This window comes from Saccopteryx bilineata, chromosome 2 (assembly GCF_036850765.1).
Source record: "Saccopteryx bilineata isolate mSacBil1 chromosome 2, mSacBil1_pri_phased_curated, whole genome shotgun sequence".
Classification (NCBI taxonomy): domain Eukaryota; kingdom Metazoa; phylum Chordata; class Mammalia; order Chiroptera; family Emballonuridae; genus Saccopteryx; species Saccopteryx bilineata.
Window position 1 is genome coordinate 270605005 of NC_089491.1, and position 219732 is coordinate 270824736.

At 43.2% G+C, this 219732-nt stretch overlaps 7 protein-coding genes across 9 annotated transcripts; 4 read left to right on the plus strand and 3 right to left on the minus strand.

Annotated features, from left to right (window-relative positions):
• Positions 1 to 7060: 7060 nt before the first annotated feature.
• On the minus strand, positions 7061 to 26392 carry RAD9B (RAD9 checkpoint clamp component B). Its single transcript, XM_066255067.1, has 10 exons — positions 26260 to 26392; positions 24508 to 24578; positions 22363 to 22512; positions 21647 to 21761; positions 19394 to 19493; positions 14148 to 14254; positions 10638 to 10744; positions 10486 to 10550; positions 9037 to 9159; positions 7061 to 7439 (listed from the first exon to the last, which is right to left on the minus strand). Exons 1-10 carry the CDS (start codon positions 26294 to 26296, stop codon positions 7184 to 7186), a joined length of 1131 nt encoding a protein of 376 aa, XP_066111164.1. The 5' UTR covers positions 26297 to 26392; the 3' UTR covers positions 7061 to 7183.
• A 126-nt stretch (positions 26393 to 26518) lies between these two features.
• On the plus strand, positions 26519 to 37581 carry VPS29 (VPS29 retromer complex component). Its single transcript, XM_066260620.1, has 4 exons — positions 26519 to 26593; positions 33450 to 33641; positions 36596 to 36831; positions 37083 to 37581. Exons 1-4 carry the CDS (start codon positions 26591 to 26593, stop codon positions 37198 to 37200), a joined length of 549 nt encoding a protein of 182 aa, XP_066116717.1. The 5' UTR covers positions 26519 to 26590; the 3' UTR covers positions 37201 to 37581.
• Positions 37582 to 37714: 133 nt separating this feature from the next.
• Positions 37715 to 51804, minus strand: FAM216A (family with sequence similarity 216 member A). Its single transcript, XM_066254469.1, has 5 exons — positions 51700 to 51804; positions 41322 to 41451; positions 41079 to 41262; positions 40451 to 40533; positions 37715 to 38940 (listed from the first exon to the last, which is right to left on the minus strand). Exons 1-5 carry the CDS (start codon positions 51802 to 51804, stop codon positions 38825 to 38827), a joined length of 618 nt encoding a protein of 205 aa, XP_066110566.1. The 3' UTR covers positions 37715 to 38824.
• Positions 51805 to 52795: 991 nt separating this feature from the next.
• GPN3 (GPN-loop GTPase 3) lies at positions 52796 to 62803 on the plus strand. 2 transcript variants are annotated; one of them, XM_066260604.1, is made up of 8 exons: positions 52796 to 52930; positions 55129 to 55237; positions 56596 to 56763; positions 58114 to 58238; positions 59310 to 59425; positions 59582 to 59678; positions 60174 to 60302; positions 62668 to 62803. In XM_066260604.1, exons 1-8 carry the CDS (start codon positions 52883 to 52885, stop codon positions 62692 to 62694), a joined length of 819 nt encoding a protein of 272 aa, XP_066116701.1. In that variant the 5' UTR covers positions 52796 to 52882; the 3' UTR covers positions 62695 to 62803. The 2 variants fall into 2 exon arrangements, with proteins under 2 accessions (XP_066116701.1, XP_066116700.1); XM_066260603.1 differs by lacking the exon at positions 62668 to 62803 and adding an exon at positions 60903 to 61802 and having other exon boundaries at positions 52797 to 52930.
• A 476-nt stretch (positions 62804 to 63279) lies between these two features.
• Positions 63280 to 76642, plus strand: ARPC3 (actin related protein 2/3 complex subunit 3). The gene is made up of 7 exons (XM_066260605.1): positions 63280 to 63471; positions 66933 to 67032; positions 70815 to 70891; positions 73702 to 73770; positions 75370 to 75496; positions 75778 to 75872; positions 76326 to 76642. The coding sequence occupies exons 1-7, from the start codon at positions 63466 to 63468 to the stop codon at positions 76386 to 76388; spliced, it is 537 nt and encodes a 178-aa protein (XP_066116702.1). The 5' UTR covers positions 63280 to 63465; the 3' UTR covers positions 76389 to 76642.
• A 15794-nt stretch (positions 76643 to 92436) lies between these two features.
• ANAPC7 (anaphase promoting complex subunit 7) lies at positions 92437 to 123030 on the plus strand. Its single transcript, XM_066260607.1, has 11 exons — positions 92437 to 92628; positions 98509 to 98695; positions 101594 to 101713; positions 106243 to 106354; positions 106853 to 107006; positions 107766 to 107908; positions 110289 to 110406; positions 111479 to 111675; positions 115583 to 115807; positions 116781 to 116931; positions 118607 to 123030. The coding sequence occupies exons 1-11, from the start codon at positions 92528 to 92530 to the stop codon at positions 118794 to 118796; spliced, it is 1698 nt and encodes a 565-aa protein (XP_066116704.1). The 5' UTR covers positions 92437 to 92527; the 3' UTR covers positions 118797 to 123030.
• A 6182-nt stretch (positions 123031 to 129212) lies between these two features.
• ATP2A2 (ATPase sarcoplasmic/endoplasmic reticulum Ca2+ transporting 2) lies at positions 129213 to 198621 on the minus strand. Of its 2 annotated transcripts, none has more exons than XR_010729300.1 (21): positions 197936 to 198621; positions 197294 to 197311; positions 197125 to 197207; positions 185377 to 185481; positions 182173 to 182311; positions 157313 to 157393; positions 155048 to 155133; positions 153153 to 153617; positions 144023 to 144111; positions 142993 to 143095; positions 142039 to 142170; positions 139500 to 139622; positions 139183 to 139401; positions 138091 to 138426; positions 137638 to 137858; positions 137019 to 137221; positions 135133 to 135218; positions 134714 to 134847; positions 133993 to 134110; positions 132312 to 133905; positions 129213 to 130024 (listed from the first exon to the last, which is right to left on the minus strand). XR_010729300.1 is itself a non-coding variant. In XM_066260608.1 (21 exons), the coding sequence occupies exons 1-21, from the start codon at positions 198051 to 198053 to the stop codon at positions 130011 to 130013; spliced, it is 2994 nt and encodes a 997-aa protein (XP_066116705.1). In that variant the 5' UTR covers positions 198054 to 198619; the 3' UTR covers positions 129213 to 130010. The 2 variants fall into 2 exon arrangements, 1 of the variants encoding a protein (XP_066116705.1); XM_066260608.1 differs by having other exon boundaries at positions 133785 to 133905; positions 197936 to 198619.
• Between the last annotated feature and the right edge of the window lie 21111 nt (positions 198622 to 219732).

A 219732-nucleotide genomic window follows, 5' to 3' on the forward strand; every position in this document is an offset into this window, starting at 1 on the left:
AAACGAGAACATACAATATTTAAAATAAGTAACAAGTAAATTTAAATCAACAAACTGACCAGTATTTCAATGGGAACTATGGGTTTGCTTTCGGCTAATGAGATGGTCAATGTCCAATTCCATATTTGTCACTGCTAGCCGTAACAAGTGATATGACACACTTCTGGAGCCGTGAGGCGTCCGTCCCGCGTCACTGGAAGTAGTACTGTACGTGAGCGACGCTGCGCTTTGCGGCGCCGCCACATACAGTGCTCCTCTCACTGACCACCAATGAAATAGGTACCCCTTCCAGAAGTGCGGTGGGGGCCGGATAAATGGCCTCAGGGGGCCGCATGTGGCCCGCGGGCCGTAGTTTGGGGACCCCTGTTCTACCTTATTCTACCCCAAGCTCAGGCTGTCTTGACAGTGGGGGTTAGTGCTCTGTGTCAGGTGATACAGAAATAATGTTTTGGCAACATTTTCACTAAATTATTCTTTGTATCACACCGCAGAAAATCACATCTGAAAATCAGGATCATTTCAAACTATCATAAAATTAATATATAAAAGGACTCCAAAGGGAGGAGGTAGCTGATTTTATTCTTGACCTTTTTTCCACAGGGGTTAATTTTATTTAAAATCTTAACAAAATATAACAAGCAATGGACAAATAGAGGCAGAGATGGGGTCACAGGGAGCAGAGAGGGACAGCTGTCAGAGGGAAGGAGGTTGGGGGGATGGGATCAGAGAAGGTGAAGGGATTAGTGAAATTATATATACATAACACAGATACAGATAACAGGACAGCAAATCCCAGAGGGAAGGAGGGAGGGAGTTAGGGGGAAGGGGCAAAGGTGTGTAAACAGGGACATGGGGGAGGGTGTTATATTCAGTGGGACACTTGAATCCATGTTAATAAAATTAATAAATTTTTTTTTTTTTTTAAAGCAATGGACAGGCCTGACCAGGCGATGGCACAATGGATAGAGCATAGGACTGGGACCTGGAGGACCCAGGTTCAAAACCCCAAGGTTGCCAGCTTGAATGTGGGCTCATCTGGTTTGAGCAAGGTTCACCAGCTTGAGCCCAAGGTCGCTGCTTGAGCAAGGGGTCACTTGGTCTGCTGTAGCCCTCTGGTCAAGGCACGTATGAGAAAGCAATCAATGAGGAACTAAGGTGCCACAATGAAGAATTGATGTTTCTCATCTTTCTCCCTTCCTGTCTGTCTGTCCCTATCTGTCCCTCTCTCTGAGTCCCTATCTGTCCCTCTCTCTGACTTTCTCTGTCTGCCACCAAAAAAATAAAATAAAATAATACATTAAAAAAAAAAAAAGCAATGGACAGGCCCTGGCTGGTTGGTTCAGTGATAGAGCATCGGCCTGGCATGCAGGAGTCCTGGGTTCGATTCCCGGCCAGGGCACACAGGAGAGGCGCCCATCTGCTTCTCCACCCCTCCCCCTCTCCTTCCTCTCTGTCTCTCTCTTCCCCTCCCACAACCAAGACTCCATTGGAGCAAAGTTTACCCAGGCACTGAGGATGGCTCTGTGGCCTCTGCCTCAGGAGTTAGAATGGCTCTGGCTGCAACAGAGTGATGCCCCAGATGGGCAGAGCATCGCCCCCTGGTGGGCGTGCTGGGTGGATCCCGGTCAGGTGCATGTGGGAGTCTGTCTGACTGCCTCCCAGTTTCCAACTTCAGAGAAATACAAATAAATAAATAAATAAATAAGCAAGCAATGGACAAAAAGGTTATGGCATAACATAAGAAAAGATTGCATGCCCTGGCCGGTTGGCTCAGCGGTAGAGCGTCGGCCTAGCGTGTGGAGGACCCGGGTTCGATTCCCGGCCAGGGCACATAGGAGAAGCGCCCATTTGCTTCTCCACCCCTCCGCCGCGCCTTCCTCTCTGTCTCTCTCTTCCCCTCCCGCAGCCGAGGCTCCATTGGAGCAAAGATGGCCCGGGCGCTGGGGATGGCTCTGTGGCCTCTGCCCCAGGCGCTAGAGTGGCTCTGGTCACAACATGGCGACACCCAGGAGGGTCGCAACATGGCGACGCCCAGGATGGGCAGAGCATCGCCCCCTGGTGGGCAGAGCGTCGCCCCCTGGTGGGCGTGCCGGGTGGATCCCGGTCGGGCGCATGCGGGAGTCTGTCTGACTGTCTCTCCCTGTTTCCAGCTTCAGAAAAATGCAAAAAAAAAAAAGAAAAGAAAAGATTGCATAACTCTACTATGTCTGAAAGCACCAGCACTCAAGTGTTTGTAATCAAATACAAAGATACCTGACTAGCCCTGGCCGGTTGGCTCAGCGGTAGAGCGTCGGCCTAGCGTGCGGAGGACCCGGGTTCGATTCCCGGCCAGGGCACACAGGAGAAGCGCCCATTTGCTTCTCCACCCCTCCGCCGCGCTTTGCTCTCTGTCTCTCTCTTCCCCTCCCGCAGCCAAGGCTCCATTGGAGCAAAGATGGCCCGGGCGCTGGGGATGGCTCTGTGGCCTCTGCCCCAGGCGCTAGAGTGGCTCTGGTCGCAACATGGCGACGCCCAGGATGGGCAGAGCATCGCCCCCTGGTGGGCAGAGCATCGCCCCTGGTGGGCGTGCCGGGTGGACCCCGGTCGGGCGCATGTGGGAGTCTGTCTGACTGTCTCTCCCTCTTTCCAGCTTCAGAAAAATGAGGAAAAAAAAAAAAAAAAAAAAAAGATACCTGACTAGTAGTCACAAAACTATACACAGTATACACGCACTCCAAAAGGCTGCTGGGAAAGTTTAGCACCTTCATAGAACTGGCAAGGAGAATGCTATAAGCTCTAGTGTGAACACGCATTGAATTGAAGGATTCTAATGAGCCTTTCCCCTGCACAGAAAACGTCTGCCTGCCAAGTGGTATAACAGATTTAAAGCAAATAACATACACTTGACAAGCAGCTATTTCTAGATAATGGTTGTTGTGTGAGATGATGTTTAGAAGGCAAAGCCCATGCTGCATTTTAAGGAAGTCTAAAACAATAGAGATTAAGTGTAAAAACATGTTTGAAGTGTGTGTGAGTTAGTAAATGGACTGGGGGGGGTGCAACTCAGCCATCATTAAGTGTTAGGATATGGAAAAACTGCTATTATTCATGTCTTCTTCTTCACTGTCACTTGCTGTTGCCAGACTGTTCAAAGGGTTGTCGCAGTGTTCTCACTGGTCAGAAGAAACTGCTCCAAAGAACAGACAAGAAAACTGGAGGGAAAAAGGTAACTATACTGTTTATTCAAAGTAAGAATTCTCATTAAATACTCCAGGGAAAAGCCCCTTTTCAGAAATTTGGCCAATGTGGTCTCCCTAACTTGGATGGTGATGGTTCATGGAACACCCAAAACCTTCATGACTGGACCAACACATTCTCTGAAACAAAATCCTTCCCCAAAGGTACGCAGTCTGGGATCAGTAATCTGCTTCTGATTTTCCTGCCTGAGTCATTTAAACTAACACCAGGGCTGTGAGAGACAGAAAAAGGCAGTCACAATTCTGCTAACTCCCATCTCCTCCGCCTCCCCTCCCTCTGCAACAGAAGCTGCCCCTCCCAGCTAAAGCCCATCCTTTCCTAACTGTGCCTTGACAGCCTTCCCACACCTCCCCTCAACTAGAGAGGAATATCAGCATATTTTGAAGGTTTCATTTATTGAGTTTTAGAGAGGAGGAGGGGAGCAGGAGGCATCAACTTGTAGTAGTTGCTTCTCATGTGCCTAGACTGGGCAAGCCCAGGGTTTCGAACCAGCGACCTTAGCATTCCAGGCCAAAGCCCCATCCATGGCGCCACCACAGGTCAGGCTGAAGTATTCATAATTTTAAAATAATGTCTCAGCTTTAAAATATATATATTAAAAGCCCCATCTCATTCTTCCCTCCCTGCCTTACCTCTACTATAGAGTCGTCTATACTTGCTGTCTTCATTTTCCTATTCTCCTATTCAGTTCTAGCTATAAAAGCTCCTGACCCTACCACCTCACAGAAACTCTTATTATGGTCACCAAAAATCACCCCATCCTTAAGCCACTGACCATTTTCAGTTTTCATTCCACTTGATACTTGAGTCACTTTCTTCTCGTACCTTCCTCACGCCACATTCTGCTGGTTGCTCTTAGACTCCTCAGCTGGCCTGCCTTCTTCTATGCAGCCTTTGAGCCAAGGTTTCTCAGCCTCAGTACTACTGACTTTGGGGCCTGATGAATCTTTTTTTTTTTACAATTTTCTTTTTTTTTTACAGAGACAGAGAATGAGTCAGAGAGAGGGATAAATAGGGGCAGACAAGGACAGAGAGAGATGAGAAGCATCAATCATCAATTTCTCATTGCAACACCTTAGTTGTTCATTGCTTGCTTTCTCATATGTGCCTTGACCGTGGGCCTTCAGCAGATTGAGTAACCCCTTGCTCGAGCCAGCGATCTTGGGTCCAAGCTGGCAAGCTTTTTGCTCAAGCTAGATGAGCCCGCGCTCAAGCTGGCGACCTCGGGGTCTCGAACCTGGGTCCTTCTGCATCCCAGTCTGACGCTCTACCCACTGCGCCACCGCCTGGTCAGGCAGGGGCCTGATGATTCTTTGTGGTGGGGGCTGTCCTGTGCACAGGAGGATGCTGAGCAGCACCCCCAGCCTCTGTCCACTATTTGTCAGTAGCATCCCCACTTTCCCAAACGTTGACATCCAAAAGTGTCTCAGACATTGCCCAATGTCCCCTGGGTGCATAGTCACCCCGGTTAAGAACCACTGCTTTAAGTAATGGCAGTCCTCTCCTCGGTTCCCTCTCCCTCGATTTCATTCATGCTCTGGCTGAAATTACCATCTATATGCAAAGGAGTCTTGAGGTTAGAATTTGAACTCAACCCATACATCCTACTACTTGATTTCTATAACTTAACATATCCAAAGCAGAATTCATTGAACCTATTTCTCCAAACCTAAGTCATCCTTGACCTCCTTTCCTTTAACCCCCATAACCAATCCATCACTAACTTCTGCTACTTATACCTCTTCAATTAGCTGTCTTGGCCACTTCTCTCCATCTTGAAGGAATCACCATCTCTTGCATTTTACATCTGAGCTTCCATTCTTGCCTCAGGACTCTTCTAGAATGATTTGGAACTCATCAATTGCTCACCCTATGCCACTGTTTCCCTCTGGCTCCCTGCTCTCTAACCACACTGGCCAGCCTTCAGTTCCTTAAGACCACCATACTCCCTCCATCACAGGGCTTTTGCACATGCCACACATCTACCCAACGCCCCCACCTCTCAGTATCCAATTTCACTGCCCTAAAAAGTATTTTTTACAGTTTAAGATAGTGACTTTTAGAAATAATATTTCTCCTTCAAAATTTTCTAATCCTAACTAAGAAACCCCTACTTCCACCTGACCAAGTGGTGGCACAGTGAATAGAGCGTCAGACTGGGACGCGGAGGACCCAGGTTCGAGATCCCAAGGTCTCAGGCTTGAGCTCAGGCTCATCTGGCTTGAGCAAGGCTCACCAGCTTGAGCCCAAGGTTGCTGGCTCGAGCAAGGGGTCAGTCTCCTGTAGCCCCTGGTCAAGGCACATATGAGAAAGCAATCAATGAACAACTAAGGTGCCACAACGAAGAATTGATGCTTCTCATCTCTCTCTCTTCCTGTCTGTCTGTCCCTATCTGTCCCTCTCTCTATCACAAAAAAATAAATAAGTAAAATAAATAAATAAAACACAAATCAAAATAGGAAACAGATTAAAAAAAAGAAACTCGCCCTGGCCGGTTGGCTCAGCGGTAGAGTGTCGGCCTAGCGTGCGGAGGACCCGGGTTCGATTCCCGGCCAGGGCACACAGGAGAAGCGCCCATTTGCTTCTCCACCCCTCCGCCGCGCCTTCCTCTCTGTCTCTCTCTTCCCCTCCCGCAGCCAAGGCTCCATTGGAGCAAAGATGGCCCGGGCGCTGGGGATGGCTCTGTGGCCTCTGCCCCAGGCGCTGGAGTGGCTCTGGTCGCAACATGGTGACGCCCAGGATGGGCAGAGCATCGCCCCCTGGTGGGCAGAGCGTCGCCCCATGGTGGGCGTGCCGGGTGGATCCTGGTCGGGCGCATGCAGGAGTCTGTCTGACTGTCTCTGTTTCCAGCTTCAGAAAAATGAAAAAAAAAAAAAAAAAAGAAAGAAAGAAAGAAAGAAAGAAAGAAAGAAAGAAAGAAAGAAAGAAAGAAACTCACATCAATATTTCCAAATCAATAACAATAGCAAAACAGGCTTGAATAAAAAAGATTAAGATTAATGTAAACCTAAAGTTGAGACTACCATTATCTAAGATACTTCCATTTTAATAAATTGTGTTTATCTTCAACAAATTTCCTAAGTTTTTTTTTTAATTTCCTAAGTTTTAATGTTACCATTCTTATCATCAATCTAGTAAAATGTTGATATTTTGATATGTTATTAACTGTGACTCCACTATTATGGAATCTGTGACGTTTTGGGGATAAAATTTATATTGTACTGCTATGAATAAAGGATTTTCCAAACAGATTTGAAAAATAAAATTAGAAGAACATTTATTTTAGAAAACAAATTATATGCCTGACCTGCGGTGGCGCAGTGGATAAAGCGTCAACCTGGAAATGCTGAGGTCGCCAGTTCGAATCCCTGGGCCTGCCTGGTCAAGGCACATATGGGAGTTGATGCTTCCAGCTCCTCCCTACCTTCTCTCTCTGTCCTCTCTCTCTCCCTCTCTTCCTTCTCTCTCCTCTCTAAAATGAATAAATAAAATTTTTTAAAAAATTTAAAAGAAAAAAAAAATCTTTAAAAACAAAACAAAACAAATTATATGACTAGTATATTATTTATGTCCTAAGATATGCATGCTATAAGCAATCATAATTCTTAAAAACAAGTGATCCAAAAACAAACAAAAAAAAAGAAAACAAGTGATCCAAATCTCTTTGAATTTACTTTGTTAGAAATTACTCAGGTAAAGGAATTGGGGGGAAAAAAGAACTCATAAAAAAAATTACTCACTGAGCAATTTTACTGTTTTTGTTTTTTTTCAATTTTACTGTTTTGTATTAACATTCTATAATCAGTCTTTTCTCCATCTCAGACTGGCTTCACTTCTCCACTATCAAGAAGAAAAATAATTTTCAGGAGATTGAGTGTGGGCCGGAGGACGGTGACTGCAAAGGGTGACAGATGATGAGAATTCTTGACTGAAACATGGTTGTGTCTCAATGGTTTTCTTTTACTTTCCTGAGACCTGGAGACCCTGGCTCTTCCTCCAAGTCGCTGACACTGCTTTCTGCGACTTCACTAACATCTCCATTTGCTTTCTTTGTTATAGGGCTGCTGCAGTTTTCCAATGCAGAAATGTTTGTGAGCGTCTCAGCAGGATGAAGCCTTTTGGGTGCTGCTTTTCTCGGGATTTGCTCTATGGCCTTGCTGTCTTTTTTACCAGCCTTTGAATTTGAACATCCCAGATCTGACCTAAGATAGTAAAAAGGAATTAAATGAATGAACTGTTAACTTTGAATATATAGTTTTATATAACTCAAGGAGCAACATGGGATAACAATGATAACATTGGTTTAGGGCAGTGGTCCCCAACCTTTTTTGGGCCACGGACTGCTTTACTGTCAGAAAATATTTTCACGGACTGGCCTTTAGAGTAGGGCGGTTAAATGTATCACGTGACCAAGACAAAGCATCAAGAGTAAGTCTTAGCCTGATCTGTGGTGGCGCAGTGGATAAAGCGTCGACCTGGAAATGCTGAGGTCGCCGGTTCGAAACCCTGGGCTTGCCTGGTCAAGGCACATATGGGAGTTGATGCTTCCAGCTCCTCCCCCCTTCTCTCTCTCCTCTCTCTCTCTGTTTCTCACCCTCTCTCTCTCCTCTCTAAAAATTAATAAATAAATTAATTAAAAATTAAAAATAAATTAAAAAAAGAGTAAGTCTTAGACGGATGTAAAAGAGGGAATCTGTTCATTTTTTAAAAATAAAACATAGTTCAGACTTAAGTATAAATATACAGAAATAATGTAAGTTATTTATTCTTTCTCTGCGGACCGGTACCAAATGGCCCATGGACTGGTACCGGTCCGCAGCCCGGGGCTTGGGGACCACTGGTTTAGGGAATATACTGAAATAATATGGAACTAATTGTTTTGAAAGTTAAGATTTACATATACAATTATCTAGAAATTCTACAGATTTGAATTTTTCAGTAAACAAGTTAGTGTGCATGCGATACTCTTGTGATATGGTAACAAGGCCAAGTTAGAAAAAAAAAAGTCAGATAAATTACTATACATGTCTGTATGACAAATATTTTATACAGTCATTAGAAATCACATTTGCAAGTCATAATTAGTGATATTGAAACATGGTCACCATATAATATATTAATATTTGGGGAGAGGAATAGGATACAAAACTGCATATGTTATATGATTTCGACCTTGCTTAAAAATACAAGTATATGCAAAATAAAAAGTCTGAAAGAAAACACAGTGAGTCAAATGTTCACTGGCTATCTCTAGGTAGTGCAATTGTGGGTGATAATATTTTTCTTTGTACTCTTCTGAATTTTCCAAATTTCCCATAGTAACTTTGTTACAGTTAAAGCACCACCACCACCACCAAAAGGAAGTTATAAAGAGACCAAAGCAAAGAAAGAAAAATGGCCTTCCCTATGTCTGGGAGCATTCTAGGTTATGAATAGACTTCTCTGTGAACCTTAACACTGTTATCACTCCTTAAAAGCAACTATTACAAATGGAAATGAGTTTTGGGTAATAACAAAGATAAATCAGAGAGTCTTGTTAAATTTGATCAGAAGTGGAAAAGCAAATATCTAGAGCAAGATTGGTGATATTTCTATGTTAGAGTTAGGTCTTACTATAGCTCTTCCTGATCCCAACAAAATTTTTAATCTAATGTTTTACTCTTCAATTGTTTTCTGAATGAATGCCACTGAATTATTTCAGAATAAATTGCAGTGGCTTTTCCCCAGCCAAATAGAGGTGTTAAAACATGACCTTACAAAAAAACAAAAACAAAACAAAACAAAAAAACATGACCTTACCTTTTTGGTGTTTGTGAAAGACATAGTGATTGTGAAGAAGATGCTCTGCTTGGCTCATCAGCTAATGTAGCCAAGACAAAGTTAGCTTCCAATAACATATCATCAATACTTAAAGCGATAGGTCTAAAAAGGCAAAGTCAGAGCAAACATCACAATCATTTTCTGATGGACATTGGGAAAATATTAGAAAATGATACCTAATTCAGAATTAAAAAGAAACAGTGGGCCCTGGCCGGTTGGCTCAGCAGTAGAGCGTTGGCCTGGCGTGTGGGGGACTCGGGTTCGATTCCCGGCCAGGGCACATAGGAGAAGCGCCCATTTGCTTCTCCACCCCCCCCTCCTTCCTCTCTGTCTCTCTCTTCCCCTCCCACAGCCAAGGCTCCATTAGAGCAAAGATGGCCTGGGCGCTGGGGATGGCTCCTTGGCCTCTGCCTCAGGCGCTAGAATGGCTCTGGTCGCGGCAGAGCGACGCCCCGGAGGGGCAGAGCATCGCCCCCTGGTGGGCAGAGCGTCACCCCTGGTGGGCGTGCCGGGTAGATCCCGGTCGGGCGCATGCGGGAGTCTGTCTGACTGTCTCTCCCCGTTTCCAGCTTCAGAAAAATACAAAAAATGAAAAAGAAAAAAAAAAGAAACAGTGAAAGAAGTCCTTTTTGTCTTTTCACAAATCAGCACAGACCCAAGAGCTGAAAAGCCTATAGATCAGATCTAATTTCTTTTTTTTTTTTCTTTTTTGTATTTTTCTTAAGTTGGAAACGGGGAGAGACAGTCAGACAGACTCCCGCATGCGCCCGACCGGGATCCACCCAGCATGCCCACCAGGGGGCGATGCTCTGCCCATCTGGGGCATTGCTCTGTTGCAACCAGGGCCATTCTAGCGCCTGAGGCAGCGGCCTTGGAGCCATCCTCAGCGCCCAGGCCAACTTTGCTGCGGGAGGGGAAGAGAGAGACAGAGAAAAAGGAGAGGGGGAGGGGTGGAGAAGCAGATGGGCACTTCTCCTGTGTGCCCTGGCTGGGAATCGAACCCAGGACTCCTGCATGCCAGGCTGACGCTCTACCACTGAGCCAACTGGCCAGGGCCTCATCAGATCTAATTTCATAAAACACATCTATCTGAACCTAATATCATTTGAAATTTCAGTTCTGAAATATCATATAATGTACTATAGTTTTCACAGAGATTAAACTTGTTCAAGCCATGAATTATTTTCTAATTAGGTTATTCATGTCAAACTTATGTTTTCACTCTGCAGAAGCATGTATCTTTCTCAGTCAAGTTACCAATCAAAAAACACCATGTTATGGCATCTTTCAAAATTTTAGTTTCACAAGTGTTGCTAGTAAGGTTAAGGAATTCCTCAGGCGTGAATTAACTTCAAAATTATTCCAATGGTTTTATTATTAATATAAAACAAAAGAAAAAGAAATTCAGAAAAGTTCCCAAGGACCTACCTCCCAGGAAAATCAAAATGAATGGCTATAGGAGCATGTATAGCTTCTGAAAATATCAGCAGTCCCTGAAAGGAAAAAAAGAAAAGAAATGTGAAATCTTTCTTTAAAAGTACCAGTGAGAAAATTAGAAGTTGGTCCAAATTTTTCTTTACCTTCAATTCTTTGAAGCAAAATGTTATTTCAGTGTCAACTCCAATTTGAAAGAACTCAAACTCATCTGGACCCACAAGCATCTCACTGTATACAGAACTGTTCAGCTCTGTTCCATATTGCAGGAAAATAAAGAATAAAATTAGTTCTAGAGATATTTGTTAAATTTGAATATAAAAATATAACCTGCCCTGGCCGGTTGGCTCAGTGGTAGAGCATCGGCCTGGCATGCAGGAGTCCCGGGTTTGATTCCTGGCCAGAGCACACAGGATAAGCGCCCATCTGCTTCTCCACCCCTCCCTCTCTCCTTCCTCTCTGTCTCTCTCTTCCCCTCCCGCAGCCAAGGCTCCACTGGAACAAAGTTTGCCCGGGCGCTGAGGATGGCTCTGTGGCCTCTGCCTCAGGTGCTGGAATGGCTCTGATTGCTGCAGAGCAATGCCCTAAGATGGGCAGAGCATCGCCCCCTGGTGGGCATGCCGGGTGGTTCCCGGTCAGGCACATGCGGGAGTCTGTCTGACTGCATCCCCGTTTCCAGCTTTGGAAAAATACAAAAAAAAAAAAAATTTATTAAAAAAAAAAAAAAAAAAAAGCCCTGGCCGATTGGCTCAGTGGTAGAGCGTCAGCCTGGCGTGCAGAAGTCCCGGGTTCGATTCCCGGCCAGGGCACACAGGAGAAGTGCCCATCTGCTTCTCCACCCCTCCCCCTCTCCTTCCTCTCTGTCTCTCTCTTCCCCTTCCGCAGCCGAGGCTCCATTGGAGCAAAAGATGGCCCGGGCGCTGGGGATGGCTCCTTGGCCTCTGCCCCAGGTGCTAGAGTGGCTCTGGTCGTGACAGAGCGACGCCTCAGATGGGCAGAGCATCGCCCCCTGGTGGGCGTGCCGGGTGGATCCCAGTCAGGCGCATGCGGGAGTCTGTCTGACTGCCTCCCCGTTTCCAGCTTCAGAAAAATACAAAAAAAAAAAAAAAAAAAGAAAGTTGTTCATGAGGGACAGTGTCTCCTGGCTGTTAAATGGCCATCTTTATTCAGAGATGGCATTATGGAATATAAAACAGACTCTTTCACTAGTAGAGCATCTATTTTCCATATGAACATGAATAAAGGATAAATGATATATATAGATTTTTTAAACTTTTTTTTTTAATTCAGTGAGTGGAGGGAAGGCAGAGACAGACTCCCGCATGCACCCTGACTGGGATCCACCCAGCAAGCCCACTAGGGGGTAATGCTCTGCCCATCTGGGGCATTGCTCCATTGCTCAGCAATTGAGCTCTTCTGAGCGCCTAAGGCAGAGGCCATAGAGCCGTCCTTAGCACCTGGAGCCAACTTACTCCAATTGAGTTATGGCTGCAGGAGGGGAACAGAGAGAGAGAGAGAGAGAGAGAGAGAGAGAACTGAGAGGGGGAGGGGTGGAGAAGCAAATGTTCGCTTCTCCTGTGTGCCCTGACTGGGAATAGAACGGGACATCCACATGCCAGGCTGATGCTCTACCACTGAGCCAACCAGCCAGAGCCAATATACATATATATATATATATATATATATTTTTTTTTTTTTTTTTTTTTTTTCATTTTTCCGAAGCTGGAAACAGGGAGGCAGTCAGACAGACTCCCGCATGTGCCCAACCGGGATCCACCCGGCATGCCCACCAGGGGGCGATGCTTTGCCCCTCTGGGGCACCACTCTGTTGCGTCCAGAGCCATTCTAGCGCCTGAGGCAGAGGCCACAAAGCCATCCCCAGCGCCCAGGCCATCTTTGCTCCAGTGGAGCCTCGCTGCGGGAGGGGAAGAGAGAGACAGAGAGGAAGGAGAGGTGGAGGGGTGGAGGGGTGGAGAAGCAAATGGGCGCCTCTCCTGTGTGCCCTGGCCAGGAATTGAACCCGGGACTCCTGCACGCCAGGCCGACGCTCTACCGCTGAGCCAAACAGCCAGGGCCAATATATATATATTTTTAAAGGACCAAACAATACCTTCCAAATACATTCATCTCAAACAAGAAGGCTCATGTCACTCCCAAGTGTGACATCTGAGTGCCAAAATCTGAGAGATGCAATAATAGCACAATGGTAATGAGCTTGAGCCCGGTACTTAGATCCTAATCCTCTGCTCACTAACTATGTGACACCAAGCAAGTCACTTAGTTCCTTTGCGCTTCATATTCTTCAGATGGAAAATGTGGACCATAATCGTACCCACATCACAGGGTTGCTATCAAGAGCAAATGAATTCAGAAATGTAAACCATTTAGAACAGAACCTGGCACAAACTGAATGCCATAGAAGTCATCTGACCCAACTTAATTCCTGGTTCTACTGGTTTTTCACTTCAAAATAGTACAGTTCTTCCCTTTGTATTCTTTCTTTATTGCTATCACCAAAAAAATTACCCAAGGTCAAAGAGTTTCAAACAATTTGTATCTTTTTCTTTTTTTTTTAATTTGTATCTTTTAAAAAGATACAAGTAAATTTTCTTAATACTAAAACTCCTGATTTAATTATGCCTTAATTTCTCCATTTCATCTAGATAACTCTTGGAATATCTGGCTTAAGAAGTATCATATTATCTGCCCTATGTATTTGCTATTTAGACTACCTTACATTTCCAATTCAAATTTACCTTTTTTCTTTTTAAAAATTTTTATTTATTGATTTAAGACAGAGAGGGAGGGAGAGAAAGAGAGAAAAATGTCGATTTATTCCACTTATTTATACATTCATTGCTTGATTCTTATATGTGCCCTGACTGGGGATCAAACCCACAACTCTGGCAAATCGGGCTGATGCTCTAACCAACTGAGCTACCTAGGCAGGGCCCAAATTTACTTTTTCTTATGTAGTCAAAGATCATCTTAATTGGATTTTTCTCTGTGCTAAAACTAAAGTATGATAAAGGATGAGAAATAAACCTTAAAATCTTAACTTTAAAAATATTTTTCTCGGCCCAATGGATAAAGTGTCAACCCAGTGTGCCAGAGGCCGTGGTTTTGACCTCTGGTCAGGGCACTTATGAAAAGCAATTAAGGAGTACACACTAAATGGAACAGCTAAGTGAAACAATGAGTTGATGCTTCTCTCTCTCTCTCTCAAATCAGTGGGAAAATTTTAAAAAGTATTTTCGATAATTTTAAAACATTCTCCTAATTTTAAAACAACTGGAATTTCAAAGCCACGTACTTTAATTACTGATTGTGTAAATTTCCTGGATCTCTTAAAAATAGTAATGGTCTTTCTACATCTTACTGCTTCACCAGGAAACTTTTCCAGTGTTAAGGGGGAGGTGTTATACAAGCTAGCAAATAACCTGAGACAAAAAAGTGATAACATGATGTGCAATTCAAAAAGGAAGAAACATACCCATTGCTAATAAATATATAAAAAGATGCTCCAATTCCCTAGTAATGAAATAAGCAAAAAAATATATATATATTTTACCACTAATACTTACTGAATGGTTAGTAATCAAAAAAGCCAGGAAGTAATATTACCTCAAAAGCACCATGATAAATATAATGCTTACCCATTGATTCCTCATTTGAACTCTTAATGCAAACTTCCAGGGGAGTAACAGCAAGAGTAACTTCCTCTTGACTCGATGTAAAAAGAACAATTGCCTCAGCAAGCACTCTATGAAATGTAATAAAAAATATTACATCATTTGAAAAACAAACAGAAACAGCTTTCTTTAATGTAGAAATAAATAGGTGAGTTGGCCTAGATTTAGAAAAATCTTACCCAAAAGACTTTATCTTCTTTCTTCTATGTAAGCTGCTGTATTTTTAGTATATTTTAAAATGGTAACTTCATTTAAAGACCAAGAGAATAATAAAATATACTCTTAGTAAAATATGTGAAAGTTTCAGGATAAACCAAACACTAGAATAAAGTGTCTTTAATTCCTTTTCTATGTAGCAAGTATATATATTTTTATTAAGTTTTTAAATTTATTGTGTTAACTTTGATTCAAGTGTCCCACTCAATATAACACCCTCCCCCCTCACCATGTGCTCATTACACCCCTTTGGTTCCCCTCCCTATAACTTCCTCCCCCCTTCCCTCTGGGATTTGCTGTCCTGTTACCTGTATCCTGTGTTATATATCTGTAATTTCATTAATTCCTTCACTGTCTCTGATCCTATCCCCTCACCCCCTTCCCTCTGACAGTTGTCCCTCGGCGCCCTGTGACCCGGCCTCTGCCTCTATTCCATTGCTCAGTTCACCATGTTCATTAGGTTCCACATATAAGTGAGCAAATATATTTTTTAAATTGGCCTGGGATCATACTCCTAAGGGAGACAGTAGAAAACGGGGATGTCCTGATACAACTGGGGTGAGCCTGCTGGAGACCCAGCTGAAAGGTGAAGGTTTACAAGCAGCCTGCTGCCTCTATTTCTTTGCTTTAGTTACTTGTCCTAGATTACTGATTATTACTTTCAAGGTTGTCTTCACATCCCAAATACCTTTTTTAAAAACAATGTTATTAAGATATAATTCACATACGTCACAATCCACTGATTTCAAGTTGCTCGATTTGTATGTCCCCAAGGACTAATGATGCTGAGCCTCTTTTCATGTGCTTCTTGGCCATCTATACATCTTCTTTGGAAGAATGTCTATTCAAATCCTTTGCCTGTTTTTTAGTTAGGTTGTCTTTTTATTATTGCCTTACAAGTTCAGAGCTACTTTTGAAATCGAGTTGTTAGATAAAAAAACCAAATAACCTAATACAAAAAATGACAACATAAATGTGCAATTCAAAAAGGAAGAAACATACCCATTGCTAATAAATATACTATTCACAAAAATTAGGTGACTAGGGAACGTGCAGATACTCCAGTACTTTCAGCCTTTGTATAGTGCATTTTCACCAATGAAATAAAAGTTGATTTCACATCATTTGCATAATCGAATAACTTTCTTTGACTTGTTTGCTTTTCTGATGTTCTTGCTTAATAAAAAAAAATCAAATGCTTTATCACTTCATATTAAGTTTGAAATATCCTTAATTTTTGTAAGCAGTGTACATGAAAAGATGCTCAGTACCTGGTAATGAAATAAACACAACAAAGAACTCTAATAATGCCATTTTCTACCTATTACATTTTAAAGATTGATCATATCCTTTACTTGGCAGGGTTTTCCTACACTTTTAGAGGAAATGTAAATTGGCACAAACTTTCCATATAGCAATTTGATAGTATGTAAGCAAATTTAAAATTTGTGTAAGCATATGTGCCAGTAATTTCATTTCTAGGACTCTGTGTTAGGCAGCCTAGAAGATGGCCCTCAATGATCTCCACCCTCCTCGCATTCATGTCCTTATATAATATAATTCCCTCCCCTTGAGTATGGGCTGGACTGGTAAGATTCACTTCTAACAAACAGAAAATGGCAGAGGCAATTCTGATACTAGGTTATAAAAAGACTATGGCTTCCATCTTGGGAGTCTCTGTCTCTCTTCCTCGTTACCATGTTGTGAGGACAGTCAGGCTGTCTAAAGAGTGGCTTGCCTGGCAAGGACTTGGGGCCTACCAGCAACCACATGAGTGAGCTTGGAAGCACATCTTCTGCAGCCTCCCAACAACCATGTCAGTGAGCTTGGATGTGATTCCCCCCACAGCCTTCAGATAAGACCGCATTCCTGGCTGAGGACTTAATTTCAACCTCTCTTCAGTCTCAGAGACCTTGAGCCAGATGCACCCAGCCAAGCTGCACTTGTTATATAAAGTAATAAATGTCTGATTTTTTAAGACTCCAAGATTTGGGGAAATTTGCATGACAGCAACTAACACACTACCCTATGTACTACTAGCAGCATTGTTTGTGATAGTAAAATGTAGAAAACAACCTACTTTTTCACCAATACAGTAGTTCCCCCTTATCCGAGGTTTTACTTTCCTCGGTTTCAGTTACTTCCCATCAACTGTGATTCAAAAATATTAAATGGAAAATTCCAGAAATAATTTGTAAGTTTTAAATTGCGTACCATTCTGAGTAGTGTGATGAAATCTCACGCCATTTGGTGCCACCCTGCCCAGGATGCGACTCATCCCTTTGTCCAGTGTCTCCACGCTGTATTCTCTGCCTGCCCGTTAGTCCCTTAGCAGCTATCTCTGTTACCATCAGCTTGACTGTCAAGGTATCACAGTGCCTGCGTTCAAGTCACCCTTACTTTACTTACTGATATCCCCAAATCGCCAGAGTAGTGATGTTGACAATTCAGACATGCCATAGAGAAGCCATAAAGTGTTTCCTTTGAGTAAAAGGTGAAAGTTCTCCTTGACTTAATAAGGAAAGAAAAAAAGTCGTATGCTGAAGTTGCTAAAATCTATAGTAAGAACAAATCTATCTGTGAAGTTGTAAAGGAAAAGAAATTCTTCTAGTTTCGCCCTGGCCAGATAGCTAGGTTGGTTAGAGTGTCGTCCTGATACATGTTGTGGATTCGATCTCCAGTCAGGGCACATACAGGAACAAACTGATGTTTCTTCTCTCTCTCTCTCTCTCTCTCTCTCTCTCTCTCTCTCTCTCTCTCTCCCCTCCTCTCTAAAATCAATTTTTTTTAAAGATTTTATTTATTCATTATGGGGGGGGGGAGCAGGAAGCATCAACTCCCATATGTGCCTCGACCAGGCAAGCCCAGGGTTTTGTACCGGCAACCTCAGCGTTGCCAGGTTGACGCTTTATCCACTGTGCCACCACAGGTCAGGCTCTAAAATCAATTTTTAAAAATTCCTGCTAGTCATGCTGTTGCACCCCAAACTGCAAAAGCTACCCCCACAGTGCATGATAAGTGCTTAGCTAGGATGGAAAAGGCATTAAATCTGTGGGTGATGACACGAGCTGAACACAGGTTCTGGCAACGTCATGTGCCAGCTATACACCAGCCCCGAGCAAGGGGCCCTGAAACGAGGGACCACATTCACATAACTTCTATTCCTGTATATTGTGACAACTATTCTTTTATTCATTATTATTGTTCATCTCTTACTGTGCCTAATTTATAAATTAAACTTTACCATACACACTGGTCTAAAAAAAACATAATATATATAGGGTTTGGTACTATCTGTAGTTTGAGGAATCAACTGGGGGAACAGATTATTGGAGGGTAATGGGTGAATAAATTATCTATTCAGTCATACAGAGAAAAATGATACAATCATTGAAAAGAATAAAGTTGTCTTGAGTGGACATAGAAACTAAAAAAAGCAAGTTGCTTAACGATCATAATAGTGGGACATTTTCTTTGAAAAAACTATGCATAATATATATTATAAAACTAAAATATTTGTCTAGTATGTGATATAAATTTGAGAGGCTGGAGAAAGAGAGAGAAAGAACCATAATTATAGGAAGAGAGAGAATTCAGAGAATTGGCTATAAATTTAACAAACTAGCTATAAACAGAAGATATAGAAGAGCTAGAATGATATACACTAAATTAGTAATAGATGTTACTCCTGCCCGTGGGGTCTAGGGGGCAGGTACAAGAGAAAGACTTTCATTCTTTGCAATCTTCTATAAATTGTAGACATATTTCAAGAACATGTATTTTTTTTTGTAATTTAAAAAACAAGGATAAAATGTCTTTCGGCTCACAAAGTAATTAATGTTTAATGTTACAGCATAACTGAAAAATTGAGTACACTTTCACTGACTCATTCTCTAGAGAAAAAATGGAAACAGGATAAAATCAGTTAACATAAAAAATGTTGAAAGTTCTGGCCTGACCTGTGGTGGCGCAGTGAATAAAGCATCGACCTGGAAATGCTGAGGTCGCTGGTTTGAAACCCTGGGCTTGCCTGGTCAAGGCACATATGGGAGTTGATGCTTCCAGCTCCTCCCCCCTGTCTCTCTCTCCTCTCTGTCTCTGTCTCTGTCTCTCCTCTCTAAAAATGAATAAATAAATAAATAAAAATATAAAATAAAATAAAATAAACTTTCCTTTAAAAATGTTGAAATTTCTGTATGCTATGCATTTTAAGATTCAGATAGGAGGCACAATATAAATGCAAAGTATTATTAGATAATATATATTTTTATTGATCTCATTTGATGAAGAAAGTGACTGATGGAATATTTTTAGAACTTTCTTGCCACTAAATTATTATTGTTACAATTAGGCAGTTATTATCTACTACAGTGATTTTCAACCAGTGTGTTGCAAAAATTTTTAAAACACGTAATACCTGACTATTTAGTTAGGGACACTGACCTCCTTTTCCTAAAAAAGTGACAACAGCCAACTCAATAATAGCCATTTAGTGTGAATGAATCAAAATTATACTTAATTTCTTTAGGCTGAGTCAGCAAAAACTATATTTTTTGGTGTGCCACAGAATTTTAGTAATTAGTTTATGTGTGCCATGAGATAAAAAAGGTTAAAAACCGCTGATCTACTATTATCTTTATCAAGGTTTCTTCTTCATCCTGTAAGGTGCTTTATTTCTCCAAGTCTAGTGTTAGCTTAAAAAAAAAAAATAACTTACATAAAAGCTCTAGGACAGCTCTGGCCAAGTATCAGTTGGTTAGAGCATTGTCCCAATACGCCAAGGTTGTAAGGTTCAATCCTGGGTCAGGGCATATAGGGGAAGCAACCAATGAATGCATAAATAAGTGGAACAATGAATCGATGTTTCTCCCTCTTCCCTTCTTTTCTCACCAAAATCAATAATTTTTTAAAAAGAGGAGCTCTCTAGGACATTAATTCTTTACTCTGTAACCATACTATATTCAGAAAAAGAAAAACGACAGAAAACTCATTACCTTGGTTGAATCATTAGTGTATTAGTACACATATTCTTTTCAAAAATAACTTGCAAAGGGTGACTTTCTTGAAAACACACATTATGAGTCCTTTTAATACCTTAAAGAGAATAAAGCAACCTGTTAATTTTAAGTGCAAAATTAACAGATTAAAAAGGCTTTAGGGCCTGGCCTGTGGTGGCACAGTGGATAGAGCGTCGATCTGGAATAGTGAGGTCACTGGTTCAAAACCCTGGCCTTGCCCAGTCAAGGCACATATGACAAACAAGCAATGAACAACTAAAGTGAAACAACTATGAGTTGATACTTCTTGCTCTGCACACTCTGCCCCATAAAATTAATTAATAAAATCTTTAAAAGCATATATAAAATAAAATAAATAAAAAGTCTTTAGGTTTCACAGCCAAATTAAAATAAGTAAAGTTATATTTAGTATCTGGCAGGCACACAAAGTGAGAAGCACTATTTCTTAATGAATGTGTTTATCGCGCCCTAGTGGACACCAGGTAGCATGTCAGACCCTCTGACCAAGCAGGCAATAAAAGTTCCTACATTCTTTAGAAATACAGGTAATTTCTTAAATTATGTGGAAAATGGTGATTGCCCACTACAGCTCAGATACCTATGATTCTCTTTCAGTATCTGATAAAAATATTATATGATTCATCCAGGACTGATATTTCTGATTGGGACCTTTGAAATATACATATAAAGCTGAACATCTGGCCTGTGAATTCTTTTCCTCTGAGAGGAGTAGGAAAGAAATGTGTAGCAATAATGGCTATGGTTTTATGTGCCAGGAACTGTGCTCTACATTTTACATATATTACCTCGGATCCACACAATATCCCTAAGGGGTAGATTTTTAATCTCAGAAGAGGAAACAAGAGTTTAGTGAGGTTAAATGACTTTTCAAGGCCATGCTTTTTAAACAGGAACAGCAGGTCCTTGAATAATGTTTCAAAGTCATTTTAACATAGTGTTGATAAGATACCGTAGAAACTTGAATCTGGTTTCTATCAGTTAACCTCTGGTAAAAACTGGTTTCATTATACGTCATTTTGCCTGTCAATGACGTCAAGTGGGGACTTACTGCATAGCTAGAATTTGAATTGAAGCTTGAAAATATAGAGCTAGAGCTTATGCAATAAAATTCAGGAGGGCTATAACTTTCTACAGCATAATAATGTTGCAGTGTGAATCAAGAGGTCTCACTAGAGACAACATTTCTCAACTTATTTTTTTTTACTTATATAATAACAGCAACACTTATTACTTTCATAGATATTTACTGAGCATTTACTACAAAAAGATTTGGACAAATATCACAAATACAAGATTTGTTTAAAGCATACAATTCTACCTGCTAACTTCAAATAAAATACCAGCAATCATAATTAATATAACTAGAGCTAACACTTAGAGAATGCGCGAGGCATTCTTTTAAACAGTTTAGAACTAAAACCTCCTAGAACTCATTGAATCTTCACAAAAACCCTAGGAGGCTGGTACTAATATCCCCAATTTGCATATTGGGAAACGGAGACACAGAGATGGAAAGTAATTTGCCCATGATCTCAGCAAAGAAGAGGCAGTGCAGGATTCCACCCCAGACCTCATGGCCTCCAGACACATGCTGCTAATCACCATATTTAAGCATGTAAAAGTCCTACAAGTACAACATTTGAATACTGAATACTGACCATGCAAGGTCAGGAGGCAGGAAATCTGTTTTACAGCAGGTGTGGCAGAGAGCAGGAATGAAGATTTTGGCTTCTACTATTATGGGTCAGGACTCAAATTCAGGCTCTGAAACTTACTCGTTCTGTGACCTTGGGCCAGTTATCACACTTCTTTCAGCCCCAGATACAATACTATCTGCCTCCTAGAGGGAATTATTCTTTTCTGTTCTTACCAAGGAAAACTGTTACCAAGGCACACTTGCAGAATATCAAGCAACCAGTTAATTTGAGAACAAACAGTTGTTTAAATTAAAAATTGGTTTATATGTGAGCAAAGCTTTTGTTAACTGACTAGTAAAAACGGCAAATAATACCAATCATCTCACAATATTCCCAGAGAGACAAGTAAGGTAATACTTTTCATGAACCTACAGCTGAACTACCACAAAACTACACAGATTCTAAGCAATAATGCAATGGGAACTGTTGACATGCGGTTTGAATATTCTGAACAAGGAAGATATTAACAAAAAAACACACAATACATTAAACTAGTTTTAATTATACTTACCATGTCTGCAGAAGAACTGAATAACTATTTTGCACTTATCAGATCTGGTGAATATTTTGCACATCTCTACGTTCCTTTCAAGAGAATTCAGACATCTAAAGATGGGCAGAATTGACTGTAATACAAATAGGTTATACAACACATATATTCAATATGGTTGTAAATTAGTTTTAAAAACTAACAAAAGGGCCCTGGCCAGTTGGCTCAGTGGTAGAGTATTGGCCTGGCGTGCAGGAGTCCCGGGTTCAATTCCCGGCCAGGGCACACAGAAGAAGCGCCCATCTGCTTCTCCACCCATTCCCCCTCTCCTTCCTCTCTGTCTCTCTCTTCCCCTCCCGCAGCCAAGGTTCCATTGGAGCAAAGTTGGCCTGGGCACTGAGGATGGCTCTATTGCCTCTGCCTCAGGCGCTAGAATGGCTCTGGTTGCAACAGAGCAACGCTCCAGATGGGCAGAGCATCGCCCCCTGGTGGGCATGCTGGGTGGATCCTGGTCGGATGCATGCAGGAGTCTGTTTGACTGCCTCCCCGTTTCCAACTTCAGAAAAAAACAAACAAACAAACAAAAACCCTAACAAAAGAAGAGTATATATATTCATAAATGAATAGATTTGTTATGTGTGCCATTTAAACCAAGTATTAAGTACAGAATAGATGTTATGGCCTATATACCAAATATTTCCACAACATAAGAGAAAACCAAGAACACTTATATTTACCTTCATTCCCAACTTGCAATTTAGATTTGATCTTGTGTCATTATCATTCATTTTCACTGAGGCTGACCATTGATAATATTGGAAAAACACAGAAGAGAAAAGGACACACCCATATGCTGACCGACAAGAATTCACAGACCTCAAAGCAAGCTGGAAAAATAAAAGAATAGTTATTTAGGGGAAAAAATCAAGTTTCTTTAAATGATTAATTTTTAAAATTCTGTTTTGTTTAACATGGCAATCAAATGTGTTGAAATAAGGCTATCCGATGTTAACCGCATTATATCACTACATTACACATCCGAATTATATATTATATAAACTACATTTATACAGTGTGTACTCAATTTGCATATGCATACACATATGTGTACATACCTATATTGCATACAGGTATTAAATCTAAAATCTTGGGGGGTTTTAATATACAAGAATTTTTCTTTTTGGAAGATTTTATTTATTCAGTTTTTAGACAGGAGGCGGGTTACAGGAAGCATCACCCATATCAGAGGTCCCCAAACTATGGCCCGCGGGCCGCATGCGGCCCCCTGAGGCCATTTATCCGGCCCGCCGCACTTCCGAAAGGGGCACCTCTTTCATTGGTGGTCAGTGAGAGGAGCACATTGACCATCATTAGCCAAAAGCAGGCCCATAGTTCCCATTGAAATACTGGTCAGTTAGTTGATTTAAATTTACTTGTTCATTTTAAATATTGTATTTGTACCCTTTTTTTTTTTTACTTTAAAATAAGATATGTGCAGTGTGCATAGTGATTTGTTCATAGTTTTTGTTATAGTCCGGCCCTCCAACAGTCTGAGGGACAGTAAACTGGCCCCCTGTGTAAAAAGTCTGGGGACCCCTGACCCATATGCACCTCAACCAGGCAAGCCCAGGGTTTCGAACCAGCTATCTCAGTGTTCCAGGTCAACGCTTTACCCACTGTGCAACCACAGGCCAAGCTTAAATCTTGCATGTTGAAATTGTAATATTGCAAATGCTTATAGAGGCCTTAACTTTAATGCACAAAGTGGCAGAAAGCAATGTAAAGGGGAGCAAAAACAATCACAGCAAAACGGTGATGTCTTGCCTTTCCTAAGGAGAAACCATTAGTCAGTGTCAGCCAACTACTTCCACTTGGGAATACAGGCCCTAAGAGATCTTCTGAGTTTTCAAGAGAAGTAGGAAATTCAGATTTTTTATTATTATTATTTGTTGTTTTTTTGTTGTTGTTTTTTTACAGGGACAGAGAGAGAGTCAGAGAGAGGGATAGATAGAGACAGACAGGAACGGAGAGAGATGAGAAGTGTCAATCATCAGGGGTTTTTTTTCGATGCTGTTGCGACACCTTAGTTGTTCATTGATTGCTTTCTCATATGTGCCTTGACTATGGGCCTTCAGCAGACCGAGTAACCCCTTGCTCGAGCCAGCGACCTTGGGTCCAAGCTGGTGAGCTTTTTTGCTCAAGCCAGATGAGCTCGCGCTTAAGCTGGCAACCTCGGGGTCTCGAACCTGGGTCCTCTACATCCCAGTCCGATGCTCTATCTACTGCGCCACCGCCTGGTCAGGCGTCCCAGTTTTTAACTGTTAGAAATTATTTCAATTTTTAAAAAAATACAAGTGGAATCCCCACAAAACCTTTCTTCAAGCCATATCTAGTCTCTTGACCATCAGTTTGTGACTTCTGATTTAAATCAAGTGTGTTTATCTGCATGATTTTAAAGTTTATTATGCTCTAGATCAGCTATTTTCAACTAATAGGCCGCAAGAATTTTTAAAACATGCAATACCTATTTAGTCAGGGGTACTGTTTTCCTTAGATTGTCAAATTTCAAAAAATGGCAACAGCCAACACAACAATAGCCCTCCAGTATGAATGAATCAAAATTATATCTACTTTTTTTGTCAGATTGTCAAAAAATGTATTTTTTGGTATGCCACAGAATTTTAGTAATTAGTTTATTTGTGCCATGAGATGAAAAGGGTTGAAAATTGCTGCTTTAAATGTATTCAGATATGTATAATAAAAATGAATAGTGAAAAGAATAATTACAATTTCTGGATTTCCTAGTTAACAGACAATCTGAACTGGCATCTTACATTTCTTTTGTGTTAATAGATGGTCTGTGAGTTAATGTTCTTACTTACACTTTTTTCAGATGGATCTAGCCATAGCTCATCACTAATTCGCGATAGAGCGTGGATTGCTTTCCCAAATACTATGGAGAAAAAGAAAGGTGCTGCTTACATTCTTTCTTTCAAACAATAAAAACAAATCACAGGGATTAAATTCATAAAAACAGTGTTTACAGACTAATACTACAAACTGCTTTAAGAAATACAGTATAGTAATAGCCTTGGCAAAATTCCCAGCTCACAGTAAGAGCTCGATAAATTGCAAGAATGAGTGTGTGAAATGATAACATGCAACACAATTCTTCCTTTCTGTATGTTCGCAGTGTTGCATGGAGCTATTGTGGCAAGTCAATTTCCATGCTAATGTGTTTTAAAACTTGTATCCTCCCCTCAGAAAAAAAGTGTAAAAACAAAGAATGGAGAGGACGGTTTGAAGTTTTAATAACTTGACCAGTGGCAAAGTCAAAACAAGTCATGAGAGAAAGTAGAGGCATCCAATGCATCTCTGATGTTTGAGAGTTGCGTGAAAGATGCCAACTCTCCCCACCAAACACTCTTAGATGGTCTGGTCTGGTGTAATACGGTTAATGTTCTTATGAATTATGAGTAAGTAAAAAAATGGGGCAAACAGAGATGGAATATTAACACTGCAATAAAAATGGATGGCCATCTCAATCTATGGGAAAGTGGGGAAAAGGAAAAATAATTCCAGAACATAAAATTGGATTATAAGGTTTAAGAATACTAAATGTGTGTAAGGGGGGGGGGGGCTCAAACTGAGAAAGACTGGATGATTGGAGGGGAAAAAAAGATAGAGGCACTTATCCATTTTTTACCATTACGAATTCACCACTTTATTCTGGAGCTGCCTAATGCAGAACTTCATTCGTCCAATGAATGAAATACAACCCCAGGCAATGAGGGTATAGAGATGAACAAGATAGGTATAGTTCCTGCCCTCATAGTGCTTACAGTCCAACAAAATTAATCATACAAATAATTGCTTATTATGAATTGAGGTATACACTGCAAAGGAGAACTTCCTGTTCCATTACTACTCTTCCATAGATGTCCACAATACAGGGGAAGTCAGGGGCAATACAAGATGCCTTTCAATTATCATTTTCCGGTTACAGTCTGTAGGAAGAAACCTTTACTGAATGCAGACTTTCTAGAATAATTTAGATGTTTAAAGTACCATTTATAACAACCATTCCTGTACATCCCCATTTACTGAGCTCTTTACATACATTTCCATTTCATCCCTACAACCAAGACGCTCTATCTGTCATCTACTTATGAAGAGCCCCAAAGTGATCTGGCTTGTCCCAAGTGATCAATTTAAAAATGGTGGGATCTAAAATTTAAAAAACCTGGTTTATGCTTTTCCTACGACACAAAAATACTTTCAACTGTCCAAGTATTATTTGGACAACTCCACCCCACCCACGCAGCATCAGATCAATTTTGAGGCCTACACTCCCCATCTCTGTCCCCGATGGTCCAACTTCATTTCACAGACACCTATGAAAATAAATGTTACGCATCAATCAAAGCACATGGGCCTTCATCCTGCCCTCATAAACCAACAGGACTCTGGCGGTGGGGGTGGGGGGCTGAAGGGTTGGATGGTGTGGCCAGACTTTGTATCCTCGGCCCTTCCGCAAAAAGGCAAAGGGGAAGAAATAAGACAATGGTGGCCTGCCCCCATCAACCTCAGGCTTTCCCTTTTTCCTCGTAGGAAAGGAAGAAAGGCCACTCCACCTTTAACCTGAGTGCCGCTCATCCCGCACTTCAGCATGGTTGCGTGCCCTAACAAGAAAGGTCGCAAAGTGCGCCTCAACTCGACGCCCCGGGTTCCCGGATGTTGCCCGCGCCTTTAGAATGTTCGAGATCTCACCCCTCCCCGCCACTTCCACTCTATCCCCGAAAGCAGCTTCGCTTTACGGCGGGGAAGAGCCTATGCGGGCCACCGTACAGCGATCCCCTGTCGAGGTCGCTTTTCATTGGTCGTGGGTAAGGTGGGCGGTTCGCCGAGGACACTAAGGAAGAGGGCGGCGGCGGCGGTGGTGACTGAGCGAAGCCCAGTGACAGGATGGTGAGGATGGCAGCTGCGGCGACCGAGTCCTGGCTCTCGGCCGGAGTGCTGCGTTGAAGGGAGCCTCTGGGCGTCCCCGGGCGAGGGTTTGGGTGATCCCGGAGGTCTGGGCGGGCTCAGCCTCGGCCCGGGCCTGAGGACGGCCCAGGGGGAGGAAAGGGACGTGAGGGAGCGGCCACTTCGGGGTACAGTCGGCTCTGGCCTGGCACCCCCGCCCCAGGGGCCCGAGGACGTGTGAGGGGAAAGGGGGTCACTCTCAGCTGCCGGTCTTGTCCCGAGACCCGCACGCCCGAGCCGGGAAAAGCCTCGGCCTGTCCTTCCACCGTCCCCGAGAAAGGAGCACGGTTTCCAGACGTTTCCCCGCCTGCGTCTTCCGCCCGGAAAGCCGCTCCCGCTGGTTGGGGTGTGCGGGCTACTCCCCGCTCCCCGATGGGCGAAAGCTGGCTCCTCGGATGCAGAACGGGAAGTAGCGGGCGGGATCCCTGACCCGTTGTCGTGTGCCAGCAAGGGAGAGGAGACAAAACGATCTCTTTCGTCCCTGAAACGTGCAGCTGCCATTGCGCTGTGGTCCCAAAGGACTGCGTTTCTGACTCTTCGCATGGCTGGAACTACCTGTGCACTTAGGATGCTGCGACCCTTTAGAGGAGGAATGATTCCTGAACGGTCTGTGGACTCCTTGAAATTGGAAGATTTTGAAAATATGGACGTTTTTCTGGGTAAAGGGCCAGTGTTGGTGCTAGTGGAGCAGTTTGGGGAGCTTTGCTTGAAATCATCAGATTGCCCCAGCTTGCCTCCAGGCTGGCGCGTCCCCCGCTCGCCCCCAGTAGCTTGCTACGCCCGAGTCCTCCCGACAGAAAAACTCAGCTGCTCCTTGCGAGGGCTCAGAGCTACAACCAGTTTTCAGAGGTGCCCTTGACCCCCTAAAATGTGAAGAACCGTTTCAAAAGGAGCTCTGATTATCTTGGTGTTTGTGTTAATAAGGTGTAACTATGAAGGGACTTTTGTTTCTGATGGGTCCCTATTGCATTTTTAAGATGATCACGATTCAATGACAAGACATAGCCTTTGAGGTAACTTACAGACGTGACAAAGGTTTATGTTATGTGCTTCTCTACATAATGTAAACGGCTTTGATCTCATTTTTGATTTTTGCTTCTAAACAGACAGCAGTTTCGAGCAATTCATTTTACAGTAATTTTGAGATAAGTGATCCTTGGGAGAAGATGAAATTTCTTAGCACGTTTCTGAAGCGTTTTTGAGAGATGAATACATTTTTAGGGTAGTTGTACTGATACAGCACTTTTCATGTCAAATAGAAAGAACTGGGCAAAATTTAGCATTAGCCAATTATTTTATGATTGAAAGCATTCTATTTGGCAAAGATCGTAAACATTCAACACTCAGTAATATCCAGGAGGCTATACACAGCAAATTCAGGTGTGGGGAAGGTCCATTTTTATCTGGAGGAATATGTTTTTCTCATTTTTAGTTGGTGACTTCATTAGTAATGACCCAATGACAGCATAATTTTACAATTAAAATTTTTAACATAGAATTAAAATTAATATATTTGAGGGGCATTTAGGCTATAAGAATCCAAAATATGTTAGCTTTCATTTAAGTTATGACTGATGAACTTTCCAGATTGTCTTATAAAATTCTAAACAAAACAGGAAGTGAAGGGATGAGAATCAATGTGGAAAATAAGATTAGGAAAAGAAAAAGTTAAGGCAAATTTTAAAAAAAGTGTGTGTGCATGCGTGTATGTGTCACATTTAAAATATAGCAATTGGTTCCTTTGGTATTTTGAGCAAAGCTGATTTTTAACATTTTCTTTCATAATACTCAGAAATCATTAACAATTGTTTTGGTTGCATTTCATTTGATATGAGTGGGGTTTTTTGTTCTTTTTTTTAGTTTGTTTCTTTTTGTTGCTTTCTTTTAACATTGGTCATGTTTCACCCTTTTTTTTCATCCCCGTCTGCAATCAACTTCTTCATTCCACTAAGGCTGGGCACAGAGTAAGTTTCTTCTCTAGCTCCTCCTAATAATGGTGGTTGGGTATCTGAGTACTGGGATCTTCACCCTTTTATAATCTATCAAATAGGAAGCAACCAAATTCCTATTCTTTGATTGGGTTGATTCTTTATTTGAATTTAACAAGACTGCCATTTCTAGGATCTTTTGCTTTCTTAAAAGACTTTGTAATCTATATCTAACCTGAACTGTCAAAGTGTGGAATTTGGGCAAGGACATTTCTCAAAATATGACATTTGGTATGTGATGCTTATTTCCTCTATAATTTTGTCACCTGCAGGAAATCAGAGTCCTAGTTAGGATCCTTACTAATTAGAAATAATTTCTGTGTGGTCGTTCATACAATTTTATCTTTAAAATGATGACAATCTGGGCACACTTGGGCATAATCCATAGTACATTGTAGAATTTAGGTTATCAATCATTATAAAATAATTAGTAAGACATGTACATTATGTCTTACTAATGTTCTTTCTAGTTCATTCAGATTGAACAGCTCATTCATTATTAGCTCCAAACATTTTCAATTTTAATTTTTGTTTGTTGCTTTTAGAGAGAAAGGAAGGAAGAGACAGAAACATCAATTTGTTTCTGTATATGCCCTTACCATGGATCAGAGCAACCTTTGCATATTAGGTCAAAGCTCTAACCAACTGAGCTATCTGGCCAGGGCTCCCCAAACATTTTCAACCCATTATAGACATACACCCTTTTATGGGTTTGAGATGTTTGTTTGTTTTTAATATAGAAGTCTACTTTTTACCTTTTTCTCAAATGCCAGCTTCCCATATTAGCAACATTTTTTTTTCCACAGAGACAGAGAGAGAGTCACAGAGAGGGATAGATAGGGACAAACAGACAGGAAGGGAGAGAGACGAAAAGCATCAATCATCAGTTTTTCATTGTGACACTGTAGTTCAAGGGTCGGGAACCTATGGCTCACAAGCCAGATGTGGCTCTTTTGATGGCTGCATCTGGCTCGCAGACAAATCTTTAATAAAAAAATAATAACGTTAAAAATATAAAATATTCTCATGTATTACAATCCATTTCCTAAAACCGCTCATGTTCATGGTTGCAGGTGGCTGGAGCCAATCACAGCTGTCCTCCGAGACAACACCAAATTTTTATTGGATAATGCCTAACGTACATGGGTCGTTGTATGGCTCTCACGAAATTACATTTTAAAATATGTGGCGTTCATGGCTCTCTCAGCCAAAAAGGTTCCCGACCCCTGCCTTTGTTGTTCATTGATTGCTTTCTCATATGTGCCTTGACCGCGGGCCTTCAGCAGACCGAGTAACCCCTTGCTTGAGCCAGCAACCTTGGGTCCAAGCTGGTGAGCTTTTGCTCAAACCAGATGAGCCCCCGCTCAGCTGGTGACCTCGGGGTCTGGAGCCTGGGTCCTCCACATCCCAGTCCGACACTCTATCCACTGTGCCACCGCCTGGTCAGGCTTAGCTACATATTCCAATTGATACCTGAAGGGATCCTTCTGCAAAGATGAAGATTGCTCTATCTCCTAGTATTTTGTTTTGATTACCAATGAAGGTGGAAACTTCATGGTGGTTTTTAGTTTTACAGATGTTTTATCCATCTGGATTGAAACAATATGTCATTGAACAAATACCAGCTGAATCTACTCTTTATAAAGAAGAAACTTATTCACAATTTCTTCTAAAGTGCACTAATTTTACTGCAGATACTCTGTATCCTGATAACAGTTCCTTTCCTATGTAATCATTCTGATCTTTGTTGCAAGATAAATCAAGCTTGTTTTAATAATTTTAATTTCACACATTTTGTTTTTGATTAATTTATGAAGTCAGTGGCGACAAAACTATTTTCTGTTTTATAATATTTTAGCTATTGTTTTCTTTGATAATAAAGAATAGTTATGCCTTTATAAAAAGCAGTTAAGGGCATGTACATTTATGGATGGGACGTCTGTGTGGGAAAACATGCTGTCATGAATGAAGATGCTTATGCTAATCAACATGAAGAAATTTATTATTGTCTTTTGGAGGGCAGATATTTTTAGGAGAACTTTTTTTATTTTTTTCCGGTGAGAAGAGGGGGCAAGGGGCAGACATACAGACTCCCCCATGCCCTTGACTGGGATCCACCTGGCATGCCCATCAGGGGCAATGCTCTACCCATCTGGGGCGTTGCTCTGCTGCAACCGTAGCCATTCTAGTGCCTGAAGCAGAGGTCACAGAGCCATCCTCAGCACCCTGGCCACCTTTGCTCCAGTGGAACCTCGGTTGCGGGAGGGGACGAGAGAGACAGGAAGGAGAGGGGGAAGGTTGGAGAGCAGATGGGCGCATCTCCTGTGTGCCCTGGCCAGGAATCGAACCCAGGACTTCCACAGGCCAGGCTGACACTCTACTGCTGAGTCAACCAGCCAGGGCCTACGTGGCCTTTTTTTTTTTTTTTTTTTTTTTTACAGAAACAGAGAGGGATAGATAGGGACAGACAGACAGGAACGGAGAGAGATAAGAAGCATCAGTCATCAGTTTTTCTTTTTTTTCTTTTTTTTTTTTTTTTTTCATTTTAGAGAGGAGGGGGAGAGGAGGGGGGAGGAGCAGGAAGCATCAACTCCCATATGTGCCTTGACCAGGCAAGCCAGGGTTTTGAACCGGCAACCTCGGTGTTTCCAGGTTGATGGTTTATCCACTGCGCCACCACAGGTCAGGTGCATCAGTTTTTCGTTGCAACACCTTAGTTCATTGATTACTTTCTCATATGTGCCTTGACTGTGGGCCTTCAGCAGACCCAGTAACCCCTTGCTCAAGCCAGCGACCTTGGGCCCAATCTGGTGAGCTTTGCTCAAACCAGATGAGCCGTTCTCAAGCTGGCGACCTTGGGGTCTCAAACCTGGGTCCTTGGCGTCCCAGTCCAATGCTCTTTCCACTGCGCCACCGCCTGGTCAGGCCTACGTGGACTTTTTGATGACATTCTGAATTAATGACTGAATTAATATTTATATGTAAAACTTTTTATATTAAAATTATACAGGATTAAGATCTTTATATTTTTTTATATGTAAGAACAGATTTTTTTTGTTATTGACACTATGTTGCAACTCTAAACCACTTGCTAAATTCATCTCTTATTTAGCTGATCTCTTCTTTTTTTTTTTTTTTTTACAGGGACAGAGAGAGAGTCAGATAGAGGGATAGACAGGGACAGACAGACAGGAACGGAGAGAGATGAGAAGCATCAATCATCAGTTTTTCGTTGCGACACCGTAGTTGTTCATTGATTGCTTTCTCATATATGCCATGACTGCGGGCCTTCAGCAGACTGAGTAACCCCCTGCTTGAGCCAGTGACCTTGGGTCCATGCTAGTGAGCTTTTTGCTTAAGCCAGATGAGCCCGCGTTCAAGCTGGCAACCCCAGGGTCACGAACCTGGGTCCTTCCGCATCCCAGTCCGACGCTCTATCCACTGAGCCACCGCCTGGTCAGGCCTGATCTCTTCTTTTTTAATGCTCTAATGCACATGAAAGATTGTGAAAATGTTATTTTACATTTGGAAACTAAACTGAGGGTACATCAGCAATTTAATCTATACAATGAAAATATGACAGGATTTCTAATGAAAGAGAAGATAACAAAGATTATAATTCAAAAGCACATGTTGCCTTATTGAAACTGTTTAAAACTTACACTGTTTTTATTCCTCTGTGAGGTGTAGCAAATAGTTTTAAGTAGCAAGTTTGTAAATTTTGGATACTGTTCCTCCAAATAGTGGTCAGTCTAGTAAACATAATTATAGAATTAACTTTTTTCTCTATCATTATGTTTTTAGCAATTTTTATTTAATGTTTCTGGAATCAGTAATGAGACTTTACATTATAATTGCAGAAATATGAGTGACCGTATCAGTCTTCAGAAATCCCATAGGGTCCAATAGTATATTTTAATTTTGCAATTTTGTTATTCATTGTAATTTCTGGATCCCTAAATGAATTACTTTAGAAAGCTTGACTTTTTTTTTTTTTTTTTGGTATTTTTCTGAAGTTGGAAACGGGAGGCAGTCAGACAGACTCCCACATGCACCTGACCGGGATCCACCCGGCATGCCCACCAGGGGGCGATGCTCTGCCCATCTGGGGCGCTGCTCTGTTGCATCCAGAGCCATTCTGGTGCCTGAGGCAAAGGCCATAGAGCAGCGGTTCTCAACCTGTGGGTTGCCACCCCAGCGGGGGTCGAACGACCAAAACACAGGGGTCACATAAAGCCATCGGAAAATACATATTTATTATACATTTTTAAATAAAATATGTATTTCCGATGGCCAGGTTCACAACCCACAGGTTGAGAACTGCTGCCATAGAGCCATCCTCAGTGCCCAGGCCAACTTTGCTCCAGTGGAGCCTTGGCTGCGGGAGGGGAAGAGAGAGACAGAGAGGAAGGAGAGGGGGAGGGGTAGAGAAGCAGATGGGCGCCTCTCCTGTTTGCCCTGGCGGGGAATCGAACCTGGGACTCCTGCACGCCAGGCTGACGCTCTACCACTGAGCCAACCGGCCAGGGCCTAGAAAGCTTGATTTTATTCTTGGTAAATAGACTGATCTATATAGTAGTATACCTGTTTGTGATCGAATTTTTAAAAATTGATTTGGAACAGGGTACGTTAACATGTGTGATATGTGTTTGTTTAAATGGTCATGATAAGGAACTGTATGAATAATTTCTGCTTTTTTGTGTTCTGGAATCTCTGATTATTTTAATTTAAAAGGGGAACTTTTAGAGGAGAGTATTTTGTTTTGACATCATGTTTAACATTACATCTTGTCTCACCTTGACACTTTAAAGTTGGTGTTGGTATTAGGAGACCTGCACATCCCCCACCGGTGCAACAGTTTGCCGGCTAAGTTCAAAAAACTGCTGGTACCAGGAAAGATTCAGCACATTCTCTGCACTGGAAATCTTTGCACCAAAGAGAGTTATGATTATCTCAAGACTCTGGCTGGTGATGTTCATATTGTAAGAGGAGACTTCGATGAGGTAATGTATTTCACTTTCCTACTCAGTATTTTCCTTTTCTTCGTTCTCACATATAAAATTTTATACTTTAGACCAGTTTCTCAACTGTTAAGGTTTCCTCCACCAAATATAAAATTATTACACAACCCCTTCCTGTCTGAAAATCACTGATTTTAGACTACTCAATAAACATATTAAACACTTGTTCTAATAACTAAATTGATATGGAGTGAAAGTGGTTTTGTCACTAATTTTTGTAGATCTGTCATTTAGTTTATTGACTTTTTGTCATGAACCTCTCACCACCACCACCTCTACTACTATGTTCCAAACACCATATCACTTTCTTGTATTCCTGATTCTACCTTTCCTCCCTCCACAGTTTGTTCTCCAAGTAGATATCAGAATGATTCTTTTTAGGTGAAGTAAGATCACATCACTAATCTGTTGAAAACTCTGCCATGACTCTCTGTTACAGGTTTAATTAACTATAAAGGGGCATCAGAAGTTTTGAGGAGGTCATAGAATTGTTTTGTATCTTGATTGTGGTGGTAACATGGCTACACATTTGTCAAAACCCCTTGAATTGTGCACTAAAAAGGAAAGTATGTAAATTACATCTCATTAAACCTGACTTTAAAAAAGAAAAAAATAAGAAGTTCTGGATTTCCAATTTTGCAAAATTAATTAATAATGAGATTTCAGGCAAATTACATTTTCTTTCTGGCCACAGTTTCCTTTTTTTTTTTTTTTTTTTTTTGCATTTTTCTGAAGCTGGAAACAGGGAGAGACAGTCAGACAGACTCCCGCATGCGCCCAACCAGGATCCACCCGGCACGCCCACCATGGGGCTACGCTCTGCCCACCAGGGGGCGATGCTCTGCCCATCCTGGGCGTCGCCATGTTGCGACCAGAGCCACTCTAGCGCCTGAGGCAGAGGCCACAGAGCCATCCCCAGCGCCCGGGCCATCTTTGCTCCAATGGAGCCTTGGCTGCGGGAGGGGAAGAGAGAGACAGAGAGGAAGGCACGGCGGAGGGGTGGAGAAGCAAATGGGCGCTTCTCCTGTGTGCCCTGGCCGGGAATTGATCCTTTTTTTTTTAAGTGAACCTGATCAGTTTTATTAGCTTTATTTACCATCATATAAATAACCAATACTTTCTCCCCTATTTCATGAACTGTTTACCATCTCAGCACTATCTTAAGTGTCAGAAATCACCCTGACCCCACCCTTGCTGATGTCCCAGAGTTGCCTAAGATCCAACCCTACAATCATAACCTCAGTCCTGTTTCATGACATTAAGTGTGTGTGCCCTGGTTGGTGGCTGTTTGGGTGTTTCTATGTAAATATGATTGGAATAAGTGATTTTTAAGACCCTTGCCAGAACTAACATAGCATGATTTGAAATAAATCTGAATCTAGTATGAAAAATTTATTTTGTATTTCTGGGAATATAAGCTTTTTCAAAAGTTATTTAACTTCATTGGTGTTTTTTAATGGGGCACCTTTATACCAAACTGAGTGACCATAGTATCTCTTTTTGTGTGTGTGTGTATTTTAAAAAGAGTTTGGGGAAACTAGAGGTGACATAGAGGTGAATGACACAGGGATGAGAACAGAAGGGCAAACTTCTTGTCAATAATTAGAATATAGATCTGGTTTGTTTAAAAAAAATTAGAGGTCTATTTGTATTATGCTAAAGACAGTTTCAGTAGCAAGAATTCACATTTTTGCTACAAATTTGCTAAATTCACAGACCTTGGAGCCATGCTACCAGGGTAGATCTTGGTTCAACCACTTATAACATGTGACCTTGGACAGGTTGGGTTTTTTTGTTTTGTTTTGTTTTGTTTTGTATTTTTCTGAAGCTGGAAACGGGGAGAGACAGTCAGACAGACTCCCGCATGCGCCCCACCAGGATTCACCCGGCACGCCCACCAGGGGCGACGCTCTGCCCACCAGGGGGCGATGCTCTGCCCCTCCTGGGGCGTCGCTCTGCTGCCACTCTAGTGCCTGGGGAAGAGGCCAAGGAGCCATCCCCAGCGCCCGGGCCATCTTTGCTCCAATGGAGCCTTGGCTGCGGGAGGGGAAGAGAGAGACAGAGAGAAAGGAGGGGGGGGTGGAGAAGCAAATGGGCGCTTCTCCTATGTGCCCTGGCCGGGAATCGAACCCGGGTCCCCCGCACGCCAGGCCGATGCTCTACCGCTGAGCCAGCCGGCCAGGGCCTGGACAGGTTTTTTAACCTCTCTATGCCTCAGTTTTTGTTGTTGTTTTTTTGGATTTTCTTTAATCCCTAAAATGGATGTCAGAATAGAATTTACCTCTTGGGATTGTTTTTAAATATATTAGGTAGGTTGATATTTATAAGGCCCTTAAAATTGTGCCTGGTTCATACAGGTACCATATGTTTTAACATGCATTATTTTAATGCATCTATATAACTTTTTTTTTAAGATTTTATTTCTTGAATTTGGAGAGAGGAGAGAGACAGAAAGAGGGGAAGAGCAGGAAGCATCAACTCAAAATAGTTGCTTGTCATATGTGCCTTGACCAGGCAAGCCCAGGGTTTTGAACTAGCGACCTCAGCATTCCAGGTCAATGCTTTATCCACTGTACCACCACAGGTCAGGCACATCTATATAATTATTAAACCCTGTGGTATAATTTAACACAGCTTACAGGTCAAATGCCTAGGATTTTTAGGTAGAGGAAACTAACAAATTTGGGAGAATAATTATTTCCTACATCATGCCCAAAATAATCCATATTCTATAAAAATAAGCACAGAAAGGGATTGCATGAAAAATTCCTGTTATGTTTTGAGCATAGTTGCAGACTTAGAGCTGAGAAGAAATCAAATATTTAATAAATGTGTTGGCTGTGGAGAAAAACATCCATATGAGATAGAATAAAAGCAGGTTTTTAAACATTAGTATCTCTAAAACATTTTTTTCTTATGTCTATTTCTTATTTTAGAATCTGAATTATCCAGAACAGAAAGTTGTGACTGTTGGGCAGTTCAAAATTGGTTTGATCCATGGACATCAAGTTATTCCATGGGGAGATATGGCCAGCTTGGCCCTGTTGCAGAGGCAGTTTGATGTGGACATTCTTATCTCAGGACACACACATAAATTTGAAGCATTTGAACATGAGAATAAATTCTACATTAACCCAGGTTCTGCCACTGGAGCATATAATGCCTTGGAAACGTGAGTAGTATGTAATTTGGAAACTTGGGAGTTTTATAAATTTAATAATTGCATGTGTGATTTTTCATAAAAGAGAAATGCAACCCTTTTAGATAATTATAGCCTTTTTGGCCATCTTCTTTTGGTGATTATTCTTTTTAATATGTAACAACCAGATTTCTCCTTGAATCCAAATTGTCATCTTAAATTGAAATTTATCGAAACGCAGCTTTTTAGTACAAAACAATGACATTATTTGTATTTTTTTCCAGAAACATTATTCCTTCATTTGTGTTGATGGATATCCAGGCTTCTACAGTTGTCACTTATGTGTATCAGCTAATTGGAGATGATGTGAAAGTAGAACGAATTGAATACAAAAAATCTTAAAACCAGGCCTGTCTTGATTGTTCTGTTTTTGTGTTGTTGTTTTTTTAATTCCTCTGTTCAAATCAAGTAATTAAACATTTAAGAGCCACAAAATTGTATCACTTTTCTACTTTGCAGTAAAATATATCATCTTCTGTTAATACAATGTTCTAAGTTTCTTGTAAACTATAAGAATTTATTTAGCTTAAGTATATAATTTCTATGAAAAAAATGTCCACCACACAGTAAATGCTCACATGTTAAGAAAAATTTATCCTTGTAAATATCTTCAAAGTTGGTATTTGGAGCTTTATTACAAAAGGTAGTGCACGAGGAAAAAGAATCTGGAATCTCTTGTATACATTTTTCTCTTCTCCAGAAATAAAGTTACCTTTCAATTTATACTTTTTGATAAACTGTTTTAATTTTTAAAAATCATAAAAATGAGAGACAAATGAAACTGTGGAAAAGTATTGAAGTGATCAGGTGGATGAGATGACCTTCCAGAGCTCTCTCTTTTTTTTTGAGAGGAGAGAGTGAGAGAAAGGGATGGGGGTGGGGGTAGAAACAGAAGCATCAACTCATAGTAGTTGCTTGTAGTATGTGCCTTGACCCACAAGCCCAGGGTTTCAGGTCGAGGCTTTACCCACTGCGCCACCACAGGTCAGGCCAGAGCTCTTTCATTTCTTACAACTTCTGGGTCATAATGTTGGACTGAGATTTCATTTTCTAAATAGTATGTCATCTGAACATATTAAATCAGTGGAAATTCTTCAAACTGCTGCTTTAAAATTCCTGTTCCTGTTTTTCAAGTTTTAACAAAGAAAAAAAAATTTTTTAAACAGTAATGTTTCGATGGGAAGCACACTAAAGTGAATATATAATTTAAGGAACCCTCTCATTAGTGCAACTCCTTCCAACTTAATCTGGTTTTAGAAGCCAAGTGTGTGTGTGTGACAATTTTCATAAATGGGGCAAACTGATATTTCCATTTTTAAGTTGTATTCAAGCAGTAAATATTTAATAAGCACCTTTTTTTCTTTTAAAAATTTTTTTTAGATAGAGGGGAGAGAGAGAGAGGGAGAGAAGCAGAAAGCATCAACTTGTAGTAGTTGCTTCCCGTATATGCCTCGACAGGGCAAGCCCAGGGTTTTGAACTGGCGACCTCAGCATTCCCAATTGAAGTTTTTATCTACTGCACCACCACAGGTCAGGCTATTAAGCACCTTCTTCACAGGCCAGGATGTTCTCTATCAAATGCTACGCCATATTAGTGTATTTTAGAGTTTCCTCAGCCCAATCAAGAAAATACCCCATATCTGAATGTTCTTGTTTTAGGACTTACTGTAAACAGAAGAATTGTACGATGTATTTTTCAGATTTAAAGAAAAATAATTCAATTCTATGTGACAAAAATTTTAATTGTATCTAGAAACAAAAGCATATGTTACACGTAGACTTTATTACACAAATATCATTGGAACATGGAATTACATCAAACCAATTACATTGTTGTAGAAGTTTGTGAACAAAACAAAATTACTTAATGACTACATGATGAATAGTAATAGTGTTCTAAATGTAGATAAGAGAGTTCTCAACCCCTGCTCCTACCTTGGGCACATCTGTACATAAAGCAAGACTGTCAGGTAAACATCAGATGTTCTCCCTGTTCCTCAATTGACAATGATTGCATACACTTACTTAGTACATCTTCCTTTTTTTCTTCATCCATGTGTGATTCAAAATCATTTGTAGAAACTGAAGACAAAAAAAAAGTTTATAAAGTCTGTTTTGGAAACAAAATTGTATTTCATCCTGAAAATTGAGATTTGTATATAAGAAGAATCTTCAAAATGATCTACCTTATTAATAAACCTTTAGCAAAAACAGATTGCCTGTAATTTTCAAAACTTAATAACAATTCCCTCTTCCTCCAAATCTCCTTTTTTCCTTTTTTTCTTTTCTGTGAGAGAGAGGGACAGACAGGAAGGGAGAGAGATGAGAAGCATCAACTTTTCATTGCAGCACTTTAGTTGTTCATTGATTGCTTTCTCATATGTGCCTTGATGGGGGGGCTACAGCAGAGCAAGTGACCCTTTGCTCAAGCCAGCAACCTTGGGCTCAAGCCAGTAACCTTGGGGTCATGTCTCTGATCTCACACTCAAGCCAGCAACCCCACACTCAAGCTGGTGAGCCTGCACTCAACCCAGCGACCTCAGGGTTTCGAACCTTGGTCCTAAGCATCCCAGTCCGGTGCTCTATCCACTGCACCACCTGGTCAAGCCAAATCTTTTTAAAATAAGATACCCAGTACAGTACTGTATTCTACCCAAGTTATTTTATAGCAAATTTATTTGACTAAGTCCTATTTTCCCTTTGTTTTTAAAATATTTTGGTCAAAAGGAAGTTATAGTTTAATCATTCTGTTTTCTTTAAGTTCCTTTTCATCTCTCTTCTCTTGGGAACTACCAGGACCTTTCTGCTACCTCAGGTTTCCTGCAGTTCTTTTTGGAACCAGACTTACCTTCACTTCTTGGATATAGCATGGCATTTAAAGCAGAGCGGAATGGTGCTGTCACACAGTAACAGGATATGAGTTCAGAAGGCCTACTTCCCTACTTCCTATCCACTTACCTACTCACTGTGGTAGTCACTACGAAATTAACTTTCACTTAATCCTTTCCACGCTATCAATTCTGAGGACAACTTTTGAACATTTGGTCTTTCTTCCTCTTTTGCCTTTTTCATTTGTAGTATTCTGTAATTGTTATAGAGGGATCCTTTATGCTGATCCTTCCCAAGTCTGGATTGGTCAGAGTTGCTCTGTCAACTACTTGGCTTGCTTCCACTGGTTTGTTAAATGTTAAAATGGTACCAGTTATAATAACCCTTTGTAAACAAATTGATGCTATTCAAAGTTTTTAGTCCGCCCAAAAATTGCACTGCCCCATAAAAGTAGTGCTGTGGCTTGAAAAAGTCATGTCTTTGTGAATCTGGGTTCTGATAAATTCATTCTCTGTTAAATCTCTGACCTTGATATATCTTTCTTTAGAATTAGAAATACCTTGACTCTTACTCCTCTGAGCAGTGTGTTGTTTTAAATGAAACCAAAAATATATTTCATGTTTAGTTTTATTTGGAGCTATAAAAGCAAATCACATTCTAAGTTTTCAATGTCTTCTGTAATAGAAATGAATCTACATTGGCTTTAATTCTTTTTTCAGCATAAGATCTTTAAAAATGAATATTTTTAAAATTCCACATTTACCTGATTGCATGAACAGTCTGTCTGGTTTTCTAAAAATCTTCAGCCACTTATATCTTGTTTTAAATACATAGCCAGTTTTTAGACTATAAGAAAGAGAAGCATATTAATTGGAACCAGCAAAGTGAACAGCTGCTTAATGCATGTGGAAGACTACACAAATTCTCAGTAAGCTACCAGCATCGCCAAAGAACCTGAATTCTGTGACTTAATTAACCCTAAACTGCAAAACTAACTATTGTTCAGGTTGAATAATTAGGCTTCTTACCTCTTTTTTCCTCCTTTTTTGTTTATAGTATTCCCCTGTGCAGAAGCAACCATATACTTCTACTTTTGGAAGTGTTTGTATTATTTTGAATTCGAGTGGGAATTGCTGAAAAGAGAAGTCTTCTATATATCTAGCTGATCAAGAAATGTTTACAATTCCACAATATAAATTCTAAAAGATGTAGCATATCCCAGTCAGCTCAGTAAAGATACTGTAAGATAACATCCATTTGTGCTTTTTGTCCAGCCTAGTCTGAATTTAGCAAAGTAAATAGATTAGGGAACACAAGCTTTCATACCAGTTAACTACCCTTCAGATAAAGTTGGGGCACACTTTCCTCCTTTTAAACAAAAAGAAACAGACCCTCCTTTGGTTCTCACTGGTCTCCAAAGGGAACGCTGGATGATAATTTCAGGTGCAGACGCAGCTGCCGTGCTGGAAGGCCCAGAGTTCTCTCTCTCCAGTTGGTGTTGCCACAGAGTGCAGGGGTAATGCTGCTTCTGAGAGTGACGAGGACTGAGGTGGCCCCTGTGATGAATGAGGACACCTGTCATACCACCTCAGTTAGAAGACCCTCTTATTTCTTGTAACTATAGATGCACCTGCCTGCCGTTTGAGAGCTGCACTGGATCATATGCATGTACTGCCTCTTCAGCATCACCCTCAGATAGTTCGCATCACAGATCTTAGCAATGTGGCACAGGTAACACTCCCAGCCTGTGCTGTGGTCTGGATGCTAAAAGACAGAAGGTGTATAGGATTTTATCCAAAAGGATAAATGTTCAGCAGAGTTGTACCATCTGTACATTTTTTTTTCCGAAGTGAGGAGTGTGTGTGTGTGTGGGGGATGACGACAGACAGACAGACTCCTGCATGCGCCCAACTGGGATCCACCCGGCATACCCACCAGGGGGCGATGCTCTGCCCATCTGGGCCTTGCTCAGCTGCAATTGGAGCCATTCTAGCGCCTGAGGTGGAGGCCATGGAGCCGTCCTCAGCGCCCAGGCCAACTTTGCTCCAATGGAGCCTTGGCTGCAGGAGGGGAAGAGAGAGATAGAAAAGGAGGAGAGGTGGAAGAGTGGAAAAGTAAATGGGCGCTTCTCCTGTGTGCCCTGTGCCAGGAATTGAACCCAGGACTTCCACAAGCGAGGCCAATGCTCTACGGCTGAGCCAACCGGCCAGGGCCCCACCTGTACATTTTTTTTCCCACCTGTACATTTTGCTTAAGCAAATTCAACTACGTTAATTTGGCCAAGAAGGGAGAAAAAGAAATGGCCAGTTAAACAGTACAAGTAACAATCTGCTTGCCATTTCCATTCAAGTGATTCAGATGCCTAGTGAGGTTTGAGAACCGCTGCCCTAGAAGACTAAGGAAAACAGAATCTGCTGTTAATGTCAGTGAGTCTCAATTCTCACGTGCCTCTCAGTGAGTGTGGGCATCTCCCCTTCTATATAACGTAGTATCTAAAAGCAACCCAATTATTCTAAGTTTAACCAAAGAAACAAGTCTTTTTTAGCAGCAGAAGAGTAACAGTGTTGGACAGGCTGATAGTCTGAAGATCTCAGATATAAGTAATTTTATGCAGGACTCCACTATTGATACATGTATATATATCTGTGTGTGCGCGCACACACACACACACACACATACAGGATTTACTGAACTGTACAGGTAATCAGAAAAAAAAATTTAACTGTTAGTCAGGAAAACTTAACCAGATGGCACAAATCTTTAATAAGACTAATATGTGCTGCTCTGGAGAGGATACTCTGGCAGCTGTGATCTTTAATGGGTAATACAGGACAAAGTATCATAAAGCCCTGGAAGAACTCTTTTTTTTTCTTTTTTCTTTCTTTTTTTTTTTTTTACAGAGACAGAGAGTGAGTTAGAGAGGGATAGACAGGGACAGACAGAGATAAGAAGCATCAATCATTAGTTTTTCATTGCGCGTTGCAACACCTTAATTGTTCACTGATTACTTTCTCATATGTGCCTTGACCACAGGCCTTCAGCAGACTGAGTAACCCCTTGCTGGAGCCAGCGACCTTGGGTCTAAGCTGGTGAGCTTTTGCTCAAACCAGATGAGACTGCGCTAAAGCTGGTGACCTCGGGTTCTCGAACCTGGGTCCTCTGCATCCCAGTCCGACGCTCTATCCACTGCGCCACCACCTGCTCAGACAAGTTCAACAAATTATTAAGAGCTCTGTGTGTCAATGATTCTGGAGTTAGTAGCATGAGCAAACAGTTAAATTTGAAGAGACTTTCTGATATGCCATTTGGTTTTAGAACACAAAAATGTAAGATGTTTCTAAATATATTTACTATAAATGTATCACTATATATGGACTACATTATTTTGAACTCAGGCTGAGATGCAAACTCATACTTTTTTTATTAATTGTATGTCAGATCATACTAACCAGGAATATAGATGCAGGATCTATACTTTAAAGAGTTACAACAAAATTTTATCATTCATTTGACTTTAGTCTATAGTTTCAAAATTCTGTTCCATATTAGACTCAAGATAGAATAACACAAATTTAATCCCTTCAATAGGGCAATGTCAAAATAAAGAGCTTAGCAGAAATTTATCAAAACTATATTATATAATTTCAGTTATCTCATTGCCTTTTTTTTTTTTCTTTTTCATTTTTCCGAAGCTGGAAATGGGGAGGCAGACAGACTCCCGCATGCGCCCGACCGGGATTCACCGGCATGTCCACCAGGGGGCGATGTTCTGTCCCTCTGGGGCATCGCTCTGTTGCATCTAGAGCCAGTCTAGCGCCTGAGGCAGAGGCCATGGAGCCATCCTCAGCGCCCGGACCATCTTTGCTCCAATGGAGCCTTGGCTGCGGGAGGGGAAGAGAGAGACAGAGAGGAAGGAGAGGGGGAGGGGTGGAGAAGCGGATGGGCGCATCTCCTGTGTGCCCTGTTCGGGAATCGAACCCGGGACTCCTGCACGCCAGGCCGACACTCTACCACTGAGCCAACCGGCCAGGGCTATCTCATTGTCTTAAATACTGATATAGGTAGATTAAAAAAATAATCTTTTAATGAAAATAAAAGTTGGAGACATATTCCCAGAAGAATGGAAACTAGTTCTGTTTCAGACATATTAAGACCAGTAACTTTTTTTTTTCTTTTTTTTACAGAGACAGATAGAGTCAGAGAGAGGGACAGGTAGGGACAGAGATGAGAAGCATCAATCATTAGTTTTCATTGCACGTTGCAACACCTTAGTTGTTCATTGATTGCTTTCTCATATGTGCCTTGACCATGGGCCTTCAGCAGACCGAGTAACCCCTTGCTCAAGCCAGCAACCTTGGGTCCAAGCTGGTGAGCTTTTGCTCAAACCAGATGAGCCCTTGCTCAAGCTGGCGACCTCGAGGTCTTGAACCTGAGTCCTCTGCATCCCAGTCCGATGCTCTATCCACTGCGCCACCGCCTGGGCAGGCAAGACCAGTAACTTAATTTAGCATATAAACTTCTAGCAATTAGGGGAAAAGCTGTATCTGGCAAAATTTAATCAGGAAATAACTCTTTATTTTTATTTTTTATTTATTCATTTTAGAGAGGAGAGAGAGAGAGAGAGAGAAAGACGGGAGGAGCAGGAAGCATCAACTCCCATATGTGCCTTGACCAGACAAGTGCAGGTTTTGAACTGGCAACGTCAGCATTCCAGGTCAACGCTTTATCCACTGCGCCACCAAAGGTCAGGCAGGAAATAACTCTTCGTAACACTTTCTTTCTCTCCACACACCCCAGGCAACCATGTTTCCATTCTCTTGAGTTTGATATAAAGGGAAAAATGTGAGTAAATTACCTAAGAATATATCGTTTGTGGCCCTGCTAATAAATATTTCTGAGATGCATATAATAACCTGGCCTAAAATTTAATTTCTCTAAAGCCTGACAGCATTTCTTTACGAAAAATGGAATATTTTTTAAAAATAGTAAAAATAACAGTTAAACTCAACAACAAACAACCCAACCAAAATATGGGCAAAGGACTTGGATAGACTTTGAATGTCTCCAGAGAAGATACTCAAATTATCAATAAGTGCACGAAAAGATGCTCACTATCACTAATCATTAGGGAAATGCAAATCAAAATCACAATGAGACATCCATAAGGATACCTGTCATCTAAAAACAGAAAACAGGGGCAGTGGTGCAGTGGCTAGAGCGGTGTTTCCCAACATGGGGCCCACACCCCACAGGGGGGCAATTCGATAGTTAAGGGGGGCAATTTGAAAATGGACTCGACACGACTTTAACTTTTTTGCCCCGGGCCATTTAAATGCAATGCTAGATATCGGTGCCAAATTTAACAAAAAATGCAATTCTTAAATAATTGCGGTGGCCCTGGCCGGTTGGCTCAGTGGTAGAGCGTCAGCCTGGCGTGTAGGGGTTCCGGGTTCGATTCCCAGCCAGGGCATACAGGAGAAGCGCCCATCTGCTTCTCCACCCCTCCCCCTCTCCTTCCTCTCTCTCTCTCTCTGTTCCCTTCCCGCAGCGAGGCTCCATTGGAGCAAAGATGGTCCGGGCGCTGGGGATGGCTCCTTGGCCTCTGCCCCAGGCGCTAGAGTGGCTCTGGTCGCGGCAGAGCGACGCCCTGGAGGGGCAGAGCATCGCCCCCTGGTGGGCAGAGCATCGCCCCTGGTGGGCGTGCCGGGTGGATCCTGGTCGGGCGCATGCGGGAGTCTGTCTGACTATCTCTCCCCGTTTTCAGCTTCAGAAAAAAAATAATAATAATAATAATTGCAGTAAATAATTATTAAGTATAATTCCGTTTGAGGAGACCAAAATATCAACTGGGTGATGGCGTCGTCAAGTAAACTTCATCCTGGGTTCACCGCGGAGCGTGCCGTCTGCTGCAGGGAACCCTGGACGTTTTAAAAACTCGCTAAAAAACGCAGTTATTCTCACCTAATTGACCCATCGCAACTTCTGTAGTGTTTCACATCATTCAGTTGGTGTTAATTTGAAATAAGTGTCAGCCTGACCTGTGGTGGCGCAGTGGATAAAGCATCGACCTGGAAATGCTGAGGTCGCCGGTTTGAAACCCTGGGCTTGCCTGGTCAAGGCACATATGGGAGTTGATGCTTCCTGCTCCTCCCCCCTTCTCTCTCTGTCTCTCTCTCCTCTCTCCCTCTCTGTCTTTCTCTCTCTCTCTCTCTCCTCTCTAAAAAAAATGAATAAATTTAAAAAAAAGTGAAATAAGTGTCAGTCAAAACTGTTGTAAAAGCTCGTTGATTTAATAAATATACATATATATATTGTATAGATATAATTGGTAAGTATTTGATTTTATTTTTATCAATATTAAACTCTTTATTAAGTACTTCTTGCATCGGGGCTAGAAAGCACTAATATTTTATAAATATTATTGGGGCTATAATAGTGCATGCACGACAATTTTAATTTTAGAAGCATAACTTTCCAGAAAATTTTGTCAAGTGGAAAAAATATAGATACCTTTTGATTTGCGGTGGTAGTGTAGTAAATGTGTTATATACATTTAAATAAATATGAATTTTTAGTATACGTTTACTCTATGTCACACTGAATATATTTTAACACATATTTTAATATTAGTTTTTAATTGATATTATTTTTATTATAGCCCATAGTAAAATGAGTGGTGCAAGCAAGAAAAAACTCATCAATATTCGGAGGAATATTTAAAATTTGGGTTCATACCTGCTGTTCATGATGAGCGGATTCCTTTTTGTCTTTTATGCCAGCAATGCTTGACCAACGAATCAATGAAACAAGGTCGTCTTGAGGCGCATTTGAAGGCGAAACATAGTGCTCATATTCATTCAGATTTGAGTTACTTTAAAACTTTAAAGAAAAATTTTGAAAAAAGAACAACATTAAAGTCTCTATTTACTGTTCATACTTCAACTAATAATCGTGTTCTTGAGGCTAGTTATCAAATTTCTTTATTCATCGCTAAAACTGGAGAAAATCACACTATAGGAGAGAATTTAATAAAACCATCAATATCAGCATTTCTTAAAACGGTTCTTGAAAAAGATGACAAAGATGTAAAAGCTATGCCACTCAGTAACAATTCTGTTAGCAGAAGAATAGACGAAATGAGTGAGGATATTGAAAAACAACTTATTGAAAAGCTGAAAACAAGAAAATTCTCCTTGCAAACGGATGAATCAACTTTGAGAGATAGTGAGGCAGTATTGATAACTTACGTAAGATATATTGATAAAGGACATTTTGCTGAAGAAATGTTATTCTGTAAAAGTTTAGAAAGCACCACTACCTCCAAAGATATATATAATAAGCTAAAAAACTACTTAGATGTCAATGATATACCAATAAAAAATATAACATCTTGTGCTGCAGATGGTGCTCCCAATATGATGGGCAAGAAAAATGGCTGCTTAAAATTGATGAAAGATGCGAATCCAGAAATGATTCTTATGCATTGTGTTATTCATAGGGAAAACTTGGTAGCTAAAAACATCTCGCCTGTTCTGAATGAAGTATTACATACAGTAATAAAGTGTGTTAATGCTATTAAAGCTAGTGCCAAATGTGAGCGTCTTTTCAAGCTATTTTGTGAAGAACAAAATGAAGACCATGTGAGACTTTTACTTCATACTGAAGTAAGATGGCTATCTAAAGGAAACTGTTTGAAAAGATTTATGGAACTGTTTGATACTTCTAGTAATTTTTTTTTTGTATTTTTCTGAAGCTGGAAACGGGGAGAGACAGTCAGACAGACTCCCACATGCGCCCGACCAGGATCCACCCGGCACGCCCACCAGAAGCGACGCTCTGCCCACCAGGGGGCGATGCTCTGCCCCTCCGGGGCTTCGCTCTGCTGCGATCAGAGCCACACTAGCGCCTGGGGCAAAGGCCAAGGAGCCATCCCCAGTTCCCGGGCCATCCTTGCTCCAATGGAGCCTTGGCTGCGGGAGGGAAGAGAGAGACAGAGAGGAAGGAGGAGGGGTGGAGAAGCAAATGGGCGCTTCTCCTATGTGCCCTGGCCAGGAATCGAACCCGGGTCCCCCTCACGCCAGGCCGACGCTCTACCACTGAACCAACCGGCCAGGGCCTCTTAGTGATTTTTTAAGCGACAAACCTGGACTGAAGTATCTGTTAACAATAGATGGTAAAGCATTTGTGAGTTATTTAGCCGATATCTTTGAAAAACTAAATATATTAAATAAGCAACTTCAAGGAACAAATAAAACTCTTGTCGATGCAAAAGCAAAGATATTTGGTTTCATTACCAATATTATGCCAGAAACATATTAACAACAAAAACTTTAAACAGTTTCATTGGCTCCAAAAATGTGAGGTAACTGATACCGCTTTACTTGTTATTGTCAATCATTTGAATATTCTATCGGCTGATTTAAAAGAAAGATTTTCTGATTTAAAACAAATTGATTTCCCAACATGATGACGCAGCCAATGTTAGTGGATTTGTCTGATATATCAAATATGCAGTATCAAGAAGAACTCGCAGAATTGCAAAATGATGAGTCAGTTAAAGCTTTATTTAATATCAAAGGAGCTATGGCATGGCTTTGTAAGGAAACAGAAATCAAATACCCAAATTCAACCAAATGTGCAAGAAAACTATTGCTACCGTTTCCATCTTCATTTTTAGCTGAATGTGGATTTAGTGCTGTAAATGATTTACTGGTAAAAAAAAGAAATCGGTTGGATATAACACAACGTGGAGACTTGATACTAAAGCTAACCAAATTGGAACCTAATATAAAATCTCTGTGCAGCAAGCATCAAGTGCAAGGATCACACTAAATTAAAATAATAAATTAATATAGAAAAATCTGTATTAAAATTATTTGGAATTTAAATTTCTGTTTTTCATTATATGTTTTGAAATTTTACTTACTGTGTTTTGTTAACAATTTCATAGTGATTTCTTCCTAGAACCTATCATTTATGTTTATTAAGTGAACAAATCAATTTTTTGATGTTAAAAATTATGTATGTTACATAGGGGGGGACATAAAAATTTTAGAAAGGTTAAGGTGGGGCATGGCACAAAAAAGGTTGGGAAACACTGGGCTAGAGCATTGACCTGGGAGGCTGAAGATGGAGCTTTGAAACCCTGAGGTCGCCAGCTTGAGCCCAAGGTCGCTGGCTTGAGTAAGGGGTCAATGGCATGGTTGGTACCCCCCATCCCCCAGTCAAGGCACATATGAGAAAGCAATCAATGAACAACTAAAGCGCCACAACAGTTGATGCTTCTCATCTCGCTTCCTTCCTGTCTGTGTGTGTGTGTGTGTCTCTCTCTCTTTTGCTTGCTAAAACAAAAAAACAAAACAAAAAACACACACAAGAAACATGTATTAGCTATGATGTGGAGAAACTGGAACCTACATATTCCTAATGGGAATGTAAAATGGTGCAGCTGCTACAGAAACAGTGTGGCAGTTTCTCAAAATATCAAACATACATGGCCATATGATTCAGCAATTCCACTTAAAAACCACATTATTTATATATTTATATGTGTGTGTGTACATTTTTATATCTGTGTATATGTAGATATGTCTGTTTTCCCTAAGTAACTGTCAGGACTATAACATTTCTAAGAAAAAGCAAAGTGAATCCAGTTTTAGATAATGTTGAATTGAAATTGCTCCCTCCCAAAAATTAGTGAGACACCTTTGGGGGCTTGTTTTACTCTCCTAACTGCAGAAGCTCTATCCTTTCCTTCAACTGCAAGGAAAATAGCAGCATTGAGAAATATTTTATGTTCCTTGAAGTTGTTCAATTTAAAACTTTTTCCTTTAATCTGTGTATAAACCCCAAGCTTTCAACCAACATCAGCTATAAAGTTTTCAGATTCATTGCTATTTTGAAGTACTGTTTTAAAAATGCTTGATGGAAGCTATTTTAGTGGGAAACAAAGAACTTGCTGATTGTTCTTTGAAAAAATCTTAAGGACTAAGTTCACTGAGGATGCTAATAGAGTCTATTTTTAAAGCTCTGTTGTGTGAGTAGTTACAGCATAATTGGCTTCTCTGAATCATGTCATAGGTATTATCTATTTTATATGCTCTACTCACCAGAACATTTGGAATTCTGGTAATAAGACTGTCCAGCTGACTGTTTAAAAAAAAGAATGTAAATAATAGGTAATAACTGATATCTTTATAAGCATTAAAATATTTTACATGAAAAAAAGGCCAGCATTGCAAATGCTTTATGCTTTTCATGTTTCCACCAGACAGAATGTCTTGCAAATTTTCTCCTGTAATTCTGGTTATGTTGTAATGGTTCCAGACTTATTAAAAGTAAGTTATTTGAGATTTTTACCATATTAGGATTCACTTTAAGACAGATTTTTTTTCTTTTTGTATTTTTCTGAAGCTGGAAACGGGGAGAGACAGTCAGACAGACTCCCGCATGCGCCTGACCGGGATCCACCTGGCAAGCCCACCGGGGGCGACGCTCTGCCTACCAGAGGGCGATGCTCTGCCCCTCCGGGGCATCACTCTGTTGCGACCAGAGCCACTCTAGCGCCTGGGGCAGAGGCCAAGGAGCCATCCCCTGCGCCCGGGTCATCTTTGCTCCAATGGAGCCTCGCCTGCGCCTGCGGGAGGGGAAGAGAGAGACAGAGAGGAAGGAGAGGGGGAGGGGTGGAGAAGCAGATGGGCGCTTCTCCTGTGTGCCCTGGCCGAGAATCGAACCTGGGACTTCTGCACGCCAGGCCGTCGCTCCACCACCGAGCCAACCGGCCAGGGCCACTTTAAGACAGATTTGGTACTACTGTTATAGCATCCTAATCTAACTCCTACATTGAGTTCAATAAAGTTGTTTGGGCTTCTGCGCTATCCATAATATTTTCTTGTTCTCTTTACTTTAAAAAAATAATTTGATTGATTTTAAGCCCTGGCCAGATAGCTCGGTTGGTTAGAGTCTCCTCCCTAAACGCAGAGGTTACTGGGTTCATCCCTGGTCAGGGCACATACGGGAACAGATGCTCCTCTCTCTCCTCCTCCTCCTCATCCTCTCTCTAAAGTCAATAAAATATACATTTAAAAATTTTACTGATTTTAGAGAGAGAGAGGAAGGAAGAAACAGAAACATCCATACATTCCTGCGTGTGCCCCTACTGGACCAAACCCGCGACCCCTGAGCATTGGGACTAAACTCCAACCAACTGACCTTTCTGCCAGGGCTCTGTAATTAAGATGTACTAGAACTAAGTCATTTGGAATGTTTCTAATTTTGTACAAGTTTTTATTTTTCTTTTCTCAAATTAAAACACTCTTCCTTTCTTCCTCCTTTAATTTATTCAATGAGCAAGAATTCATTCATCTCAAAAGGCTATGGGTGGTGCAGGAGCCATGGCTGTGAGCTGAGTTAGGGAGGACCTGCCAACAGCTCTCCTTTTTCAGGGAATAACTGATGAAAGGGATAAAGAGGTACTGCCTTCAGCAGTGACTGCAGCAACTAATTGTCCAGAAAATAATAGTAAAAGACTGCTGAAAATGAAATAGATTTATGAAGAAAGGAACTTCTGTCTGAAGAAAATGTCAAGATCAGAGTTATGTTTCATTGACGAGTATGAATACCCATTTGACATAAAGGTGACTAATGTTACCCACAGGGAAGTGATTTATTTATTTAAGTATTTTTTTTTTAGGTGAGAGGAGGGAAGATAGTGAGGCAGACTCCTTCATGGGACTGGTGGGACTGGATTCACCCGGCAACCTCATCTAGGGCCGATGCTGAGTACCCAGCTATTTTTAGCGCCTGAGGCAGATGGGCTCCAACGGAGCTAGGAGCTATCCCTCAGCTGGGAAGGAAGAGGGAGAAAGTGGGGAGAGGGACGCGGGAGAAGGGAAGAAGCAGATGGTCGCTTCTGTGTGCCCTAACCCGGGATGGAACTCGGCACATCCATAGACTAGGCGGAGGCTCTATCCACTGAGCAACCGGCCAGGGTCAGGGAAGTGATTTATTGACTTGAAAGCCCTCTGCGGGGCCGAGGACTCTGCTCCCGCAGCGTCCCCTGTCCCTCATCCGGTGTAGGTAGGGGTCTGGATGGCCAGACCGCAATTTTCCCAGCATGTTTCGCAGCGCCCTCTCAGGGCAGAAAGATGCAGTTCAGCGGCTGTCGCAGTCGCCGCGGTGTCTTTGCCCCCAACCCTGTTTAGAAGCCCCTTCTAAACAGTGAGGCGGTGGGCTTCCACATCTCTCATCCTGTCCACCACCAAGGTCCCCTCCGCCTCCCACTTCAGTGCACAGGGACCAGTCCACCAGAGCGGCCAGCCTCCAACCCTTCCTCTCCAAGGGGATCCCGACCCGGGGCCGGTCGCCGTCCTCCCTCGGCCCTCAGGGCTCCGCCGCCTCAGCCGCCGCCGCCCTCGCTCATGGCCCCCGCAGGCGGCTCTGCGGAAGAGCTGCCGTCCGGCCAGGCGGACACCGGACCCTAGCCGGTCCGGGGACCCGGACCGCGAGCTGCGGGCGGGTAAAACTCGCCCCTCTTTCCCTCCCGGGACAGCCGGGCGATATTGGGGGCGAAGGGGCGGACGCCGGCTTGTAGCCCCCGCTGGTGCGCTCCGGTCACTGCCCGAATAGCTTCGGGAGAGGGGCAGGAGTTCTCTAGCTGACAGCGCGTTTGCACGTTTGCATTTTTTGGTGGAATGGATGCGTCACGGAAAGGTAATATACACACGCTCTCTAAAACAGAAGGTGACTTCCACCTCAGGTTTCCAGACTCTCGGCAAATTTGGAAATCTTGAGTGTCACCGGAGAGGTCAAACATCAGTATGCAAACCAAGGACCAAGCATCCCGCGCAGGAACGCTGAGCGATAAACCGTTGATCCATTGATCCGTTAACATTATCACCAAGGCAACCAGGTTTCGTCCGTCTCGCAACCGCGGACTTCCACCAACCACTTCTGCGCATGCGCAAACAATTCGCGAGGTTTTTCTCAAGACGCGTTTCACACGGGATTTGACCTGCGGGATGCTCCGTAGTTAGAGGTGTGGCAGAAGAGAACATGTGAACGAAATTTGGATTGTGATTGGTTCTCACCTCGTGTTCTGGGAACCCTGGGCGTCGCGCAAAGGCTGAAGGGAGTGAGGCAGTCAGACTGGGTAGAGGCAGATCGGAGGGCGGCCCTAGGAAGCCGGGAAGCCGGCATGCCTCGGTATGCGCAGCTGGTCATGGGCCCAGCAGGCAGCGGGAAGGTGAGAATTGGCAGAGAAAGGAGGGAAAAGTCAGAAGCAGCTCGGAGCTTCGGACGCTGAGGAGGGGACCGGCGAGTGTTTGTATTGGGGATCCAGAGACCTTGGGCAGCTCGCTTCTGCAGTCCGGGCTTCAGTGTCCTGTTTGTTGTTGTTTTGAAAGGAGAGTGATGCTAGTCGCTTACATTTGTCGAATGCATGTACCCCAGATACCGCGCTGAACGCCTTTTTTATTTCCACCACCCTCTAAAATAAGCCCTATTAACTCCCATTTTACAAATAAGGAAAAGGAGGCAAACACAGGTTCTTTGCCCAAGGATCACAGCTAGTAAGTGGCGGCTGGAATGCAGTTTCTTGTAATTACGGAACCCGGCCCTGGCTAGCTCCCAGGGGTCTCGTTAATCACTGTTTCTCAGAGCTTGAAGCATATATTTCTGGTATTTGAGGCCATATTAGGAGGTACGGGCCTGACATTAGTGTACATTGAATCACATATTGGGAAAGTTGCTCCCTTTTTAATTCTTTTTTTTTTTTTTTTTTTTTTACATAGGCAGAGATAGACAGGGACAGACAGACAGGAACGGAGAGAGAGATGAGAAGAATCAATCATTAGTTTACTTCTTAGTTGTTCATTGATTGCTTTCTCATATATGCCTTGACCACGGGCCTTCAGCAGACCGAGTAACCCCTTGCTGGAGCCAGAGACCTTGGGTCCAAGCTGGTGAGCTTTTTTGCTCAAGCCAGATGAGCCCGTGCTCAAGCTGGCGACCTTGGGGTCTCGAACCTGGGTCCTTCCGCATCCCAGTCCGACACTCTATCCACTGCGCCACCACCTGGTCAGGCACTCCCTTTTTAATTCTTTTTCAGTTTGCATTGAGGTGAAATTGTCAGTTTGATGCTAGTGTATCTTCAGCACATTTACATCTCCAAGTCTTTGCAGATCTTAAACTCAGAGCTTTTGACAGGCAATTATATTTAACTAGAAGGGGAAAAGTTATAAAGTTTTAAATTTTATAGTTACCTTCATGTTAGGATAAACATAACTGGTTTCCTGTTTACAGTTGCGATACAATTTTTTCTTGTAATATTAATATTGAGGGAATAATATTAGGGGCATTCAAATGTGGTAGAAATGATGAAGATTTAACCAAATAATAGGAGTCTGGGGCTCCACTCAACTCTGTGGAGGTATTGTGGGGCTTCATTCTTTAAATTAGCACATTGTTCCTTCCGAGTGTTGTCCTAATCTGGATGCAGGAGATATACCTGTGACTGTGACATGGTCCTTGCCTCCCAGCATGTAGGTGTACAGTCACTGATGAGAAAGTACAGTAGAAGTTATTTGTATATTCCAGATTGCTTTTCAGACTGTAATAGAAAGTATTTTTCTATAAATTTTGATGCCTACTATAAGAAAATCTCATTGAGCCTGACCTTTGTGCCAGGCACTATTCTGGTCCCTGAGGGGTGTGCTATTGAACAAACATTAAGTTTATATTCAAACATTAAGTCAGAAATAATGACCAAGCTTTTATTACATAACCAGGTACCATCCTAGTCCCTAGGCTTGTAAAACTGAATACAACACATCCCTGCCTTTAAATAGAGGGTGGGAGAGAAGACAGGTAGCCTAGAGATTTTAACATAATGTGGTCACAACTACATGAAGGATAAAGAATTCTCTAAACCAGAAGTTGCAAACTCACAGCCTACTTCCATGCTGTTTATTGACCTCAGTGTTCTCTCATCTTGGAATGCTCCTCCCCTGGCTTGGCAAGCACATTCCCATCCCTCTGCTCAAGTACCCTCTCCTCAGAGACATCATCTCTGACCACCCTGCCTACAGCTTCGTTCCACAGTGCATGTTCTTGTGGAAACTCCATGTGTTAGGTTCTGCACTAAATTCTGTTTGTTGCACAGTAGAGCAGTAAGAAGCCTTATTGGTGATGGAGGTCAGCCTAGTAAGAGATGAGAAATTGGGGGCAGAGCAGAGAAGCAGCTTCCCTACAGTTACCCATAAGGCACAGCCAGGTCTGGATCTGCATCCTGGTCAGCCCAGTACCTTTTCCGTTTTCAGTTAGCTTCTTGGTCAGTGAAGGACTAGTTTTGTCCTTAGTAAACACTGCTGAAGGGTGTAGAGAGTTCTTCAGGGTGTGCAATATTACTGTTATTCCGACGCCTTGTGCCTTCTGATATTACAGAGCACCTACTGCGCCACTATGGTCCAGCACTGTGAAGCCCTCAATCGGTCTGTCCAAGTTGTGAACCTTGATCCTGCAGCAGAACACTTCAACTACTCTGTAATGGCTGGTGAGTCTCAAGCAGAGCCTTCCCCCTCCTGCAGGAAAAGTAAGGAGGCAGGGAATGCTGGCTGCTCAGCACAGAAGCTGAAAAATTAAGTACAGCTAGTGCTCAACTTAATGACCACGATTGGTTCCGACAGACTGGTTGTAACACAATTTGGTCATAAGTTGAGTAGGCTATATGTACAGTACTGTGAAATGATGTTATATAAATCTTTAAGTCATATTTTATCATAATTTTCTTTAATTATTATATATCATAATTTTCTTTGTTCATTTTATGCCATTTGTATCATCTCCACACCATTTTGTTTCTTATTTTTACATTTATCAGGTTTAAGTAAAACACTGCATTACCAGTACAACTGGTTTAATATTTGCAAAGACAATTTCCTCTTGGTAGACATCTTGGGAGGGGTTTGATGAAAAATATCCAAGACACAAAACACAAATTGCTGTACCGAGTCTGGGATAACAGTTGAAATGGTGCACGCGGAGATGGTAGTGCTGCCAGAAGCTGGTTCACACTGTCGTACGCCCAGCTGGGCAGCACTTGTGCTGCCAGACGCGGAGCAGTAGTGGCTAGCGATTGTGGTCATAAAGTCGAATGGCCGTAAGTTGCATAGGTCGTTAAGTCGATCAATATTTGTAATACAGTTTGGTCCCCTGGTTTGTGGTGAACAGCATGAGGCTGAATGTCATTTGATGACATTCACTTTCATTGGTATGTGTGACAGTATCCTTTCTTAGCCTCTTATGTACAAAATAAAAGTGAGTAGATGCCTTCCTCTCTAACCTTCTCTTCTGTTCCCTTTTTTTTTTTTTTTGGATGACAGAGAGAGAGGGACAGATAGGGACAGACAGATAGGAACGGAGAGAGATGAGAAGCATCAATTCTTTGTTGCAGCACCTCAGTTATTCATTGATTGCTTTCTCATATGTGCCTTGACTGGGGGGGTAGGGGAGGCTACAGCAGAGCCAGTGACCCCTTACTCAAGCCAGCGCCCTTGGGCTCAAGCTAGAAATGTTGGGCTCCGAGCCAGTGACTATAGGGTCATGTCTATGATCTCACACTCAAGCCAGCAACCCTGTGCTCAAGCTGGATAAGCCCACACTCAAGCTGGCAACCTTGGGGTTTCGAACCTGGGTTCTCTGCGTCCCAGTCTGATGCTCTATCCACTGCACCACTGCCTGGTCAGTCCCTTCTGTCCCTTTCATGTTTAGTGTTGCTGTGGTGAATCTGGTTTACTAAACTGAAATAATCTCATATGCATGAGTTTTTATATAATTGTTAATTATCACTAGTGAGGATAACAAATTGCAAACAGACTCTATTCTATTCTGGGCCCTGCCTATCCTTTTCAGACATCCGGGAACTGATTGAGGTGGATGATGTGATGGAGGACGATTCTCTGAGGTTCGGTCCCAATGGAGGATTGGTGTTTTGCATGGAGTACTTTGCCAATAATTTTGACTGGCTAGAGAGCTGCCTTGGCCATGTAGAGGACGACTATATCCTTTTTGACTGTCCAGGTTGGTCACAAATTTGAGTCATTTTCCTTGAATTCACACTGATTCTGTCCTCGGTGGGAGAAAGTGGAGTGAACGTTTGTAGTTCTAAACTATACAGACTGCATTGAGGTACAAAACTCTTATTCGTTGGCTCTAATTCATTAATTGAGTTTACTCAATGCTTAACTTTGTACACTGGGAATACTGTAAAGAGCCAGGCAGTCATGTTCTCTGCCCCTGTGGGGCTCAGTCCAGTGGCAGTGCTAGACAGCATAAACAAAAGAAATCACACAAATGATTATTTAATATTCATTTGTGACAGGTGCCCCACCGGAGTAGCACAGGCCATCACACAGTGGCTTGTAAGCTGGGTCTTCAGGAGAATGTGAGGGAGACCGTGGTCTAGGCAGAAGTCACAGTGTGCTGCAGGCCTCGGGGCAGGAAGGAACGAGCTGGGTTTGAGGCACCAAAAAGGCCAGTATGGCTGAAGCACACGGTGCAGAAAAGGAAATGTCATGAAGTGAGGCTGGTAGGGGACAGGTAGTTGCACTTGACTTCTTAAGCCAAATTGTGAATTTCAGACTTGAGCTTAACCTAGCTTTGATCATTTGTGGCTCTAACTTTTCCCCCTTGCTTTTAATTAAGCACACACACACACAGAAAAATTTAGACATCATAAGTATACTTGATGAATATTCTCAAACTACATACACCTTTATAGCACTCGCTTTTGATGGGCAAAAACTAAAGTGGGATGAACTTAATGATTTTGTGATTGCTTCAAGAGTTTCTAAGACTCCTTAAAATTGAGTATATTATTATCAGGGGTTGATTTTTTTTTTTTTGATTTTTTTTTACTATTATAGGGGGAAATTTTTTCCTGTATATTGATTTTTTTTTTATATATAATTTAGAAAAGATTTTTTTGTTATTTTTCTGAAATGAGAAGCGGGGGTAGGGGGGTGGAGGATGGAGGCAGACAGACAGACTCCTGCATGCACCTGACCAGGATCTACCTGGCATGCCCACCAGGGGGCGATGCTCTGCCCATCTGGGGTGTTGCTCTGCTGCAATCGGAGCCATTCCAGCATCTGAGGCAGAGGCCATTGAGCCATCCATACTCAGAGCCTAGGTCAACTTTGCTCCAATGGAGCCTTGGCTGCTGGAGGGGAAGAGAGACGGAGAGGAAGGAGAGGGGGAAGGGTGGAGAAGCAGATGGGTGCTTCTCCTGTGTGCCCTGGCTGGGAATTGAACCCGGGACTTACACACACCAGGCCAATGCTGTACCACTGAGCCAACTAGTCAGGGCCTGTATTTTGATGATTTAACACATTTCCTGATTGTAATAGTCTTGTAATATTCTTCATGTAGGTCAGATTGAGTTGTATACGCACCTGCCTGTGATGAAACAACTAGTCCAGCAGCTGGAACAGTGGGAGTTCCGAGTCTGTGGAGTGTTTCTGGTTGATTCCCAGTTTATGGTGGAGTCATTCAAGGTTTGAGGATAAATCTATTGTCGCTATTTCAGTCATGGGTACAAACAGATGACAGTCTTTGTTAATCATTGTGCAATTCTGGACATTTCACAAACTGTAGAGTTATTTAGTATCCCTTATTGTTAAATTATTATAATGTATTTGTTTTTTATAAATAAATTTTTATTTTAATGGGGTGACATCAATAAATCAGGGTACATACATTCAAAGAAAACATTTCCAGGTTATCTTGTCATTTAGTTCTGTTGCATACCCATCACCCAAAGAGAGATCGTCCTCCGCCACCCTCCATCCAGTTCTCTCTGTACCCCTCCTCCTCCCCCTCTCCCTCCTTCCCTCCCCCCACTCCCCATAACCACCACACTCCTGTCCATGCCTCTTAGTCTCACTTTTATGTCCCACCAATGTATGGAATCCTGCAGTTCCTGTTTTTTTCTGATTTGCTTATTTCACTCCGCACAATGCTACCAAGACTCCACCATTCCGCTGTAAGTGATCCGATGTCATCATTTCTCCTGGCTGAATAGTATACTATGGTGTATATGTGCCCCATCTACTTCATCCAGTCCTCTATTTTTTTTACAGTGATTAAAAGCCTTTAAGCAAACTCTTGGCCAATACAGCAATATAATGTATTTTTAATTCAGATGATAAATTATGATATTATATAGATTTTAGAGAAATCCTTACCAAGAAAAATGAGGCCGATGCATATTAAATATGTATATTTTTCATTTTCTAAGGACCATTTGTCTAGTGTATTAACTATTTAAAACTTTATTTCCCATTGATAGCTCTTAAGGAATCTCAGTGGGAAAGATGGTTAATGATACTATTTTAAATTGAGATTTGTGATCACCATAGATTAAATCTACATGTTATTTTTCTTCTAACCTTTGGAAATCAAGGGTCAACTATCTGATTAGTGGACTGTTTTTTCTTTAGGATTAGTGTTTTTTTGACTAAGGCCAGTTTTGCTCCAGGGAGGAGCAGACGCCTCTTTCATGCAGAGACCAGGGAACTTGATTGGCACCCGTTGATTCATCTCTCCTTTCCTGTTTCCTCCTTCAGTTTATTTCTGGCATCTTGGCAGCCCTGAGTGCTATGATCTCTCTAGAAATCCCACAAGTTAACATCATGACGAAAATGGACCTGCTGAGTAAGAAAGCTAAAAAGGAAATTGAAAAGTGAGTTCACATCTTACATTATCATCAGGTCTCAATCACAGAATGAACCTTCTAAGCTTTATTTACATGTGAGGTTCTAAGGTTCTGTCCGTCTATAAATCTAATTTCTTGATTTATTCTTCCTTTTACTCATTAGTGTCTTGCTTATTTTTAAAGGTTTCTAGATCCTGACATGTATTCTTTATTAGATGATTCTACAAGTGACTTAAGAAGCAAAAAATTCAAGAAATTGACTAAAGCTATATGTGGGCTGGTAAGCTTGTGTTTGTGTTTTGTTTGTTTGTTTTAATGTTGTCAGGTGTTCACCGACATCCGGTCAGTGGCCACCATTGTGGAAAGCACAGTGCAACACTATTTCCTTGCAAAGGGGAGGTGGTGGTGAGAGGTTGTGGGCTGGCTAGTCAGCAGTTAAATTTAGAAGCATTTATTGGTGATAGTAGATTAACTGGAGTGTCCATTATTCCAAGCCATTTTGGTAGTTCAGAACTGTCTGTGCCCTGTTGAAATTTCCAGTGGTTTTTGAATTGAGACAAATGCCTATGAAACAGGATTTGTTAAGTAGTAAGTTGAGTGTTCTAGTAAGGTAGATCAGAAAAATTATTATTGATGTTCTGTTCTGTCTATCCTTACCCCCCCCACACACAAATGGTTTAATCAGTATAAATGGTTATAAAATTCAAATATAAGCTGAAAATTAAGTATTTTGCACAATTTCGGAATGACCTTTTCTGAAATCCCCAACTTACAGATTGATGACTACAGCATGGTTCGATTTTTGCCTTACGATCAGTCAGATGAAGAAAGCATGAACATTGTCTTACAGCATATTGATTTTGCCATTCAGTATGGAGAAGACTTGGAATTTAAAGAACCAAAGGTAATTTCTGGTTTAGGGTGTTTATTGACTTTCAGTAAAAATGTTTTCCAGCACTCCTTGGTCTCCTGCATAATTCCAGGAACTCAAATTAATATTTGACTTAGTGGTGGCAGTAGCCTGGGCTTTTCTGGGTGATCTCTGAAATTGACACCTGAGCTCAAAGAGCAATGTCAGTTTTAGTCTGCTTTTTATTGAGGCAGTGTTATTGAGGTATGTTTCTTTGTACTCAGAGCTTGGGGTAGATGCAAAGAGGAGGTGAAATCCAATTGAACTTGGCCTGTCCTCACATGTCAGTGGAAAGACTGGCAATAGTTATCAAAAGGGCACTATCACAGCAAATTAGTTGAGAATCGGTGTGAGTGTAAAGTCAGGTAAGAAATGCCTCTAATGAGATATAAGCACTTTATCACATACTGTATCTGAAAGTATTCTATCAGTCATTCTTCTGGTACTATTAGCTATTACTCATGAGCAATATCCGGAGCTGTTGCTGGGTGTGGCTCCTTGTAGAGCATTACCTGAAAAATATGTAAACACACACTAGTTCAATCATATTGAGGAGAAATCAATATGTTTTCTATTTTGTGTTTCCTCTGTCAGGAACATGAAGATGAGTCCACCTCTATGTTTGATGAATATTTTCAAGACCATCAGAATTAATAAAGAGTTTATTAAAAAGTAACTGTATATATGTGAAGAGCTTGTGGCTGAACCAGCTAAACATTTTTCTCAAAGGATGCAATACTAGAAAGTTGCTTTTGTATATGTGTGTGTGCGCGCACATGTGTAAGAGAGAGAGTGGGGGGGAGGGAAAGAGATGGAGGGGGAGAAAGAAAGAGAAGCATCAACTCATTGCTCCACTCAGTTGTGCATTGATTGCTTCTTGTATGTATTCTGACCAGAGATTGGATTGCAACCCTGGGCTCCAGCCAAGCTGTTGACCCCACACTCAAGCTGGCGACCTTGGGCTTTGAACCTGGTGACCTTAGTGTTTCGGGTTGATGCTCTATTTACTGCACCACCACTGGTGAAAGTTGCTTGTTTTAATGTAAAAATACTTGGCTTTTTATCAGCAGCATATCTGAATCAAGCTTTCGGTTATTTCGAAACTGTTGCTGTTCAAAATAGAATCTTTCAGTGTGATATTTTTACAGCATCAGTTTAGATTTTAAAAGTTGAAGTTGAAATGAATGCACATAGATCTGTATATACTATAAATTAGCACCTGTGGTACAGTTAGGACCAGTCTACCTTTACTATTTCTGTCTAGTTTTGTTATTTCTGCAGGGTTTTTGGAGAGGCAGGAATTATTGTAACAAAATATATAAGTATGTATTCAAAGGTAAAAATCCATAAGGATATGGATAAAACCACGGTTTATCTGTCTTCCAATTTTCCTACATTGAAAATGTATCATTTCTATAATTAAAAAATGAAAAGTGACTGTTTTAAGATATATATGTATATACAAATAAAAGAAACAGCACTAACCTTTCATTACACTCTTGTTCTCCTTTCAGAATTTAAATACTCAGCCAGGACTAAGTTTTGAATAGGTAAATTTTCCCAAGTAGGAGAGCCTGACAATTTACTGGTGGGTGCCAGGCACTGGGGATAAAATTGGAGCACCCAGGACAGACAAAATCTTGTTCTCATGGAGCTGACATGCTGGGCCCTTGAGACTAACCTTAAACAAGGAAAACCTCTGGTAAGGAATGGGAAGAAGAAACAGGCTACTTTGGGTTTATAGTCAAAGAAGGCCCCTTTTTAAAGGTGCTATTTGGCTAGAGACCTACGATAAATTAGAAATCAGTTGTGGGAACATGGGACAAAGTATTCCCATTTCTGAGGGACTGGCAGAAGAAATGGCCCAAAGCAGCAATGAGCTTAGCTTTTAACATTGAGGTGCTTTTCTAATAATATTGTAGTTTAAAAATTCCTGAGCCGCCTGACCAGGCGGTGGCGCAGTGGATAGAACGTCGGACTGGGATGCAGAGGACCCAGGTCGCCAGCTTAAACGCGGGCTCATCTGGTTTGAACAAAAGCCCACCAGCTTGAACCCAAAGTCGCTGGCTCCAGCAAAGGGTTACTTGGTCTGCTGAAGGCCCGCGATCAAGGCACATATGAGAAAGCAATCAATGAACAACTGAGGTGTTGCAATGCGCAATGAAAAACTAATGATTGATGCTTCTCATCTCTCCGTTCCTGTCTGTCTGTCCCTGTCTATCCTTCTCTCTGACTCTCTGTCTTGTAAAAAAAATAAAAAATAAAAAATAAAATTTCTGAGCCTTTCATATGTAAGTTCTAAGCATTTAACATGCAATTCATCCTCAGAAAACTGAAATACTGTTATCTCCATTTTCAGGTGAGGAAACTGACACAGGGAGGCTAATTCGCCCGAAATTACGCAGCCATAAGTGTTGGAGCTGGAATTCAAATCCAGAGTCCATTTTCTTAAAAAATTGCAATACAGAGTAATGCACAAATCTCTTCTCACTTTGCTCTCCTTTCCCCAACTTTAAGACCAGTGGATTGGTTTCTTTCCTTCAGTTAGCAAATACCAACGGTCATTATGTACCAGCACTGCTTTAGAGGGGGGTGAGGACACAGCAATGAGTAAAACGGACTAAATTCCCTGCCGTTTGACGTTCATATGGATGGGGAAATAAACCACATGGAAAATAATTTAAAAAGTCATAAGGGAAGGAATGAGGCTTGGGGGTGGAGTGGGGTTGAAATTAAAATAGTGTGACCCAGGCCGGGTTGCTCACTAGAAAGATCCCAGGTCAGGGCGCATGCCAGAAGCAACCAGTGAAGTGCACAACTAAATGAAATAACTAAGTGGAGCAAAGAAATGGAAATAGAAAAAAAATTATGTGACCCAGGGAATGCTTCACGGGGATTTGTAATCTCAAGATCCATTTCTGCTCCACGCCTCACGCATGTGCAACAATTAGCTCTTACCTAGTGCTGGCGCGCCACCTGGCGCCCCTTCGGATCCGCACAGCAGCAGCCCCAGCAGCCAAATAACCGGAAGCTCGCGTCCTCTCGCCCTCCTCTTCCGGTTTACTTCCGCCTACCCCGCCCGAGCCTCCAGACCGGAAGCGCCAAAGTCATAGCTGGTCCTCGTCATCTGGTTGAAGCTCGGGCTCCGGGGACCAAGATGCCGGTAAGGGGTGTAGGGTGACGGCGAGAATTGGGAAAAGCGGCGAAAAGTGCGTACGCTGCGAGAAGCGGGCCAGAGGAGGCGGGGTCCAGAGAAAGGGTTAGGGGAATGGGCCGGTTCTTGCAGAATTAGAGCGGCCTGGGGATGTCGGCCATGGGGGGCGGGGCGGCGGCCGAGTAGGCGTGCAGAAGAAATTGCCTGAGCCCTTCCGGCCGCTTCTCTCCAGTGCCGAGCCCGTCTTTGTGCTTTCTGCACCCCCCCTCCTCCGATTCCCGCAGGGTGACCAAAGCCTCAGTGGAGCCGTTCAGCCAAAGGGTTGACCTTTTTTTCAAGTCTAGGGTCTGGCTTCTCCATTTTTCTTTTTCTTTTTTTTTTTTTTGGCAGAGTCAGAGTCAGAGAGAGGGACAGATAGGGACAGCCAGACAGGAAGGGAGAGAGATGAGAAGCATCAATCATTAGTTTTTCGTTGCGACACCTTAGTTGTTCATTGATTGCTTTCTCATATGTGCCTTGACTGGGGGGCTACAGCAGACCGAGTAACCCCTTGCTGGAGCCAGTGACCTTGGGCCCAAGCTGGTGAGCTCTGCTCAAAACAGATGAACCCGCGCTCAAACTGGCGACCTTGGGGTCTGGAACCTGGGTCCTCCACATCCCAGTCCGACGCTCTGTCCACTGCTCCACCGCCTGGTCAGGCAAGCTTCTCCATTTTTCTTAAGTTCCACTTCCTTCTCTGTCCCAGGAAGTGGGTCTCTTCCGCTTCTCTCTCTCTCTTTTTTTATTTTAAATACAGATTTTTAAAATTTTTTATTTATTTATTTATTTATTACAGAGACAGTGAGTCAGAGGGAGGGATAGACAGGGACAATCAGGAACGGAGAGAGATGAGAAGCATCAATCATTAGTTTTTTTATTTATTTATTTTATTTTTATTTTTTTACAGAGACATAGAGAGAGTGAGGGATAGACAGGGACAGACAGACAGGAATGGAGAGATGAGAAGCATCAATCATTAGTTTTTTCGTTGCGCATTGCGACACCTTAGTTGTTCATTGATTGCTTTCTCATATGTGCCTTGACCGCGGGCCTTCAGCAGACCAAGCAACCCCTTGCTGGAGCCAGCGACCTTGGGTCCAAGCTGGTGAATTTTTGCTCAAACCAGATGAGCCCACCCTCAAGCTGGTGACCTCGGGGTCTCGAACCTGGGTCTTCGGCATCCCAGTCTGACGCTCTATCCACTGCGCCACCGCCTGGTCAGGCTCAATCATTAGTTTTTCATTGCACGTTGCAACACCTTATTAGTTCATTGATTGCTTTCTCGTATGTGCCTTGACCGGGGGCCTTCAGCAGACCAAGTAACCCCTTGCTGGAGCCAGCGACCTTGGGTTCAAGCTGGTGGGCTTTTGCTCAAACCAGATGAGCCCGCGTTCAAGCTGGCGACCTTGGGGTCTCAAACTTGGGTCCTCCGCATCCCAGTCCGACGCTCTATCCACTGCGCCACCACCTGGTCAGGCTGCTTCTCTTTTATTAAACCCCACTTCCTCCCCTGTCACTCTTGCAGTGGCTGCCACCCCTGAGTCGCTAATTTTAGAGTGCCCAGGGCAGACTCAAGGGCCTCGCCTGGTTTCCAAATGTTTCTGTATTACTGTGCATCAGAGTATGAGTAAAATAGGTGGTGGTCTGGTTTCTTTTCATTTATGACAGTCTTTGGGGTAGATTTATCGCCATTATGATTGGTCTCCATTTTGCAGAATAGGGAAAAGGAGTCTCAACAACCTGTGATTATTAAAACAACAAGCATTGCTGAGCACCTACTGTATGCTAAGCAGTGAGTAAGGCCAGCAAATCCCCACTCTTAAGGAGTTTACATTCTAATGAGGCAGGCAATAAACATGTAAATGTAAATAAAGGGGAGCCTTTCTGATAGTGACAAATGCTATGAAGGAAATAGCTGGGGAACAAGACAGTAGCTGGTAAAGGGGAGGGTGGAGAATGCTTTAGATGAAGCAAAGGCACAAGCCATGGTTATCAATACATATATTATGAATCCCATAGCTGCCATTTGACTCCTGATGTGTGCTAAGCAGGCCCTGAGCTACACACTTTACATAAATTATCCCATTTAATTCTCACAGTGACCCTATAAAGTAGGAATGTTATTTTTACAAGAGGAAATTGAGGCTGCGAGGAGTTAAGTAAACCCTCAAGGTTGCACACAAGTGCAAAATCTTTGGTAAAACCAGTTTTAAGCCTACTCTATAGCCTTGTGCTCATTCTAGCTGGACATAAAGCACCCTGGGCTTCCCTGTGATTGTTTATTTAAAATCTTTTTTCTCCATTTGCCCAAAAGTTCTTCAAGAATGGAATTATACTAGTCTTGCATACATGTAGATCATCATGTCTTGTACTTAAAAGGTGCTTAGTGATCATTTGGTGAATGAATGAATATATGAATGGGGCCCATATTGTCTTAGAAAAAGCCAGACATTTTGTAAAAGGCAGAACTATGAATCATATACACATTGCTTTCATAAATATGATCCCCCCCCCCAATTCTTTAACTCACACCTAACTACTGAAGGCAGTATATGTCCTCTCATTTTACAAATTTGAAAACAGGCTAAGATAAGTAATGTCTTGGTCAAAGACATAAAGCCAGGAAGTAGCAGAACTAAAAAAACAGCTGAGGGGTGGGTACCCCTGGTTTATATAGTGCTTGCCTATTTCTGTAGTGTAAATACTCCTACCAGTTAACCAGTTTTATGTCACTGAACATTGAATTGGAAGATGCACAGTAGCACCCCATTATATAGTATTTCCACCATAAAGGTAACAAAAAAAAAAACGCCTGACCTGTGGTGGCGAAGTGGATAAAGCATCGACCTGGAATGCTGAGGTAGCCAGTTCGAAACCCTGCACTTGTCTGGTCAAGGCACATATGGGAGTTGATGCTTCCTGCTCCTCCCCCCTTCTCTCTCTCTCTCTCTCTCTCTCTCTCTCTCATTCTCTCTCCTATCTAAAATGAATAAATTTAAAAAAACTTAAAAAAAAATTATTAGGAAAAAAAAAAGATTAAAAAAAAAGGTAACAAAAAACATAAATGACCTTACGATTATAGACCATAGTAAAATAATTTAAAAAAATAGAAAGTAATGAATTTTGAATCTTTATTACCTTTGTTTTTAATATAATTGATTGCAAATTTATATAATTTAATTTTTAGTAATGGCTGTGTTCAACAACCGGCTTGATTCCAATTTTTTCAAAATTTGTAGAAATTTAACAGTTGGTTTTCATGGTCCATTAAGAGCTAGCTCTGCATATTGCTGCCACCATCCCTTCTGCCACATGCCCTAGTTTATCTTGGGTGGGTTACTCTTTTTTTCCTTTGGAGAAATGTACTTGTCTTCCTCACTGACATTTGTTCTCTTTCTGCTTCTGTATCCTTACCTGGCTTGCCATAACAGGCTTACCACTCTTCTCTCATGGACCCTGACACCAAACTCATTGGAAACATGGCACTGTTGCCCATCAGAAGTCAGTTCAAAGGACCCGCCCCTAGAGAGAGTAAGTCAAAACCCTTTTCCATTACTTTCAGATTATAGTATGAAATAGCTGGCATCACCCTGACATTATCAAGTCAGAGAAATTCTTATCTCGGTTTTCTGTTTCTGGCTGTTGTATCTTCTATTTGCTTGGGTTGATAATGCTTTTTAGACTTTTCAAGATCAAGGATGTATGTTGCATTGGATAGGAAACTGTATCATTGCTATTAGTTTCTTCAGGATATTTTGTTGAGGAAAAAGAGAAACCTTTCTTAAATCTTGACACTGTTTTTATCATCACTGTCAGTTCTTACAAACTAATCTAATGCTGCTACTTCTATAGAATGCCATATCCTCATCCCTTTCTCTTATCCAGCTAGGAAAAAGAAAAACATTTTAACCTCTTCCCCATCTAAATCTCCTTCCTTTATCCATTCTTTAGGCTTCATTTTTAGCAATACCTCAATCTTAAATCTTTTTTTTTTTTTAATTTTTTTAGGGGGAGGAGAGAAAGAAAAGAAACATCAATTTGTTATTCTACTTATTTATGCATTCATTGGTTGATTCTTGTATGTGACCTGACCAGGGATCGAACCTGCAACCGTGGTGTATCAGAATGATGCTCTAACCCACTGAACTACCCGGTTAGGGCCTCACTCTTAAATCTTAACCATCCTATATAACGTTACTAAATCTGAATTTTTTATCTTTGCTTTCTTTCTTGGTACTCACTTTTTTGGGGGTGAGGGATGAAACCATTTTTTTTTTTTTTTTTTTTTTAATTTTTTATTTATTTATTTATTTTTACAGAGGCAGAGATAGACAGGGACAGACAGACAGGAACGGAGATGAGAAGCATCAATCATCAGTTTCTCGTTGCGCGTTGCGACTTCTTAGTTGTTCATTGATTGCTTTCTCACATGTGCCTTGACCGCGGGCCTTCAGCAGACCGAGTAACCCCCTGCTGGAGCCAGCGACCTTGGGTCCAAGCTGGTGAGCTCTTTGCTCAAGCCATATGAGCCCGCGCTCAAGCTGGCCACCTCGGGGTCTCGAACCTGGGTCCTTCCGCATCCCAGTCCGACACTCTATCCACTGCGCCACCACCTGGTCAGGCTGAAACCATTTTTTATTGTTCAGAAAGACCCATTCTTTTCATACACTATCTAAGACTCTTCTGACACATTTTAGATACTCTGCCAATAGTGTACTTTGTATTATAATAGATATGATTTTCCTGCACTCAGAAAGGGCCTGCACTGAGTTCCATTCATGGTTTCCAAGGCCACAGTTTTAATTAACCAGTTTTGTACTGAGGCCATCTCCATCCCTCTGCCAAACTATTTGACTTGACCTATTTTAATTTGATTTTGTTTCAACACCAGTGGAAAGCTCAATAAACTTAATAAATCTGGTGAGTCACTACAGTCTTTACTTGAGTCTGAAATGAAGAAAAAGGAACAGATGGGGGAAAAAACAGATCAAAGGGAAGAAAAATTATATAAAGAAATTATAGTGCAAAGAAAAAATGAGTCAATGTTGACTCAGATTCCTTGAGATGAACCCTTTTCAGATCATTGCAAAATACCATATGGTGTATCAGAAGATGCGTTTGACCAAGGAAGGAGTAAATCTAATTACCACCTTTACAATTCTTTGAAGGTTTTTACAAACAAGGAATGGCCTGTTACTCTTCCTCAGGGGATTGAGTTAGAACCAAATTGGAATTATGGAGGAGTGTAAGCCTATGCTGGGCTCTTAATAACTTTTAGCATTATTCCAATTATTGAATAATAATTCAATATTTGAACATAATTCAAATATTTTTTGAACATCTTTTATGTGCCAAACATCCTTCTAGGTTCTGAATCCTGTAGCCTCACCACATACACACCTATGGTGACATTTAAAAGAATGAGCTGGTTTTGGTAAACACTGTTGAATCTTTTGAGGAGGTTTCCTTTTTGTAGATAAGAAAACATGTCAAAACAAAAAAAGAGAAGAAAGCAAGCAGATTATAAGGAACACAAATCTTGAGTTCAAATTCTGTTGAAAATCTTTAGCAGAGGAATGAATGGGGATAAAGACAACTGAATTACAGAGTAGTAGAACATCAGGATTACTCTGCTTTTCTGCTGTATGAAAGGCATAGCAGTCATGGACAAGAAGTATAAATAACTGTCCCTGTGTAGCTGAAACCAGCTGCTGGATACCAAGACCGTGGGATGTGACCTTTCTAAAATAAAGAAAGGAAAACAAAAAATTGCCAAAGAAATTGTGTAATGAGATCTGTCTTTGTCACAACAGTATTTCTGGTTTTCTTCAGTCTAGCCCCCAGAACAGCTTGTACAAATACATTTTTTTTTTTTTTGGTGTTTTTTTTTTACAGAGACAGAAAGAGTCAGAGAGGGATAGATAGGACAGACAGACAGGAATGGAGAGAGATGAGAAGCATCAATCATCAGTTTTTCGTTACAACACCTTAGTTGTTCATTGATTGCTTTCTCATATGTGCCTTGACCGTAGGCCTTCGGCAGGCCGAGTAACCCCTTGCTTGAGCCAGCGACCTTGGGTCCAAGCTGGTGAGCTTTTGCTCAAACCAGATGAGCCTGCGCTCAAGCTGGCGACCTCGGGTTCTCGAGCCTGGGTCTTTCACATCCCAGCCCAATGCTCTATCCACTGCGCCACCGCCCGGTCAGGCAACACCTTAGTTCATTGATTGCTTTCTCATATGTGCCTTGACCGCGGGCCTTCAGCAGACCAAGTAACCCCTTGCTCGAGCCAGCAACCTTGGGTCCAAGCTGATGAGCTTTGCTCAAACCAGATGAGCCTGCATTCAAGCTGGCAACCTTGGGGTCTCGAACCTGGGTCCTCCGCATCCCAGTCCGACGCTCTATCCACTGCGCCACTGCCTGGTCAGGCTGTACAAATATATTTGAAGTCATAGTTTTTATAAACAAAAAAATATGTATGAGAACTCCATTGGGTTCCTAAATGACAATTTTTTTTCTCTTATACCATAGTATGTAAATTCAAATGAAATTATATTGAATATTTTTTAAAATCATTTTATTTGTCTGTGTCTCAGTCTGTTTTTGTAAATGCATTTGAGAGCTGTCTGTAATGGTGTTCACTATTTAATAGTAGTTATTTCTGGGATGTGAAATTAGAGTAACAATTAGAATTTGTTTAGTATCAATTAATTCTTCTAATGAGCATGTATAAATTTTATAAAAACAAAGCTATAAGAATAAATCATGCAGACCATGGCCAGTTGGCTCAGTGGTAGAGCATCAGCCTGGTGTGTGCATGTCTTGGGTTCGATTACTGGTTAGGGCACACAGGAGAAATGCCCATCTGCTTCTCCATACCTTCCTCCCCCTCTCTCCTCTCCTTTTCTCCTCCTGCGGCTATGGTTCAATTGGAGTGAGTTGGCATCAAGTGCTGAGAATGGCTCTATAACCTCCACCTCAAGCACTAAAAAATGGCTCCAGTTGCAATTGAGCAAGGGCCCCAGGTGGGCAGAGCATCAGCCCCTAGTGGGCTTGCCGGTGAATCCCTGCTGGGGCATATGTGGGAGTCTGTCTCTGCCTCCTCTCCTTTCACTAAAATAAAAAATTAAAAAAAGAAAAAGAATAAGTCTTGTATGTATTTTTCTAGAAATTGTTTTTAGACTTTGTATTTCAGTAGCCTCATTTTATTTTATTCAATTTCAAAACTCTTGACCATTGAGCTTGGGTATTTTTTCTTTATAGCTTTTTTAGATATATTTCGCATTAAGCTAATGTTCTCTTGTATCTTGTTTAGCAAAAGATACAGATATTGTAGATGAAGCCATCTATTACTTCAAGGCCAATGTCTTCTTCAAAAACTATGAAATTAAGGTAAAGTACAGAGCTTTTAATATTTAATTTTCTGATGGGAAGACTAGCTGGCAGTCAATGTTTCTCTGAGGAATAAATAAAATGAGATTGTATGCTTTTATAAATCCAGAACAGTATTTAGTTTTAGACTCTGTATCAATATTTGATTCTCATTTTTCTTCCAAAGTCTGCACGTGGGGCATCCGGGGTTAGCAGATGACATCCAGAGGACCAGATCTGGCCCACCACCATTTTTTGTAAATAAAGTTTTATTGGAACCCAGCCCTGCACTTTTGTTTATATATTACACTGGGGAACAAAATTTTTGTTGCATCCACAAAAACACTTGTTTTACCTAATTTGAGTGTGCTGATCTCAAATCTTACATTAGTTTTTCTCTGTAAGCTACAGTTTTTTTGGCAATTAAAGGTTTTAGGTTTTCATCTTATTGTAAAATTTTCAACATTTAGTTTAACATAATGAAGTAGAATGTCTTCTTGGGCATCATCTTTTTGAAAATATAATTTATACAATGCATTAAATACACTAATACACTAAAAGATATGATTGCATCAGAATTTGTCTACTATTTCAAAATAGAACATATTAAAACACTTATTTTAACCACAAAATTTGCGCAAAACTTACTTGAATTCTATTCAGGCAAAAACTTGCGTTTGTAGCTCTTGCGTTTGTGTACTTGTTGAGGACAATCTCATTTGATGCTCCAGCAGTAGTCTGCTAATCACTAACAGCTCCAAGATTTTCGGGAAATTTATCAAGGTGACTGTTCAGGAAGTGAATCTTAACGCTTATGTTACATCCAATGTCGTGGAAAGCCAACAGCATCCTTTGAACTTCTGGTTGCTTTTTTGTTGCCAAGGAAGTTCTTTGTAACTGCCACAAAAGACTGCCATGCTGCTTTATCCTCCTCATTCATCTTTCTGGCAAATTCTTCATCACGTATGAGGGTTCAAATTTGAGGTCCATGAAATACAACTGCTTTTATCTTCTCAAAAGACAAGGCAGGAAAAGCAGAAATAATATGTTGAAAGCATTCACTTTCTCTATTCAAAGCCTGAACAAACTGCTTCATTAAGCCAAGTTTGATGTGAAGTGGGGGAAAAATGATCCTGTCTCAATTAACTACAGGCTCATTCACAATATTTTGCATCCCTACTTCCAGAGCTTCATATTTCAGCCACTCCTTCTGTGTCCAGTGTTTTTCTCGAGCTCGGCTGTCCCACAAACACAGAAAGCAAGGATACTTCGTGAAACCTCTCTGTTGTCCTAGCAGGAAATTTACCATTTTAAGATCCACACAAATGATCCAGTTTTGCTTCAGAAAGTTGAGGACAATTTTTATGTCATTCTTACTAAGTCACTCAATTCGGGTTGGCTAAACTGCTGAGGGGTTAATGACTGCTTGGCATCAGAAGAAGACCCTTCAGATTCTACAACTATTTCCTCATGCATCTTGTAAAAATACACTTGATCATCATGTTCACTTTCTTCGTCCTTAGAAGAAATAAAACCATTGAAAACTGGAACCGGGAGTGTCTGGGATAGGTCATATTACTGAAGGAATATTAGGATATGCGATCATATGCCGATTTTTCTTGCCGATGCCCTTTGTATGGATCAGACAGAAATAACAGTCACTGCTGTGGTCCTTAGGTTCACGCCAAACCATGGGAATACCAAAAGGCATTCCTTTGCATTTTTCTTTTGTCCAGTTACGAAGCATTTCCTCACAATTATGACACACAATATGAGGAGCCCAATTCTTGTTTTGATCGCCAAGGGGAACTTGAAAATAGGCAATATATGCATGTGTCACAAATGATGAAATATTGTGCCTTTGACATTGAAGTGTGTAACAGCAACATATATAACAGAAGGTGTCAGGACTATTCTTACATTTACGCCTACTTGAAGCCATGATTCAATCTTAAAATAAGAGGGTGTTTTTATCAGATAATAATTTTTTACAGTTAAAGACAACTACAATTATGTAAAAGTGATGTTTGTAAAACATTAATTGCTTTGTGGTTATGTTCAATCCAAGAGTTGCTGCCCTTTAACTCCAATTTAAAAACCAATGCATGCCATTAACTGTAACAAAAAGAAATTAAAATTGCATAAAAACTAGAGCATGCACCAAAAACGGATTTCAGATTTGGAATCAGCGATGCAGAAATATATAGAAACAGTTCTAAAACCTCATGCAACAGAAAATGAAAAAAAATTTGTTCCTTAGTGTTATCTGTGGCTGCTTTCACACCACAATGGCCAAGTTTAGTAGTTGTGATAAAAACTCTGCAGTGGGCAAAGCCTGAAGTATTTATTATCTGTTTCTTTTTTCTTTATTCAACATTAATTGATCACCTACTCAAATATTTTCCTTTTTTGTTAGATTTTGAGTTGGACTTACGGAGCTCTTCAAGAACAAGTCACATGTGAAAGAATTGCTTCCTCTTTTTAGAGTCATGAATGTTTCTGTTCTCAGAAGAGATCCTGAAGTGGAAGGGTTTTAAAAACTTAGCCAGCCAGCTGGTGCACCTTGGGTTTCCCCAGCAGCTTTGTGAACTGTGCTTCTGACACAGAGTGAGGCGCGTGGGCATGGACCCCGGGGCAGGAGGAGCATTGACAGCAGGAGTTTGGAATGGACAGCAAGGGGGCTTGAGGCCAGGGGACTTTTGATGATATGTTAACTATGCTTTTGCAGTTTTCAGTTGATAATAAGAGACAAAGATTGAATTCATTTATTGCACATAATTGTTATGTTTTGTTCAGGACTGTTTTTTAAGTTTTGTTTTTCTTTCCTGTAGAATGAAGCTGATAGAACTTTAATATACATAACTCTCTACATTTCTGAGTGTCTAAAGAAACTCCAAAAGGTAATTAAACTTGGATGATCATCTGTCAGGAAAACAAATTACTAATATGTATTTGGACTTGGTGAGATTTTTTTTTTTTTTAAACCGTTTATTTTTTTTATTTATTTTTTATTTATTTTTTTATTTTATTTATTCATTTTAGAGAGGAGAGAGAGGGGGAGAGAGAGAGAGACAGAGAGAGAGGAGAGAGACAGGGGGGAGGAGCTGGAAGCATCAACTCCCATATGTGCCTTGACCAGGCAAGCCCAGGGTTTCGAACTGGCGACCTCAGCATTTCCAGGTCGACGCTTTATCCACTGCGCCACCACAGGTCAGGCGAGATTTTTTTTTTTTAATTTTATTTATTTTTTTCAGAGACAGCGAGAGTCAGAGAGAGGGATAGATAGGGACAGACAGACAGGAATGGAGAGATGAGAAGCATCAATCATCAGTTTTTCGTTGGGGCACTTTAGTTGTTCATTGATTGCTTTCTCATATGTGCCCTGACCATGGGCCTTCAGCAGACTGAGCAACCCCCTGCCTGAGTCAGCGACCCTGGGTCCAAGCTGGTGAGCTCTGCTCAAACCAGATGAGCCCACGCTCAAGCTGGCGACCTCAGGGTCTCGAACCTAGGTCCTCTGCATCCCAGTCCAACGCTCCATCCACTGCGCCACTCCTGGTCAGGCGGACTTGGTGAGATTTTAAGGGAAGTAGAAAGTATTTCCTCTGACTTAGGGCATGGACTTAAGAAAAAAACCTCAATGTAGAGCTCTAAACTTACAGTGTCGTTGACTAATCAGAGGATGAGGCTTTGCCTGTACTATTTCAAGACAAATCTTGAGCAAAAAATTCCTCATAAGCCTTTGGCCCAGAGATCTTTAACTGAGAGTCCAATGATAGAATTAGGAGTCTGTGAACTTGAGTGGGAAAGATTCCCTCTTTCTTTTCACTGGCCTGTACCTGAAATTTAGCACTTCTATTATTAACGTGGACAACAACCTACAGTTATATTAGCAATATCTGTGACCTTTTTCTCCAATGGAAATCACAGCATTTCATATTGCATTTAGAATGGAAGATTTTTTGCAATTTTGTTTACACTCCTTACTACTTCAGAATTTAGTTGTTAGAGCCACAGCAAGATCTGGTATTTAGTGCATGAATAAAGAAGCACGTGTATCATATATTGGGTTTTTTAATATTATAATTATTGTATTTTACTATACGTAATTGGTTTCTTTTGTAATTCTGTGTATTTTATTTTCTTCACTTAAAGCATTATTCTGAGAAGGAGCCCACAGGCTTTACCAGATTGCAAAAAGTCACCAAAGACATTAACCTCAGCCATAATTACTTAAACTAAAATATTGCAAGTGGCCCTGGTTGGATAGCTCAGTTGATTAGAGCATCTGGCTGAAGCACAGAGGTTGCCAGTTTGATCCCTGGTCAGGGTACATACAGGAACAGATTGATGTTCCTGTCTCTTTCTCTTTCTCTCCCTTTCTCTCTGGCTAAAATCAATAAACAGAATTTAAAAAAAATTGCAAAGTGGATATTATTACCCATTTCTCCATAAAATATGTGTGTGTGTATATGTATATACTTTTTTTTTTTTTTTAGTGCAATTCTAAAAGCCAAGGTGAGAAAGAAATGTATACACTGGGAATCACCAATTTTCCCATTCCTGGAGAGCCTGGTTTTCCACTTAATGCAATTTATGCCAAACCTGCAAACAAACAGGAAGACGGTAAGAACAGGGTCTCTATTCTCTGTATGGCACAAGGTTTTTTCCATTTGATTTTTTATCCCTCTCCTTGCCTTGATTGGTAACAAGTATGACATGTAGAGAATCTTTTGGACTAAAATGAATGTAGTTATAAAACATTTTGGACTGTCATTTATGTTTCCTATCCTGTTTGAATGTATAGAAATATATTGCAAGGGTCAGTGTTCAGATCAGTACCAAGCACATTTGCAGTGCATTCTGCAATGCAGTATTTTGTATTGTTCTGTCTGCTCCTTTTTTAGAAGTGATGAGGGCCTATTTACAGCAGTTAAGGCAAGAGACTGGACTGAGACTTTGTGAGAAAGTTTTTGACCCGCAGAATGATAAACCTAGCAAGGTAAGACCCTCTTCTTTGCTTTTTAAATTGATAAATCACCTTTTATCCTATAGCCTCCATTAAATGAAACACATTTCATTGCGAGACTGCTTTCAGTTTCCACAGTACCGTGTTGCTAAACATGGAGTGTGTGCCTTGTACACAGTAGGAGTTCACTGAATCCCAATGAATAATAATCGCAAATAATAAAACATTTTGGTTGGTTGTTCTTGTCAGGGCATTATAAACCCCCAAGAATGAGATATCTTGATTATATTATACCTAATTCTGAATAACCTGTAAGTCACTTTAAAAAAAAGAAAATTTTATAGGTGCTTTCAAGGAGTATTAACATAAGGGCTGCCAGGCTAATATTAAATTTTGTTATTAAATAAAGTCATATTCTGGCCTTACCTTGAATTTGTATTGTGATTTGATTGCCGTTATTCATTCTGTTTTGTCCCCTGTTGTTAGTGGTGGACTTGCTTTGTGAAGAGACAGTTCATGAACAAGAGTCTTTCCGGACCTGGACAGTAGGGGGAACTTGAGCAGACACTGTTTCCCCAGCCGTGGGCAGCATTTTACTGCAAGATGTACACAGTTCTTTGCCTTTATTTGATAAAGTTTTATAAAGAAGAAAGAAGAGACCATTTCTTTACTTGAAAAATTTATTATCAAGAATTTGGGGGGGAAGGAAGAATGAATTGTTAAAGGGTGGTTTGAAATTTTCTGCACTATTAAGCTGGTGCTTAATAAGTAATAATAAAGTTTCTAACATTTTATGTGGAAAACGTTATTCCTTTGGCATTCACTTAAATTTTTTGTGAGCTAATATTCACTGTTTAAAAAAATTTTTTTTCGGCCCTGGCCAGTTGGCTCAGTGCTGGAGTGTCGGCCTGGCGTGCAGAAGTCCCGGGTTCGATTCCTGGCCAGGGCACACAGGAGAGGCGCCCATCTGCTTCTCCACCCCTCCCCCTCTCCTTCCTCTCTTGTCTCTCTCTTCCCCTCCCGCAGCTGAGGCTCCATTGGAGCAAAGATGGCCTGGGCGCTGGGGATGGCTCCATGGCCTCAGGCGCTGGAATGGCTCTGGTTGCAACAGAATGATGCCCTGGATGGGCAGAGCACCGCCCCCTGGTGGGTGTGCCGGGTGGATCCAGGTCGGACGCCTGCGGGAGTCTGTCTGCCTCCCTGTTTCCAGCTTCAAAAAAATGCAAAAAAAAATAAAATAAATTTTTTTCTATTGATTTTACAGAGAGAGAAGGTGGCAGAGCAAGAAGTAGCAACTCGTAGTTGCCTTCACTTTAGTTGTTCATTGCTTGCCTGTATGTGCCTTGACTGGGCAAGCCCAGGGTTTCAAACTGGCAACCTCAGTATTCCAGGTCAACTCTATCCACTGCTATACTGCCTGGTCAGGCATTTTGAGTTAATTTTTATATGTGAAGTAAAATAGGAGTCCAGCTTTATTTTGCATGTGGCTAACCATTTGTCCCAGGACCATTTTTGAGAAGACTCTTTCGCTTTTGAATTAGCTTGGCCTCCTTGTCAAAAATCTGTTGACTATAATCTGTTAGGTGGTGGTACAGTGGCTAGAGCGTTGACCTGGAATGCTGAGGTCCCAGTTTTGAAACCCCGAGGTCACCAGCTTGAGCACGGACTTACCAAATTGAGTGTGGAGTCACAGGCTTGAGTGTGGGATCATAGACATGATCCCATGGTCACTGGCTTGAGCCCAAAGGTTGTTGGCTTAAAGCCCAAGGTCGCTGGCTTGAGCAAGGAGTCACTGGCTCAGATGGAGCCCCCTGGTCAAGGTACATATGAGAAGCAATCAATGAACGACTAAGGAGCCTCAACTATGAGTTGATGCTTCTCATCTCTCACTTCCCCACATCCCCATCTCTCTTTTCTCTCTTTAAAAAAAAAAAAGTCAGTTGGCTATAAATGTATGAGATAATTTCTAGACTATACATTGTCTATCCTTATGTGACATTTTTACATTTGTCAAGTGTTAGCATTTAAGAGGTTTTTGTTATTTGGCTGACATTAGTAGCTATTATGTGGGTTCTTCCAAAAACATGAAACCATGTATTTTCTTACATGTTTTAAGATATCTCAGGAAGTACCTTGAGTCCTTTGGACATAAAGTTACCAACTGCTGTCTTTACTACACCTTTTTGTGTTTGGCTTTTATTGTAACAGGCAGTTGTTTCAGGATCAATGTTGAGCTTGTATTTGGCCACAGCACAGAGTGCCTTGAAGGTTTTCTTTTGAATCTGGAAGTAGTCTCTGAATATAAGGGTATCATCGAGGATCCCTAATAGGCTCCTTCTGTTTTCCTGCCCTACCCTTTGCATGTGGTTCTTATCCTCATAGTATCTAGATGCTGATGCATCCTTGTGCTTGGCAGGAAGAAGGAGCACACCAGCTGTGCACCACCTTTCACACCCTTCCCAGAAACCTTGTCTAGAAATTTGCCCTTGTGTCTCCTTGGCCTCTAGCTACAAGGGAGTCTGGAAAAAGGAAACTTGTTTTTGTGACAGAGACCGGCAGGAAGGGAGAGAGATGAGAAGCATCAATTCATTGCAGCACCTTAGTTGTTCATTGATTGCTTTCTCATATGCACCTTGATGGTGGGGGGGCTACAGCAGAGTAAGTAACCCCCTTGCTCGGGCCAGCGACCTTGGGCTCAAGCTGGTGACTATGGGGTCATGTTTATGATCCCATGCTCAAGTTGGTGACTTCAGGGTTTTGAACCTGGGTCCTCCACATTCCAGTCCGATGCTCTCTCCACTGCACCACTGCCTGGTCAGGCTAGGAAAAGGAAACTTTTAACTGAACATGTTATGACTCTGATTTTCTTAAAATTATATTAAAACTGGAGCTTGACCCCAATAATTGGTCAACTAGAGTATAATTTTGATGTGAGTTAAATACTCTGAAGATCTGAATTATGAGCCAAGTACCACATTTCACATAGTGAATAGTATGTGTATGTCAAAACATACTGGGACGTACGTACAAAAAAAGACTTGAAACCAAAAGGGTGTTGGGTTGTCTTTGTTTTAAATTTAAATTCTTATCTAAGATCAGATTCTGGGAGCCTGGGTTGGAACTTCCGTTACAGACTCTGAGACTTGTCAGAAAGGAAGAATGAAAGCCACAGTGACCCATAAAGATTAAAGGTTTGTTTCTAACATTTTTTTTAATTGTGAAACCTTTGTGATACAAACCGACTATGTGTTGCCTGTTCCGTTAGTGCCAGCAAGGGGATCACAGACAATAAGAGCCAAAAGGCTGGCTCCTAGAACATTTCCCATTGGTGCTGTATAATGAAGGTGTTTTGTTTGCTTTTTAATGTACCTGAGAGAACAGTTTCCAAAGGATTAGAATAAATTATACAGGAAGTGTAATGTAATGGACTTAAAAGTACAGCTTTAATCAACATGTAATGCTGACATTGAAAGAAGATTGTTCTGCCTGACCTGTGGTGGTGCTGTGGATAGAGCCTCGGCCTGGAACTCTGAGGTCACCAGTTCAAAACCCTAGGCTTGCCTGGTCAAGGTGCATATGGGAGTTGATGCTTCCTGCTCCTCCCCTTTTCTCTCTCTTTTTCTTTCTCTCATTCTCTCTTTCCTCTCTCTATAAAAATGAATAAATTAAAATAAAGTTGTGTCACATTTTAAAATGCTTATTTCTTTTGATCCAGCAGATACAGTTCAAGTATTGTTGAATGCTGAAACACACACCTGGAAATAATTCAGTCTTTTTATTTTTTCTTGTATCTTGTTTGTTTAATCATTTTTAAGTTTTTATTGATTGGTTTTTATTTTTTAGAGAGAGAGAGACATCAATTTGTTCCACATTTTTATAGAGAGGAAGGGAGAGAGAAAAAAGAGAAACATTGATCTATTTCTGTATGTGCCCTGACTGTGGATTGAACCGGCAATTTGGCTTATTGGGACAATGCTCTAAGCAACTGAACTAGCAGGCCAGAGCACTTTAGTCATTTTTAAATAAAGAATTGGATAATAAGTTATGGCACATGCATAGACTGAAATATGCAGCCATTAAAAAAAATAAGGGGCCTGACCAGGCGGTGGCGCAATGGATAGAGTGTCGGACTGGGATGCAGAGGACCCAGGTTCGAGACCCCGAGTTCACCAGCTTGAGCGCAGGCTCATCTGGCTTGAGCAAAGCTCACTAGCTTGGACCCAAGGTTGTTGGCTGGAGCAAGGGGTTATTCGGTCTGCTGAGGGCCCGCAGTCAGGGCACATATGAGAGGGCAATCAATGAACAACTGAGGTGTCGCAGGGAAGAACTGATGATTGATGCTTCTCATCTCTCTCCCTTCCTGTCTGTCTATCCCTCTCTCTGACTCGCTCTCTGTCCCTGTAAAAAAAAAAAAAGCTGATATTAAAAAAAATAAGGGGCTCTATATGTCCTGATGTAAAAAGATGCCATAAAAAAAAAGTTGAGGACAGTATTTAATATAATTTCATCCTTGTGTATTGTATGTACTCCAGGAAAAACTACAGGAACATATACAACAAACTGCTAACAGTGATTTTCTCGGGGCAGGAACATTACAAAGACTTGTATGTTCTAAGTCATACTATAATTCAATAAGATATGTGTTACCTTCATAATCAGGGGGAAAAAATTTTTTTTAATATACAAAAGATAGATAGAAAATCAAATTTTATTATCCAGAAACAGGCTGAGGACAAGTCACCTTGTTCTTTTTTCTTAAGCTTCCTGTTTATACTTACCATTTTAATAAGCCACAAATTACTGTCACGTGTTGAAAGATGACAGTACATGGAAATACTCAGACAAGATTTATGAGAATGGTTTTATTCTGCATTTTCCTTTATTCCACAGTTACGGGGACCGAGGATTGAATAAGAAACTTTGGCGCTGTGTCCAGGAAGGGATGCACTGCTATGACACCAGAAGCCATTTGGTTTATTTCCCCTTCATTTTGTTTATAGAAGTTCGGGAGACCATTCCATTAGGAGAGTGTAACGTTAGGGCCACATCTGTTTTGTGTTGATACTCAGATAAAACATCAATCATGATTTTCCACTTTGCTTTAACACTGCAGCTCTGATTTATAGGTGATCTGGCAGTGGATGAAACACTTCACATTTTTAATCCTGTTTAACCCTTGCAAGAACCTTTGTGATAGATACAAGTACTATCTTTTCCAGGTGAAGAAGCTGAGGCTTACAGAAATAACTTGCTGTACTATAATGTATTTAATATAAATAAAACTATCACACACCTGGAAATTGGCAGAAATGGCAATTTAAGCCAAGTCTTTTCTGAATCCAGGGCTGGCCCTCTTAGCCATTATAAGATGGTCACTTTGCTATGTTACTATTTTTAGTAACATTCAGGCAACAAGATCAGGAGCTTGTTCTGTTCCTTGTGCTCCGTCAGCTGTTGAAAGGAAGTTCAAAAAATGTAAATATTGCCTGACCTGTGGTGGCACAGTAAGTAAAGCATTGACCTTGGGATGCTGAGGTCACCGGTTCGAGACCCTGGGCTTGCCTGGTCAAGGCACATATGGGAGTTGGCGCTTTCTGCTTCTCTCTTAAAACAAAAACTAAAAAAAAAAAGAAATGTAAATATGAACTCTGCTGTCCAGGACTTTACTGTCTGATAAATGTGCACATCAAGATGGAAACCAAGGAACACAGAAACAATGACATGACTGCCCAGCGCTGCAGAGGCCCGTGGAAGGGGCAGGCTGTTACTTCTGAGGTCGATTAGAGAAGATTTAGTGAACTAAGCTCATCAGAACAAGTGAGCCAAATTAGGCAGGCTGCATGGGAAAGGAGTAGATTGGGCCAGATGCATGCCATGACCAAGCCTGGCACGAAGGAAACCTTATGGCCAAGGCTCTGAGAGCAAAGAAGCTGCCCTAACAGGGGGGAATGCCCTGGACATTCGTGAGCCAGGGTCAGGCATAGAATTTTTTTTTTTTTTACAGGGAGAGAGAGAGAGAGAGACAGGGACCGACAGGAACAGAGATGAGAAGCATCAATCATCAGTTTTTCATTGCGACACCTTAGTTGTTCATTGATTGTTTTCTCATATGTGCCTTGACCGCGGGTCTTCAGCAGACCAAGTAACCCCTTGCTCAAGCCAGCAACCTTGGGTCCAAGCTGGCGAGCTTTTTGCTCCATGGCCTCTGCCTCAGGTGCTAGAATGGCTCTGGTCACAGCAGAGCAACGCCCCAGATGGGCAGAGCATCGCCCCCTGTGGGCATGCCGGGTGGATCCCGGTCGGGCACATGCGGGAGTCTGTCTGACTGCCTCCCCGTTTCTAACTTCAGAAAAATACAAACAAACAAAAAACAGCCTGACTGGGCGGTGGCGCAGTGGATAGAGCGTAGGACTGGGATGCGGAAGACCCAGGTTCGAGACCCCGAGGTCACCAGTTTGAGCGCGGGCTGATCTGGTTTGAGCAAAGCTCACCAGCTTGGACCCAAGGTCGCTGGCTCGAGCAGGGGTTTACTTGGTCTGCTGGAGGCCCGCGGTTAAGGCACGTATGAGAAAGCAATCAGTGAACAATTAAGGTGTTGCAATGCGCAGTGAAAAACTAATGATTGATGCTTCTCATCTCTTCATTCCTGTCTGTCTGTCCCTGTCTATCCCTCTCTCTGACTCTCTGTCTCTGTAAAAAAAAAGAAAAAACAGGATTTCACCATATAAGAATTATACAGTTACTTGTCCTCTTATGTCTGACTTCTTTTGCTTAGCTAAATGTTTTAAGTGTTCGTCCATGTTGTACTATGTATCAGAACTTCATTCCTTTTTTTTTTTTTTTTTTGTATTATTCTGAAGCTAGAAACGGGGAGAGACGGTCAGACAGACTCCCGCATGTGCCCGACCGGGATCCACCTGGCACGCCCACCAGGGGGCGACACTCTGCCCACCAGGGGGCGATGCTCTGCCCCTCCAGGGCGTGGCTCTGTTGCACCCAGAGCCACTCCAGCGCCTGAGGTAGAGGCCAAGGAGCCATCCCCAGCGCCCAGGCCATCTTTGCTCCAATGGAGCCTCGGCTGCGGGAGGGGAAGAGAGAGACAGAGAGGAAGGAGAGGGGGAGGGTGGAGAAGCAGATGGGCGCTTCTCCTGTGTGCCCTGGCCGGGAATCGATCCAGGGACTTCTGCACGCCAGGCTGACGCTCTACCACTGAGCCAACCGGCCAGGGCCTTCATTCCTTTTTATGGTTGAATAATACTCCATTATATGGATATACCAATTTGGTTTATCCATCTGTTGATGGGTTGGTTCTGCCTTTTGGCCATAGTGCATAATACACTAATGAACTTTGGTGTACAAGTATCTGTTCCAGTTCCTGCTTCTCGTGGTGTTTTACAAAAGTCATTTGCCATTTTATCATAAGACTCCTGACTGACCATCTGGCTGTCTTATATTGCCATTTGTTTTTCTGCCTGGTCATGGGCCATGCATCATTGTAGCCCCAATCCTTGGGACAGTGAGATACATACAAGTATATATTGAATGAATGAAGATTTTGAAAGCCAACACAGACTGCCTCTCAAAATAGTAAATACCTAATAAATGTTCATTGACTTACTACATTTAAATTTTGAAGCCAAGGGGCAAGAGGATAAAATCAGGATTTTAATAAGGTTGCATTAGTTACAGTGCACTAGATGTTTTGGAGGGTGGAGAGATCGGAGGGAGAGATCACAGGGATTAAGAAGCTTTATTAGTGGTCTCAATGTAAGGGCTTAGTGAGTGTTATTGGGAATGTAAAAATTAGGGGAGATTTGAGAGACATTCTAAAAGAAGATTCCACTGCATTGAATTTAGCAGCTGAGTCAGGTTTAGAGGTTTTGAGTCTAGCCGACTTGGAATGGAAATTTCAATGCCTTTGATGGTAATAGCTTTGGTGACAATTTAATTTGCCATCCAAGTTCTTGAGCATAAAAGAATATGCTATGATTAATTCTGGGACAGCATACATAAACAAGATTGTCCTGGGCAAACTGCTGGAGATAAGTGGTTAGGCTTGGGGTCCTTTGGGAGGTGAGTGGGAAGGGAGTTTAATTCTGAAGCGCACTAAGTTTGAGGGGGCAGCTGATTGCTGACATGATACCCATCAGGCAAATTGAAATATACATGAACTATAAAGAATAAAAGACACTTGAGACAAGGTTCTAGTGGAATTAGGAGATAGACTGTGACCCCTGAGACAGTTAAGAATTACAGAAAAGGGGCCCTGGCTGGTTTGCTCAGTGGTAGAGTGTCGGCCTGGCGTGTGGAAGCCCTGGGTTCGATTCCTGGCCAGGGCACACAGGAGAGGTGCCCGTCTGATTCTCCACCTTTCTCCCTCTCCTTTCTCTCTCTCTTCCCGTCCCCCAGCCAAGGCTCCATGGGAGCAAAGTTGGCCTGGGTGCTGAAGATGGCTCCATGGCCTCTACCTCAGGTGCTAGAATGGCTCTGACTGCAGTGAGCAGTGCTCCAGATCGAGCATCGCCCCCTGGTGGGCATGCTGGGTGGATCCCGGTCAGGCGCATATGGGAGTCTTGTCTGACGGCCTCCCCGCTTCTCACTTCAGGAAAAAAAAAAAAATCACAAAAAAAGGAAGGAATCACAAAAAAGGAAGGAATCTGCAAGGAATTGTCTAAGAGGCTAATCAGAATAAGAGGTTGATTGGTAAAACACGAGGCTTAGAGAAAGGAATTTCTTGGAGATGTTAATAGTATTAAAACCTCCAGAAAACTTTATTTGATGACAGCTGAACTCTTGACTGGGCAAGCCCTCTTGGTTTTGCATTTGTGTGTGAGTTAGCTGCCCTAGCCTTACTTCTCTGACCATCTCATATACAAATTGCCAAGCCAGACATCTTAGAACTCCAGAATATGTTGCCTTGGCAGCCACTTTTTAATTTTTTATTTATTCATTTTTAGAGAGGAGAGAGAGACAGGGGAAAGAGAAGGGGGGAGGAGCTGGAAGCAACAACTCCCATATGTGCCTTGACCAGGCAAGCCCAGGGTTTCGAACCGGCAACCTCAGCATTTCCAGGTCGACGCTTTATCCACTGCGCCACCACAGGTCAGGCCCTTGGCAGCCACTTTTGCTGAAAAGAGGGAAAATCATTTAGAAAGATAGCCGTATGTATTTCCTCCGGTTGTTCTGTCAAATTCTCTGTCCTGAAGTTCCTTTCCACCGAAAGGAAGGCTCTCACTGCCAGGAGACACTTAAGGGATGTTAAGTAATGTTTCCCTTAGAGCAATTTACAAGTGTTGTGTTTTCCCCCTGGTACAAAAGACAGATCTAAGAAAAATGTCTAATGCAGCTGGGAAAGATTTTCATTCTTAGGAGGCTGCTGGACGTTTAGAAATGAACTTAAGTGGAGCGGAACATTTACATGAATAAATTGCTCCTCTAATGTATTTTATTCAACAGCCCCACAGTATCCATGTCATTCTGCATCTGGTAAGTGGCTTGCTGACATAAGGTTCACAGCCAGCTCAGTGTCTACTCATGTCAGTTATGGGCCTCATCCATAAAAGGAAAAATGAAACTGAGATAACTTCTAAAGTCCCCTCCAGTTCCAAAATGATCATTTTAGAAGATGATTCCATGAGAAAGAGGAGGCCTTGTCCCCCTGGATATATCTCTGTGTGTCCCAAGTCCTTTGAATAACATTAAAACCAGTATGATCTCGCTCACATTAGGTTAATGGAACTTAACCTTGGGACCCATTCTCCTTTGGAGTCATTGATTTTAAAGTGATTGTAAAAAAAGAAAACCTCTGGAGGTGAATTTTCCTTTGGCCTTTATTCTTTATAAGTATTTTTGCTTTGTGGGTGTTTATCAACCCCACACAGGTGTGTTTTAGCGTCATTTTTTTTTTTTTTTGTATTTTTCTGAAGCTGGAAACGGGGAGAGACAGTCAGACTCCCCCATGCGCCTGACCGGGATCCACCTGGCACGCCCACCAGGGGCGATGCTCCGCCCACCAGGGGGCGATGCTCTGCCGCGACCAGAGCCACTCTAGCGCCTGGGGCAGAGGCCAAGGAGCCATCCCCAGGGGCCGGGTCATCTTTGCTCCAATGGAGCCCCTGCTGCGGGAGGGGAAGAGAGAGACAAAGAGGAAGGGGGGCGGGTGGAGAAGCAAATGGGCGCTTCTCCTATGTGCCCTGGCAGGGAATCGAACCCTGGTCCCCCACACGCCAGGCCGACGGCTCTACCGCTGAGCCAACCGGCCAGGGCTAGCGTCATTTCTTTATAAAGAGTATCAACTTTTCTCCTGCCAGGTAGCCAGTGATGTGTTCTTTATTCCCACCAGCATGTTATTTCTCCCATCTTAGAAAAAAAAAAAATCCTCGCTCTACTTCCACTACCTGATACCACTCATTTCCTCCTTCCCCGTGAGACAGGGCTTCACAACCTTTGATGTTTTGAACTTGATATTTAACTTTATAAACTGAAATTTCCACTTTATTGTTTTTTTGGGGGGGTCTGTCCTCTGCAGCATGGATTTTTGTTCTGTTCTCTGCTATATCCCTGTGGTCTAGAACAGTTTGAGGCACACAGCAGGTGCATATTAAATATATGTTGAATAAATGTCCTGTGAATAAGCTGGAAGGAGAGGAGAAGAAACCAGCTAGTGATGAATGTTTCATAATGATTTTTGTGTGTGTGTGTGTGACAGAGACAGAGAGAGGGACAGATAGAGACAGACAGACCGGAAGGAAGAGAGATGAGGAGCATCAATTCTTTGTTGCAGCACCGTAGTTTCTTTTCTCTCTCTCTTTTTTTTTTTCTTTTTCTTTTTCTGAAGTTGGAAACGGGGAGGCAGTCAGACTTCCGCATGTGCCCGACCGGGATCCACCCGACATGCCCACCAGGGGGCAATGCTCTGCCCATCTTGGGGCATTGGTCTGCTGCAATCAGAGCCATTCTAGCGCCTGAGGCAGAGGCCATAGAGCCATCCTCAGTGCCCAGGCAAACTATGCTCCCTTGGCTGTGGGAGGGGAAGAGAGAGACAGAGAGGAAGGAGAGGGGGAGGGGTGGAGAAGCAGATGGACGCTTCTCCTGTGTGCCCTGGCTGGGAATCGAACCTGGGACTCCCGCACACCAGGCCGACGCTCTACCACTGAGCCAACCGGCCAGGGCCAGCACCGTAGTTTCTCATTGATTGCTTTCTAATATGTGCCTTGACCAGGGGGCTACAGTGGGAGTGATCCCTTGCTCAAGCCAGTGACCCTGGGCTCAAGCTGTTGAGCCTTGTCCAAACCAGATGAGTCCATGTTCAAGCTGGCAACCTTGGAGTTTCCAACTTGGGTCCTCTGCGTCCCAGTCCGATGCTCTATCCACTGCGCCACCGCCTGGTTAGGTTCATAATGATTTTTTTTATGTTTGTATGATATTTCATGATTTATTAAAGCATTTTTACATATAATATCTTAAACTTTTTAATTAAGTGAGCTATGTGTGAAGTCATTAACTCATGCTTCTCATTCATCCACTATCAAATATTTATTGGGTACCTACTGTGTGTCAGGCATAGAACACAGAGTAGTTAGCAAGACTGATAGGACACCTGCTTTCACGAGTTTCCCATCAACCAGGTGGGTGTCAAACTGTTAGGAATGTGAAGAAGCATCCCACTTACTCTATATTCACTCTTGTGAGACAAGCTTTACAGAGATGAGAAAAGTTAATCACATATTTAAATATGATGGGGAGATGTACAAGGCAGTAAGGTTGTTAGTTATCAAACGAATTGACCAAACTGTAATTTCCAGTCAAGAGATTTGAGGGATTAAAGGAGAAAGGAATCACTTTACAAGAAGGTATGACAATTTCAATTAAAAATGTTGCCTGACCAGCAGTGGTGCAGTGGATAGAGCGTCAGACTGGGATGCCAAGGACCCAGGTTCGAGACCCCAAGGTCGCCAGCTTGAGTGCGGGCTCATCTGGTTTGAGCAGAAGGCTCACCAGCTTGGACCCAAGGTTGCTGACTCGAGCAAGGGGTTACTCGGTCTACTGAAGGCCCACATGAGAAAGCAATCAATGAATAACTAAGGTGTCACAATGCGCAAGGAAAAACTGATGATTGATGCTTCTCATCTCTCTGTTCCTGTCTGTCTGTCCCTGTCTATCCCTGTCTCTGACTCTCTGTCTCTGTAAGAAAAACAAAACAAAACAAAAAACTGATGATTGAGCCTGACCTGTGGTGGCGCAGTGGATGGAGTGTCAACCTGAAAACACTGAGGTCGCCGGTTCAAAACCCTGGGCTTGCCTGGTCAAGGCACATATGGGAGTTGATGCTTTCTGCTCCTCTCTTTTCTCTCTCTCTCTCTCTCTCTCCCCCCCCTTCCTTCTCTAAAATGGATAAATAAAAAATATTAAAAAAAACAAACCCTGATGATTGATGCTTCTCATCTCCCTCCGTTCCTGTCTATCCCTATCTATCCCTCTCTCTGACTCTGTCTCTGTAAAAAAAAAAAGAGTATTTTGTGACAGAGACAGAGAGAGGGACAGATAGGGACAGAAAGACCGGAAGGAAGAGAGATGAGAAGCATCAATTCTTTGTTACAGCTGTTCTAGACCACAGGGATATAGCAGGGAACAGAATAAAAATCCATGCTGCAGAGGACAGACCCCCCCCAAAAAACAATAAAGTGGAAATTTCAGTTTATAAAGTTAAATATCAAGTTCAAAACATCAAAGGTTGTGAAGCCCTGTCTCACGGGGAAAGAGGAAATGAGTGGTATCAGGTAGTGGAAGTAGAGCGAGGATTTTTTTTTCTAAGATGGGAGAAATAACATGCTGGTGGGAATAAAGAACACATCACTGGCTACCTGGCAGGAGAAAAGTTGATACTCTTTATAAGTTTATTGAGTCTATGAATGCTGGTTTATTCCAGGACTAATAGATATGTGACTTTGTAATAAGATGTCAATCTAGATAGGAACAGAATTATATTTTGCATTTACAGTGTAGTATGAAGGTAAATTGGTGACTCACTGTCATGTGACTTATAGATGTGTTCATTTTTTAATGGTTTCACTGAGGCATAATTTACATAAAATAAAAATCACCCATTTTAAGTGTACAATTCAATAATTGTTCAGTAAATCCAGAGTTGTGCAGCAATCATCACAACCTGGTTTTAGAAAATTTCCATCAACCCCTAAAAGATTCCTTCTGTTCAATTGCCAACATTCCCCATTCTCACCCTCACTACCAAGCAACCACAAATCTTTCTGTGACCATCGGTTTGTCCTTTCTAGGTATTTCATACAAACGTAGTCAGAGATTGTGACTTTTTTTTCTTTTACTTGGCATTTCATTTTCACCACAGTAATTTTTAGATTCATGCCTGTTATAATCATTAATTTGTTCTTTTTATTTTTTGCTAAATCAGATTACACTGTAGGGGGATATACCACATTTGGTTCATCAGTTGGTGAACACCTGAATTGTTTCACCATTTGGCTATTATTAGGTGTGGTTTTTTTGTGGGGGTTTTTTTTTTTTTTGTATTTTTCTGAAGTTGGAAACGGGGAGGCAGACAGACTTCTGCATGCGCCCAACCTGGATCCACCTGGCAGGCCCACCAGGGGGCAATGCTCCGCCCATCTGGGCCATTGCTCTGTTGCAACCAGAGCCATTCTAGCACCTGAGGCAGAGCAGAGGCCATAGAGCCATCCTCAGCAACGGGGCCATCTTTGCTCCAATGGAGCCTTGGCTGCGGGAGGGGAAGAGAGAGACAGAGAGGAAGGAGAGGGGAAGGGGTGGAGAAGCAGATGGACGTTTCTCCTGTGTGCCCTGGCTGGGAATCAAACCCGGTACTCCTGCACACCAGTAGGTGTGGTTTTAACTATGAAATATTTCGTATGTAGAAAAAAAGTACAGTAGCAAGCATTTATAGTATTTACTGTGTGGCAGGCATTGTTCTAAGTGTGTTAGCTACAATGGTGTATCTAGCAGGTTTGACACTCAAAGCAGGTCAATGTACACACGCGCACACACACCTCTTTCTTCATTTTATTTTTCAGAGCAGTTTTAGGTTCAGAGCAATAGAGTATAAAGTAGAGAATTCCCAAATACCCACCTGCCTCCTGCTGAGTCACAAATGCACACTCTTCCCCACTATCGACATCCAGCACCAGTGTGGTACATTTGTTACACCTAAGTCCGTAGTTTATGTTGTATGTTCTATGTGTTTTGACAAACATATAATGGCATGTGTCCACCATTATAGTATCATATAGTTTCACTTCATGAAACACTAGGCTGTGCTCCAACAACTGACAGATCTTTTTGTGTGTGTGTGTGTGTGTGTGAAAGAGACAGAGAGACGGACAGATAGGGACAGACAGACAGGAAGGGAGAGATGAGAGGCATCAATTCTTCGTTGGGGCTCCTTAGTCTCACTGACTGCTTTCTCATATGTGCCTTGATGGGGGGGGGGGGTACAGCAGAGCGAGTGACCCCTTGCACAAGCTAGCGATCTTGGGCTTCAAACCAGAGACATTTGGGCTCAAGTCAGCGACCATGGGGTCATGTCTATGATCCCACGCTCAAGCCAGCAACTCCGCGCTCAAGCTGGTGAGCACGTGCTCAAGCTGGCGGCCTCGGGGGTTTCCAACCTGGGTCCTCTGTGTCCCAGTCCGACGCTCTATCCACTGTGCCACTGCCTGGTCAGGCTGACAAATTCTGTCTTTAATGCTAATTGGCAAACTTGCAGATTTAAGGACCCAAATCAGAAACTGTATATTATTCATTTTCTTGCTAATCCAATATAGAGGATAAAAGTCTTTCTTAAATACGTTAATATAGTTAAAAAGTATTAACCCATTAACTTTTTGTACTGTAACATCAGTTTTATTTTTCATTAAAATTGTACTGGCATCGGCCCTGGTTGGTTGGCTCAGCGGTAGAGCGTCGGCCTGGCGTGCTGGGGGACCCGGGTTCGATTCCCGGCCAGGGCACATAGGAGAAGCGCCCATTTGCTTCTCCACCCCCACCCCCTCCTTCCTCTCTGTCTCTCTCTTCCCCTCCCGCAGCCAAGGCTCCATTGGAGCAAATATGGCCCGGGCGCTGGGGATGGCTCCTTGGCCTCTGCCCCAGGCGCTAGAGTGGCTCTGGTCGTGGCAGAGCGACGCCCCGGAGGGGCAGAGCATCGCCCCCTGGTGGGCAGAGCATCGCCCCTGGTGGGCGTGCCGGGTGGATCCCGGTTGGGCGCATGCGGGAGTCTGTCTGACTGTCTCTCCCCATTTCCAGCTTCAGAAAAATACAAAAAAACCCCAAAAAACAACAACAACAAAAAAAAATTGTACTGGCATCATTTAGATGAAGTTTAATAAAATATTTTCACTGTTTCTTTTCTGGCCAGTATCAATCATTTCAGGATTATTACTGAAAGCAGTTGTGTTTGTTTTTGTTTTGTTTTGTTTGTAAGGGAGAGGGGTGCCCAAGAGAATGAGGAGAGAAATCACAAACTGGTAGAAAATATTTGCAAAACATGTTTCTGATAAAAACAAAACAAACAAACAAAAAACATCCAAAATATGCAAAGAACCCCTAAAACTCAACAATAAGAAAACAACCATATTGAAATGTCAGAAAAAGCTTACATTTCTTTTCAATGTCAAAAGAAACCTTACCAAAGAAGACACACAACCTGACCAGGCGGTGGGATGCTTGCGCAGTGGATAGAGCATCAGACTGGGAGGTAGAGGACTCAGGTTCGAAACTGAGTTCACCGGCTTGAGCGTGGGATCATAGGCATGACCCTAAGCTCGCTGGCTTGAGCCCAAGGTCGCTGGCTTGAGCAAGGGGTCACTGGCTCTGCTGTAGCCCCCCCTCCCCCGTCAAGGCACATATGAGAAAGCAATCAATGAACAACTAAGGTGCCGCAACGGAAAATTGATGCTTCTCATCTCCCTTACTTGCCTCTCTCTGTCTCTGTCACAAAAAATACACATATGGACTAAGCAGATGAAAAAATACTCAACATCATATGTCATTAGGGCATTGCAAATTAAAACAACACACATTATGATGGCTGAAGCTCAACCTGGTCTTAATTCACTCTGAGCGAATGAATTATTTCCTAGAGCAAAAGTCAGCCTTTTTACCCCCAAGGCGGGTACCCTAAGGCTGAGTGAAGCCTAACTCCAGCTGTACAGTATCTCAGAAGAGGGGGCGCGGCGCCCTTGGCCTGGTGCGCAAGCGTGACTGTAAAAGCGGTTAGGACTGCCCCTGGCGCCTGATTCAATGTTTTATTTATGATAAATGTTAATACATTTTTTAAAATAAATTTCTGAGATACACAACTTTCCCTCAGAGTTTTTCAATTGAGCGTGTATTCACATTGAGGTGTCATTTGTCCCCAGCGCATTGTAAGTCCTCAATAAAGTGTGCAACTTAGAATGATGACGTGGCTTTGGCTGAAACAAAAGCAAACCAAATCATCCCACATCAAAGGGGAAAATTAAGGGTTTTTTTTTTGTTGTTATTGTTATACAGGCACTTTAATAGTTGCCTATTTCCTGGAGGCGGTGCCACATGTGGACCCGATGGACCCCGGCGGAGCCGCCATTTTGGAGTCTTCTCTAAGGAGCTCCTACCGGCTTTTCGTGCCGCAGCCACCGCTACCCGCGGCCTTGCCGGGCAGGATGAATGTGATAGACCACGTGCGAGACATGGCGGCCGCGGGGCTGCACTCCAACGTGCGACTCCTTAGCAGCTTGTTACTTACCATGAGTAATAACAACCCGTGAGTTGAGGCGGGGAGCGGCCCGAGGCTAAGGAGAAAGCGCCTGTTTGGGAGCGGGGGCTGAGGGAGCTCGGGGACCCGCGGGAAGGAGCGACGGCGGGCCTCCGCTGAGGCTCTGGAGTCAGCGGGGGGCCTCGGAGGGCGGAGCCGACTGAGGAGCGCAGGTTGAGTCCCCCCTGGTGCCCCGCGTTGTGCCCGGCGTTGGGATGAGTTCCCCGGGGGGCGTAGGGCATGGAGCAGCGGCGGTTCCGAGCAAGGGAAGGCGGTGGCCCCGAGGACCACTCTAGCCACGGTTTTCCGAGGCAGCTGTCACCTGGCAGAGCGGCTGTCACCGCGCTGGGCCAGCTCCTCCCTTAAGGCATCCCCTCGCCGGAGCGTCGAGGCCCCGTCTTCTGGTTTTATGTCTGCGCCCCACTCGGAGACGGACTCCCCCCACCCCGAGTGTGTTAGCGGGTTCACTTTGTCGCCCCGCGAACTCCTGACACGGGAGACGCCCTGCAGGGGGGAGTGGCGCCCTGGCGCAGACTTGGAGGTGCTTCTGCCTTGCTGATGGGGTCTGAGCACGGAGGAAGCGCGGGCCCTCCCAGCCCGGAATGCATGGCGCTCCCCTGCTGAAGTTCTGCACAGAGCCCAAATTCCAGGTCGTTCCCGTGGCCGAGGGAGCCAGACCTCTCTCTCCCTGATTCAATCTCCTGCATTCTGCTCACTGGGCTCCAGCCTCCCTCCCTGGGCCATTCTTTTTGGCTCTTTCTCCACTCGGGGCTTTTGCATTTGCTGTTCTGCTTCGAGTTCTTGCCCCAACTCGACTTGCTCATGCAGTTTTCAACTCAGATATCCCTTTTAGAGAACTCGTGGCTCGACGGAATTGCCCTTGCCTTCACTGTTCTGTCCTTTCGCCCTGCTTTGACATTCTGTATCACTTTATTTATTTATTTTTTTTTTACAGAGACAGAGGGATAGATAGGGACAGACAGACAGGAACGGAGAGAGGTGAGAAGCATCAATCATCAGTTTTTTGTTGCGACACCTTAGTTGTTCATTGATTGCTTTCTCGTATGTGCCTTGACCGTGGGCCTTCAGCAGACCGAGTGACCCCTTGCTCAAATCAGCGACCTTGGGTCCTAGCTGGTGAGCTTTTTGCTCAAGCTGGCGACCTCGGGGTCTCGAACCTGAGTCTTCCGCATCCCAGTCCGACGCTGTATCCACTGTGCCACCGCCTGGTCAGGTTCACTTTATTTATTTATTTATTTATTTATTTTCACTTTTCTGAAGCTAGAAACAGGGAGAGACAGTCAGACAGACTCCCGCATGCGCCCGACCGGGATCCACCCGGCACGCCCACCAGGGGCGACGCTCTGCCCATCCTGGGCGTCGCCATGTTGGGACCAGAGCCACTCTAGCGCCTGAGGAAGAGGCCACAGAGCCATCCCCAGCGCCCGGGCCATCTTTGCTCCAATGGAGCCTTGGCTGCGGGAGGGGAAGAGAGAGACAGAGAGGAAAGCGCAGCGGAGGGGTGGAGAAGCAAATGGGCGCTTCTCCTATGTACCCTGGCCGGGAATCGAACCCGGGTCCTCCGCACGCTAGGCCGACGCTCTACCGCTGAGCCAACCGGCCAGGGCTGGTTCACTTTATTTTTTAAAAATTAAGATATAGGCCCTGGCCGGTTGGCTCAGCGGTAGAGCGTCGGCCTGGCGTGCGGGGGACCCGGGTTCGATTCCCGGCCAGGGCACATAGGAGAAGCGCCCATTTGCTTCTCCACCCCCTCCCCTCCTTCCTCTCTGTCTCTCTTCCCCTCCCGCAGCCAAGGCTCCATTGGAGCAAAGATGGCCCCGGCGCTGGGGATGGCTCCTTGGCCTCTGCCCCAGGCGCTAGAGTGGCTCTGGTCGAGGCAGAGCGACGCCCCGGAGGGGCAGAGCGTCGCTCCTGGTGGGCGTGCCGGGTGGATCCCGGTTGGGCGCATGCAGGAGTCTGTCTGACTGTCTCTCCCTGTTTACAGCTTCAGAAAAATACAAAAAAAAAAAAAAAAAAAAAAAATCAAGATATAATGGCCTGACCAGGCAGTGGCACACTGAATAGAACGTCGGACTGGGAAGCAGAGGACCCAGGTTCGAGACCCCGAGGTCACCAGCTTGAGGGTGGGTTCATCTGGTTTGAGCAAGGCTCACCAGCTTGAGCCCAAGGTGGCTTGAGCAAGGGATCACTCGGTCTGCTGAAGGCCCGCGGTCAAGGCACATATGAGAAAGCAGTCAATGAACAACTAAGGTGTTGCAATGAAAAATTGATGATTGATGCTCCTCACCTCTCTCCATTCCTGTCTGTCTGTCCCTCTCTCTGACACACTCTCTGTCTCTGTAAAAAATAAAATAAAATAAAAATCAAGATATAATGGACATGGCACATCACCTTAGTTTCAGGTGTACAACCTAATGATCCAGTGTTTGTATATATTGCAAAAGGATCACCACAGTAAGTCTAGTTAACGTCCATCACTACAGATAACAATTTTTTATTTTTTATTTATTTTTTACAGAGACAGACGGAGAGTCAGAGAGGGATAGACAGGGACGAGGAGAGATGAGAAGCATCAATTATCAGTTTTTCATTGTGACACCTTAGTTGTTCATTGGTTGCTTTCTCATATGTGCCTTGACCGGGGACATACAGCAGACCGAGTAACCCCTTGCTTGAGTCAGCGACCTTGGGTCCAAGCTGGTGAGCTTTTGCTCAAACCAGATGAGCCTGCACTGAAGCTGACGACCTCGGGGTCTCAAACCCGGGTCCTCTGTATCCCAGCCTGACGCTCTATCCACTGCGCCACCGCCTGGTCAGGCTTTTTTTTTTTTTTTTTTTTTTTTTTTAATGTGCCTTGACCGCAGGCCTTCAGCAGACCAAGTAACCCCTTGCTTGAGCCAGCGACGTTGGGCTCAAGCTGGTGAGCTTTTTGCTCAAACCAGATGAACCCTTGCTCAAGCTGGCGACCTCAGGGTCTCGAACCTGGGTCTTCCGCATCCCAGTTCGACGCTCTATCCACTGCGCCACCGCCTGGTCAGGCTAGTTAACAATTTTTATTCTAAGGAGAACGTTTAAGATCTATGTTCTACATCACTTTTAACTCTTCTTGAGGTCAGCTTGTGTACAGTAAGCACTCACATTGATTGAATATGCTAAAGAAGTGCATACAGCTCTAAGTTCACACATTTAGTAAACGGAGAAGCCATGATGTCTGGATTTTCGTTCTTTTAACTCTTTTTTTTATTGTGACAGAGAGAGGGACAGGAGAGAGATAAGAAGCATCAGTTCTTTGTTGTAGCACCTTAGTTGTTCATTGATTGCTTTCTCATGTGCCTTGAGGGGGGGGGTTCAGCAGACCCAATGACCCCTTGCTCAAGCCAGCGATCTTGGGTTCCAGCTGGTTAGTCTTGCTCAAATGAGATGAGCCTGTGCTCAAGCTGGCAACCTTGGGGTCTCGAACCTTGGTCTTCTGCATCCCAGTCTGATGCTCTATGCCAGTGGTCCCCAACCTTTTTTGGGCCACGGACCGGTTCAATGTCAGAAAATATTTTCACGGACCGGCCTTTAGGGTGGGGCAGATAAATGTATCACGTGCCAAAACAAGCGTCAAGAGTGAGTCTTAGACTGATGTAACAGAGAGAATCTGGTCATTTTTAAAAAATAAAACATTGTTCAGACTTAAATATAAATAAAATGGAAATAATGTAAGTTATTTATTCTTTCTCTGTGGACTGGTACCAAATGGTTCTCGGACCGGTACTGGTCTGCGGCCCAGGGTTTGGGGATCACTGCCCTGTGCACTGTGCCACCACCTGGTCAGGTGGTCCTTTTGACTCTTAAGGTCTCCATCCAGACCTACCACAGTCTGCTACCTCTGAATGGCATTATAATTGAATCTTTTACTCAGGGTGGACCCATTTGCATTTGGCCTGCTCTTGAAGCTATCTAGAGCAGAAAAGAAAGGCCCCTTTAAGTGTCTGCAATGCAGCTGCTGCTCCCTATTTCATTTCCATTAGTGTGCTCTTGGACTTCACTATATGCGACCCATCATTTTGCCACAGTCCACTTAATGTTGACAGGGAGGAGCCCTGGTCTCTGTCTGTCTTCTGTGTTTATTCTGGAGACTTTCACTTGGTTCTGAGTGATTTGCCAAGGCACAGTTTCCACCATTGGGAATTTATGTACCAGTTTGTCTTTATTCTTGGTTCTTGAAGATGTTACGAGATAGAAGCAGTTTGATACTCTGACTAGACAAGACTTCTTCATATTAGGTTATCTGCCAGTTTCCCAGCTTCAGGAGGCATTTAAATTGTGGCCCTTATCATTTATATTTTAAAGTTTCTTAGTGAATTGGCAGTACAACACGGTAAAAAAAATTGAAACAGCAGAAAGGGTCTGCAGATAATTGTCTGTTTCAAAGTCTCGAACCTCACTCTGCCATTTCCCTTCTCTCAGGAATCATTCAGATATAACTTCTGGATGCATAAGAAGGCGCATAATACTGAATGCTTTCTGAGTATAGTGACATTTTCTATCAAATTTTATTTCTCATTAAATATATAGAATCTGAGTTGGAAGAGATCTTAACTATCTGGACTATACTTTTCAATCTTTCTGTCTTTGAGTTTCCTTTTTATAAAAATTTTTTTAAGTGACAGAGGGACATATAGGGACAGACAGGAAAGAAGAGAGATGAGAAGCATAAATCTTCATTGCAGTACTTTAGTTATTCATTGATTGCTTGCTTATATGTGCCTTGACTGGGGGGCCCTAGCCAAGCCAGTCACCCCTTGCTCAAGCCAGCAACCTTAGGCTTCAGGCCAGCGACCTTTGGGCTCAAGCCAGTGACCATGGGGTCATGTCTGATACCATGCTCAAACCAGCAAACCCACGCTCAAGCCGGATGAACCTGTGCTCAAGCCAATGAACTCTGGGTTTCGACCCTGGGTCCTCTGTATCCCAGGCCAGTGCTCTATCCACTGGGCCACTGCCTGGTCAGGCGTCATTGCTTTTATAGTAAGTAAAGGAAACACATATTAAAACAACAATTTGCCCTGGCTGGATTGCTTGGTTGGTTAGCACATCGTCTGGAAGTGCAGAGGTTGATGGTTTGATCCCCAGTCCAGGCACATATAGGGACAGCTTGTTGTCTCTCTCTCTCTCTCCCCCTCCTACCTCCTCTTCCTCTCTTACTAAAATCAATAAATAAAAATTAAAAAACAGGCCCTGGCCGGTTGACTCAGTGGTAGAGCGTCGGCCTGGCGTGCAGAAGTCCCGGGTTCAATTCCCGGCCAGGGCACACAGGAGAAGCGCCCATCTGCTTCTCTACCCCTCCCCCTCTCCTTCCTCTCTGTCTCTCTCCCCCTCCCGCAGCCAAGGCTCCATTGGAGCAAAGATGGCCCGGGCGCTGGGGATGGCTCCTTGGCCTCTGCCCCGGGCGCTGGAGTGGCTCTGGTCGCGGCAGAGCGACACCCCGGACGGGCAGAGCATCACCCCCTGGTGGGCGGAGCGGCGCCCCCTGGTGGGCGTGCCGGGTGGATCCCGGTCGGGCGCATCCGAGAATCTGTCGGAGTGTCTCTCCCCGTTTCCAGCTTCAGAAAAATACAAAAAAAAAAAAAAAAAAAAATTAAAAAACATTTTTTGAGGCAATTTTCTTAGACATGTTAGCTGTATTAGCATAGAGTACAACTCTCCTCTAATTTCAGGAACTAGCTCTTAAGGTACATTTTTTGTAACTTGTCATTGTATGAGGCTTTGTGTTAGACTTGGAATACCAAGAAGGGACACTAAGGGCAGACACTAAGGAGGGTGTTCTTTCTAACATTTCAAAGTAACCCATGTAGGGGGTATACTTTCTTTGTTTTCTAGTGAGTTATTCTCCCCATCTCAGAAGTACCAGCTTTTGGTGTATCACGCAGACTCTCTCTTTCATGATAAGGAATATCGGAACGCTGTGAGTAAGTATACCATGGCTTTGCAGCAGAAGAAGGCCCTAAGTAAGACTTCAAAAGTGAGACCTTCAACTGGAAATTCTGCATCCACTCCACAAAGTCAGGTAATTGGAGATAAAAAGTGTGATTTGGGGCTGGGAGGTGAGGAAGTGAGACAGACTGAAAGAATTTGCAAGACTGCTAATTAGATGTAGAAGATGGTAAAATAAAATGTAATTTTAAAGGAGACTTGACTGGAGAAACAAAGATGAAAAACCACTTAGATGAAAGAATGCACCCAACCAATCATTAAGGGCTAAAAGCAGAATTCACTCTGGAGGGATCTAAATATGGAATTAACCGTGAATTACCTGGATTCTAATCAAAGTTGTGCATTGTTCCTTCCCTTGATACAAACAGAACTCAAAATCTGAAGTGTTTTTTATAATATTAATGATAGTACAACTTTAAAATATAACTCAAGTGTTATGACTGTGAGTACCTGGGGAAATATATGAAACATCTAAGAATTCCACTTTTTGATAGCTGCTTAATAATTAAATAAATGAAGGGGGGAAATTGTTAATTTCACTTTTTGACAGAACTGTCCCATTGCTAGAAATTAACCCTAATTTAAGACTCACAGAAGATTTACAAGGTATATAACTAAGGCTGCTTGTTGCAGCACTGTTTGTAATGGTAAGAAGCTGGAAGTAAAAGTGTTCATTAGTTAGGTCTAGTTAAATTACAGTGTAGCCATGAGATGGAATATGATGGAACTATTAAATGAAAAATGAGATAGCCTGACCCTGTGGTGGCGCAGTAGATAAAGCATCGACCTGGAACACTGAGGTTGCCAGTTCAAAACCCTGGGCTTGCCTGGTCAAGGCACAAATGAGAGTTGATGCTTCCTCCTCCTCCCCCACTTTTCTACCCCTTCTCCCTTTCTTTCTACCCCTCCCTCTCTCCCCCTTCATTTCCTCCCCTCCCTCCCTCTTCCTCTCTTCCTCTCTCTCTCTTCCTCTCGAAAATGAATAAATTAAATGAGAATGAGACAAAAGTGTATATGCTGATTCAGAAATAACTATATAGTGCTTGCCTTAGCAGCACATACTAAAATTGGAAAGAAATATATTAATAAAGAAAATAAGGTTTGAAGCAGTGTGTTCAGTACTCTTTTTGTTTAAAGGGGATGGTTTATAGATATTATAAATATATCCTGGTATATGCCTAAAATACATGAAAGATTTTGTGTGTGAAGGAAATAAATTTGGTGGTGGAAAACTTTAGGGAGAGGGGAACTTTTACTTTTTGACTTAAACCTTTCTTTAAATTTAAATTATAACTGCAACTTATATTTAAAAGGCATTTCAGCAGAATGAACTGGGAGTGAAATTATTAGTCATGTTATTTTCCACTTTGTATTTTTCCACATTAAAAAGGGACAAATTCAGCCCCGACCTATGGTGGCGCAGTGATTAAGCGTTGGCCTGGGACGCTGAAGTCGCTGGTTCAAGGCCCTGGGCTTGCCTGGTTAAGGCACATGTGGGAATTGACGCTTCCTGCTCCTCTCCCCCTTCCCCCCCCCCTCTCTCTCCTCTAAAATGAATAAATAAAATTTTTTTAAAAGGGGACAAATTCACGTAGTTGCTTTTTTTTAGTCCTGTAGATCTTCATCTTGTTTTATATCTGTTTATGCAAAACCTTTGCTTTTTGCTATTAAAGAGTTGATTGCCGGGATATTCTGTTTTCTGAAACTGAATGGAATTCATAATCATCCACATAAGATCATTCATATAAGTAGCTGACTTTTTTTTATTTTTTCATTTTAGAGAGGAGACAGAGAGAGAGAAGGGGGTAGGAGCAGGAAGCATCAACTCCCATATGTGCCTTGACTAGGCAAGCGCAGGGCTTCGAACCGGCGACCTCAATGTTCCAGGTCGATACTCTATCCACTATGCCACCACAGGTCAGGCAGTAGCTGACTTTTTGAGCATTCGATGTGCCAAGAACCATGCTACACCTTTTGTATGAATTAACTGAATTTAATCTTTAAAGACTTTCTTAAAAATTGAGATATAATTTACATCATTAAAGTCACAATTCAGTGAGTTTTAATATACAGGCAGTTCCCAGGTTACGAATGAGATAGAGTCTGTAGGTCTGAAAATGTTTTAAGTGTATGCACAGAAAGGTAAAAATAAATACTATGTTAAGACAAACCTCTAAGTTGAATTTACTAGGTAAATGTACCTGTTCCAACTTACATACACATTCAGCTTTAGAACAAACCTACAGAACCTATCTTATTTGTAACTGCCTATCTTCACAAAATTGTGCAACCGTCATCACTATCTAATTCTAGATTATTTTCATCAACCTCTAGAAAAACACAGTGCCCATTATTTCCCCAGCCCCTGAGAATCACCTTTCTGTCTGGATTTACCTATTCTGGACATAACATGTGGATGAAATCATACAATGTGTGGCCTTTTGTGTCTGGCTTCTTTTACTTAGCATAATATTTTGAAAGTTGATCTATGTTATAAAATGAATCTGTTTGCCTGACCTGTGGTGGCACAGAGGATAAAGCACTGACCAGGAATGCTGAAGTCGCTGGTTCGAAACCTCAGGCTTGTCAAGGCACATGTGAGAAACAACTACTATGAGTTGCTCCTTTCCCCTTTCTCTCTCTCTCTCTCTTTCCCTCTCCCCCCCCCAAATTAATAAATAACGTGGTTGTTTTTTTTAAATGAATCAGTTCATTCCTTTTTATTGCGAAATAGTATCCCATTGTGTGGATATGCCGTATTTTACCTATCTTGGACATTTGGGTTTACACTTTTTGTTTATTATTAATGCTATTATGAACATTTGTACTCGTTTTTATGTGGATACATGTTTTCTGTTCTCTTAGCTATATACGTAAGGAGCACAATTGCTGGGTGATATGGAACTATGTTTAACATTTTTAAGAACTGTCACACTTAATATTTTGAAGAGATGTTTTCATTTCTTCTTAGTGTCTTCCATCTGAAATTGAAGTGAAATACAAAATGGCTGAATGCTACACAATGTTAAAACAAGATAAAGATGCCATTGCTATACTTGATGGGATCCCTTCAAGACAAAGAACTCCCAAAGTAAGTTGAATTACGTTTGTTACATCATTTTCAATTCCCCAGTCCTTCCCCTTCTTCCTCCATGTTTTCTCTGTACATTAGGGGATCTATCTGAACATTTTACTCTTGCCTCTTACTTTCACTTTGTTTTCTTGTTAATGGAGTTAGGGATTCAGAGAGGTAGAAGAGTGACTTTCTTATGAGACCCTGAAAATTCAGCTGATGAAAATAGTAACTGGAGAATACTACAGGTGCCTATTCTTTGGTTTTTCTTACTGTAGAAAAGAATGATTGCAGTCCACTTCCAGGTGGCAGCAGTGCTGTTTTAGAACCTCAGGTTTTGCATTCTGTAGGTGTGCCCATTTGGTAATGTGAGTGGTTTTATTAATCCCTTTATTTTCTTTTTTTTTTTTTTTTTTTTTTTTCATTTTTCTGAAGTTGGAAACAGGGAGAGACAGTCAGACAGACTCCCACATGCGCCCGACCGGGATCCACCTGGCACGCCCATCAGGGGCGACGCTCTGCCCACCAGGGGGCGATGCTCTGCCCATCCTGGGCGTCGCCATGTTGCGACCAGAGCCACTCTAGCGCCTGGGGCAGAGGCCACAGAGCCATCCCCAGCGCCCGGGCCATCTTTGCTCCAATGGAGCCTTGGCTGCGGGAGGGGAAGAGAGAGACAGAGAGGAAAGCGCGGCGGAGGGGTGGAGAAGCAAATGGGCGCTTCTCCTGTGTGCCCTGGCTGGGAATCGAACCCGGGTCCTCCGCACGCTAGGCCGACGCTCTACCGCTGAGCCAACTGGCCAGGGCCTAATCCCTTTATTTTCAAAATCAAGTCTGCAAGATTCTTTTGTACTTAGCTGTGTGTGGGATATATACAGTGTGTCCATAAAGTCATGGTGCACTTTTGACTGGTCACAGGAAAGCAACAAAAGACAATAGAGCCCTGGCCGGTTGGCTCAGCGGTAGAGCGTCGGCCTAGCGTGCGGAGGACCCGGGTTCGATTCCCGGCCAGGGCACACAGGAGAAGCGCCCATTTGCTTCTCCACCCCTCCGCCGCGCTTTCCTCTCTGTCTCTCTCTTCCCCTCACGCAGCCAAGGCTCCATTGGAGCAGAGATGGCCCGGGTGCTGGGGATGGCTCTGTGGCCTCTGCCTCAGGCGCTAGAGTGGCTCTGGTCGCAACATGGCGACGCCCAGGATGGGCAGAGCATCGCCCCCTGGTGGGCAGAACGTCGCCCCTGGTGGGCGTGCCGGGTGGATCCTGGTCGGGCGCATGCGGGAGTCTGTCTGACTGTCTCTCCCTGTTTCCAGCTTCAGAAAAATGAAAAAAAAAAAAAAAAGACGATAGAAATGTGAAATCTGCACCAAATAAAAGGAAAACCCTCCCAGTTTCTGTAGGATGATGTGGCAGCATGTGCGCATGCGCAGATGATGATGTAACACCGTGTATAGAGTGGAGCAGCCCATGGCCATGCCTGTCGAGATGTTGGTCAGTATAGAGGAAAGTTCAGTGTGTTCTGTGGCTCTCTAAATTCAAATCCATGACCAAAGTGCAACATGAATATCAGCGCGTTTATAACGAAGCACCACCACATAGGAATAACATTACTCGGTGGGATAAGCAGTTGAAGGAAACCGGCAGTTTGGTGGAGAAACCCCGTTCTGGTAGGCCACCAGTCAGTGTTGAGTCTGTAGAGGCTATACAGGATAGCTACCTAGGGAGCCCTAAAAAATCTGTGCATGAGCCCACATTGAACTGCACTGAATAGGTATGAAACAGAGTTTTCCTTTTATTTGGTGCAGATTTCACATTTCTATCGTCTTTTGTTGCTTTCCTGTGACCAGTCAAAAGTGCACCAGGACTTTACGGACACAGGGTACTTGTGTTTATTTTGGCAACATATAGTGAATAGAACACCTTCATCTGGAATGCAAAGATCTGATGTCTTGTTGAGTTTTGGGAATACAAGCTGTGTGTAGTGTGTATTTGGGCAAGTTACCGATCTGACCTTTATTTTTTTCCCTTATTTATAAAATAAGAATATTTAAAGTACTATTCTGTAAGAGTTCTTGCTCTTAGGGTTGAATTCACATCAGTATTTAATATCTACCATATATTCTCACATCACTTGCCTTCCTCACTTCATTGAAAAACTGTTCTGTGTAACTTGTGCTTAATAAAGAAATTTTATCTGTAAGATGTCTGTGTTCATCCTCCTGCCCTTAAAAGAAAAGGAATCTAAGTAGTAATGACCTAGGGTAGTTAGTTAGTGTTTTTTCACCTAAGTGTTGCTGAGTTTTAAAAGGAACCAGTCAAACTTGATGAGGATGTGTTAAGTGTCTCCTCATATTGAGGCTTTATTTACGATAATCTGAGTTTTTACAATTAAGTTATTTCCCCAGTATATTTTATGGTAGTGGCTGCTATTAAAAACAGTTGGAAGCATATTATAAACTATCCTGTCTCATAATAAGCTTGAATGCTTATATACTAACTTGGGTTCTGTGAAAGCCTTATTACCCCAAGAATAATTTTTTGCATATATGAAGAATATCTTTCTTTTGGAAGACGCTGTTTTGATGATAAACTTTGAATTATACCTATCCATTATCCACCGTTATTTCCTCCTTAATGACTTGAAGGAGTTTGGGGACAATGAGTAATGGCAAAGAAGCTCAGTTTTGTGGTATCCAGCACTTGGATGTTTACTGCCGTCATTTTAAGAGGGACTAGAGGAATCTGCATTTATTAGAAGTACATATTCTATTCTGTAGAGCTGTTGTGCCAGGAGCAAACAAAGATGTGTGCCTCAAACATAAACCTATAATATTTACAGTTTTTCTTTCTTGTCTGTTAGGGAGTTAACTGGCTTCTCAGTCTGTGTAAAGGACAAGGAAGTGAGTCAAAATACGTCTAAATGAACGTCTGTTAATGTATGGTAAACACCACCACACATTCCTTCACATTTTAAAGGAAAATTCCAGTGTGAGATTATTATATCTTGGTGAGATTATTATATCTTCAGCTTTTAAGAACAAACATACCAATATACAATTTCTAACTCTGTTTTTAGAAGATGATGACTGCTTGTGTTTATAACTGATGGAATGTAGTTTTGTGATGGTCCCAAGTATCTGTTTTTAAAATAATTGACTTTTTCATTAGATTAGTACTCAAAACTTATTATTTTAAAGTGCCAGGTAATTTAAAGGGAATTTTAATATTTGTTGGTCCATCAGTCATGGTTTGTTAATAACAAGCAGTCAAGAAAGGTTCTTAAATTTAAACCTCTTGTTCAAGTATTGACAATAATACTGGAGTTTTCCTTTAAGTATCTTCTTTTGCATTTTCAACATAGCCTAAAATGGAAAAATCTGAGGCCAAATAAAAAATAGTATTACATTGTTTGAATCTGTAGGGATTAATGCCATACTACATTGTTTTATGTACTGTAAGTGCATAATTGAAACAGATGTTCTTTATCTTCAGAGCTGCTCTTTGAGTAAATATCTGGCTAAGGAAGCTACAGATAATTGAAGAGATTGGGATTGGCTTTATTTTCTTTTGTGCCCTGTTTACTGCTTCCTTAGGTTAATATGGCAAACTGTGTTGTGTTATGATCTACTCATTTTAAATTGTGTTTTTCTCTTTGGACTCGTAAGATCATTTATACCTTCCCATTATGCCTTTTTTTGGAAATTTTCAGTTTTTTCAAATTTTCCCTGTTGTATTTTTGAAAGGGTCATTTTAACAGAGCTATGGAGTTACATATTTGAGTTGTGCTATTTAAACAGTGTAACTAATCTCTGGATTTGTGCCATCTCTAAAGGTCAGTTAGAGGTTGATTTTTGTAGTATAACTTGGATGATTCAAGATAGTACCTATCGATCAAAGCTTTAAACCTTTGAAAGGCTCAAATCTAGGTGCTAGACGAATTGTCAGAGAGAAGCCAAGTATGTATTTTTGTATCTGTCATTTCCTTTTGGGGAAAATTCACCTGGTCTTTCTTAACTGGCTATGTTTGAGAATTCCTCACCCTCTATGCCTTGATGTTAATTGCATACGAAATATGTAAACTTGAGCACTTCTAAGGTAGTTCATCTTCTGTCTTAAGTTCAAGAAAGAATCAAGTTAATTAGAATTCTGTAACATTTCTCAAATGAATGTTACTCTCATTTCCAGAGGCAGCATCTTTGGTCCAGATATTATTGGACCTTTTGGTTGGGTAAGTGAGAGTAATTTGACTTTCCTTGTAGAAATGAGAAGACAAAAGGAAAGCAAGGGTAGCAATTTTCTGTTTGATTTGAAGAATGGGGTTGGTCTCTATTGATTCTCATAGGTCTACGGGTAGATTTTCCAGTGAAAAGTAAAATATACTACTCACAAAATTTAGGGGATATTTCAAAAAAGAATTTCAAGCAATAAAATATCCCCTAATTTTTGTGAGTAGTATAGTAGCTGGTATTAAAAATCAGAGCTTCAATTGATGGTGAAATATTTTCTTTGTAATACACGTTTAATCTTACAGACTTTTGTTTTTGTTTATTACAGATAAACATGATGCTGGCAAACTTGTACAAGAAGGCTGGTCAGGAGCGCCCTTCCGTCACCAGCTATAAGGAAGTGCTGAGGCAGTGCCCATTAGCCCTTGATGCCATTTTAGGTACAGGTCATTCTCTGCCTATGTTCATGGAGTGTTTACTCTCTAAGGTAGTAGTTCTCAATCTTGGCTGTACATTAGAATAGCTTTACTTTTTTAAAAGTTTCACCTATAGAGAGTGATTTAATAGATTACTATTGTCATGTATTTCATTGATCAAGAAATATGAAATTATGTGTGTTCTGTCATATGCATCTTTTTTTTAAAGATTTTATTTATTGATTTTTAGAGGGAAGAGAGAGAATGGGAGGGGAGGAGTGGGAAGCATCAACACATAGTAGTTGCTTTTGGTATGCCCTGGGGTTGACCTGGCGACCAAACTCAGCATTTCTGGTCAACACTCGATCCACTGTGCCACCACAGGCCAGGCAGTCATACGCATCTCGATTTGAATAAACACAGGGTTCCCACATAGCCAATGGAAAGGGTAACCTATTGCTTCTTGCCTTGTAGAAGAGAGATGCTTTGTCTCACCTTTTTTCTCTCTCTCTGTTGGATTAGGTTTGCTGTCCCTATCTGTAAAAGGTGCAGAGGTGGCATCAATGACAATGAATGTGATCCAGACAGTGCCTAACTTGGACTGGCTTTCTGTGTGGATCAAAGCATATGCTTTTGTGCATACTGGTGACAATTCGAGAGCAATCAATACCATCTGGTGAGAGCCACAAAATTAATTGTGTTCTTGATCCCTTTTCCTTGTAAGGAGTTCTGATGTATTTAAATTAGCAAAACAGAAAGATGAGATGCTTGTCTCTTGAATCCAGTTGTCCCTGGATTTCATTAGTTTTTTAATGTACTGAGTGGTCCCAAATGTAATAATCTCTGCTGAGCACCTGTTAAATGTAAACTTGGATTGAGTTTAGCACTGTACTTTACAAAAGTAGTAATCCTTGCAAAGCAGCCTGCCTTAGTGTGTCATTCTTGGACCTGGAAGATGTGTTTTTAGATGCCCAGAAGCATAGTTTATTACAGCATCTGATCTGGGTTGCGTCTGTAGGACTGGGATTTTCTTTCTAGTCAGGTAAAATCTAAGAACAGGAGACTGGGGTTTGTGTTATGCAATCATTTGGTTGAGTGATGAGTAGCTGTCACTTGTGATTGACATCATATTTAATACCATATAGTATATGTTGTCCACTGAAAAACTGTAACCAGAAAGTTCTCTCTAGTTCTCTAGGTAATAAGAGAGATTTCTGCTTTAATCTGTATGTATGCCATCTTATCCTATATAATTTATTTTTAAATCATAAGTTCAAAATAAGAAAAGCTATTGTACACAGTTTGTATTTGAAGTTTTTTATTATGAAAATTTTCATACTTACACAAAAGAAAATAGTGCCTGTATGCCTTCACCCAGATTCAACAACTAAGAATTTATAACAGAAGTTAAGGTTCAATGTTTAATATCTTAAAGTTCACTAGAGAAAAAGTCGTTATTGCGAGATAATGTGGATCTACTGGGAAGCCTAGCAGATCTGTACTTCAGAGCTGGAGACAATAAAAACTCTGTCCTCAAATTTGAACAAGCACAGATGTTGGATCCTTATCTGATAAAAGGTACGTAATTCTTGGGGCCAGGCAGAAGTGGCTGTAGCAGGGCAGATCAGAGAGCATAGGGAAAAAATGGATCATGAGCTCTGATACCATAGTTCATGAACATAGTTTGTAAAATTTATTACAGTAGCTTTTTACCCCTTTTTAGGTCCTGAAACATGTCTCTAACACTTGGATAATTTTATTTAAGCAGTTGTTTTTGCTTCATTCAAGTGTCGTCTCACCACAGATCATTACTTAGTTTCTTCTCTTTTGGAAGGAGTCATAGCCTCTCCTTATGATTTATAGGTTTATGATGTGCCTGACAGAATTTGGATGGCATCCCCAGAACCATAATATCCTTTTAGGGGATTTAGCTTTATTGTGTCCTTAGTGTAGTTAAAGGGGAGTAAGTGAAAAAAAAGGGGGGGGAGTAAGTGAACTGATATTAAGAAAGGGGTAAAATACTTGAAGTAATTAGGAGTGAACAGCAAAAGAAATCATTGATGTGAAAGAAGATTGCGGCTAAAGGCGCAAGTCACAGGGACTTCCAAAGGATGACTGTTAAATGATTGGCAGTTAATGAAGGGTGCATGCTCAGGAATAGTAGTTGGAAAAAAGGTCAGATAGATATGATGAAGTCCTTAAAGGCCCCCCAAAAGTCATCAGAATGATCTCATTACAGTAAATAGTCTTGTAGACACTGAGGCCACGAGAATAACAGAACAGGGAAAGGAGGAAACATGTTCAGAAAGATGAATTTGTTTGTTCAAGGTCTCCCTCTTACCCAGTATTTATCTCTTCTCCAAGCTACCCATGGGCATAAAAATGATGTTTTAGAAATACTAGTCTGAGCCCTAGCCAGTTGGCTCATTGGTAGAGCTTTGGCCCCATGTGTGGATGTATCGGGTTCGATTTCCGGTCAGGGCACATAGGAGAATCACGCATCTGCTTCACCACCCCTCCCCCTCTTCTCTTTTTCTCGCCTATCTCTCTCCTGTAGCCATGGCTCAATTGGAGCGAGTTGGCCCCAGGCACTGAGGAGGCTCCATAGCCTCCACTTTAGGCGCTAAGAAGAGCTCAGTTGCTTGAGCAACTGTCCCAGATGGACAGAACATTGCCCACAAGTGGGCTTGCCGGGTGGATCCCGGTCAGGCGCATGTGGGAGTCTGTCTCTGCCTTCCCTCCTCTCACTGAATAGAAAAAAAAAAAAGAAATACTAGTCTGGCAGTAGTGAGCAGCCAGAAGTGGGAAGCTCAGACTAGAATTGGGGCCAGCAGGGAGTGAATGTTGTGGTAATCTTGGTGTGAGAGACATTTTCCTGAGAATCCGAAGGGATAGCAAGGGAATGGAGAGGAATGGTGATAAGAGATGGATGACAGTAAGTACAGGGCCCTTTTTATAAAGTAAGTGAGAAGTGTATGGGTATAATATTACCTCAGCTAGACTCCAGAAAGAACTAGATGCTTTTTCTGGAATAGGTTAACATTATCCTGAGACTGTCATAATAACTGTGTATTCTTGACTGTTCCTAGACCTCTTGGAAGAGAGAACTTACTTGATACCTTTTTTGGGCCTTTCTGGTTACGAGTTAGAATAGATGTATATCATGGTGCAGGATGTAGGGACAAATAGTATAATTTCAAATTGTGAGGTAGGTACTTCTATTACTTTGCTTTTAAAAAAAAATTACTGATTTAATTTTTTAAAAATTCTAAAATGTATTGATTTGAGAGAGCGAGAGACAGAGACAGGAACATTGATCTTTTCCTGTATGTCTCCTGACCAGGGATTGAACTGGCAACCTCTGGGACAAAGCTCTAACCAACTGAGCTATCTGGCCAGGACTTAAATTAATTAATTTCACAGAGTGAGAGGAAGGAATAGAGAGAAATATTAATTTGTTGTTCCATTTATTTATGCAGTCTTTGTTTTTGCTTTTTAATTGATTGATAGATTGGTAGATTTTAGCAAAAGAGAAACAAAGGGAGACGGACAGAAACATTGATCTGTTCCTGTATGTGCCTTGATCAGGAAGCTCCCTGGCCAGGGCTGTGTTGTTTTTTAAAGATTTTATTTATTGATTTTAGAGAGAGGATAGCAAGAAAGGAGGGGGGGAAGAGCAGGAAGCATCAACTTGTAGTACTTGCTTCTTATATGTGCCTTGACTGGCAAGTCCGGGGTTTTGAACCAGTGACCTCAGCATTCCAGGTCAACTCTTTATTCACTGCACCACCATAGGTCAGGCGTTTTGTCTTTTTAAAAGTCATTTTGTTGGAAACTGGGAATGGTGGTGGAAGGAGCTCATGATGGTAGAATGGCTCAGACCCTGAAGGAGCTAGGGCCTCAGTGTGGGCTCTGAGGACCCCTGCTGTTTTGTTTTAGAGAGCCTTTTCCTTTCTAGGAATGGATGTATATGGCTACCTCTTGGCACGAGAAGGGCGACTAGAGGATGTGGAGAATCTTGGCTGCCGCCTTTTCAATATTTCTGATCAGCATGCAGAGCCCTGGGTGGTCTCTGGGTATGTTTATGCACGCCCTTTTCTCCCCAGTTTTCAGCAGGTTCTTTAGGAAACTGTGGTTCTTAAATAAAATATAACTTTAAAATGTAGGTTTAAGAGATAATCAGATTTGGATTCAAATTACGGTCTTTGCGTTTGGACATATGATCTACCTTTCTCGGTCTCTTTGCTCCTTTGGAAAATGAAGATAATATCCCTGCTTCATGGGGTAGGTATTAACAGAGAGTGAATGCATCGTGTCAGCGCTGGACCTGCTCGTGGGAAGCCACCAGTGAACAGACCAGTAGTTGCTACTTTGTTATGCCCGGCTTTAAAAATTCTCTGAATGTAATTGGACTACATATCCAGAACATCAGATTCATTTTCTCCTATATCAAGATTTCCCCCTTAAAAATATTTAGATTCATTATTCTGAGTTTTTCTTTTCACTAATACCTTGTGTTAAGTGTGGATTGTAACAAGGGTTATGTAGAGGGCCCCCTCTTTGATTTCTGGATGTTAATTTATACAGACGTACCTTGGAGGTGCTGCGGGTTTGGTTCTAACCACTGCAGTAAAGCAGTGGAGGATCTTGCCTCCAGTTTGCAAAAAGCACATCTGTGAAGAACTATAAAGCAAAGCACAATAAAACATAGTTGCCGCCCTGGCCGGTTGGCTCAGCGGTAGAGCGTCAGCCTAGCGTGCGGAGGACCCGGGTTCGATTCCCGGCCAAGGCACACAGGAGAAGCGCCCATTTGCTTCTCCACCCCTCCGCCGCACTTTCCTCTCTGTCTCTCTCTTCCCCTCCCACAGCCGAGGCTCCATTGGAGCAAAGATGGCCCGGGCGCTGGGGATGGCTCCTTGGCCTCTGCCCCAGGCACTAGAGTGGCTCTGGTCGCAATATGGCGACGCCCAGGATGGGCAGAGCATCGCCCCTGGTGGGCGTACCGGGTGGATCCCGGTCGGGCACATGCGGGAGTCTGTCTGACTGTCTCTCCCTGTTTCCAGCTTCAGAAAAATGAAAAAAAAAAAAAAAAAAAAACATAGTTGCCTGTGGTCTTCTCTCAGATAACTGTTTTTTTTTTTTCTCCAGGTGTCATAGCTTCTATAGCAAACGCTACTCCCGAGCCCTCTACTTAGGCGCCAAGGCGATTCAGCTGAACAGTAATAGTGTTCAAGCTTTGTTACTTAAGGGAGCAGCACTCAGGAACATGGGTAGAGTCCAAGAAGCAATAATCCACTTTCGGGAGGCTATACGGCTTGCACCTTGTCGTTTAGACTGTTATGAAGGTAAGATAAAAATTACAGGTGACAGTGTGCATGTGTAGACACGGCAGCAGCACTGAGATGGACAGTTTTGTTAGGCTGACAGTCTTCGAACTTTGTTTTAAATACATTAGAGTCCACTGGGGCAGATTTTAAAAGCCTGGTGCCAGGTCACTCCGATACCATTTAAATAAGTATTTGGGGGCGGGAACAGGCATCAGTATTTTTTGAAGATCCCAGGTAAGTTTGGAAACCACTGCGTTAGGCATTTTAAATTATGGGACTTGAGAGCTTTCACTGGACTTTGCACTCTGTACTTTCAGAATCCATTTGTCTCATTCTTTTTTTCCCAGTTTTTGACAAGGGAATAAGCAATGGGGTAGTGTTTTTGTCTTTTTTATGGCTTCTTAGCTGTGTCCTGCTCATTTATGTGAATCTCTCTGTGCCAGCACTGTGCTGAATCACTTAGTTATTATATTATGTATGTCTTTATTCTTTTTCACAGTTGTCTTCCCTTGGGCCAGACATGTTACTCATAGGTTAACTTCATATTTGTTTCATTGTGGCTTCCAGAGTGGGCTTGATCAGGGTCAAACTTTGTTTTGTTATGTATTATTTTAAGTTCATGTGAACTGACCCTACGAGTTCAGAGGAGCTGTGCCAGCTTCAGCAGTATTTGGTAACTCAGCCACAGACCTTAAAATAGTCTCACAAAAGGCTGTTCCTCCAAAGCATATTTTTATAAGAATTTAAAAATAAACCCAGGAGTCTAGGAGTGATTTGCTGTTAACAGGAAGATGAGTTCAAATTTGAAAAATAAAATGTGGAGGTAGGGTAAAGAGCCAATCTGCTTTCCAGGGCGCTGTGCCTGTTGTGGATTTGTTCTTTTTTTTTTTTTTTTTTTTTTTTTTTTGTATTTTTCAGAAGCTGGAAACGGGGAGAGACAGTCAGACAGACTCCCGCATGCGCCCGACCGGGATCCACCCGGCACGCCCACCAGGGGCGAAGCTCTGCCCACCAGGGGGCGATGCTCTGCCCCTCCGGGGCGTCGCTCTGCCGCGACCAGAGCCACTCCAGCGCCTGGGGCAGAGGCCAAGGAGCCATCCCCAGCGCCCGGGCCATCTCCGCTCCAATGGAGCCTTGGCTGCGGGAGGGGAAGAGAGAGACAGAGAGGAAGGAGGGGGGGGTGGAGAAGCATATGGGCGCTTCTCCTATGTGCCCTGGCCGGGAATCGAACCCGGGTCCCCCGCACGCCAGGCCGACGCTCCACCGCTGAGCCAACCAGCCAGGGCCTGGATTTGTTCTTAAACCCCAGCAAACCAAACTTGGTTTCAAATTAAGTATTTTTTAACTTTTACTTTAATTTTTTAAATCATTTTTTATTTTTCAATTACAGTTGACATACAATATTATATTAATTTCAGGTATACATCCCAGTGATTAGACATTACATACTTACTAAGTGATCATCCTAAGAAATGTCATACCCACCTGACATTCCCCAATTTTCCTCCCCTGACAACTGTAAAAATGTTCCATGTTTTGTTTTGTTTTGTTTTGTTTTGTTTTCACTTTTCCGAAGGTGGAAACAGGGAGGCAGTCAGACAGACTCCCGCATACGCCGACCGCGATCCACCCAGCATGCCCACCAGGGGGTGATGTTCTGCCCCTCTAGGGCGTCGCTCTGTTGCATCCAGAGCCATTCTAGCGCCTGAGGCAGAGGCCACAGAGCCATCCTCAGTGCCCGGGCCATCTTTGCTCCAATGGAGCCTTGGCTGCGGGAGGGGAAGAAAGAGATAGGGAGGAAGGAGAGGGGGAGGGGTGGAGAAGCAGATGGGCGCTTCTCCTGTGTGCCCTACCCGGGACTCCTGCACACCAGGCCGACGCTCTACCACTGAGCCAACTGGCTAGGGCCTTCACTGTGTTTGAGTCTGTGTGAATGATGGTTGTTCTGTAGTTGTAGTTTTGATGTGGTTGTGGAAAGATTTTTTTTAATGTTTTTAAAATTTTTTTAGATTTATTTTAGAGGAGGGGAGAGGGAGAAAGAGAGAGAGCGAAATGGGAGGGGAAGCATCAACTCCCATATGTGCCTTGACCAGGCAAGACCAGGGTTTTGAACCTGGGACCTCAGCATTCCAGGTCGACGCCTTATTCACTGTGCCACCACAGGTCAGATGTAGAAAGATTCAAGTATGCTGACATCTTGACTGAAATCAAATTAAATTTGTAATTGTGAAACTAACTGCCCTATCTCCCAGACAGTTTTTATCACTCTAATTCCTTTGCACTGCGGGCCTGGTTCAGCAGGGCGTAGACGTGCAGTTGAACAGCCTCACTGCCCCAGTGCTTGGACACAGGCTGGTTCGAGTCGTTGGGGGCAGCGGTTGTTCCCCAGCTGGCCGGCCAGTGAGGCCGCCTGGGCTGCCTTCACTAGAGCTACCGTTTGGAGATGGGGTCAGGGTCCCTGGTTATGCCTGCTGGTGCTTCTTGCAACTTCCAGCCCAACTTCCCTTACCTGGTGGTGGCCCTGAAGTACTGCAATGCATTCTCTCCATTTCCTTGTGACATTCCAGTGGGGCTGTAGAAGCGAAGTATAACTCTCAGTAAGTAGTTGCAAACATTGTGTTCTGACTTGAACACGTTGCCCTTGAGAGTTAGGTAATTTCTGGTTAAGTAACTAGTGTGTGGTGGAATGTGCACAAATGTTATAAATGTTGCTAGGGTGGAGGAATATGCAGAGATAATCTGCTAGGGATTGTGTGGGTTTGGGGTTTAAGCTGTTTTTCTGTTTTGATGAGTGCTTTGTGCCAAAAGTACTTGCTCTGTTCTCCTTGACTTCTTGGCATGAAATGTTGAGGGCTGACTCCACTTGAAGTGTCCCCATCGGCTGTCTAGCTATGGGTGTGAAAAGAGGCAAGCCCTGCCGTCTCGGTATTAGGTCCACTGATGAAGTGCTTTCATCTAGTTTAGGGAAACCCCCAGCAAGTGCTTTTTTTTTTTTTTTTTTTTTTTTTTTCATTTTTCTGAAGCTGGAAACAGGGAGAGACAGTCAGACAGACTCCCGCATGCGCCCGACCGGGATCCACCTGGCACGCCCACCAGGGGCGGTGCTCTGCCCCCCAGGGGGCGATGCTCTGCCCATCCTGGGCGTCGCCATATTGCGACCAGAGCCACTCTAGCGCCTGAGGCAGAGGCCACAGAGCCATGCCCAGCGCCCGGGCCATCTTTGCTCCAATGGAGCCTTGGCTGCGGGAGGGGAAGAGAGAGACAGAGAGGAAAGCGCGGCGGAGGGGTGGAGAAGCAAATGGGCGCTTCTCCTATGTGCCCTGGCCGGGAATCGAACCCGGGTCCTCCGCACGCTAGGCCGACGCTCTACCGCTGAGCCAACCGGCCAGGGCTTTGAAATAACTTTAAAATAAAAAAGTCTTCCTTTCTCCTTGGGATGCCCCTGAGGGCCTTTAGTAGAGAACTGGACACTCACTTTGGACTATAGGAGTTTAACCTAGGACTAAGAAGTGCTAGAGCACAGCTGAAAATTAACAGCTAGTTAAGAAGCAGTGAAACCGTGGGTTTTGTTGGAAACATCTGTCACTGTTACACCTAATGAATATTGTCTCATTAGTTAGTTCCTCTATAACATCCGGCTGGACTGCCTGCATGCTCGGTTTATTTAGGATGGCATGTTTGTTTCCTTTGCTAACTTGAAGGTGCCTTTACAGTGTGGGCTTTTTCATATCCATTAAGTGCTCTGGGGAAGAACATTTTTTAGGTATTCCATCAACATACCCTCCAGTCTGATCTCACCATCAGTGTTTCCACTCTGCCTGCCCCTTTTAAACTTTGAATGTTTGTAAATTGGAAGGCTCTCAGAGTGGAAACTTAGCTTGGAATGGTAATGTGGTTGAGCTTTCTGTGTCTTACTTTTTTTCAGGTCTCATCGAATGTTACTTGGCCTCCAACAGTATTCGCGAAGCAATGGTAATGGCTAACAATGTTTACAAAACTCTAGGAGCAAACGCCCAGACCCTTACCCTTTTAGCCACCGTTTGTCTTGAAGACCCCGTGACACAGGAAAAAGCCAAAACTTTATTAGATAAAGCCCTGAACCAAAGGCCAGATTACATTAAGGCTGTGGTGAAAAAAGCAGAACTACTTAGTAAGTGTATTTTATTTACTTCCTTGTTCATTGTATAAAACCTGGTCTCAGTTGGCTTCCCCTGTTAGCGGCTATAGGTGATCAGACAAGTCTGTTCCTTTTGTAGTAGGTCTGAGCCCAGGGGAATTGGTTTAGCATATCCAAATGTAGCTGGCTTGGATTGTCAGTGACTGCCTGTTGTGGAGCTATACTTGGTTGTTGCTTGTTCAGCTCATTTTGATCTGGTTTTATTGTCCTGAACCAGTTTGGGCTGAATATAACTGATTTGAGCCAACTCGAGCTCTTTTGAGCCATCTGATTCTCTTATGATTTCCTTGTCAGCCTAACCCCCCACTCCACCTCCCATTTACAGTGAACTACTGGGTTTGGGCTAGTTTAACAAATAAAATGCATACTGGCCTTTTGTTTGAACTTAAGTAAATAGTACCTTTAAAAAAAATCAGAACCCAACTCCTGACCAGGTGGTGGCGCAGTGGATAGAGCGTCCGACTGGGATGCGGAAGACCCAGATTTGAAACCCCAAGGTCGCCAGCTTGAGCGCAGGCTCATCTGGTTTGAACGAAAGCTCACCAGCTTGAGCCCAAGATCGCTGGCTCGAGCAAGGGGTTACTCGGTCTGCTGAAGGCCCGCGGTCAAGGCACATATAAGAAAGCAATCAATGAACAACTAAGGTGTTGCAACCTGCAACGAAAAACTAATGATTGATGCTTCTCATCTCTCTGTTCCTATCTGTCCCTGTTTATCCCTCTCTCTGTAAAAAAATAAAAAAAAAATTAGAAATTCCATTTTCTAATGGAATAGGAATTTAGAGGAGACTGTTCACTGTTCTGTTGAGAACGTCTACAAATAGATTGTCGGATTGTGATCAGTGTGGTTTTGTGTATAAGACTTGAGATGGGAATATATTTCAAAATGTTGTGAAGTAGGAAAATGAGGGTCCTTTTTCTTTTTTCTTTTTTTTTCTTTTTTTCAGGCAGAGAACAGAAATATGAAGATGGAATTGCTTTGCTGAGGAATGCACTAGCTAATCAGAGTGACTGTGTCCTGCATCGGATCCTAGGAGATTTCCTTGTAGCGGTCAATGAGTATCAGGAAGCAATGGACCAGTATAGTATAGCACTAAGGTAGGCACGTAGCCTCCCGCGGGGGGAAGGTCACCGAGGGGTAGAGAAGTCAGGGAACTATGTTACAGGAATTCTGGAAACACACACATTGTGCCCACTGTTGAAAACAGTAATAGTAATGCTAGAAGAGTAATTTGTGAATTCATGATTTCTAAAATTGTTTTCATAAGTATATTAACAACATTAAAGAACCATTTCACTCATAACCAGCTCACACTGCTATAACATCTGTTTTCATTTTTGTAGATCATCTTCCTGGCCTTGACCACACATACATATTTTTATAGGGTTATATGTAGTATATATTTTATATTCAGCTTTTTCAAATCAAAGTATTGTAAGTACTTTCCCATGTTTCTACCTACTGTAGTCGTTAAGAACTTAGGCTGTGAAGTGTGAGTACTGCTTTTACCACCTGTTACCTTGGGCAAGTTACTAACAGATTTCCGTGTCTATATCCATCTACCTTATCAGGTATGAAATGATTAAATGAGGATTAAATGATTATTCCATGTAAAGCTCTTAGCACTGTGCCTGGTACATAGTAAATACTAAATAAATAGTGGTATTCTTACTGCTTAAAACAGAAGTGATTTCTTTGAGGGTTGTCTGTGTCTGGAAGGTCACGGTGAAGGCCTGTCTTTAATTGAGTCTGATTACGTCCATTTACTTGTTCAGCAGTTGAGCACCACTCCTGAGCCTGGCATCTCAGTAGCCACTGGGGATGCTGCCGTTCCGTTGCTCTCAGTCGCAGACGTGCAGACTGATGGATCCCACGTGCTAAGTGCTTTCCTAGCAGTCTCTAGAAGACAAGGTGGGAGTGAGGGGCGGGAGCTGGGTGTGGGTGAGAGCTATGTGGAAGGTTTTAGAGAAGATGATATAAACTAGTCTACAGTTACGTAAGGAGGGGCAGGGTTCCCACATGGGTTTTCTCTGCGTTGTGGAAGCCCAGAAGCAAATGAGAAAATAAAGCGCTAGCCTTTCTTTAGAGGCAGGACTTGTTAAGAGATTGGACACCTGCTGGCCTGGGTGATGGTCACAAAGAGGGAAGATTGCTTAGGAGCCAAGTAAATAAATGGACTTGAGCTTCTCAACTTGGGGGGTTTTATACATGTAATGGCTCAAGCTGCTAAACTTGAATGTCCAGGTAGGGGGTTGCTTTGGGTCCTGGGGTCTAACCTAGGAGTTGACAAGTCCGTTCCATGGTGAGCATGATTTTGGTTACCTACTGAAATGCTGATATGTTTAATTATAAGAACATGGAACAGTTTTACTCACAGAAAAATAAATATTTTCTTGTAACCCTGGAGCTGAAAAACCCAATACTGTTAAGAAATGACATTTGAATTTTTCTGTTAATGATCATTTACTACTTTTTTGTGTTATCTGCTAGCTCCCTCTAGCATAATGCTAGGGGTCATGTGTGAAAAGAGTTGAGAAACAAGTGGAGAAAAGCTCAAATTGAGAATTGTACAGATGAGGACAGACACCTTGTTTCACTTGTAGTGGCGGACTCCCTCGACCCTGCTGTGTGACGAGTGGTTTGGAGAGGCCGGCCGTGAGCAGTTTCTCTGGGCCTGGTGGTCATCTCACTGCCGTGCCAGGGCAGTGACGTGTCAGCCAGCAAGAAGCAGGGCAGAGATTCAGGCCTCTCCTTTGTTTTGTTGTCCCCTAGTTTGGACCCCAATGACCAGAAGTCTCTAGAGGGGATGCAGAAGATGGAGAAGGAGGAGAGTCCCACGGACGCCACTCAGGAGGAGGATGTGGACGACATGGAAGGGAGTGGGGACGAAGGGGACCTGGAGGGCAGCGACAGTGAGGCAGCCCAGTGGGCCGACCAGGAGCAGTGGTTCGGCATGCAGTGAGGCGGGCGGCCGCTCCGTGGCCACCCTGGCCTGCCCTGAGCACTTCCGTGGACAAAGAACCCGTGGGAGCCCGCTCTCTGGGAGGACCATGATGCAGCATGTGATTGCGGCAGGGCTGTCTGCCCCAGCTCCATATTTCTAGTAGTGACTTCATTTTTTAAACCTAAGCCTGATGAACCTTCCATATATCTCCACCCTCCTCTGCTCCAGCCAGGGAGGACCGAGGGAGCCCTCGGCGGTTCACAGATGTGCTGGGACTTCTGGGACAGTGCTTTTTATACAACTCATTTCTAAATCTGAAAGCTCAAGGACTAGACAGTGTGAATAGATGTGTTTTGTCTGATGTTGGATGGGTTTAAAAGGAGTGACCTGTCACTCAGAGCAAGAGTGTCATCTCCCAAGTCGGACAGCAGCCTGGGTGGGCCCTTTTAGAGAGGGTTTCCTGCCCAGAAATCACCCTGGGCTGTCCAAACTTCCCTAGTCACCTTACTTCCTTCTGCAATGTTAGTGATGCCTTAAGCTGATGGTTGCTATTTTGCAGAACAAGTTTCCTATTTGCTAATCTGGTAACTTGCCTATGAGCCTGGGCCGAACCTGAGACATGAGTGTGACCTAGTGCATGAAGAGGTGCACCTGGAGTACCAACCAATAAAACTGGTTTTTGTACAGTAATGGTGTTGGGTTAATCAGAATGGAAGCCCTTGATAGATTCTTTTTTCTTTTTCTTTTGTCCTTCACAATGCACCGAGTCAACCCTAGAATTACTTGCCGTAAATAGACTCCTTTTCTTTCCCGAGTGCTGGGAGCTAGTAATAGGGTTGGGAACCTCAGGTAACACGGAGCTGGGCTGTCCATTTGCATTTTTTGATTGGTAAATTTTCCCGGAGGAGAGTCTTTGGCCAGATTTTGGATTGTTTCTGGCTGTCGGGAGCGCGGAGGTCGGTGTCTGTTTTCAGCATCTGTTGTGTGGTCCGCAGGGGTTCCATTTCCTGGGCTTGAATGCTGTCAAACTCCCCCTTGTTGGCTTTTGACAATAAAGTTAACCAGGAAGTGATGGGGTGGGGGTGGCACAGCTAACTCCCAGATTCTCATTAAAACAAAATTAGTCAAAGTTGGTACAAAATGGGATTTTGATGTAAATGGGAAGTTCTAAAGTATAAAAATTGGAAGTGTTTAGTAGTTGAGAACCTCCGAATATCTGATAACTGCAATTTACAGGACAAAAGTTAATGTTAAAGTATCTTTCAGGCCCTGGCCGGTTGGCTAGGTGGTAGAGCGTCGGCCTGGTGTGCGGAAGTCCCGGGTTCGATTCCCAGTCAGGGCACACAGAAGAGGCGCCCATCTGCTTCTCCACCCCTCCCCCTCTCTTTCCTCTCTGTCTCTCTCTTCCCCTCCCGCAGCCGAGGCTCCATTGGAGCAAAGATGGCCCGGGCGCTGGGGATGGCTCCTTGGCCTCTGCCCCAGGCGCTAGAGTGGCTCTGGTCGCTACAGAGTGACGCCCCGGATGGGCAGAGCATAGCCCCCTGGTGGGCGTGCTGGGTGGATCCCGGAAAGTATCTTTCAGTGTGAGAATCGAAGCCTGGACAGCATCATTTGATGGAGCAGTTTCTAAAGATCCCAGCAGGCAGCTGGGGTTATGGTGGGTGATGGTTAGGCCTGAAGAAGACGCTGCTCGCTGTCCTTACTGCTGCTCTGGGGCACAGCCTGTCCTTGCTCAGCTCGGCTCGGCCCTGAGCAGCCAGTACCAGTGAGTGCTCTGGGAGAAACGGTGCAGCTCTGTGCCGAGCCCCTGACTCGGGACGGAGCCCGGCCGCAGGCTCTCAGTCTTGTCTGCTTGGCAGGCTCCTCGGTGTGGCCCCTGAGAGCCCCTTGGGGTCAGCATGTGCCCTAGAGCCCGGGCTGTGCACACTTCCTGTCAGCACTCACAGTTTCCCCCTTTCCTGGGCTGGCTCTCTGCTCGGAGCCCCCAGGCAGTCTCTCTGTTCCAGGCCCACCTCCCAGCACCCCCTGTGCCAATCCCTCAGGCCTCTCCCAGCTGCAGCTCCGGCATTTCTACCCCAATAGGTTCCGGGTGGAAGAGGCCGGTGAAGCTGTTAGAGCACCTGACAGGATTGAGAACACTCTTGGTCCACGTCAAAGAATGAGAGGAGTGCGACTTGGAGGGTGCTGAAGATATCGCCTGGCATTACCGCTGTCACTTGCTCTCACAAAAACAGAGGGCTGGGAGCCCCAGGAAGCAGGGACAGTATCGGGCTACCCAGCCCCATGGCTGTTCCACTGAGCCACCTGCTAGGAGCCCAGGCACCCTGACACGGGGTGGCCTCCCTCGTGCCCGCGGTCCCCACAGGCACCTTCTGGTGTCTGGAGTTTCATACAGTCAACATGGGGATGTTTTAACTGATTCTTACCATTCTGTCCCCCACCCCCACCCCCAGTTATTGGTAGCCTGGGTTTGGACTCAGGTTGGCTGGGCTCTAAAAGTCCCAGTACTCCCACTGTCAGCACTGGGTCGGGCTGGGCGGTCACCTCTGGTCTGAGGACTGGCTGAAGCCTGTGTGGAGTTCAGCATGAAGCCCTGGGAATGTCATCCTTGTCTCCAGGGTAAATCCCAGACTGCTGATCCTTCCTGGGGTTTGGGGACTAGTGGTATCACTGAAGCCATGTCCTTTTCTCCTTGAGTTCCCTCTGCTGAGCAGACGGTTCTAAAGAAGGGTGCTCCTGCCTTCTGGCTTGGTCCTTCATACTTGAATTCTGAACCCCTTCTGTGGGCTCAGGACCTAGTAGATGTGACCCTGACGGGGTTGATGTCAGCTTTACTTGTCAGCCTTAGTTGGGGGCCCACACCCCTGCTTCTGAACTGTTCCTGAGAGGCTGAGGTCAACTGTTCCCCAAATCCACTGTTCAGACTTGAGCATGCTTCTCAGGGATGCAGATTCCAGGCCCAGCCACCTGGAATCTGGGGCCTGGGCCCAGGAATCCACATCTCTTATCACACCCCTAACTTCCTATTCAGATACAGGTGTTCCCTGGTCCAAACATTGGGAAACCTAAGGGAGGGGGTGTGAGGGTCCCAGAGGCTCCAGGCCTGACCTCAAAGGGCCCCTGGGGGCCCCATTCAACAGTTGTCTGTGGGTGGGAGCAACGCCCATGCCCAGGTCTCTGGAACGAGTGCTTGGCCAGCTCCAAAGCCGCAGGACCATGTTCTCTGCTGCCCAGCAGCAAGCACTGACTCGGTAAGCACCTCGCCTTGGCCTCCAGGGACAGCGGGCACACCAGGCACACCAGGCCTGCCAGGAATCCTTGGTGCTGGGGGGCCTGGAGAGGTAAGTGCTGTCGGGAGGTTCTCCACTGTCCTCAGGAGCCTCCCTGCCGCAGGGCAGCAGGAGGGCACCAGCCAGAGGTGCCCAAAGGGCCAGCTTCTGTCTGCTGACCTCCAGCTGCAGCTCGGCCGCCGCCAGTGGGGCCCAGGTGTGGGGTTTTCCCAGATTGCTGTGGAAGATATCAGTTGTCCCCAGTGCAGAATATGTCGTGTATTTTACAAACCACATAGTACCAGCAATACCAGGAATAAGCTGGAAGACATGTCAGTCTCCTTAGCAGCCACTGAAAGAAAAAAATTGAAAACTAGAATACCATTGTGCATTGCTGGAAGGAATGTAAAGTGATACGGCCACGGTGGGCGACAGTCTGGCAATTCTTAAAAATTTGAACACTTACCATGTGATCTAGCAATTCCACTTCTGGCTATGTCCCCAAAGGAATTGAAGCAGGGTCTTTTTTTTTTTTTTTTTTTTTTTTTTTTTTACAGATACAGAGAGAGTCAGAGAGAGGGATAGACAGGAACAGACAGGAACGGAGAGATGAGAAGCATCAATCATTAGTTTCTCATTGCGCATTGCGACACCTTAGTTGTTCATTGATTGCTTTCTCATATGTGCCTTGACCACAGGCCTTCACCAGACTGAGTAACTCCTTGCTGGAGCCAGCGACCTTGGGTCCAAGCTGGTGAGCTTTTGCTCAAACCAGATGAGCCCGCACTCAAGCTGGCAAGCTCGGGGTCTCGAACCTGGGTTCTTCCGCATCCCAGTCCGACGCTCTATCCACTGCGCCACTGCCTGGTCAGGCTGAAGCAGGGTCTTGAACAGATAGTTTATTTGCACACCCATGTTCAGGGCAACAACCTTCACAATAGCCAGAAGGTGGAAACAACCAAAGTGCCCATTGTTGGATGAATGAATGGACAAAGGATGCATCACGTATCCATTCAATGGGGGGGGGGGGGGAGGACTCCATCTTAAAAAAAAAGGAAATCCTGTCGCATGCTACAACATGGATGAACCTTAAGGACGTGATGCCGTGATGCCGAGTGAAGCAAGCTAGATGATTCCACTTATATGAGGTCCCTAGAGGAGTCGAACTCATAGACATGCAGTAGGGGCTGGAGGGAAGGGAAAAGTGGGGAGTTAGTGTGGAATGAGACAGAGTTTTCATTTGCAATGTTGAAAAAGTTCTGGAGGTATTGGCTGCACAACAATGAATGTACTTAATGCCACTGAACTGCACTTAAAAATGGTTAAGAAAGTAAACATTTTTATATATGTTTACTTTAAAAACCTTAAAACTGAAGAAATGGCCTGTAATTGTACTATCCATATAATCCTATTAACATGTTTGTAAGATATGTTATATAAACTATTAAAAAAATTTCAACTGAGTGCATCTTAATATCTAAATGGCTTTTACTAGGCAGCTCGTGGATTGGGCAGCGTTCCATTCAGCAGTCAGAAGGACGCTCGCTCAGAGGGGCTGTGCAGAATGGAAGGTTTTCATAGGCAGAAAGGGGGCAAGGGAGCTATTGACAAAAGAAAAGAAGGGTTATTTTGGGGGATAGGACTTCTGTCTGGAGGAATGGAGGGGAATGGTTTTATGCAGATTGCCTATTCATTCTGCAGGGTGTGGAGAGAGGGGCCATGTGACAGATCACTGGTGCAGAAAATTCCAGGCTGGTTAAGATAACGTTTCTGGGAGAGGTTGAAACCACAGTCAGATCAGGTATTAAATCTAAATTTGGTATTATATAGGCTTTTAGCATGAGTGATGCCATTTTGGACCTATGGTTTTTACCTTAGCAAAACGAATACATGGGTAAAAAAAAATTTAGAGAGAAAAGTGTAAAATTCAAAAATATGTCTACTTCCCGAACTCGATGGAATGAATCCCTGTCTCTGCAAAATAAGTTTCTAGTACTATCTTTAGAAAAATGGTATTGAGCTTTTTTTTTTTTTTTTTTTTTTGTATTTTTCTGAAGCTGGAAACGGGGAGAGACAGTCAGACAGACTCCCGCATGCGCCCGACCGGGATCCACCCGGCACGCCCACCAGGGGCGATGCTCTGCCCCTCCGGGGCGTCGCTCTGCTGCGACCAGAGCCACTCTAGCGCCTGGGGCAGAGGCCAAGGAGCCATCCCCTGCGCCCGGGCCATCTTTGCTCCAATGGAGCCTCTGCTGCGGGAGGGGAAGAGAGAGACAGAGAGGAAGGAGGGAGGGGGTGGAGAAGCAAATGGGCGCTTCTCCTATGTGCCCTGGCCGGGAATCGAACCCGGGTCCCCCCGCACGCCAGTCCAACGCTCTACCGCTGAGCCAACCGGCCAGGGCTAGTATTGAGCTTTTAACTGATGACAGGTGTATGTAAGGTTTACTAAAGTGGTCATGCTGTATACACAAATCCCTGCCAGGGTGTCAGCGTGCTCGTCCTCGTTTGCTTTGATGATTCCACAGAATCCCACTCTATGGGTGGCACCATTTCTGTAACCTATCTGCTTTGCTGGGCATTTGTTTCTGGTTTTGTTTGTATATGTCCATTAGTTTGCACTGTCATAAACATGTTGGTATCATAATCCAAAGATGTGCAGGGGTCAAGCTCCTTGTAGTACAGTTTCCGGGTCTTGGAGTATTTGCTTTGAGGGTGCTGTGAGCATCCTCTCCGATAGTGGATGGGAGTGCTTGTCTCCCACAGCCTCACCAGCACTGCTTGTCGTCAGCATTGGTGTCTGTCCTAGTCTTAGTTGTCATAAACACTCCATCATTCTGATCTGCTTGAGCTGCTCTTTCCTGAGCGCTCATCCAGGTCAGGTCACAAGGCAAGCCCTTTGCCTGTGTTACCATATCCTTAGCCTCAGCCCTGAAGCGTAGGTGGAATCAAGCCCCATCGTACAGTTGAGCAAACACAGGACCATTTTTCTCTGTCCAGGGTTTCTTCCCCTGGAGCTTTAGTATATTCTTAACTGTAATCTCTGCACAGTTTTAACACCTGTTAGAGGGAAAGCGGGCTGCCCTAAGCACACTGTGGTCTGTGTCCTTGGACTTGCTGGACTTAAGGGCTGCCAAACTGTCTGGCAAGAATAGCAGCAGCAGGACACAGCTCTCGCTGGCTGTTTAAATCTTCCAGTGTTTGTCTCTGTGTAAACAACCCTTTGGGACCTTTGCACTCACAGCTTTTTCCTTATTTGGGTGAATTCTCAGGAGGGGGATTCAGAGGGAAAGGGTATAACCATCTTTTTGGGAACATTCAGGGGAGCTTCTGTTCCTCTCGGCAGTGAATCTGGAAGCCCAGGCTGCCTTGTGGCCTCCCCCAACTACTCCAGTCTGCCCAGGAGTCCCCCACTGGCTTCAGGATAGGAGCAAGCCAGGAGCTCCCCAGACTAGGAAACTCCCACTTCCTCTTGCTGGAGTTGAGCTGGTGGTGGACCCTGCCTTCGCTTACTTGGGCCTTTGGATTTGGGGCCCCTTCCCCCTTGCTGGCTCTGGGCAGGGGAGTGTTGTTGGTTGCACTGAGGTCAGGTCTCACCTGCTTTAGGGCTGAGGGCACTGTGGCTTGATGAGGTTTATTGTGTTGGGGGTTGTTGTGGGTTACTTGTGTCCTCTCTTGAGTTCCCCTTCTTTCTTCAGGGGCCCCTTGGAGGACTCCCACTGTCCCCACTAAGAGGGCTGAGCGTCTTGGAGGGAAGGCCTCTCTGGCACCAGGTGGAAGCCTCAGGTCCATGTCCTGTCACTGGCTGTGTGGCTGTGGGCAGCTCCCTTAGCTTGTCTGTGCCTCCATATTCCTTTGGGAAAGTATTCAGAGTAATGTCCCCTTTCCTTTCCCTGTTGTTGGGTGTGGAGAGTTTTGTGGAAAGGATGTCAGAGCCATGGGGTGGGGCAAATGGGAGGGGGTAGCCTCCCAGGGCTAACTAAATCCTGGTCCCTTTGGGGTCATGAGCCTTGTTCTCTGGCCCATGGGCTGGGCCCCCTTTGTATTGACAGATTCACCTCAGGGCCTCTGGCTCAGGGGAATTATTTCTTAAATTTTGGGTCATCTTCCACCCATGACTTCAGTCCACTTGGCCACTGGCCCCTCTCCCTTGTCAGTCCCTTGGGGCAGTGGGGATTTTTGTCAAGGAATTGAGTTGCAATGTCAGCAATCAGGGACCTGTCCTGAGAGAGGTCTCTGCCCTCCAGCCTTGCTGGTGCCCAGACTAAAGCCTCGTCCTTGATGGGCTGAAACAAGCTGACTCAAGGCCCCGACAGGCCCAGGCTGAGACTGACAGTGCAGAATGGGAAGGGACGGAGGTGAATAACCCTTATGTACTGTTCCCATTGAGAGCTTTTTCTGGGATGATGGCTATATAGTCAAGCCAGCCACGTGTGCCCAGGAGGGCGATCTTCCATCAGCTTAGGGGAGCCAGGAGGAACCACCTTGGGTGTCAAGGCCTTGTTGAGATCTCTAAGGAGATCCAGGAGAGTGGCCTTCCTACATAGAATAATCCTGCAAATGCACGAGGGCCCAGAGGCCAGAAAAGGAAGTTTTATTTTTTAATAAAAATGTAAAATTTGTGAAATATAGCACACATAATTAAGTACTATATAACAAACCCTGGCCTGGGCGAGGTTTTTCTTTTGGTGTAGGGGGGAGACATCAATTTGTTGTTCCACTTATTTATGCATTCACTGGTTGCTCCTTATGTACCCTGACTGGGGGCTGAACCCACAACATTGGCATGTTAGGATGGGCCAAGTTTTTTCTTCTTTCATGTTTTCTTCTAGTCCTTTCATGGTTTGCTTTTTAAATATGACATACAGGCCCTCCCTGGATAGATGGCCCAGTGGATAGAGTATCAGTCTGATGCACCAGAGGTCACGAGTTCGACCCCTGGTCAGGGCACGTAGAAGCAATCAATGAGTGAACAACTAAATGAAATCACTAAGTAGTGAAGCAACAAGTTGATTTATTCTACCCCCCCCCCACCCCCAACCAAATCACTTGGCCACCCACCTCCTCCCACCTCTCTTCCTCCTGAAACTAACCACTATCCTATCGCCTCCCTTATGGCTGGTGTCCTTCAACTCCTTATCTACTTGCTACTTAGTGTACTTAGACTGGACTTTGCACTTGAACGTAAATCCACCTTTGGCTTAGTTTAGCTTTTTTTATGAGTGAGCAGGACTTTATGAAGGAAGCTGTGCATTGATTTACACTCTAGTGCATGTGTCTTAGCACAGACGTCTCATTGGCCAGGTTAGAGACTATTTACATAGTACAGCTTTTTGAACTGTACTATGTATATTTTGAACTTGATAGACTCTGCACTGGCTTTCACTATGCAGGGAGATTTATCTCTGTTGAACCTCATTTATTTTATTGCTGCAGAGGATGATTTCAATATTCCTCAAGTGTGCTTAACCATTTTCCTGCTGCTGTTGGTCCTTTAGGTTGTTTCCAATACTTTTCCTTTATATAAATCTTGATTTGGTGTGAATAATTCTAGGGTAAGTCCAGGGGTGTGCCTGCTGGGTTGTATATTGAGCATCTACATGATAGCCAGTTGTTCTGCAATGTTAAGAGATTCCACTTTCCACCCTTTGGTATTAAAAGACCCATTTTTTTGGGGGGGGGGTTGTCAGCTGATGGGACATGAAATGGTCTCTCACAGATTTTGATTTGTCAGTGGGGTTGAACATCTTTTTATATTTGTAAACCATTCAAATGTTCTTATATCATTTAGACTTTTTTTTTTTTAACGAGAAACAGGGACAGACAGGAAGGGAGAGAGACGAGAAGCATCAACTTGCAGCACTTTAGTTGTTCACTGATTGCTTCTCATATGTGCCTTGACGGGGGGCGGGGGGGGGGGAGGCTCCAGCTGAGCCAGTGATCCCTTCTTCAAGCCAGCGACCTTGGGCTCTAGTTAGCCACAATGGGCTTCAAGGCAAAGATCTTTGGGCTCAAGCCAGTGACCCCACACTTAAACTGGCGACCTTGCACTCAAGCCAGATGAGTCTACCTTCAAGACAGCCACCTTCGGGTTTTGAACCTAGGTCCTCAGCATTCTAGGTCAATGCTCAGTACATTGAGCGTTGCACCACCTGGCCAGGCTAGACATTTTTCTTTTGACAATGTGTTTTCATTTTTCAAATCTTTTGATCTATTTGCAATTGTTTGGATATAGGGGGTACATCCATATATTGTTTTAAGATGACCACTGGCATAATGTATAACCCAACTTTACCTACTAAGCTGAAATGCCCCCTGTTTAATTAAAGTAGCTATTGGTATTTTCATTTATCATTAACATATGAATTATATAGCCTTCACATTAAGGTATCAGTTTCCCAAAAACCAGATGTTCCTGTGGGCCCAATATATAACTCTTGCTTTTTGTTTACTCCTAGTCATTTTCCCTTGTCTGATGGCCATGCCTGGACAGAATAGTCCTAAGCAGTGGTGGATGGTGAGTAATTCTGGTGTTTCAGTATTTCTGGCTTATTTTTCATCATGTGCTAACAGGAGTTATAGTTACTCAAGTTTTCTTTAAGAATGGATGATAAATTTTATCATTTCCGTATCTGTAGAGTTGAAAGGGCTTGTATTATTAGGTTGCAGAATATCCAACTATCCTTGCACCCCTGATTACAGTGACAAAAGAATCATCTTAAGGAATTTAGAAAATAGAGGTGAGCGCCACCCAAATCCACCTGTTAGAGAAGCACTAAGTAACATCAAATGAGTGAACTTTAGGATGTGCTTCAGTGCTCTTTCAGTTTGATTTCCTGTATCAATACGAAGACAGAATTTTACATTTTGCATCTGAATAGTATTAGAACTGTCTCTTCATTAATCATGTTAATTCTCTCTCAAAATCCCACTGATGACAGCTTTCCCCATACTTGAGGGCAAACAGTAGAGCAAGGGCAGGAACGTATTATACTTCTTGGCCCACGAGCAGACCTTCTACCATTCTGCTCTCCTACCCAGAAATCAAGTCCAAGAACTTCCTCCCATCCCTTTTCTCCACACCAGGGCAAACCTCCTCCGTGATCAGGGCTGTGGGCCCTGGTGCACGTCCCGCCCCTCCCACAGGAGAGCAGTCAACACCACACTGTGAACTTATCATAGAATAGATTTATTTACCTGAAACCATGTCTGTGCAATGCTTTTGTTACCAGCACAGAAATAAACTGATCTCTATTTACAGTCTAAAGTCAAACATGCGTGTGATAAATTGACATTTAGCATTTTATTAAGATAAATGCATCACAATATTTGTATTGCACCAATATCTGACTACTGCTTCTGATTTCATTAAATAAGTTACATTTAATACAGTGCAAAATAGCTGTTTGCACACTCAAAATAACTGAAGTTATGAACTGGAGGCCTACACTTGAACCATTCAACACCTGTAGTGTTTTCAATAAATTTATAAATAAGCAAAACTGTACAGGGCCAATGAAAAAGTAGCATGTTTCAATGACACCATAGAGAAATCCGGCTACTTACAACCGAAGGCATGCATTACAACTGAGTATTGGATATTGTACATTTATATAAGCTATGACATTTTACACAGAGAAATATGGCGACTTGGCTGATGGCATCTAAGTTCTTGGATAAGGTTTCAGAACCTCATTCTTGCAGCAAAGAAACCAAAATTCTCTGGAGAGGCTTTCTAATCCATTTAGCTAAAATTGTACATTAGTTATTACTTTGATTTAAAAGCTAAAAACCTCATTGGTAATACACGTTTCCTCCACATAACACACAATGAGTTGGGGACTTTTTTCTACTTTTCTCCCCCCCCCCAACATCAATCATGCAGAGGGCTGGTAGATGTGTTGCTAAAAACGCACATGCACGCAACCGAACACCCTTACATTTCTGCAAATGGCTTAGGAAGCGGTTACTCCAGTATTGCTGAAAAGGAAAGAAAGAGGAAATCAGCTTAATGAAATATGGGGAGGAAATGTTAGAACAACTACTTAAAACTAATAGTGACAGATGAAAGGGAAAATTGAGTTTGCTCTTTTAAGTTTACAAGAGCAGCATTTCTGCTTGTCCCTGAGGCACTGCCCACACAGGCTAGGGTAGCATCTAGATACACTAGCTCGGTGACACAGGTCCCTGGTGTCATCTGGCTGCAGAGCAGAGCCCCCTGCCCCTGGCTCAAAGAGAACCCCACCAGGCAGACATTCATCTCAGGTGTGCCAGGAGGGAGATGGCCTGAGAAGGAACAGTTCTTGGTTAGCAGTGCAGGGAGATGAAGCAGAAGTGAGCAGTGTGGCAGTCAGCACAAGCCTCTGGCTCTCCCGTCCTTCCCCAGCCCTGCCCGGCCTGGTCCCAGAGGGCATCAGTGCACTTAAGCTGCTTATCACCATTCCTTTTCAAGACCGAGGCTGGAGCTACTCTCCTCGTTCACGGCAGGGTGGTGGCTCTGATATAATTTGGTGGTTAAATTGAAAAGGCAACAGCTGCCTCGCTCTGCAGACGCAGCAGCTCCGGGCTGCGGGGAGGGGTGCTGGGCAGACACTGAGCTAATGCTTGTGGCCTCCTGTTTCTACGGGATGCCTCCCACAGACACTGAGGGGCCTGAGGCCCAGCTGGAGGGCGGTGTGGACGCAGCCACCCGGACAGAATTTATCACCTGTACTGTATATGCAGAACAGGGGTGCCCCCAGGAAGGGAGGGGGGTAAGACTGCCATCCTCTGGGCAGAGCTGGATCAGAAAGGCTGGGCGGGCATGGGGGGCAGATAGCAGAACACTCGAATGGAGCGGGCTGGAGGCCTCCTGGGAAGTGTGCCAGGCGAGAGCAGCCTGGCAACACTTGCATGGCGAGTCTGGGGAAGAGGCTGCCCTGTGGTCACTGATGACAGCATTAGCAGAGGCCAACAGTGCCCGCCTGCTGGGCTAGGAAGGGACTGGGTGGCTGCCCCTCATTGCAGGACAGGGACCTGAGGTCAGGGGTGTGCCCACAGCAACATGGCTGTTGAGGAGGCACAATGTGGACGTTTTTCAGAGGCGGTGCGGCGGTGGGCCTTCCCCAACCCCCACTGTCTGGGGTGAGGGAAGTGGGTGCCCACATGCCTCTGTGGGCGGCCAGGCTAAGGCTGGAACACCACAGGGCATGGCAGCCCAGGGCCGGCTGGGGCCCCGCAGTCTACTCCGGCAGCTCCCAGCATCCCCCTGCTTTATAAAGGAGGCCGCCTGGAGGATCTGAGGCAGAAGTGGACTATTTGGTTAAATCGGCTTCCGCTGAACAGCACACCACCAAACAAGCTTAGACACCCTATTCTGGTTTGTAGCCAGGATGCATCCTTCAATTTGATCTACTCAGCCCATTTCTTTTTGCCCCTCATGATACTAAAATTGGCAAAACCCTATCCTCCTACATTCTCTACCGAGCAACCAATCTCTCCTTCCTCTGAGCCAGGCCAAGACCCTGAATTCAGTTGGTCTCCACATCCATTTCCACCTCCTTACACTCAGACCTCAACGCCCTGGCCGCAGCGCTCTGTCCCACCTCGTCCCTGTTACCTCTTCCCCAACTGTCAGCACCGACATCATGCGTCCTCTGGCTGGCCTGGTGACTTCCACAAGAACACTCGGGGCCTCTTGGGGAGGAAGCGGCCGCCTCGGCCTCCTTCCCCCTGGCGAACTAAAGGCTGACTGCTGGCCGAGGAGCCATGGCCTGACACCTGTGCTCTAATGTGCCCTGCAGGGAGAGGACTGGTCTCTGCTGCACAGCATGTGACCCAGAAGGTGAAGGAAGGTGACCTACTTAAGGAAGCCATGGAGACGTGAGTTCACTGGTTCATTACTTGCTTTCACTAGCTTTTTGCTTTTTAATGAAGCAAGGTTCTGGGACAAGTCTTTGCAGGAAACAAAGATCAAAAGAACCACAACTTTTTGAGCCTCATCTTAGCACTAGCAAACAAAGGCGCAGCTCCCTTAGCTTGTCAGTCCAACCAAATCAGAATGAGTCTCTCTCCCTGGGCCCTCCCCAGCATCTAGCTCTGCCTCTGTCCTAGGCAGCTAGTTCGTTCAGCTCAGGTGTGCACAGGTAGCACACACTGCACCGGGCTCTCAGGGAAAGTCGGAGCACAGCAGTGCCTGACACGGGCTTATTCATTAGTGTCATCTAACAATCTCACTTGGTGGCAGTCACCTTTAAGCCAAAGCATCTGAATTCCAGGGAATACTCACATTAGTTGACGGATGTTGGAAGGCATTGGAGGAAAACAGCACGGTTAGGACTGTTACATGACTTATGCACTGTTGGTAAGACTGATCTGGAACATGCGCAGACATTTACCACAGTACGATAGTGGTGGTTAGTGCCATGTTCAAATAAAAATAGTTCTATACAGTATGTCCGTTTGGTCATGTGCTATTTACAGATTTTACAAAACACGCACGCGCGCACGCACACACACACACATACACACTTGCCCTTGTGTTCCCTACACCAGGCTGAAACAGGCCAGCAGAAACTTGCATAAAATGTCACAGATGTCAGTGCCTATACATTAAAAAATAAAGTTCCTACAACTACCTAAGCAGCAGAACAGGATCCTTCTTCCCCGTGAGAACAGTAAAACTAAAGGTCCAAGCTAAGAACGTAAGAGAATGTTGAACACATCTAGGATAGTTCAAGCTAAGCCACTTAGGAGTTAAAAACAAGGCAGTTATTTTTCTGTCCATTTAAAATGTTTTATTTTTTTTTTAAACTAGATTGTGAAGTGTCACTGAAATAGGCAATGTTGGCAAAACAATGTCTGTTACAATAAAATACACTAGACATTTAAATAAATAACCTTAAAAACTACGTGAGGGGACACAAACCCAGTCAATTGAATCTGGAACAATGTTTTCTGCACAAGCGAGAACAGGCATACCTCTTGTTAAGACTGATGTAAACAGAACCATCGAAATCCTACAGGAGAAGCAGCCGAGCGGGGCCTGGGGTGGGGTGGGTGTGGGGGTGAACCGAGAGGGGTGAGGGGGTGGCAAACCAAAAAATACTGACTGAGGTAGCAGTACTCTGCCCAGTGCAGAAAAATTGGCTTATGAATAAAAATTAGACTGTGATCTCAGATTAAATCCGGATGATCATGCAAAAGACAATACATGCTATTTCGTTTTAGAAAACCACACACATTCATTTCCTAAAATCTGCTGCCAATTAATTTGCTGACAATGTCTGCTGGCTCAACGTTTTTTTTGTTTTTTTTTTTTACAAGGATGAGTATTAAACAGAACACTGTACATGCTTTTTCATCTACAAAAAAATATTTGCATAAAATAGTGTTAGTTCTCTGTACATGTCAATGGACACTTTAATTATGTGTATAAAAAAGGAAAATCTTGCCCCACTGGAGTCAGAAAAAGCAAAACAAAATCTAAGAGTATGAAATCTCCTTCACCAGCCAGTATGTTCATGTGAAAATTCAGCAGAAATAGACAGTTGCTTTAAACAATAAAAAATTAATTGATTAAGTTAAACATCTTCTTTATGTAAAACTGTCAGTCAAGACCAGAACATATCAGTAAAGTTAGTGTCTGTGCTATACACCCAGATCACCAGGGGCATTATGAGAAGCACAAACGGCCAGGAAATCCCATCGGTGCATGCCGAGAACGAGCAGCTTTTGGTGGCAGGCTGCATACACTCTTTACCAGGTTCCAGGTAGTTGCGGGCCACAAACTTGAGAGTCTCGTCCATTAGAATCACAGGCAAGGAGATTTTCAGCACCATCAGCCACTGGGTCAGGTTCAGCGGTGTGATCTGGAAGATCAGCTAAGACACAGAGAGGCCTCGTCAAGTTCCCAGACTTGGAGAGGCAGCTGGGCCCCAGCCCCCAGCCCCGGTCCCCCCACCACTTACTGGCAAGGGCTCCACGTAGAGGATTAGGAAGTGGAGCGACATGGACAGGCAGATGGAGCCCACGAGCCAGATATTCTCCCATGGGGGCATCCTCAGCAGGGACTGGTTTTCAGACAAGCTGCAGAAGGAGAGAGAGGTACATGAACCAGGCCCAACAAAAAGGTGTGTCACAAGCGACAGATTGTTCAGAACTACTCTTCAATAGTGGCAGCTAACTTGGCACTACCCACTGACCTAATTCTATTGACTAAAGTTTTTATGTGGCAAAGTTAAGGAAGAATGCATGTTCAGATGTAGGACAAATTTCCCATTTTAAATCTAGGCTTCACCACAGCAGATTCCATTTCACTGGGTTCAAAGCTGCTCAACTGCCCTTGACAATCAAGTTATTTATAAAATTTCCATTTCTGTCACTGGCCTAATTGGATAATGCTATTTGTTGCAACGCTAAAGGGAAAAACCTCCTTCCTTCCCTGTGGGCACTGGCCTACAGGGGTAGTGAAGGCCCTCTTTTTGTCCTCCACTGTCCCTAAGGAACACGTGGCTAAATCCTCCTCCTGCTTCCTGGAGATGATGGCGCTTATGCTTTAGAAGCCTGTGCTGCTTGTTTTCCTTTCTTTTTGGGAAGGAAGAGCTTTCCTGTGACCCTCGATCACCCATGACACACACAGTCCATAGCTGTCAGAGCTTTTGCCCCAGCTTGCTGAGAGGACTCACTGACCTGTTGAGGGCGTTACACATCTCTATGGTTACTAGAACAGAGAGTGCCATTGTCATTGGGTACGGGGATTCAAAGATTGCGCAATCCACTCCTTCAAAGTCCGGGTTGTCCTCTTTACACTGTAGGAAATGACTCTGCAACAGAAACCCCGTCATGTTCCTCATCAGCCAAATATGTTTCCAAAGTACACACACCAATTGCACACTAAGCTCAGGCTGCACACACTCTTTACCACACAAGATGTCACCCCATTTTCAGAGAAGCCGGGGCCTTCAGAATATTCTTTGCTGCAATTGCAGATTGTTTAAGCTTTAAGATTACCTGATAGGCACCCAAACCACAGAAAGCTCAAGGACAACCTTGTCTGTGAGGGCTTAAAACACTGCATCAAAGGCACAGAAAGGAAGGTGGCTACATACCAGCTGGTAGAAGGACACTCTTGGACCGCCATCAGCAGCAATGAACCACCACGCGGCAGCACCCACAGTAGCAGCGCCAACATAACCTGGGAACAAACATCATAACAGTGACATGTGGCGGGGCTTGCAGCCTACAGCCATCGCTCCAGCTGTTGCCCTGCAGGTCTTTCCCCAGGACAGATGGAAGACAAGGTGTGCCAGTGGTAACTGAGCCAGGCCTGTGCAAAACCAGCTGGACAGGGGTTTCTGTAAGGGAGGCCTGTGGTACAGAAGAACCAAGCAACCTGAGCTCCAGAATTTGTGATGAATTGGTCCTCCTGGATTGGTAGGAACTTGATACCCTAGCCAGCCCTTCTCTATCTGCCAGTACATATTAGGGCTGCAAGTATGTGTCCTCCACATAAGGCCTCGCCGTGTTGGCAGGGCCAGATCACACCATAACTTTTAGGCATACTGATGCTATCAGGTGTACACTAATTTATCTGTTCCATCAAAGGCCTGGCTGAACCTTTATATGGAAAGGCTGTTAGAGCAGTTGGTGCAGAATACTGAGCAATATGGGAATGCCTGAATGACACCCTCCCCCATTACTTTCGAACTCAGCAAGTTTATTACAAAGAAGCAACAAGGGGTAATGGAGATCATGGGACTTGAGAATGAAGAACGTTCCACTGGGGTAGAATCCACCCAAAGATTCAAGAACACACCCTTTCAACCAGCCATTATAATGGGACAGGCCAGGGATAAGGTGCTGTGTGTGTACTGACATGGAAATTACCCAAAAAAGAGGAAGAAATACAAAAACAAAGTTCAGCACACAAGGCTGTACAGCATGCCATCACTTGCAAAATAAATACAAAAAACTTGGCCCTGGCCGGTTGGCTCAGTGGTAGAGCGTCGGCCTGGCGTGCGGGGGACCCGGGTTCGATTCCCAGCCAGGGCACATAGGAGAAGCGCCCATTTGCTTCTCCACCCCCCCCTCCTTCCTCTCTGTCTCTCTCTTCCCCTCCCGCAGCCAAGGCTCCATTGGAGCAAAGATGGCCCGGGCGCTGGAGATGGCTCCTTGGCCTCTGCCCCAGGCGCTAGAGTGGCTCTGGTCGCCGCAGAGTGACGCCCCAGAGGGGCAGAGCATCGCCCCCTGGTGGGCAGAGCGTCGCCCCTGGTGGGCGTGCCGGGTGGATCCCGGTTGGGCGCATGCGGGAGTCTGACTGTCTCTTCCCGTTTCCAGCTTCAGAAAAAAACAAAAACAAAACAAAACAAAACAAAAAAACTCCTTTGTCAGGGCACCTCTGGAAGGGCACACAAAAAACTGTTAACGTGGGAGAGGAACTGATGGGCTGAGAGCCTGCCACTTTGACGCCAGGGTGTGATTTTTGAATTCTGAGTTCCCTCCCTTTCTGTGGAACCCCAGGGAAGTTAACCTCTTTGGGGCTCCCTTTCCTACCCTAATAAATGGGAAGAAAACCAGCATCCAGATCAGGAGGACGAGGTCTATATAGGTGTCACCTGTGAAGAGTCGGCCCCCGTGGCTGGCTCCACCCATTTACTGACCATGCTGATGAGAGGCCAGGTCCCTTTTCTTGCTTAAGGAGGACAAGGAACTTCGTTTTTATATCTTGGTGACAGAAGGCCTAATTAGTCCCGGGACCCCTTTGCCCAGAGATCTGAAAATCTCATTTACAAAGATTCAAGGGAAGATGAGGATGTTAAAACAGGGACTAATGTTACTGTAAATTGGGTTTACAGTTAATTAAACTGAAAGAGGGCAGCCTCCATTTTTTGCTAACCTAATATGGGGACAGAGGAAAATTTGCTTTTAAGAATGATTTTACAGAATTTTGGCTAACATTTTGTTTATAAAGCAACAATATAAAAAAACTACTCACAGCCAATAGCCAGGTAACGGAAAAAGAGCCACCCACTGATCAGTGGTTCCTTTGGGTTCCGGGGTGGTTTATTCATGATATCCAGGTCAGGAGGATTGAACCCCAATGCGGTAGCAGGCAGGCCATCTGTCACCAGATTGACCCAAAGAAGCTGGACAGGAATTAAAGCCTCAGGAAATCCAAGGGCTGCTGTCAGGAAAATACTGTTGCCATCCAAGGAAAGAAGAGAAAGACCCTATATTATTTTTGGCCACTATTCAAATAGCATTACTATGTCCTCCTCCTGCATTAAAAAAAAAAAAAGGGTGCAGCAACAACGGATTCTTGAAATAACTTCGCAATCCTAAAACATTTAATAATACCCAATACCCAATTTCAAATTGCAGTTAACCTTTAGAAGACCAGAAATTTTTGTTAGTATGTATAGTTAAGCTCATCTCTGTGTTAAAGGCAGCCACACAGAGCCCTCTTCCCTCACGAGGGCTTCGTCCTACCCAGTCCTCCTGCCCGCCTTGTGCGCGGAGACCAGAGCCGCTGCCATTGGGAACAGATCTGGGAAACTGGTTAGCACAAGCCGAATTCAGATAAAGGAATACAGTGACTTGTTACAGGGACTCACCAGACAACTTCCCCCACGTTTGAGGAGATGAGGTAGCGGATGAACTGCTTCATGTTGTTGTATATTGCCCGCCCCTCCTCCACGGCAGCCACAATGGTGGAGAAATTGTCGTCAGCCAAGACCATCTCGGAGGCAGTTTTGGCCACCGCAGTGCCAGAGCCCATGGCAATGCCAATCTCAGCTTTCTTCAGGGCTGGAGCATCATTCACACCATCCCCAGTCTGAAAGGGACAGGCATCACTAAGTATTTCCTCTGGGACCGATTCAGAGGGCATTTCTAGGTCTTAAACTACTCTAGAATCTTCCATGCATGCAACACACACTATGCCAACTATAAGTCAGCAGAATCTTTGAGAAACAGCTCAGATCACAACAAAACCAAAAAATTCCAAATCTGAGAGCTATTACTAAAAATTTAATGGTCAAAATTTGTGCACATCCAAAGATACTCACCATAGCTGTAATCTCATCAAACGACTGAAGAAATTCTACAATTTTAGACTTGTGGGAAGGTTCAACTCGAGCAAAACAGCGGGCGTTCAAGCAGGCATCTCTCTGGACCGAAGGACTGAGCTCGTCGAACTCTCGGCCTGTGAAAGCCTTTGCCGCCACGTCCTCGTCCTGACTGAAGATGCCAATGCGGCGACAGATGGCCACAGCAGTGCCCTTGTTGTCCCCTGTGATCATGATGACCCGGATGCCCGCTTGCCGGCACAGCTTCACAGAGGAGGCCACTTCAATTCTCGGAGGGTCCAGCATGCCCACGACGCCGACGAAAGTCAAATTGGTCTATAGCAAAAGAATCACCTTATCTCAAAATAGCAAGTTGTGGTTTTTCTCCTAGTGTGAAACAGGGCTAGTTATACACTAAGAGCAAACATTTCTGCATTTTCTTATGCTAAATTCTGTAACTTTGACTCTTATCTAAGATTAACATTCACACTTCAGATATAAATCCAATGAAGAATAGTATTCCAATTAATAGGATTAGAAACATTGCTACATTCTTATCAAATCATTCTTTAACTTCCGTGACGATAATATCCTGAAATGAGGGAAAAAACATTCTGAGGAATAAGAACATTTTGATATTGGCCATGTTAGTGGCCCTCTGTACCCAAAAGCTTGTTCCTCGTTGCCTTCAATGCTTCAGGAAGTATCAGAACTGGTAGGAGAGAATTTTGCTATGAGCAGAAAAAGTAGGTGTATCTCAACCTGGACACTATGACCTTCAATAACTAATAAGTGGTTTATTATTGTAAATGCTTTTAAAATACTATATCTTATGAGAATTGCAAAATAGGTTTTACAAGTTTGTTTAGCTCGTCTTGGTAATTCTACTTTGAAAATAACAGATTTGTATTGTTAGCTACATATGTTTGACATAGCAACCTAACTTACAACTGGGATGCATCTAGCCACCAGAAAAAAACCACACCTCTTTCTTGGCAGAAGCAAGACTCATTTGACCTTTTACTGAAGGAGTGCTGTTTGAACACAATGAGTGTGCAGTGTGGGGGTGAAAAAAGCCTTTCATTAGCTAACCTCATATTTAATAAAGTTGGCAGAGTCCTCAAGGTTCATTTCCTCCCTCTTCAGTGGGTTGTCATGAGTGGCCAGAGCCAGGCATCGCAGTGTGTCGCTGCCACTACCCCATTCCCGGATGACGGATGTGATCTTCTGTTTGACTCCAGGGGTCATAGGGACTTTAGTACTTCCGACTCGAATGTGGGTACACCTGTCAATGACACCTTCAGGAGCACCCTGGAAATATTACAGATTTACGTCAACAATTTTATTTACTGGCTCATCAGGATCTTAATCCTGGCAAGAACATCTCAATAGCAATCTGCTGTACTTGCCTTCACAAACATTTTGCTCATTGATGTCCGGCTTGGCTTGTTTGGTGTACAATAAACGGACATTGATTTTCTATCACGTGAAAATTCTAGAGTAAATTCTTTTTTCATCAACTGTTTAATGACCTATGAAAAGAACATATATGGATTACTACTGGATGACAATTTCTATAAATTTTCACCTGTTCAACAAATATTCACTCAGTAGCTGTTATGTGACAGGCACTGGGGATACAGCAACAGACAAGCAAAACATATAGTCCTGCCCTTACTTGTGGTCATTACAGTCAACGCGCCACTTTGAAGTTCCATGATGCTACTTGGTTCCCTTCACTGAGTAGTTAGTTACAGGTCTGGAACCAAACAATTCTAAACATCAGTCTACATGAATGAAACTGTCTTCAAACTGAGGGAGTTAGTCACACCAACCAACGACAGATCTGGCAGATATGTGGCTCTACACCCTCCACCACACTGTTTCACCTATGAATGTTAAGCTATGCCCCGCTTCATTGTGGGTAATTCTACTTGAACACAACACATTACAGTTTTACTATATTACTAGACTTCATTTGAGAATGTCGAGAATCTTTATATCTCTATTATAAAGTTTTATAACATGCTTTTGTTTGTGGCTTTTCTTGTAACATCCACGTCAGGTCATTTGGTATCTCTGGCCTAGAAGGGTTTTCCTTTTTCTTACAGTCTGTGTAAAACTGGTATTTCTTTCTTAAGTGTTTGGCAGAATTTGGGCTGGAAGATTTTTGTGGGGGTAGATTTGAATTACATTCAATTCAACAGATTCAGGATTGTTCCATTCATCTTGTGTCAGTTTAGAAAGTTGTGTTACTGAAGAGATTTGTAAATTCTACAGTGTCAAATTTATCTATATACAATTGTTCATAATAGATTCCCATATAAAACTGTTCATAATAGGTATAATTTGCTGGTTTTCTGCTTTCTTTAGATAGAAGCCTATTATCACTGATTTTTAACCTTCTTTTCTAGTATGTACATTTAAAGCCACACATGTCCCTGGAAACTGTTTTGGCTGCATCCTCTAATTTTCATGTGGTGTGTTCTCAATATTGTTTAGCTCAAAATATTTTCTAATTTCCACTATGGTTTCTTCTTTTACCCATCGGTTATTTAAGAGTGTTGTTTAGCTAAAAGATATCTGGGGAATTGTCCCTGGCTGGATAGCTCAGTTGGTTAGAGAACTGTCCCGTTACGCAAAGGTTGTACCTGGTCAAGGCACACACAGGAACAGATCAATGTTTCTTGCTCTCTCCCTGAAATCAAGAAGTAAAAAATATATATGGGGAATTTACTTATCTTTTTATACTGACTTCTGGTAGAATTTTATTATGGTCAGCAACTGCATAATTTAAGTCTTTTTTTTTTTTTGTATTTTTTTTGAAGCTAGAAACGGGGAGAGACAGTCAGACAGAATCCCGCATGCGCCCGACTGGATCCACCCGGCACGCCCACCAGGGGGCGACGCTCTGCCCCTCCGGGGCATCGCTCTGCCGCAACCAGAGCCACTCTAGCGCCTGGGGCAGAGGCCAGGGAGCCATCCCCAGCGCCTGAGCCATCTTTGCTCCAATGGAGCCTCGGCTGCGGGAGGGGAAGAGAGAGACAGAGAGGAAGGAGAGGGGGAGGGGTGGAGAAGCAGATGGGTGCTTCTCCTGTGTGCCCTGGCCGGGAATCGAACCCGGGACTTCCGCACGCCAGGCCAACGCTCTACCACTGAGCCAACCGGCCAGGGCATAATTTAAGTCTTGCTTCATGATCCAGCTACATGGTTTAGTCTGGTGAATGTTCCTTATGCATTTGAAGTGCACATTACAAATAGCATAATAGAAATAAGGATTAGGTGAGTTATATTTAGTTTTGTTCAAATCTTCCATATCTTTACTGATTTTTTAATCTGCTTATTCTATTGGTTATTGAGAGGTGTATTAAAATTTTCAACTCTGTGCATTTGTCTATTTTTCCTTTTATTTTTGTCAGATTTTAACTTCATGTATTTTTAATTCAATTTATTGGCTGATAGTATTAATAAAATTATATGGGCTGCAGGTGTACAATTCTAGGATACCTCATCTGTATGCACCATGTACTTTAAAATGTGCTATTAGAAACAGGGTGCTTAAGAGGAAAATAAAGAAAGCTTATTTTTCCCTTGTGACGAGGACGCAGTACATGGAAAACTGACAATGCAGGAGAGGGATGCAGAGGCTGACTGCACAAGGGGCTGCAGCTTCTGCTAGGAGCAAGGACAGTCTGTCCACAGCACCACTAGGAAAGGAAGACGTTATGGACATACATAGATGGTTGCATGTAGAAATTATCTATTGACTCCTTTTATTTTCTTCAGATAGACAGCCAGACCATTTTACCCAAGAGTAAATATGGGGAAGGATACACTGCAAGTTTGAGGAGACAAGGTAGAGAAATTAGTTGTCTAAAGTAGTACAAGAGTAAGTATGTGGTATGAGTGATGGGCAGCATGATCAACAGACACAGTTCCAATACTGACCGAGTTGCAGGCATTCGCTCGTTCTATTTTAGAAAGACCCTTCAGTTCGGTATCAAATACATTCATCTTCTCTACCAGGCAAGTGAGAGCAGTCTCGGTAGCTTCTCCAACTTTCTCATACACACCCTTTGCCTGTGTTGATAAAGACACAGAACATACAAAAAGGGCACAGTGGCAAACGAGTCCATTTGTCTTTAGCTAAGACGTTTCCGTAGGAGAAACAATCCTCCATTACATCACCCTTTTATGGGCCAGTTTTATCCAACCCTGGAGCGCATGATCCAGGTAATTAAAATACACTGAAAGCACAGGTGTATATCTTATTGTAATAATTAGGTTTTTCATTTCCCTTAATTATAAGCCACTAACCACAGTACTAATTCATATAAAGTTTTCCAACAGTATTTACAATTCCATGCCATTACGTATCTACAGAGTTTACAATTCTGTTTCTGATGGAGACCGGCCTGCCTTTTAGACCAAAGGATCTCACTATTTATAACTGAAAAGAAAGAAAAAAAGGGTTTTTGTTGGTTAAATTTTACATTATTTTATCACCAATGTCATGAAAACAACCCTCTAAGCCTCAGCTTGTCCTCAAGGATAAAACACCCATCTTAAAAAGCAAGCCCAATACCTTATACTCTCAGGAGAACATTTTTTATCCTGGGTTTTATTCATGTATAGTACCAAACTATAAACAAACTGAGAACATCCTGTACCCTGAAACTCTTAGGTAAGTCAATGCTCAGTCGCAGAGGACATACGAAAGGTCCTCAGCTTTCTTTGGCTCAGTCATGTTGACTCTGATAGAGATAGGCTCTTGAATGGAAAGGGGAAATAAAATCAGGAACGCTTACTTTTAAAAGGGAGGAAGGAAGGCTGGATTTTCATCCACCCACCCCACCCTTGACTAGGAACAGTCAGGCCTCTTTTCTCAGTTCTGAGGTTTACCTCATTGTAATCCAAAGCAGAGTCATTACAAAGAGCGCAGATTGTTGCGAGTTCTACAAGACCATCGTACTGATGACATTTCACTGGTTTATCATCTTTAAACCTGTCAGAAGGAAAAACAGAGCAAAGCGTGGGTGTCTTTATTGACTTTTATGTAATTATTTAATAATATAAATGGAATTTTGTGGACAACAGACTGGCAAGTATTCAAAAGAATGAGCAATGGCTCTTAGAGAGCTGATGCTGGCAAAACCATAATGTGTCTCTGATACCAGGAATCAACTGGTAAAGGTCAGAAATCCTGAGTTTATGAAATTCCTCCACCACTGGTATAAATAATAAAAAGAAACCCCACTTAAATACTTAGGCTTCAAATGGGAACTCACTGAGATGAAAAAGATCACTGGCTTGTAACTTGTGTTTTCTCATTACAAGTGTACAAAAATCTACTACTCTAAAAACTGATGCCATAAGCCAGTGGTCCCCAACCCCCAGAAAGAATAAATAATTTACATTATTTCCGTTTTATTTATATTTAAGTCTGAACCATGTTTTATTTTTATTTATTTATTTATTTATTTTTATTCATTTTAGAGAGGAGAGAGAGAAAGACAGGGGGGAGGAGCTGGAAGCATCAACTCCCATATGTGCCTTGACCAGGCAAGCCCAGGGTTTCGAACCGGCGACCTCAGCATTTCCAGGTCGACGCTTTATCCACTGTGCCACCACAGGTCAGGCTGAACCATGTTTTATTTTTTAAAAATGACCAGATTCCTTCTGTTACATTCATCTAAGACTCACTCTTGACGCTTGTCTCGGTCACGTGATACATTTATCCATCCCACCCTAAAGGCCAGTCCGTGAAAATATTTTCTGACATTAAACCGGTCCGTGGCCCAAAAAAGGTTGGGGACAACTGCCATAAGCTACGTTCAGAAAGCGGTTTAAACTGTTTTAGACACATTGCAAGGCTATACAAACACCAGACTGGTACCATGGGTCCTTTAAATGATACAGAAGGTATACTCACACTTCTCCAACAGGTGCATATGTTGATCCAGTTATGGTAAATTCATTCAGGGAACAAGTATCACCATCAACTTTGTCCAGAATAAACATCTATAGGGAAATAAAATGCATTATTTATTTATTTATTTATTTATTTGAATTTTTCTGAAGTTGGAAATGGGGAGGCAGTCAGTCAGACTCCCGCATGCGCCCGACTGGGATCCACCCGGCACACCCACCAGGGGGCGATGCTCTGCCCATCTGGGGCGTTGCTCTGTTGCAACCAGAGCCATTCTAGCGCCTTGAGGCAGAGGCAATGGAGCCATCCTCAGCGCCTGGGCCAACTTTTGCTCCAATGGAGCCCTGGCTGCGGGAGGGGAAGAGAGAGACAGAGAAGAAGGAGAGGGGGAGGGGCGGAGAAGCAGATAGGTGTTTCTCCTGTGTGCCCTGGCCGGGAATCGAACCTGGGACTCCTGCACGCCAGGCCGACACTCTACCACTGAGCCAACTGGCCAGGGCTTGCATTAATTATTTAAAAGGCACAAAAAATATGCTAGGAATAAACAATCTTGGTTAAGACAAAAAATCTTATTTGAGAAAACATTTAAATGAAACATTAATTGAAGCCCAGCATCAGAAATATTGTCCTTTATTCCAACTAAAGAACATTTAAAATTGCCTCCCTCATCCACCTAACAATCTGAGAAACAGTCATCATTGAGGTGCTGAATAAATAATAAACAGCAGTGGCACCAAAGGCACAGAAGATAACCCACATGAAACCTGAGTTATGAGAACTATGGGTCCTCAGTACTCTTGAAGCCTCAGAATTCTAACTTTCAAATGGCTGGCTAAGGTGGTATTAGGTAGTAATGCCTTAGAGCTAAGAGTAAAAGCTTGCAAAGAATAAAATCACATTTCAGAGCTCCAACAGCATTCCCAAAGTAAACTGGCTTCTCTGCTTCTTTCCATTTATTTTTATTGTGGCAACAGCTCATTTTCTATGAAGCCGCATAACTACATGTATACAGTTAAGAGCCTAAAGAGTAGTGAACTGATGCTACCAAGACCATACAGACAGAAGTAAACTTAGGAAAGAATTCTTAATTTTAGGTTTAATTAATTTATTTATTTGCGACAGAAACAGACAGGGAGGGAGAGAGATGAGAAGCATCAACTTGTAGTTGCAGCACTTTAGTTGTTCACTGATTGCTTCTCATACGTGCCTGACCAGGAGGCTCCATTCGAGCCAGTCATCCCTTGCTCAAACCAGCAACCTTGGCCTTTAAGCCAATAACCTTTGGCCTCAAGCCTGTGACCACGAGGTCATGTCTATGATCCCACACTCAAGCTGATGAGACCGTAGCTCAAGCCAGCAACCTCGACATTTTGAACCTGGCTCCCTCAGCGTCCCAGGTTGATGCTCTCCTGGTCAGGTTAAAAGATGAGGTTTTTCTTTTAAATAATTTTTATTTATTGATTTTAGAGAGAAAGGAAGAGAGAGAGAAAGAGAGATAGGGACACTGGCCTGCTTCTGTATGTGCCCCAACCAGAAATTGAACCATCAACCCTGCACAACACTCCAACCAACTGAGCTATCCATCCAGAGCAAAGATGAGATGTTTAAAATTTTGATTTCTAATTATAATTCAGAAGCCCAGTTTGGATGATTAATATTTGTATTTTCATTGAAAACTGAAACTAAAACTTTTTTTTTTTTTTTTTTACAGTGACAGAGAGTGAATCAGAGAGAGGGATAGACAGGGACAGACAGGAACGGAGAGAGATGAGAAGCATCAATCATTAGTTTTTCATTGCGCGTTGCAACACCTTAGTTGTTCATTGATTGCTTTCTCATACATGCCTTGACCGCGGGCCTTCAGCAGACCGAGTAATCTCTTATTGGAGCCAGCGACCTTGGGGTCAAGCTGGTGAGCTTTTGCCCAAACCAGATGAGCCTGTCCTCAAGCTAGAGACCTCGGGGTCTCGAACCTGGGTCCTCTGCATCCCAGTCCAACACTCTATCCACTGCGCCACCGCCTGGTCAGGCTGAAACTAAAACGTTTTTAATAATTAAACAGCCTGACCAAGTGGTGGCGCAGTGGATAGAGCATTGGACTGGGATGTGGAGGACCCAGGTTTGAGACCCTGAGGTTGCCAGCTTGAGCCCAAGGTTGCTGGCTCGAGCAAGGAGTCACTCAGTCTGCTGTAGCCCTCCAGTCAAGGCACATATGAGAAAGCAATCAATGAACAACTACGGTGCTGCAACGAGGAACTGATGTTTCTCATTTCTCTCCCTTCCTGTCTGTCCCTCTCTCTGACTCTCTCTGTCTCTGCCACAAAATATAACAAAAAAACAAAACAAAATAAAAAATAATTAAACAAAAGCCTGACCAGGCGGTGGCGCAATGGATAGAGCATTGGACTGGGAGGCGGAGGACCCAGGTTTGAGACCCTGAGGTCGCCAGCTTGAGCGCGGGCTCATCTGGTTTGAGCAAAGCTCACTAGCTTGGACCCAAGGTTGCTGGCTCGAGCAAGGGGTTACTCAGTCTGCTGAAGGCCCACGGTCAAGGTACATATGAGAAAGTAATCAATAAACTAAGGCAGGGGTCCCCAAACTGCGGCCCTTTATCCGGCCCCCGCTGCACTTCCGGAAGGGGCACCTCTTTCATTGGTGGTCAGTGAGAGGAGCATAGTTCCCATTGAAATACTGGTCAGTTTGTTGATTTAAATTTACTTGTTCTTTATTTTAAATATTGTATTTGTTCCCGTTTTGTTTTTTTACTTTAAAATAAGATATGTGCAGTGTGCACAGGAATTTGTTCAGTTTTTTTTTATACTCCGGCCCTCCAACGGTCTGAGGGACAGTGAACTGGCCCCCTGTGTAAAAAGTTTGGGGACCCCTGAACTAAGGTGTCGCAACGAAAAAAACTGATGACTGACTGATGCTTCTCATCTCTCCATTCCTGTCTATCTGTGTCTATCTGTCCCTCTCTCTGACTCTGTCTCTGTAAAAAAAAAAAAAAAGGCAGTAATATCTTCAACTATACTTTGGCTCATATGCCAAAATATTTCTGAAATATGAGCAAGAATATAACCATTTTTCAATAAGATTTTTTTTTGAGATTTTATTTATTGATTTCATGTGGGGTGGGGGAGATGAAAAGTAGATGCATCACTCTAGCTGTTCATTGGCTGCTTCTCGTATGAGCCTTGACCAGGTAAGTGCAGGGTTTCAAACCAGAAACTTCAGCGTTCTAGGTCGGCGCTCTCTGCATGGCACCACCACAAGCCAGGCTCAATAAGGAATTTTAAACTCAAGCAAAAGAGAACCATGTCATTCATGCTCCTAAAACATCTTTCCAGAGCACTCCAACTCATTTTCAGTAAGAATCAATTCATCCATATTTTATTTACTTATTTATTTGTGTTTTTCTGAAGTGAGAAGCTGGGAGGCAGAGAGACAGACTCCCGCATGTGCCCGACCACCCGGCACGCCCACCAGGGGGCGATGCTCTGCCCATCCGGGGCGTCGCTCTGTCACAACCAGAGCCACTCTAGCGCCTGGGGCAGAGGCCAAGGAGCCATCCCCAGCGCCCGGGCCATCTTTTGCTCCAATGGAGCCTTGGCTGCGGGGGAGGCAAAAGAGAGATAGAGAGGAAGGAGAGGGGGAGGGGTGGAGAAGCAGATGGGCGCCTCTCCTGTGTGCCCTGACTGGGAATCGAAACTGGGACTTCTGCACGCCAGGCCGACGCTCTACCGCTGGGCCAACCGGCCAGAGTTCATTTTTATTTTAAAATAACTTCTTTTGGGCCCTGGCCGGTTGGCTCAGTGGTAGAGCGTCAACCTGGCATGCAGAAGTCCCGGGTTCGATTTCCGGCCAGGGCACACAGGAGAAGCACTCATCTGCTTCTCCACCCCTCCCCCTCTCCTTCCTCTCTGTCTCTCTCTTCCCCTCCCGCAGCCAAGGCTCCATTGGAGCAAAGATGGCCCGGGCGCTGGGGATGGCTCTGTGGCCTCTGCCTCAGGCGCTAGAGTGGCTCTGGTAGCAATAATGACGCCCCGGATAGGCAGAGCGTCGCCCCCTGGTGGGCATGCTGGGTGGATCCCAGTCGGGTGCATGCGGGAGTCTGTCTGACTGTCTCTCCCCGTTTCCAGCTTCAGAAAAATACAAAAAATAAATAAAATAAAATATATATATATAATTGGTTAAAACTGTGATGACTCCTGATAAAAGGCTCTAGCTCAAACATCTGTATCAGTGTGTCAAATGAGGAAAAGATACATTTGCAAGATCACTCCTATAATTTTTCTAACAGATAAATACCTAAAAAAGAAAGCTTGTCAAAAGGGCCTTGCCAAAGATGTTTGACATTTTACAAAGGAGTAAACAAAAGACCAGACTGATTGAAGGACATGCTCAAGATAAGTCAATTATTGAGTAGAAGAGAGGATCATGTTTAACTACCAGTATTTCCTATAAGAAAATCCAACTTAATCCTTGTAGTAAAAGTTGTGTACCTGCCTGACCAGGTGGTGGTGCAGTGGATAGGGTGCTGACCGGATTTGCTGGGGACCCAGGTCGAAACCCCAAGGTCGGCCTTGGCCAGTTAGTTCAGTAGTAGAGCATCAGCCTGGTGTGGGGATGTCCTGGGTTTGATTCCTGGTCAGGGCATGCAGGATAAGTGACCATCTGCTTCCCTGCCTTCCCCTCTTCCCTCTCTCTCTCCCTCTCTCTCTCTCTCTCTCTCTTCCCCTCCCACAGCCATGGCTCAACTGGTTTGAGTGCATCAGCCCTGGGTGTTGAGGATGGCTCTGCAGAGCCTCCACCTCAAGCACTAAAAATAGCTCTGTTGAGAGTATGGCCCCAGATAGGCAGTGCATTAGCCCCAGACAGGGATTGCCAGGTCGATCTCAGTCAGGGTGCATGTGGGAGTCTCTCTATCTCCCCTCCTCTCACTTGGAAAAGAAGAAAGAAAAAAGGAGAAACTCGAAGGTTGCTGGCTTGGGCAAGGGGTCACTAGCTCGGCTGGAGCCCCCCAGTCAAGGCACATATAAGAAGCAATCAATGAACATCTAAAGTGCTGTAACGATGAGTTGATGCCTCCCTTCTCTCTCCCTTCCTCTCTTCTCTCTCAAAAAAAAAAAAAAAAAAAGTCATGTGATCATCAGATAATATCAAAGCTTCTCAGAGCCTCTAACCTCTTGAGCAGGATTCCCACATGATTCAAATAAAACCATAAGTGAAAAACAAATTAATTGCACCAAGCAATAGCAAAACAAGTTGGCAGTATTATTATTAAACATCATGCTATTTCTTTAATGATACTGTTTATAAAAAGTGAAACTCTTTGGGTCTAATACCAGAGTGCAAAATATTCTAAGACACTAGGAATTCTAATGCATGTTAATGAAATCTGAATGCCCTTTGGCATTTTAGATTGTAAGCAAGTAAACTACTTAGGAACTGCATGATGAAAGTATTCCTAAATCAAGGGCAGTTATGCAATCCACTGCAAGAAACCGCCTATAGAATACTGATCAGTGTCAGCTTTCTGTGCCGAGGTCGAACAGAACAAAGAGGCAGGTTGTTTCTTTAATAGAAGAACATATTTTAAATCAAACCATTTAAGGAAAAATATAAAGAGAAAAAATATTATGAACTCTATTTTGTTCTTAGTTTGAAATCTGATTTGCTGCCAAAACTTTGAAATTAAAAAAAAAATTTAAGGTCACAATTGCACATGCTGCTTACTTTTGAAGGATATAAAGGTCTGTTCTGAGGGAATTAAGAGCTTTCAGGCTGTCTAAACAGTTTGCTGGGGGATACTAAACAGGTACTATGAAAATCTGTTTCTCTCCTCAAAATAATCAGCTTGTAGCTGACAACTAGCTTATAGCCAATTTGTCCCTTACTTGCCTGAGTAAGAACTTAACCCTTTGAGTAGTGAGTTTTCATGCTCTTTGACCCCTAGGATTGTGTTATTTTTTCAAAAAGTGAAACTAGTTTCAATTACCTTTTTATTAACCATATATCATGTTTGATAACCAATTTATGGAAACAAGAAGTACATTTGCTTTTTTTTAATGTTGCCTTACACATTTTTAAAATACAAATTTTTGTATGATCATACTATGGATGGTCAGGAGGCACGAGGACATACATGAACGTTTGTACTACTCAAAGGGTTAATTAGCTCAAACTGTATCTACTAGGAAAAACCCAAAACAAACTGGAAGCTTACACTTGAGACAGAACACCCCAACCTGGTTTTTTTTTTTTTTTGTTTTTTTTTCCTGAAGCTGGAAACAGGGAGGCAGTCAGACAGACTCCCACATGCGCCCGACCGGGATCTACCTGGCATGCCCACCAGGGGGCGATGCTCTGCCCATCTGGGGCGTCGCTCTGTTGCAACCAGAGCCATTCTAGCGCCTGAGGCAGAGGCCATAGAGCCATCCTCAGCGCCCGGGCCAACTTTGCTCCAATGGAGCCTTGGCTGCGGGAAGGGAAGAGAGAGACAGAGAGGAAGGAGAGGGGGAGGGGTGGAGAAGCAGATGGGTGCTTCTCCTGTGTGCCCTGGCTGGGAATTGAACCTGGGACTCCTGCACGCCAGGTCGATGCTCTACCACTGAGCCAACCGGCCAGGACCTGTTTTTGTTTCTTTTTTAAAGATTTTATTTATTCATTTTAGAAAGAAAGGGACAGAAAAAGGGGGAGGAGCAAGAAGCATCAACTCCCATATGTGCCCTTGACCAGGCAAGCCCAGGGTTTTGAACTGGCAATATCAGCATCTAATCTGTTTTAAACACCTGCCTTTTTTTTTTTCTTTTAAGATTTTATTTATTGATTTTTTTTCAGAGCGGGTGGTGTCGCTTTACTTTAGATGTTCATTGCTTGCTTGTCTTATGTGCCTTGACTGGGCAAGCCTGGGGTGTCTAACTGGTGACCTCAGCATTTCAGGTCAATGCTCTATCTCTGCCACCAAAGGCCAGGCTGCCCATTCATTCTAAACCTGGATGTGGACTACATAAACTGTTGCGGGTTATTTGTTTCTAAAGATCATCATGAATTTAAATTTGGCAAGGTAAAGATTTAGTGGGTTTAAATGCATTAAAACAAAAAATTTCTAATGCTAAAAATCATACTTTCCAAAACCTAGAGATAAGACCAAGAGGATAACCACGTAGCCTTTCAACATCACTCAAAAACATTTCTTAACAGGCCCACTCAAAGATTTAGTGTTCAAGAAAAAGGTCTTTCACTATGCTATTTATTAATTAAAGGCTCGTATAAAGATAACCTAGTAGTTGTAGTGCCCCATAGACTAATAACCAGTTTTTGTAATCTAACACAGCAATTCTATTCTAATCTTGAATACTTCCCCAAATACTTTTGTAACCAGTTTGACCCTCTTACTGATTCCCTCATTAACTAATGAGCCTGAAAGAATCTTGAGCAAGGAGTCACTGATTCAGTTGAGCCCACACCCTGTCAAAGCACATATGAGAAGCAATAAACTAAAGTGCTACAAGTACCAGTTGATGCTTTTCATCTCTCTCTTCCTATCTGTCTCTCTTGCAAAATAGCAAAACAAAACAAAAACTTATGGGAACTCAATTATATAGAAGAACATAATTCAGTTGTGTCATTATTGTATTCCATTAGTTCTTATTTTTCTAAGAGCAGGTTTGAACAATTTTACCCCCAAATGATGGTCTAACAACCTAAGGAAGGATGAAACACACAAAACCAAGTAAGTTAAAGGTAATTGTTTACTTTTCAAGAAGAAAGCATGTCTTACGCAGTAAGTTATGGAAATATCAATTAGGACTTTAAGTAGATCAGTAGGTAACTAGCCACTCTACAGGACGGTCTTTTTTTATTTTTTTTTTATTTTTATTTTATTTATTCATTTTAGAGAGGAGAGAGAGAAGGAGAGGGGGAGGGGGAGGGAGAGAGAGAGAGAGAGAGAGAGGAGAGAGAGAAGAAGAAGAAGAAGAGAGAGAGAGAGAAGGGGGGAGGAGCTGGAAGCATCAACTCCCATATGTGCCTTGACCAGGCAAGCCCAGGGTTTCGAACCAACGACCTCAGCATTTCCAGGTCGATGCTTTATCCACTGTGCCACCACAGGTCAGGCCAGGATGGTCTTCTTTTGATGCTTGTCTGTTACCAAACACATACTTGGTGACAGCGGAGCAGGGAAACAGAGGGAGCACAGTCACCTAACATTGACAGACTGCTTAAATTTATTTCCTCAGTACAGTATATCAGCCATACAGATACAATGTATTTCATGAAAGAGTTTTAGGAACTAAATAATTCCTCTGAAGTATTAAAAATTACCTTGCACTCATATAACCCAATCTGTTTCCAGCACATAAAATGGTATCAAATTAGCCCTGGCTGGATAGCTTGTTTGGTTAGAGCAGGGGTAGTCAACCTTTTTATACCTACCACCCACTTTTGTATCTCTGTTAGTAAAATTTTCTATCGCCTACTGGTTCCACAGTAATGGTGATTTATAAAGTAGGGAAGTAACTTTATAAAATTTATAAAGCAGAGTTACAGCAAGTTAAAGCATATAATAATAATTACTTACCAAGTACTTTATGTCAGATTTTTGCTAAATTTGGCAGAATAAATCTTTATGAAACAACTTACTATAGTTAAATCTATCTTTTTATTTATACTTTGGTTGCCCTGCTACCGCCCACCATGAAAGCTGGAACACCCACTAGTGGGCGGTAGGGACCAGGTTGACTACCACTGGGTTAGAGCATTGTCCTGAAGCACAGAGGTTGCCGATTCAATCCTCGGTCAGGCACATACAGGAGCAGACCAATGTTCCTGTCTCTCTCTCTAAAATCAATAAATTAAAAAAAAAACAACTTTGATTTCTAATTTGATACCACTTTTTTTTTTTTTAATTTATTGATTTGGGAGAGAAGGGAGAGGTCAATCTGTTTCTGTGTGTGCCCTGACTGGGGACCGGACCCACAACCTTATTTATTTAGCACATTGGGATGACACTCCCACCAACTGAGCTCTCTGCGCAAGACTAAACCAAAGTATTTGATGGCATGAGGGCACATATTCTTAGGATAAATAAACAACCACCAACAAGAAAATTTCTTAAATTACTCCCACTTACCCGGCAGGCTGACATCTGGTTCGTTGTAAGTGTACCAGTCTTGTCTGAGCAGATAACAGAAGTACAACCAAGGGTTTCCACGGAAGGGAGGCTCCGAACAATGGCATTTTTCTTTGCCATTCTGCGAGTTCCAAGAGCCAGGCAGGTGGTGATGACAGCAGGCAGACCTTCAGGAATGGCAGCAACTGCCAGGGCCACTGCGATTTTAAAGTAGTAAATAGCACCTCTGATCCATGAGCCCCCATGAACTGGGTCATTGAAGTGCCCAATGTTTATGATCCAGACTGCGATGCAAATAAGGGAGATGACTTTGGAGAGCTGCTCCCCAAACTCATCTAGTTTTTGCTGGAGGGGTGTTCGCTCCTGTTCCGTTGCCACCATTTCATCCCGGATCTTGCCAATTTCAGTGTTAACTCCAGTTGCCACCACTACTCCCATGGCTTTGCCAGCAGCAATGTTTGTACCCTAGGACAGAAACAGAGGAAAAGTGGTTACAAGTTTACACTATCCCCAACTTAAATACTAATAAACTCAGACTGTGTGGATCTTGCTAGAGAACCAGCCACCCCCCTTTGATAATGAACAGTAACTCACCCAGACAGTGTGGTACGTCTCTCCCTGGGGCTCATCTCACGCAATACCTCCTTTCCCCAGAGCAGCCCACACTGACCCCCTGGTCTCTATTCACAACCCTGATCCTGGCTTGCAGACTAGCTGTGGGCTGGAGCAAGGCTCTAATCCCTCAAACTCCATAGAGTGCTCAACCCTAAGCATTCACCACCTCTGGCTCTAACTCAACCCCCCTACTTTCATCACAGATAAGAAGGACAACCAGCACCACGGGCGGTTCCCTGAGGACCTCCACTCAAGCACTGGCATCTCTCCACAGCCCACCGTAATTCCTAATGTTGGAATAATATGGCTTCATTACTTTCATTGTAACTTGATAGTACTTTACTTACTGCAGGGTGGTTAGGCTCCTGTACTAACCCACAAAGCCTATGACTAAAAATATTTTAAATTCCAAACAAGCAAAATCTATCCATGTTCCAACTTTTTATTTTGAAAAAATTTAACAGAAAAATTGAAACAGTACAATGAACATCCATCTAACTTTTTACCCAGATTCACCAATTATTGTTACTTTGTGACAGAAACAGAAAGAGGGACAGATAGGCACAGACAGGAAGGGAAAGAGATGAGAAGCATCAATTCTTCGTTGCAGCTACTTACTTGTTCATTGATTGATTTCTCATATGTGCCTTGACCGGGGGGCTGTCAGTGAGTGACCATGAGGTCATGTCTATGATCCCACGCTCAAGCCAGCAATCTGCGCTCAAGCTGGTGAGCCAGCTCTCAAGCTGGTGACTTTGGGGCTTCGAACCCAAGCCCTCTGTATCCTAGTCCAACACTTGATTCTCTGAGCCACTGCCTGGTCAGGCCAGACTCACCAATTATTAATGGTTTGCCATATTTGTTTCGCTCTAAACACATACCTGCAGGTGGTCTCTTCTCAAGTGTGCCCTGACCAGGCATTGAACCCAGGATGTCTGCATGCCAGGCCAATACTCTATCCACTGAGCCAACCGGCCAAGGCCAATAAATCTAACTTTATAATATGTTTACAGATAAAGAATTTAAAGATGTTTGACCATATCTTTTTATTTTAATCCTTAAAAACTTGCCAAATGAAACAAAACTAGTTTTCTACTATTACATATTTCTGATGTTTTCTGGCAGCTGAGCTTGACCACAAAGACTGTGATGATCCTCTAGAATAACGGCCAACACTTTCTAAAGTCTGACCACTGAAGATATGCAATGAAAAAACATACACACTTAAAACTCTGAAAATGCCCCCCCCCCTCCAAAAGTACACATGACAAAGTACTTACAGAAAAGAGCATGTTCTTCTTATCTTGGTTGACAGCCCGCGGGTCAGGGACAGGGTCAGTGTGTTTGATGACAGAGACAGATTCACCTGAGCAGATTCAGAGGCAGGAGAGAGAAGGTTAGACCTGTGCAGTCTACACCTGGAACCTGGGAGTCCTCACCCACTCACGCCGCAACCTCTTAGGACGAGATAAATGGCCCAATTCATTCAAAGGAGGTAAACTAGTACAATTTAGTAATAGAAACTACTTTTACAGCAATTAGGATTAAATCAGGATTAAAATTAATATAATTTCTAAACAAAGGAATTTTATTGGGAAGTAAAATAAATCCCAGCCAATTATCTTTATTTTCTGGAGTAACTATTTAAATTTAGTTTATTTTCAGGTATCATTTTATACTCTAATACTGTGACTATACAGTTATATATATTTGTTATATGCTTATGCATACACACACTTCAATACTATTTTTAATGTTTATTTTATCAATTTTTAGAGAGGAAGAGAGAGACAGAGAGAGGAACATTGATCTGTTCCTGTACGTGCCCGGACTGGGGATCGAACCTGCAACCTCTGCGCTTCAAAATAGTGCTCTAACCAACCGAGCTATCCAGCCAGGGCCACACACTCCAAGACTTTTAAAAAATGGTGAAAGTATATTTATTTTTAGAGGACTAAACAAACTATAGATGCATTATAAGAACAATAAGGATCATCCTCTGGGAAGTCTGTTGTTTTGTTCAACAATATCAAAGATGAGAAATGATGCTCATTTGTATGTATTAACCAGACCATTCTATATCAATAAAACAAAATGGAAAAACAGTGATCAGCAGCTGCACCACAAAAAGCACATGGTAAAAAGGTTATTTCTTATAAATTTTACAATGTCTTACTGAATTTGGTTTCAACTTGACTTATTAGCACTTATAAAATACATAATCAGGGTCAGTCTGAGTGATATAAAACATGGCTCCAATTGTTAATTCAAATGTCAGGTATTAAACTTTACTATTGATACTTGGAAAAAAAATCTGGTTCCTCAATCTAACCTAAAAAAAACAACAGCATAATTATTCAACAAAAATGACATTTAAAAAACTATGAAAAGTCTAACACTGGCAATTATTTCTGTAGGTAGGCACACTATGAGGATTTCATACATATAACCTAATTCCCTAAACATTTTATGGCTTAATCAGCTTCCAGCTTATTGCTGCTAATGGAAGTTTTAATAGATAAAACGATCCATAAAAAAACAAAAAAATGCAGAACCCAAGTTACTTAAATCACTACCTTCATGACATCAACACAGCTTTTCAAAACTGATCACCAGATAAATCTTTTTTTTTTTTTCTTTTTGTATTTTTCTGAAGCTGGAAACGGGGAGAGACAGTCAGGCAGACTCCCGCATGCACCCGACCGGGATCCACCCAGCACGCCCACCAGGGGGCGATGCTCTGCCCCTCCGGGGTGTTGTTCTGTCGAGACCAGAACCACTCTTGCGTCTGGGGCAGAGGCCAAGGAGCCATCCCCAGAGCCCGGGCCATCTTTGCTCCAATGGAGCCTCGCTGCGGGAGGGGAAGAGAGAGACGGAGAGGAAGGAGAGGGGGAGGGGTGGAGAAGCAGATGGGCGCTTCTCCTGTGTGCCCAGGCCGGGAATCGAACCCGGGACTCCCGCATGCCAGGCCGACGCTCTACCACTGAGCCAACCGGCCAGGGCCCAGATAAATCTTGATAACCTTTGGATTTTATATTTATTCTCAACAGGTGCTGCAACTATGAGTTGATGCTTTTCATTTCTCTCCCTTCCTGTCTGTTCCTCTATCTCTCACTTAAAAAAGAAAAAGAAAGCCCAACCAGGCAGTGGCGTAATGGATAGAGTGTCGAACTGGGATGTGGAGGACCCAAAGTTCGAAACCCTGAGGTCACAGGCTTGAGTGCAGGCTCATCAGCTTGAGGCGGGGTCGCTGGCTTGAGCCCAAAGGTCACTTGCTCCACTGTAGCCTCCCAGACAAGGCATATATAAGAACGCAATCATTGAACAAGTAAGTAGCTGCAACGAAGAACTGATGCTTCTCATCTCTCTCCCTTCCTGTTTGTCCCTATCTGTCCCTCTAACTCTGTCAAAAAAAAGAAAAAGTGTCTTAGAGAGAATCAGAATAGGAAATCATAAAGGGATAGTAGGGCAAGAGTTGACTCAATTAGCATGGGATCTGAGAGAAGCTTCAGAAACTCAATGGCCTTCTAATACGGAATACTTACCTGTGAGAATTGACTGGTCGACTCTTAGAGTAGTAGATTTGATGGAAGTTAACCTTATATCAGCAGGAACTTTGTCACCAACTAATTGGGGAGAAAAAAAGGCAGCTAAAACAAACAACTTTCATAATCATATTACACAGAGATGAATTTGTCTCAAAATAAAACACAATTTCTTTTTTTTTTTTTTTTTTTGTATTTTTCTGAAGTTGTTAACGGGGAGGCAGTCAGATAGACTCCCGCATGCGCCCGACCGGGATCCACTTGGCATGCCCACCAGGGGGCAATGCTCTGCCCATCTGGGGCGTCGCTCTGTTGCAGCCAGAGCCATTCTAGTGCCTGAGGCGGAGGCCATAGAGCCATCCTCAGCGCCCGGGCCAACTTTGCTCCAGTGGAGCCTCGGCTGCGGGAGGAGAAGAGAGAGACAGAGAGGAAGGAGAGGGGGAGGGGTGGAGAAGCAGATGGGTGCTTCTCCTATGTGCCCTGACCGGGAATCGAACCCGGGACTCCTGCATGCCAGGCTGATGCTCTACCACTGAGCCAACCGGCCAGGGCAAAACACAATTTTTAAAGAAAAGAGCCTATATACAGCACAAATATGTAAGTTTCTGTTAAAATGAGTAAGATAATCAACTTCTCCTCAGGGTAATGAAAAATCTTTTGCTGATAGATATAAGATTTGAATTACACAGGAAAGAAAAGAATGAAAGTGCCCTGCGCTGTGTTCAAAATATGAATGAGAGCACATCAGTACCAAAACAATTGAACAGACTTTCTGAAAGGTAACTAAGGTAGTTTTGGAATTCTGGAAATCTTACACAAGGACAGTAAAAAAAAATTAGAAAAGTAGGTACAGTCTCTCCTAGAATTGCATTTGGTATTAAGTCAAACCTTCATTTTCCAGATTTACCCCACACACACTGGATTATAACCCTGTCACTGGTAATATACACACTGGCAAAATAGTCACCCTGTCCAACAAGAAGATTTACTTCATTTGTTAAACCTTCAGTTTAGTTCTGGTTTTTCTGCATTTCAGAGCTTTTAAATTCAGGGAGAGTATGGTTTGCCTTTTGAACTCTAGTTCATAAAACAACCCTATGGCCTAAGTAGGAAACGTGGTCATAAGGTGACGCAGAGACCACCAACATATCATCTCAAGAGGAAAAATCACTCTTGAATTTGATCCCAGGTACACATTAAGTTAAGGTAAAACTGCTGCTGGAAATGCTTATGCAACAAATAGAAATATTTAGACTGAACAAGCCAGAACCTTCCATTGTAATATACTGTTTATACTACAATTAAGTAACCATATTTTAACTTTAGTGACTTTTAACAGCTAAAATGCCCCCATCAAGATAAAACTTTTAAACCAACATAAAAAAAATTTTCTTTGTTGTATTATTTTTCATCATAATTAATTCTATCCCGCGTGACCCTGACCATGAAAAGAATGTAAGTTCAATATCCCTAAATGGAAAATTGCCCTGAAAAGGTTCTTTTGATACCTGTGGCAATTTATGCCATGATCCAACAGGAGCAGACAACTTCTCTCTACTCTCTAAGGTGGCACAGAGGTACACACAGTCAATAAGCACTATTGTACTTCTGCACTCTAACAACATATACCAGCAATCCAAAAGCAAGACTGTTTCATTTTATACTGAAAGCTTAATCTCTTTTTCTATTTAAACAATTTCATACATAAGTCCTACCTAGCTCATACTCTCATATACCTGTCACTAATCTAATATTCAAAACAAGGATAAACTACAATAGAACCCAAAAGTAGTATCACAGCATTTATTTAGCTGTGTTCAGTGAAAGCTCAGAGATTTTGAAGTGAATGGAAAATGTATTTCCAAGGTTAAATTTCTTTTTTGGGTAATGTAGTAAAAATATTGGCTATTAGTTGAAGGTAGAATCAGTATTATATACATGCAGCATTAAAAATTATATTTATACTGGCATACAGAAACCAGCTACTTTTTAACTGTTGGCTAAATATTCAGGAATGACTCAAATGCTAGTGAAACAGATGACTTGGGAAGCCCTTAAAAAGTGACCTCAAGTTCTTCTAACTTTTCCACCCTACAGCAGCCATTCTAATTGGGAGGCAATTAAATATATAGAAATTAAAAGAAAGTATGATCTGGGGGCCTTTTATAAACTACAAAATCTCAGGCCCTGCTTTTCAGGAGTACGGCTCAATGCACTTTGTGGTAAGGTCCAAGAATCTACATTTTAAAAAGTTTCCGGCCCTGGCCGGTTGGCTCAGCGGTAGAGCGTCGGCCTAGCGTGCGGAGGACCCGGGTTCGATTCCCGGCCAGGGCACACAGGAGAAGCGCCCATTTGCTTCTCCACCCCTCCGCTGCGCTTTCCCTTTCTGTCTCTCTCTTCCCCTCCCACAGCCAAGGCTCCATTGGAGCAAAGATGGCCCGGGCGCTGGGGATGGCTCTGTGGCCTCTGCCTCAGGCGCTAGAGTGGCTCTGGTCGCAACATGGCGACGCCCAGGATGGGCAGAGCATCGCCCCCTGGTGGGCAGAGCGTCGCCCCTGGTGGGCGTGCGGGGTGGATCCCGGTCGGGCGCATGCGGGAGTCTGTCTGACTGTCTCTCCCTGTTTCCAGCTTCAGAAAAATGGAAAAAATAAATAAATAAATAAAAAATAAAAAGTTTCCAAGCACACTAAAAAATTAATATAAGAAAATGAAGCCAAGTATAACTGGGGTCATAGAGCTAACAACAAAGGGCTCATTTAGAACACCTTCACTATGTGCTGTTTTTTGTGTGCCAAGGAAGTATTCCAGCTCTAAGACAAGGAGACCTAAATTCTCCCACACTTGGAAAATGTACCATCTAAGTTCTATTTACATTCCTCATTCCACTAGGAACTGATCTCTGTGTGGAAAGGTACTAAAGAAGCATAAATCCAAACTGGTCCTAAAAACCTGTCATATTCTAGTATTCTTTTTTTTTTTTCTTTTTTTTTTTTCTGAAGCTGGAAACGGGGAGAGACAGTCAGACAGACTCCCGCATGCGCCCGACCGGGATCCAGCCGGCACGCCCACCAGGGGGCGATGCTCTGCCCCTCCGGGGCGTCGCTCTGCCGCGACCAGAGCCACTCTAGCGCCTGGGGCAGAGGCCAAGGAGCCATCCCCAGCGCCCGGGCCATCTTTGCTCCAATGGAGCCTTGGCTGCGGGAGGGGAAGAGAGAGACAGAGAGGAAGGAGGGGGTGGGGGGTGGAGAAGCAAATGGGCGCTTCTCCTATGTGCCCTGGCAGGGAATCGAACCCGGATCCCCCGCACGCCAGGCCAACGCTCTACCACTGAGCCAACCGGCCAGGGCCTCTAGTATTCTCTTAGCTAGAAAGACTCTCAACACATCATCTCGATCAACACATATCCTCGTTTTAGACAGGAAACTAAAGTTAAGAAGTAAAAGGAGTCTTGCCTAACGAACTTCAATTAATGAAAGATTTCCTTTAACTTGCGGTGTAATTCTGCTTCATGGTTTTTGTAGAGTAAATTTAGGTCTGAATCTATTAGGAAGCAGGTTCTAAAGAAGGACACTGCTCACAAAAACTAGGGGATCAAGGAATGTGCAGATACTCCAGTACTTGCAGCCTTTTGTATAGTGCATTTTCAGCAATGAAACAGAAGTTGGTTTTGCATCTCATTTGCATAATCAACAACATTCTTTGACTTGTTTGCTTTTCTGATGTTCTTGTTTTCTTGGGAAAACTGGAAAGGCACATGCAAAAGAATGAAACTCGACTACAGTTTGTTCCCTTGTACTAAAATTAATTCAAAATGGATCAAAGACCTAAATATAGGACCTGAAACAAATTACATAGAAGAAAACATAGGTACTAAACTCATGGACCTTGGTTATAAAGAGCACTTTATGAATTTGACTCCAAAGGCAAGAGAAGTGAAGGCAAAGAAATATGAATGGGACCATATCAGACTAAGAAGCTTTTGCACAGCAAGAGAAACTGACAACAGAATAAACAGACAGCCAACTAAATGGGAGTTGATATTTTCAAACAGCACAAATAAGGGCCTAATATCCAAAATATACAAAGAACTCACAAAACTCAACAACAAGCAAACAATCCGATAAAAAAATGGGAAGAGGACATGAACAGACACTTCTCCCAGGAAGAAATACAAATGGCCAACAGATATATGAAAAGACTAGAAAGCCCGGCGGTCATTCGAAACGACCCCTGTTCTAGATATTATAAATTGTAATTAAAATGATTTGTACAAAGGTGTCTGCTAATTCAAACTGAATTACCCAGGGCAGCGAGGACGCCCCTTTGCTTTTCAAGAGTGGTGGATAATTCTCAATTAGTGGAACTACAATGTTTCCGCACTTGCAACATTGAGAAAATCCTTTCTTGCCACGGTCAAATCTATTAGTTTCTAACTTGAAGTTTAAGGACTGACAGTGTTCACATTTAATATTCATGTCACCAGAGGAATGCTCAAAAATTAAAGTTTCTCCGTTTGAAACTGTTTTAATCCTTTTTGCATTTCAGTCAGCATTACTCTGTCGTTTTTTTGCATTTCTCTCCTGCCTTTGTTCAAGGGACTCATTTTGTCGAGACAGGCTTTTTTGTCTTGCATCTGAGGCAAGCCTTGTTTCTCTATGCTCATCAGTCTCATTTTGCCGAGAAAGACACATTTGCTCTGCGACTGAAGCAAGCCTTGTCTTTCTCTGCTCAGTGGTTTCTTTTTGTGGAGAAAGCCGTTTTTGTGCAGCTTTAGCTCCTTTTCTCTCCTCTTCAGTGCTGTATTTTCTAGGAGGCATTCTTAAAAGAAATTACGTTAAGACGTAGTTTTTATGTAAAACAGATGATTGCCAATGCAAACAAATGTTCACCTTCCCCCTGACCCGCTCAATTTGCGTTCAGCCATGGCAACTTCACCCCATTGGCTAGTACAGTTACGCAAGCAACCAATAAGCTATCGGCGACAAACAGACACTTAAGCCGCATATAATAAAGATGCTCATCTTCATTAGCTATTAGAGAAATGCAAATAAAAACTACAATGAGATACCACCTCAAACCTGTTAGAATAGCTATTATCAACAAGACAGGTAATAATAAGTGTTGGAAGGTTGTGGAGTAAAAGGAACCCTCATCCACTGTTGGTGAGAATGTAAAGTAGTACAACCATTATGGAAGAAAGTATGGTGGTTCCTCAAAAAATTAAAAATAGAACTACCGCCTGACCAGGTGGTGGCACAGTGGACAGAGCGTCGGACTGGGATGCAGAGGACCCAGGTTCGAGACCCTGAGGTTGCCAGCTTGAGCGTGGGCTCATCTGGTTTGAGCAAAAGCCCACCAGCTTGAACCCAAGGATGCTGGCTCCAGCAAGGGGTTACTCGGTCTGCTGAAGGCCTGCGGTCAAGGCATACATGAGAAAGCAATCAATGAACAACTAAGGTGTTGCAACGCGCAATGAAAAACTAATGATTGATGCTTCTCATCTCACTCCGTTCCTGTCTGTCCCTCTCTCTGACTCACTCTCTGTCTCTGTAAAAAAAAAAAAAAAAAAAAAAAAAAAAATTGAACTACCATGACCCAGCAATCCCTCTTCTGGGCATATACCCCAAAACTCAAACACACTAGTACATAAAGACACATGCAGCCCCATGTTCGTTGCAGCATTGTTCACAGTGGCTAAGACATGGAAACAACCAAAAAGCCCTCAATAGATGATTGGATAAAGATGTGGTACATATACACTATGGAATACTACTCAGCTGTAAGAAATGACGACATTGGATCATTTACAACATGGGTGGACCTTGATAACATTATACTAAGTGAAATAAGTAAATCAGAAAAAAACAAGAACTTTATGATTCCATACATAGGTGGGACATAAAAATGAGATTCAGGGACATGGACAAGAGTGTGGTGGTTACAAGGGGTGAGAGGAAGGGAGAGGCACATAAAAAACCAGATAGAAGGTGATGGAAGACAATTTGACTTTGGGTGATGTGATATGCAACATAATCAAATGTCAAAATAACCTGGAGATGTTTTCTCTAAACCTATGTACTCTGATCAATGTCATCCCATTAAAATTAATAAAAAATATATATATACACTAAAAAAAAAAAGAAAATGCTTTTATTGCTTCATATTCATTTTGAAATATCCCCTAATTTTTATGAGCAGTATAAAAGATCTATGGAAGTCAAGATTCAACAAATACTATTCAAACTAAGACAAAATTTTCCTTTGTCTGCAGGCATCTGTGAATTTCAGACAGAGTTTTGTGCCTGAGGAGTAGGCAGTGCTGTGCTGATGATGACATCCAGTGCTATTTCCCTGATGGGGCCTGTCAATGCCCTCAGGGCAAGTGGTAGTGGAAAATTCTTCCTCTTGCCAAGGAGATGTTCTGCAATTCTTTTCCTCTGAAACTAATGTCTCTTGGGTTTAGCAATGTAATAAAAGAATAAATTCTGTTATAAACTACTCTCCATTTGTTCAACATTTGACACTTTTCAAATTCAGCTCTTGGCTCCTTAAATCTAAGGAGATCCTTAACCTGCTATCACAATAGAGATTTCCACTCTAGGCAAAACTTCAATCTATACAGTACTTTATGCTAGGTTACCAAGAATGCAAGTAAAAGTTAAAGGACATTATTACTTTACCATATTTTAGAATTGAACACAAGCTTTCTTTATTTTAAAATTTAGGAAGGAGTGTTATAAGCCATGATACTTACACATTGTCTACAACTGTGTCAAAAATAAATACTAATGGTTAAAATCAGTATAAAAAGCCTTTTTATAAATTGCCTTTATGTAGGAAAATCTAATTCACTGTAGCAAATTCAACCAAAGCTATTCAAATCTTTTCTAAAAGAAAACTATATATCGGATTAGAAATTACCTTTTAAATGCCATTGTTTTTTAGTTTAAATGGCTTCCGGAAAAGCAAGCCATAATAGAATTAACCTAAATTAGTTAAAAATTTAATTATGACTCAAACATTTTCACTATGTTTCCAATTTGAGTCATAAATTTTGTAAAGGCAGAGAAAATTAAATTCTTTGCTTGAGAAGCATTACTTAAAACTATTTCCAGGTCTCAGTGTGGGCAGTGAAGGAACATTACAAATTGCCATAGTGTATTAAGTTTGCTCCTAATCTGGATTTTTTTGTGGGGGTTGGCGGAGTATTATCTATGATGCAACATCTTTAAAAAATGCTATGTGATATCATTCTCTTATTTAAAATAGCTTTTTCTTACTAGACTTGAGATAAAATTTAGTACCTTTACCTGCTCCGTTTCCAAACTGGGCTGGTTCACCCCTCCTTAGGTAACCTGGTGGCCCCCACTCCCAGGAGGTCACCGTACTGATGCCAAACTTAGTGTGGACATCCAATCAAAATAGTGCACTACGGCCCAGAACTCCTGGGCTCAAGCAAGTAGCTGGGACTACAGGGACGTGCCACCGTGCCTGGCTCAAGTTAACCATGGTTTATAACACTATCCATGACCCAACTGCTGCTGCCTACCACTCTGCCCTCTCCTCTAAGCTTCAAACACAAGGGTCTTCAGTTCCTCAGTTCTTTCAGTTTTCTTTTCTGCTCTCTTCCAAATAGCAAAGCTTTCCATGAATTTTAAGATTAGGTTGGCATCCCTTATGATGTGCCCTCGGAGAGCTATCCTCAGAGGGCTGATATGTCTTCCCCATGAGACCAAAAGCTTCATTAAAGCAGAGTCACTTAGTCACCACTGATTTCCTAGCCCCTAGCACTGGGCTAGCACTCAGTGGTCGCCAATAAAATATCTGTCAATGAATGATGTATATATATACTTACAAACATTATTTCTTTAAATAAATAAGCACCAGAGACTTATATTATCAAGTTGAAGAATGTCACAAAGATACAACAATGAAAATAAATCAGGAGCCAAAGAGATCACACTCAGTTGAGCTGAATGAGATTTAATAGTGATCACTGCTTAAACTCTATATTTAGCCCTGGCCGGTTGGCTCAGTGGTAGCGTGTGGATGTCCCAGGTTTGATTCCTGGTCAGGACACACAAGAGAAGTGACCATTTACTTCTCCACCCTCTTCCCCCCTCTTTCTTCTCCTCTTGCAGCCATGGCTCAGTTGGAGCAAGATGGCCCTGGACACAGAAGATGGCTCCATGGCCTTGCCTCAGGTACTAAAATAGCTCACTTGCCAAGCAACAGAGAAACACTTCAGATGGGCAGAGCAACACTGGTGGGGGTTTGTTGGATGGATCCCCTTTGGGGCACATGCAGGAGTCTGTCTCTATGCCTCCCTGCTTCTCACTTAAGGAAAAAAAAAAGGAAAAGAAAAAAGGAAAAATAATTTTGTATTTAAAGTTTTAAAATTAATTTTAGAGACAGAAGATTTATCTCCAATCCCAGTTAACACAAGAGGAAAATAAGGCAAGAAAACAAGCTTGCTCAAGATCAGTGTTTTTACTACCATACTACAGACTAAATTAGTCACCATTTTCATGACTATCTAGGTGTTTCTCATTTTTCCTACTATAATGTTGTATGGTGAACATCTTTATGCACTTAGATTACTTCTAAGATAGATTCACAGGAGAATTTTCCCACAAATGTATTCTTCCACCAAATTTATATCCCTGTCATTTCCTTATTTTTTCAATATTTTATTTTTCTGAGCAATGGTAACACCAAACACTTTATTTTTCAAAATTATTTTATTATCTTCAAAATAAAAGTTGTTTTACATTTTTACATAGTCAAATTTGGTGATCCTGGTGGTTTTGTGTAACACTTAGGAAATATGTTCTCTACATATATCATGTGGTTCTTTCTAATTTTTCCAAAATCTTCATCACAGTAGCAGGGATGGGAAGGTTGGCAATCAACTGGTACTGTGACTATCACTGAGTCACGGGGAGTGGGGAGGGGAGATTATAGGAAATTAGGAAATGTGAGCTGCATAAAATTTAGGTCAAGCTTCAAGATCAACTGGTCCATCATGAACATGGTCAGGGAGACCTTCTTGAGTTCCTCGCTTCTCATGGTTAATATCTTACCTACCCTGACAGTGCTGAGTGAAGGTCTCAAAATTCTGCTTCTAATGTACCCACATTGACCTGTTTTAGACTATGGGCTCTTCTGCTTATATACAAATTCTTTTTTTTTCTTTTCATTTTTTTTTTTTTTCTCTGAAGCTGGAAACAGGGAGAGACAGTCAGACTCCCGCATGCGCCCGACCGGGATCCACCCGGCACGCCCACCATGGGGCGACGCTCTGCCCACCAGGGGGCGATGCTCTGCCCATCCTGGGCGTCGCCATGTTGCAACCAGAGCCACTCTAGCGCCTGAGGCAGAGGCCACAGAGCCAACCCCAGCACCCGGGCCATCTTTGCTCCAATGGAGCCTTGGCTGCGGGAGGGGAAGAGAGAGACAGAGAGGAAAGCGCGACGGAGGGGTGGAGAAGCAAATGAGCGCTTCTCCTGTGTGCCCTGGCCGGAAATCGAACCCGGGTCCTCCACACGCTAGGCCGACGCTCTACCGCTGAGCCAACCGGCCAGGGCTACAAATTCTTAAGATTAAGAATTTACATCTGTTTGTAAAAGAGATCCATCACATAGATACAGATGGCTCAGATCTACATCTCCAATTGAGTCCTGTTCTCCCATCCTTCTCATTGTGAAACAACTCCAACCATATGGGGGAAAATGCAAAATAGAACAAACCTACTCACTACCTTATTTGGCTGTACAACTTTGCTTTTGCTTCTCTGATCAATGTGTATCATTTTAGGAACTGGTAAAAACAGTTTACTCTAACAGTGTTCCAGCAACACTATGTAAACTGCTTAACCAGACAATATTTTACTTAATTACACTATTTAACTGTACTTCATTTCCCATGGTTTTATTTTTAAAATTTTTCTTTCATTCATTTATTCATTTGAGAGGGGGGGGGAGGAGAGACAGAGAAGTGGGGAGAAGCAGGAAGCATCAACTCCTATATGTGTCTTGACCAGGCAAGCTCAGGATTTCAAATCAGTGACCTCAGTGTTTCAGGTTGATGCTTTATCCACTGCGCAGCCACAGGTCAGGCCATTTCCCATAGTTTTTTAATTTTTATTTTATTTATTCATTTTAGAGAGGAGAGGAAGAGAGAGAGAGAGAGAGAGGAGAGAGAGAGAGAGAGAGAAGGGGAGAAGAGCTGGAAGGATCAACTCCCATATATGCCTTGACCAGGCAAGCCCAGGGTTTCGAACCGGCAACCTCAGCATTTCCAGGTCGATGCTTTATCCACTGCGCCACCACAGGTCAGGCTTCCAGTTTTGTTGATATAAAATCAACACATAACACTGTATAAGTTTAAGGTATACAACATAATGATTTGATAGACATATATATTGCAAAGATGATTACAGCTGGTCCTCAAATAGCATCCTTTTCCCTCCCAACGTCGTTTCATTGGAAAAGAACAACAACAAAAAAACATTCCTAGCTGGGACCACTGTCTGTGTGGAGTTTGCATGTTGTCTTCCCTTGTCTGTGGGGATTTTCTCCAGGTACTCACATCCTAAAGACGTGCACATTAGGTGAACAGGCCTATCTAAATTGTCCTAGTCAGAGGGTGTGGGTGTTAGTGCACCCTGTGATGGAAGGGCTTCCTGTCTAATACTGGCTCCCTCTTTGCACCCTGAACTTCCGGGATAGGTCCCAGCCACCCCGTGACCCGAAACTAGAATAAGTGGGTTGGAAACTGATTACTTGTTTTTATTAATCTTTATTTTATTTTATTTTATTTTATTTTTTTCTTTACAGGGACAGAGAGAGAGAGTCAGAGAGAGGGAGAGACAGGGTCAAACAGGAACGGAGAGAGATGAGAAGCATCAATCATCAGCCCTTCATTGCAACACCTTAGTTGTTCACCGATTGCTTTCTCTTATGTGCCCTGACCGCGGGCCTTCAGCAGACCGAGAAACCCCCTGCTCGAGCCAGCGACCTTGGGTCCAAGGTGGTGAGCATTTTTTATTTTGCTCAAGCCAGATGAACCCGCGCTCAAGCCAGCAACCTCGGGGTCTCGAACCTGGGTCCTTTCGCATCCCAGTCCAACGCTCTATCCACGGCGCCACCGCCTGGTCAGGCTATTAATCTTTCTAAAATATATGCACAGCTCACATTTTCTTCAATGTTTTCATATTAGAAATGTTTTACATCTTTATTTAGGAGTTTGGTGATGTTTTTGTAACCAGAAATATGCTGCAGGAACTAACGATTAGACTATAGTAAAACTGATTTTACTATATACCATTTTGCTTAAAGTAGCAGTTTCTAAGAACTCATCAATGACATCAAGGACTTACTGCAACTAGTTAATATCTATCACCTCAGTTATAATTTCTTCCCCTTGTGATAAGAATGTTCAAGTTCAAACCTCAGAAACTTTCAAGTATACAATACAGTACTGTTAACTACAGTCACTGTGCTATACATTACATCCCTAGAATAAACTTATAACTAGAATTTTGTACCTTTTAACCACCTTTACCAATTCACCTACCCCTGCTCGAGGCAACCACCAATCTGATCTCTGTTCCTATGGGTCTAGGGGTTTTTATAGACTCTACAATAAGTAGTAGTCTTTCTCTGTCTGACTTATTTTACTTGGCATAATACCCTCATTGTTATAAATGGCAGGATTTGCCTTTTTTACAGTAGAATAAGAGTCCATTATACACAAGGTGGGGCAAAAGTTGTTTATATGGAAAATACAATAATTAATAAATAATGCAATAAATGTATTTTGTATATTCACAACTGTAAACCGTGTATATACACACACATTTTTTTTTTTTTTTTTTTTTTCATTTTTCTGAAGCTGGAAACAGGGAGAGACAGTCAGACAGACTCCCGCATGCGCCCGACCGGGATCCACCCGGCACGCCCACCAGGGGCGACGCTCTGCCCACCAGGGGGCGATGCTCTGCCCATCCTGGGCGTCGCCATGTTGCGACCAGAGCCACTCTAGCACCTGGGGCAGAGGCCACAGAGCCATCCCCAGCACCCGGGCCATCTTTGCTCCAATGGAGCCTTGGCTGCGGGAGGGGAAGAGAGAGACAGAGAGGAAAGCACGGCGGAGGGGTGGAGAAGCAAATGGGCGCTTCTCCTGTGTGCCCTGGCCGGGAATCGAACCCGGGTCCTCCGCACGCTAGGCCGACGCTCTACCGCTGAGCCAACCGGCCAGGGCCACACACATTTTCTTTATCCATTCATTGACAGACAAGATATTATCATTTCTTGCCTATTTAAATAGTGCTACAAGAAACATACCTCTTTAGGACAATGATTTTGTTTCTTTCAGATATACGTTCAGAAGTGGGTTTGCTGGATTATATGGTATACTTCATTTTAAAAAACGAAATAAATATCATCCTGGGAGAAAGGTAAATGAAACCCCTAAAATTGTTTATAAGATTTTGAATGTGTGTCTTTGGAGAGAATCTAGATTTAATTCTCAAAGGAACTGTAATCTAGAAATAATTAAAAACTACTGTTGCCCTGGCCGGTTGGCTCAGTGGTAGGGCATCGGCCTGGCGTGCAGAGGTCCTAGGTTCGATTCCTGGCCAGGGCACACAGGAGAAGCGCCCATCTGCTTCTCCACCCCTCCCCCTCTCCTTCCTCTCCGTCTCTCTCTTCCCCTCTCGCAGCGAGGCTCCATTGGAGCAAAGATGGCCTGGGCCCTGGAGATGGCTCCTTAGCCTCTGCCCCAGGCGCTAGAGTGGCTCTGGTCGCAACAGAGCCACGCCCGGACGGGCAGAGCATTGCCCCCTGGTGGGCAGAGCGTCGCCCCCTGGTGGGCGTGCCGGGTGGATCCCGGTCAGGCGCATGCAGGAGTCTGTCTGACTGTCTCTCCCCGTTTCCAGCTTCAGAAAAATACAAAAAAAAAAAAAAAAGAAAGAAAAAAAAAAGGTTCATTGTATTTTAATTAAAACAACAACAACAAAAAAAAACCCTACTGTTATAGAGCTTTGCTTCTCAAAATGTAGTCCATGAGGGAGCTTGGTAGAAATGCAGACTACTCAGGCCCGACTCCAGACTTACAGAATCAAAAAACACTAACAAAATCCCAAGCACAGGAAGTTAGAGACAGCGCTCTAAGCAGCTGGCCAAACCTAAAGGCCTAATTCTGTTGTTTTAAAAACAGCCTTCATGTCAAGAGTAATTTTTACATTTTTAAAGGCTTGATGTTTATTTAAAAAAACAAAAACAAAAGTTTGCTAATCCCTCTGCTCTACACACAGAATTGATTTCTCCAATATTTGTGTTAGGGAGCTTGGCAGGTCTGCACCAAGTGTTTGCCGACTGTATAGTCAGGATGCTGCAATTCTTTTTTTCTAAAAGCAAAAGAGATTCACATATGGCCACATAATCTGAATTAAACATCATTTAGAACCAGAAAGCTCCAGTTACACAACTCTGTAGAGGTTAATTTACTTTGTCCAGTACTATGTGGAATTACAATAATAATAAAGGTTCTTACAGGAACCCATCATCTTTCTATTTTACAAATTTGTCTTTACATTTCCTCAACTGCTTGGAAATGCCACTTCACAAATGTTACTTTCATTACTGAAAGCTATTAAAAACAAAAATTTTCTTCCCTTAAATAGTGAAAGAATTAATTTTTTTTTTAAAAAAGAATTAATCTTTTTAAAAAATTGAACACATTCTGAAATTGCTGGCACTACGGCTAAATATTTACTCTTTATTCCATGACATACAAAATCAATTTCTTTGGAAGCTAAAACAAATTCTATTTTATGTTAAGATTGTGCCCTTTCTATCACTCACATAACCTTAAAATATGATTTGCTCCAGTGTATGCAACAGGACAGAAGTCATCTGAGGATATTTATGTACTTGTGCTATTCATCAACTCTGGGTTACCAAGATACATGAAGTTTGTTTTAAACAATCCTGAAAACAGTGGCCTTGAGAAGTCAATAAATAACCCCTTACCACCAGGGCATATACTGAAACTTTCAAAATTCTAGATTTAAACTTCATTTACTTTGTATTAGCAGATAATACAGAAAGCTTAAAAACACCAATATTCATTTCTCAAAAAATTATACTTGATTTTACTATGGTTCCCATTTACCCAGAGAAGTATTTTCCTGGCATTAAGCTAATACATAATTATTATGGCTCCAGAATATGAAAATGTGGGTAACTTTCTCCGTATTTTTACTTACCAAATCAATTTTACTTGGTGTTATATTCTAGATACTTCTGAGGTTTAGCTAAGCATTTGCAATGCACACTTGTGCACAGTGTCTCTTTGTGGAGGTTATAGGCTGGTATAGCAACATCTAAAATCTGATTTCCTTACTCCCTACACACCCCCTAGAATACTGCTCAGTCCAGTCTAGCCTTCAGACATTTCAACAAAATCATCAGATGTCTTCTAAAAGCTCGCAAAAGGAACTTATCTCCTGAAGTTAGAAGATGATTCTTACATCTAAAAATTACCACAAAAAGGTCTCTTTCTGAAAATATCAAAATAGCAGTTCCAGACTTGCTTTCAGCTTCAAAAGTTTTTAAAGACTTCAACATATATAATGTTAACGACTTCAAAAAATAAACACCTCACAATATGTTTTTCCAAAACGTTAATTCACTATAAGTGCCTTAAGATTACATCTTATCCAATTCAATGACCCACCAGTCCTAGTAATCCAGCAAGACTATCATTTTAAATTTGGATATAAATAGCAGTCACCATAAAGAGTCACCAAAAACAGTCCAAGTAAGATTATACTGACAACCTAAAAACTAAAATTGTGACCAGGCTTCTTCAATGTAACAGGCATCTAAGAAACTGACAGCCAACATCATACTTCGTGGTAGAGGACTGAAAGCTTTTCCCCTATGATCAGGAAGAAGACAAGGATGTCTACTCTTGCCATTTTTATTCAACTTTTTTTTTTTTTTTTTTTTTTTTTTTTACAGGGGGGGGGATAGATAGGGACAGACAGGAACGGAGAGAGATGAGAAGCATCAATCATCAGTTTTTCATTGGGACACCTTAGTTGTTCATTGATTGCTTTCTCATATGTGCCTTGACCGCAGGCCTTCAGCAGACCAAGTAACTCCTTGCTCAAGCCAGCAACCTTGGGTCCAAGCTGGTGAGCTTTGCTCAAGCCAGATGAGCCCGCGCTCAAGCTGGCGACCTCGTGGTCTCAAACCTGGGTCCTCCGCATCCCAGTCCAATGCTCTATCCCCTGCGCCACTGCCTGGTCAGGCTATTCAACTTTTTACTGGAGATTTTAGCCAGGACAGAAAGAAAGAAAAGAAAGAAAAAGCACCCCAACTGAAGAGAGATAAAAATATTTGTTTGCACATAACAGGAGGTTCTACATAGAAAAATCTTAAGAACCCCTTGCAAAGCTATTAGAACTAGTAAGAGCACAGGCAAGATCGCAAGTACAAGATTAGTATACAAAAATCAATTGTACTTCTGTATAATAATAGCAAAGAAGAACATGTAAACAAAAATAAGAAATCAATCCGATTACAAATAGCTTCCAAAAAACCAATAAAATACTTAGGAATAGACTCAACAAAAGAAATAAAAGACTTGTGCACTGAAAACAACAGTGTTAAAAGAAATGAAAGACCTAAATAAATAGAAAGACATGTCATGGTCATAAATAGAGGATTTTATGTTATGATGCCATATTACACAAACTGACCTAGAATCAATGTAATTCTTATCAAAATCCCAGCAGGCTTTTTGCAGAAATTAATGAGCTGATCTTAAAATTTACACAAAAAATTCAAGGGATCCAGAATATCTAAAATAATCATTAAAAAGAAAAAAACAAAAATTCCAGCAAAGCTGAAGGAGTCAAACTTAATGTTTTCAAAACTTACTATAAAGCTACAGTAATTAAGACAGTGTGGTACTGACAAGAGGACATAGAGATCAATGGAATAGTAGTCAATTTAGAGTGGAAAATCTAGTCAGTTGACTTTAGACAAGGGGGCCATGACAATTCAATGAAGCCTTTTCAACAAATGGTGCTGAGAAAACTGGAAAGCCAAATGCAAAAGAATAAAGCTGGACACCTACCTTACCTTATGCCAGTGGTCATAAGGCCGGCTTAGGAGTAATCTAATTAAGTTAATAACAATGTACCTACCTATATAGTTTAAGTTTAAAAAATTTGGCTCTCAAAAGAAATTTCAATCATTGTACTGTTGATATTTGGCTCTGCTGACTAACGAGTTTGCCAACCACTGCCTTTATTCCATGTATACAATCTTTAGATTAGACAATAGTTTCTCAGATTGTAGATATGACACCAAAATGCAAACAATAACAACAACAAAAACAGATAAATGGGTATTAAAACCTTTTACACCCTGGCTGGTTTGCTCAGTGGATAGAGCATCAGCATGGGATGTGGATATGTCCCGGATTCAATCCCTGGTCAGGGCAAACATGAGAAGTGACCATCTGCTTCTCTTCCCCTCCCTCTCTCTCTTCTCTCTCTCTTCCCCTCTTGCAGGCAGTGGCTCAACTGGTTCGAGCATCAGCCCTGGATGGGGGTTGCCAGGTAGATCCTGTTCAGGGCACATATGGGAGTCTATCTCCTCCTCTCACTTGAAAACAAAAAAACACTTTTATGCTACAACTGACACCATCAAGAAAATAAAAAGAGGTCCTGGTTGCTCAGTGGATCAAGCATAGAACCAGCATGCCAGAGGATTGCAGGTTCTACCCCCAGTCAGGGCATAAATCAGAAGCAATCAATGAGTACACAACTAAATGAAACAATTAAATGGAACAGAAAATTGATGCTTTTCTCTCTCTCAAATAAATGAAAAAGTTAAAATAAAAAAGAAAGTAAAAAGAAACCCTACAGAATGAAAAAAATATTTACAAACCATAGATGATAGGCTAGCCAAGTAAAGAACTCTTACATTAAACATTAGAAATGGACAGCCCAATTAAAATGGCTAAAGGATTTGAGTAAACACCTTTACAAAGACAATCTGCTAATAAAAAATAAATACAAGAAAAGATGCTCAACATCATTAGGAAATTACAAAAGTGCAAATCAAAATCACAACATAGCACCTTCATGGCTAAAATTAAAAAACAAAACGACACCTGACCAGGCAGTGGCTCAGTGGATAGAGCGTCGGACTGGGATGCGGAAGGACCCAGGTTCGAGACCCCGAGGTTGCGCCAGCTTGAGCGCGGGCTCATCTGGCTTGAGCAAAACTCACCAGCTTGGACCCAAGGTCGCTGGCTCCAGCAAGGGGTTCCTCAGTCTGCTGAAGGCCCGCGGTCAAGGCACATATGAGAAAGCAATCAATCAACAACTAAGATGTCGCAACGAAAAACTGATGACTGATGCTTCTCATATCTCTCCTTTCCTGTCTGTCTGTCCCTATCTGTCCCTCTCTCTGACTCTCTCTCTGTCCTTGTAAATAAATAAAAACAAAACAAAACAAGTCTGGCCTATGGTGGCCCAGTGGACAAAGTGTCAACCTGGAATGCTGAGGTTGCTGGTTCAAAACCCTAGGCTTGCTTGGTCAAGGCACATATAAAATGCAACCAATGAACTAAAGTGAAGAACTATGCATGGACACGTCTTGCTTGCCCTCTGTAAAATCAATAAATAAAATCTTTAAAAACCAACTAAATAAAACAAAACATGGGCTGACAAGGATATAAAAAATTAGAACCTGCATACATTGCTGGTGGGAATGTAAAATGATGCAACCATTTTGGAAAAGTTTGGAAGTTCCTCAAAATGTAAAATAGAGTCACCGTATGCCCAGCAATTCCATGTGTAGGTATATATATATATATTGGAGAAAGTAAAAGCCTATGTTCACACAAAAATCTGTGCATGAATGTTCATGGTACCATTATTCATAATAGCCAAAAAGGAGAAATTCAAATGTCTGTGAGCTGATGAATGAATACAAGAAACTGTGGCACATCAAAACAATGGGATATTCTTCAGCCATAAAAAGGAATGAAATTATACACATGAATGAAATATATGATACATGCTACAACATGGATGAACCCTGAAAACAATATGTGCTAAGTGAAAGGAGCTAGTCTTAAAAGGCCAAATACTGTATGATTTCATTTATACACAATGCCTTGAATAGACAAATCTGTAAAAACAAAGTAAACTGTGGTTGCCAGGGACCAGGGAAAGGAGTGCAGGGTAGTAACTGCTAATGGGTTTAGGGTTTCCTTTTTAGGAGATGAAAATGTTCTAAAATTAACCATGACGAATATACTAAAAACAACTTATTGTATATTTCAAACAAAATATATTTCATGTATGCTATGGCATGTGAAATATATCTGTTTAAAAAATTGTGACTTGGGCTTCTACCAACTTGAAATATGACTGATACACATGCTATATATACATTTACTAAATATACTATTGTTCACTAGTAAATTAATGACAGTTTCAACTGTAAAATGTGAACAGTACACATCTTTAGAGTGGTCCATGGTAAAAACCAAGCACTTGCAAGTTTATTACAATACCTGCACACTAAGTTTAGCTTTCAGTGAACACACATATAGATTTCAGATTACTCTGCACAGAAGTTTGCACAATAAGCATGTTTACATTACCTGAGCCTAACCCATACTTCTGATTTCAGGCTTCATTTATTACTCACTGAGAGTTTTACACACTCAGCAAGATTACAATGGTCAGTGTGATACAGTTCTGGCCTTAAGGAGCTCACTGCCTACTGGTATAACAATAGTGCTAAGTAAAATGTTTATATCTATCTAAAATTAGATTATCACCTCTGTTCTGCATCCTTCAGAATGGTTAAAATTCAAGAAGAGTAGTATACAAGAGCCCAATGTTCAAGCATTGCATATGCTTTTAGTCATTAGTGTACAGTGGAGGGAGAGTCAGAAAAAAGTGTTATCGGGACCTGTTAGCACACCCCACAAAAAGATTCAGAAATAGGTAGCAGAATGGGCTTTTAAAACAATTTTCCAATTACAGTTTACTTCCAATAGTACCTTGTATTGTTCTCAGGTGCACAGCATGATAGTTAGACAATTGTACACTTTACAACAAAGTGTGCCCCTCCCTGCTCCGTATTTCCAATACCCACCCGGCCCTATACATAGTTATCACAGTATTATTAACTATATTCCCTATGCTGTACTTACATCCCTGTGACTATTTTGTAACTGCCAATCTGTACTTCTTAGAATGGGTTTAACTGTGTGCATTGCTTAGAATAATTATATTTTGTAGTAAACATATTTACCTCAGATGAGGTGAACAAACTTATCTTTCAACACTGAACTCACTGGTTTTTGAATATTTAAAAAAAGGTAGTGTTTGAAAGAAGCTAAAGAAAGTCAGTAAAGGGAAATTACTGTTTAATGGGGACAGAGTTTCAGTTTGGGAAGATGATAAAGTTCTGTAGATGAATGGATGATGGTTGCACAACAATATGAATATATTTAATGCCATGGAATTGTACACTTAAAAAAGTTAAAAAAAGTAAATTTTTTACTCTATTTTACCACAATAAAAACAAATAAAGTAAGGCATACACTCCAAAAGACTAGAAATCTTAGGTCACACACAGCATGGGGTCAATCATTATTTGTCCTTCCTAAACTATCAAACACAATGGACGACGGAATGGAAAGTCAGGTAGGTCAGGGTTATAACTAAGCTTTGTATTGGGCACATTAATCCATTATATAAAATTAGCCTAACATCCCCCAAAAGGCCAGGAAAGTTTGGTGGTACTGAAAACTGAATGAAGAGGCTGGTATGGATGCAGCCAGGTGGCAGCAATATAATGGAACCATAAAAGCAAGCAGGAGAGTGCCTGAGCAGGCGGTGGAACAGTGGATAGAGCATCAGACTGGGATGTGGAGGACCAAGGTTCGAGACCCCGAGGTTGCCAGCTTGAGCATGGGCTCATCTGCCTTGAGGGAAAAAAAAAAAGCTCACCATCGCTGGCTCGAGCAGGGGGTTACTCAGTCTGCTGAAGGCCCACGGTCAAGGCACATGTGAGAAAGCAATCAATGAACAACTAAGGTGTCAAAACGAAAAACTGATGATTGATGCTTCTCATCTCTCTCCATTCCCGTCTGTCTGTTCCTATCTATCCCTCTCTGACTCTCTCTCTGTCCCTGTAAAACAAAAGCAGGAGCTACAGTCTTAGGTAAAAGAAAGATTTTGTATTTCTAGTGCAATAGAGAAGCCACTGAAATAGTTTTAGCAGGTGAATAAATAATGTGACCGTTAGAAAAGCACTCTGGTTGCTGTGTGGAGAACCGACTGGAAAACAACAAAGGAAGCCAGAGCCAAGTTAGGACACAATGACTGTGCTAGTGTGTGAGGTGATGGTGGGGTTGAGGACACAGAGGCTCACAAGTTTGGGTGTGCTTTGGAGACAGTCTCAACCAGTCTTAGAGAGTATAAGAGAATAATCAAAATGACTCCTAAGTTTCTCTCAGTCAGCTAAGTGGTTAGAGTGATTCACTGAGATGGGAAAAAGAGAACCAGGATTCAGAGAAAAAGGAAAACCCAAACCACCCCTGTTGAACAGAAGCAGGACTTAATTTATTTCCTCAAAAGTGAAGATGCTTGAGGATCAAGGTTCCAGTTTCCGCTGATGCTGTGTACCACTGCCATCAAGTGATGCACATTAAAGAGATGCTTTGGGGTAATTTTTCTAAGTTTTCAAATAGGGTCACAATACTTTGAAATCACCTAACTAGCATAAACATTCTTAAAACATTCTTTTTTTTTTTCCTTTCTGAAGTTGGAAATGGGGAGGCAGTCAGACAGACTCCCGCATGCGCCTGACCGGGATCCACCCAGCACGCCCACCAGGGGGCGATGCTCTGCCCATCTGGGGCATCACTCTGTTGCAACCAGAGCCATTCTAGCGCCTGAGGCAGAGGCCACGGAGCCATCCCCAGCGCCCGGGCCAACTTTGCTCCAATGGAGCCCTGGCTGCGGGAGGGGAAGAGAGAGACAGAGAAGAAGGAGAGGGGGAGGAATGGAGAAGCAGATGGGCGCTTCTCCTGTGTGCCCTGGCTGGGAATCAAACCCCGGACTCCTGCATGCAAGGCTGACGCTCTACCACTGAGCCAACCAGCCAGGGCCTCTTAAAACATTCTTAACTTGAGAGACTGAATAGCATAATTATCAGACTAAGCTGGGGAAATGGAAAACATACAAAGTCAGAGTCCTGGCCTGACCAGGCTGGTGGCGCAATGGATAGAGTGTTGGACTAGGACATGGAGGACCCAGGCTCAAAACCCCGAGGTTGATGGCTTGAGTGTGAGCTCGTGTGGTTTGAGCAAGGCTCACCAGCTTGAGCGCAAGGTCACTGACTTGAGCAAGGGGTCACTCGCTCTGCTGTAGCCCCCCCAGTCAAGGCACATATGAGAAAGCAATCAATGAACAACTAAGGTGCTGCAACGAAGAATTGATGCTTCTCATCTCTCTCCCTTCCTGTCTGTCTGTTCCTATCTGTCCCTCTCTCTGTCTTTGTCTTTGTCTCTCTCTCTCACACACACACACACACACACGAATCAAAAGTCAGAGCCCTGTATAAATATTTAGGCAATATTATCTGCAACTGCACACACTGCGTGTGTGTGTGTGTATCTGTATTTTCTTTTTTTTTTCTTAAAGATCTTATTTATTGATTTTAGAGAGAGGAGAGAAGGCTTGTCATATGTACCCTGACTAGACAAGCCTGGAGTATGAACTGGCGACCTCAGCGTTTCAGGTAAACACTTTATCTACTGTGCCACCACAGGTCAGGCCTGCATGTGTATTTTTTTTTCTTTTTGGTGACAGAGACAGAGAGAAGGACAGATAAAGACAGACAGACAGCAAGGGAGAGATATGAAAAGCATCAATTCTTCGTTGCAGCACCTTAGTTGTTCATTGATTGCTTTCTCATATGTGTCTTGGCTGTGGGGCTACAGCAGAGCAAGTGACCCCGGGCTCAAGCTGGTGAGCCTTGCTCAAACCAGATGAGCCCGTGCTCAGACTGGCGACCTCGGGGCCTTGAACCTGAGTCTTCTGAATCCCAGTCCAATGCTCTATCCACTGCACCACTGCCTAACCAGGCTGTATGTGTATTTTTTCTTCTTCTTCTTTTTTAACAGAGACAGTCAGAGAGAGGGATAGATAGGGACAGACAGGAACAGAGAGAGAAGAGAAGCATCAATCAATTTTTCGTTGCAACACCTTAGTTGTTCATTGATTGCCTTCTCATATGTGCCTTGACCGTGGGCCTTCAGCAGACTGAGTGACCCCTTGCTGGAGCCAGCGACCTTGGGTCCAAGCTGGTGAGCTTTTGCTCAAACCAGTTGAGCCCACGCTCAAGTTGGCGACCTCGGGGTCTCAAACCTGGGTCCTTGGCATCCCATTCTGACGCTCTATCCACTGCGCCACCACCTGGTCAGGCTGCATGTATATTTTTAAAAGAGAAGCTATCTTCCTCCAATGCTTCTTTCCTCAATTACTAGCACCATCACCTAACTAGAAATCATGCCAGTATCTTTGATTCTACATTCTACCCCCATATATCCACTCAGTTATCAAAAACTTGCTTTGAATCTAACTCTGAGGTGAACTTTTCAGCCTATGTATACATAACTGTAATTCCATAAAAGAGAGAGTGAGAGTTAAATTTGGGTTGAGGTTGATAAAAACTTTTAAAAAGTACTCCAGCCTGACCATCAATGAACAACTAAGGTGTCAAAACGAGAAACTGATGATTGATGTTTCTCATCTCTCTCCATTCATGTCTATCTGACCCTATCTAGCCCTCTCTCTGACTCTATCTCTGTCCCTGTATTAAGAAAAAAAAAAGTACCCCCGATGATTCTATTGTGCCCTCCTGCATAAGAACCACTATTCGTAAACTCAAAGTATTCCCTCATTATTCTTTTTTTTTTTAAAGCATTTTTTTTAATTTTTATTTATTTATTTTAATTTATTCATTTTTAGAGAGGAGAGAGAGAGGGAGAGAGACATAGAGGGAGAGACAGAGAGAGAGAAGGAGGGAGGAGCTGGAAGCATCAACTCCCATATGTGCCTTGACCAGGCAAGCCCAGGGTTTCGAACCGGCAACCTCAGCGTTTCCAGGTAAACGCTTTATCCACTGCGCCACCACAGGTCAGGCCCTCATTATTCTTAATGCTACTGCATTATCTCTTACCCTCATTACCTCCTGCCTAGACTATCAAAATAGCTTATCTCTAGCCTTCACCATTCTGACCTGTTTTCTATATTACTGCCAGAATTCTTCAATTCATATTATTGCTAGAAAATTCACTGAGACAAATGGTAAAATCTGAATAAGGTTTGTACATTAGATAACAGTTTATCAATTTCCTGATTTTGATAATTGTAGTGGAGTCATATTAAGACAATGCCCTCAATTTTATCAAATAAACACGCAAGTTACCTAACAAAAATCAATAAATAAAATATTTTAAAATAAAATAGGCAACTTCCCTGGCCTCCATCTTTCCTCGGGGCCAGGGAACCTCACTGGGCGGGATGCTCTGTACTCAATAAAGCCTTTTGTTATTCCACAAAACAAACAAACAAACAAACAACCAAGTATTCAGGAGTACAGGGCATTCTGCCTACAACTTATTCTCAAATAGTACAGATAAAAATATATATATGACTGAAAGAATAATACACATGTGATAAGATATTAACATTTAGAGAATCTGAGTAAAGGCTATATGGAAACTCTTTATATTCTTGCAACTTTTAGGTCTGTAATTGTGTCAAAATAAACTCTTAAAAACATTTCATTCTGAGTTGTTCTTTTAACACTACTAGGTAAACTATTAGGTCATTCACACACACTCTACAGTACTAAGTAATCAACATATTGGCATATAGGCAATACTGTTGTTTTTCTGGAATAAGACTGACAAAAATTATAGGTGAGAGATTATCTATGACAGGACAGTTTCCTTTTAGAGACCAAATTGATACAGCACAGGCCAATACATGCAGCTCATTGAGTTCTTTACTAAAATGAGTAAGACAATAAAGACAAAGCAAACCTTTCCCACAAATCAGTGAGAAAGCATTAAAATGAGACAATTCACCAAAACCAAAAAACAACTAACAAGTATTTTGAGTTAAGAAGAGTATGAAAAACCATGGTTTGAATAATCCAATGTAATGATGCTCCCAAAAACTGTTCTAATTGGTTCCAGGAGTATTCTGGGCTGCCTGATAACATGGCCCTGATTTAGAGCAACAAGGAAACAAACCCCTTTGAGATCTGTGGGGAGCTTTGGCCTTGCAGTGGATTTGCCCACTACAGAGCTCAGGCTAAGACCTTGGACTCACTGTAACATAAAAGTATTTTCAATCAGAGCTTTTAGAGTCATGAAATTAACTTTGACTATCAATTTAGTTAAGTATGACTCAACATTTATGCCAAGAACCAAAACAGAAACAACTAGGAGGCTGTTAACTAGCAAAACAGCACAACTGTCAAATCAAAATTAAATTCATTATCTCATTAGTACTAGTGAGCTATAATGTACCAAAAGTAATAAGCACAAATAATTCAAAACACCTCACTTAAAAAAAGGGAGGCGCTATAACACTGAAATTTTATAGAAAACCTGATTTGTTTGGATGGCACTAAAACGGATACATATAAGCATACTTTTAAAACAATTACAAGCTTTGAGAAGAATGCATTCAGATATACAATCTAGAATAAAAACAAAAATGACAAACTCACCAGCAATTTCTACAATATCACCGGGGACTATGTCTTTAGCTTTAATCCGTTGTACACTCTTTCTGTCCTGTCGATACACTTTGCCCATTTCAGGCTCATATTCCTTAAGGGCTTCGATTGCATTTTCAGCATTTCTTTCCTGTAAAAGAGAAAACAGAAGATAAAAGTAGTGAATACATGCCTATCACTGCAAGTATTTCTAGCCCAAGGAATCAAATTTCAGAGTTCTAATCAAAACTTAAAAGACACAAGAGAAGTACATTAATGACAGCTGACAATCACTAGGCCCTTATAAGTTTTGTATTAAAAATGAAAAAACAAGGCCTCTAAGGTAAGGTAATTAAAATCATATGAGGAAAACAAGCCTGCTCTCTTTAAGCACACTGAAACACAGGCCTCACATCCAGCCACACACACCTACACCATTTACATCAACCCTATCTCGCATAAAACGTGATAGTCTGGGGTTTGAATGTCTAGGCTCAATGTACACCTTTCTACTCAACAGTACATGTTGTGGATAATTTACACAACACACAGGTTTACTGCCTACAAAACCAGCACACTTATAGTACCTACCTTAAGGGCTGTGAGAATTTACAAGCTATATGTAAAATGCTTAGACTATGATGAATTAAAAACAATCATTACATCTCACAAATTCTAAGAAAACGTTCTCCAGAGGCAAAGGTCAATAAATGGCTGAGATCTCACCATAGCAGTGCCAGTTACATATCATATTTACCATAATATGTATGAATATATCAAGACTCAGTCACACAGTTTTTCTTTCCTAATTTCAAGGTGAAAGATATAGAATCAAAATGAGTCATACTGGGAGGGTGACGTGACTACAAGAAAGTTCCTATAAGGAAAAAAATATATATGGAAGAAAACCTTATGTGCGAAATTGGTCTTCTCTCCTTTTAGAGAATAAACAATTAGAATTTAAGGAGCAAGTCTACAAAGTGTATGCCCAGGTGAGTTTGCTCAATGGACAATGGGAAAGATTCTTTTCATTTCTCTCACATTTTGACCCTCTGATCTAATGCTCTTCAATTTAACCTTTACTTGAATAGAATTTATGCTCAATTCTATGAGAACTCATTTTTTATCCTGCTATAAGAATTACAGTCTATGCTCGACCTGTGGTGGTGCAGTAGATAAAGCATCCACCTGGAATGCTGAGGTCACTGGTTTCAAACCCTGGCACTGCCCAGTCAAGGCACATACAAGAAGCAACTACTATGAGTTGATGCTTCCTGCTCCTATCTGCCCCCTCTCGTTTCTGTAAAATCAATAAATAAAATCTTTAAAAAAAAGTCTATTGCAAAAGAAACCCTTAAACCTGAGAATTTAGACGACACACACTGAAAGCTAATGACCTCTTTTTATGTACACATCCCTGAAAAAGTATAGAAAACCTCAAAAATTTGAAGTCACGATAATTTCAATCCTATATCAGATCTGTTTAAAGCAGGGGTCAGGAACCTTTTTGGCTGAGAGAGCCATGAACGACACAGATTTTAAAATGTAATTCTTAGGCTCTGGCCAGTTGGCTCAGTGGTAGAGCGTCGGCCTGGTGTGCAGGAGTCCCTGGTTTGATTCTCAGACAGGGCACACAGGAGAGACGCCCATCTGCTTCTCCACCCCTCCCCCTCTCCTTCCTCTCTGTCTCTCTCTTCCCCTCCCGCAGCCAGGGCTCCGTTGGAGCAGGGTTGGCCCGGGTACTGGGGATGGCCTCTATGGCTCTATGGCCTCTGCCTCAGGCGCTAGAATGGCTCTGGTTGTGACGGAGCGACATCCCAGATGGGCAGAGCATTGCCCCCTGGTGGGCATGCCAGGTGGATCCTGGTCAGGCACGTGCGGGAGTCTGTCTGACTGCCTCCCTGTTTCTAGCTTCAGAAAAACACACACACACACACAAACACACAAAAAAATGTAATTCCATGAGAGCCATACAATGACCTGTGTACATTACGCATTATCCAATAAAAATTTGGTGTTGTCCCAGAGGACAGCTGTGATTGGCTCCAACCACCTACAACCGTTAACATGAGTGATAGGAAATGAATGGATTGTAATACATGAGAATGTTTTATATTTTTGACATTATTTTTTTAATTAAAGATTTGTCTACAAGCCAGATGCAGTCATCAAAAGAGCCACATCTGGCTCACAAGCCATAGGTTCCCGACACCTGGTTTAAAGAATGAGTATAACTGTATTGTTTTATAATTAACAGATAATAGAATATTTAACCCCAGTTAATGTCACTGCTAAAAGGTCCTTCAAATTAAGTTCAAATGTTACTGATATTGTAAAATGAATAGCAACAATACTCAATTCTATTACAGTAAAATCTAAAACTACTTTTTCCACAAAAATCCCCCCCCCCCCCAATTTATATATCATGGCAGTTTTATTTTATTTCCTCATCAAGGTCATATCAAGCAGAGCTTAACTGGACCATTTAAGGTTAAGGAGACATTCAGTAGTGCTATATTTTGCTGCAAAGGTTTATTTAATTTAAAAGCATAAACTTAAAAGATAAATTACCTCAGACACTGAGGACAATGATGCCAATTAAAATCACTTAGAAAGCCTTCCCCAGCCCTGGCCTGTTGGCTCAGTGGTAGAGTGTTGCCCTGGGGTGTAGAAGTCCCACGTTCGATTACTGGTCAGGGCACACAGGAGAAGTGACCATCTGGTTCTCCACCCCTCCCCATCTCCCTCTCTTATCTCTCTGTTCCCCTCCTCCCAGCAGCCATGATTCAGTAGGAACAAGTTGGCCCTGAGTATTGAGGATGGCTCCATAGCCTCGCCTCAAGCGTCAAAGTAGGTTGGTTGCCAAGCAACGAAGCAACAGCCCCAGATGGGCAGAGCATCACCCCATTGCCCCATCGGGGGCTTGCTGGATAGATCCTCATCAGGGCGCATGTGGGAGTCTGTCTCTCTGCCTCTTACTTAAGGGGAAAAAAAAGCCTCCCCCCACACTCAGATTATCATTCATATTTGCACAAGCAAAGTATATATGCCTGAGAAATCTAATATGCCATTAAGTAATAGACAAATGAAAAACCACATGTAGATATTCCAGGGGTATTTTTAGTCTATACAGCATAAAAACAGGTAACAGAAAAATGAACACAGTTTAAGTCACACAAATAACTAAAATTTAGTAATGCAAGATTTTTTGCTTACCTGCCATACACCCACAATTGCATTGGCTACTAATATAAGTAAAATTACAAAGGGTTCTACAAAGGCTGTAATTGTTTCTTCACCTTCTTCAAACCAAGCCAAAACCTAAAAAAGAAATGGCATGTGTTAGAACTATAATGTGGTTTTAGGCTTTGTGCCACTTTAGAACATAAGTGGCTGGCACTAAAGGAATTACAATATACAAAATCTCTTTTCTTACCATCCCTAGAAAAAAAAGTGATGAAATGTAATGACATAAACGACCAGTTTATGTCTTGTTCAAAATATTTCTAGAGAACTGAAACAATAAATAACTTCTTAACAATACCCCTAGGAGCTAATATATTTTTAATGTAATAATTCTGTTTTAAAATCCAAATAAAGTACTTTGGGGGAAATAAATCTTATTCATTTTATATTATGTGTATATATTCAGAAAAAATAAAACTTAAACTCTTAATTTTGTACAAGTATAAGGCAATCATCAACAACTTTGTTGATTTGAGTGATAACTTATCAAATAGTATCCTGTGGCATAAATTCATAATAAAAATAACTTTGATCACTGACTCAAAATTTTAGAGTATATAAATTGTTACTGCCCCACTTATTTTCATTAATATCACTAATTATCTAGGTATTATTACGAGGTTGTCCTATAATCAGAAGGTAGTTTGAAGGTTACTTTCATATGACATCTAGTACAGTAGCACAGCATTTCAGAAATGACGTAAGCCTAAAAATGTTTTAATTGGACACAGAACATTGCCCCAAGAAAAATGAGCAGAGAATCAACTTCTAGCTCACACAGTCTAACTTAATATTAAGATTTAAAAGCTACAAAAGGGCCATGGTGTACTTCATAATTGAGCAACCATGAGGTGGTAAGAGAATCCAATGCAATAAATCTTAATATTAAAATTTTAACATGCCCTGGCCGGTTGGCTCAGCGGTAGAGCGTCGGCCTAGCGTGCGGAGGACCCGGGTTCGATTCCCGGCCAGGGCACACAGGAGAAGCGCCCATTTGCTTCTCCACCCCTCTGCTGCGCTTTCCTCTCTGTCTCTTTCTTCCCCTCCCGCAGCCAAGGCTACATTGGAGCAAAGATGGCCCGGGCGCTGGGGATGGCTCTGTGGCCTCTGCCTCAGGCACTAGAGTGGCTCTGGTCGCAACATGGCGACGCCCAGGATGGGCAGAGCATCGCCCCCTGGTGGGCAGAGCGTTGCCCCTGGTGGGCGTGCCGGGTGGATCCCGGTCGGGCGCATGCGGGAGTCTGTCTGACTGTCTCTCCCTGTTTCCAGCTTCAGAAAAATTAAAAAAAAAAAAAAAAATTTTAACACCCTATTTCCATAAAAAACTGCCAATCCAGAATGTTAAATATATCTAATGATTCAATCTGGGAGCTAAGATTTGCCTTTGTTTTTAAACACCGCTTAAAATGCTTGCATATTTCACAATAAAACCTTTTTTTTTTTTAAAAATCTATTTAGTTAACAATAAAGGCACTGATACTTTTTTCTTTAGTGAAAGAGGGAGAGACAGATGGATAGACACAGACTGGAAGGGAGAGAGATGAGAAGCATCAACTTGTCAGTTGCGGCACTTTCGTTGTTCATTAATTGCTTCTCATATGTGCCTTGACCGGGGCTCTAGTTGAGTCAGTGACCCTTTGCTCAGCTAGCGACCTTGGGCATCAAGCCAGCAACCATGGGTCATGATCAAGCTTGTGAGCCCGCAGCGGCCTCCGGGTTTCAAACCTGGGTCCTCAGTGTCCCAGGTCAATGCTTTATCCACTGTGCCACCACCTGGTCAGGCCTGATACTTCTAATATTTTCAGACATCATTTATGGCAATAATTAAGCCACCTGACTGTACTTAGTGGAACACCATACAGTGAGCTTTTACACAAACAGCAAACAAACAGAAAGATGACTAAGGCAAGGCTCAACATGAATTTTGCCAAGTAAAAGAGGGTAATGATGAATTAATATCAATTTGAACAGCAAAAAACCCCAGGAGACACCAGGACCAGGTCCTGATAGATGCCAAGCACACTGACAGCTAGTGAACCAGGGCAGATAGAAAATGAGAACAAATATAAATGTTGCTGCAAGCTTTCAACAAGGCATTTCTAGTGTTAAAGCCAGGCCTAATGCCAAAATGAAAACTTCTCTAGGAAGTTATAAATTTTGATAGATACAAGATCACAGCTGCTTTGATACTAGCCTTCCAAACATTTGCCAAGGACAGCATATCAGAAATAAGAAACTTACACAGCTCTTGGGGGAGAAAAATTGCTCAACTCGAAGCGTAACTAGGACCTTTCCAAAAGGTCAGTGAGGCATTAGCAACTGTAAGATAAGCTTCACACCTTGTTAAAGCGGATATGAATTTGCCTCTTGGCAGCTGGGCCTGAGGAACAAACTTAGAGCAATATCCCCTAACAGTTGGAGGAAGGAAAAGACTACGGCAAGCAGTGACAGAACTATCGGAGTAAATGTCCACTTTTCAAGAATGTGTATGTAGTTCCTTTGTACAAGTGGTATTCAACAATAATAAAATAAAATATCTGTACAATGCAGTAGGTTTCCCTTCCACTATATGACTTTAAATGTTTATGTGTAAGAAACAGGCATTCATAGTTATTTAAGTTTAACAGATAGAACCAATCCAGTCAATCGTGTTCAAATCACATTATGTAATCTTTTATGGTTTTGTTCCACTGAAAAAATAACCTCTTGTGTAAGTAGGAAGATAGTGCTGACAAATGAGAAGGGGAAGAGGGTAGAGAAAAGGAGAAATTGGAAGAGTGATATAACCAAAATGCAAGAAGTCTTATTAGCATAATAGTACAGCCAGTTCATAATTACAATTTACCAGAAGTTATACAAAATATATTTATACAGGAGCAAGGGGGAAATGTTTTGAAAAATATTCACTGAGAATAGGTTGAACATAAGAGATTATCTGTTTGTACTGCATTTTGTTCACTGTTGTATCCCCAGGGGCTTAGAAGATCTTTTATCCAGAGTTTCTCAAACACTGGTCTGTGAACTGGTGCCAGTCCATGAAAGAGTTCACCACCTGATGCTGTGTGAAGACTATATAGAGTCTATAATCATTGAGTCCATAATCTTCATACAACATCAGGGTGGTGAACTCTTTTGCGGACCAGCAGTTGAAAAACAGTTATACACAGTTGATGCTCACTACATATTTATTAAATCGGTGCATAAATGAATGAAACAAAAACTCATACAACTTCTAAGGCATTAGACTCTCAGTGGTAGCATATGAACTTAAACATTAAGGGAACAAAAAGAACCAACTTCATCAACAGCATCAACGGAAAGGGGAAGAAAAGGCTACTGAGGTAAGATTTTAAGCATGACAAGCTTCTTGTTCCCCTTGCTCTGCACTGTTTAAATATAGTTAACATTACAGTACATGCCCTTCTGGTGCTTACATTATCCAGCAAGTTCAAAGTTTCAAACCTGCCAATCCTATTCAAAGTAACCCTTTCCTAATGAACAATCAACTACAATTTAAACTGCTTAAATAGGGTAACACAGGGTATCTTCTAATTGTTATTTGTAAGGTTGATCTCTGTATAGCACAACTTCTAAAAGGAGAGTCAAAAGATGTCAGAGAGCAGAGTTTAAGTAAATTTTAATCCAAGGTAAAAAGGCATGTTCTGGTGTAAACTGGGAGACAGTCACAGCACTGTGACTCAGTTATCTTACCAGCTGGATAATGTGCTGAGCTCCTAATGAGACCATAACAAGAAAATGAGGCCTGGCCGGTTGGCTCAGCGGTAGAGCGTTGGCCTAGCATGCGAAGGACCCGGGTTCGATTCCCGGCCAGGGCACACAGGAGAAGCACCCATTTGCTTCTCCACCCCTCCGCTGCGCTTTCCTCTCTGTCTCTTCCCCTCCCGCAGCCAAGGCTCCATTGGAGCAAAGATGGCCCAGGCGCTGGGGATGGCTCCTTGGCCTCTGCCTCAGGCGCTAGTGGCTCTAGTCGCAATATGGCGACGCCCAGGATGGGCAGAGCATCGCCCCTGGTGGGCGTGCCGGGTGGATCCCGGTCGGGCACATGCGGGAGTCTGTCTGACTGTCTCTCCCCGTTTCCAGCTTCAGAAAAATGAAAAAAAAAAAAAAATACAAAAGAAAATGAGAGATCATAAGCACATTTTTAGGAGGAGACCACGGGTCTGTATTCCTCCATGTATCCTTAGAAACTGCAATGCCTTTGGGCACTCTAAAACTTGTTCAATAAATGAAAAAATTGGCATTAAAATTTTTTTAAAAAAGAAAGTGGAAATTAAACACTTCACAGGAACAAAGAAAATATCACCAATAAGTGTATGGCAATTTACTAGAATAGGAAATAAAAGTCCTCTCAGCTATTAAAGAAAGAAATGTATGAACTAGGCAGCTCTATGTCTGAAAAGCAACCCCATATATTGCAGAACATGATAGAACCATTCTGAGCTAGTTCTACAGTTACGGAAACAGTCGTAAAATCTTCCCTTAGCCTGACCAGGTGGTTGCGCAGTGGATAGAGCGTCAGACTGGGATGCGGAAGGACCCAGGTTCGAGACCCCGAGGTCGCCAGCTTGAGCGCGGGCTCATCTGGCTTGAGCAAAGAGCTCACCAGCTTAGACCCTAGGTCGCTGGCTCCAGCAGGGGGTTACTCGGTCTGCTGAAGGCCCGCGGTCAAGGCACATGTGAGAAAGCAATCAATGAACAACTAAGAAGTCGCAACGCGCAACAAGAAACTGATGATTGATGCTTCTCATCTCTCTTCATTCCTGTCTGTCCCTATCTCTGCCTCTGTAAAAAAAAAAAAAAAATCTTCCCTTAGAAGTTGATGGGGAAGTAAGTAAAATTAATCATCAAGAACTCTGATAAGTGTACAATAAATGTTAACCATCATTGTTGTTGTTGTTAAAAACATTGTTAGGTTGAAAGACAAGTGCTTAGGAACTTGCTTCTTGGTTGCAATGAAGCTGTTCAGTTTCCCCGTTCTGGTAGCCTACTAGACTTCTAGATTATGCTCATGAAAAAGGGAGTAAAGAAATAAAATGGAGTAACTATAGTTAAGCAGCTAAATTACTAAAATCAAGTAACTTAAAGCATAAGGAAACAATTTTATTCTTGTTTTAACTAGCCTGGGAACTTAAACTTTATAACTTGCCAGTCCTGTGCCAATGCTTGGATATACATCAAACCTCTAGATAATCCTGATTACCCACTGAAGGGCTAAGGAGAGAATGTTCATGTATCCAGGCCATCTGACATCAATTATCCAAACCACCTGTCTTTCAGAGGATTACAGTATCAGACCAATCCAGAGGCTGAGAAGGTAGGACTGAATCTTCTCAAGAATGTACTTTTTTTGCCTGACCAGGCAGTGGCGCAGTGGATAGAGTGTTGGACTGGGATGCGGAAGGACCCAGGTTCAAGACACCGAGGTTGCCAGCTTGAGTGAGAGCTCATCTAGCTTGAGCAAAAAAAAGCTCACCACCTTGGACCCAGGGTCCCTGGCTTGAGCGGCGGGGTCACCTGGTCTGCTGAAGGCCCGCGGTCAAGGCACATATGAGAAAGCAATCAATGAACAACTAAGGCACTGCAACGAAAAACTGATGATTGACGCTTCTCATCTCTCTCCGTTCCTGTCTGTCTGTCCCTGTCTATCACTCTCTCTGACTCTCTCTCTGTTTCTGTAAAACAAACAAAAAAACCTGAGCTTGTCTGGCCAAAGCACATATGGGAGTTGATGCTTCCTGTTCCTCCCCCATATTCCCCCCACCTCAATCCTCTCTAAAATAAATAAATAAATAAATAGAATCTTTAAAAAAAAAGAGAGAATGTACTTTTTACTGTAAGAATGTTTAGCCCTGGCCGGTTGGCTCAGCGGTAGAGCGTCGGCCTAGCGTGCGGAGGACCCGGGTTCGATTCCCGGCCAGGGCACACAGGAGAAGCGCCCATTTGCTTCTCCACCCCTCCGCCGCGCTTTCCTCTCTGTCTCTTTCTTCCCCTCCCGCAGCCAAGGCTCCATTGGAGCAAAGATAGCCTGGGCGCTGGAGATGGCTCTGTGGCCTCTGCCTCAGGCGCTAGAGTGGCTCTGGTCGCAACATGGCGACGCCCAGGATGGGCAGAGCGTCACCCCTGGTGGGCGTGCCGGGTGGATCCCGGTCGGGCGCATGCGGGAGTCTGTCTGACTGTCTCTCCCTGTTTCCAGCTTCAGAAAAATGGAAAAAAAAAAAAAAAGAATGTTTAGCTTCTCTTTCTTCTTCAGAACACTCTGGGTATTGCCTAGTTGCAGTTACATTTTACAAACCCCAAGACCCTTGAATAAAATCTTTATCATTTAATTCTAGCAAAGCCTCCAGACTCTTTTAGAGTTTGTTCAACACTAAGAATTCAAACATTAAAAAAAACACACTGTTAAGTGTTCTTGAAGACTTAAAAGCTAAAGATTTTTTTTAAGCTCTAAGGAAAATACTTTTAATGTACTAGCTAAACACCAGCAGTATGTACTTCAGAAGGAATTTGCTGTAGGAGTATTCACCAAATCTACTTAAATTACAGAAAGTCCTATGTTTAAGAAAAGTTAAAAGCTGGCCCCGGACAGGTAGCTCAGTTGGTTTTAGCATAGTCCTGATACACCAAGGTTGCGGGGTTTGATTCCCGGTCAGGGCACATACAAGAATCAACCAAGAAATGCATAAGTGCAAAAACAAATCGATGTTCCTCATTCATGTGCTCAAGCGCACGCACTCTTCATCTTTTCCCCCTCCTCTCTCTTTAAAACCAATAAAATTAACCTGACCAGGTGGTAGCGCAGTGAATAGAGCGTTGGACTGGGATGCGGAAGACCCAGGTTCGAGACCCCAAGGTCGCCAGCTTGAGCGAGGGCTCATCTGGTTTGAGCAAAAGCTTACCAGCTTGGACCCAAGGTCGCTGGTTTGAGCAAGGGGTTACTCGGTCTGCTGAAGGCCCACGGTCAAGGCACATATGAGAAAGCAATCAATGAACAACTAAGGTGTCAACACTCAATGAAAAACTAACGATTGATTCTTCTCATCTCTCCGTTCCTGTCTATCCCTCTCTCTGATTCTCTGTCTCTGAAAGAAAGAAAAAACAAAAACTTAAAAAAATAAAATTAAATTTAAAAAAAATTAAAATATTAAAAACTGTCAGCTCATTGGTTACAGAAATAGATCAATGTTTCTGTCTGTCTCTCCCCTCCTCTTGCTCTAAAAATCTTTTTTTTTTTTTTTTTTAATTTTTTTTAGGGAGAGACAGGAACATTGAGCTGCTCCTGTATGTGCCCCGACCGGGAACTGAACTAGCAACCTCCGTTCTCAAGGAGGACACTAGAACCATCCAAGCTATCCGGCCAGGTTTTAATTTCTTTTTATTTATTGTTGCAGAGAGACAGAGGGAGAAAGGGAGAAGAGGGGGGGAATATAAATAAAAAATTAAAAAATAATAAAACTTGCCCTTAAAAAAATTAAAAACAATTTTAAAATAAAAAAAAGAATTGACTATATTCTCTTCCAATGCCAATACAAACCAACCCTACGTGGGGCCCTGGCCAGTTGGTTCAGTGGATAGAACGTGGGCTTACAGTGCGACATCCCAGGTTCAATCCCTGGTCAGGGCACACATAAGAAGCAACCATCTGCTTCCCTTCCCACTCCCACTTCCCCTTCTCTCCTTTGCCTGTCACAGGCAGTAGTTCAACTGGTCCTCAATGTTTTCAGATTTGAAACTATAGTCTTGGAAAAAAGAAAAAAAAAAAGAGGCCCTGGCAAGGTGGTTCAAAGAATCAAGTGTCAACCTGGAGCACCAGAGGTCATAGCTTTGACCCCAGGTCAGGGCACAGAGGAGAAGCAATCAATGAGTACACAACCAAATGGAACTAAGTGAAACAATTAGTCAATGGTTCTCTCTCGAATCCATGGGAAAAAGAAAAAAACTATACATACATTCACCTTTCAAGCTGTATTTTAAAGAAAGGCTCTAAATAAGTTAGCTAAACCAATCAGTAAACTGCCCATTTTCTCTTTTTAAAAATAAGAAATTAAAAGAAAACAAAAAATTTCAAACCACCATATAATACATCAAATACTTCTGAGATACATTGTTCTGAGAAAACCAAAGTATAAAGATCTCACATATTTTGAAAATACTACCAACACAAACTCATCCAATTACATATTTGTTATATCAAAAAGCAATAATCTAGGCTTTAAAAAAGAATTAAAGGGTCCATTAGGAAGGAAAGACAGTTACTCACATGTTAAGTGAAAAGTTGAAAAGTGCTTTGGTCTAAGAAAGTTCTATGAGCATTTTAGCGTTGTTGATCTAAGTATCAGAATTGGGGAAATGGAGGTGGAGAAAAGAGAAACTTATGCAAATTGTGTCACTACAGAGGACTTTATGATTCAGGCAGATGCGACACTCCCTTCAAGTCACCTTCTTAGAGGTCTCCATATTTCCTTATTCTATACCCCTTTTTCTTCATAGTATTATCACTGCCCAACAGTTGATTATATATTTTATTTGTTTATTATCTAACCTGGAGCAGATAGAATACTCTATTTTAGAAACCCTATTTTGTTTGACACTGTATCCCCAGGGTCTGTGCCATGTACCACATGTTAAACACCTAATGAAACAGTGAGAGAGAGGGAAGGAGAATTCCAGGTAAGCAACCACATGATGTGTTATAGGAAGGGCAGAGTCAGCGATTAAGGACAGAAAAACAAAAAGGACAGAAGGTCCTGAATGTTAAAATTAAGGAATTTCCAATGTTATTTCATAAGCAATGGGAGTTATATCACTCACTTCTTCCAATCCAAATGATCTTTAAAATGAACTATTTTGATGACTATTAGAAGTTAATTAAACGATCCCTACAGGTCACAAGTGTAAAACATTAATGATTTCCTACTTTCTGGCACAGCAAAATATTAACTATGGTTAACAGTTTATTACCTAGTTTGGTATTTGAAATAAATCATTAAAGCCTAATATTTCTCTTTAACTTGAGCACAATCTGATGATTATCATACATATGGAACTACCTATTCACTTCTCCAGAAGAGCACAAATATTTTATCAGTTTTTCCCTATTAAATCCTGACCGGTAGTGGCGCAGTGAATCAAGCATTAACCTGGAACCCTGAGGTCGCTGGTTCAAAACCTTAGGCTTGTCTGGTCAAGGCACCAACAAGAAGCAACTATGTGCTGTTGATGCTCCCCCCCCCCTCTAAAATCAATAAATAAAACATTAAAAATATATATTTAAAAATATATATATATTTTACCAATTTTTGCTATTAAAAGAAATAAAATGACTATCACAAAAGACTCAGTGCTTTTTTGAAAGATAAATAAATGAGAAATGAAAAGGTCAAGACGATGTAGCAGTAATGTCAACCACAATGAAGAAGATCAGCAACACAGATTTTATATCTGTAATTTTTTAATCAAACAAATCAAAGCAAATTAAGTAACAGTTCTTCCTAAACACATTATTTTTTTGCATAGCAACCCATAAATTAAAAATGTAACATAGTTCATTTCCTGAGCAATAACTCCAAGTAGTTACTCAAAGGTAACTCAAATTTCAATTTCAAAACACAGCTCTATAAAGCTACAATACAAAAACCCAATACCCTACCTACCTTACAAACAAAATTAAACATTTATTTAAAAACCCAATTGAAAATGCCTAGAAACTATAAACTACTTACTTCAAAGTAAAAACACACATCATTAATTCAAAATGTTAATTAACTCAAACTGGCCCTCAAGAGATCCTATACAACCCAAATAGTCAATACCTGTTTATTGGAAATAATGCTACTGATGTTACAACAGTGCCATATGTTACATACATAGAATAATAACTCAATAAAAAATTATTTTATCTCTGGCTTGTATACACCAGTTGATTAATTTTTAAGAGGTCCCTGATGACTTTATGGAACCTCAGTATTTTAACTATAAAGCTGAAACTATTTCAGAATTAGGTAGCCAACTTAAATATAAACATTACACTTTTTTGCACCATGACAATATATTGCAACTAGTTAACCAAACAGATCTACTCTTTAAATTGGTTAAAACAGTAGCCATTTACTGAGTGGTGGGGGTTTTGAAGGGTTAAATTAATTAAGAACAAGCATGTGAGACTTACGGATGTTGACTAGTTTGCTAAATTATTCTTAATTTTATTCAATGAATACCATTGAAAAGAGGACTGATCAATGGGTACACATCACTTGGTTATCATGGCATGATATAGTAAAGTCTCACGGAAGAATTTGTGTACAGAATTACTCATTCCCCTCCCACCCCACCCCAGAAAAAAAAAGTTTGCCTCTTTCCAATTTTTTCCTTCACCTAAATTAAACCCACTACTTCTTTTTAACTTTAAAAAAAAAAATTTTCCCATGGCTTTGAGAAAGAGAGAGAGGCATTCGCTCATTCCACTTAGTTGGTCCATTTAGTTGTGCACTCATTGACTGCTTCTCATATGAGCTCTGACCAGATCAAACCTGCAACCTCTGTGCTCACTGGAGAAGCTCTACCCATTGCACAACCCTGCCATGGCCACTACCTTCCTTTATTTGGTTCTCAAAATAGCCCGCTATTGCATGGTTGTCATACAAACTAAGGAAGATCCCTGGGGCTCGCACACAAACATCCAAAAAGGAAACCCTTAATCTGTGTCAATTATGCAAAGACTGGAAAGAGTACTGCACTGAGTGAATTTCATTTCCCATCGTAGTTTTATAAGAATAAAATTGTGTAAGTTAAGAACAAAAGGCATTGCATACTGTTAGGATTACAAACATCTGTGTCCTATTCAGGACACATGACCCTTTTTAGGAAAACTACCAAGAAGTCCATTGCCCAAGAAAAAAACTGCAATAAAAAATTAATAATGAATAGAGAAAAATGTTAATAACCTAGAAATATCCTCACCAACCCCCATCACCTTTCTTCTGCAGTTCTTTGCATTTCACCAGTTTCTTAGCAACCATAAAGGACTCAAGCGGGTAAGCATATACAGAACACGAAAAATCACTATGGGCTTTTGTTTGTTTGTTTGTTTGTTTTTTAAGATCTAGAACCAACTGTCCTGAACCTTGTTCTCTTAACCTAGGAGTCACTCAAGAGAAGGGTCCAATTTAGATAAATATGCCACCCTAAAGGTCAGTGACCAAATTTGGTCAACAGTGGTGCCCATCACTGTCGTCATCATTCTTGTCACTGTCAGAAACAACTGTCACCTTGCCATTACCAGGACAGAACAACTGGAATATTCCTTTTGTAAGTTCTATTTACAGACTATAAAGAACCCAACATCATCTCAGTATGCTCTTACACAATGGGAGAACCCAAAAACAGAAAAGGCTTTCCAAAAAATACAGAACTTTCTGGTATTAAAAGCTGACAAACCCTAAGAACTTATAAGACCCTGACACATTCAAGCATAATTTCTAACTGCACTGTAAATATCAGGCATCCTTTTGTTTTCTGTTCACAAATGGCTTCAAGTGTTTTGTTTGTAATTTTAAAATATCTAGGTTTAAAAAAAAATCACGGAGACATGGCTGAAACCTCCAAATATAATGTTTTCACCCAATAAACATAATTTATTTCCTGCTCTCTCATCTACAGAATATTCTCAAGTTTCTGGAAAAAACATTGCTTTATACTTACAAAAGATATGCATGCTGCCAGCAATAAGATTCTAACTAGTAAGTCTTCAAACTGCTCAATCACAAGTTCCAGCAAGGTTTTTCCTGTCAGAAACAAACAGCACATTTGTTGTAAATGTCATCTTAACATCAGCACACAAGGAGGAGGGGGGCATTTTAAGATCACTTACCTTCTTCAGCCGGTAACTCTGTAGAATGTAGAAATTCGCCAGGCAACGTGTCAAGAAAGCAAAGGAAAAAAACATTTTAGCATTCTTTCTAAATGCAATTGCTAAAAATTATCACTGTCTTTAAAAGACGGACCTAGATACATGTACACTGAACCATTTTTTATGGAAACCATGCTAAAATGGTACCCCCCCAAAATAAAACACGCACAACTCACTGTCTGTCACTAATGGCCCTCACCGCCACCTAACCAGGGATCCTGAACCCAGGCGTCATTTCAGCTCTGTCATCACTTCTGCCAGATGTGTAACTCTGGGTGGTACAAGCACGGCCAGAGGAATTCCCAACTACAACGACGGCTCATGAACCGGCTGGGGACGAGAAAACGTCTCGCGGGGTTGCAGCCAGCCGCTGCTGGGGACGGGCTGCGGACCTGGTTGCGCGCAGGGAAGGTCAAGGGCTCGAAGCGCGAGGCGGCAGCAGGGAGGCGCAGCCCCGACCCCGCGACCCCGCTGCAGCCCCTCTCCGAGGGGCTGGCCGCCCGCAGCCCTCAGCGGGCGCGGGGCCGAGACCCACGAGGCGGGGCCGGGTCAGCCATCTTCCCCGGCGCTCGGGCCCGCGCGGCCTCGGCGCCAGCCACCTACCGTTGGAGCCCCATCTCTCCTTGAGCTTCTTGACCTGCTCCAAGCTCAGCCCCGTGCTCTCGTTGACCCCGAAGTGCCCCAGCACCTCCTCCACTGTCTTTGTGTGCGCGTTCTCCATGGCGGCGGGGGCCCGGCCGGCCTCGCCTCGCGTCCCCGCGGCCTCCCGGCCTCCGCCTCGCACTCGGCCCGCGGGCGCGTGCCACCCTGGGCGCCCGGCGCGGGTGGCGGCTCTCCTCCTCCGCCTCCGCCTCCGGCCGCTTCCGCCTCGTGGGGCGCTGAATCACCCCGCGTCCTCTCCCGCCGACGGCAGCCCCTCTCGCCGCGGCGCAGCTGGGCGGCGGGGTGCTCGCGGACCCTCCTTCTCCACGGAGGAAGAGAGGGCCTCCTCCGCCCTCTGCCGCCGGGCCCAAGCGCAGCCCGCGGCCCCCGGACCCCCTCCCCGCTCTCCTGAGGTGACTCGCGGCTCTGAGGTGACTCGCGGCCCCGCCCGGACCGGAGGAGGGTGCCTGGCCGACCCCTCAGGGAGGCACGGAGCGAGGGCAACGAGCCGACGGGGTGGTACGCGGCGCGCTCGCCCTGTTCCCTGGGCTCCGCAGCCTCGCCAGTGGCGGAAGACACTGCAGCGGAGGAGAAGAAGGTGGCGTCGGGGACGGCTCCGCGGCGGCTGCTCTAATAGCATTTATCCGCCGCTGCCTCCCCTCTCGCCGCCGCGGCGGCATGTGGACGCCGCTGATTGGCCAAGAAGGCACAGCGCGGCGCGGGCGGCGCGGCCCCGCCCCCTCCCCCAGCTCCCTCCCTCCCTCCAGCGCGACTCGCGCCCACGCTGCCACGCAGGCCCCGCCCCCAGGAACCCGGATCGAGGCCGTCGCGCGCCGCGCCCGCACAGTGCGCCTTGCTGCGGTCGGGTTTTCTGCGGGCGATCTCTGGTCCCATCGGTTCTTTCTCGTGCGGGTTTCAATCTCCAGCCACCCAAAGCACTACAATCCGTGGTGGGGCTGTGGAGGGCTCGCGGTGGGCTTTCTGCACTCGCTGCTCCGAGAGAACTGCCTGCCCTTGAGGGTAGGCCTCGGACCGCGGCGGTGACCAGGGACCCCGGGAACTCGGTCCGCACAAGGCCTTCCGAAGCTCGCTCGGGTTACTGTACTTGGCTCGCCCCCTCGCCCTCCTCTCCGGGCCACACTCTGCATCCTAATGTTTCCCTCCGAGCCCCGCCTTAGGAGCCCCGGGGAGAAATTCCGCAGTTCACTTCCCACGCCGCCAAAGTCCCTCCTCCGCCGGCTCCGGAACGCCGCATCCCACACCAGCAGCTTAGGACTCCACCGCACGCCCATGCCAGCCCTTCCCCAGCGGGTCCTGTGCCCTGGCTGAGGAAATCCCACTCTGAGGAAAGGGCGGAGGAGGTTTTATTTTCAATAGTCCACACGGCCTTTTTAAGTGATTTATATACGCGGTCTGATATGCACGTCTGCATAGAAGACAGGTAATGCTACCGTACTTGGTATGAATCAGCGACGTTCGTGCTGGAAGGTGCTTCGCTTGGGCATTTAAATCAAGGGTATTTTCTAGACCCTCATTTTCTCAGGCGAAAAGAGGACTTTAATTCAAAGCCTATTCATTTTCTAAAGGCCCTGACCGGATAGCTCGGTTGATTGGAGCATCGCCACCAAACGCAAAGGTTACGGTTCCATCCCGGGACAGGGCGCACACAGGAACAGATCCATGTTTCTCTCTCCTTTCCTCTCTAAAAATAACATAAAAATTAAGTAAGAAATGTAAGCGTAATCTTTGGAAAAAAATTTTTTTTAATTATAATATTAGATTTTAGACAGGGAGAGAAATAATAAAAACATGAATTTGTTGCTCCACTTATTTATGCACTCATTGGTTGATTTTTGTATGTGCCCTGACCAGGATCAAACCTGCAACCCTGGTGTTACCAGGCGCATGCTAATCAACTGCGCATCTGGCCGAAATGTCTCTTCTTAAACCCTTGAAATCTCTACAAAATCAAAGTAACAGCAAAAGAAAGAGAATTTTGCAATATAAAGGCGTTAGAGTACCCAGCCTGGCCTTCACTGGTATAATGGATAGAGCATTGACCTGAAACATGGAGGTCACTGGTTTGAAATCCTGGGCTTGCCCAGTCAAGGCACATAGAGAACCAATCAACGAATAACTAAAGTGAGCGAGTAGGAGTTGGTATTTCTCCTCGTTCCTCCTTACTCTCTCGCCTCTCTGTAGAATCAGTAAATAAAAAAATTTTTTTAAAAGAAAGTCATTAGAGTGCTTAACAGAGGAGGGGACCTTTGTAGTGGAATTCATTAACAAAATGTGGACATTTTCGCATCACAAACAACAGCTTAAGGGAGTGTGTTGCAGAATGAAGCATTTAGTCCACTTTTGTGTTGGGCAATAGTGTACCATCCACAGGAGTGAAAGCAGAGCACAAATCACCTCAGGTGTCCCAGATGGCTCAGCCTCAGGACTTTTTTAAGATAAATGCTTTCAACAGAGGCAAATCACCCAGCTGGAAAAAAAAAAAAAAATCAGGCACGTCATTTCATTTAATTATTTCCAAGGAGTGGACAGATTGGCATGCAGTTTTGATTGATACTTGGAAAAGGACCAACAAAACCCTACACGAAACAAACAAACAAACAAAAGTCTAGCATAGGGCCATGCACGAAGAGAAGCAAGGTGGAAACTGGTTTAGGTCACAGAACTGGAGCGGCCTCCAGGAGACAGCCTGCCTGGTGGGGGTGTGGTGATGGAGGGCCCGTGGTTCTTTTCCCTCTGAGATCAGGCTCCACATCATTTCTTACCAGTTCTTCTTCCTCATCATCTACTTTGGCAACAACGGAAGAACTACGGGCAGAAAGACTGTCAACCTTTCTCAGCCTGGAGATGATCTTGGGCATTTGACTTTGTGTCTCTATTCCAGGACTTGGTCTCTGCTTGGTAAGCCTCTTTGGTATGATTCTGAGCTTCTAGCGGGGTTTCAACCTCAGTTTTAGTACTCAGTGCTCTTTCCCAGATCGTTGAAGGCCTAGTTCCATATCATTCAGAACTCAGCTTGCATATCACTTCAGACTGACTAAAGTGGCTATCCTCCCATTCACCCTCACTATCACATTATTGTTTTAATTTCTTCCCAGCCCTTATCTCTGGTATCATATTTTTGTTTAGCTGTTGACTGCCTGTCTCCCCCACTAGGATATATAAGCTTGGTGAGAACAGGGGCTTATCTGGCTTGACCAACCTCAGGATGCAGTACAGTCCCCGATATCCACTCATCATTTATTGAACGCCTACTATTTGAGTGAATGAGAGCCCCCCATCCCTGAACTGCCAGTGACTCGCTAAGGGCAAAGGGCCTTGCCATGGGAAGACCTCATCAAATTTTTGCTGAACTCAGGTTCATTGATACCCAACTTGTGAAATCATCAGGAGAGCCTCTAAACTACTTGCCTCATAGGAATGGCTATGAAGGTTAGATTAAAAAACAAAAACAAAAAAAAAACGGAGCTAGAGAGCATTATAGGTTTCTCAGAGATAAGTAATGGGTATGTTTACATTGGTACTGTTACCACATTGTCATGACCCTGCTAGGCTGTTCTTTGTGATACCTATTTATTGGAGGAGATTGGAATACTCCCTTAAAATGAAAGTATGATTTTTAGCCTGAGGTTCATCCTGTCTACATCACATACCAATTATACACTTTGTTCCTCAACCTCTTGGTGTCTCTAAGAGGTGGTGTTTATAAGTTGCCAAAATTTAGCATAAACCTAGCCTCCAAAAAAAGAAAGATCTAGTTACTCTTATGTAAAAATTTATGCTCAATTTATTTGATGAGCTACACATTCTTCTTGTTAACAAGCTTAAAAAAATAAGTGGGTTTTTAGAAAAATTAATTTTATATCAAGGATTGCAGTTACATTCTATTAAGTGAGGACAGAGAGAGGAAAAAGAAGAGAGACTGTAATTCAGAAAGATGTATGATTTGATCCAAAAACCTCAAAGGACTTGTTAAAGGAGGACATTAGCTGGTATTAGGCAGGCTGGTATAAAAAGCTAGGCAGACAGAAAAGACAGAAAAAAAGCCCCACTATAAAGAGACTTTGCAAAAGAGGCCAGAGCCAACTTCTCAACACTTTGGAGCCCTCCTGTAAAGCAGTGGAGATTGCAAAAGGCAGTCTGTTCCCCATTTGAACAGCGCTCATCATGAAAGCAGTCTTGTTTGGGGATGAATCTACCCCCCACTGGCTTCTCCTATACATTGGTTCTTGTTTAGTGCTCTGGAACAACTCGGAGTAAGTTTAATTCCTCCTCTGTGTGAAATCCCTTTGAGTATTTCAAGATACCTGTTGTACTTTATAAAAGTCTCTTGTCTCAGCTAGAAAGAACAGTGTGGTCCCTGACCTGTTCCTTCTTTAACAAGGGTCTGCAATCCCTCACTCAGCCTTCTCATTGTCCAGTCCTGGAGACAGCCGGTACTGAACACAAAGGTCTGGCCAAGGCCTCGCACTGTCCCTCCTTCTTTCTAGATGCCTCCCCTCACGCTACTGGCCTGTGTTAGCAACTCAAAACTGAGTTCTGTCTATATAAATGGCAGTCATGTTAAATCCTTGAACTATTTATTTATTTATTTATTATTAAAATTTTTTTTTTTTTTTACCCAGGCACTGAACTCTCTGACTGTAGTGGAATGTTCTTGTGTTCATTTAGGCCCATCTTCACAGTCTGTTGTGGTCCTTTAGAGTCTTCATCTTCCAGCGATGGTCTAGCTATAGGTCCCAGCTTGCGTTACACAGAAATGTGATAAGCGGGACTTATGACTTCTATGTCTTTATCCAATAGAACTTCTAGGCATTCATTCCAGATCAGAAAATAACCAATCGCCTGGATTTGGTTGTTCAACTGCTATAAATCAACTTGAATATAGGTTCCAAAGTCAGGAAAGTGGAAATCTGATAAGTCATTCTCCTGCCTCCTTATCTCCCATAATACTTGATCATACAGCGTTAGAACACATCATTCTTAGAACACACACACAAAAGCAAAAGCACAGATCATTCTTTTGGTTGTCCACCTGACACAGTCAGCTTGACTTAAGGATCATGGTATATGAAAAATATGTATCTATGTGCTAGGATTGGAACTTGGCACAGTAAGGTGTTTGCAGTGATGGTCAGGTAGGAACTAAGGACATCCAACTTAGTCATTTCTGTCATCTCTTACTGACTAGAACACATGCTTGTTGAGTGGAATGATGGGCAAAACTGTGTACACTATTTTTTTTTAGAAAGATTTTATTTATTGAATTTAGAGAGAGGAAAGAAAGAGAAAGACATGGTGGAAGAGCAGGAAGCACCAACTCGTAGTTGCTTCTTGTAGGGGCTTAACTAGGCAAGCTGGGGGTTTCAAACCAGTGACTTCTGCATTCCAGGTCACCACTTTTATCAGCTGCACCACCACAGGCCAGGCTTAAATTCTTTGTTATATAAATTAGTCTCTAGGGTGATTATGGGGTGATAGTGCACTGCACTATTAGCTAGCCCACATCTCTCTACTTGTCTATAAGAACTTAATGAGAGCCTGACTGGGCAGTGACGCAGTGGATAGAGCATCGGACTGGGACACAAGTTTCGAAACACCGAGGTCACCAGCTTGAGCACGGGTTCATCTGGTTTGAGCAAAGCTCACCAGCTTAGGCCCAAGGTCGCTGGCTTGAGCAAGGGGTCACTTGGTCTGCTGTAGCCCCACGGTCAAGGCACATATGAGAAAGCAATCAATGAACAACTAAAATGCCACAATGAGGCCCTGGCCGGTTGGCTCAGTGGTAGAGCGTCAGCCTGGCGTGCAGGAGTCCCAGGTTTGATTCCCAGCCAGGGCACACAGGAGAAGCACCCATCTGCTTCTCCACCCCTCCCCCCCCCTCCTTCCTTTCTGTCTCTCTCTTCCCCTTCTGCAGCCAAGGCTCCATTGGAACAAAGTTTACCTGGGCGCTGAGGATGGCTCTGTGGCCTCTGCCTCAGGCACTAAAAATAGCTCTGGTTGCAACAGAGCGACACCCTGGATGGGCAGAGGATCGCTCCCTGGTGGGCATGCCAGCTGGATCCTGGTTGGGTGCATGCGGGAGTCTGTCTGACTGCCTCCCCGTTTCTGGCTTTGGAAAAATACAAAAAAAAAAAAAAAAAAAAAAAGCCACATGAAGAACTGATGCTTCTCATCTCTCTCCCTTCCTGTCTATCCTTATCTATCCTTCTCTCTGACTCAGTCTCTGTCAAAAAAAAAAAAAAAAAAGAACTTAATGAGAGGACTCACAAGTGTGTTGCTCACATCTAGGTACATTGTCTACAATGGTTTCCAAGCCCATATTCCTAATAATCACAGTTGGCCAAGTTTAGCGATTTCCATAGGGGAAAGGCCTAATACTTTCTCACGGTCACATGCCCCACAGTGAGGCATGGGCTGTGGTCAGCCCCACCTGAATTCTGTGGACTGAGAGTGGGGAAGAAGTGATCCCCTAGGGCAGTGGTCATTGAGCTTCAGCATTAACTAGCATCACCTAGTGGGCCAATGAAGACAGACTGCTGGGCCTCACCTCCAGAATTCTAATTCACGTGGTCTGGGGTGGAACCCCAAAATTTGCATTTCTAACAAGTTCCCAGGTGATATTAATCTGCTAGTCTGGGCCCTGTACCCTGGAAAACAATGCGCCAAAGGAAAAATCATGGTGTTGGAACCAGGAGGAGGGGAATAAATGTTGGGTTGGCCAAACAAAAGGTGTCCACCTCCCTGAGGAAAGTCAAAGATCTATGCCTCGACTCAGGCAGCTCCTGACGCTTGGATCTGCCCGGTGAGCCCTTGACTATCCTTTCAAGATAAAGGTTCAAATCCCACCCCATCTGGGAAGCCCTCTCTGATAAGGGCTCTCTCCATCACTTCCATCCTCGCCACCCAGAAATCAGGTGCTGCTCTGACGTCCCACGCAGCATTTTGTATATTGTTCAGCTATATTCTAGTAACTCAGGTTTGCCTCCTGCTTCTCTGGCCGATCTTTTGTTACCTCCTTTCCATACCTCTCCAATCATTTACTTGATTTGAAACGTGCAGCAGCCCAGGACTCAGGACTTGGCATTCTTCCCCATCTACGATCTTCCCTTGGCCCTTTGCTTGGAATGCCACAAAAATACTAATGACATATGTGTGACTCTTATACCGAGCTGTCGACCTGACCTTGCCACTTAACTGGGACATAGACTCACATGGGAAAGTGACAGGCAGAGGGCAAGGCGGTAGGTTGGTCACCTTCCCCTGAGAAGCGAGCCATGAATAACTTGCACCATTTGCATTTTCAGCGCAGCAGTGGGGGCAGAAGGAAAAGAAAGGGGCAAACAAACATATGAAGAGTTCTCTCTTTCATAGCACTTATCACCCAGGTCACTTGTTTACTGTCTGTCTTCTTCCACCAGATTGTAAACTCCAGGAGAACCCGCTTCATACCCACCCAGATGGTGCACAATAACAAATGAATGCATGATAATGATTTGCTTTCAGGACTTTGTATCCTTGGTGCCTAGCGCAGTGTGAGGCATGTAGCAGGTGCTCAGTACATATCTGCCAAACGAATGAGGTCTTTCACTTGCTTCGTGACCACTGCTTTGGAAAAATAAATGTGGACATTAAAAAAAGAAAGAAAAGGCCTGACCAGTGGTGACGTAGTGCATAAAGCGTCGACCTGGAATGCTGAGGTTGCTGGTTCAAAACCTCGAGCTTGCCTGGTCAAGGCACATATGAGAAGCAACTACTACAAGTTGATGCTTCCTACTACTCCCCCCCACCTTTCTCTCTCTTGCTCCTCTATCTAAAAATTAAATAAATAATTTTTTTTTTTTAAAGAAGAAAAGACAGTGGTGCAGTGAACAGAGCATTGATTGGAGCGTGGGCTTATCAGGCATGAGCACAGGCTCACCAGCTTGAGTGTGGGGTCACTGGCTTGAGCCCAAGGTCGCTGGCTTGAGCAAAGGATCACTGTCTCAGCTTGAGCCCCCCAGTGAATGAACAACTAAAATGATGTAGCTACAAGTTGATGCTTCTCATCCATCTCTCTCCCTTCCTGTCTCTTTCTCTAAAAAAAAAAAAAAAAAAAAAAAAAAAAAAAGATTTTGCTAAAGGAAAAAAAGGACTAAAAAAAACTAAAGAAACCCATGTGGCAGTGCCAAACAAAGTCCTGCGGAATGGTATTCAAAACCATAGCTCCCTGATGGGATAATGTAGTTTAAATATAGCAGCGATTTTTCTCTCCAGTTGGTTTGTTCTTTGATTTCTGTGGAAGGATTTCAAAAGTTCCTCCCCCACCGCCCTCCTTCCTCACCCCCACCCCCAAGGTGCTCAGACCTTAAACAGTGAAATGCTTAAAATGCAGCCCTGACAGGGCCTCCCAAGCCTGGTGGAAGACTGAACAGTGATTAGATGCAATTTGAATTTTAAATGATGAGTTACTCAGACTCCGCCTCCGCTGCTGGGTGCCGGGGTGCTGCTCCAGCAGAGGGGGTAGCACAGCGAGCAGGTAGAGTTTCCTTCGGGCAGAAGTCCCAGGGCTGTGAGTGTGATGGATAGGGTTGCAGTGGACAAATTCCTAGAATAGGATCTTTGTTCCTGAGCTGACCAGCTCACTCCCTTGATGTCCCACAGTAGACAAAAAAAAAGGAGGGTGGTGGTGAATGCATGTCTAGGTCTCCTATTGTGATCCCACTGTAGTTACCTGATAGTTCACAAAAGGTCCCAGGAGGTTGGCTGCCCTCTCAAGTCATCTTGTGATTCTCTCCTGATTTTGGAGAGGGGGAGGACGGGGGACACTGTATATCCTGGGGGAAGCGTGTCTGACCAGCCTGATCCCTTCCATCTGGAAGGAGGCCCTGGTGAGCCCCATCAGGCTCCAGCAGGTTCTGTCCGGGCTCACCCCGCCTGCTTCTGTCCCTCTGCAGCCTGTTCAGCCTTCATCTTCCCCCAAAAGCAGCAGTTCCGGCTTCTCTCAGTTGCAAGAACCCCTTCTCTTCCTGGGCCTGGCCTTTTTTTTTTTCAGTCCCCCTTTCTCCTCTCTCCACCTCTCTGAAGGTGTGGAGTTGAATGGAAGTTCTCTCACTCAGGGACAGCCCTGTTCATTCACTCAGTCCTCCCACACCGCCCAGATCTTGTCCTCATTGGGAGACAGATCCACCCATTGCAAACTCCCATCCTGCATCTCACACGCTGGAGTCCAGAGGTACCAGCTGACGGCTTCCCCTTCTCTCAAGGGCTTTCCCTCCCAAACTCATGCCTCCTGCTTTAGCTTTCAAGCTTAGCATTGAAATCTTCTGTGGTGGGGCGAGTCTGCCTAGTGGGGGGATGGGTGGAGCACAAGAAAGCAGAGGCTTGGCTGGAGATGTTTGCAAACATCAGAAGTTTCTCTTCCATGACTCATCAGAGGAGAGCAGAGTCCTCCCTCTTCCTGGAAGGCAGCAAATCCATGCCCAACTCCTGACCCATCCCACCCCCAAAATAAAACAACCCACACTCAGAGCTTTGCCCTCAAAAATCACATTTCCCCAAAGGATCTGACATGACTACTTGGGAAGGACAGCTTTCTGAGTCCTCAGAAGAGCAGTCTCTAAGAGCATCCTCTGACCCAGAGAGATAGGGAGCTGCAGAAACAGCCTGGTCACTCACAAGCAAAGAAAGTGCATGTGTTGGTAGCATGGGTCTTTTCAGGAAAAGTGGCTTCATAGTCTCATCCGCTTCTCCCAAGCTTTCTACTCAGTGACTTCCTGCTAGAGAACCTGGGATAGCCCATCTTTGGGCCATTCCAGCTAGGCTTGATTTCAGTGGTCCACAAAAGGGTTTAAGGAAAATAAAAAGGCTGACGGAAACAAAAAGACATCACTTATCAAACATGTATTTGCCAGGCATGCCATGTGCTGGCAACTTCTCATGTGTTGTCTCACTCCATCCTCAGGACAAGCCTGTCTGGTAGGTATCATTATCATTACTATTTTTTCCAGATACCAAAAGCTGATTCTCAGAGAGGACAAGTCATTTGCTGAACTTACACAACTAGAAATCACTATTCACTGAAGTGTTGAGAATAGGCTATTTGTAAGAATTAGGTTGGACCCATTCCTAACACCATGAAGTGCAATACATTTCATATGAAAAAGAATTAAATGTTAGAGGAAAAAAGCTGTAAAACAATTAGGAGAAGCAACAAAAGAAAATATGTATGGAAAGGAGATACATTTCTAAGGACTTCAGATAAAGAAATGTTTCAGATAAAGAAACATTTTTAATTTGTATAACAAAATGTTACAAAACAAATGGAGAAAATAGATGCCTCCAGTTTTGGAAACAAACTAGACGTTCCTGAAAACCCTTTAAAGCAAGGAGTCTGTGAGATGTTCTGTGACACATGCACAGAGATCCTAACTGTAGCAAATGTCTCCCAGGCTGGTCCTTGGACCAAGTTAATTTCCAGGTCCCAGATCAGTCCCCTCCTCCAACTGCGGTAAAAGGAGGAGATAATCCTGAGTCCCACAGAACTGTATCCTCCCCAGGGTGGAGAAGGGACAGCTGTTTAATTCACTGCACAGGGAGCTGAGAACGAGGCAAAGCAGAAAGCTACATCCAGTGAAAACTGCACAAGGAGGTTTCCGCCAGCAGAATGCGGTGACCTGAGCTGGAATTCAGCCAGGACAATGGGATTAACTTCCCAAACGCTGGCCAAAATGGGCCCCAGGGTTTTTATTTTTATTCGTTTTCCATTACAACTGCACGGCAACGCAAACCAGCCCTAAAACAATGTGAGCCACCAAGAGGCATTTTTCCTTGCGAGGTGCCATCTCAATACCACACATCTTGCTGACCTTATCTTACCCAAGTGCTTTTTAAACACTTATTGATTGATTGATTGATTGATTGATTGTAGAGAGAAAGAAAGAAAGAAAGACAGGAACATAAATCTGTTCCTGTATGTGCCCTGACCAGGGATCAAACTTGCAACCTCTGTGCTTCAGGATGATGCTCTAACCCAGTGGTCTCCAACCTTTTTTGGGCCACGGACCGGTTTAATGTCAGAAAATACTTTCATGGACCGGCCTTTAGGGTGGGACGGATAAATGCACAAAATAAAATTATGCGACCGGCGTAAAAACTGTGGTATTTTTAAATATAATTGTCGAACTTATGAGACAAGCATCAAGAGTGAGTCTTAGGCGGATGTAACAGAGGGAATCTGGTCATTTTTTAAAAATAAAATATCGTTCAGACTTAAATATAAATAAAATGGAAATAATGTAAGTTATTTATTCTTTCTCTGCGGACCGGTACCAAATGGCCCACGGACCAGTTCTGGTCCGCGGCCCAGGGGTTGGGGACCACTGATCTAACCAACCAAGCTATCCTATCCATCCAATGCTCTTACCAACATTTTAAATCAAGAGTTTGATTACTCACTTCCCTATCAATGATAATAGGAGAAAGATATTCTAAGATTGTCTAATTAAAACAGTATGCATTTAAAAAAAGGGGGTGGGTTATAAAGCAGTGGTAGTCAACCTGGTCCCTACCGCTCACTAGTGGGCGTTCCAGCTTTCATGGTGGGCGGTAGCAGAGCAACCAAAATATAAATAAAAAGATAGATTTAACTATAGTAAGTTGTTTTTTAAAGACTTATTCTGCCAAACTTAGCAAAAATCTGACATAAAGTACTTTGTAAGTAATTATTATTATATGCTTTAACTTGCTGTAACTCTGCTTTATAAACTTTATAAAGTAAAGTTACTTCCCTACTTTATAAATCACCATTACTGTGGAACCAGTGGGCGGTTAGAAAATTTTACTAACAGAGATACAAAAGTGGGCGGTAGGTATAAAAAGGTTGACTACCCCTGGTATAAAGCAAGATGTGCCCATAGTAAGCAGGAATAAAAACTTGAGAAGTTCGTGGAAATCTAGGAAAAGAAAGTCTAGCTCTCCCAGTCCGCCAAGATCAGGTGACCCGTAGGCACTGGGATTGAAAAAGGTCTGATTGCAGGCAACTTAGCTTCAGACTTCAGGCTAAAGACACAATCAGAGGATGCTCTGGATGAGTCAGATATTAGGTATGTCTTCACTTGTGATTTGCTCTGTTCTTCCACCTACATGATTCCATGTTACCACAGGTCCTCAAAGTATCACCTTTTGGAAATTGTAGGAAAACAAATTCAGAAAATTGCAGTCATCTGGTAAGGAATGTATGATCTTAGGCAAATGACCTAACCCATGTTCCTAGTTCCTAAGTTGGTCAAACGTGGATAAGAGAATCTACCTCTTGTGGCTTTCGTGAGAGTTAAATGAGAGAAGGCACATTAAATGCATAGCATAGCCTCTGACAGAGCTGATGAGAGACTTTATCTTGGGCTCATCAGAAGATCAGCCCTCTTAAACTGTCCAGTTCAATCTCACAACAACAATCGGATTGATCAATATAATTGAAGATACAGAGGTTTCATATTTTTCATTTTTAGCAAGAATTATGCCGGACATATAAAAAAGTACAATAATAATATAATAAATATCTATATAGCCACCATCCTGTTTAAAAATTACATAATAAAAAAGACAAGAAAAGAAATACCTGATTGGTACAAGAGGAGTTTCTTGTGAGCTCCTCATATTCATTCTTCTTGCTTTTCAAGTGGTAACCTCTGTTCTGAATTTGGAGTTTGTTGTCGTCATGTATTTTGAAAAAAAATTTTCCATTGATTTGAGAGAGAGAGAGAGGAAGGGAAAGGGAAACATTGATTTGTTGTCCCACCTGTTTACGTGTTCCTTGGTTGATTCTTGTATGTGCCCTGACCAGGGATCGAACTCACAACCTTGGTGTATTGGGAGGACACTCTAACCAACTGAGGTACCTGACCAGAACACATTTGTTATTTAAATAAACAAGACAGGCCCTGGCCGGTTTGCTCAGTGGTAGAGCGTCGGCCTGGCGTGTGGGAGTCCCGGGTTCAATTCCCGGCCAGGGCACACAGGAGAAGCGCCCATCTGCTTCTCCACCCCTCCCCCTCTCCTTCCTCTCTGTCTCTCTCTTCCCCTCCTGCAGCTAAGGCTCTATTGGAGCAAAGTTGGCCCGGGCGCTGAGGATGACTCTGTGGCCTCTGCCTCAGGTGTTAGAATGGCTCTGATTGAGGCAGAGCAACGCCCCAGATGGGCAGAGCATCGCCCCCTGGTGGGCATGCCAGGTGGATCCCGGCTGGGTACATGCGGGAGTCTGTCTGACTGCCTCCCCGTTTTCAACTTCAGAAAAATAAATAAATAAATAAATAAACAAGACAACACAGAAAAAGCTGAAATCCTCATCGTTCCTTTTCCTCTGCAGTTCATATTATATGTAGCTTACAATATCAGGTTTCCCAGATAAAATCAAAGATGAGGATTTCATTTTCTCTCTCTTCTGCCAAACTCTTAGCTCTGTTTTTCCCCCTGCTTCCGAAATTGATGACCAAATTGGTCTTATTACGACCCAATGAGGCCCAGAAACACGACTTCTACATCTTTTGTTTTCCTTACCCTAACAGCTGCTCTACCCAAAGACAGGGCCACTGGTGCTCTACCAGCACAAGCAAAGTGCCTTCCTTGGCCTTCCGATGCATGTCATTATCCTGTCCTTTCACAAGTGCCAGCACCTTCACGGTGTGGAGCATACCACCCATCTTCTGATATGCTAGAATCATAGAAGGGGGCCTTTTGAAACATGACCCGAAATAGGGAATAGAGCCAAAGACATGACTTTGATGTAAAAAACAATAGTAGATGCCCTGGCCAGGTAGCTCAGTTGGCTGGAACATTGTCCTGATGTGTCAGGGTTGTGGGTTTGCTCCCTGGGCAAAACACGAGCAAGAAAGAATCAACCAATGAGTGCATAAATAAGTGGAACAACAAATTAATGATTTTCTCTCTCTCCCTTCCTCTCTCTTTAAAATCAACTTTACAAATTTTTTTAAAATTGGAGTTATGTCAGGAGGCTAAGGAAAGGTCTTATTGTCCAGTCCTCAGGCCATACTTGTCCTTCTCCACGTGCCAGACCAGCAGAGATTGGAAGTCCCCTCTGGTTCCATGCAGGCAAAACCTGAAAGAACTTGAAGGCCCAACAACCTGAGCCAAAGCTCTTAAGTGGAGGTGAGGAGAGGGAATCATGGTGGCTAAAAACTAGAGCTTGCTGGAGGAAAGAACCCACAGAAGGGAGATTCCCAAGTTCTCCAATGACGGTAAGAGAGCTCCACCCAAAGTGAACACACAGTCCAGACAGGCATTTCGGGCTGAGCCTAAAGCCAGGAGGTCTATGCAAATTCCTTCTGGATCCAACCCAGGAGGTCTGCTCAAATTCCTTCTGGACCCCGAGGGCACGTGAGGAACTATCTAGCACCTTCTGAAGGTTTGTAGCTCCAGGCAGAAGGGGATACTTAACCTGTCGGAGTGACGGGTTTCAGGGCTCTTCAAAGACAGGGGTTCCTGGTCAGAAAGCTCTGTAGGGGGGACTCACACAGCCTCAGTCCTGGGACTCAGGAGAAAGGGAGTCTCTTCTTCTGGCTCCCACCCCTTCCTCACCTCCTGAGAACAAAAGGAATTGAAGCTTCTTGGGAGGAGAAAGCAGAGAGTTCATAGGCCTCATGGGCTATAGCTTAGCTACTTCCTGAATAAAACTCGACTGTCCCCAGAAAGATCTGAGATTGAAGACTGCGCTTCAGGCTGTCAGGAGAGCCTTGAACTCTGGCCTTTCCTCTGAGGCGGAGCAATTCTGAGCAAATTGCACAGTGTGGCCAGAGCCACGAGGAGGGACAGCAGGGGCAGGATGGGGACACCAGCCCTCACTAAGAGCGAAGTTCTACTGGGTATGTCAAATATGAAAGAATTTTCCCTTGCTGATGCATTCCTACATTATCTGGGTCCAGGCTGAAATGCAAAATCAACAGTGAGAGAGAGAGAGAGAGAGAGAGAGAGGGAGAGAAAGGGCTGGCAGGAATGACAAGCTACAATCTGTGATGATTACTCATGGATCCACAACCCATAAAGGCATGAAAGAAATGTTCACCCTCACGAGCAATCAAAGAAATGCACATTAAAGAGAAAACCATTTTTACTGACTAAACAAGATTGTTCTTAAAGAACAATGAGGGTGGGAGTGCGTATGACTTTCTGGAAAAAGCCACTGGTAATAAATATATAGCAAGGCTTTTAAAGCAATGACTCTGTCATTTCACTTCTAGGAAAGGATTCTAAAGGAATAACAAAAGATGTGAACACAGATGATTTTATGCCCAGATGATTAGTGCTTCATTATAAGAGCAGAAAAAGGCAACAATTAAAATGTTCAAAGGAGAAGACTTAATCATGATTCATCTACATTGGAGAATATTAGGTAGTCATAAATACGGCCATTGGCATAGGCAATTTGATTGAAAGATGTGTGAAATCTGTCCCTGGCTGGGTAGCTCAGTTGGTTGGAGCATCATCTTGATTTACCAAGATTGTGGGTTTGATCCCCGGTCAGGGCACATACAGGAAGCAACCAAGGAATGCATAACTAAGTGGAACAACAAATTGATGCTTCTATCTTTTTCTCTTCCTTCTCTCTCTCTCAAATCAATCATTACACTTTTTAAAAATGTGTGAAATCCCATAGGCATTTTAAGTCTTTATTAGCTGGGACAAGTTCTTTTACCTCTATATGGCTTCATTCTCCTTGTCTGTAAAGTGAGTTTATCAGTATCTACCTGGGACAATTAAATATGATCATTGAACCCTTAGCAGGGCTTCCAGCTTATTATAAGACAATCAAGGTGAGCCATGGTTATTTCATCATGGGCGTGTAAAACTATTTTTATTGATTTTTAGAGAGAAAGAAGAAAAAAAAAAAGAAAACATGGATTTGTTGCTCCACTTACTTATGCATTCATTGGTTGATTCTTGAATGTGCCCTGACCAGGGATATAAGCAGCAACCTTGGTGTACTGGGGTGACACTCTAAACAAATGAGCTATCTGGCCAGGGCCAGGAATATATAGTTTTTTAATAAGGAAAAGAATCCTAATTTGTGTTATTTAAAAAATAATATTTCAGATGGATTTTTGGTGAAACAGAACACAAAAATAACGTATTAAGTATAAAAGCAGAATTCAAGCAACGCATGTGCCTACAATCCCCCTTCTGCAAATGCACATACATCTGTACACAGAGATGTGCACCCATTTCAAAAACACTGAAAAGAGCAACCAGTAGTCAAATTGTGGGTCATGGGTGATTTTTGTTTTCTCCTTTATACATTAGTATATTTTCAAAGGTTTCTACAATAAGCCCTTCACAGTTGTAAAAAATTAAACATTTTCAGGAGATTCCGGATCTGCGGTGGGAAGAACACAGAAGGGAGAACTGTGACCTCCAGCTGTGAGCGGCCCCTCAGTGGGAGCTATGCTCTCCAGAGAGGCCAGAGTTACCCCTGTGGGGCCAGGGTGTCCTGTGAAATATATAGACCAGGGTCAGACCAGCTCCTGAGGCACCGTGGCCTCAGCAGACCTTTCCAGGGAGTGGGCACTCTGCCACCCGGCCTGTATCGTAATGAGATAATGTCTGTGAAAGCACTTTGCCAAAGAGAAAACTCTGTCCAGATAGGTGATTCTGAGGCTTATTCCAAAGAAAGGAGGTTCTCCGGGCACATTCCATTAAGGAATTTCACACTCTGCCTCCTCCTCCAAACTCTTCTCTTTGTCTCCCTCCCCTGAACAGAAATATATTTAGTAACCCCTATCTAAATCCTCTTCTTTCCCTTAATTTTGATTAAGGAGCCAGGGGAGCAAGGGGTGAGGTGGGAGGTGAACAGAGGGGGAGACTGCGCTATGGGGAAAGATTAGAGGAGCTGACTGGCTATCTCGGGCCGAGTGACGGCAGAGTGTGGACAGGACAAGGGCCTCCAGCTACTTAGTGCAGAAGCTGAGAGGGCAGAGGGAGGGAACACAGCTAGTTGATCACGGAGCAGCCCCGTAGGGAGGGCGAGACCCAAATCAGGGAGGGTCACACTTTGAGGATGAAGCAGGAGAATAGTGGGGACGTCTCCTAAAGGAGGCACTGGTGCTCCTCTGGGTCTCTTCTGGTTTTTTGGAGCTCTAGGGTCTCCAATGGCCCTGGCTGGTTCACTCAGTGGCAGAGCATCGGCCTGGTGTGTGGAAGTCCTGGGTTCGATTCCTGGCCAGGGCACACAGGAGAAGCGCCCATTTGCTTCTCCACCCTTTCTCTTCTCTTTCCTCTCTGTTTCTCTCTTCCCCTCCCACAGCCAAGGCTCCATTGGATCAAAGTTGGCCCAGGCGCTGAGGATGACTCCATGGCCTCTGCCTCAGGCGCTAGAATGACTCTGGTTGTGGCAGAGCAATGGCCCAGAGGGGCCAAGCATCGCCCCCTAGTGGGCATGCTGGGTGGATCCTGGTTGGGCACATGCGGGTGTCTGTCTGTCTGCCTGCCTCCCCACTTCTCACTTCGGAAAAATACAAAAAAAAAAAAGTTCTAAGGAACTAACGGGCTCAACTCCTGCTATGTGTTAGGGACTTTCGCATACACCGACTAATTCATAATAGTTGAGGAAATTATCACCAACCATGAAGCTGATGTTCAGAGGCAATCCTGTGCCAGAAAGCAAGTGGTTGTTAGTGGGTGGGGAAACTGAGGCTTGGGTCCAGCTCTGCCTGCTTCGACCGCGCTCCCTGACAAACGTTATCCTTGGGAGGAAAGTAATAGCAGCCAGCATTTATTTAGCCCTGTAGGCCTTGTGCTAAGTGTTTCTGTTCAATCCTCACCATGTCTTCATGAGGTTGAAGACTATTAATAACCCCATTTTACAAAGGAGCAACCTGAGGCTTAGGGTAAACAATGAAGCAGTAGTTAGAGTGACCAAGGGGTACCCCAGAGAACCTGGGAAGGTACAGGAAGGTTGGGTATGAGGCACTGCGGGTGAGAGGGGCCCTTGCTTTCTATGTGCCTGGTGGCCCCTCACTCAAGGACAGGGACCTTGCCTTGTGGATCCTGTCCTGCCAGCCCTGAACACAATGCCTGGAGCAAAGGGAACGTTGGCTGGAATAACCAGTGGTACCTGATCAGCTTGGCCAAGGGAGAGTCACTGTCGGGGCCAGCGTGCAGAGGGTTAAGTGAGACCTATTTGTCTAGGGATTTCCGAGTCTAAAAGGTCACGGTCCAGGGCTTCAGGAAGGGCTCCAAAGGCTGTGTTGGCAAGGGGGATCCCTACAGGCAGCATTAAAGGTGACCAGAACCTTGACAATAGGCAGGCCCAGGGCAAGGGCTACAGCTCCCTTGCGGGGCTGGATTCAGACTGAAGTGACGAGGGAAATGGCGGGGTGGGGGGAGGCTCTGGCACACGCTCCCCACTGGTTCCTTCCACAGGGACAGATCAAGGACATCTCCAGACCCCAGGGACTAAAGCAGTATGGGAGATGGGGTGGGGGTAGGGGGGTGAACAGGGGGTGGGAAAAGTGCCAACTGGCCAGCTCAGAAAGACAGGACAGAGAAGTGGGAGGTTAGTGCTTAATCAACAGAGAACTAAGACTCTTCCTGAAATGGGTTAGAAAGAATAAAGGCAGAAAGTTGGTCTCCTGTCGAGAGAACTAACATCCTCCCGGACGTCAGGCTTCAGCAGGAGTCTCTCGCTGATTAATAAATATCTTGTTGCCTTAGGGGCCCCACAGCTGTACACGGAGCACGCGTGGCTCCCCTCCTGCTGTGAGCAGGAGGAAGGCTACCAAAGGGCAGAGAACAGAAACAGCCACCCAGTTCCTGGGCCAAGTCCAGGCTTCCTGGCCCGTATTCAGCCAGCCTCGGCCTTTCTCCCCCTCTTGCCACAGTTCTGGGTGTCTTTATGTGAGCTGCTTATTAACCAGAGGCCATCAGGATGCAGGGAGGGGTGAGGTGGCCAGCATGATTTGGAAATGGAGAGCGGGATGGAGCCAGAGCGTGCCGTCTACGTGAGAGACTGGCTGGCTGGGCCGGATGAACCAGACCCTGGTCACCGTGTTGGAGGGTCCTGTGACGTTTGAGGAGGGCCAGGAGAGCCACGGGCTCACTGGCCAATACTGTTCGTCTGTAGAAGAGTTCCATCAGCCAGGACGAAGGCTACGGATGGCTTTGAAGGCGGCTGGAGAAATCCTAGTTGGGGTGGGACAAGGCATTGTGTTGACAGTCCCCTCTCAAAGCAACACATGGAGGGAGCTCTTTCAATGCCGAGGGAACTCCTGGACCATCTTCCTTTTCCAGAGACGACTTTTCTAGACGAGGCCCCGAATGAAAGATGCAAATCCTGGGCTTCGCCTTCCATCTCTTCTGTAAGCTGCTGCTGACAGTCCAGTCCACAGAATTACTACTAGTGGGCTTCATGGTTCATCTGACCCGTTGGGGTCCTATGGGCCAGCTGACCCCTTGGGGTCAAACCAAGGAAGCAGAGTCCCTCCTGGGCCCTGAGATGGTTCTTGATACTAGACTACATGATGGCTTCCCACTGCATTTAAAGAAATACGGCTGAGCCAGGCTTCAGTTGCTACATGTCTTAGGTTTCAAGCTGGTACCAGCTGCATGGAGGGGAAACGGTTGGGGAAGTTCTCCCATTTGGCTTCTTTCCACATGGAGGCTGGCGAAAGGAAGAGATAGCTTAGGGCTGCTGTGTGGGTGCTGGTGCCTTAGAAATAATGATATAAACACAGCCACAAAAGTCAGCCGGTGGAGTCCCTGATGTGGACCAGAGGAGAAATGCTGTCCTGACTCACCCTGCAACTCCACGCACAGAAGTGACCCAGCCCTCATCCATCACCTCAGAAACTAAACAACTTCCTCAGATGGTCCCATGGGTATAAAAGGGCAGAGCCCAGCTTCTAAGAAGCCTGCACCCAACTGCAGAAATACTCATCCTCGTATTCTTTCTTCCTCAACGTCCAGAACAGGGTGCTCGCGAGTCATTAACGCAGATGAATAGGGCAGGTCACTTTAGGTCGTTACTCAACTCCTCTGAGCCCGATCCTCACCTGTAAATGGGGAGCCTGTCATGGCTACCTTAGGGGTTTGAGTTGGAATTTAAACGTGATAATTCAAGAAGACTGCTGAGTATAGCACCACGATGAATGTTACCTGGTCTATCATTGGCTGAAGGCCATTACCAGGTACAAAGAAGGAAAACAACCCCCCCCCCCCCAATACCACTCCTAATTTGAATCTCAAACAAGGAGAGCTGTGGGTCAGAGCCTGTGATTTCATCATGCACAAAGCTTCTTCCTCTTGCTGGCTCTCATGCCAAATCGTGCCAGACCTGGTTATGCTTGGCAACCTCGATGGCCTTCAACTTGTTCAAAACTCTCACGGCGAATCCCAACAGATACTTAGACTTGCTGGAGCAGAGACCGATGCAAACACACTGGGGTGGCAATGAAACAAGGTAGTCTAAGAAGTCATGATAAAGAAATTTTTCTCAGGTTTTAAGTGCCTGAAGAGCGGTAGTTTATACAGAGGACCCACCCCCCCTTTTCAGACACGTAGGGGAGGGAGCTAGCTTACAAATTCTTTCCTCTCCAGCATACTCCTAGGATAGCATCATAACATGCGTAACAAACAGGTAAAGACACGCCAGCCCTGAGATTTTAAAGCTATCGAATGCCAATGCCTTCGCTTCTGCCCAGGTCTCCTAACCTTCCCGGCCCAGGAACTGGATCTGGGGTAATGGGTGACCCAGCAGGCTCAGAGATGACAGATTCATGCGTCGTGTAGCAACGCCAGGACAACCTGGGGCAGTGAGCCTGGCGGAGAGGCAGGCTTGGAGAGGCAGCCTTGAGTACACCGACCTTTGTCCCTGTTTGCTCTTGGTGAGGGCAGGAACTGCCAACTCTGCTCTCGGTGTCCGCCTGGGACGCCTGGCCAATCACAGTGCTTTTGGGAAACGGAGAAATCCTGACCCTGGTGCGTGGCAAGCAGAGACCTCTTCAGACCTCAAAGGGTGCTTGGAACCTCGTTCAAGACATGGCAGGTGCCGGATTCTTAGGCATGTGGGCACGTCTGCCCTCCTCCCCACGCCACCTGCCAAAAAAAAAAAAAAAAAAAAAAAAAATCTCTTCCCTTCTGGCTTTGTCCCAGCTAGAAGGCTGATCATTAATCAGCCACCTGCCCCTCTAGAAAGCTCCGTCTACTCTGGAGCACTGCATTTAAACCACTACAGGGTCCAAAGGAACATGGTCAAGGACAGGATCCCCAGAGCTCAGCAGGGCTGCTTGTCCTCTGGGGAGCCAACGCCCCTGTTTCTGCCTCGCTCGCTGTCCTGAGGAGCCTGCACGTCCCTTCTCCTGGCAAGGTTCTCCAGCCCTCGGGTTCCCCAGGCTGGATGAGGTCTGGGGGGGGGGGGGTGTTCTGGCTCTTTCAGGGTCACGCCTCTTTTTTTCTTTCTTCTTCCTTTTTGTTCTTAATTTCAGTGAATGATGTTGCTGGAGCTGGAGGCCGATCGAGCCAGAAAAGCAGTGTCTCTTTAGAAAAGTCTGAGGGTTTTCTCTTCTATGTAGGAAGTTAGGCCCTGGTTCCCAGTCCCCTTCACCTAATGGAGGGCACGGTGCCTGCCGGGTCCCAGCCAGCTGGCCGCGAAGCCCGTGGCCGCAGAGAAGCATCCTTGTCTTTAGCAAATAAACAAACCCAATCCATGTGCTAGAGGACTTAGGGTATATTAATAGCCAGATATTTTGTTTTCC

Bases quoted from the DNA above. Each gene is read 5' to 3' on its own strand.
- RAD9B (XM_066255067.1), bottom strand. From the start codon at position 26,296: ATGCTGAAGTGCGGGATGAGCGGCACTCAGGTTAAAG. The intron at 22,513-24,507 runs GTAAGTAAGAAC...TTATTTTTCCAG, and splicing joins TAGATCCATCTGAAAAAAGT to CTTGCTTTGAGGTCTGTGAA. The intron at 21,762-22,362 runs GTAAATATAAGT...TTTGTATTACAG, and splicing joins ATTGCAAGTTGGGAATGAAG to TCAATTCTGCCCATCTTTAG.
- VPS29 (XM_066260620.1), top strand. The intron at 33,642-36,595 runs GTAATGTATTTC...TTCTTATTTTAG, and splicing joins TAAGAGGAGACTTCGATGAG to AATCTGAATTATCCAGAACA. The intron at 36,832-37,082 runs GTGAGTAGTATG...ATTTTTTTCCAG, and splicing joins GCATATAATGCCTTGGAAAC to AAACATTATTCCTTCATTTG.
- FAM216A (XM_066254469.1), bottom strand. From the start codon at position 51,804: ATGCTGGGAAAATTGCGGTCTGGCCATCCAGACCCCTACCTACACCGG. The intron at 41,263-41,321 runs GCAGGTGCATCT...GTGGTATGACAG, and splicing joins GTGCAGCTCTCAAACGGCAG to GTGTCCTCATTCATCACAGG. The intron at 38,941-40,450 runs GTAAATGTGGAA...TTTTGTCTTCAG, and splicing joins CAGACTGTTCATGCAATCAG to TTTCTACAAATGATTTTGAA.
- GPN3 (XM_066260603.1), top strand. From the start codon at position 52,883: ATGCCTCGGTATGCGCAGCTGGTCATGGGCCCAGCAGGCAGCGGGAAG. The intron at 55,238-56,595 runs GTGAGTCTCAAG...TATCCTTTTCAG, and splicing joins CAACTACTCTGTAATGGCTG to ACATCCGGGAACTGATTGAG. The intron at 59,679-60,173 runs GTAAGCTTGTGT...CCCAACTTACAG, and splicing joins CTAAAGCTATATGTGGGCTG to ATTGATGACTACAGCATGGT.
- ARPC3 (XM_066260605.1), top strand. The intron at 70,892-73,701 runs GTAAAGTACAGA...TCTTTCCTGTAG, and splicing joins TCAAAAACTATGAAATTAAG to AATGAAGCTGATAGAACTTT. The intron at 75,873-76,325 runs GTAAGACCCTCT...CCCTGTTGTTAG, and splicing joins AGAATGATAAACCTAGCAAG to TGGTGGACTTGCTTTGTGAA.
- ANAPC7 (XM_066260607.1), top strand. From the start codon at position 92,528: ATGAATGTGATAGACCACGTGCGAGACATGGCGGCCGCGGGGCTGCAC. The intron at 92,629-98,508 runs GTGAGTTGAGGC...TTTGTTTTCTAG, and splicing joins ACCATGAGTAATAACAACCC to TGAGTTATTCTCCCCATCTC. The intron at 107,909-110,288 runs GTACGTAATTCT...TTTCCTTTCTAG, and splicing joins GGATCCTTATCTGATAAAAG to GAATGGATGTATATGGCTAC.
- ATP2A2 (XM_066260608.1), bottom strand. From the start codon at position 198,053: ATGGAGAACGCGCACACAAAGACAGTGGAGGAGGTGCTGGGGCACTTC. The intron at 153,618-155,047 runs GTAAGTACTTTG...TTTCTGTCCTAG, and splicing joins AGAAGAACATGCTCTTTTCT to GGTACAAACATTGCTGCTGG. The intron at 139,623-142,038 runs GTCAGTATTGGA...TTCTTTTCATAG, and splicing joins GAGCGAATGCCTGCAACTCG to GTCATTAAACAGTTGATGAA.